Here is a 286,508-nt window from a genome sequence, read left to right as displayed (position 1 = left end):
TCAGCATTTCATTCTTGCAAAGTAACGTTTCTGTGTGTGCCACATGAACACAGGTGACCACGCTGTATGATTGGCAGGCACGAGATTGGAAGTGTCTAAGCCATCCCTGGCAGCTGCAGGCATCAGGGTGGGGATGGGAAGCAGTACAGAGGAGGGGTCAAGGGTGTTGGCCTGAACCACACAGATACAAATCCTGCCTCACTCTCCGGCTATGTGCTCTTGGAAAAGTTACTCAAGCCCCAAGCGCCTCAGTTTCTCTCTATAAAACAGAGCTGAGGACATACCCAGATCCCTGTTCACTGTGTTGGTTAACCGAAGCCTTGTGTAAATAGCCAGTTCCCAGGACTGAGGAGCCCCAAGCAAAGGATAGCAGTAATGGCTATGACTAGCATTCTCTGTCTGCCTGTTTCCACCTGGAGTTCGGGACAATGCTCGGACAGGGTAGGGCTGAGAGGAGCCACATCAGGAAAAGGGCAGATGTCTGGATTGGGCCGAGATGAGGGCCAAAGGTACTTGCCTTTACTTCCCAGCACTGAGGGTGGACAAGATGCAGTGGCTTAGGATTTTGTGGCCATCTCCCTACCTCTCTCTAGGCAGCCCTGGTAATATGGGACCCTGAAGAGCAGTGACAACTTCTAGCGTCACAGAGCTTTATGGTGTTGAAAGCTAGCTCTGGCTTCTATTTCGGGACCTGGAAAGGTCACAGTCAGTCCCTGCCTGTGGGAATGGCAGGAGAGACTCATGGCAGCAGCTGGGATTCCCAGCCTCCTGGGTCCCACAAACCAGGAGACACGAACTTCAGACCCATCAAACTGCAGCGCTAACACAGACTTCCTGCTGAGCCCCACGGAGCTGTTCCATACAGAATCCCCAGTGAGCTAAATGCAGGAGAAATATAAATTCTCTCAGCCTCTCAGCCTCTCAGCCCATTCCTGGCATTTCCTGTCTCACCCTTTGTCCATGACCACACCAACATCTCAACTAACTAGTAACTACAGTAGCAATTAAAAGCTGCCTTGCAGTGGGTGGGAGAGGTGTCTTCAATGGCTGGGCAGAGCACTGTTGACTCTGGAGGGCTGAAACCTTCACCCCACCCCAGCGCCAGCATTGAAAACTCCCCTGTGAAACATCCTGTCAAATCAGCAAGCTGGAGAACGTAGCTCAGCTATGACAGTGCTTGCCTAGTGCACGGAGCCCCTGGGTTTGATCTCCAGCCCTGCACAAACCAGGTCTGGTAGTGCATGTCTGTAATCCCAGCACACAGGAGATGGAGCCAGGAAGACCAGGGATTCTAGGTCATCCTAGGCTTCATAGCAAGTTCAAGTTCAAGTCTAGGGTACAGGAGACCCTGTCTCAAGGAGGAGGAGGAACCGAGGAGGAGCAGGAGGAGGCACAGTAGCAGCAGCCACAGTGGCTAGGAGCCATGCCTGTGGTCCAAGCCTCCATCCTCAGACCTTCTCTCCCATGGGACCAGAGCCTAGGGCACGCATTCTTTACTCCACTCACATACATGCTATTGCCAGGTCCACAAATTTCAAGGCATGGACAGTGATCTTTGGCAGGTACTCTACAGAAGGAAGCCATCTGTGGGGAGGGGAGGGGCCAGATTTGGGGTCAGAGGTGTCCATTTTAATTCTCCCATCCCACTTGCAGCTGTGACCCTAAAGTCAGTGGTCCTCAAAACAGCTTCCCCCACACTTACAAACTTGTGGAACGCCAGTTCTCGGGCTCTACCTCAGACCTACTGACTCCAGCCCTGCACTCCGTTATGTTGAGTCAGCTCCAGGTGTGCCTGATGCACTCAAGGCTAGACAGACAACTGTTGGCCACACCTCTGGCCAGAGACTTTCTTTCTTCCAGAAACGAGGGGGAAATCTGCTTTGCAGGGTTTTTCTGTAGATAAGACTATGGTGTATGACAGTGCCTGGCTCATCCCTTCATCTGGTTGGGTGGCCTTTATTGTGCTGGAGACCCAGCACTTCAGACCCCCACTCACAGTCCTTGGAGGACCATGGTCTGCACCATGCATGAGGTTATGCCACACAATGCGGAGGCACACTGCCTGAAATACCTCAGCTCAGATTCCATACTGCTGTAGACTATGAATTTAATGTGTTCCACACACATAGTAAATTTTCTGTTATTTTCCTTTAAAAAGAGTTTATTTTTATTTCATGTGTATGAGTGTTTTGCTTACATGTATGTATGTGAACCACAGGCATGCAGTGCCTGTGGAGGCCAGAAGAGGGCACTGGACTGGAGTTACAGGCCATCATGAGCTACCGTATGGTTGCTGAGAACCAAATCCAGGTCCTCTGCAAGAATAACAAGTGATCTTAACTCCTGAGCCATGGCTCCAGACGCTGTCTCTGACCATCTAAAACAATCATATAATAGTTATTTTCTTTTTAATTCTTCTCTCTACATTACATCCCGACTGCAGTTCCCCACCTCCTCTCCTCCCAGTACCCCCTCCACCTCCCATCTCTCCCAGATCCATCCCTCCTCCTCCATCTCCCTTCAGAAAAGAGCAGACCTCCCAGGGATATCAATCAAATACAGCTTAACAAGATACAATAAGACTAGGCATAAACCCTCATGTCAGGGCTGGATGAGGCAACTCGGTAGGAGGAAAAGGGTCCCAGGATCAGGCAAAAGAGCCAGAGACAGCCCCTGCTCCTATTGTTAGGAGTTCTACAAGAACAGCAAGCTACTCAACTGTAACATACACACAGAGGACCTAGCTCAGACCCATACAGGCTTCATGATTGTCCCTTCAGTCTCTGTGAGCCCCTATGAGCCCTGCTTCATCAGTTCAGAGGGCTGTGTTCTGTGTCCTGGACCCCTCTGGCTCCTACAATCCTTCCTCTCCCTCTTCCACTGGGTTCCTGGAGCCCCGCCTAATGTTCGGCTGTGGGTCTCTTCATCTGCTCCCCTCGGTTGCTGTGTGTAGCCTTTCTGATGACAGTTAAGCTAGGCATCTGGGCTATCTAGGTCTCTAGTCTATCCAGCCTCTGGCTCCAGACCATCCAGGCACTGTCAGGAGTGGGCTGGGCCTCAAGTTGGACCAGTCGTTGGTTGGCCACTCCCACAATTTCTGCGCCACCTTTACCCCAGCACATCTTGCAGGCAGGACAAATTGTAGGTGGAAGAGTTTGTGACTGGACTGATGTCCTAATCCCCCACTGGAAGCTTTGCCTGGTTATAGAAGCTGGCCCGTTCAGGCTCTGTATTCCCCATGACTAGGAGGACTTCGCTAGGGTCACAGCTGCAGATCGCAGTGAGTTTGTGCTGCATTAGTTTTCCACACTGCCCCTGGGATGCCCCTCAATTCCAGCCATTTCTCCTAGGACTCTCTCCCTCCATCCCCCCTCTCCCAGCCACTTTTATTATCTCTCTCGTTCAGACATTGTGCTCTGCAGTAGTTGAGCACATTGATCGTTTAATTCCCACCAAGCACTGAAGAAGGGAGTTATTCACTTTTGCTGTTGTTTGTTTCAGAGACAAGGTCTCACAGAACAGGCTGGCCTCAGACTTGTTATGTAGATGAAGACAACCTTAACTTCTGATCCTTCTGCCTTTGCTTCTTGTGTTGATAGTAGGCTTTCCCCATCCACAACATCCCCACCAACCTCCCGGACACACACACACACACACACACACACACACACACACACACACACACACACACATCTTATTATGAGATTACCAAAGAGTTCCAACAAGGAGCATCTGTACTGAAATGGAGTCACTGGTCCTTTTATCAGCAGCAGTGGGATGCAGGCCTGAGACACAGCCCTGCAGCAGCCTGAAGAGTTATCAGAGACCTCCGTTCAGGTGAAGATGGGATTCTTGGCTGCATCACAGAAAAGAATTTCAGGACCAGTCAGTAAGAAATAGAGTTGGAGTTTATTGGGAAGAAAGTATAATATAGGTTTTAGTTCAGGGTGTGTGTGTGTGTGGGGGGGGGAGTGATTTAACAGAGGGAGACCACAGGGGCACTCAGAGAAAGAACAAAAAGTATCCAAGCGTGGGTGTGGTCTCCTTAAAAGAGTGTCCATTTACTGTCTTTGTGGTGGCTCCTGGATACACTCAAAAAGCTGCTACAGAGCTTGACAGAGGTCCTAGGGCTGTTCTGTGTGCACCGGGGGAGATCACAGCCAATAATGTAAAACCTAGGTCTCAAGATGTTTTTACTATCAAGTTTATTCTTATTTGTGAGATTTCCAGGAAATATCTGGGAAAGGAGTAGGCATACTTGAAGTAAGAATGAATCATTGCTATTTTAATATTCTTAGTTGAAAGTTTCTCTGTTTGATAGAAATGCTGTCTCTATTCCAACAGCCTTCACAGCAGACGTGGTTAATTGCACTGCTTTTTTTTGACTCTCTGCTGGTGATCAACGTCAGCCAGGCTCTTTCCCCCTGTCTTTCTAGTCCGCCCCAGTTTGGTGACAGGGACATGCCATCGCTTTGCCCCTTTGCCCTGCCATCTGATTCAAATCGGGGTTTCAGATTCCTTCCCGCTGCACTACCCACTTAAGGGTCATGACTGGCCTTCAGTAAACACCAGTCTTCCTAGACACTAGGGTGACCATCACAACTCAGAAAGGGACGTCAGATTTCTCTCCCTTTGTGAAACAAAGAACAGCAGAAAGGCACTGTAGTGGAGACTTTTCTCATGGCTGCAAACAAATGCCAGATGAACAACTTCAGTGGGGAAGGACTGGCTTTAGCTCACAGTTTGAGAAGTTCATCACAGCGGGGAAGGCATGATGGAGGGAGGAGCTTGCAGCTGTGATTTCGTTGTGGCTTCTTGTTCACATGCAGACTGAACAAGAGGCACACAGGAGACAGGAAGCCGGACTGTGCTATAACCTAAAGACACATTCTACAAATATCCACTTCCTCCAATGTGGTACCATCTCTAAAGAGCCCACAAGCTTTCAAAATAGGCCAGCGCTGGGGGTCAGGTGCTCAACCCATAAAGGGGAAAAAAAAATCAAGTGTGGTGGTACATGCCTTTAATCCCAGCATTCAAGAGGCAAAGGCAGACAGATCTGAGACCTTACCTGAAATAGTAATTTAAAAAAAGCCAGTGGGAAGAATTTTATATCCAAAACATAACAGAATCTTCAAATATGTCACAGTTATGTGTCACTGTTACGAAGAAAGCAGGCTGGCCTAATCATGCTGCAATTTTGTAGGCTTTGGAATTAGTCTCAGAAGGCATATGAGGAGCCATGTTTGGACCACTGTCAGAGGCCAGCCCCGACCTGTCAAAGGGTTCTTGGGGGGAGGAGAAAGGAATGAGGAAGTATTAGAAATATGGCTGGAGACAATGAGAAAGACAGACACAGGATCCTGCCTGTGTCAATACCCAGTTGCCCTGTGTCGGGAGGGTCCTGCCTGGGTCAATACCCAGTTGCCCTGACTTTATTCATAATGGGCCTTTTATCCATCAGCAAGGGGAAGGACAAAAGACCTCCCTCTTCCAAAGTCGAGGTATAAAGTACCAACAAGTGTAGACCCTTTAAGATATCTGGTAATCATGCCCTTGGCCAAATCATCTCATTATGCAGCCCTGCCGGGGAAAGCAAGCTCAGACTTTCTGACCTTGAGTAAGGCCTTACTAGGGAGCGTCTGTGGGCCCCCACAGGTCACAGTTTCTACACTTACCCTCCATTGTCTCCATGTCAGATGGCCCTAGGAGTGGAGAAGCTAATGTACCTACTCTCTCAAGATTACCTTGTACACGCATGTGCACACACTCACACACACAAATGCACACATGCAGTCACATTCTTACACATATTCACAGACTCCTGCATTTACACATTCTCACACACATGCACACACTCATACACAAAAGGCACACACACAGGTCACATTCTTACACATTCACACACACACACACACACACACACACACACACACACACACACACAAGAGGAAGGGGTCTGACACAGCAGCTTAGTCAAGACACTAGATGGGATACGAAGCCATAAATTAGGAAGTTAATCCTGTTGGTCCCACCCTTCCTTGGGTCTGTACTTGCTAGGAGTTTACCAGTTTAGGGAACCTACTAGACAAGGTCAACCATGTGGCTGATCCCATCTACAGGGGTAGCTTCTGTGATCATGATCACGTGGTAGGTTAGTCTTGGGGGAAGCTGGGCAAGTGGCAGGGGAGGGGGGGAGGGTTTCTCTGTACTATTTTATCAATGTTGTGTGTCTAAAATTAGCTCCAAATAGGTTAAAAAAGAAAAAAAAAACCCTGAAGACTGTCATCTTTCTCAGTGCCTGTGCCTGGCTGTCATTTTTCAGCATCTCTTGCCCCTCATTTCTGCTCCTTCCCCCTATCATTTTACCCCTGTCCCTTGTTTCTCCTTTCCACAAAAATCTAACCCCCTCCCCCAGTTAACATCCCCCACAAACATCCACGGTTGGCACATTCTGTTGACTAAACGTCCCAAAGAGCCCCCTAGCTCTGGCCTCCATTCAGTGACACTTTCCCAGCCCCGGGTCACATCCCCTTCTCTTTTGCCTTACCATCACCTGATTCTTTTTGGGGGACCCTTCACCCCAGGTATGGATACGGTCAGTTCATTCTCCACCCACTTGCAGCTTTATCTAGGCATCCCTCCCCCCCATGAATACTGTCACTGGTTCTGAGAGCAGCACCACCAAACTTCATTGTAACCTGGCTCCCAAACCCCTATCAGTGGCATAAGGGCTTCAAGTGAACCCCTAAACAAAGTCTAACAGGGGCTTCTTCACATAGCACAAAGAATAGTGGTTTGGGCTGGTTAGTTTTAATTCTCCACTCAACAACCTAGAATCACCTGGGAAGAGCATCTTAATGAGGAATTATCTAGATCAGGTTGGCTTTGGACCATGTCTATGGGGGGGGGGTTGTCTTAACTGTTAATTGATGTAGGAAGACTTAGCCCATTGTGGATAGCACCATTCCATAGGCATCGGGTCCTGAACAGTGTAAGAGAGGAAAAAAGCTACTTGAGAGCAAACAAGCGAGCAGTATGCATTGGTTCACTTCTCTCTGCTCTTGACTATGGATGTGCAAACTCCTGCCATCAAGGAATTCTCCAGAATGAGGGGCTATAGCATAGACTTCTGAGCCAAAAGAAACCCTTACTCACTCAAGTAGCTTATCAGTATATTTTATCACAGAAATGAAAGTAGAACAAGCCAGTGTGGTGACACACACCTATAATCCCAGAACTCGGTAAGTAGAGATAGAAAGGTTGGGAGTTTAAGGTCATCTTTGGCTATATGGAGAGTTTGAGGCCAACCTGGGCTAAGTGAGACTTCCAAAACAAAAATAAAATTAGCTGAGATGGGCGTCTCTTCTTGGACTGGGTATGAAGATAAGGCGAGGGAGAGGGCAGGTTTGTAAGCCAGTGTCTGTTGGGTGGGACTTCTAAAGAAGAGAAGGGAGGGGTTCCAAGCTGTCTTAGTGGCTTCCACGGTTCCGGTCACTGCTAAGCAGGGGCTCCAGGTGATATCAGAGCCACCTGCACCTTCCAACACAACAGACTAAGGTTAGAGCAGGACCCATGACCTCATCCTGTCATCCTGGCACCTTGTTTGTCCCTCTCATTGAGGACACTCATAACACCCTCTTTAGTCTAGTCCTTGGAATGAGTTCAGTGCATACCTCTACAAGTCCCCATACTCTCCAAACAGTGCGCTCCTAGTTTGACAACTGCCTATCCCAGCCTCAATATTTTATGTTGCAACACTAGCAAACACATCACAATATTGTAGCCATTGGGAGCCCCTGCACTGAGGTGGAGATAGGTTTGTAAGAATTAGTCATTGAGCCAGGTGGTGGTGGTGCATGCCTTTAATCCCAGCACTCAGGAGGAAGAAGCAGGCAGATCTGAGTTCAAAGCCAGCCTGGTCTACAGAGTGAGTTCCAGGACAGTCAGGGCTTCACAGAGAAACCCTGCATCGAAAAACAAATGAACAAACAAAATTGGCTAATGACTATACCAAGTGGGTAGGAACTAAGCTATGCATTCCCAGATACTTCCAGTAACTTCCAGCACAGTAACTTTTAGCAATTTGAAGACTGGCCTCAAAGAGACCTAGGTACCGACATTGGTAATGTACACAGCTGGGGGTCTGTGGCAAAAAAATTTTTTTTAAATGGAACACTGGCACACTGGCAGGGCAGAATGACATATTACAAAATGCAGCTGTTACAATATTAGATAAGGGGGCCAGGGAAAACCTTCTTGAGAAGATGGGATTTGAATAAGAACCTGCAGGAAGTACAGCCAGTGTGAGCACTTAGGCAGTTAGCCTTCATTTCTACCAGTGCCCCACAACCAGCTATGATTCCGTTTTGTTTTAACTAGCAGAATGAATGGATGAGCCATGAGGGTATTCCCACCCCCTCCCCGCAGAGGTGTATGTATGTGCAATAATACCTGCATGTTTGCATGCATGATTGCAGAGGCCAGAGAACACCTTCAAGAGTCATTCCTCAGCTGCCATCTACCTTGTTTTCTGAGACAGGGTCTCCCTGGCCTAGAGCTCTATGAATAGGCTACAGCGACTGGCCACCAAGTCCCAGGGATCCACCTATCTCTATCCATCTCCTCAGCACTGGGTAACAAAATACACGATGCTTCCAGACCTGGCTTTTTAAATTCAGGTACTGGAGAGCAAACTCAGGTCTTCATGCTTGGGGTAAGCACCTTACCAGCGACGCTGTCTCCCCAGCTCTCACTGTGCCTTTCCACCTGCCTAGGAAGGAATCCAGTCCACTGTTCCTAATCTCAAGCTCCAGATGGCATGCTGTGGTCCGTGACACACGCCAACCAGAAGGTCCAATTGCAGGCCTCCCCTGGCTTGAGCACAGGGAGCCAGAAGAGAAATCACATATCACGTCCTGCAGCATCCCAGCGAGGAAAACACTCCCAAGTGCTGGGGACTTGCAAACTTGCTGGGTGCGTGTGGGCTGCCTCGGGAGCAGCAAATGAGCCCGTGCAGATGGTGCCGAGATAAACGGCACCATCTTTTTACTGTAGCAGTACGATTGTAAATTTCTGGAGACATTTATTAGGTGGCGTCTCCCTTCTGCGGGACGGTGCCCGGGCTGGCTCACAGAGCCGCTGTGAGCAAGGTGGAGAGCGGAAACCCAGCTCTAATGGCATGGCGGGCACCCGGGTCTCTCCCATCCTTCTCCTCCCGTTCTCGCTTCTGACAATTTATAGTTCAGTTTGATGTGTGAATAGCTGTGTCTCTCCAGTAATATGTATTCTCTGTAAGTATTCCCTGCTGTGGCGGATCCTAAGAGAACTCCATCAAATAATTATCTTCCCTTTTTATTTATCCTCCGTCTTTTCACTTGATCTGCACCACTATAAAATATTCCCATGGCCTCTTCTGAGTAGAAAGCCTTTCTCATGATTGTAAAGTTTATTTATATACAGTATTAACTCTACACTCCGTGGTCGTTCATCTCAGCACTTGCCCAATTTGACAGAGCTCTGGGCCTAAGAGAGTGTCCTCCACCTCCCACTTAGAACAGGGAGAGTTGGGGTCTTGGGGGTCGCTGCCTTGTCCACAGGTCCGAGTGGCATGGAATAGCTAGCTCGGAGTTTCTGTCAGGCTTTTTCTCCATGATTCTGACCTTGAGAAAGCAGCCCCCATCCCAGGGCCTTGGTGATCACCCCTGAGGCCTCCTTGGCCATGGTGCATTTTGATCTCCATTAATCCAATTTCTACTTCCCAGAATCTAGAAAAACTGAAGGTCCTCAGTGGGAGACCACAGGTCTAGGTTTCATACCCTTAGGCCCAGTGAGCTACCTCATACAGCATCCTCTGGTCCTTTCACATCCTGTGGCGTCTCTAACTAGACTGATTGTGCCCTGCGGACAGGTGCTACTTCTTCCGCCTTCCTGATTTTGCCCAAAGTGTGTGGCATGGGGCTGGGTGTTGAGCTCACATCAAATCGGAAGTCGTTATTAGCACTTCTAGGGAGTCATGGTCTTTTTAGGATCTTCATCCGAGCACCTCTATATTCATATTAAGTTGTATATTTAATGTACTGCTCTATCATTTCTGTGGCATTCTCTCCCGCCAGATGACAAGAAGTCTCTCTCCAGGGTTCCACTGTCCCCCTCACATCCAGTGTATGGCCCTGGGTCCTGGGTTCTTTCTTGCTCCAAGATAGTGCGACCAGAGAAAAGAAAACACAAAACACTCCAGAAAAGAATATATCTGATGTCAGGCCATCTGGAGTCTAGTCTATTCTGACACTGCCCTTCTGAGAATTGTAAGACTTTTTTGCCCTTTATGTACCTCGTGTATAAAATATGAAGAAAACTAGCCAAGCATGGCAGCACACTCTTTTAATCCCATCAGTTGGGGAGCAGAAACAAGTGAATCTTCATGAATTTGAGGTCAGCTTGTTGTACATACTGGGTTCCAGGCCAGCCAGGGATTCATAGTGAGATCCCATCTCAAAAGCAATGGTGGTGGTGGTGGTGATGATGATGGTGACGACGACGACGACGACGACGATGACAACGATGATGATAGTGATGACAATGATGATAGAACAACTTAGAAGGTTTCAAAAGCTAAAGACTTAAAGGTTTCTCAGTGTCACTGTCCAGATGCCCTATGGAGATGGTGGCAAGTAAAATCCTGTGGCTTCCTGGCCAGCCAAATCCATGAGCTACAGACAAATGAGAGGCCCTATCTCAAAAACCCTAGTACAGAACTCTTGAGGAGGGACACTTGAGGTTGAACTCTGGCTTTTACACACACACACACACACACACACACACACACACACACACACACATACACACACACTCCCCTATACATATACAAAAATAAAGGAAACACAGGAAAGGAATTTAACCAATATGTACATTAGAAAAAGGAAAAGATAAAAGGGTCCTACGACCTCCACATTTTTGGGTACCGACATGATCTTTAGGTTTAGAGGAAGAATTAGGGCAGGAAGCAAGAAGTATGTATGATCAAGCTATTCAAGTCCAAGTGTGGTTGACCATCGTTTCAAGTCTGTTTCTGCAAGGTGACCTAAAGGAGAATTTATTGTTGAGTAGATAAGCTAGTCCCTTCCCAGGAGACAATTACTCCCTATTTCAGGATACAGCCTAGCTCCACTGACCATTGCCTTCATCTGGGGAAAGCTTGTCCTGAGATGCTGTGCTGTTCCTAGAATCCAAGATGACTGCAGGTTTAGGACAATGACTAGAGCCCTGTCTGGAACAGGACATTGTAAAAGCTGATAATAAGATGTCTCAGTTACTCTCTGTGCTTTCAGCCTGGAAGGGGAAAGAAGCAGGGGAGGTGTTGCCAGTTTCTAGACAGACATCCCTTGAGTGACTAACATGCTACACACATGCCTAGGTAAGCAGAAGACTGGAAGCAAATGGAGGCAGATGCAAAATGAAGGCAGAGGTACCAGGCTCCATCCTGCTTTGAATGGTGTTGATGGCCCAAGTGAGAAGAGTGTTCTATAGCAAAAGCATGCTCTAAATGATTCATCAGGATTAGAGGGACCAAGGGAGACTATGATCCTTCTTCCTTCTCTCTTTCCCACATAGACAGGGCTGGCATTAGGGTTGGGGTTAGTCTTAGGGATGGGAAAATCTTTGAAGTCTCAGTTGAGACAAAATAGAAAGACTGAGAAAGAAGAGGCCATGGGAAGGGAAAGGGGCCCCTCACCACAGAGTCTGGCTGAAGTCTTTCTTTTTTCAGTCATTTATTTATTTATTTTGGTTGATTGAAACCTTTACTTTTCTGAGAGTCAAGAATTTCCACAAAACTAAAACAAACAACAACAAAACCCAAACAAACAAAATTGCTATGGGAATTGCCAACATAGAGACAATATCCCTTTTATATAGAGATGTTAAAAAATAGCCAGGCGGTGGTGGCACACACCTTTAATCCCATCACGGGGAAGGCAGAGGCAGGTGAAACTCTGTGAGTTGGAGGCCAGCCTGGGCTACAGAGTGAGTTCCAGGAAAGGTGCCAAAGCTACATAGAGAAACCTTGTCTCAAAAAACCAAACCAAACAAACAAAAACAGTGAACCATGCTTATGGCCTAAGTATATATGATCAAATATGGCCTTTCTCCTTTCCTAGTTGTAAATCTCCCAGGACTCTCACAAAGAACTCCATTTACAGTGAAAGACAGATATGGCCTAAGCAGTGCAGAGGTTCTCAGCCAGTGGGGTCACGACCCCTTTGGAAAAACCTCTGTCTCCAAAAATATTTACACTGCAATTCACAACAGTGGAAAAATTACAGTTATAAAGTAGCAACGAAAATAATGTTATGGTTGGGGGTCACCACAGCGCGAGGAACTGTATTAAAGGGTCACAGCATTAGGGAGGTTGAGAACCAGTGCTCTAGGGCAAATGTAAAGACTGACCCATGGTTCTACTTTATCAGCTGGTGAGCCTTTCCACGCTATCCCAGTACCACCCTGTCATCCCACTCACCAAAAGAAGTGGGGACAGTGTTTCCTAGTGGGGTGATTTGAACGAGAAATATCCTCAACAGGCCCTGGTATTTGAACACTGGTCCCTGGTCGGTGGCCCTGTTTGAGAAGGTCATAGCACCTTCAGGGGGTGGAGCCTGGCTGGAGGAAGTCCATCACTCGGGAAGGGCTTTGAGAGTGTATAGCCTTGCTCCACTTCCGGTTAGTTCTGTGCTTCACGCTTGCAGTTGAAGATGTGAACTCCTACCTCCCTGTTTTAGCCACCTACAAACATGTCCCTCCACCATTCTGAATTTTCCCTCTGGAACCATAAGCCAAAAATAAACTTTTTCTTCGACAAGTTGATTCTGGTCATGGTATTTTTATTATGCAACAAAAAAGTAATGAATACACCTAGCCACCCTTTGGTATGTGACTTCAGAAGCCACTAGAATCATACATCTGGCTCTTGGTAAGAAACTTAATTAAGTGTCACTCTCCGGAGAAGCCTACACCTATCCTTGGCATGAGCTATGCTTTCCTAAACATCTCTCTTTCTTAATGCCCATGTTTAAATCAATATAAAAATTTCTTCCTAAACTTCAATTCTGCAGATGGGTGTAATGGCAAACACCTTTAATCCTAGCACTCAGGAGGCAGAAGCAGGCAGATCTCTGAGTTCGAGGCTAACCTGGTCTACAGAGCAAGTTCCAGGATAACCTCTCCCCCATCCCCCGCCCCAAACCAATTCCAACACTCCGCTTCATACTGACTTGTCCTGACATTCTCTGCAGCACATTCAAGAATCCTAGCTTTATCTGAGCAGGGGCTTCTGAGAAGAATTTCTTGATCTCCTATTCCTCCAGTCCCCACCCTTCTGCGGATGACAAGTTTCTCCCATCACTGGGTTCCAGTGACAGGTCTTATAAACAGAGCTCTTAGTAGCATTGCTTTTGGTCTGCAGCAGTGGCTGAGCACACAGACTTGAGGCGAGCCCAGGTTAGTAATGACGAACTAATACCAACAGTGAGGTTGAGGCTAGGTTCCCTCCATGCCTAGCAGAACTCTGTGATCCATTCTGTCCACACTGTCTGGAGGCCCTGCCGTCTCTGTTGCCTGCCTGGCATCTTGGACTGATACAGGTTCTTCCCCACTCTTTGCATGCCTACTTTGCTCCTTTACATTAGATGGCTGCTAAAATCAGACCTCCACCTAACCTCAGCAACTATGCCTCTTCCCCCATTCACCCTGAGCCTCGAACTCTGTGTATGTGTACTGAACTTCTTAGCGGCAAAGTTTCCTGTTTCAAAGGTGGGTTTTGAGACAAGGTCTCTCTATTATGTAGACCTAGCAGTCCTGGAACTTGCCGGGTAGCTCAGACTAGCCTTGAACTCATAGAGATCTGCCTACCTCTGCTTCTGCCTCTTGAGTGCTAAGATTAAAAGCATGTACCATTGTGCTCAGCTATGTCAAAGGTTCTGAGGGCTCTCTCCCATAAATCCTACTGCTAAGCTTCCAGACCCTAACTGGGACCTCTGTCTTTATCCACTGATGAAGCTAAACACCCCTTAATCTCCAGTACGAATGGGGCTCCATTCTAGCTTTTGGGAAGGAGCCATGTGACCACACATTTCAGATCTCACTTTGCTGCTCCAGACCCTTCTTCTTCTATACCTGCCTCTACCAGCTCCCTGGTTTCAATGAACTCACGGACTTTCCTTCCATACTCTTCTGCCTTGACTGGCTTCCATAGAGTCAGCTCTCTCCACATCTTCTGGACTCATATGAAGACTCTTTATTTCTATTCTCCCTCTCTCAGGTTGCCCACCCTTCCCTCTCTGCACGCAGGGAAGTTGAGCACAGAGTTCTATCCCTGAAAGCTGCTCTTGTTTTATGCTGGGGATTGAACCTGGGGCCTCACCCACGTCAGGCAAATGCTCTTCCACTGAACTTCACATCCAGTCCAGGTGATCTCCTGCAAAAGACATTTCAGAACTAGGCCTGATGACATGGGTTCCTTGAGAAACCAAGGCAAGAGGATTACAAATTCAGGCCTACTGGAACTAGAGAGTGAAGGTCAATCTGGTCAACTTAGACCCTGTTTCAAAACAAAACCTTAAATGTGTGTGTGTGTGTGTGTGTGTGTGTGTATGTGTGTGTGTGTGATAATATAGCTCAGGAGTAGAGTGCTTGCCTACAAAGCAAGAGATCCTGGTTTTAATCCCTATGACCAGGAGGAGGAGGAACAAAAGGAGGAGGAAGAAGAGGAGGAAAAACATTTCTAAGCTCTTCAAGGTCCAAGGCTGAGGCACACAGAGATCCACAGTCTGGAAGCTTCCTCTCCTCTCAGAGTCACACCCTGCTCTCTGTAATCCCAGGAGCCTCCTTTTCTGCTGCTGACCACTTCCCTTGGCTTCCACGGGGATGGGAGGGGAACAGGGTGTGTTGCAAACCCCAAAACTGAGCTAGGAAGAAGGACATTTGCCCCAGTTCCTCTTTCCCTGGCAGCAGTGAGCTCTGCTCTCTCAGGGACCCTTGGAGGCGCCTGGAAAGTTCAGTGGCAGCTGCGCAGCATTTACGTCTTACACAAAGCAAGGTTACAACGTGATCTTCTCTAGTTAATAACCTTGACTTACGGAATAATAGAAGGGATGGCTCTGTTCCTGCATGGGACTCTGGTTGCTTAGGAGTCAGTGAGTGAGCACGGACCACTTTTCCAAGACCCTGTATCTTCGTGCCCCATAAACCAGGATTAGAGGGGTCCAGAGGGCTATGATGGTCATCAAATCTCCTCTCACCCCACTCCCACTTCCATTCTTAGCTTAATAAACCACCCTGACCATGGCGCACCTTTCCTGACTCTGCCTCTTGGACCAGAGCCGCAAATAGCACAGGCTGCATTTCCGATGCCTCTCCGCTCCAGGAGCGTTCCTGGCAAGGGTTAACTGTGTGTATAAAATTGATTGCGATTTTAGTAATTCGGTATAATCACAGTCTACCAGCAGGTTGCTTTTCCAGCAGGAGGGTTTGGAATTATTTTCTGGAGTTTGCAATATAGAACTTAAATTAAGCCTCAGAAGTCAGGGGAGCTCGGCAGCATCCCTAATGCAGTGCTAAATTCTCAGCAGCACAGTCTCTGTGTTAAAGCCTTCGCTGGCAATTAGGTTCATTAACTATCACAATACCTTATTTATTACTCTCCGTGCCATATGGTTTCCCAGCTAAAGAATGGCGCCCGTTCTCCTCCAGACCATTTGGCATCATAAAAATGTTAACAAATAATATTATGGCTCTCGGGGGCACAGGGCCTTGCTGGGTTCTGGGTCTGAGCGGCGGGAGAGAATATGAAAACATTTTTCTTCTATAGTGAAATAAAAACTTCCTCGAGACAGAAGTATTCAGAGAGTATCTCATTGCATAACGTAAACCACAGTTTTATTTACCCTCATAATGGTTATGTCGATATTTGCATCAGTTGGGTCTTTTACTCATCTTCCTCCCCACTCTTTCTGGCGTGTTTTCTCCATTCTTGCTTCTTGACACCCGTGGTACGAGAGCAACTATGGGCAGACCCACCCCAAGGCTTGTGGGGTGAGTCGCTGATACGCCAATAGCAGGTCACCCTCTGTATCAGTCGGCTTTCCATCATTCGAACAAAAGTACCCGAGACCATCATCTTATAGAGAGAAAAGGGCCGGTTGAGCTCAGTGTTGGAGATTCCTGTTGCTTTTAGGATGTGATGGTGTGGCATGTCATGGTGGGAGCACCTGGCTGAGCAAAATAGCCCATAAGCAAAGGAGAGGATGAACCAAGAGCCCAGGGCTCACAACAAACTCCAAAGACATGCCTCTGATAACCTTTCTCCCACGAGGTTTCATTTCTCAAAGGCTCCCTCATCCATCAGTAGCACCAGTCGGGGTCAGCCCTTTAGCACATGGATCCTGGAAGGACATAAAATTCAAACTTCAGCAGCCACCTAGCCTCGGTTGTGTGCTTTGGTCATCCCATCTCAGGGCTCTGTTTCCTGCTCCTTCTGCTAGTGTGTCGGTGAAAATGGGAAGTGCTGCATGAGCCGGTGTTGCCCCAGTGAGAACAGGTGTGTTTGGACACCCAGACTGGGCAGCTTCCGCTGTGGAGGAGAGATTGAAGAGGAAAGGTGTAAGAGAGAAGGGAGAAATGACATCATGAGGGTGGGGGAGATGCATCTCACATCACCCATTTGAGAAAGCCACCCAGAGAGGACAAAGTATGGCCCACTTCTCATCCCCAGATGGCGGAATGAGAGGCATTTGTCTTCGAGCTATAGTGAGCTATAGTGAAGGACCACACAGAATCTGCCCTTCAGCAAGCAGGTTCCGGTGCTCTGCAGGCCTCTTGCTATGGTTTGAATATGAACTGTCTTCCATTGGCTCGTGGGTTTAAGCATCTAGTCCCACTGTTTGGGGAAGAAATGAGTAGCTGGATGGAGTGGGGCTTGAGGATTATCACCTTACCCAACTTCCAGCCCCAGCTTCTGGTCCCTGATGTCAGATACCGCACGACTAGTTTCTTCATGCTTCTGCTGCTCCAGTCTGGAGCTGCGCTTGCCCTATGCCTTCCATATCATGATGAACCGCCCCCACCCCCAGCCCCTCCCCACCCCAACCCCTGCCTCCTGCCCAAGCAGTGAGCTTAAAGAAACATTTCCTCAAACAACCTCTTTGGTCAGGCTGAGAAACCCTCGTTGGAAAAGCAGCACAACGCGATGGTTAACATTGTAACTTAAGGCAAGAGTCCATACACTGTAACTAGTTAGTTGGATAACTTGTCTATGGCTGGGTGCTTCCATCTGAAAGTGAGAATAATGATGACAAGACCCATTGCCATATGGTTGGTCCAAAGACTCAACGAATTAGACTCTCTAGGGACCTAGGACAGTAGCTAGCACAAAGAAGGACCATACAGGGGAGAGCTGCGATGACAAAGGTCCTGTTGGGCCACCTCTTTCTTAACCTGAAGTTTCCTTTCACCTCCTTGATTATTGAGATTTAGGAAGTCATTAATGATCCATGTGCTAAGAGCATGATCTCTGGCCATTAATGCTCTTGCAAAGTTACGCCATCTTTAAGATTTGGGGCCTAGTGGAAGGGAGCCCTAAGACATATCATTTGGATATATCTTTGAAAAGGACATTGGCTCCATCCACTATTTTGCTTCCAGACTGTCATGAGGTGAACGACTTACTCTGCCACATGCTCCTCCTGTGGTGTGCTCCCTCATAACATGTGCAGAAACAATAATAGGCCAGCTGGCCATGGGCAAACTGATGGTTATGATAAACGGCACTGGTGGCGGCGCTGGTAACCAGTGGAAAAGTCACGGGCCACAGCCAGGACTACCAGAGTTATAAAGAGCTTTATTAGAAAGAAAGGGGATAGAAGGGAGGAGAGCCAGGTTTGGACAGAAAAGAAGATGGCGAGAACAGAGAGGAACACAGAGAGAGAACAGAGAGAGAGTGTGTGGGGGTCCACACCCAGATTTTTAAGGTGGGGATTGCGTGACCACGCAGTGGGTCACTGATGATGTAAAACACAAGACACAGGACTGCGCATGTAAAGAATCCTAACACAAACACCTACAGAACCGAGCTCTCGCTCTCCTCTCTAAGGTGAGCACATCAGGTGTTTGTTACCATAGTGAAAACCTGATGAGCACAGTCCCTCTGGGGCATTTAGAAGAATGGACTAATCCCAACTCCCCAGTTACAGCATTCCATCCCAAGTCTGGTTCTGATGCCGAACTGTAGGAGCCGGGGTAGTGGCAGGTGACATTTGTTCCCACTCCCACGTCATTTCCCCTATGTGCCATGTATTCTCTCATTTCCCAAACTGCAGTGAGTTCCCCTGACCCCAAACTGAGGTGACACAGGGTGACAGGGACCTGCTAGGAATCAGAGTCAAAACATTAAACTGGATGACACCTTGGTGGTAATCAGAGGAGGTGACGCCGCCATAGTCAAACATCTATGACAGGGTGGAAGAGAGTCCCTAGTCAAATCCCTGCCTCCCCAGATCCACTCAGTAGAATGAGGGAGGGAACAGTGTGTTGTGAGGAAAAACTCAAGCTGCTTGGGTCCCACTGCTGGAACTGAGTTAACCCAGGCCCTTTATCAGCTCAGGGTCCTTAGAAAGAAGAGCAAAGGAAAGCCTGTCCCTAAGCTGGGCCTGATGACACAGGCCTGGAGTACCGGCTGCTAGGAAGGTGGGGAAGAAGAATGGTGAATTCAAGGCCAGCCTGGACTACAGAAGGAATTCAAGGCCAGCCTGGACTACAGAAGGAATTCAAGGCCAGCCTGGCAGTGTAGTGAAAGCCTGGTTCAAAACAATACAAGTTAATTAAAAAAAAAAAAACAAAAAACTTTTAACCCAGTCCTTCTCAGGAGCAAGTGTGACAATGTGAGGTGTAGGGATGGACTGCCCTGCCCAACCATTAGCCTAGCAGCTCCTCAGGATCCCTTCTTTCTCTCCAAGCTGCCTACCTCCCTTCCTGTCCTTTTCCTGCCGTGATTCCAGATAACTACAGTGTTTCTTCTGTTTTTCCCAAGAGGGGGAAAGTCTTTTAGGAGAATTGTAGGCATGAACCACCATACCTGGCTTTGCCTGATTTATTTTCATTGGGTAGTCCCCTTAATGTTTTTTTTTTAAGATTTGTTTTGTGTATATGAATTTTCTGCACTGTATGTCTGTGTACCACCTGTGTGCAGTGCCTGTGGAGGCCAGAAGAGGGTGGAGGGTGTTGGAAAATCCCCTGGAGTTACCCATGGTGAGCCACATGGATTCTCTAGAAGAGCAACAAGTGATCTTTTTGTTTTGTTTTGTTTTTCTTTTCTTTTCTTTTCTTTTTTTTTTTTTTTTGGTTTTCCGAGACAGGGTTTCTCTGTGTAGCTTTGCGCCTTTCCTGGATCTCACTCTGGAGCCCAGGCTGGCCTCGAACTCACAGAGATCCACCTGCCTCTGCCTCCCGAGTGCTGAGATTAAAGGCGTGCGCCACCACCGCCCGGCTTTTGTTTTGTTTTTCGAGACATGGTTTCTCTGTGTAGCTTTGAAGCCTGTCCTGAAACTCACTTTGTAGACTAGGCTGGCCTGGAACTCACAGAGATCCGCCTGGCTCTGCTCCCTGAGTGCTGGGATTAAAGGCGTGCGCCACAGCTGCCTGGCTTGCAGCAAGTGCTCTTAAGCACTAAGATATCTCTCCAATAGACTAGGCACTTCTTTTCCCTTTGAGACAAGATCTTACTATGTAGCCCTGTCTAGGAACTCACAGAGATCTGCTTCTGCCTCCTGAGTGCTGGGATTAAAGGCTTGTACCACCATGCCCACACGAATAGGCTATTTTTCAGCTTTGGGTTTTATTTGTTTGTTTTGGGGTGTGTGTGTGTGTGTGTGTGTGTGTGTGTGTGTGTGTGTGTGTGTGTGTGTGTGCCTGTGTGCATGCTCACACAGATGTTCTTGCTTTTACAGGTACATGAAGAGTCTAGAGGAGGACATTAAATGTTTTCTTCCACCTCTTTCTAACTTGGTCCCTTGAGACAGTGTCTCTTAGTGAACCTGGACCCTCAATGAGGCTTTTCAGCCAGCCAGTAAGTCCCAGCAATCCTCCTATCTCTGTACCCACCTAATGTGTGTGTATGGCCATGCTAGACTTTTCACGTGGGTGCTGAGGACCTGGACTTCGGTCCTTGTGGTAGTTTGAATGTAAATGGCCCCCGTAATCTCATAGGGAGTGGCACTATTAGGGGGTATGACTTTGCTGGAGTGGGTATGGCCTTGTTGGAGGAAGTGTGTCACTGTGGGGGCGGGCTTTGAGGTTTCCTATGCTCAGGATACCACCCACCCAGTGTGTCAGTTGACTTCCGGTTGCCTGCAAGATGCAGCATTCTCAGCTACTGCTCCAGCACCATGCCTGCCTGCACACCACCATGCTCCCCACCATGATGATAATGGACGCAACCTCTGAAACTGTAAGCGAGCCCCCTCAATTAAATGTTTTCTTTATAAGAGTTGCCATGGTCATGGTGTCTCTTCACAGCAATAGAAACCTTAACTAAGACAGTCCTCATGGTTGGTTACACAGCAAGTGTTCTTTCATCCTGAGCCATCTCCATAGCCCTGCTCTGGTTTTTAAGGAGCCTCCATACCGATTTCCAAAGCTGCTGTCCTAGTTTACACTCTCATCTACAGGGTTTCAGGCTTTTCTCTCCCCACATCCTCACCAGCATTTGTTATGGTTTCATTCATTGATGACTCCGCAGAGATGACTAAACAATGCATATAAAAAGCTCTAACATCATTAATGGTTACCCACCATGGGTCAGCCTCCACCACCTATTATAGAAGTATACTTCTATATATTATCTCTCTTGTCCTTCACAAAAGCCCATAAGGCAGCCATTCCCTTCTCTCTGTTAGAGAAGGAGAGAGTAGGTAAGTTAGTTACCACGGAGCCCATGAGCTCACTCTAAACATCCAGGATGGGGCTCATCTGCTCCCTGAAAGTACATTTGAGGAGAGTCCAACATTCCACTTCCTAGGACCTCTAAGAGTGTTGAAGTACTGTGACAGATGGTTCCATCATCCTAGGAGTCCCGCTGTCCCCCGATGTCCCCTTAGTCCAGCACTCACAATATTTGGGTAGGAGAATATCAGGCTTACCAGCCCGTCTGCCTCCAGCCTCGCAGGAGGAAGGGCAGCTTGGGATGGAAAAGTAATCAGAAGTGAGTACACCCAAAGCTGTGACCCAGAGGAAAAGCAAAGCAAAGGCCAGGATCAGGACATTGTTTCCAGGAACATTACATAGAGACCAGAGAAGAGAAGTGGGTGATTTTAATCCCACGCAGCTGCTGGGAATTAATTTAATGGTGCTGGCGCTGGCTCCTCTCCCTTCCAACCCATTTCATCCAGAGCCTGATGGAGTGCTGTGGCTGACAGGCAGCTCAGTGTGCCATGTAGCCTTGGGTCCACAGCTCCACACCAGACTTCTGTCTCTATGGCCGCTGCCAGAGCTGGTGGGGAGAGCTGTCATGGGGCATGCCTGCCTTTGTGTGTGTGTGTTGTATGTGTATGTGTGTTGTATGGTGTGTGTATTGTGTTTATGTGTTGTTTGTGTGTTGTATGGTGTGTGGTGTATATGTGTTTGTGTTGTGTGTGTATTGTGTGTGTGATGTGGTGTGGTGTGTGTGTTGTATGATGTGTGTACGGTGTGTGTGTTGTGTTTATGCATGTGTGGTGTAGAAAGGTGTGTGTGTGTGTGTGTGTGTGTGTGTGTGTGTGTGTGTGTGTATCCTAAGGTCAAACTTAGGTGTCTTTCTCAGGACATTCACCTTGGTTTTTTTTTTTTTTTTTTTTTTTTGAGGCAGAGTCTCTCATTGATCTGGAACTTGCCAACTAAACTGGGCTAGCTAGCCAGTGAGACCAAGGATCCTCCTGTCCCTCCCTTCCTGTATTGGGGTAACAAATCCATATAGCCATGATCTTTTAGTTATGTGGCTTCTGGGTTCTGGAGTTCAAACTTGGATCCTTATGCTTGCCCAGCAAGCATTTTACTGACCAAGCAATCCCTCTTTCCCTTCAACCTCGACTTTTCTCCTCTTGCGATGGGTCCAGGGTGAGAGAGCAAGGAAGAACTTCACAACAGCAAAGAGGGAAGGCGACTGTATAACTGTAAACCGTCTTTTGTTTTGTTTTGAAACAAGATCTTACCCTATGGCCTGGGCTGACCCTGACCTTGATGCGTGGCCCATGCTAACCTCTGTGTACCTTGACCTCTCAAATACTAGGATGCAGATGGGTACCACCTTCCCTACGAAACCCCACGGGCCAGCTTCATCCTCCCTAGCTGTTCAGGACAGATCTGTGCCAGGAGTTCTTCCCTCCTTCACCCTGAGCAAGTGCGCCAAGGCTCACTGTCCCACCAGGAAGCAGATGCCAGTCTCAAAACAGCTGCAGGGCAGGCACAAAGACCACACTGGTGCTCAGACAATCCACTCGGAGACCCACTAATTCAAGGAGACATGGCCCTCTGCAGGTTGGTGACATTGCAACCCACCAAGGGAGGTGCTGACTTAATAAATAGCTGGATTGTGGGGGTGTTCAAAACTCCCAGGTAACTCTGAAGTGGACACCGAGTCTGAGAACCAAGGATGGAGAGGAACCTGCTTGACCATCTGGTGTCCTAGTCAGTTCTGCCTTATGGCCACTAGAGGTCAGCAGGGTTTGGCAGAAGGGGCAGCAGGTGGCCCTTGCAGAACTCTAGGGGAAGCTGATGGCACAGCCAACCTCTCCTTGTCTGGCCTCCAGCAGGCGCAGGTCAGGCGCTCTGGGCGGCGGAGGGGTCCTGGGGATACCGCAAGGGGGCGAAGGCAACCTCACTTTAAAGATTTTTAAAAGCTTTCCTGGTTAAAACCTCTCAGTCCTGATCTCCTCTCTGCGCCACACCAGGGCTGTGGGTGAGACCTGGTAGTTCCAGGACTCTGTGCACAGATGAGTCAACCCGGGCAGTGAATCTTCTTCGTGCAGGGGCACGCAGAGGAGCCCAGTGAACAGAGAGGCTGCTCATAGGATGAGCCAGTGCCTGCACTCCAAAGGCTGTTTTTCTTGACTCACTGCTGTGCTGCTTTGCGGCAGGAGAGTAGCACCAAAAGTTCCTTTACCCTGGCTCGGAGGTCACACCTCGGATTTCACCCTCACCGAACCCAGGTTTCAGATGAGCTGGGGGAGCAGGCCAGGGCCTGGGTCTTCATTCACCCATCTCCAAGAATATCCAGAGCAGGGAGAAAAGAGGCTTCCCCATCTGGCAGCTTAGGAGAGATGAAAGGAAAGCTGGAAATGTCTGACCTCAGCATTCAGACCTGGGAAGGCCCCCCTCTAATTCCTGGTCCTCTTCTCCAGTATGGTGTCTGGATGGCCTGGTTGGCCATTGCAAATGTATACACTGGCTGTTTCCTTTCTGTGGGGTCCACACGTCCCTAAATCCCAAGGCTGCTTCGTGGTAGAATAGGTTGCTGTACAGAAAACTGATCAAGCCAAAATGTTTAATGTTGTCAATCTTGTTTCAATATAACTTGCATAATATTTAAAATCAATCCAAAGAGCAATTTTCTAGCTTTCTCGATCTAGCCCCCAAATCCCCATTCTTTTTTTTTTTTGGTTTTTCGAGACAGGGTTTCTCTGTGTAGCTTTGCGCCTTTCCTGGAGCTCACTTGGTAGCCCAGGCTGGCCTCGAACTCACAGAGATCCACCTGGCTCTGCCTCCCGAGTGCTGGGATTAAAGGCGTGTGCCACCACCGCCCGGCTCCAAATCCCCATTCTTAATCTGTGTATGTGTGTGTATATATTTGTGTATGTGTCTGAATGTATGTGCTGTTTGTATGTGTGTATATTTTGTGTGTGTATGTATGTGTGTGTATATATTTGTGTATGTGTGTCTTTATGTATGTGTCTGTGTATGTGTGTTTATCTGTGTGTCTGTGTATGTATATAATTGTGTATGTGTGTGTCTGTGTCTATATTTATGTGTCTGTATGTGTGTATATTTTGTGTGTGTGTGTGTGTGTGTGTGTGTGTGTGTGTGTGTGTGTTGTAGAGGTTGTTGTATAGAATATAGTGCTGAAAGAGATCAGAAGAGGGCATTGGATCCCCTGGAGCTGGAGTTACAGGCAGCTGTGAATGGCCACACGGATGCTTTGGACCAAACTTGAGTTATAGGACTCAAGTTGAAGAAGGGGTATGTGTAGAGTGTGTGCATATTTTGGCAAGCTGGAAAGGGTGAGCATATCCTGTTCCCAAACCTTCCCAACTCCGTGTTGTCCTCTGCCCAAGGCCCTCAACAGAACCATGAAGGACAGCTGGAGAAATACATCTCCCTGGAAGATAGGGATAGTATTTTTGGTCCTGCCTGACTCCTAAAGCAGATATGAGGCTCGGTTTTCACCCTTTTTCTTCTCTTAGCTTTTTTATGTATAGGGCTTCACTGTGCAGTCCTGGTTGACTGGAACTGCGATGTAAACCAGACTAGCTTCAAACTTACATAGATTTGACTGCTTCTGCTTCCAGAGTAGTAGGATAAAGGGGACAATAAGGGTGTGCCACCAAGCCCAGCTACTACCTTTTGAAAAAGCAGGAAATCTGATAGTGTGTTCAAAGAGCCTGGATTGTGAAGGATGACAATCTTTCAAAATAGAAATTTCAAATCAAATTAAGGAAACATGCCAGTGATTTTAATCATGCTTTATGGTTTGTGTCCCATTCCAGATCCCCCGAGACGTGGTGGTTTGAATGAGAAACATCTCCCCATAAGCACACGCATTTGAACACTGGGACCCCAGGTGGTGGTATTGTTTGGGAAGATGTGGAACTTTTGGAAGATGGGGACTGGTGGGAGGAAGGGCTTCTAGAGGGAAGACTGTGAGAGGTTTTGTCTCTCCCCACTTCCAGTTCACTCACTCTGCTTCCCTCATGTGGTGGTCACATGACCTCTCAGCTTCCTGCCCCTGCCACTTGCTGCCTAGCCTCCCCGCCATGATGGATTCTCCCTCTGGAAACAGAAGTCAAAACAAACCTTCTCTTCCACATGTTGCTTTTGGTCATGGTATTTTATTATAGCAAGTAACTAATATAAGGGGTTTCTGAATTCAAAGAATCCTTACGTATGCTAGCAGAGAACTTTATATCCCTTGCTTCACGCAACTGTTCCATTTTATAAAGTTAAGTGCAGTCCTCTCTGCCTGAGATAACAGAATCTACCAAAGAGGAAGTGACTTGTGCTGGACCCCACCAGCTAGGGCCATGACACTTGGGAGGCAAAGGCAGGCAAGTCTCTGTGAGCTTAAGGCTAGCCTGATCCACTCAAGGAGACCATGCCTTTTTGTCTTATTTTTCAGGTGTGTGACCTTGAACTGATTTCCCCTGTGGAAATAGACGTGATACTGTTTCTATTGTGCTGATACAACACAATAGCAAAAAGTACATGATTATGCATTGATACATTTCAGAAGTTGGGAAGTTGGTCAGTTCTATAGGTGGTTAGGACCCTGCTGTGGTTTGGATCTGTTGGGTGAGTGCGTGGGTGGGTGGGTGGGTGGGTGGGTGCGTGCGTGCGTGCGTGCGTGCGTGCGTGCGTGTGTGTGTGTGTGTGTATGTGTGTAACATACTTTTAGTGCCAGCATTTGAGAAGTAGAGGCATATAGGCCTACCTGGTCTATATAGTGAGTTCCAGACCACCTGTGGCATAGTGAGGCCTTATCTAAATAAACAAATAAAGCAAGAAGGTAGGGGTGGGGCATAGTGGAAGGAAGTTAAATACTAAGTGGTGAGGAGGTGCACCTTCCAAGGGATATCTCGGTGCTGCTCTTCTGTCTTCTTCTGTCTCTTCCTGGCTGCAACGATGTGGGCATGCTTGCGCCATACACACTCCTTCCCATGATGCTCTGTGGCACCGCAGGCCCAAAGGGACCTAGGCAAGTGACCCTGGATGGAAACCTCTGAAACACTGAGCCAGAAGAATAAGCCTTTCTTCCTTCAAGGTGCATTTCCTCAAGGTGATGGAACATGGCCATCAAAGGCCTACTTCCTGGTTCCCAATGATTTCTTCTCCCTGAGGCCACTCATGGGGGAAGGGGTGATAATGCTCTTTAGTTTGGTTTTTGTTTTGTTTCCAGTGCTCAGGGTTGAACCCAAGACCATGTACACGTTAGTCAGATCATCCTGCTTCAGTCCTCTAAATGCTGATTCTAGGCCCTCATCACTAAGCCTGGATTCTGGGCCTCTTGTTCTGGGTGATAATCCCACCCTGGAAAGCTCTACTCTCACCTTCCAATGGCCCCACCTCTGGATACCCAATCACAATGGTGATTCGGTCTCAGCCCTATCGATTCTGTAAATACAAACATTTGTTTATAGCAAATGCCCTCTTTAACATGTGCATCTACTAGTTGCCCGGATCTTTCCGCGTCTGCCTTAAATGCACTAGGCCCTAGGTGAGATCCCTAACCCTGCACAAACCAGATGTGGTCAAGCATGCTTGTAATCCCAGCACTGTGGAGACAGAGGTAGGAGAATCAGAAGTTTAGATCATCCTCGGCTACATAGTAAGTGCAATACCAGCCTGGGCTATAGGAAACCCCACTTTAAAAAAAACAAAAAAACAAAAAACGAGGAAGCCGGGTGGCGGCGGCGGCGGCGGCGGCGGCGGCGGCGGCGGCGGCGGCGCACGCCTTTAATCCCAGCACTTGGGAGGCAGAGGCAGGTGGATCTTTGTGAGTTCAAGGCCAGCCTGGTCTACAGAGTGAGTTTCAGGACAGCCAGGGCTACACAGACAAACCCTGTCTCAAAAAACAAAAAACAAAAAACAAAAAAAAAAAAAGGAAAGGAGAGAAGGAAGGAGGGAGGGAGAGAGGGAGGGAGAGAGGGACGGAAGGAAAGCCAGAGAAGAGTTATTGTGTGGTTGGTGAAGCCTGTCCTCAACCAATACACACATAAACTTTCTCTCCAGGAATGCAGACTGGAACTCCTCGGGGACACCAGACCAAAATGTCAGCCTGACTTTGACTTCACTGTCAAGATCACACAAGGAAGGCAGGAAAGTTAAACACAGGGAAGAAAGAAAATAAATCGCTGGCAATTTAGGCAAAAAGTGAGGTGACGGAGCGCCACCCCAAAGGCTGGGACTATGCGTGAAGCCTGCAAGCCAGTTACAACACCCTGACATGGAGGCTTGGCCTGAAAGCCCAAAGCGTAGACATGAGCCCAGAGCCCCGGGCAGATGGGGGAGCCGCGGGACATTTGAGAACCTGGCCTCATCTCATGATCGACAACCGGGACCCGAATTGTCACGGGAAAAGATACACAAGGGAGTCCAAAGGTTTATCCACACTTGGCTGGATTGTAAAGTCAGCACTGCAGACCACTTCTGGAGACTATTGCCCACCCCCTTCTGTGCAGGGAAAGTGGGGTACAGCTTTGGGAGGCCTGAGTTAATGGCCTGTTAGGATGTTAGCCCCGTGCCTAAGACTGGTGTTCAGACCTAACTACTCCTTTGGCTTCTAATGGTGACTAGGGGTTTATAAGGTTTGTTCCAATTTGGAGAAAAATCAGGAAGAGGAGGAACCCAAAGAAGGATGGAGGGCTGTGGTGAGTTGAATGAAAGATGTCCCTCAAAGACTCATGTCTTCGGACACTTGGCCCACGGCTGGTGACTCTGTTTGGAGAGGTTATGGAACTTTTAGAAGTGGAGTCTGGCTGGAGGAAACACCTCACCGGGGATGAGCTTTGAGCATTTAGAGTCCCCCCACTTCCTGTTCTTCCTTTTTGCTTCCTGTGTGTGTGGTTGAAAATATGATCAGCCATTTCCTGTTCCCGCCACCGTGATTTCCCTATCTATTGCCACGGCTTCTCTGCCATGATGGATGCTGTCCCTCTAAAACCATAAGCCAGAATCAGCCCTTTTTGTTTTTAAAGGTGACTTCTGTCAAGGTATTTTATCACAGTAAGGGAAAAGTAATTAATACAGTAGGTTCCCAGAGTCTTCTTGGTCAGATAAAATGGCACAGTACACATATGTGAAGTTTCCAGAACTAAAGAGGACAGGGGTCCTCTGATGTTGTCTGACCCTGTGAATGTCTACATGGATCTGAAGATGTATGTACCGAGGTATACACACAAGGACTTGTCCTTCCTCCTTCTCCTAACTACATACCCCCGTCTTCCTCCTCAGCACTGAGGTGGCTCCCTGCTTTCGGAAGTCTGATAGGCTGCAAAAACCTCAGCATCTCCATAGCTCGTCTGAGGCTCGGCCTCCTCCTCCCGTCCCCTCACCTGAGTGTTCATTAGAACTACTGGTGGGGCTGTGAGTCGGGTGCGGTGGCCTTGGAGTATGATGCTGTGGGAGAAATGATTTAAGTTTAGACAAAAGGGCAGCTCCAGTACAAGGCACAGCATGTCCAGAGTCAAGGGGGTGTGACAATGCCAGCGTGTTTAGGGCGTAGAGAGTGAGGGCTGGAGACTGGTGCCAGCATGTAAAGGCCTTCAGGGCTGTACTAAGCAGCTGACTACAGCCAGCACAGTTCTGGGAGGTTTGTTGTTTTAAGAGTTTTTTTATTTTTTTATTCTATGTGTATGGATGTTTTGGCTTCACGCATCTCTATACACCACCAGTGCCGGGTGTCCCTGGCAACCAGAAGAGGGCACTAGATCCTGAGAATGGAGTTACAGACAATTGTGAACTGCCATGTGAATGCTGGGAATCCAGCCTGGTCCTCTGGAAGAGCAGCCTGTGTTCTTAACCACTGAGCCAACTCTCCAGCCCCTCTGGAAGGTTTTAAGAAAGAAACTGAAGTATCTGTTCCTTAGAAAAATAATTCCAGCAGCTGTTTACAGAAGAGCTTGTCAAGAGATGGGCAGAAGCAAGCCAGCAAAGTGGGCCACACCTTTCCCAGCAAAGGGCTTAACATGAACCCGGCTGTTTCTATACAAAGACGTTATCTGATGACCCCATAGCAAAGGCAACTTGCTAAGAGCAGGGCCAGAATGAGGGAGGGAAGTGGGGGGTGTGCTTGGCCCAAAACGCTAAGAGACATCACTCTTTGAAGTTGGGCAAGTGCTTGAGAGTGATGTCTCATAGGGTTGGGGTGTGGCTCGGTTGGTAGAGTGCTTGCCTGGCATGCACAAAGCCCTGGGTTCGAGCTCCAGCATTACATAGACTTGGCTCAGTGGCACATACCCATAATAAGAAATAATTAAGAGGCGAAGGAAGAAGATTCAGAAATTTAATGTTATCCTCAGGTACACAGTGAGTTGGAAGCCAACCTGGGTTACTTGTGACCTGGTCTTAAAAAAAAAAAGGATGGACCTTCTGAATTCTGCATCCTAGCCACCTTGCTTGACTCGTTCTTTCCTGGTCCTGATGATAAGCTTATCAACTGCAGATCCAGTTTCAATCTCTCCAAGGGGAGGGCCACAGAGAGCCAGCAAGTCTGTGCTCACTTGTTAGGTGCTCACACATAAATGTAAGAAGGCTGGCTGGCATTGTGACAGACTCTGGTCCACTTTTCAGCTTTCTACTTTGGGCCTCAGTCAAGTGGAACAGCTTCAGAAGCCTCGAGTTTCCTTTTGTAAAATGTTAAATGCAAGCCGGTCGGTGGTGGCGCACGCCTTAAATCCCAGCACTCGGGAGGCAGAGGCAGGCAGATCTTTGTGAGTTTGAGGCCAGCCTGGTCTACAGAGTGAAAATGTTAAATGCAAATCTGAGATGGGACGGCCCTGAGAACAGGGCTCCACATCTATCAGACACTGTCACTCAGTTTGCCCTCTCTTTGAAGGGTGCTGGTGTACCCTTAAAGAGGAGGGACACGGGGATGCTTGAGGGCCATTTCTTTTTGTAGCAGTACAAGCAAAAACAAAACAAAACAAACAACAACAACAAAAACACACACAAAAAAAAAAAACCAACCGCAGCGCGCAAATTGCCCGTGGAAAGACATATTCCTCTCCCTTCTCTGGCTGTTAATTATGTACGCCTGGATTCCACACTCTCAAAAACATGTTGCTTATTTGTGTAAGCTTTCCTGGAAGGAGAGAGGAAAGAACAAGTAGAACAAACTTCTCACTTTCTTCCTTCTTTGTACAACTACCTATTGTGTGCCTACTATGTGCTAAATATTGTCCTAATGCAGCTGAGTGCCCTGCACAAACCATAGTCTAGGCCTCTGGTCTCAGCAGCACAGGTGAAGTCGAAGGGCAGTCTGAGCAGGCTCCAGGGAGGCTAGCCAGGAAATGAACCAACAGTCAAATAAACAAGGGAAACGAGCACTAAAAAGAGCACGTGCCAGGCAAGCAGGCCAGGCAGGGGTGCCTGGGATAGGCACAGCATGGGAATAGGGATCAGTAGAAACGAGAGTACAGCACCGTGAGCCAGAAGGAGACCTGTGCACCCGGAGAACGAGGCCCCGAGGCAGGAGCTGGTGATCCGCGGTAGTGTGAGCTTGGGGTCCGGTGTATGGCACTGGGGCCTGCTTTCTGATAAGGCAGGAGTAGGTGTGTTTCTGGAACTCGTGCACACTAGACCTCCATCTTCATCCCCGCTCCTTCATCTTATTTGGGTCACTGTTGGTCTTCCCCAGGCATGCGGACGTGCTCTCATCTTGTAGTCCTTCCTCTGACCTGGCCATAGCTTCACCACGGATACTTCCTTTTCGTGCTGTAACCACAGGCCATGGTTGGCAGAGGCATCCTACCTACCGTTTCCTGCCTTTACCGAAGCCCTCGCTCGCTTGCTCGCTCTAACCCTCTTTCCACTTCGTGTGTTCCCCTGGGTGAGGGTCCCCCAGCACCTGGGCTATCACATGGTGCAGGTCAAAGTCGGAATACAGAATTGTTGCTTTAAAAACACCCACACCACACCTCTCTAGCTGAAGCCCCGGACTTCATTTCAGAGAATCTGATACAGTTCACAGAATACTAGAGGATTTCATAGTTAGGGCAGAGTTAGGGGTAAAACCAGATGAACGTTTTTGTGTTATCCCAACTTGAGGGGAAATACCTTGCTCAGACAGAAAGTGACTTATAGATAGGCCAAAAGGCACTTCTAAAGAATAAAGAAACTAGCTTAAATAATTAAAGACACACCTGAAAGGTGGAGGCAAGAATATCGCTGTGAGATTGAGGCCAGTCTGGGATACATGGTGAGTTCCAGGCCAGCCCGGGTTACACAGTGAGTTCCAGGCCAGGCTGAATTACAGTGTGAGGACCATGTCTCAAAACAAACAAAAAAACCCCAACAAAACAAAGCAACACCCACAAAAGTCTAAGGTATTTTCCATATAACATCTCCAGGATGTTTTTTCCATTTATTTTATTTTATTCTGCGGCACTGTGGCTAAACCCAGGATCTCATGAATGGCAGTATAGCACTCTCCCACTGAGCTAGAGCACATACTCAGACTTCTAAAACTACACACATCTATTTACCTACCTATTTATTTGTGTGTCTTTTTGTGGGGGCCATACACACCACGGTGGAAGTCTGGCGGTCAGAGGACAACTTGAGGGAGTCCGTTCTGCCTTCATCTTTGGAGTCTGGGGATCAAAATCAGGTCATCAGGCTTAGCAGCAAGCACCTTTATCCACTGGGCCATCTCACCAGCCTAGCTGTTTTTAATTTCATTTTGAAACAGGGTCTTATTAGTTGAGCCTGGCCTTGAACTTGTAACCCTGCTGCCTCGGGTTCCAGAACGCTTCAAATTATAGGGATGCTAGTACTACCATACTTGGCTTTCTGCCAAAAGGAATTGAAGCCCAGAGATATCAAGTGACTGGCCAGGGGTTACCTGGGAAATATTTGATAGAGCTGGACATGAATCCTAATCTTCTAACTAGAAATCTAATGTTCACAACATTGCATGATGCTCATTCTATGCCTAATGGGACAAAAAAACAAAAACAAAAACAAAAAACAACACAGCAAATAGACATTCCAGAACAGTCTAAAAAGATATAGAAAATGGAAAAAAAACTTACTAGTCCTCTTTCATTATTTTCTTTTCCTTGTCATTAATGACAAACTCAATAGAATGAAAACTCTTTCTGGAAAGAGTGGACAGTAAGTCAGTCTTTCTTGGGAAAAAAAAGTCACCAGTGAATAAACAGCTACTGGCATTGTTTGAACACGTCCCCCTAGAAACACAGTCTCCTTTAGTGATGGAGCTTTGCAGAACTGGGTCTCCATAAACCGGAACCACCGCATCTTGCAATAGACTATAGTCAATTTATAGTTTTTCCTGCTTTTCATTACATTTCTCTCCCAGGTAATATTTTTGGCATCTTATTTTTAGATATGGGTGAGGGGGTGGAAGAAGATTATTTTTAAAAACTGAAATCTAACATATATATCACTAGAGCCATATGTAATATTAACCTACATGCAATTGTAAATGATTCTTTCAGGCAGGCTCTACATGATAGCTTTAAAAAGACTGGACTGGGCAGGCTATGCAGCACCTGTGGTCCTGATGGTGACATCCCATCGAAGACAATCCTCCTTGGCTTTCCTTTGCAGGGACGCAAGAGGGGTGCCCAGGAGGGAACCAGGATTGGGACTCTGACAGCCCTCAGCTTACTTCTGGCGTTGTCCTTTACCAATGCGGAATCTCAGCCACGTTCCTTCATTTCTTGGAAGTTCAAGAAGTTACATAGACTCTTGGTGTGTTAGTTACTTTTCTTGTTTTGAGACAAAATCCCCTACAAACACAGCTTGAGGGAGGAAGGGTGTGTGTGGCTCCCGGTGCAGCTCCAGCTACGGCCGTAGTCACACGGTCTTTGCAGTCAGGAGACAGAGAGAGGGGAATTCTGGCACTACCCCCACCCCCTTTATTTTCCATCCAGGACCCCAGACCACGGAATAGTGCTGTCCCCATTCAGGCTGGGTGTTCGCTCCTTCTACACCCAAAGGTGTGTCTCCTAAGTGACCCAGGACCCTGTCAAGTGGATGATGGGAATGGACCCTCACACCAGGTATGCTGACTTTGGAGGGGAGGAGACTGAAGCTTGAGTTTTAAATCTGCCAAACTTTATGTAGCTGTGGAACAGCAGTTCTGGGTTTTAGACCATGAGTGTGATTCCCCCCCCCCCGCCCCTTTTTTTTAAAAATTTCAAGACAGGGTTTCCCTGCATAGCCCTGACTGTCCTAGAACTCACTTTGTAGAACAGTCTGGCCTGGAACTCACAGAGATCCGCCTGGCTCTGCCTCCTAAGTGCTGGGATTAAAGACATGTGCCAGCACCGCCTGATGAGTGTGATTCCTTCTGCTCCTCCATGGGACTGTCAGCATTGCTAACTACTGAAGGCACACATTCATTAACTGTGCCTGCAAGAATCATGATTATCAAGTTAACTGGAGAGACGGCTCAGCAGCTGAGTCCACAGTACTCTACCTCAGGGATTAGAGTTCAGATCTAAGCACAGATCACAAACACCTGTAACTCCAGCTCCACGGGACCTAAGGCCCTCTTCTGGCCTACGTGGGCACCTGTGCACACAGACATACATAGACACAGAAATAATGATGCTGGGGGATGGTCTGTATGTCAAATCTGTTGCTCTGATTGGTCAATAAATAAAACACTGATTGGCCAGTGGCTAGGCAGGAAGTATAGGTGGGACTAACAGAGAGGAGAAAAGAAAGAACAGGAAGGCAGAAGGAGTCACTGCCAGCCGCCACCATGACAAGAAGCATGTGAAGATGCCGGTAAGCCACAAGCCATGTGGCAATGTATAGATTTATGGAAATGGATTAATTTAAGCTATAAGAACAGTTAGCAAGAAGTCTGCCACGGCCATATAGTTTGTAAGCAATATAAGTCTCTGTGTTTACTTGGTTGGGTCTGAGCGGCTATGGGACTGGCAGGTGACAGATTTGTCCTGACTGTGGGCAAGGCAGGAAAACTCTAGCTACATAATGATTTATTTTAAATTAAAATATATCCACTTTAAATGAATATGTCAAAATGACTGTCCCTGGGTATGTGTATATATATGCATATGTACACACACATACACTAAAGAATATAAATACAGAACAAAGAATAGGAATCTCCAAGTGTAGATGATTTGCTTCTACCTGGTCACACTAAGGACACGGACAGATTTCTTACAACACGGCGGCCATCGGTGCTGGGTTATGAGTCACAGGAGACTTTCAGCCTCACTCCTCCCCAGCTCCACTTGTTTGTGAGCTCATATTTGGTCACCTAGTTTCATCACCCTCTGTGATGACTATCTCAGTTGTCAACTGGATAAGCTCTGCAATCTACGTGTGAGATGGGCCTCTGGGCATACCTGTCATAGGTTATGTTAGCTAGCTTCATTGAGATGAAAGGACCCATTCACTGTGGGTGGCACCAGCCCTAAGTAAGGGATGCTGGACAGTATTGGTGGAAGTATCAAGGCCACTCCACGTAGTTAAAAGGGAGGTTTATTTTGTGGGGTAACTTACAAGTGAAGGGATAGGTTACAGGGTCTGGGAGAGGTGCAGTCCAGTGGTGGTCTCTGGAGAACTCTGCTCGGTCTACCTCCAGCCTCCAGGACCCAGGAACCAAGACAGCCAGCACATCCGGATCTCAGGTCTTAAGGGCTCCTGTCTCGGCCCCACCTCATAGGCGTGACAGTTACCGGAAGCCTCAATGTAGGTAGTACTTCCAGGTCAAAGCTGGAACAGCTACCCACTACAGGACGGTATGAAAGGAGAAAGGGCATTCCTGTGCTCTGCTTCCTGTCTACAGATGCAATGTGAGCAGCTGCTTCAAGCTCTAGGCTGCTTGACTTTCCCACCATGAGAGTATCCTTAGTATAAACTCCCCCTTTAGAGTATTTTATCATAGTAACCAAAAAGAAGCTAGGTCACCCTCTGAGCTAGCTTTGGACACCAATTCCATATACCAGAACCAAAGACTTCCAAAAGGTACATGCTGTGTGCCAGGAAAACAATTTCCAAGAATGACTGAATGCCTTCTGTGAATTCTCATGGTAGCCCCAGGCTGACTTTGGTCCCATGTCCTGACTTTGACTAGCCTTGTGGCTTTGGGGACATTGTAGCACTTCTCTGATCGGCTTCCTCTCTATAAAAATCATCCAGTTGAGTCAGGACAGGTGTGAAGTCCCTTTCTGCAGCCCTGTCAAGCCAGAGGACACAGAAGAGGTACGAAGAGAAAGGCAGAAGACACTTTCTCCTTGGTCTGCTTGCATGGCTTGCAGTCTGCGCTCACCCTTCCAAATCCATGTAGTGTCATAACTGACACCATGGCCATCAGTCCCAGGGTCTATCAGTCCAGAAGTGGCCCCTGGAGAAGCTCTCCACTTGAGTTTCCTTGTGGTGTTGACTGGGAAACTGTTTTCTTCACCACATGCAGAAAACTGAAGGAACTTGGGTCATAGCAAATGGCATTTACTACCTACACTTCTGCTTGAAGGCAACCTGGCAAGGCTCCCAGTGTTCCATTCCCAAAAAAGAGAGCCTCTAGCCTGCTTAGTTAGGATGGCCTGGTAGCTAGATTTGAAAAGTCCAGTGGGTTTGAAGTCAGCCTCATTCCACTCTTTTCCTTCCACTAAAGAAGGCTCAGATGCCTCTGCCGAGAGCGGTACAAGATTTAGTTCAAATGGGGAGAATGAAGGGCTGGGGAGCTGGCTCACTGATAAAGTGCTTGATGTGCAAGCTGAGGACTTGAGTGTGGATCTCCAGCACGCATGTAAAAGCCAGGTGTGGTGGTAAATGCCTACAGCCTCAGCTCTGGGGGCACAAAGATGGGTGGGTTCTGGGGGCTTGCTGGCCAGTCGGTCTAGCCTAAAGAACATGCTCCAGGTTCAGTGAGAGGTTGCATAAGGTAAGAAGATACCTGGAGTTGATCTCTGGCTTCTATGTGTGCCTGCACAAGTGAGTACAACCACACATGTACATACCACACACATGGCATGCATATTGTGGTGGTTTGAATAAGAATAGCTGGGGCTGGAGAGATGGCTCAGTGGTTAAGATCACTGGCTGCTCTTCCAGAGGTCCTGAGTTCAATTCCCAGCAACCACACGGTGGCTCACAACCATCTGTAATGAGATCTGGTGCCCTCTTCTGGCTTGCGGGTAAACATGCAGGCAGAACACTGTATACATTAAAAAAAAAAAAAAAAAAAAAGCCTCCATAGTCATATACTTGAATGCGTGGTACCTAGGCGGTGGAACTGTTTTGGAAAGATTAGGAGGTGTGGTCTTGTTAGAGAAGGTGCACCACTAGGGGTGGGCTTTGAGGTTTCTAAAGCCTAAGCCAGGTCCAGTCTTTCTCTCTGCATCCTGCTTGGGGATCAGGTGTAAGCTCTCAGACACTGCTTCAACACTATGCCTGACCTCTGTCCATGCTCCCTGCTATGATGATCATGGACTCACAGTCTAAAACTGTAAGCAAGGCCCCAATTAAATGCCTTCTTTTGTAAGTTGCTTTGGTCATGGTGTCTCTTCACACTAATACAAAAGTAACTAAGACACACAAAGCTAAAGAAGGAGAAGGAGAAAAGGAGAAAAAAAGGAGAAAAGGAGAAAAAAGGAGAAAGAAAAGGAGAGGAGAGAAGGAGAGAAGGAGAGGAGAGAAGGAGGAGGAGGAGGAGGAGGAGGAGGAGGAGGAGGAGGAGGAGGAGGAGAAGAAGAAGAAGAAGAAGAAGAAGAAGAAGAAGAAGAAGAAGAAGAAGAAGAAGAAGAAGAAGAAGAAGAAGAGACTAATAAGGAGGGTAAAGTGGCTCTAAGTGCTGGGTCTGTAGGAGCAGGCTGCCTGCTGGCTGTGTGTCCTTGGGAAGGTTGCCTTGCCTCTCTGGCTCAGCCTCTTCCTTCCTCTGTGAAATGAGAATGGCAACAGAATCCACCTCCTGGGACTATCTGCAGGAATAAGTAAGTGACTCACGACGACTACGAGGGCCAGCACTCAATACAACATCAGCTGTGGTTACTACCATGTGAGCACTGTTTAATAAAGGTCATGACGGAAATAAATGGCAGGCATGCCTGAAGTGTTTTTAAAAGAGCCTATCAAATCCATAGGCATTCCACGTAAGCTATAGGATCCTGTAGGCAGAGTCCTCTCCACAAGACTGTGTGTGGAAAGGAGTTGAGCAAAGCAAGAGGAGAACAGATGGAGAAGGCAGAACCCAGCTCCATCGGTTACAAAGTATCCCTCTCCCGAGCCTCCCACCGCTGCTCCTGCTCCTTCCTGTTTCTAGTCCTTGTTTATCAGACTGTAAGCTTCCTGAGGGGCAGAATCTTTACTCTAGCTTTCTCAGTCACTCTGGCTCAGCAGGCTTTTGAACAGGGAAGTGGTGCCCCATCCCACCCCATCCCCCCACCATGCCACAGGCTGTTGGGAGGGTGGCCTCTTTTCTTCACATTTTGCAGAGACCAAACTGTTCAACAAATCAAAACAAGCTGCCCACACGAGGAACTGCGGTCCTGCCAATTTGTGATTACACCACAAGGAGGAAGGAGAAGATGAGCGGATGACAGAACCAAGAACCACGGATCTAGGGCAGAGAGGTGCTTATGTGACACTTTCTCCTGTCCCTGTAGGCCTGGGTGCCTAGTTCCTGAAGTGACCGTCATAAATATATATAATCACGGTGACCTAGCTACACTTAGGAAGGGGCCATTGACCTGGCAGATTTCAGCTGCTCAGCTCAGCATTCTGTCAATACATAGATGACAAAGAGAAGAAATTCTGGCTGACAAATTATTTCTGACTATCAAGGCATCCATAAAAGATCTCTTTCCCAGATATAATATACCCAGTTTAAGATTTTGTGAATATGAACGGAGAGTGCTGGATACCTTTAAATTTTTCTTTTATTTAAAAATGTTTAATTTTTTTTTCTGTCTTAGTCACTGTTCTATTGCTATGAAAAAAGAGACACCATGACCAAGGCAACACTAATAAAAGAAGACATTCAACTGAGACTGGCTTACAGCTTCAGAGGCTTAGTCCATTGTCAACATGGCAGGGAGCACAGTGGCTCACAGGGTGCTGGAGCAGCAGCTGAGAGCTACATCCTGATCAGATGAGCAGGCTGAGAGAGAGAGAGACACTGGGCTTGGCATGGTCTTTTAAAACCTCAAAGTCCACCCCCAGGAACACACTTCCTCCAATAAGTACACACCTCCTAATCCTTCTAATGCTTTCAAATGGTGCCATTCCCTTGTGACTCAGCATTTAAATATATGAACCTATGGAGGCCATTCCTATTCGAACGACCACATTCCACTCCCTGGCCCCCATAGGCTTGTAGCCATAACATTAGCCCAAAACACATTGAGTACGACTTCGAAAGTCCTCATAGTCTATTACAGTATCAAGGATGTTTTAAAGTCCAAAGTTCAAAGTCTCTGAGACCCATGGCAACCTCTTCACTATGAACTCTATACAATAAAAAAGCAGCTCACATGCCTGGAACATACAATGCCACAGAGTATACATTACCACTCCAAAAGGGAGGAAAGTGAGCATAGTGAGGAAATAAATAATGGACCAAAGCAGGACCAAACCAGCATGAAAAACTCACAATTCTGCATCTCTATGTTTGATGTCAACATGCTTTTCTGATCTCCAACTCCTTCCAGCTTTGTTGACTGCAACACACTTCTCTCTCTTGGGCTGGCTCTGTACCTTGGCAGGGCTCCCAAAACTCTGACATCTCTAAGATTTTGGAGTCTTCCATGTAATCCAGGCTTCACCTCCACAGTTTCATGTGTCGCTTCTCCAGGTCTCCATGCAGGAGCACCCCTGACACACACCTGGCTTCAGCAGCTCTCCTTAGTCATAGAGATTCCACATCCCCTTTCTTGTATCCTTATCTCTAAAGCTAGAATCACACAGAGAAGCTACCAAGTTCTGTGGGGTCCTGCCCCACCGGGAACTTAGGTCTCCGGAGAAGGGATGACCTGAAACCAAGGAAAGGTAAGTGTGACACTCTGATCCCTGGGTTCCCCAGCCGGTTCCCCAGCCTCTTCCCCACCCCCACCCCCGGGAGACAATCAGAGGCAGTGGGGAGCCAAGTCAGGCAAGGACTCATTTATTTAAAAACAGCAAGCTCTTTTAAAGCATAAAGAAAACAAGGCTGGGGGGAGGGGCAGCGGTAAATGCCCCGTTGGGCCAATCAGCTTAAAGGTTACCCAGTCATGTGCCTAGTCTACAGTATTTACAGTGTTGTCCATGAGGGAATCATGTACTGACATCATCTTTCTTGACCTGAAGGTCCAATCATGTCTTTTTACAAACAACTTGGGTTCCACCCTCTACACTCTCCCTGGGGGGGCGGGGGCAGCTTTACTAGCACCTGGCTCCATAGGCGACCTCCCCTCCCCCACAGAGTTCTGCTGCTTGATGGACTGGAACTTGACCTCCTCATTTAATTACATATCCCTCCAAACAAAAACATGCTCAAGCCTGTCACTTCGGTTCCCTAATATCAACTTCTGTCTTAGCTACTGCCCTATTGCTGTGAAGAGACACCATGACCATGACAACTCTTATAAAAAGAAAGCACTTAATTGGGGGCTTGCTTAAAGTCTCAGAAATCTAGTCCATTATCGTCAAGGCTGGGAGCACGTTGACACACAGGGTGCTGGAGCAGTAGCTGAGAGCTACATCCTGACCCACAGGCCAAGAGAGAGACATTGGACCTGGCATGGGCTTTTGAAACCTCAAAGGCCAGTGACACACTTCCTCCAACAGGGCCACACCTCCTAATCCTTCTAATCCTTTCAAACAGTGCCACTCCCTGGTAACTAACCATTGAAATACATGAGCCTGTGGAGGCCACTCTTATTCAAACCTCCACAGCCATTGTCTCAGCGAGTCTCGGCTGCTCAGCTCAGCATTCTGCTAATAAATAGACAGCAAAAAGAAGAAATTCTGGCTGACAAAGCATTTCTAAATATTTTGGCATTCATAGAAGATCTTTTTCCAGATTTCCTATAATGCCCAGTTTAAGATCTCGTGACTATGAACAGAGAGCACTGGATACCCTTAAAAATATTTTTTATTTAAAAAGTTTAATTTTTTTTTTGAGACAGCATCTCTCTATGTAGCCCTGTTTGTCCTGGAACTCATTAAACTAGACTTGAACTCACAGAGATCTGCCTGCCTTTGCCAAGCAAGTACTGGCATTAGCCTGATGACATCTTTTCCCGCCAAAGATTTAATTTTAATTTTTATTATTTTTTTAAAATCATGTGTGTCTGTGTGTATGTGCACACGAGTGCATGTACCCTCAGAATCTAGAAGAGTCTAGATCGATCCTTGGAGCTGGAGTTACAGGAGACTGTGAACCACTTGGCATGGATGCTGGTACCCAAACTCTAATCCTCCGCAAGAGCACTGTAAGATACACTCTTAACCTCCAAGCCACCTCTCTCTAGCCTCTGGACATACTTGTTTCTGAAGATAAGATCTCATGTAGTCCAGGCTGGCCTTGAACACCCAGTCCTCCTGACTCGACCTTCCCAGGACTCGACAGGTGTGTTCCCTCATGCTCCCCATTTCTCCACACGCCCAGCACAGTGACCTCTCACCACAGGCTGATAGGACGAGCCTCTTTGCGAGGCTGAAGGGAACACTCACGTGCCTGCCTCCCTGTGAAGAGATGCCGAGTGGGCACAGTGGGCAGATGGGAGCCAGCAGCTTCTTGGCAACCCCCTGGTCCTATGAACATAACGCTAAAGGTTAATAATAATCACAACAGGCAGCCTATCATTGCCTCCCTGTCTGGCTGAGAGGTTTACAACTTAAACTCACGGCAGAGGGAAAAATTGGCTCAATCACTTGGAGTAATGGTACATGAAGAGCCAGTTGGGCATGACTGCTACTTAACTCAGGGAAACCAGGCTGCTGCATTTACCGTCCGTACACACTAATAAACACGGAAAGCTACAAGGTGAAAATTAACACCACCCCCTGCCCACCTGGCCTTGCTTTCCATTTACCAGCTTGCTCTTTACTAAATAAAGGGGACCAGACTGGGAGAACAGGGCCACAAACTACTGAGCTTAACCACAAGTAGACTCCAAGAATTAAAGGCTACTTTTTTTTTTTTTTTTTTTTTCTGAGTCAGGGTCTCCTGTAGCCTAGGTTGACCTAGAACTTGCTATGAACTGAGGATGATCTTAAACTTTTGATCCTCCTGCCATAAGCAAGCCCCATATATAAAATGCTGGGGATGAGGTCCAGGGCTTCATGCATGCCAGGCAAGCACTACCAGCTGAGCTACATCTCCAATCTACTTCATTCTTTTTTTAAAAAAAATAGCTATGCTAATCTAATGCTTCACTTCTGTCAGTGCTGGGCTGGAACCCAGACCCTCACCTGTGCAGGCAGATGCTTCTCCACTGAGCCAGCTCCGAGGCCCTTATTTTGTTTTCGGAATGAAGTCTCACTAAGTGGTCCAGGGTGGTTTTAAACTCCTCCACTCCAGACATCCTTCTATCTCAGCATGGAACTATAGACAGACAACACCTGGATGGCTTTCAGATCTTTGTGCATTTTCCCAGTGACGTGAGTGAGGTGGACACCATGATGGCCCACAGTTTCCAGGTGAGGATTTCACAATGCAGGGCTCACTCAGATCCTGTGTGGTAGACACAGTACTCACTCAGTCCCTCTGATTAGAATGGATCCTAAGGGTTCAGATTCCTCTCATCCTCACAGTTCTGCTTCCAAAATATCTGTGCTATGGGGGGGTCAGGTCATAGGTAGGAAGAGGCAATGGAGGGCTCTAGGCAGAAGTCTTTCATGAGCCAGTTCTGCATATATGCACGAATTCACTTGGTCTATCTTCAAATGTCTACCCAACTTGAGAGCCAGGCTCTGGGACTGGGAGAGAGAATGCCACACAGAACAGGACCGAGGCCTGGCTCTCTGGAAGCTCCCAATGGAGGGGGTGGTCAGAACATGCAACACTCAGTCAGATGCAAGGCAGATGGCGGCATGATGATAACTGTCCAAACAGTGCAAAGGGACTCACGGAGGAGGGAGAGATGAATTCTGACACAGGGTGGAGTGGGGGAAATTACTCAAAGATCTAGCACTGGCTTTCAAAAGAGGAAAAAGAACTGGACTGGTAAGGAAGGCAGCATACCAAGAGTCTGGCTTGGAGTCCCGAGCAGCCTCTGCTCTGGGGCGTTTTCCAGACTCCCACCCACTCAACACAGAGGGCAATACAGCAAACTGTTCTCCAGGGAAAAGCCCTGGGCATTCTTTCATGTTATCTTTTTTTTTTTTTTTTTTTTTTTTTTGAGACTTTCATGTTATCTTAAAAACAGATATAAATTTTAAATTCTAATCTATAGGATATTAGCATCTGTTTTGTTATAATTTTAAGACCTCTGCCTTAAACTACCAGTCGCTGAAAAACATAACTCCATCTTGTGGTTTGTGAAAGCCTGACATATAATTTCTTTAATTTTTTTCAGCCAGGCATGGTGGCTCACACCTTCAGTCCAGCACTCAGGAGCTCAGGAGACAGAGGTAAGCAGATCTCCATGAGACTGAGGCCAGTATGGTCTACATTAACAAATTCCAGGCCAGCCAAGGCTACATAGTGAGTTCCTGTCTCAAAAAAAAAAAAAAGCTAAAAAAGAAAAAAAATCTATATTTTATTTTGAGATAGGTTCTTCCTAAGTAGAGACCAGGCTGACCCTGAACTTGCAGAAATCACCTGCCTCTGCCTCCGGAGTTCTGGAGTTAAAGGTGTGCATTCCTGCATCAGGCCCCCACATACACATACAATGTGTCAGGATGTATGTATGCTTGCCTGTGGAAGTAGAAGTCAGAGGGCAACTTGGGAAAGTCAGTTTTCTCCTCCTACCATGTGGAGTCTGGAGATGGAACTCAGGTCCTCAGGCTTGCCAGCAAGTGCCTTTGCCCACTGAGCCACACCTCGGACCCTGACAATTTCTCTTTGAAGACTAACTCCAGACCCTCAGTAGCTGGAAGTGTGGCTGGAAGCAGAGCGTTCACTTCCTCTACTGGCTTGCCTTCTCTCCCTGGGTCAGGGTAGAGGAAGGTGTGTGCTGAGAAACGATGGGGATCCATTCTGAACACCCTGGGAGTTGATTCTGTCATTGTGTGAGTGTGCACATACAAACTAAGACAGTGCTGGTAATGCCAGCTGACATCATCAGTGATCACAGCTTCACAGATACTGTCTCATGGGGACACTGTCATATTTGTGGCCACATATTGACCAAAATGTAGTGATAATGTGCCTAAGCATATTCTGCTTTTAGGACCCACAGAGGCCAGACCTTGTTTTGCAAACAGACAATGGTAACTGTAGGTGCAATAGTGGGGGGGAATAAAGTGGTTTTTATAAACTTCTTTATTATCAGGAAGAAATGTCTAAATCATGTAACTTGGCAGAGCATCTCCAAGAATTGTGACCTCATACTCTTCCAGGTTTTGTCCATAGCTATGGCATTCCCACTCACAGTAAAACAGAGGCCTTGGCATTCTGTGTGTGTGTGTGTGTGTGTGTGTGTGTGTGTGTGTGTGTGTGTGTGTGTGTGTGTGTTTAGAGCTTTTGGCATGGAAATAGCCAAGTCAACCAGGCTGGCCTCAAACTCATAGATCATCCATCTTCCCAATGTTAGATTAAAGGCATGTGCCACTATGTCTGGCTTTATTTATTTCTTTGAGACAATGTCTCACTACGTAGCTCTAGCTGGTCTGAAACTTGCTTTGCAGATCAGGTTGGTCTCAAACTCACAGACATCTGCCTGCCTCTGCCTCCTAAGTGCTGAGATTTAAGGTGTGTGCCACCACACCTGGCCCCTGTTATATATATTTTTGAAAGATTTATTTTTAATTATGTATATATGTGTGCCCATGTGAGTGTGGGTGCCTGAAGAGGTAAGAAGAGGCCATTGGATTTCCTGGAAGTAGATTATGGGCAGTTGTGAGCTGCCCATCATGAGTGTTTGGAATGGAATTCTGTTCCTCTGCAAGAGTAGCAAGCATGCTTTCTTTAAAAAAATGATTTATTCATTTTTATATTATGTGTGTAAATGTTTTGCTTGCACGTATGTCTGTGCACCATGTGTGTGCCTGATGCCCACAGACGCCAAAGAATAAGGTGCTGGATTCCCTGGGACCTGGGATTGGAGTTACAGGCAGTTGCAAGATGCCCTTTGAATGCTGGGAACCAAACACAGGAGCTCTGGATGACCAACCAGTCTCTATCCCCCAAAGCAGCCTTGGAATCAAAATCTGTAAGGATAGACCAGAGAGTTAAATGGCTGCTTAGTATAAGTTGAACACCTTAAAAAAAAAAAAAAAAATGACATGCTTCCCTTCTTCCCTGGCTTCCAACAAAGAAACATGTAGTTTCGTTTGTTTTAAAGGCCCCATTGTTTCCCCAGTGAAAACTTGGGGGTTAATTTTCAGCATGGTGTCTGGGGACTTAGCTGTGGGACTATCATTACCTATAATGGGAGTCATGCCGACTCCCTCCATGCATACTATATGGAAAATGCACCCCTCGATAGCTACAAAAGTTTAGTTTTGAAATTGAGGCTGTCTTTCTCAGCACAAAGCAGATTTCCAGAAACACCCAGAGCTATCCGGTGTTGGCCTGAGGCCTGTGTGAGTTGTGTGTAAGGCAGAAAATGCATGTGTGTGTGTGTGTGTGTGTGTGTGTGTGTGTGTGTGTAGCCCCTTTCCAAACAGCAACGGTAAAATGATGCACCTCTGTAGCTGATGACAGTAGTTGCTGTATCTCACTCCAAAGCTTTGTTGGGAACCCTATAAAACCTTTCACATGGTGAGTGACACCCAGTGAAACGCGGCACTTTCCCATAATAACCTGAGCCCTGCTGCCTGTCATTAAGGGACCTCTCTTATTAGGCATCTCTTTTTTAAATGGCTGCCATCATCTGGTCCCAGTGTACATTAAATCCCATTATAATTATAAACACACTTCCCCATAACATCCCTTGCAGATCTCATCCACACTGCCTACCCCCTCAGGGCATCTTTGCACTAATAACAACTCAGATTTGCTATTTGAGTTGACAACATTAGGTCCCAACGCCATTTGCAATATGCTGGGTAGAGAAAGAGGAAAGAAAACACTCTCTTGTCCTCAATCACAAATATCTTGGGGTCACAGTGACCCCAAGGCTGCTGGGGCTAAAAAAAAAAATCCCTTCTTCGTCCATCTTTGAAAAGTTGTTCTCTAGCAAGGTGTATTGGTGTTCAGAGGTTATATAAGTGGGACCCTGTATCAACCAACCAATAGTTACTGTAGATGCCATCAAGGGTGTCCTCAGTGTCTAGAAGAGATGCCCAAGTTATGGTCTCCACTGTTCAGTACCTCATGGTGGAAACTATCATCTAAGCAGCATCTTCTGGTTGGGTGTTCTGAGACTATGCACTTGACCTCAATACTCCCCCCACTGCCATTTGGAAGACGTGTCTCATGACGTTGTTGCACTTAATTCACTTATGGAATACAGAACATGGGGGCATGCACACCACGTCGGTGTATTCAGTACTGGGGAATCAAACCCAGGACTTGATGTTTGCTAATCAAGAACTCTATGGATTAAACTATATCCTCAACCCAAAGAATTAAGACTTTACATTCCTATGCAAGTAAAATACTCGAGCACTTGAGTGTCTACCGGATGTTGTATTGTCACTCAAAACTCCCTTCCAGTAACCTGGGATTCTGAGCCAGGAAGGCAAGTGCAGAAAGCCTTACACGGTAGAGAAAGAGTCACTGGGTCACTAGGTCCTCAGCTCAGTGTGCTACTAACCTCGCCCTGTCCTGGGCGGCAGAGAAAGAGAGGAAATTAAAAGCCTTGCTTGTTTCATTGACTCCTCTCAATAAAGGCTGGCTAATCTAGGCTTGGGCTGTGCAGTCACACAGTGCGATTCAAATCATGTCAGACTCGAACAATCTCTAGGATTCAGCTTCCCCTTCTCGCCAAATGAGGATGGTCATAGAATGCCAACAGGGTTGCTAGGAGGACCAACTGAAACAATATAGGCAACCTGTTAAGATTCACAGGGATGCTCTGAGTGAATCAGTACTCCCACCATCTCCTTCCGGTATGTTTCCCTCAGACCAGATGTATTCTTCCACTAGCTGAGCTCGGAGAGGCTACATGGCTGGGGCTCTAGAGGGAGATGGGGAGGTGAAGGAATGAGGGATTTTGTAGTGGAATCCTCCTCCAGGGTTAGCTCATCCTCGTCTCTGCTTCTAGCATGACTGAGTGAGGCCTCTTGCATTTTGTCAGAAAACCCTGAATCAAGGTTCCACGCTTTGTTTTGTTTCTGAAGCAAGGTCTCACTTAAGTGCCTGGGGCTGGCCTCAAACTCACAGAGTTTGACCTGTCTGTCTCCAGAGTGCTGGGATAAAAGGCATGCACCACCATGTCCCATGGTTTTTTGCCTTTTTAGGAGTTGGTTTTCCAGTTTCTCTTACCATATCTTTGAAGGAAAACACACACACACACACACACACACACACACACACACACACACACACAGAGAGAGAGAGAGAGAGAGACAGACAGACAGACAGACAGACAGACAGAGACGGGGGGGGGGGGGGAGAGAGAGAGAGAGAGAGAGAGAGAGAGAGAGAGAGAGAGAGAGAGAAGAGAGATTGTTCCCATGATTTTATAATTTTTCCAGTCTGCTTGGTTTTAGGCGTTACCTTATGAAATCTCTCAACTGGGGACTCTCATCAGCCTTCCAGGACCCAAGGACACAGCTCCAGCTATAAATGGTGGTGCTTTGGAGGTGGGGGGCTGCTGCTGCTTTATCTGGGCCCAATAAACCTTATCAAGCTGCCTAGCGGCCAGCCTTCATCGCTAAGTGGAAATGCTTGGGAGCCCAACACTGGCACTCAGCCCACAGGCTCGCTTGCCTTACCCCCTTTCTGTTACCTTCCCCACCTCTTAAATCCAGGCATTACTCTCTCTTTAACACTTACTAACAAGGGCTGGGCTCTTTAATGGGCAGAGTTTATGAAGCAAGGGAGATTTTCACATACAGTGACTATGGTGGGGTGTGTGTGTGTGGGGGGGTGGAGGCCAGAGCCAGGCAGGAATCATTCTTTCTTTCTCATTGTGTCCACAGATTCTCTTTCTCTGATTTGAGGATTAATGGGAGAATAGGATCAGAGGTTAATTGTGTGCTTCTCCGGTGACTGCTGGAGAGAGGCTGGTAGGTGGATGTGGACGGGAGACAGCAAGCTTTCCTTAGGCAGGAATTCAACAAGTGTGGTGGTTCTCTAGCAAGGCATCCACAGAACGGCGCTAGGGGGTGGGGTTGGGGGGTGGGGGGTAGGCTGTTTTGTGTGTGTGTGTGTGTGTGTGTGTGTGTGTGTGTGTGTGTTCCTGCCCTCCTTATGCTCATCCACTCTTGCTTTTTTTCTTTTATGGCAGTTCCTTCTTAACTTTTCCTCAAATCCCTCGTCTTACAGAAGGTTGGCCTTAGCTTGAAAAGTCAGTAAATAGGATTGCTTCTTGTTGTATACCAAATGACTTGGGGGGGGGGGACTCCCCTTGCCTGGTCCATGTGATGTTGCCTATTAGAGGGTAACTCAATCGCCGTTTTCTTCCTTCACTTTTCTAGTCCACCCTTCTGCTGACTCCTCTCTCCCACTCCTAGGCTGAGAACTGGAGTGTCCCTTGCTCACTAGCAACCCCGTGCAGACCGTGTGGAAACTTAGCCCACCTGGTCTTCGTGGGTTTTTGTTCCCATTCACCGCCCTTACCTTCTTCCTCCTCCTTTAGCTCGTGGGGCACCAAAATGCGATTCGGTAAGTCCTGTGGGAGATACGAAGCCCTTGCCAGTCAAGGACACAGCACCCCTCACTGAAAGTCTGGAACCCTCAGGACTTGAGGGTGGGGCTGTGTAGAGCGCCCCTGGGTGGCGCTCTCCACCACACCCCCAACATCAGTGCTCTGGGGCTTTTGCTAGAGGCCAAGGCTCAAAAAAATACCTTCCACCCTCACCCCACCCCCGGCTCAGCTTCTCGCAGCTGGAGGAAGGATACATTTTTCTCTGGTCTCTCTACCCTACGGTTGGTCATCTCAACCCCCTTTAAAAGTGGGGATAGCTGCCCAGGGGGAGAAGGTATTTTGGAGAGGCCCAAGGCTTTTCCAAGCTTCCACTCGCATGGGAAGGCTGAGCTGAGCTAGGCGCAGGATCTTCAGAACTTTGCATCCAGATTCCTGGGGCCGAGTAAGTAGGGGAGGGGAGAGGATGCCCGAGATTGAGAGTGAAAAAGTTTTACTCAGGCCTTGACCTCAGCTTGCAACTATCCAGATAGCAAAATCGAGCCGCCGCCCCCTTACTAGATCTCCACTGGCCCCTCTGGATCTGACTGGCCAAATCCCGCTAACTCAAAAGCTCACCCCCTAAGGGCAGGCATGAGAGGCCTGGTTTGGGACTGGGAAAACAACCCTTTTTAAACCAATGTCTAGGGTAAGGCAGGATGCAACCCTAATCCGGAGGAAAAGTGAAAGGCTAGATGCCACACACTGAACTGGTGCAAACACTAGAAAACCGTACAAAACTCCGCTCTTGAGCACGGGAGTTGGGGGAGCGGGATACACCACATGCCCATTGGAAATGAGAAACCTGAGGCTAAAGTGGGGACTGCTCCTCCCTCTCATCCTTCTGCCCCATTAGGAGTTGACAGGTCCTCTGCTGCCCCTCTGCCTTGCAACCTTTTGCCCTCTCCGCCTAGCTACGGGGAACGGCCGCTGGCGACCGGGCAGCAGCTAGATGTCAGGCGAAGCCCGGAGCGCCAAGCGCTGGGAGGGGAGGGAAGCGCCCGGGAAGGGAGGGCCGGGCTAGGAACGAGCACGGGCTCCGCCAGGGCGGGGGTGGGGCGGGGTGGGCGGGCCGAGGCCGGCCAGGGGGAGGGGAGGGGGCAGCTGTGGGCAGGGAGCCGGGCTCGGCCGCCAGCACTAAAGATGGAGAGGCGCCGGGGCCTCGCAGGGGAGGGGGCTCGGCGTTGACGTGGGACGCGGCGGAGGCGCCGCAGCCGGTGGTGATTTGCTAACCTAGCGGCAGAGAGGAGTTAAGGGTGATGAGAGCGGGTACTGCGAACTGCCGGGCGATGCCGCCGCTGCCGCCGTGAGATCCGGAGCAACAGTTCCCCAGCAACACCCCTTCCCCGATCCAGGCACACCCCTCACCCCCCCAGGCACGCACACCCACCCTAAGCTCCAGGCTCGGCAAGCGGTGAGTGTGTGTGTGTGTGTGTGTGTGTGTGTGTGTGTGTGTGTGTGTGTGTGTGTAGGGAACACGGGAAGGACACGCACCGCCCAGCGATCGCCTCCCGCCAGGGCGCCCTGGGGCGGGAGAGGTTTAGGCGGGTGGCGCTAGCTCTGGCCACTCGGCCGCTGGGCTCCTGCGGGGCTCTCTGGTTGCTGCTGCTGCAACGATCGCCTGCGCCGGTTGGGGGTCAGCTAGAAAGCGGAGCCCAGGCTGTCAGCTTGGGCACAGCTGCCTCCCCAACCTTCCTCCTCGGGGCACGGTCCGGGTGAGAGGTGGCAAGCGGGGAGGTCTGCCGGGGCTGCGGGCGCGTGTGGTCGGGATTGGGTGGCTTTGTACAGCTAAGGGCTGGCGGAAGAGCAGAGAGCCTGTGGGTGCTCATATGTATGCGGACCGGTGCGCTTGGCGTGAGATAGGATTGTGCCTTATTTATTTGTGTTTATTCGCTGCCCCGCTGGGGAGCTAGAACCGAAGGAGCCGAGGAGTGGACGTGGGGGGCGGAGGGGAGGGGACTGGTACCGTTTGGGTTTTGTTTTCTTTAGAGAAAAACGTGGTGGGATCTTTCTTTTTTTCTTGATTGGAGTTGATGCCCCTTTTTAAGGAGAGGGAAGCTTAGAAGAGACTCCGGTGCTCCGGGTCCTCCTCGGCTCTCGGTGGGAGCAGCCGTGGAGCCGGAGCTCGCTGTGCGCTCCCGGCCGCGCACGGTGGGTTCCCGGGCTCTGCACCTGATGCGTTCGGGATGTCTTTCCCACCCTGGCGCTCCGTCTGCAAGCTTGCCTAGCCCCTCGCACGCTCCCGCACGCGCTCGAAATGCGCACGATCCTGCCAGCCTGCTGACCCACCGGAATGCAAAGACGCGCTCCGCAGCGACTAGCTCGCCTCCTACCCGCCACGCTCCTAGCGTGTCTAACTCGGGCACGCCGGCAGCTGGTGCGGGAGGCCGGGGACCTTGCTGATGGCTTTCCCGGGGATCCTGATCTTGGGTGGGAGACGGAGGACCCGGAGATCTCTTCTTGCTTGGCCTCCCACCATTCGCCGCAGGGCTTTTGTGCTTCCCCTTCTCCTGCGGGTTGAGCCGCCTGGCCGGCCTAGCAACGCCGCCGTCCAGCCGCTTCGGACCTGCTCCTTTCCCCGTCTCTTTCGCTTTCCCTGTTTTCTTAGCTCGGTTCCCTTTCTTCCAGGCCCTGACTCCCGGGGAAAAGTTGCTTTACCAAGTTTGCCAAAGTCCTCTGCAAGTCTCGGCGGGGGTCGCTGGGAACGAGGGGTGTGTTGGAAGCGCGATCGATCCTCGGAGCTCTGGCGAGTTAGCGCTTTGCCCTGCGCCGCCTGGCTGATCGCTGCAGCTAGGGACGGTCCGATCGTGGGTGCCGAGCCGCGGGTGAGGGAGAGGGCACCTTGATTTGCCTCAAGGCCCAAAAGGCTCCTTTGGGGGAAGATATTCAGTCAGCGAACCTTCTTTATTTTGGTTCTCCCTCTTAGTCCTCTGAAACTCTGATCTCTGCCGAATGCACACCATGTTCATGAAGCCTTTGATGGACGGATGTCTCACCCTTGTTGATGCCCTGCGTTTCCACTTTGGGGTGGGCAGTAAGAGTGGCCAGCCAGTGCGGTTAACCTTTTCTGCATGAGTTTGTGCCTAAGAGTCCTTAAGACTCCTGTTGAGGGTGAAGGCCAGCTCCATGAAGAGTGGGTGAGAAACCTAGTTCTCTCCACCCTCTCCCCAGGCCATTGGCTGTGTGAGGTGTTGGCCACAGCTAGGCAGAAGCTGGGACCTGGGCCCGTTAGGTCTTTCTGTCCATGTCCCAGTGGCTGTTCAGAATCGGGAGCCACTCAGTGATCCAGAACAGGCTCCGGGAGAGGCCTTTGTATTACAACCCCGACTTCCCCACCTTCTGGACTTAACCAGAGATGCTGGTGCCAATGTCACTTCTAGAGCCATGTCCCATGTCAGTTTTTCTCCTTGTCACTGGGCTTGCAACACCTGGGAGGCATCCAGTCCGGCATGAGCCCTCAAAACTGTTGGGAACACACCTTTCTATGGTGTCTCTCTGCTTTCCCATTTTAGAGCATTCTGTCCATTGGGTGTTTGTGGGCAGAAGGGAAAGGAGAAGGCTGTATCATCTTGTATAATTGTATGCAGGCATGTTAATACTCTTCAGCTACACACACACACACACACACACACACACACACACACACACACACCACACCTTGGACATACACAGTAAGTTTGAGGAACTTGTAGATAGAAATGACAAGCTAGAATGTGAATTGTGTGTGTGTGTGTGTGTGTGTGTGTGTGTGTGTGTGTGTGTGTGTGTGTTCTTTTTACTGCCTAAAAATGGGTAGGCCAGTCCTTGTGGCCCAGATTCCAGGGTGCAAGGACAGAGGCCATAGAAGACACTGGATGATGGACAGAGGGCATGGCCAGGAGAGGACAGCCCCATTGCTCGTAGATAACAGGGCACTACCGTATCTAGTGCCCTGGCTAGATTTGGCTTGTCTCCTAAGGCCATCTCAGGGAAGTAGAACTAGAAAAGCATTGAAGATGAGAGTTTGCTTATAGGGGGTCCGCAGTAAAGCTGAATGCTTCAGTTGACTAAAGGAAAGGGTTAAAAACCCGTTAATTTTAAGCATGTTTGTAAGCCTCCTGGTGGACACTGGTCTTACATGGAAAGTCTCTACTCTCGGGCTTAAAGAATGCCTAGGACTCATTGTGATCTTCATTTCGCTTCATCCAGCAGATGCTACAGAGCAGTTGATTAAACATATGGGGAAGCATAACCTTCTTTTTACTCTCAGAACCCTGGGCTTGTTGCGAAGGCTGATTCATAGATTTCTAGAAACCCCCTTCCATTAAAACCCCCAAGAGCGTCATGCCGGAGTGAAGGCATATTGTAATGTTTGAATTCTTATTTCTAGGGACACTGGGGACGTTGTCACTTGCTCACCTCTTTTCCCTCTTCTCTTCTTCCCTTCCTCAGGCCCCTCCGCTCGCCCAGGAAGCCTACCCTGCCCCACCACGCAGAGCAAAGAAGGAAAGAGAGCCCCATGCCTGAGCCAAGGGGAGCATCATGGATCTGACAAAGATGGGTATGATCCAGCTGCAGAACCCTAGCCACCCTACGGGGCTGCTGTGCAAGGCCAACCAGATGCGACTGGCCGGGACTTTGTGCGATGTGGTCATCATGGTGGACAGCCAGGAGTTCCATGCTCACCGGACGGTGCTGGCCTGCACCAGCAAGATGTTTGAGATTCTCTTCCACCGAAACAGCCAGCACTATACCCTGGACTTCCTCTCGCCAAAGACCTTCCAGCAGATTCTGGAGTATGCCTACACAGCCACACTGCAAGCTAAGGCAGAGGATCTGGATGACCTGCTGTATGCAGCTGAAATCCTGGAAATCGAGTACCTGGAGGAGCAGTGCCTGAAGATCCTGGAGACCATCCAGGCATCCGATGACAATGACACAGAGGCCACCATGGCTGATGGTGGGGGCGAAGAAGAAGAGGACCGCAAGGCTCGATACCTCAAGAACATCTTCATCTCGAAGCATTCCAGCGAGGAGAGTGGGTATGCCAGCGTGGCTGGACAGAGCCTCCCTGGGCCTATGGTGGACCAGAGCCCTTCTGTCTCCACCTCTTTTGGTCTTTCAGCCATGAGTCCTACCAAGGCAGCAGTGGACAGTTTGATGACCATAGGACAGTCCCTCCTGCAAGGAACTCTTCAGCCACCTGCAGGGCCTGAGGAGCCCACACTGGTTGGGGGTGGGCGGCACCCCGGGGTGGCTGAGGTCAAGACAGAGATGATGCAGGTAGATGAAGTCCCTGGCCAGGACAGCCCTGGGGCAGCTGAGTCCAGCATCTCAGGAGGGATGGGGGACAAGCTTGAAGAAAGGAGCAAAGAGGGGCCTGGGACTCCCACTAGAAGCAGCGTCATCACCAGTGCCAGGGAGCTTCATTATGGGCGAGAAGAGAGTGGTGAGCAGCCGTCCCCTCCTGTTGAAGCTGGTCAGGGACCCCCCGGGCGACAGGAGCCCCTGGTACCCCCAGTGGAGAAGCATTTGGGCATCTACTCAGTGTTGCCCAACCACAAGGCCGATGCTGTGTTGAGCATGCCGTCGTCAGGGACCTCTGGTCTCCATGTGCAACCTGCCCTGGCCGTCTCCATGGACTTCAGCACCTACGGGGGCCTGCTGCCTCAGGGCTTCATTCAGAGGGAGCTGTTCAGCAAGCTGGGTGAGCTGGCTGTGGGCATGAAGGCCGAGAGCCGTCCTCTGGGGGAGCAGTGCAGCGTGTGTGGGGTCGAGCTTCCGGACAACGAGGCCGTGGAGCAGCACAGGTAACCCCCTGCCCCAGCCTTGCACATCTCCTGTCCCTGATGGCGTTCCTTTATGCCTGGCCCATCCTGAATCTGGGGACCTGACTCCTCTGTGTTCCTTAAAAAAAAAATAAAATCAAAACCAAACCACTCTTTCCCATATTGAGGCATAGGAGAGCACATAGTTAATTATAGAGGATGGGGAGAGGAAATGGTGTCTGTCCAAAGCATTAGGGAACCCATGGACCCAGCTTCTAGGCCTTCTTTTCTGTTTTGCTTCTGGGGCTTCCATCTGGTTTTCCTGTGGTTTGATCTATGCTTTTGTTTTGCCCAGAGAGACTAACTGTTGAGTGCAAGAAAAAGGGCAGGAAGTGGGGGTTCAGGCTGAGGGTCTCCTGTGGCCAGGGATCGAGCCACGTTATCAGGCTTCGGCTTTTCCTACCCCTACTGGCCAGCGTTTGTGTAATGGCAGGCCATTGTCTTCAGCCTAGGACAGTAGCATGGCTTGGATGTTGTTCAAGTCCTACACGTACCCGGAGGACCCAGACATCTGTTGTGGGAGACACATTGTGGGACAGAGGAGGTTTTAGTTCAATTCAAGGAGAAGGACGCCTGTGAGAGTTTTGGTCTTACAGTTTGTTTAGTCTCTTATCCCCTCTGCGATCACAAGGGCTAGCCTTGGCTGCCCTCTGGCTCTCTGCACAATGACCCCCCCCCTTTTTTGAATTCTTGTGACACACTTGGTTCAGGATCAGTGCTTTATCTGGAATTGCACATTTTTTGCAATGTCCTTAAGAGGTAGGTAGTGTTTCTTTTACTAATACACAAGGAAATGCTGAGATGAAGTCCTTAGCAAGGCAGAGAGATTCCAACTAAGACTTAACCTCTCATGCATTGTGGTTCCAGCCATCCAGTGAAGAAGAGGATCTGCACCTTCCTGCAGAACAGGTGGGGGAGCATTGACCAGTGCTCATCAGAGAGGGAGGCAACAGTGGGTTTGTCTTTTCTGTTTGCCATAAACTATAAGCCCCTCGTTCTCATCCCTCATCCCTGGGTCTGATGAGTTGTGCCCACAAATCCGGTTTTCTGTCGTCATGGATGCTAACCTTTCGCACAACTTCCGGCTGGCTGTTTTGCTGATCTTGGGCGGATTTTCCACTTTTGTATGCACTCTCCCCTTCCTCCATTCCTGTTGCTCATTCAGGGGACCTGAGGTGGGTGGGAAACTGATACAATCACCTCTAGCCGCAGCTTGCTCCGAAGTTCTCTGATTGGCCGCTGTGGGCTGTACCCTAAGGAAAGTGGAATTCAGCTAAAAGTAGCCATTTTCCCCCCAGTGATACATAAAATAACAATTGCGGATATGTGTCTTCTTGGTACTTGGTCTGCTCAGAAATAGACTGACGAAAGTGTGCTTGTTTTTGCTTACATTTTCCTTAAGAGGAAACCCCCTCCCAAACCTGACCGGATAAGTCTATCATCTTCTCCAGATGAGAACATGCGGTGGAAAGTGGGGTATGATAGAAAGTCACTTTTTAAGGTCACTCTTGGGGTGGAGGTGAGGCTGGAGAGACGGTTCGGTTGGTAAAGTGCTTGCTCTGCAAGCGTGGGGACCTGAGTTTGGATCCCTGTGTAAAAAGCCGTGCACGCCACCAAAAGGCCAAGCCCAGCAAAATGCATCTGTAATCCTAGCCCTGGGGAGGTGGGGATAGACAGACCCTGGGTCTTTCCAGCCAGTCAGCCTGATCTACAAGTTCCACGTTCAACGAGAGGATTGGCGTGGAGAACAATTGAAGAAGATGCCTAATGTGACTTCTGACCCCCACAAGCCCACTCATGCATAGCAGTGTGCACACACAATAAAAGGCTTTCTTTTCAGATTTTTTTTTTTTTTTTTTAGAAAATTTATCTTACTGGTTTTGAGACAAGATCTTACTGCAGTAACCATAGATAGCTTGGAACTAGCTCTGGAGACCAGACTGGACTTGAACTCACAAAGCCCTACCTGTTTCTGCCTCTGGTCAGGAGGGTTGGGATTAAGATTGTGTACCAAATGCTCGGCCTTTTTCTAGTTCTTGTGTCTCCCAAGCCTTCTTTCCAGAACTAAGAGTGCTCAATGAGCCTGTGTACATAGTTTTCTTTCTACTAGAGAAGGCCGAAAAAGATGGACCTGTCCCGAGAGTTCTGGGTTCTCATGTGATGGGACCCTGATGGGAAGAAATGATGGTTGACTGAGCTGAATCTCACAGGGCTGGGAGGAGTAAACCAGCCCTGTGCATGGGAAGCATCTTCAGTAGTTCTTCCAGCTTTCTGAGGTTGGCTTTAAGGGTTGATGCTGATTGAAGTGACATCCAAAGTCACTGGAGCTGTGGCCACCTCGTAGTCACCATGAAAGCGAAGAACTCACCCTCTCTCTTCAAGGCAGTCCTAGCCTCCTTTTTGTGTCTTCCCTTTGGCTCTGAGCTCTAATGTGTGGGGTTCCGAACAGTCCCGTCTACTGGAGCCTGTGTGAGGTGGTGTAGACTATGTCCCTGTCCTCATAACCTTGTAACAATGTGGCTCGAATCTGGAGTCCTTGGTGCTACACTGTGGGTTGCTGAAAGAAAAAAATGAGCTTTTGACTGAGGGTTGAAATGAGATGGTCATCCCAAGCAGCTAAAGTGTGAGATCTCAGGAGGAAATCAAGGGAGAGAGAAGATCTCTCTCTCTCTCTCTCTCTCTCTCTCTCTCTCTCTCTCTCTCTCTCTCTCTCTCTCTCTCTCTCTCTCTCTCTGTGTGTGTGTGTGTGTGTGTGTATTGCGCACTCTACCCCTGGCTAGATGCTCTTTATGGGAGGCCTTTCCTCTCCTCCCTCCAGGCACCAGGATTAATGCACCACCTCTCCATTCCCCGCCGCTCTCTGTGCATTGCCCCCTTCCCACCTATCAGCAATCTGAGGAATGTTCAGTGGAAGAAAAATCATCACAGCTACCAGCGCAAACAGAAAGGCAAGATAGAAAAATCAGATGCCAGGAAACTGTGGGAATTGGCTGGGATCCTAACAGGGATGGCTATGATAGGGTAGAGGCCACAAGGCTTGTTTTATTTTAAGCCAGCAGGTTAAAGTGTTGGTACAGATGAAGTATTTGGCATTAATTCTTGCTTTGGGGATAAAGAAAGGGCAGAGTTGTGGAGAAGCAAGGCATAGGTTTCTCTATAACTTGATCCCAACCTGGTGTGGCATGATGGGAGCACCTCTTGGCTGGACAGAGAATGGTAATGAAACATAGTGGGATTGAGTGTCATGATTCCTGTACCAGATGGGAGGGTATCAAGGAAATAGCAGATGGAAGAAGCATGGATGGATGGATGGATGGATGGATGGATGGATGGATGGATGGATGGGTGGATGGAAAGATCAGACAGGAACATCACTTGGATAAACCAGGTGGCCTTATTTAACTAACAGAACCCGAAGGAAGCTAGCCAGTGAGAAGACACGATTGATCAGCAGTCTTCTCCAGATTCTGGACCCAACAGGTCCCCAGTCTGTGGGAGAGGGGACCCTATCAGGCTTCTGGAAGTCCAGAATCTCCTAGCTGATGCTCACCTGTCTCCTTTCTCTGAAAAGCTGCTGCAGTTCTGTTTGTGAGTTGGTCTGGATGTGCTCTCGGATCCAGCTCACCTGGGTCAGATGCTCCTTTTCATCCCCAACTTTATGCCGTGTTCAATAGCCTTACAGGAGCAGCGTCGTTGACTGTGAAGACACAGTCCTCATTTACGGCTGTGTCTACCCCACACCCGAGACAGCTTTTGTTTTACTTCTGACCTTAGTGCTGTCGAATGAGAGTGAGGCTTAGATCTTCTATGGGAGCCTCTACCAGATCAAATACTGAGCAGCCCTCAGGTCAGATCAGCAGCTCTGCTGCATAGTGGGAACTCGTACTTAGTTCTGCAAGGGAGGCACAGGCACCAAGGAATGATCTTGGCTGTCTCCCCGAACCCACCTGGTAGAGCTCTTCCCCAAGCTTCCTGGGGCTGGCTAGAGGACACATGAACCATGTAGCTGGGATGCTGGAGGTCTGTCTGCTCAGCTAGCCTCTCTCTCACAGACTCTGTTTTCAGTGAGGGACCATGTAGAGGTCGGATGGCTTGTTTTGAGGCAGGATCTAGTGTACCCCAGGTAGCTGCGAACTTACTATACAGCTAGGGGTGGCCTTCTTCAGATTTTTGATCCTCCTGCTCCCACCCCCTGAAATGCTGGGAACCACCACATCTAGTGCTTGTGGTGCTGAGGAGCTAGGGCTTTGTGTATGCTAGGAAAGCACTCTACCAACTGAGTACACGCACCCTATCAACTGAGCACATGCACCCTACCAACTGAGTACACACACACTACCAACTGAGTACACACACCCTACCAACTGAGCACATGCACCCTACTGCCAACTGAGTACACACACCCTACCAACTGAGTACACACACCCTACCAACTGAACAATGCACCCTACTGCCAACTGAGTACACACAGCCTACCAACTGAGTGACGCACTCTGCCAATTGAACAATGCACCCTACCACCAACTGAGCACACACACTCTACCAACTGAGGCTTCCCCAGTTTTCTTCTTCTTCTTCTTCTTCTTCTTCTTCTTCTTCTTCTTCTTCTTCTTCTTCTTCTTCTTCTTCTTCTTCTTCTTCTTCTTCTTCTTCCTCCTCCTCCTCCTCCTCCTCCTCCTCCTCCTCCTCCTCCTCCTCTTCTCCCTCCTCCTCTTCCCCCCAACCCCCATCTCTCTCTCAGTTCACACTATAGCCCAGACTAGCCTTGAACTCCCCTTGGCCCCCCTGCCGCAACATCCCAGATGCTGAGATTGTATGTCTGAGCTGCCATGTTTGGCTTCTAGGCACCTCTGAGGTCACACCAAGTTCTTATAGAACAAGGTGAATTGTGAAGTAATGAGACCCCCAGCAGCCACATTAATAATGCCCACTTTCTGCTGTGATGCTCTATCTTCTTGTAAAACACGTCTCTCTCCTAACTCACAGCCTTCTGAGGGAGTGTGTGTGTGTGTGTGTGTGTGTGTGTGTGTGTGTGTGAGAGAGAGAGAGAGAGAGAGAGAGAGAGAGACATTCCTAGCTCTGTGATTACGAAGTCAGAGAAGCTCTGAAAGCGAAAAGGTTTTGTGTAAGTTTGCAGCAAACTCATTTAGCGGCAAAAGCTGATGCGAGGCTATATTTATCCTGCTTTATTTTGAATATTCATATGTTTTGCTGCAAAAATATTAATGTGTTTGATTACAGAGTGCTGCCCTAGATGCCACTGGAGCTGTTAAACACAGGTCCCAATGAGCCTACCATCTGCGCAGTTCTGATTTCTGAAGCACCTAGCGGCTTTGGATAAGTGGTCTTGGGATAGTATCAAGCCCCCCAACTTAGAGATAAAGAAAAGTTTTGAAAACAAGTGAATGGCTTGCTGATGGTCACACAGCTATAAATGATTAGGGCCAGGCACTCTGCTTGCCTTCTAGCTCATGGGCCTTGGGCACGCTGCAGCAGACCTTATAAGAACATGGACAGTGCTGATCTGGCTCAGCTCCATCTGACCTCGTCTTTAGGTACCAGCACCATCCCTAAACTGCCGGACTTGGAGGCTTCAACCATCTTCCTTGACGTCAGTTCTAAAGGTCAGGTGTATCCAGGCTTTGCTTAGTAGCTATTTACAGTTACTATGTCATTCACAGATTTGCTCCAATCCTATTCAGACCCATTGCTGTTTCCTGTAAGTATCCTTTCGGGGGTGATGAATGATTCTGTCCCTAACCTCCTGGGCTCATGGAAACCTGGTCTTTTGGAGAGGTCTGTGGCTGTGAAGAGAAGTGAGGTGGCCAAGTCTTTGCCAGTGGTGCGTCCTCATGTCCAGCTGCTTTGGAGGCTAAGGCTCTGAGTTATCTGCGTTGTTGCTGCCCCCTTTCCATCCTGAGCTTTCTTTTCTGACTTTGATGAGCACTTGCTGGGTTGTTGGTTCATTGTGTTTTGGAATTTGCATTGTGGGATCTGACAGCCGAGATGAAGATCAGTTTGATTTCCCTCTGTCTGCACTCAGCTGTGTTTGGGGATTTTATTTATTTATTTATTTATTTTTTTGAGACTGGGTCTCACTCTACACCCCTGGCTGTCCTGGAACTCACTATGTAGACCAGGCTGGCCTTGAACTCACAGAGATATGCTTGCCTCTGCCTTCCAAGTTCTGGGATTAAAGGTGTGCTCCACCATGCCCAACTTACCCATACGAGATCTAGAATGAACTCTTGAAACTTTCATAAACCTGCATGTTTTAGGAAAATGCTAGAGTTTTTAAAATGTTCTTAACCCAAATGGCTAGACTCAAATTCCACTTTTGATTTCTAGCTAATTCGGGGTGTGTGTGTGTGTGTGTGTGTGTGTGTGTGTGTGGTGACTTTAAAATACATACAACTGAAAGTTTAAGTGTAAGACTTAAGAGTCTTGCAAAATGAAGATAAGAGGTGACGAGGGTTCTTGAATGTTCCATGATAACTAAAAGTTATGCTTGGCATCTTAGGTGAAAGGGGTGACTCTTCCATAGTTACTCTGATAGAGAGAAAGATTGTCACAGTGCCCTTTACCACCTCCAACCCCATGTTTTATACATAGTGAATGTGCTCCTATTGACTCTGGTCAGAATGCTAATTTTATCACTTACTGGCTGTGTGATTGGGGTTGTGGTAGTTAACCTCTACAGGCTGTCTGTTCATTTATGAAGTGGGATAATAATAACCGTACCTACCCAAGGGGTCATTATAAGGAGGGAGCAACCTGTAAGTATTTGCAAAACATGGAAATGCATAGTGCCTAGGTTCCGTAGGTGGATGCCATTTGGTATCCATCACTGTTTTGTGCAGAAGGCCATGCCCACAGCACAGGCCCGTGTGCTCCTCTGTCTTCCCTGGGAAGTGGACCAGTGCACTCTGGTGTCTGGGGTACGCCTTGTCCCATTGACCCAGGGTCTGGTGAATCATTCCAGGTCTTTAAATTTAGCTGGACAGTGCTGCTGCTGTCTTCTTGGTCCAAACACAGAGCACAGATGTGGTGTCCACTGTTCGTTCACAGGGCTCAGTGTGTGTCGGGGGGCACTTTGGTGGAGGTGATATGGGGCACACATGTACCACCTTACTTTACTGCAGGCAGTCTTGGGCAGGGCTCACATGAATGATGGGGGCTGAGAACTCTCTCCCTGAGGATCCTTCCCAGAGCGGTTCAGGGACAGTATTCAGTGCTTGTTACATGTCAGTTTCTGGGCTGAGTGCACTCATGAGATCTGCTTAATTCTTAGCTGGCCTGTAAGGAAGGTGTTAGTTTCACATTTCTGATGGCCAAGGAAAGTCCAGGAGGTTAGTCGACTTTATGGAAAGCAGGAGAGGGCACCAGGATTAGTGCTTTAGTCTTCTGATTCGTTTTCCTTGAAACTAAGGGACCAGTTCTGGTCTCTCATTTCTCCTGGTGGCTTCAGAAGAGGTCAGTCACCTGCACATGGCATAGTGGACAGGTGTTTACGGGCCCAGACCACACAGATCCGGGAAATCTGGTGTCACATCTTACTGACAGAGTGACCAGCTTCTAGAGGTACAAGCTTTTATGCTGACTAGAAAACAGAAAAACAGATAAAGGGAGAGAAAAAAAGGCCCGTTTTCAAAAATAAAAACTCCGCGTTGTTAATTCCATGCCAGCATAATCAGAAATCCCCCTTTCTACTGTTTCCCCTTAAAAGCCCCTGTGTCCTTATTATGCTGGCTCAGTCTGAAAAAACTATGGTTGGGTTTTGCCTATGCGAGGCTTAACTCTGCAGCTGTGGGGAGGGGCTCCAGCCCTTTCTTGTCAGCATGGAAACTTTGCCTAAAACTCCCCCAAATCCTGTTTGAGTCTCAGTTCTGAACTCACTTTCCACTCTGACCCTGAGACCCGATTTTCTTCAGTGTGAACAGATTGTGTTCAGGGTTACGGGAGGAAGGAGCGGAGTTAGGTAAGAGAAGGGACTTCCTGGGACAGCATGGCAATGCTGAGGAAACTACTAAAAGACCCCGTCACAGATGTTTTGATGAAGAGGAAAAAGAAAAAATGCTAGTTTTGTCTAAGTTCTTTACAGCCATCAGGAATCCTCAGAAAGTAAAGATGTTACAGCGCATGGGCACTGGAGCCATCAGATGAGCTAAAAATAAGATCCGCACTCCATCAAACCATTACCTTTGCAGAGGATGGGTGGTGGTATGCGGAAGCAAAACCAAGTTAACTGGTAGCAGCAGGGATGGGGTAAGAAGTTGCCTACCTACCTTCCACTTCCTTTGTGACCCCAGCCTGATAGGGGAGACACTGAGTCCCCTGTCATCCTCTCCTGGCCTAAGTGGATTAGCTGAGGGTTGTGATCTTAATACCATTAGGTCTGTTGGAATGACACTCCTTGCTGTCATGGGAAGCAGATCTGGCCTAACGTAATGGCCCTCTGGGTAATCCATCAAGCCTGGATGGAGTACTGGGGAAACATTACTAGTGTTAATTTGGGGGAGTCTTTTATGGTGACTGGGAAAGATGTGGAAGGATGCTTAGGAATTTATTTATTTAAGCCATTCAGCAGGTTAGCGGCTGCCAGGGGTCTACCGAGGCCACCCCCAAGCCCCCCCCCCATTTCTTCAAGGAAGGCCCCTCCCTAATCCCTGAAGCCCAGGCCTGATTACTTCCAGAGTCGGAGCCAGGACTTAGCAGGCTCTTGTTTCTCACTGAGGTGCCTTATTAGGAGCACCTGGCATCATAAGCCTCTAATGGGAACCAGCGCTCTCCTCCTGCGTGACCAGTGACAAGTCACCCTGTCAGCCGGAGCTCGCCGTGCGAGGAAGTTCTTATTAGCTTTATGGTCAGGAGGGCTTGTCCTGTTCAGGAAATGAATGTTGCCGCTAAAGGTCCTCGGCCCTGACCCCAGTGGTATAACCTGTGCGGGCTGGGGAGACTCACTCAGGATGCTTGGGATTGCAGCCCTCTCTGGTTCTCGTCATATGTAAAGAGGGGATCATTGTGGTGTGGTGCAGCCTTGAACTTTTGATTTATGTGGTGAGGGTAACTTAACCCTTTCTGAGCCTGGAGAGCTATGCAGTAATAGGACCCAGGGTGTGCATCCCTGCATGGGAGAGCCCTTGTGAGTGTGTGCATGCATGTTTATATGTGAGTGGGTGCATGCATGTCTGTGCATCTGTGTGCACATATGAGGGAAAGAAGACACACCACATACCAGCGGGCTGTTAATGGGAGGGAGCATTTAAGGGTCTCTTTCTCTCCCTCCTCCACCCTTCTCTCCTAAATTCCCTACAGTGGTTGGCTGCAGAGTGGTGAGTGGAGAGAACATGGTGTCTGGAAGTGAGGTTGGGCTTGAATCCATGCTCTTCTAGAAGCTGGTGAACAGGGCAGGGTTCCTAGCCACTTGCATCTGGGTCAGCGGGAGGAAATTAGGAGCATGCCATTTGGCATGCTGCTATCCTCGTCGGTGGGATCATGGTGCACACAGCAGAAACAGTTAGCCAATGCTGGGTGCTCACATGGCCGGGATCGCTGATTTGAAGAGGACATGTGACCCTCTTTAATGTCTTCTTCATGAAGTCAGATTTACAGAGTTAAAGTGTGTGTGTGTGTGTGTGTGTGTGTGTGTGTGTGTGTGTGTGTATTTCTTTCACTGTATCAAATGCTCCCCCCAGCCTCATCATAGCTTCAAGACCTCAAAGCATTGCCTCTCTGGTTGGCATACTACTCCCCCCATGCCTGAGGGAGTATTTCTAAATGTGATTTTTGCTGAGAACAGTGGCATCTGACCTCATTCTTAAGGGAAACTTCTGCCTGCCTCTTTTTGAGAAAAGATGTTTGTGAGTTGTCCGGTCAATGGATGCTCTACTCGGTTGCTGCTGGCTTAAAGTCCCCTGGTGACAAAGGAGTGAACTGCATCTTGAGGGGGAGTGTGTGTCCTGTGGCCTAGAAAAGAGGGGTCAGTGTGGGCGAATGCCTCCTTGGGAACTCTACAGATCTGTGTCTGTGTTTGTAGCATCGTGGACAGCGGCTCACAGAAAAATACAAACAAGGGCTTTACAAATTGTGGGGCTGGGGACAAAGAGAAATGAGACTAGTCGGCCAGGTTGAGGCTACTAAGCCCAGAGTTTTGGGGACCGAGACATGGACCTGTTTCAGGGTGCCCACACTGGAGGCCAACTGTGGCTTCCTCCCAGACCTTTTGTCTTCCTTTGCATAGCAAAACTGCGCATGTCTCAAGTGAGTGGTTCCTGAGCAGCTCAGAGCAGGTGAAAGCTGCTTTGAAGGCACTGGCCACATTAGGAATTGGAAATACTCGGTGCAAATCATGACAGTTGTCCTCCAAAATGATCTGCTAAATCAAGGCTCAGCTAACAGTTGTGAATCTACCTCCCTGCACCCCCCGCCCCCGCTCCCTTGGCAGAAGGGCTGAAGATGGTACCTAAATGCAATGGGAAGCTAAATCGAGTGAGTCTAAAAACACTGCTTTCCTTGGAGTTCCGAGTGGGAAAGCAGACAGGGCCAGCAAGGGCTACTGACTCGGGGGGCTTCCAGCACTGTGGATTTCAGGGCCACGTTCACTTTTCCATAATTCTCCTCTATTTTACTTTCTGTGTCCTGACAGCTATAAGAGCGTTTTTTACCCCCTGTTTGCCAAGTCACAGATAAATACCACCTCCCCCAAGCCAGATTCGGTGGTGTGTGTGGGGTGCAGACCAGAACACATCTTGGCATTCCTTGTTGCAAAAGTGAAAAATATCTCTGTTTGCAGTTAATTTTAGTGGCAAGCAGATCATGTTAACTGGGTGTAATTACTTCCAGATATGGCCGAGGGTTTTGTGTGTTGAGATGAAGGGCCTGGTAAGTGCTCACTTCCTGTGTAAATTAGCCTCTTCCATTCTGTCTTTCATTCTGGCCAGCCCTGGATTGTGTCATTCTCCTGTTCCCCCCTCCCAGCCTGCAGCCCTGGGGGTGAGACTGCTTGCTCTGCCCCTCCGAGTGCAATTCTTCTGTCACCTAGAGACACTCTTCTCTCTGAGTTTGCACTTGGAATAAGAAGTGTTTGAAAGGGCACTGACTGGTGTCCTGGCTGCCTCCGTCCCACAGATCCGGCCTGAGAGCATCTCCCAGTCATGTGGGTTGCACCTTAGAAATCAGAACTTGTGTGTGTGTGTGTGTGTGTGTGTGTGTGTGTGTGTGTGTATACATGTGTCTATGGGTTCACACATGTCTGTGTGTGCACATGTGTGAGTGTGCACATGTGAGTACATGTGTATATGGATGTGTATATGTGTATGTGGATACATATCAGGTGTTAGTTTTGGGTTCCCCAAGGGTTCCTCCACTTTTATTTTATTTTTGAGACAGAATCTCAATGGCATGGAAACGGCTGTTTCTATAGTTAGAATGGCTGTCCAGCAAGCCCGAGGGCTTGGTCTGAGCCCACCTCCCCAGTGCTGGGATTATACGGGTCCATCACCACATCCAGCTTTTTACTTGGGTGCTTGTGATAGAGCTCACATCTTCATGCTTTCTGGCTGAAGCATCACCCTGCCCCTTATTTTTAATGGATTTTTTTGGTGTGTGTGTCACCCACAGCCTTCTCCATACCCACTTTGTAGATCCTTCCCCCGTCTGTCTGTCTAGCAGGGTCTCACTGTTTATCTCTGGCTGCCCTGGAACTTACTATGTAGACCAGGATGACTTAGAACTCATACCTGCTTCTGTCTCTTGAGTGGTAGAATTAAAGGTGTTTGCTATCATGCCCAGTGGAGCCTGAATCCTTTTACTTTTCTGCCTTGGCAAACAGGGCATGTGACAATGGTCAAGGGTCTCAGAAAAATGACCTGGTTATTGGCTATAGTCATAGAGAGAACTTATGTAAGTCCCATGCGAAGCCTCAATCTTGACAAAGTGGGGGGATCCAGATTTGAACAGATCTCTGCCAGAAAAGGAGGAGAAAAACTACCTGAGCAGTTTCTGCCAAGTTGTCTGCGTCCCCCGAACTGGAATGGAGGAAAAGAACGTTCCATTCAAACTCTGGTAAACACGGCTTCTGCTCTGTGGCCAACATTCTTGGTGCTATTTGCATAAGAGGTGACTGTTTATCATCCTGCATCGGCTCTACTGATAACCCTTGTGGTCTGGGGAACAATCTACCAGGAGTAGATGGCTTGATAAGGGCCACCTTTCTCAGTCAGTGAAGATAAACTGTAGGGGTCAGGTGAGGGGTGGTGAGTTGGGCAGCAGGGACCAGCGGAGGCTGTCAGGTGGGGTGCAGTTGCAGGGAAGAGCTTGAAGGAAGAGGTGGCGGTTGCGTTGGGCAGCTGCATTGATCTCATGATGTCCCAGCTTCCTGTCCTCATGCCCTGTCCCCCTGCTTCAAGGAAACATTTAGGGACTCGGGTTCATGCTCATATGGGAGTGGGGTGGTATTGGCCACTTTTACGGTAAGTCCTACCTTTTCCACCGTGTCTTCAAAGTTGGGGCTTACTGAAGAGGTCAGCCTGAGCCCCTGTACCTATCCCCAATATGCCGCTCTGAAACAAAGTATCTAGGTAAAGGAAAAACTTCTGACCCTAACCCTGGTCAATAAGCTGCCTGATACTCAAACAAAAGAGTTTGGACTGGCTGCTAAAGGCAGGTACCCAGCTGATAGCTTTGTTTTGATGTCCTCACAGTGTTTGCAGATCATGGAGTGGGCTATTTAGAGCCGGGGGTATCCACGGGGCAGACTTACTGGGAAGCACAAAGTCCAAGAGATGCTGAGATAGAGCTGTTGGGCATCGGGCATGCGTGGGGGGCTGGGTTCCTCACTCAAAAGAGAGGTTTTCTGGAAGGTGGAGGTGGTGGCAGTGTTAATTTTTAGTCACCGTTGAGTTAGTGACAAGAATGTAGGCTTTAGAATGAGGTACGATGGATGGCTGGGACAGCCAGGCCGTCGTAAGATGGCTATGATTCGCTAGCTGTGCGTGCCTTGGACAAGCTGCACGGCCTCTCTTTGTCTATGGCCCTGAGGATGTGTGATGTTTCAGATGCTCAGTGCAGTGAAGGTGCTCTGGAGTTAGAGAGCTGGGCTCTTTGAATGCTCTTGAATGTTTGGGCCCGAGGGAGAAGCTGCCATAGGAAGTCCTGTGTTCGCAGCTAGCAAGTAAGATCATAGGGGATCATGCAAGTGCATCAGGGATATAAAGGCCCCTGCATGGGCTGGAGCTGGAGCTCCGTTGACAGAGTGATTGTCTAGCATATATGAGGCCCTGGGTTCGATCCCCAGCATTCCACAAACACGAGTACAGTGGTGCCTGGCTGCAGTCCTGGCAGGTGGGAGATTGAGAGAGGGAGATGAGAAGCTCACACTCAGCTTCAGGTTACATAGCGAGCTTGAGGCCAGCCTGGGCTACATTAGGTCTTGCCTCAGAATAACAACAAAACCCTAAAACCAAACCAAACCAACCAACCAACCAAATAAACAAAAAGCCAAAACAACAAAACCCCCATCTTTAGGACTTTTCTCAAGTCTACAATACATTCTTCTGCCTTGCCTCTGGGAGGGTAGCTTAGACATGGGGAATTGATGAGCCTTGGAAATTTTGTGAGTGATGAGTGGTGGGGGTGGGAGGGGGCTGCCGGGGGGTGGGGGGGGCAGGATCTAAAAGGAGCTCAGACCCTGTGAGTACTGACTTGATTCTCAGCTAGGAAGTGACTGAGTCGGAAGGGCCTATGACTTCAGCTGCTGTGGCTGGAATCCCAGTGAGGCAGTCTCCGTGATGACCTGGCCTGGCCAAGACCCCTCTGACTACTGACTACTGTGTTTCTGCATTTGTGGTGCAGCCTCCTGTGAGTTTGGATTCTTGGGAAGTCACATTAAATCAACGCGCACGCGCGCGCACACACACACCCTGCAACTTGGGCATCACCAAATAATTAAAAGTCAGAGTCGGACAGCATGGATTAAGATTTGACTAAGATATCTTAAGGGAAGCCAGGCGGTGATGGTGCACGCCTTTAATCCCAGCACTCGGGAGGCAGAACCAGGCGGATCTCTGTGAGTTTGAGGCCAGCCTGGGCTACAGAGCAAGATCCAGGACAGGCACCAAAACTTCACAGAGAAGCCCTGCCCCCAAAAAGCACACGGACACAAAAATATCCTAAGGGAGGTGCAGAGCTTGCTTTGGAATCCAGATTGCACCTTTTCGGAAGGTTCCAGAAGACTCAAACACTATGGTCTCAGTTCCCGTTCCTGACAGGGTTATTTTCCTGAGCCCTTGAGGTCGGGGGCGGGGGGGGGGGGGCGGCTGTTTGCTTCCTCTCTGTCCTGGAGCAGGGGTGGAAAGCAGTCCTTCTGAACACACCTTAGAGCTGCTCGGTTGTCCTGCCAAGCTCTGCAGTGGCCCAGCAGTCCGGGCAGGGCCTGTGCTCAGCCTGTGTGTGCACCCCCCCCCCTGCATTATTTATAGTAAACCCCATGAGCACAGAGTGCTAAAGAGGAAGGGTGAGTCACCCATTGAAACCATCGATGACATAAAAACAAGCAAAATGCTTACTGTGTGTTTTAGGCAGTATTTCAGGGCAGGTTGTGCTAATTCGAACACTCCCAAACTGGATCTGTGAAAGTGTACATGTATGGGGGGGGAGTTAAAGTTCAAGCCCGTTATGGAAAATCCGCTTCTGCGTCTGCCCTCTGTCCTCTGCTGCCCTCAGATCCCTCTTCGTGCTCCAGCAGGAGGAGTCCTGGCTCCCTTGGTGTGGGTCACCTGTATTTTGGGGAGGTTAAGGAATAGCGTGGGGGCATTAGATTGCACCTCATTTCCGTCCCTGTTCTTACCTCCTGCTGAGGAAAATACCCCACCTGGTTTCTGCATCGGGTGTTCAGGTGTTTGGGGTAACAGAATCATGATAGAATGTCAGGGTTGGCAGGGCCTCGAGGAGCCTCTCTTTCAAAAACGTTCACCTAGGGAGGGCTTACTGGAGTTCTGGGGAGGTTCCGTGATTTACCCAAGACCACACAGCCAGCTAGCAGCCAAACTGAGACTAGAGTGTGGGGCTGTCACTCTCCATCTACTTTAATGACTTATTTACAACCCTGCCAAGGACTGCCCAGGCCTGCTCCCCACTTCCTCCACACTGGAATCTGACTTGGGAATTATTTCAAACATTTGTCACTGAGGGGTGGGGCGGGGTCAGGGGGTCAGGTGAGTTTTGGCACAGGGACTTGAGTTTGCTCCCGCCCCCGACACCTCTTTTCTGTCAGCCTGGGTTGTCAGATGTCCATCAAGTCTTTAGGATGTGAGGGTAATGTCTGTGTTAGGGGGCTTGAGATGCAAAGACTGCTAAAATATGGGCCATGCCCTTGATCTTAGAATTTGAGCAGAGTTAAAATGACTTGGAGAGTATGTGTTGGTGTCTGTGATGGAGTGGAAGGTAACAGGACAAGGACACAGGAGAGGCATGTATCGTCAGATAGAGGACTTGGCTTCCCACTGGAGACGCTTGTGTCAAAATGTCCTGAATTCATTCGTGATTGATACTGAGGCAGACCTTGCAACAAAGTCATGTGTAGTCTTGCTAGTGGGTGAGAGATAGTCACCTAGTAGCTCTGTCACTGTTGTATGGTGAGGATAGGCAGGATCCTGAATAGAGTGGCATTTGAGTGGGCCATTGAAGGACAAGTTGGGTTTTGGGCATGGTGGCTCACACCTGTGATCACAGTGGGAAGAGACCTAGGCTATCGAGTGCAACCCTGTCTTAACCACCTCTTCAGACCCCCAAAGTCAGATTTGTTTTGTTTTGAGGCAGGGTTTCTCTGGATAGCCCTGGCTGTCCTGGAACTCGCTGTGTAGACCAGGTTGTCCTTGAACTCAGAGCTCTGCCTGCCTCTGCCTCCCCAGTGCTGGGTTAAAGGAGTGTACCAGCACGTCTGGCATCTGAAAGTAGGATTTGAAGATGAAAATACTAAGTGGGAACATGTGGTCAGACCCAGGAGACAGAGTCGGAAGTCACTCGCCTGCCAGGGCTGGGGGTCATCCGTGCCGGGATGGTGGATTGGCATTCCCTGGGGCTGCCCTAAAGGTTGGAATGGGCCCAGAGAAGGCAGAGTATGGCGATAATAACAGAGGGGCTGGAAGCTCAGCAAAGCCTGAGTTCAGATTCTGACCCCTGTAGACATGGTGGCCAGCTTGTCCCCTCAGTGAAGGATTCTGAGGATTTCTGGGTATGCACCTAGCATCCACTACACCATATAGGGAGCAATGTAATTGTTCAATAAACGTAACTGTTGCTCAGTTTTGGGCTGTATCTTGGGATAACGGGGAACCTAGGAAGGAGTCTGGCCAGAACCCCAGACCGATGTCACTTCCACTGAGTGTGTCTTTTACTGTCCCCGGCCTCTTTCCTGTCTCCTAGCAGTGGTCTGAAAAGGTGCTTTGAGGGTGGTTGACTGCCCCTAAAGAGACTTCCTCCCCAAGTCTCCTATCTGTCGCTCCACCACCGGGAGATGAAATAGACCCTCATCACCTCATGTCTGTGGGCAGAGAGCCAAGGAGAGGAGCTCTGGGGAAGAGGTACTTCAACCTGCAGGATCAGAGAAATGGCACCATGACACTGGTCCCCCCGGAGTGTTACCCGTCTCTCTTTTAATAGCAATGTGAGGGCCCAAAGTTAGGCTAACGGTCAAGCCTCTCTTCTCGCCTACACTGACAGCCGGGGGCAGAGCAGGAGGCTATCTCTCACAGGCCATTCTGGGCTGTGGTTGTCACACCATGCAATGTCTGCAAACCGACAGTGGCCAGGGGAGATAAGGGCCCCCCGTTGTGTAATGAGGGCCGTGGGCTGTTTGCCCGATGGATCTGGCCCCTGGGTAACTGCTAACCTCAACTGAGGAGCGGCTGGCTTGGCAGCGCCCAGGCCCCTCGCCGACTTGCTGGGGCCTTTTTGTGGTTGGATAAAGGAAGCTCATGTAGGCCGCCTGCAGTGTGGAGGCCTGGCCCACAGGGCTGGCATGCCTTGCTTTTCTCTCTTCTTTGTCTTTTTTGTTGTTGATGATGTTGAGAGAGAGAGAGAGAGAAAGAGAGAGAGACGGAGACCCAAAGAGGGACACAGTCTGACAGTCTGTCTGGGTATCTCTCACTTCATTTTAGCGTGAAGTAAAATGAAGGATGCAAGCTGGGAGCCCCTGGGCCCTGAGTCCTTGAAACTTGGGAACCCTGGCTGGAAAAGAAGCATGCCTGAAGTTTCTAGAAGCCAGCAGATGCTTACAGGAGCAGCAGAGGGGGCTGTGTTGCTGTTTCCTCTCTCTTTCCATCCCTAGATGCATAGGTGGGCTCCAGCACGTGTCCTTTGGCTTTTAGAAGTGACAGGGCCCAGACCCTTGGCTTCTGGTGTCTCCTGGTTGTCCGAGATGGGCAACAGCTGAACAGAGCCATGTGGCACCCGTTTCTCAGTCTATAACCTGCTCCATATCCCCCGTCAGAGAGGTTCTAAGCAACTTGCTCCATTTCCAGAGTTCTTAATGCCCTCTAGTAATTTTTCCTGGGGAGGGAACCACAGAGACTCAGCCAAAGCCCCTGGCTATGTTTTGGAAGCTTTGTATCTTTCCTATGGGGCAGTGGTTTCCCTTAAACCATGGGTTTAGTTCCTATTGTTATTCTTACAACCCTCTTCCAAATATCTGAATTTGTGAAACTTTTTCTGATTGCATCAGGGTAGTTATATTCAGTGACATAACCAGGTGGATTGGCCCGGTTTAGAAATGAACGAGGCTCTTGCCTCCATTGTTTAAATGTTAGGCTTACATTGATATGCTCTGCCCTGAGTGTTTCTTTCCTGTTGTTGGTGCTGTGTGCTCTTGGTTATCTCTGGGCTGTTTGATTGATCCCTAAGGCTGAGATGATATTTTTTTTTCCCTCAGAGAGGGTAGGCATGTGTTGTCTTTTGCCGTTGGCTTGAATGGATAGTCCCTCTAGTCGGAGGTTGTTCTGTACCCACTGGAGGGTCTGGCTCAGGGATGGGCAGGAACAGGGAAGCGGTGATTTAAAGGATTCAGAGGCAGTGACTCATATTGATTTTTAGCTTATCTGACCCTTTAGCTTGAGGCTGCCCTTCCCTCAAAGTGTCCAGCTTGGCTGTGAGTTAGAGCAACTGAGAAATGTAACGTATGCCATCCTTTCCTTGCATTAATTAGGGTGGAGAAATCCATTATTTAGAGGGATCCCAGCACCCGGAGGAAGGCTCTCGAGCTTGCTATATAGAGAGCTGCAGCTGGAATCTGGGGCCAGCTGGAAGATGCCCAGGTAGCAGTTGAACAGGGGATGGGTGCTGGGAAGCAGTAGGTGGGGCAGGTGCCCCCTGGGGCAGGCAGAGAGCCCCCTGTTCTTCCCCTTCACACTGTACTGTTTTCACTTTTTACTGTCTCCCTAATTTCAAATACTCATCAAGGCTCACTGCGGTGGTGCATGCCTTTAATCCCTGTACTGGGGAGACAGAGGCAGGCGGATCTTTGTGAGTTCTAGATCTATCTGATCTAAAAAAAGTAAGATCCAGGACAGCCAGGATTACATAGAGAAACTCTGGAAAAAAACAACAACAACCAAACAAACAAACAAAACAAACAAACAGATATCCATCATGGATGGTCACTCTTGGTTTGGAGAACTCACCAAGACAGGGAGGACTAAGCCATGGATAGTCAAGTCAGAAACCATTTATTGAGCACTTACTGTGTGCGAAGTGGTTGCTTGTGCTGTGGAAACCTAAAGAGACCTAAACTAGAGCCCAGAGCAAGACAGAAAAGGCAGCTGTTTGTATCCGTTGTGTGTGTGTTCATGTATCTGGGCCCCACGCTCAGCTATCGTATGGGTGAGGCTGAGGAGAGCAGAGGAGGGGAAGAGGAGCACAGTGCTGATGGAAGACTCGGGGTGGAGGCGTCATGGAACAGGAGCACCTGACTGGCCCTGGGAGGAGAGTTAGGTTTTGGTCAAGCCCTTCCATTCAGTAACTGCTGTTTGTAGTTAGAGGGGAGCAGAGGTGTGGCCATGTGAGATCGGAGCTAGGGCCTCAGTACGAGTCATGTGCTGGAGTGGAGGGTGAGTGTGGGGTCTGGGAGCCTCAGGAGGGAGAATGAGTCAGGGTCCAGCCTGGATGCTTTGGGCGCCAGGCCAGCAGTCAGGTTGTTTGCAAGGCTTGACTGGTTGGGATTGGATGACAGATATCAGCAGAGGGCATATGTGATGAGATAGATAGATACTTGCTCAGGATGCTAGGTCCTCTCTGGTCACCCATCCTCCCTGAAGGTCGAGTGGTAGGGCTGGGTGATGAAAAGGAGTCTTATGGGAGGCCTGGACTCCAGGTACTGGCTTTCTCTGAAGTTCTTACTTCTCCTTATTCCTCCAGAAGCTCTGAACGATACTGAATGGGGAACATTACTATTACATATATATGTGTGTTTATGTATATGTATATATATATGTTTGTTTTTTGTTTTGTTTTTGTTTTTGGGCTTTTTGAGACTGTGTAACAGTCCTGACTGTCCTGAAACCCACTTTGTAGACTAGGCTGGCCTTGAACTCGCAGAGATCCACCTGCCTCTGCCTCCCGAGTGCGGGGATTAAATACGTGTGCCACCATCGCCCAGTGCTATTATAATTTTTTTGAGGCCTAATTTCATGTAGCACAGGCTAGTTTTGAAATTGTTATGTAGCCAAGGATAACCTTGAACTTCTGATCCTCCCATTTCCATCTTTCGAATGCCAAGATTTTTGGTGTGACTCAACACACTCAGTTTATGTGGTGAACCCAGGATTTCATGCATGCTAGGCATGTACTTTTTCAACTGAACCACATTCTTAGCTCTAAATGTAGATGTTAAATTGGCTGCACACGTCCCTTTCTGTGTTTTTTTTTTCTTTTTTAATTTTTATATACATTGGTGTTTGACCTGCATGTCTTTGTGAGGGAGTCAGATCCACTAGAACTTGAATGACAGACTTGTTGTAAGCTGCCATGTAGGTGCTGGGAATCGAACCTGGGTCCTCTGGAAGAGAGGCCAGTGCTCTTAATCACTGAGCCATCTCTCCAGCCCCACATGTCCCTTTTCATAATCACTCTATAAAAATTTTCCACAGCAGTGCAAACTCAGCCCCAGGCCTCTGGAGAGCAGGATTTGGATCGAAAGTCTTTTATGAATAGTATTCATTTCCCCTTACCAACTTGTGGCCACCTGGATCACCCCCTGTCTGTATCTGTCCCATTCGGCTTTCAAGACCTGTTCCAGGCAGGCTCTTCTGAGCAGTGTCACCAGCCTGGAGCTAGGGGTATTTCTCTTCTCTGTTTCTGGCAGCAGCTGGACCTTACAGTATCTGTTTGTGAGCTTGGCCTAGTAACCTGTCAGAGTAGCCTGTTCTCTGCACAGGAACACATGTCTGTGAAGACAGCAATCAAGGTTGGTCCCTCTCCCCTGACTTATGCTCCCTGGTGATAGCACGTAGAACTTGGAATAAACACTCGGCAAACAGCAATGCTTGGACCTACTTTACCCATAATACATTTCTTCTTTGCAAATTCAGATTTCTAGGATCACGTGGTGCAGCACTTCATCAGCTGACGATGTTGATGCTGTGCTTTCACAGGTGGCTGCTGACTTCTGCTGTGAGCCTCCAGCCCCTGCCTCTACTTCCCTGGTATCCCTTTAAACTCTTTCCCTAGGCACAGAGCAGCCTCATACAGGGAGCTCTGGCGTCTGTGGCACTCCCAGATTGTCTCCTTTCTAAGCTGCCATCTCTGTGGTCCTTAGAGTCCATTCCTCCAGGCATGAAATGCCTGTGCAGGCTGAACATCCCTAATCCGGAAATCTGAAACTTTGTAAACTCCCGAAAGCAAAGGATCTCGGGTTTCAGATCAAGGATGCTCAGCCTGTGGGGCGCAGTGCACCTGTCCCAGATCCTAAAGAGCTTTGGGTTCCAGAACGGTGAAGTGTCTTTGTGGGTAAATGTGCTTTCTGCCAAGCCGGAAAAACTGAGTTCAGTTGCTGGGACCCACGTGATGGAAGGAGAAAACCAACTCCTTGCAAGTTATCCTCGAACCCCCTCCACGTACACACTGTGGCACACAGACTCCCACAGAAAAAGAATGAAGGAAGGACGTAGAACTCTTCAGAATTTGAAACACTCTGGTCCCAAGCATTTCTTGGGAGGAGGAAGGTGGTGTGCTCTCAGTGTGTCATGAGGTGCTGAAGGAGACCAGACCCCCTTCCTCAGAATGAGGGTGCATCCCCAAGGACTGTCTCTGTGTCTCCCTTTCTCTCCAAATTTCTTTCTTGGTAGTCCCAGGGTTTCTGTGAGTGCCTCTCTAATGCTTACTGCTGGAAATCTCCTAGTATTCATTGTTGTTGTTCTCTGTGCAGGGTGTGTGTGTGTGTGTGTGTGTGTGTGTGTGTGTGTGTGTGTGTGTGTGTACAAAACTGCTTCAACACTGTTTCTCTAGAACCTTCTCTGGGACTTTGTTTGTGTAGGAGGCTCTGCCCTGTCCTAGGCACTTATCTTCAGGCTTTGGTGTTTCCCAGCTGCAGGAGTTCTGCTCTCTCTTACTCAGCCTGTATTGTGGGATGGCCACCTCTCAGGGAAGAGGCCATCTTTTTTTTTTTTTTTTTGCATTTGTGCTACCATCTCCAAGTCCACTGTCCATGTCTTTTGTCTCACCTGCTTGGCCTTCTTCATGCCCCTTTGTGGGCTGCAGGCCTCAAAGCCCAACAGGCATGCCTGTATGCTGCCGCCTCCTTCAGCAGCCCCTGGCTAATGGTATGCCTGCCCTCCACTTCCAACTGGAAACCAAACCCTGTTTGGAACTTCTCTGTAAGACACAGTTCTGGAGGACCGGCCTTGACCTCCAGGGTGAGCCAGGATGGAGGGGTGGGTGCTGGCTGTTCCCTTGCTTGTGAATTTCCTGGGGCTCATTTTTCTGGGCATTTTTGGAAGGCAAGGACTTGGGTTCAGCACCTGATAGTGTGTTTAACCCTGTTACTGTACTCTTAGCTCTCATTTTTCATTCCTTCCTTGGAGCAAGCTTGACGGCTGTTTGTTTTTTCTCCTCTGTCCCCCCCCCCTTCTCTCTCTCTCTCTCTCTCTCTCTCTCTCTCTCTCTCTCTCTCTCTCTCTCTCTCTCTCTCTCTCTCTCTCTCTCTCTCGACAAGGTCTCATGTAGCCCAGGGTGGCTTCACACTTTTTATGCCAGCCAGGGATGACCTTGAGTTTTGACTCCCCCTGCCTTTACTTTCCAAGAGGGGTTGCAGGTGTGACTGGTTTCCACCCTCTCCCCCTTTTTATGGGGTGGAGATGGGAGAGTTCTGGAGTACACGACAAGTACTGTGGTTTTTGCTCTGCTCCAACACTGCTTAGGGAGAGCATAGACTCGTGACCTGTGGTGTATCAGGTAGGTTGCCTTGGGGACCAACCTCTGATTCCAAAGGTCCCAGGAAGCAGTAAGTCTTGTCTGGGATGTCTGGAGACCTTCCCTGCCCACCTCAGGCTGGAACAGTGGGAGACCAGGACTGTAAAATGTTAGGAAGCGGGGTAGAAGCTCCTCAATGCAGTCCCCGTGTGCCCACTGGGAACTTGGCTGCTAGGGATGAGTCTGTGCACCTCTGCTTGCCAAAGGCCATTTGGAGCCCGCGGCTTGTGACCTCAGTGTACGTGTGAACTAGAGACAGCCATGGGAGGAAACTGGGTGGGGAGTGTGAGGGGCCTGGTCACCCCTCCTCCTTTCCTTCCCCACCCACATGGAAGGTGCATGGGGCCGCCCTGGGGTGAACAGCAAGTCTCTAGGAAGGAAGCTGGGGACTCGGGGACACTTCGCTACTCTTGTTCCCTGCTGAGATTGTTCCTGTAATTAAGATGGGGCGGTTCAGAAAGGGACACTTGGAGCTCAGCCGGTCCATGGCCATCAAGGCAAGACAAGTAGCATTCCTGCTTTGAGGCCCATTTTATGGATGAGTGACCTGCGGCCCCCACCCCACGCAGCACAGTACCGTCATTCCAGGTGACTTCCTAACTCCACTGTGCTGTCCTCTGATGTCACCCGCTGCTGGTGGCCTAAAGGGACAGGAGGAGGCTCTTTCCTGAGCTGTAGATTCATCTTGTCACACCAGCATCTGAGTCCCGGGAGTGTGGGAAATATTCTTTTTTTTTTTTTTTTTTGCCTCAGCATCCTAGCGCAGGGAGTGTGGCCTCTTGGATCTTCAGTGTCCCTGAGCTGAAGCATCACTGGCTGGACCCTGGAGGTTTTTTGATGAATAGGAGGTGTCTGTTTTAGCCATCAGAGCCTCATCAGTCCTTGGCCAAGATCTTCTGTGGTGGCAGTGCCTGGTTTTCTGCTGGTGAGAAGGTGGTTTGGAGACCTATGTGGCTTAGGCCATGTCTGGGCAGAGCTGAATTTTTGACTCCGAGTCCCAGCCTATTGGGCCTTGGATTCTGGGAATCCCAAGGGCTCATCTCTTGGTTCTGTATGGATCAGGCCTAGTCTACTTTCCTGGTCATGCCCATCTGCTCAACCCTTTGGCATCTCAGATACCCATTTCCTGTAAGATACAAATGGCCAGATTAGGCCCTTATTTTATTTTATTTTTTGATCTTTTGTTTGTTTTTGTTTTGTTTTCCCTGCAACATTTTATTGTCATTGAAAAGTTAGAGAAATGTATTAATAACTTTTTATTAAGTTCCCCTCCCATCTCCTCCTTTCCTTTGGTGGAGCTGGTTATGAAACTGAGAGCCATGTACATGCTAAGTACATGTTCTCCTACTGAGCTGCACATGTAGCCCAGTTTAAAAAAAAATTATGGTTCAGTTGGTATAGTGCTGGCTGCAGATAGTGTAATGACCGGAGGTTAGATCCTAAACACAAAGGTTTGTGCCTTTAATCCCAGCACTGGGGAAGTGGAGATAGGCAGATCCTGAAGCTCATTGTCCTACCGTAGCGAAATCAGTCAGCTACATGTTCAGTGAGAGACCTTGTCTCAAAAAAAAAAAATGTGTGTCAAGAATTGAGGAAAGATACTCAGTGTTGACCTATGGTCTTCATATGAATGCGCACACATATGTACTACCTACCACATGAACTACCACAGAAATATATATATGCATATATGTATTTTTAAATATATTTTGTTTTGAGATAGGGTCTCATTAAATTGCTTTGAACTCACTGTAGGAGAGGTGTGCCTTGACCTCATGATCTTCTGCCTCAGCCTTCTGTGTAGATAGGATCACAGGCCTGTGCCACCAGACCCAGCCTGCTTACCCTCACTTCTCTCTCAGTTGAAGATGTTGTCTGTCTTTCCCCTGCCCCTTCCCTGTGTAGAACGTGTGGCTGTCGGGGTGATACAGGGGGAGGGGGAGGGGGAGGGGCTGTGTGTCCTCCCTCCTGGCCGTGGACACAAAGCAGTGTGATTTAATAAAGCGCTTTCTACCCCCTTCTCAAGTCTTTGCCTGTCTGCCCGCCCACTCTGGCTGTCAACTTTCAACTCTTTGCCTGTGTGGGTCAGGTCCTGTAAAGGTGGATGCTGGCGGCCACAGTAGAGGTGGATGGCTGAGCTGCAGGGTGGATGTAGAGAGGCTTCCTCTGTGTTTACTGACATTGGTTGCTGCTTCCTTAGCATCCTTTTCACCCCAAATTCTAGCTCTCTGGGACATGTCATGTACAAGGGCTGTTTCTAAATGGTGTCATCGTCGTCGAGACTTTTCTCCTCCCCTCCCCCCCCTGTATTTATGCGTTTGGAATAGTATTGACGTCAGTGGTTTAGCCATTGTGTCTTTCTCTGGTTAGCTCTTCAGTGTAGGCACTCATAAATATTGCTGTTTGGATCTTGTGGTAAAACAAAACCCCAGTGAGTCCACTTATCTAATCTGAGGTGTGGGTTCACTCAAACACTTCAGAAGGTTTACACTTATGGTTAATGAGGAACGTAGGCCATTCCTGTGGGTTACAGAGCTGTGGCTGTTTGGGTGGTACGCATGTCTAGGGGGTCAGTTGGAAACCTGGACTCCTAGACAAGAGGTTGAAGGCCTCCAGACGGGGCCATCACGGCTCAGGAAGTTTCCGTGTGGGCTCAGGCACCGTTGCTCGTAGGGCCTCTCGGCGCTTTTGTGTGAATTAGAAAAGGCGCCCATCTTGTGGGAGGATGTGGTTCTTAGGGCCTGTGACGTGGTAAGCTGGACCTGGCAAGATCCTCTATCTCCTTGCCCACCCTACCATCAGATGCCTGGGTTCCCAGGCCCAAGAGTCTTTTGCAGCTGCAGAGGGTCCCCAAATAAAAGCTGTTCTATAAGGAATGGTGAGATGTTTTGAACTCTCGGTTCACTGAGTTTCTGAAGAATCCATTTTGTCAGTCCCTCAGCCAGGTTGGGCCCTCAGGTAAGCACGCAGCTTCTCTAGAGCATCCGGCACCAGGCCGCAGGTCACCGTAGCTAGGTGTAGACAAATACGGGGCATCTCTGGCCGCTCGGGTGTCCTGAAGCCAGCCCGGGAATGCGACATGGAGTTGGTGGCGTATCCTTGCAGCACGACTGTCTCTCGTGACCAGGGCCAAGAAAAATAGCACAGAGGTAGGAGTGCTGAGGAACGAAGACATGCCCACGTCTCCCTGCCACCGTTGCCGCCGCCGTCCTTGGGCTCAGCTCGGGAGAGCGCGGATCTTACATAATCAGTTTCTCACACGTTGATAATCGGCAATGGCCAGGAGACCTGTTCGTGGGGCAAATTTTGGGTCTTTGCAAGGAGATCCATTTTCTTTTCATATTTAATGTGTCTCATCAAGTCTGGGTCTTACACACACACACACACACACACACACACACGCATGTGTGTGTGTGTGTGTGTGTGTGTGTGTGTGTGAGAGAGAGAGAGAGAGAGAGAGAGAGAGAGAGAGAGAGAGAGAGAGAGAGAGAGATTGTACAAATGTGTCCACATATGTGTGGAGGCCAGAGGCTGACATTAGGTGACTTCTCCAATTGTTCTCCAAGTTATTTTTTGAGATAGTATCTCACACTGAGCTTGGAGCTTGCCAATTTGTCTGGGTTGTCTATCTAGCAAACTCCTGGGATTCTTCCATCTTAACCCCCCCATTCCCCCACCCCTCCCCCTACCTCCCCCACCCCTGGCCAGTGCTGGGATCTCAGGTACAGCCCCCACATCTGGCTTTTTTTCTTTTTTTTGTGGGTGCAGATCTTCCATGTTTGTATATCAGGTGCCTTACTGGCTGGGCCATCTCCTCAGCCTCACATTTGGTGTTCTCTCTCTCTCTCTCTCTCTCTCTCTCTCTCTCTCTCTCTCTCTCTCTCTCTCTCTCTCTCTCTCTCTGTTTGGTTTTTCAAGACAGGGTTTCTCTGTGTGGACCTAGCTGTCCTGGAACTCACTCTGAGACCAGGCTGGCCTTGAACTCAGAGATCCTTCTTTCTCTGCTTTCCAAGTACTGGGCCACCACCACCCGGCCATTTGGGTCTTTTAAAAGCGATTGCTGGGCCTAGTCTGGGGAGGGGGGTGGACACAGCCTAAACCCTTGGTCTGTGTGCCACAGCATGCGTGGGCACTAAGCTGACAAGCTACTGAAGAGCCCATGGGAAGTAGACCAAACCCTGAGAATAATTTCCATTTAACTAATTATTATTCTTACTCCAATAGATTTGAAATCTATTTAACTTTTCAGGGTCCCCTAGCCTTTTAAGTGTTTCAAGTGTACTCTCTCTGATAGGTTACCTTTTCTCTCCCTGGAGGCTATAATTAGTGTCCTTTACACAAAATTGGCTTAGAATTGGATTTGGAGAAGATAAGAATCAAATTACCAGTATTTATCTTGTAAATTCCAAAAGATCTACTTAAGACACTGTATTAAAAAAAAGAGAAAGAGAGAGAAAAAGAGAGAGAGAGAAAATAGCCATAAAAGATAATTTCATTCTATGAAAAAGCAAATTCCTTGTGGCCTGAGTAATCCCCGGGCATTTTAATACTATATTTCCAAAATTCCCATGCAGAAATCTAAAACTGCCTCTTCCCATGCCTGTTTTTTTTTTTTTTTTTTGTCCCCCTCCAGTTGAGCATCTGAAATATGTTGCTGGGCTTTGAAGAATGGAGAGATGTGGGCTCAGCTTTCATTAAAATTCGGGGAGCTTGGCTGATCTATTATCTCTCTCTTGTGGTGAGAGGTATAAACCTCATAACGTGTCTTAAAGAGATAGGCATGCTCCTTAAATAAAAAAATTATTTGTGTGTGTGTGTGTGTGTGTGTCAGAGGACAAGCTTGGGCATTGGACCTTGCCTTTGACTTTAACTGAGATGTCTCTCCTTTTTTGTCCTTTGCTGCTGTGTATGCCAGGCTAGCTGGCCTGAGAGCATCCAGGGATTCTCAGGTCTCCAGGTCCCATCTGTCCACAGGAGTTCTGAGACTCGGGATGCACAACACCACCTCGTGCAGGCCTTCACACTTGCTTGGCAAGTGCTTTACCCACTAAGAAAGCGGGCACATGTTTTCCATTGGCAACTGAAGTTAAAGCTGGTGGAAGGACCTTATCTTGGGGGTCTTCTGTGTGCCCATTCCTCCTGGGAACGTCATCGTGCCCCTCTGCACAAGCTGTGGAGTGTGAGGAAGGCTGTGTTAGAAAACACGCCAGTGTTGTTAGCGCTTTCTCAGAAAGGCACTAGGCAGTGAGGGCCTGTGGAAAGTGTCCACTAACTGGCTTGCTTATATTCCCGTGCTCTACAAATCTTTTATTAAATTGGCCTGCTGGCGTGAACTCTGAAGTTTTCTTCTGTCAAGTCAGGTAGGGTGAGGCTTCAGTGGGTGTCCCCATCCTATGGCAGCCATGGCGCTGCTGTGACCACCTACCTCCTGCGTGGCTTTCAGAGTTAGTAACGTCATCGAGTTTCCTAGCCTAGTTCTGTCCTTTTTTGGTTCTGATGAGAGTGTTGGATACCAAAGGGAGCAGGGAGAGAAATTCTTTAAAAGGAACCAAAATATGTTTTGTGAGCAATTCTACTTCTGGATATCTACCCAGAAGAACTCAAGGCAGGAATTTGAATAGCTACTTGCACGCCCCTGTTCACCTCAGTGCTATTCACAATAGCCAGAAGGTGGAAGCAGCCCACGCACGCACGCTCACCGCCACATGGCCGCACAGACAGACGGTGTGGAATACTATTCAGCTTTAAAAAGGAAGGACATTCTCGCACATCCTCTAACACAGATGGTCCTTGAAGGCGTGATACTAAGTGGAATAAGCCAGACACAAAAGGACACATCTTGTATGGCTCCCTGTATCTCAGAAACCAACGCTGTATGACGTCAACTCAGAGACACCCAAAGTGGAATCAAGAGAGGGGAGCAGTGCATGTTTAGTGGGCACAGAACTTCAGCTGAAAGCTTCTGCTCCAGGTTTCAGAGTTTTATGTATGCACCAAATGGCATCGAACTGTGCCCTTTAAAGCAGTTCAGAAAAACTCCCGATTTTATGTTGTGTGTATTTTTACTGTCATAAAAATGTGTTTGATGCTAATTGCTACACCTGGTGCTTGAGGGAAAATTTTCTTAGAAAATACTTAGGGCATCATGCTATTAAAAAACAAAACAAAACAAAAAACCAAAAAGCAAAAAACAAAACACCTCTTGCTAATTCACAGGCACGCACGCACGCACGCACGCACGCACGCACCCTCCACACTCCCTATTAGTACTGTCCCTTAATCATCATTGTTATGAACACATTATTTCCCTCTGGTGATTTTTGTTTTTTAAGCCACGGTCTTGCCATGTAGACTGACCTTGACTTAGCTGTGATACTTAGTGCCTCCACCTCCTAAATGCTGGGATTACAGGAATGCCTTGCCAGGTCTAACAAATTTAAAACACTTGTTTATGGTATTATATTGAACCTAGGGCCTTGTGCATGATAAGCAAATGTGCTACCACAGAGCTATACCCCCACCCCAATAACATGGGAAGCGTTTTTAGTTGTTGGTGTTGTGGGGTGCTGGGTATCGAACCTCTGGCCTTGGGCATGCTAGACAAGTATATTACCACCGTTGCACCCCCCCAACCCTTACTTTTCTTTTTGCCAGTTTTTTTCAGATATGTTGGGTGCAGCATTTTAATAATCATTTGTGTGTATGTATAGCGAACATTCAAGTTCACTCCATAGTAAAGTGCACACTAAATATGTACTTGGTCTCTGGTGGAATTCTAAATGGACTTCTGTGCTGACTCCTTGTTTGGTGTTGTTTTGTTTGGTTTTAATGAAACGTTTTTGTTTTTCTTTGTTTTGTTTTTTGAGACAAAGTCTCACTGTGCAGCCCAGGCTGGCCTGGAACTCATAGAGATCTGCCTGCTTCTTCCTAGCGCAGGGATTAAAGGCGTACGCCACCACCAGGCCAGCCCTTTTTTTTTCCCCCTCCTAGATAATTAAAAAAATATCCATGACTTAGAAAAGAAATTCAACCTAGTTTGCAAAACGTTTACCAGAGAGGCTTCGGAGAGTTTTCAACTTGGCCCCTTTGTGAGCAGGCTTTGGGAGGACTTACCTTCCCCACCTGTGATAGGCCTCACCTATCCCGCAACCTGTTGCAAATTTGGCCTGAGATTTTGAGTGTCAGATCAGAATCAACTTTCCCCTCTCCTGCTCTGGTCCCTTTCTTCTCCATTTGATTTCCACTTAAATGAAAAATGTAAAAACTCCCAAAGAAATGCGAAACAAACAACAACAAAACTCCCTACGCCCCAAAAGGTTAGAACAAGCAAAATGGAAACCAAAGAGTCCCCTCCCGAGCCCTGACGTAGGCAGGGAGCAGGGGCAGCCTTATTCTGGGCTTCTAGAGGCTTAATGGCCGGCATGTGTAGGTATGGGGCTCACCATATATATAGTACCAGGCGTGTGGGCGCACTTGTGGGGAATCTGAAAAAACATCATTTGGCATTTCTGGGTTTATTTTAATCTTACAACCTTTAACGCCAGACACATAGCTGCTTTCCCACTTAATGTAACTATACATTGATTGCTTTTAATTAGTGTTGGATCTTTCTTGGTGTTTCACAGCTTGGGATATATAAAAAGTCTGACTTAAATTAAAAGAGGAAGAAAAAGAAGCAGCTAACTCCTGACAGTCTCTTGAGTCTTCACAGAAGCCAGCACCGGAGCCTACAAAGCCCTCCATGCCTCTTCTGCTCATCTTGAGCTGTGTGGGCAGCCGAGCAAGCGAAGAGGGCAGAGGGCATTTCCTCTTCAGAACTTAATTAAGCACCTGTACTGCACCGGAGGAGGGGAAGAGCCCTGTTTTCACAGCATGGCTGGTTGATGATCCATCCTACCAGAGAAATGGGGTCTCGACCAGAAGAAAGGGGTGGGGACGCCTTCTTCAACACTCGGGGACGGCTAAGGCTCATTTGTGGTTTCCGAGGCAGGATTCTCCATGCTTGCTGGCAAGCCTCTGTGGCCCTGGCGAATTCTACAGTAAATATTTCAGACATCCTCAGCTCTGCTCTCCTCTCCCTGCAGTAAATTACATATTAAAGTAGCCTGGTAACTGAGCACTGGTTGCTGTGAGATAAGGGCTGGGAAATCAATATGTTTGCCATGTGGCTGCTTGTTTATGACACCTGCCTCTGGAACAGTTGAGCAATGTTCTGTTTGTTAAGGCTGCATTTCAGAAGCCCGCGTCCCTCCTAAAACACCCAAGATCTTAACGGGGAGAGAGAGGTGCTGCACAGATATCGATTTTAGTTTTTTTTTTTTTCTTTCCGAGAGTGGAATTACGCTTGGAAGCAGTGCTCACAGCCCATGAGCCCCCTGGCACTGCCAATACAGAGGGAGGTAGATCCTCTGCCCTCCGTGTCTCTCTCTCCCTCCCCCTTCTCTGTGTGTGTGTAAAAGCTATTTGTATATAAGCCGTTTTATGATGGTATAATGTGGTCAGTTAAAGGAAGGTGTGCAGGGGGCATACGGAAGTGCAGGTGTTGCTTAGATGTCTCTCTTCCGCTTCTGTTATCTCCAAACCCCTGATCTTCCCATTTTTAAAAAAGAAAATAGCAACAGGAAAACACAGCTATTGGGAAATGAGCATGCCAACCTGTCGCTAGTGGGGTTTCTTTCCTTTCCTTTCTTTCTTTTTAAGGCAGGGTCTCGTGGAGGTCAAACTGGTCTCAAATTCGACATGTATACCAAGGATGACCTTGAACTCCTCCTGATCTTCCAGCTTCTACCCACCAAGTGCTGAGATTATGGCTGTGCACCGCCTCATCTGATTTCTAGGGTGCTGGGCATTGAACCTTCATGCACGCTAGACAAGCATGCCACTTGAACTCAGCCAAACTCCAGATCCCCTCCCTCTCCAGTGTCCCTCTCCCTGCCTTCCCTCCCTCTCTCTCCCTCTCTCCCTCTCTCCCTCTCTCCCTCCCTCTCCTTCTCTTCTCCTCCTTTTCTTCCTCCTCCTCCTCCTCCTCCTCCTCCTCCTCCTCCTCCTCCTCCTCCTCCTCTTCTTCTCTCTCTCTCTCTCTCTCTCTCTCTCTCTCTCTCTCTCTCCCTCTCTCCCTCTCTCCCTCTCTCTCTCTCATGATGTAAGTCTGGCTGTCCTGGAACTCGCTATGTAGATCAGGCTGGCCTCAAACTCACAAGAGATCTTCCTGCCTCTGCCTCCAAAGTACCGGGATTGAAGGCGTGCCCCACCACTCCTAGCTCTAGTGGGTTTTTAACAATAGATAAGACTGGTTTTGTGACTGAACCTACTGGTGGGCAGTGGTTTTTTTTTTTCTTTCTTTGTTTGTTTTGTTTTTGCTTGTTTTTTTTGTTTTTGAAATAAGGTCTTGCTCTGGAGCGATGGCTGTCCTGGAAGTTGTGTAGTCTAGGCTGGCCCTCAAAAACACCTCAGATTCATTGTATTCCTCCTGCCTCAACCTTCTATTACAAGGGTGAGCCGTCATGCTCCCACCAGGCAATGCTTCTTGAAGCTATTGACTAACACCCCAAGTGAGCAGAGCATTAGTGTGAGTGCGCATGCGCGGCTGTGCATGTGTCGGAGGGTGAGAGTGCATGAGGCTGACAGCCCGGGGGAGAGGGAGATGACAGCCTGGGTCCTTGCCTCTGAGCCTTCCATGTTGTGAAAGAGTAACATCAGTACAGCGCCCTGCCTTCTTCATTGGAGTGATTCAGTAGAAACAACGTGTGTCTAAACATACTGCTCAGGAGCCGCTGGATGCCAGGCATGAGCCCTGTACTGTGTGGGTGTGCTTGGGTGTGCCGGCTGCACACACCCCACCATGTTCTTCACCTTTCCAAGAAGAACGCACCCCGCTTTCTGTGTCCTGTCATTCCAGTAACGGACAGCCCTCCCTGCCAAAAGTGAGTTAAAGGTTTAAAAAGAAACATGACCTCCTCACAGAGCACCCTAGCAGCAGCGGCAGCCTGAGCAGACGCCCTGTGTATGCAGTCTCTTGGACAGGGGACATGATCTCCTAATGACACTAATGTATTCTGAGGTCTCCTGGTTATGTTTGTGTGTTTTTAAATCCAGATTGGCAGCTTCTCCTTAATCAATAGTGGCAAAACGTCTCTTTTCTTTTTACTTTCCACGTGATGGGAGATGGCTTATCCAATCACCCTGCTGCTTATGCAGGGTCCAGGATGATACTAAAAATAGGACGGAGGTGGCTTAAGGTAGGAGAGCTGGGTGAGTTGAGCAGCAGCTGGGGGCTGCACAGCTGTGGAGCCAGGACTTAAGGAAAGAAAACTCCTTCTTCCTTAACTACTGTATTCATCCCTGTTCCTCCGTAAGACAGCAGGCATTGGTAGTTGACTTATTTTGAGAAGGTTAGCATATACTTAATATTTTGTCTAAATTTTGTAGCTCTAGTCTAGCTGGAAGACAAAGGTATTTAAAGTAAGATTGAGCTGAACAAGTATTACATACTCCATTTCAGGGGAATGTAGTCATAGCGTGATGTGGGAGTGCTGGGGTGTCGGCAAGCTGGCCCCTCCTTGAGTTTACTCGGAAAACGCTGTAAATATATGAAACTCCATGAGGATCCTCGTAGTTCTTTAGGTGTTTGGGGGAGATTTGTAATTGTTGAAATTACTGAGAACTGAGGAGGTGCTACCTTCTCCTGGTCTCTTCCTTCCTTGTCATCTTTCTTTCTGTGTTGGGGATCGAACTTAGGGCCTCATGCATCCAGTGCAAGCACTCTGTCAATTAAGCGACATCCCGAGCCCACACTGACCTTTCTGATGGACCCTTTTATGAGATGTGACACACTGTGCTTCATGGAATTATTAACATTTCATGAAACTGGGATAATGATCAACTCAGAGTGAGGCCAGATGATGTCACATTCCTTGTTTTCAGAAGGGCTGGCTTGGGAGCCCAGATAAATCCCTGGAGGGTGGGCCATTCCAGAGTCCTTTTTAATGAGATACTCACATGGGCCACCACCTTGGGGACTCAGGGGACACCAATAATAAGAAACACTATGAATTCGGTTTGTTGTTGTGGTTTGGGTTTTGGATGTCTCCTCCTGTGCATGGATTTAGAATACTTGGCTATGATCCAGCCTTCCCTACGTCCTCCATTGTAGCCATGATACTTTGTTGCCGAGTCTAAGATTGGTTCATCTGTTTAACCAAATTTATTTTAGAGGTGTAACAGAAGTCTGTTTGTCGATAGAGCAACACCAGGCTACAGGATTCCAAATTTTGGAGTCAAGATGGGTTTCTGTCAAGAGCTTGGCTACTTTTGAAACTGCATCTTGTACCACCCCTCATGTATCTTAAGGTCACCTTCTCCTTGAATGAGACTCTGCCCCTGTAAGAAGGGCATGGTACTGTCTAATTGGTGAGGTCATTGTGAAGATCACATTTAAAAAATATGTATACATGGGCTGGAGAGAGAGCTCATTGATTAAGAGCACTTACTGCTATTTTAGAGGAGTCCCTAGCACCTACACCAGGCAGCTTACAGCCACCTGTAGCCTGGTTTCGTTGGCTCCAATGCCCACTGGCCTCCATAGGCACCAGGCACACATGTGCTATACAGAAACCCATGCAAATACACACACACACACACACACACACACACACACACACACACACAAATAAATAGACAAATCTTAAAAAAATACACATGTGTTTATATGCCTCTGTTATTGTAATATACAATAAATGTTAGTTTTTCAAATCTTACCAACAGTAGAGGATCTGAATTTATTTCTTGATTCTTTTCATGCTGCAGCACTAATATGTTTGTTTCCTAGTTGGTTTTTATATGTATATTATGGTAATGAAGGAGGAATTGTTGATGCCCTTGGGAGTAGGAACAAGATAAGGTGGTCCGCCTCCCCATGCAGAGCCTTTTCTTCATGAAGCTGGTGATGCTCTACAGATTAGAAGTCTCTTGGGCTGACTCATTTTCCCTGTCCACAGCCTCAACATGGAAGACTTCCTTCTGCTGGGATGGTCCTCTGGGTTCCAGCATCTGTAGTGGATTCAAAGGGAAGGCTAGGAGAGGCACACTCACCCACCTCTGGGGCAAGACCCCAGCTGCTCTGCCCTGCAGACTCACAGTGGCTTTTCAAAAGGGGGGGGGGATATTTTTAAAACATACTTGGAGGAGGCTTTTCCTCCTTTGGCTGGAAGGCAGGGAGGAGTCCTGGCAGCTTTGGGTTGTGGTCTTAGGAGCTGGGGAGCAGCTATTCCTAATGTGCACTTGGCTTTTTATGCATGGACTGTCCTCCAGCTCCTGGGCAAATTTCTCACTCCGGGGTTTTCAGGAGAAAGGTTTGTCATTCGTCATCACTCTTCTCATCCATCACAGCAGCCAGAGAGGCACTGCCTACGCCGGTGGGGAGGTGAGGGAAAAGGTTATATGCAGTTTTTCTTTCTTCCAAGTGCAGCTCTGTCCTGCCAGCCCCCCTTCTCACCCCTGCCCCATGCCCACTTTTCTTACGGAGAGGGCATAGGCCTGGATTTAGGGGAACATTCTGGTGTATGTAGGCAAAGGGATGTGTTTTGCTGATAGGCCCCCTAGTTGGTCTTGTCATCCTGTGGTGTGGTTGAGTAAGAGGTAAACAGCCATTTAATTATTTATTGGGTGCCTGGAGGATTTTATAGGCAGAAGAGCTTAGGGCAATTGCCGGGGGGTGGTGGTGGTGGTGGAGGGCCAACCCTGGAGCTTCTTGTGTGGCTCCCTCTTTGAGACTGACACTTTAAAAAAAAGATTTATCTTTAAAATAATTGGTGTATGGGTGTCTGCAAAAGCCAGAAAAGGGTGTCAGGTCCCCTGGAACTGAAGTTACAGGCATGAGCTGTCTGGTATGAGTGCTGAGAACTGAACTCTGGTCCTCTGAAGGAGCAGCAATTGCTCTCAACCTCTGAGCCATCTCCTGAGCCCAGGCTTGATGCTTTTGGTTCATGCCAGCATGCCGGGTATCATGGCACGGAGTGACAGGTGAACCACCTAGAGCTCCTTCCTTGTGTGTTCCCGTATTTACCAACCCCACCCAAAGCAGGTGCCTCTCTGCCTGCCGCTAGGTCTTGTTTTTCTCCCTGGTTGGAGTATTAAGAGACCCTTGTTTCAGGCATGTGAATGATGCCGAAACCAGCGGTCACCAGATGCCACTTTATTGCACTGGTCGTTCTTCTTCCTCCGAAGCACCATGGTTATTGATGGTTAGAGGCAAAGAGAACCTTGAAGTCGTTGAGAGCCTTCTCCCATATTGTGGGAAGCAGGGATGAGAATGGAGATGGTGTGGAGTCCAGGCCCAGCGAGGGACAGTTTACCTAAATGGGGGAGGGGGTGTGAGGAATGCCCGGAGAGTATATGTTGCCAGGCTTGGCCAGTGCCTGAACAGTCTGCTGATACTCACTTTCTCTTAAAAAAGAAAGAAAGGAGAAGAAGAAAAAAAGAAACGTTTCTTTTTTAGTGTGTACCGTCTGCTAGGACTCTAGAAGTTTGGGTGGCTGCTTTCTCCACTTTGGGCAGAAGAGGCTCAACCTGCGTGTGTGTTGGCGACCACATGTGACAGCCAATGCAGCCTTTCTTCTCTCTGCTTTCTCTGAACCTTTCAGAGAGTGAGGCCCCTATCTCTTGGGGGATTAACTCTCTGCGGCTCCAGGGTCGTTGGTGCTCCCCCACAGGCAGCAGTATCAACCAACCCTCCCTGCAAACAGGATGTTTTCTCTCTAGCTTATCAGATGGCCCAGGAGATGCGTGGTGCAGATAGAGGTAACGATTAACTCATCCTGAATTACCAACTTAACCACTGAGCAGAGGGAGGCTTTGACAGGAGCAAAAACAGATTGGGCCCTCGGACTTGAAAGGAGGTGTAGGGGGCTGGCGGTCAGGTTGCCTGCTCCGGCAGCACCCCCCCCCCCAACCCCACCGTGCATTTCCAGCTCAGCAAATCAAAGAGAAATTGACAAGCCGTTCTTTCCTGTGGGTGGGGGCTAAATAATTGAATTTGTGGGTTATCCACTCTGGTTCCTTTTCTTTTCTCACTCCCGCGCTGCTTCTTAGAGTAGCATTAGGGCTAAGGGGTCGAGTTTAAGCTTGTTTTTGAAGAGGCAGGAAAAAAGAGTGGGGCCCATTTAGACACCTCTGCCGTCACTTCTCCGAAATGCTGCATTTGGATGGCATAGGGATTTAGACTTGTTTGTTTGTTTGTTTCATCCCAGGCTGAGCATGCTTAGGAAACCAGGGACTAACTTCCAATCTTGTAAAAGTTCCTATTTGGGAGGCAGAAAGGACAGAAGCAGGGCAGGGAGTGGTCTAATCATAGTTTCCCAAGTAGACACGGAGCATGTTTGCGCATGTAGACATGGGCTGCTGGGCTGGGGAGGACCCAGATACCTGAGGAAGCACGTCAGCCCTCACTCGTAGCCCCGTGATTTGAGCAGTTCTCACTTGTTTAGCTCAGCCATGTCTGCCTTGCTCTGCCTTGCTCGCCACTCTCCCTGCTTGTCTGGAGCAGGAAGGGGAAGCAGAGTGGTTCTGAGTTGCTGGTCGCTGGCACTGGGTCCTGTGCAAGCTCCTTCCGTTCAGTGGCTATTAGCCATCGCACTCTTTAGATAAGGCTGAAGCCACAGAGAGCAAGGGAGGTATGCCTCTTGTCATCTGGACTTAATCTCAGCCATGCCAAACGACACGTCCATCTAGGCACAGGAGAATTTCTTATTGCTGGTTCCCCTGAGATCAAGGCTGCTTGCTGCCCTGCAAGCCATGCTTTGCCTCTGAAGCCTGTTTGCAGAGCAGGCCAGCATTCTGACCCAGAGCAGAGCCATCTACCCACACAGGGAAGAAACATCTGCAAGAGTTAGACTCATTGGTGAATTTGGCACCTGCAAGGTGAACTTAGCAGCTCCTTCTGGTAATCAACCCTGGTTTAATCTTGTTATCTGAATGTATTTTAGATTCTTACAAGCGCGTGAGCCAAGGCTGGCTGGTCAGCCCAAAACTCTGAGATAATTCCCTGGGGTTGAAACCCTGGGTGGGGCTGTACTTTGGGTGGAGGTGGTTAAAAAAAAAAAAAAAAAAAAAAAAAAGGTGTGGGATATCTGTGTAGGTTTCAATTAAGGCTGAGATCTGGCTTGTCTCTGGGTTCCTTGTTTGTTTATAAACTGTGCTTAGGTGAGGTTTTTTCCGCTCCCCCTCCCTCCCCTGGCCATCTCTCTTCCTTTCTAACAGTCTCATAGGTAAACTTAGAAGGAAGACAGATACTTCTCCAACTGTCACCTAGGGTGCCATAAAAGAGACATTTGGACAGCGGTTCTGCGGGGATCCTTGTCTTTGCTCAGTGTTAACACAAAGGGATTGGGGTAGCCCCATCACCAGGGGGGAAGACGGTTTTTCTTCATTTAGCTTTTAATTGCTTTCTTTCACTTTTATGTATAAAAGATTGTCCATTTAATTAACTCAAGAATGCAATTTCAAAACCACTAATGCTTTACACATGATAGCTTTTAAAATAAAAGTAGCATTCTAATATTGCATAATGTTTTCCTCTCTAACACCCCCGCCCCCGCCAGCCTCCACCCCTCCTATCAGTATTAACCTTTAACAGTGGAGGATTGTTAGAAAAAAAAAAAAAAAAAAGGCTGCCCCTCTCCATGGTGGCTCCCTCCTGCCAGGGGAATATTCTCAGCAGTGCCACATCAGTGGTGGCACCGCTTCTGAAGTGCTTTGTCACTTCTGTGAGTAGGAGGGTACTCCATGTCTCTCCTCCTGTGGCCCGTTCCAGTTCAGAATTTGTCATCTCTGCGGGGAGGTCACTGTGGCCCCTACTCCTTCTGCCGCCTTTTAAGGAACATTGATGTTCTGAATGGCCGTATCGGAAAATTAAGAAGAAAACTCGAACTTACGCCTGGGTTTCTCAGGCTACGTAACTAGAAGGAGCCCGTTTGCAAACTGACAGAGGTGAGGTGTCTCCGAGTCCACCCTCATTAAATTAAAAAACAAACAAACAAACAAAAAACCATTTTTATTTATTTGTATGTGTGGACCTGTGGGTCGGTGCACACACCATTTTGCCACCATGTGGGTCCAAGTATCAAAATTTCAGGTTGTCAGGCTTGGTGGCAGGTGCCTTTACCTGCTGAGCCGTCTCCTCTTGGCCTGGTCTCCTCTCCTGGTTTCTGGTGGGCTAGTAACCTGGCTCTTTCCTATCTCCCTTTGTTCCCTTTTCTCTTCAGAAAATGTTGGGAATGTCTCATGCCCTGGGCATTTAAACAAACAAACAAACAAACATGCTTTCATTAGTCTGTGGTCATTGTCCTTGTTAGTCCCACCTGCAACCTCTTCCTCCCGCCTTCTTCCTCCTTCTTGTCTTTCCTCTTTTTTTTTCTCCTCATCTTCCTTTTTCTCCTCCCGCCCCCCCCCCCCCTTTTGGTAAATTCTCACTCTGGTCCGTTCTGGCCTGGAACTCATTATAGACCAGAGCCCGCAAACCTTCCTGCCCAGAATCCACCACCCTCGCCGCTCCAAGATCACAGGTGGGTGCCGATGCCGCCTTACCTCATCGGATCTCCAGTTTTGTCAAGAGCCCAGCCCAGCCCTCTTACCTCTGTCCTCAATTATTGCCTTTTGCAGCCAAACCTAGGAAGGGGCAGCGTGCAGGGTGAGTGGGCTCTTGGACTTGTGGCAATGATCCCAGGTCCTAAGGTGACCATTCTGGTTTGCTTGCCCTATCTATCTATCTATCTATCTATCTATCTATCTATCTATCTATCTATCTATCTATCATCCATCCGTGTGTGATAAACCAATGGAGACCCTGAAAGGTTGGTGACTTGCTCTGAGTTGTGCTCCGGGCCACCAGGGTTCAGATGGCATCCTGTTACCTGATGGAGGTCAGGGCTGGCTAGAGCACCCAGGGCTCAGGAGGACTCAGGACTCAACAGCTCACTGGCCCGCAGCAGCTGCTGCTGCTTGTTCTGATGACCCCAGGAGAAGGGCTGTCTAACCCTGAAGATACCCTGTGAAACCTTTTGCACCTGGGGCTGATTTAACTCTCGATGCCTCAGGCGGACCCTGTTTTCCTGTGTTCTGCCCCCCCACCCCCCCCACCCCCCCACCCCCCCCACCCCCCCACCCCCCCACCCCCCCACCCCCCCACCCCCCCACCCCCCCACCCCCCATGAGGAAATCCAGTGCAGGCCACTTTGCAAAGAGCCCCTTTCTCCTACGGTGCCTTAAAGAGCATGGCATTTCCCAGCCAGCCACCGTGGTCTTTGTGCTGTGTTTTTGCAGGAAGAACAATTGACCAGCTGTAAGGATGACTACGCAGTTATTTTCTCTTGCCAGGATAGGTGTCAGGCAAACGCCGGCTTTCCCTGAACTAGGAGATATGGATACACACATGCCTTGGGAGAATCCTGTACTCTGGATTTTGTGCTATGTTGGCAAAAGGGTCCCTGAACAAATGTTTTCTGATGAGGAACTAGGGCTTTGTTGAGGGGTGATGGTTAGAGGTGACCGACCCTCACAGCGTGTTTTTTTGTGGTCCACTTTTTGTGGAGAGTGGGTTTTCAAGTTAGCCTATAGTGGATACAGTGGGAGATTTGAGACTCACTTCATCCGTTTCCCTGAAGCCTGCCCTCCTTGTAACGAGATCCCGGTCTTCTGGTCTTCTCCCCACCTTAATTGTTCCTACTAATGCTGGTTTGCCCTTAGCAGACTGTCACTGTAGGAGAAGGGAGAATTTTGCTTGTTGTCTGGGAGCAGAGGGGCTGACGGGAACCATGTGGCTTGATCATTCACCGGTTCTGAGGTTTATTCATTGAGCTGTTTAAACTTGGGTGTGTAAGACAGCAGCCTTGGTACCAGCTTTAGCTCTGAGACCCCAGGCTCTGACAGAGAAGACACAGAGAGCAGCTGAATGTACAAAACCTTCCCTGCTGTTAGAAAGTGATTCCCAAGTCTTGTGGCTTGGGACTTAGAACACCCACCAGCTGCAGTTTCTCAGAGGTCTTTCTTCTTGTCTTTTTCCTTTAAAAAAAAAAAAAATCCCTGTGTGGATTTGTGAGCTAACATCTATGACTGTGGTGGTGGCCACAGTATCTGATTTTTATAGAATTGATGGCTACACTTCTCCACAGGTTTCTGTATCGGTCTCTGCCTTTTTATTCTGGAGGGAGTTCACTTTAATATCGTGGTGAAACTTGGCTCTCCTCCTGGGACACAAAGCCATTAGGAAATTGCCAGTGTGGCTTGATGAAGATATGTGGCGGAGGTGGCTCCTTTCTCCCTTAGGCCTGGGGAGGTGCTTACACTACAGTGTGACTGTCTCTGCATTCAGCCATGAGACACATGGCTTCGTTCAGTCTCTAGGACAGGCCTCGACATCCTGGTGTGACAGATGAGAAACTTCATTTCCACTGATGAGAAGTTCAAAGTAGTTGGATGTTTAGCCTATGCTTTGAAGCTGATAACTGGAACGGAGACTTGGGTTTTTCTGATTGCTTAGTCCATTTGTGTAATGGGTGCTTGTTTTTTCTCTGTTGGTCTTACAATGGGCAGACTAGAGTAGCAAGGCAGAGCCGTCTATATCATCAGATTGTAGTTCTCTTTTCCCCTTGTTGGTGATAGTGGGGTGCAGATTAGATGCAGCTTGCTGCCACTAAGGAGTAGCCAGAGGCATCGTTTTTTTTAGGGGGTCTCTGTTAATCTGGATTAACTTTCCTGCAGAAAAGAATTTCAGGATGGGTCAGAACGAAGCAGAATTGAAGTTAATTAAGAACACATTTTAAGATAGATCTAAGCGTGGAACTGAATAGAAAGGGGAATTGGGGGAAATAGTAAAACATATCCAGCTTCTCAAGAGTGGCATTTATTTACATGTGTTAGCAGTAGCTATGTATACAGTTAGGCCTCCTCTGAAGTTACATTGTTTTTAAGGATTCTCCCCCCACCCCCCACACTTTTGTAGATGAGACTGTAGATGGTCTCTAAGGTACTTGGCTAAGATTACAGCTGACAGGGTAAATCCATAGGTCACGGAGTTGAGTAAAAGAGCTAAGACATGCCTTTTACTACGAGTGAAGTTCATAGTCTTGTTCATCAAAAGAGTCCCAGAAAATGTCAGGTTTACAGATGGTCATGGATAAAGGCCATACTTGACGATAAATACTTGGGCCTGAAGCATATTCATTACTATTTTAAAGTTTACATTTGGAATATCTCTATATAAAAGTAATACTGGGAGCTGGGGAGATGGCCCAGCAGTTGAGAGCACTTCTAGGCTTGCAGAGGCTTGCAGTTCAGTTCCCAGCACCTACATTGGTTGGCTCACAACAGTCTAGTACTCCAGCTCCAAGGGATCTGGCACCCTCTCTGGCGTCTCCAGGCACTGTACACATACACACACACACACACACACACACACACACACACACACACCCCAGGCCCACACACATACACATAAATAAATAATAAAAATAAGGGTCTAGAGAGAGGTCTCAGTGGTTAATATCACTTGCTACTCTTGCAAAGCATCCAAGTTCAGTTCTCAGTATCCACATGATAGCTCATAACCGTCTGTAACCCTAATTCCAGAGAATCTGACATCTTTTTCTGACTCTAATTGGGGCTAGATGTCCTTATGATGCATATGCATATAATCTATACAGGCAAAACACTACTCATATAAAAAAATAAAAATAACTATCTTTAAAAATAATAAAAAATAAAAAGAATGTTGTCTTAGGTAGGCAGCCTTCACAGTAAATTTTGTTAATTGTGCTCGAATCCTTGACTCTTAGCTAGAGAGGGATTTTGGGCAGATTCTGGGGTGTGGGGGTCCTTTCCTTTCCCATGTCCCCTTAGCTCCCCGTCTTTATATCCTTTCTCACTTTGCTTCATCAGTGGACCAGTCACTGCTGGTGTGGGAAGAAGACAGGCATGTTGTCCTAACCCATCACCAGCTTAACTTAGCTAAGAGCTGGCACTTTGGAAGGGTGGACTCAGATGGAAGAAGGAGAAGAGATTAAACACCCCCCCCACCCCATCCTTGGCATGTCTGTTTTCTCCTTCAGTAGAGTTCCCTTGGTCCTGTCAGGAGCTCCCCATCTAAGTGTGACCACTATCCGAGGAACCTTGTTCTTCCACTCCTGGGTTTCCTTTGCTCTGTGGAAAATGGCTTTCTAGATAGAAGTCATGGCTGGCCTGTGGTGAGGTCGGGCTCTTGTGCCTTGAGGTGTAACATCATTGACTTAGCCAGTTCTTTGGGTAGATATGTTATGTCTCTTTCTTTCTCTGGCATTCCAGACCCTCTGACCCAATCCATCCCTCATGACTAGTGATGCTCATTTGGAGAGACTTGGGGCTTGAGGGTGATGGAGTTGCCTGAGGCCGGGGTTGGGGAGCACAGGACACCCAGATGTTTTGCATAGTTTTTTTCCATTGCCCTGATTAGGAATGTGTCCCCTCAGGATGGGTTATGGCCTGGAAGTGAGCCTAAGATAAACATCCTTGCCCAGACTGTTTCACATTGGAATGACATGGACGTGGTCGGAGAGAATGACTTAAGAGTCAGGAAGAGAGGAAGGGCAGAGAGGGGGAGGGGAAGCGGAAGAACTGGCTTCTGAGACACGGCTGTCCAGGGCCCATGTCTTCCACCCGTTTCTGCTGGAAACGGGCTTCACAGAGACAGTGCAGTGTGAGCTGGGCTGCTTCTCCCTGGGAGTGGCACTCAGGCAGTGGGATGTGTCGGGATAAAATATGGAAATCATGGTTTAGTTGGCTTACTGATTAGAATCTTGAGGGAAATTGGCGTGTCTTTGAAAAGCTAGAGTGTGTGTGTGTGTGTGTGTGTGTGTGTGTGTGTGTGTGTGAGAGAGAGAGAGAGAGAGAGAGAGAGAGAATTATGTGCCTGTGTAAGGGCCATACATGAGTACTTCTGCAAAGCACTCAGGGACTTCAAAGGCCTTCAGCATTATTTGCTCATAATAAACACTTTTTAAAAAAAATGATCATTTTGGACTCTCAGAAAAAAGGGGCATGATGAGTGTTGGGGAATTGTGGAAGGTATATGTGAGTGCTATGGAGATACTTGGGGCTCTTGGTAGGGACCTCCAATACCATGGAAAACTAGGCTGTCTCTTTCTGGATGGCTTTCATCCTTTTTTCTTCCTAGGCGAAGAGATCAGGCTTTCTCAATGATTCTGAGGTATAGGATGGGGCAACCTGTGTGTACATACCCAAACCAGGGACTTCGATTTTGGTTTTCAGCCCCCCCCCCCCAAATGACATTCTCTCTCATAGGGACTCAAGGAATACTCTGGAGTTGACGGAGTCCAGGCCAGCAAACTTCGAGGGCTTTTGTACAAGTCTCATTTAAAAGACTGTGTAGAGATGCCAAGGTTGCTGTGTTGATGTCACGGACACAGGTTCTAAGCAAAGGGACAGGCATCAGGAAGAGGTTGTGAGAATGTGAAGGGGCAGCAGCCTTCTGTTCTTCTCTCCTGATACCTCCAGATCTTGATGCTCCAGTGTGCCAAGGAGAGGGGAGACGTAAACAATTCCGATTGCCTCCAGGACGCAACATCTAATCTAAACATGATTAAGCTGATTTGATTTTATAGATTGGAATTTCTAAGTGATAGAAACGGATGAGGTTAATGTGAAATATTTACTTAATAAAAAGCCTCATTACCTGATGCTGAAGGGTACAGGGAAAAAAGATTCTTGGTAACGCCTTTGATCTTTTGGAAATGAAGTTGGATTCAAGTTTTGTTGGTAAAAACTGAATTCTGTGATCTTGTTTTTACACATGCTGTGCTTAAATATTAACACCAATTGAGCAAATTGCCTTTTAACTGCCTTTATTTGCTTTCATTAACAGTATAATTTAAAAGCTCAAGAATTTGCATGGAACCTGTTGTGCATGTTGGGGGGGAAACTATTCATAAATTAATTAATTGTGAGAACATTATCTTTAAGGAAGGTCATGAGACACTAGGCCAGTTTTGGAGAAGCAATGGTGTGTGTTTTGCTATTTCTTAGAGACATCATGTACTTTTGGTTTAGTGATGTGTGTGTGTGTGTGTGTGTGTGTGTGTGTGTGTGTGTGTGTGTGTTGGCTGGATCAAGAAAAATTTTAATGACTGGGCATGTTTTAAGTTAAGTTGACTGAACCTAATTACACTGTAGTTTCAGAGAGCTAAAGGCAATATCATTGCTACTTAAGCACCAGTTTCAAAATGAAAGCCAACCTATATAATTGCCTGAGCTCCCTAAGTTCTTGGTCTCTGTCTCTTAACTCCCTTTGCACCCTTTTCTCGATCTCACACCAATGGGAAGAGAGAGACCCTGTCCAACACTGCCAGTCATGACTTGGTCCTCCCGTTGGGGATAGCCTGTTGGACTGTTCTTGCATGAAATGACTCTAAATATCTTGAAGTCTGCACAGTTCCCTGACCTCGGTTGCTTCCTTCTGGACAGATGTTCCTGTGGTTGAGAATGTTGGCCAAGACAAACGTTATGAATGGGATGAAGAGACCACTGTGTGCTCGGGAAGCTGGAGCTCTGCCTCGGTTCCCCTGGGGGTTATCTGACATACGCTGTTCTGACACCCCTATTTTGACAGCATGTCCCTGTTTCAACCTCTTCTCACATGCACTCCTTTCCCTGGTGCTGTTGGTGGTTTTCAAAATTCATTTCATCTGTAGACTACCTTTCCTGGGTCTGTGGATCCCAGAATGCTGAATTTATTTATCTTGAATGTTTTCATTGGCTGCTGCTGAGACACATCCTTCCTCCCCCCGACCCTCCTCAGTGCTCCTAGATCCTCTTCAAGAAAGAGTCTCTTGTGTTCATCTGTCAGATGTGTGTGTGTTACTTTCGGGGAAGGAGGTGAAAATATTTTAGATAGTATATATATTTAAAGCCATGTACGAAACCCAAGGAATACAGAGGGGAAAATGGGTAAAATTGACATCAAAATTGAAAAAGTTTTGCATGATTTTTCTATTGTGTTTTTCTTTTTCCTTATAAATTTGTTGGCTTTCTTCCCTCCCTCGCTTTCTTTCTTGCTTTTGTTCTGTTCTGTGTTTTTAAGGGACTTGCCCTATAGCCTAGGCTGGCCTTGAACTAACTGTAGCCCAGTCTGGCCTCAAACTCACAGAAATCCTTCTGCTTAAGCTTTCTGAGTGTCAGGGTTACATACTGGAGCCTCCATGCCTACTGTCTCTTTGTATAAATAAATATCAGTCTGTCATCTGTCCACGGTAGAGGAAAGTATTTTCCTGGTCTGTCCCTCACTTCGCAGTTTTGATTCTGAGTCCTCTTATCATGCAGCAGTTGTATTCATTTAACTTAAAAAAGTGTCCCCGTGATGGCTTCAGAGAGGGTAGCATAAAGCCTTGGATGATCACATTGCAGAATTGGAGCATGAGAAGAGTATTTGAATGAGAGGAAGGGGGGAGGGTGAAAAATGGAGAGGGTAAAGAGAGAGCACATGTAAGGGTGAGGGCGAGAGAGCAGTCTCTGAATCTGGATCTGGTGATACAATGGCTGAAGGTTGTTTTCTCCCATAAAATTGTCCAGGCTTTTGAAGACCCCAGGCCAGGGTTAACAAGCCTCTGAAGCATGTGGGTTTCCATATTCTGAGACCCAGTCTCGAGTTGCCTGTGTGGAAGGCCACTCTTGTCTCTGCCTCTTCTTCTGCTCCCTCCGAACCTTGAGGCCTTGCTGAAATGGAGGCTCCCTGACGTCATCGCTCAGCCCACCCTTCTATTCTGCTGTTGAGGGTACCTCCTGCCTTCTGGCTCATGCCAGAAATAATGCTGCTAGTCTAGTTCTCCTCCTTAAAGACTACTTGTTGTCTCTCTCTCGCCTTTGGGCTCCCCACCATCTCTATCAGTCGGTGTGTCCTATCCAGTCAGAAGTAACGGAGTTGCCAGACAGATCACCTCCTCCGCCCTTTTCTCCTGTTTTCTCTTTTTCAGAAGTCAGCACTGCAGGTATTTGGTCCCGAGATAGGTTTAGGTATTGGCTTGGAAAGCAGCTGGAGTTGTGGGAAGGAGGAGGGGATGAGCATCAGGCAAGAAAGGACTCAGATGTGGCCAGCATTGCTCTCCCTCCCTCCCCTAACTCCATCGAGAGACCCTGTCACGATCATTTTCCAAAGGTGAGATCAACAGTTTATCTTGGGTACCTGCCATGTCTTTTGCCTGGAGTTCGGCCATAGGGATGCAGAGTCCGAGTCTTCGCTCCTGTGAAGCTATTGTCTGGTTTGGAGCTCAGAAAAATGGTTGAGGACGAAAGATAAAATAAAATCCAGACGTTCTACAAATGTAGAACCTTTTGAGTTTCTGGTCGTTCTATTTTGTCTGCCCATTTTGTTCTCTCTTTGCTCTTGGCACGGTTATTCCCGAAGTTGACTCTGTGGCAGATAGTAAGGTAGCCATGTTGCCTAGATAGATATCCATTTAACCTTGAGCTGAAACTTGGCTTTCATTCTTCTGTTTGTGTATGTCCATCCATTCAGTCAGTCAGTCAGTCACTAACCAAAAGTTGCACAATCAATAGCTAGATTAAACAGGTTTTATACACATGGGATTAGTGAACTCTTACTCTTTTCCTGTTAGAAAGCTGAATTATTAATTAATGGTAATAACAGATGTAGGGATAAAATCACTATAAAAATCATCCTGTATATTTCTGTCATTTCTTCTCCAGGTGATAGAAATATTCTTTTCTTCTTTTCTGTTTTATTTTTAATCATTATCATCATATGTTTGTGTGTGGGTATATATGAAGTCTGTATATGAGTGTGGGTGCACATGGGATCACATGTGTGTGGATGCCATAGTAGCCAGGTGGCAGTCAGAGAACAGCCTATGCAAGTCCACCATGGGTTCTGGGGATTGAAATCGAATCATCAAGATTTGGTGACAAGCACTTTTACCCACTGAGACATCTTGCCTGCTCCTGTTTGCTTATCAGACCAAGTTTTGTATAGTTCAGGATGGCCCCTCTGTGTGTCCAAGGCTAGCCTTCAGCTCTTAACTCCTTCCTCTGCCTTCCAAGTGCTGGGATCACAGGTATGTGCCACCATGCCCGGCTAGCTAGTATTATTTCTATCTCCATAGTGTGTGTTCAGAAAATAGGTCGAATTTTTATTCTATTTACAAGTAGGGAAGTTTCAAATAACCTAGATTCTAGCAGCAGAGATACCTGTCTACTACAGAGTAAGGGGCCAGTGAATGCTTGTTGGAAGATAGAATAATGGATGAAGACTGAAGGGTGTATAGTCCCAGCACTCAGGAAAATGACAAGTTCAAAGCCAGCATGGGCTACTAAGTGAGTTCTAAGCCAGCTTTGAGTACTTAGTGAGGCCTGTCTCTAACCAAAAGTATCCAAGGTAGATAAGTTATTTGGAGTTAAAGGGGATGATCGCATCTGGCTGGCTAGGGACACACAGGGAGTTTCTGTGTACATGGACAATTGTTGTTCATTTTTAAACTAAAAAGGTATGTTTGTTTATTCAGCTAGAGCCTGGCTCCTGACTCAGGGCACATCTGCTTCAGCCTTCCAAGTGCTGGGGTTCAGGCCTGAGTCACCATAACCAGTTTTAGCTTAGTTTCTGGACCTGTTGATTGTCTGGATTATCTTTGAAATTTCTTGTAATTTCCTTATGTGGTGGATCTGTGCCTTGGCTGTGATTCCGTGCTGGGGGAGACCGTGCTCATCTCAGCCACAGTGTTTCTGAGTTTGTTTTGGTTCTTCTCAGAATTCTTTCCAGGAACAGAACATACTTTCCAACACATGGAACAGAGGTCGGGGTAGAAGTCATGTGTCCCTGGAATGTTCCAGGCCAGAGCTCTCTTTCATAGAGGTTCTGTAGATATCTCTCTGCAGACTGGACTGGCTCTCAGGGTCCAGAAACACAGCGTTCAGAGAAGGCATTTTCGCCTTTCATCTCTACTTTTGTTTGGTGGGAAGAAGGAAAGCAAGATGTGTGGAAGAAATTCTGTGTTGCTCCGGCTTTTCACACTCCTTTGATTTCTCTTCCCTCACCTCAGCTCTGAAGCCTTTATGTCCATGCCTGGGAAAAGCCCTCTAGTGAATGGAACCATTACTTTTATATACAGAAGTGAGGGGAGTAGGGACAGTGTGCATGGCCTCAAACAGTTAAAGTGTTTGGGGTCTGTTGCCTCTCCGGAGGTCAAAGGTGAGACTGACTTTTTGTTGGTGGCATCCCCCGCAACCCCCCCCTGCACCCCCCTCCGCCCTTAAACTCTCTTTCCTTGTTATCTCAACTCCCAAATGTCAGCTTTGATGTCTATTGTTGGGACTTCAAGAGGACTCTTAGCACGTCGGCAGGTGTTGGTTTTAGTGAGCAGGCGGAGAGTTCCACATTCTTGGGGGCAAAGAAATGGATCCCACCCCATTCCCACCCCAAGAGCAGAGGTCCCTTTGCTGTCCCTCTCCCTGGGCGCACTTGCAGAAGACCTCTGTTTCCAGTGGGTCTGGAGAGTGGGTGGCGCAGGGTCCCTTCTTCCTTTCCAAGCCTGTCCAAAAGGATCTGCCTTCAGGACTCAAAGCAGCTGAAGGGAGGTCGTCTAACAACCGTGTATTAAGATTTCATTAATCAAAGACACTTCCATGGCCCCTTTACAGAAACACAACTACTTTGGCTGTCCTCTGGTGACAGCCCGATAATTTATCTTTTCCAGAGGAGGGGAGGGGAGAGGGACAGAGAAGCACTTGGGGGTCCTACTTGCAGAAGGGATCCCTGTGCTAATTCCTGGCATGCACATGTGGGCTCACAAATTGATTTCAGGGATCTGCACTCCAGCCTCACATATACCTTCAAAGCAGTGTGCAGCCAGCCACATCCCCTTCCCACACAGCCCACACAGCAGGGAATCAAAACCACTTCAACTCTAATACTCCAAACAATAGATGGGCTATGTCTTTTTTATTTGCAAGTGTTCACTTCTTATCCCCAGCCCCAATATATGCTGAGTTTGGGATGACCATATGGGCGTGTGTGTGTGTGTGTGTGTGTGTGTGTGTGTGTGTGTGTGTGTGTGTGTGTGTGCAGTTGGGGTCATGGAAGGGGTGATGAGGACAGTGAGGCTTAGGAGTCACTGATTTGAAATGTACAGTCTTCCTCTTCACCTCTACAGAACTACTCACATGCATGTTGGCATCTGACCCTCTGTAACCCTTGGTTCTGGACATGGCTATCTGGACATTTCGCACCTCTCAGACCCTTCAGAGTAGGTGGTAGAATACTGCCTCTCTCTCTCTCTCTCTCTCTCTCTCTCTCTCTCTCTCTCTCTCTCTCTCTCTCTCCCTCCCTCCTTCCCTCCCTCCCTCTCTCCCTCCCTCCCTCCCTCCCTCCCTCCCTCCCTCCCTCCCTCCCTTTCTCCCTTCCTTTCTATCTTTTTTGGGGGAGTAGCTTTGAACTCACTTTGTTGAACTCATCAAATATTTCCTGAATACCCACTAGATATGTTTAGCTCTGTTGGGAGATGTGCTGGTGAGCTATACTTTGTTTCTTAGCTCTTAGGGGCTAGACCCATTGCACAGATAGCTGTCATAAAAGATGGAATCTAAGGAAGTCAGTGGGGGCCTCAACAGAGACACGATCCTTCCCATCTGACCAAAGTGCCCAGTGAGCATTGACTTAATCTTGCCTGAGTACCAATCGAGATCTGGAAGTCTAAAAGACTTGATCCTTGTCTTCAAGAATTTCATAATCCAGCAAGAGAGTAGATACAGAGACTTAGAAATCAAGGTGAAAATGAAGTAGGAACCATGTGTGAAGGAATCGAAATGGAAATGGCGTCCGTTTGGGGAGGTGCCGTAGACAAGAATATTCTGGAATGATAATCTAAGCAGGGTTTTAAAGCAAAAATGGAGGATGACACAAGAGGGAAAGACATTTTAGAAGAGGCAGCCTGTGCAAGGGTCCTGGAGGGGGCCAGAGAATTAGAATCTTGTGTCCTCACTATGACTCGAGAGCTAGAGAGAAATAGGGGCTGGAGGTGAAGTTGAACCTTGCCTGAAGGTCTTCCTTGCCCAGCAGAGGGAACTACACTTCATTCTGTACGCTTTTGAGAAGGCATTGGAAGGGTTAAATCAGGGAAGTAAGATAAGAGAAAGGGTGTGTTAATGGGGACCCTCTGAGAGCTGAATTGAGGATGAGTATGTGAGGCCATTAGGGGCATCACCAAGAAGCCAACTAGTGGTTGGGTGAACAAGAATGAAGGCTGGATGATGGCCGAGGTGTCGAGGGGAAGATGGAGGGCAGGGGTCAGATGGGAGGGTTGATGGGAACAGGGGGATTGTAGGGAGTGGACTGAGAAACATAAGGGCTGCTAGCTGAATAACTGGAGGGTGGCAAGAATGTGGATGTTCTGTGTAGGAGATACTGAGTTTGGGTTTTGGACATAGTATTTAAGGAAGTCTTTGAAACACTTTGCATGGAGGCAGCCTGTGTACTTACAGTAGGTCTTGAGGGAAAAGTGTGTGTGTGTGTGTGTGTGTGTGTGTGTGTGTGTGTGTGTGTTACTTTCTCACTTGCTCTTCACTTTATTCTCTCACTGAATCTGAAGCTCACCAATTCAGTTAGACTGCCTGGATTTTCTCTGTCTCTGCCACTGCTGGGTTACAGGAGTATGCCACCACACCTGAGTTTTTACATAGGTATTGGGAATCTGGACCCAGGTCCTCGAACTTGCATGGCAAACACTTGACCAACTGAGCTGTCTCCCCAGCCCCAGGAAAGATATTGGACAAGCAGAAGATGTCAGCCTACAAATTCAGTTGTATTCGCTGACTTCAGATGATATTTTCAAGTGAATATGAATCAGATATCTTAATTCCACAGCAGAAAACGGTCTTTTGGAGTTCCTTGAATCACGAGAAGTGTTTTCATCAAAGCCCTTTATTCATGGTTGTGCTGACATCTGGGGAGCAGAGATAGATAGTTTCCGTAGGTCTGGACTCCTGAGCCATGAGCTCTTCCCTCGATCCTAATTAATCCTTTGTAGTTAGTGACTGATGAAATCACGACTCTATGAAATTTTAATCCTCAGCTGTATTCACGCAGACTGACTTTATCACAGGACCCCAGGTGTGTGTCAGAAATTAGTGTGTGGAATCTATTGCATATTTGATTGCCTTATAAAATCCACAGGATCTGGAGGAAGCAGGCTGGAGTGTTGGAAGGTTGTTTTTATTTCTGTGCCCTTGCCAAATAGTCAAATGTATATCATGTAATCTTGGCTGATGGAGACTGTGTAGTTAGCTGCAATGCCCTGCCTGAGGAAAGTATACACCCCGGGGGACAGGGTGGCTGGAACCTGGGCCTTGGCTTCATATGCTTCTGCCTGTACCCCTTTGCTGGGAGAGCAGGTGGAAGAGTGAGTCTGGAGTGAGGGATTAAGAAGAGAATGATGCTTCTGATACAAGGAGGGGTCGTGGCTCTGTGATGAGATCACATGCTCTGGCTTTCACACCGTCTCACAGTGGTGCACTACGGACTGGAGTAACAGGAATAAGTGGTGTGCACACTGTTCAGATGGTAGCTTAGAGCTTGGATGGATAGTTCAGGTCGGCCTTTTTAGCACAGCATTTAAGGGCAGTTGTACAGGTGTTCACGCTTATGTGACCGATGGGCTTACCACTGCCATTCCCCTGTGGTAACTCAGGCATTACCTGTTGGATTTCTCACCAAGGACCTCCCCCTAGGTCCCCTCTAATCCGGCATCCCCTGCCACTGAGTATGTTGTTCTAGCCCTCTCCTTTCGATGTGAGAAGATGCATGTGATTTTGTGCAGTGCGGGATTCCTGAAGTTTAGAGTTGGAAGCCTTGGTGACAGACTCCTAGTCCCTCCTAGACAAGTGGAAAACTGTTTCAGGGTTCTTTGCAGTGCGATGACAGGTGAGTAGTTCTCCTTGAGAACCCTATATGTTAGCCCCCCGTAGAAGGGCTTTAATAGCCAGATTCAACTGGATCTGACAAGAAGGGCAGGGTTCAGTGGGCACCGTGGAGGGCTGAGCCTGGAGGGGATATTGCTAGGTGGCCTCTTAGGACCTTCCCAGGAGGGAACTCAAAGGGGGAGAAGTGACCCATTCCATCTGATCATGTAGAAGTGGCTTCCTGGGGCCGGTGAGCATCTGCCTATACTTTTTCAAGGATCCAGGAGGCTGTTAGAGCCACACCAAGCCTCTGGAGTGTATATAGACTCCCAAGGCAGAGTCAGTGGTCCAGATGCTATGGATGGGGAGGGACCAGGAACAGAGCAGTAGGCCTGGACCCAATGAGGTTCAAGACCAGCTTCGATCAGATTTCTCCAGCTCTCCCCTCACCCCTTTGCCTGCTCCTAACTGCTTTCTTCCATGCTGTAACGCCATTCATCGTCTGACTTGATCACATTTGGTGTCTCATCCTTGGAGGTCACAGCCTCTTGGTGTCTCTCTATTGCTGCCTCTGCTACAGGAGAGTTTCTTTTCTAATCGGTCCCATGTGCTTCAGGTTTCTCCCCATGGTGCTGGCTTTTGGTCCTTCTCCATGCCTTCTTTGGGTGCTTTCTTTCAAACCTGATCAAGCTGTAGGGTGGCAGTGTCATGGTCTCATGGCTGATGTGAGTCGGTTGGTTACATCTGCCCATTATCTTTAGTCATAGCCATGATCCTAGAGATAAGGACTGTTCCATTTCTGTTTTATAGATGAGGAAACTGAGGCACGGGCTGGGGAAGCCACTCGTGCACAGCTGCACAGCCTTGAAGTCATAGAGCGAGGCTTTGAAATTATCACCGACGGATTCCAGATCCCAAACCATTCCCATTACGTCACACTATAGTATTACACAGACTTATACAAATTTTAACCTTCCTCCGAAGACGAGTACGTCTAGCATGACCTTTATTCCTTTTGGCAGCTCTTAAGCTCAGACTGTCACAAAGGATTCTTTGAGGTGTGATGTGTCATAACCCCCATCTAGGGCAAGTTTGGCTATGAGGTACTGGCTGTCCTCTAGGATGATTCCTAAGCCCCAAGTCCACAGATTTCACAGAGACTGAAATGGCTGCATTCTTCATAGACACTAGGCTTGCCTGTTCCAAAAATGGTGATTTCTATAGCAACCATTTATTCTAGCAGATGTGTGCCTGGTATGGTTGGCAAGAAGGGTGGGGACCAAAAATGGAAGCGGCCTTTTATTCTTCACTTCCTGAATGTGTGCCCTGTGTATGAGGCAAACAGGAGGAGGAGCCATGGCATCCTTTTAGCCTGTGTAACATGTAGGGCCCAGCACAAAGGATCTGTTGCTTCATGCTGATTTCTGTCTGCTGCTTAAGCTGGCCTGTTTGGTGGTGGAACTTCCTTTGGCAGGTGTTCCCGTTGGTTCCAGTTCAAAGAATGTCTGTCACTTTGGTTTCTGCAAAATGTAGTCATTTATCATAAGGAGGTTAATACATGTGGAGGACACAGTTGCTAAAGATCACAAAATCTACCGTACTGGATAGTACCCAGGCTCTTAGGTTGGAGGTTGAAATATATGCTGAAGCCAAATAGAAAGAATTTGTTGTCATAAAACAGGAGTTTCTTGGAGCACAAGGGCAAGAAAACAGGCCTCTTTTAAAAGGTAGGAGGAGAGAATTACTATCCAGTTCTTGGAAAGCGTTCTTTAGATCCCTGCTCAGTCTATGCAGCCAGCTTAATTTTCAACTTTTTGCTGAGTGAATCTAAAAGTGGCCTCCCCAGGACTCCCAGGTGGACAGGTGACAAGGCTCAGCTGCCCATATCTGTATCCCAGATTTTAGGGAGGCACTCTGTCTTACGCAGCTGGGCTAAGTGTCCACACCTGCCTAGTCACTCACCGAGGCTTTGCTGTGAGGACCATGGGTGTGCTCTGCTCAGACACACACAACAATGCTGCACAGAGTGGCTTCAACAGAAATGTGCTTCTCACCGTTCTGGTGGTCGGGTTGCTGAGATCAGCGTGCTGAAGGTTCCTGCTGAGGATGCTCTTCCTGGATTGTCTTCTCCATGTCCTGACCTGGTGAAAACAGAGGCAGAGGGGGCTCTCTTGGTCTCTCAGGGTCACCTCTTCCTCTTCTTTTTGAGACAGGATCTCTCTATGTAGCCCTGGCTTGCCTGGGACTTGCCATGTAGACCAGGCTAGCCTTGAACTCAGAGACTCCCCTGCCTCTGTCTTCTAGGGTCTGAGATTATAGGTATATACCACCACACAGGCTTGGTGGCAGAGGTGGGGTGTCCTCTTTTTATAAGGACACTAATCCTTATGATTAGGGCCTCACCCTTATAACCTTGTTTAACCTTAATTGCTTCCTTTTAGGTAAGTCACATCCAGTGGTATTTGAGGTGAGGCTTTCAATATGCTAATTTTAAGGAGACACTATAGTGTAGTCCATAGCAGTTCCATAGTTTAATATGGCTGCTGGGATCCACTCTTGCCTTTCATGGGTTGGAAGGGGTTTATCATGCCCTCTGAAAGGAGTCTACCACAAATAGAAAGGATGAATGTGCTACAAGAAAATGCTGCATGCCAGACTTTAGTCTCAGCTACCTTCTATTTCTTTTTCTTTTTTTGAGGTATCCTGTAGCCCTAATTGGTCCAGTAGTCACCGTGTGGTACAGCTAGCTTTGTACTCGCAGCAAGCCGCCCGACTCAGCCTCTATGTGTCCCTCTGCCTGGCTTCAACCTCCTTCTTGGTTGTGCTGCATTTGAAGCTACTAGCTATGTTTTGTGTGTATGCTTGTGTGTGTGTGTACATATATATGTGTATGCACATATATACATGCATATACACAATAATACATAAACGTACATGTATAATGCATATATACATGTGTATACATGCCTTATGTAGTACACGTATATACATATCTATTTATAGATATATTTGCAAAAATATACAACTTTCTAGAAAGAGATTGTCTGAGGATGGCTTTCCAGCCCCTGTTCCGTACTGAAGCCAGCTGACCTGTTTGTTTTCACATAAAGTTTGAAATTGAGTAACGTGTGTGTTTTTCACTATCATGAGTGTCCCGTGTCCCCCCCCCCCCCCCCCCGTTTCTGCGGAATTGTTGAGAAACACCTGAATTTGCCATTCTCGGTCTGTAAGTGCTATGTGCCAGAAGATTCCTGACAATGGCCTTAAGACGGGGTTTTTAATGAAATGGAGAGACGGGATCTAGGGGCCCCAGACTCCTGTCACCAAAGGCTAAATGGGAATGTGGGCACCAGGCCGTTCTAGGGAGCCTCCTGCGGCATACACTCCCATGCCAGTGGGATACGTGCTATGACAGAGACCAGATGATGAATATATTTTTAAACTTGGAAGCCATGAACCACTTATTATTTCTGAATTAGGAGTCAAAACATATGAATAATCTCAACAGGGGTTCAGCAGATGCATTTTGCCTTTAAGGTCACTTTGCTCTGGGGAGGTGGTCGGGGGTTGAGGGGGGGAGGTGATGGGAAGCCAAGTCCAGCCCATTCTTCTTGTGACTCGTAGGACATTCATGTGGTGTTTGCTCAATTAACCAGTCTCTGTGAGTGTGATCCACAGTTATACTGTAAGTGGGATGCCGTGGGCTCAGGGCAACACTTGGAAGCAAGCGGCCACCCTTAGTTTTTGAATATGCCAGTGTGCTGGGAGAAGAAGACAGAGTCTGGTAGCTGTGATGACTGCAGAGGTAGTGGCCTGGAACAGTGCTTTTAGATGCATCGCACATACTCTCTTACCCTTTCTCTTTTTCTCTCTCTGTACCTCCTCCCACACACCCCTGCCAAAACAAGGTCCGGAACTGAGGTGTTCTGGAATTCCACCCTTGCTAAGCTCTGGGATTAAGGCCAGCCATTTAGGAAGAAGATAGTGGGAGAGGAAAACTCCCCTCCCCAGTGTTGACCGTTGGCTCTATAGCATGGTAGAGCCTTCACCATTCAGGCCCTGACACAGCCTTGAAACCCAAGTGTCACGCACCAGGAGACAGTTAAGCCAAGCCTAACCGATGACAATCTCCCTGTTCTTAATGACTGGGCAGGGTGCCCCTGTTCCAGCCTCTCACCCGCTCTCGTTGCCGCTCAGACACAGGTGCTGAATCACCAATTGCAGAGTGCTACACGAGGAGGGTCGTCAGTGACAGGAGGCTTGTGGGAACCTTGGGAGCTGGCATTGCAGCTGGAGAGCCATGTGCAGGCCCAGCTTGCTCTCCGAAGGGAGGGGGCCCAGGGTGAGCACTTACTGGGCCTGGCCTTTCCGTGTGAGTCAGGTGAATCCCAGACCCTTCATTCTCTCTCTCGACCTGTTTTCCGACCGTTTCGAAGGACGCCAGTGGTCACACCCGTTTTGAGAAGCGATACAAACAAATGCTTAAGGAGTTAACAGTAGCCCTTGTCTTCCTCCATCCCAGCCCTTCTGTAAGGTGGCCGTTGTGGGTTTCATTTTTATGAAATCATTTCAGAACAACAAGAGAGTTCTGAGAAAAATCCAGAGTGCCCCCACATTTCCTCTACCAATCTGGGACATGCAGATATTGAGCTAAATTTCTTCACTGACTCCTTTCTTGGTCTCATGTTGCCCTAAGCGAGCCCTCTCCAGGAGGAGGCAGGCTGTGCTGTCCGTGTCTGCCTCACAGGTTAGGAGCCTTGTGGCTTGTCTTGGGGGCAAAACCTGGACTGGCAGGAGGGCCAAGGGTGTGCTGATTGTAGGCATGGCCTCTGTGCTTCGGAACCCCTGCTTTGGAGAATTCAGTTCAGACATGCCTCCATAAAGGAAATCACCTCACAGACAGAGCTGCTTTCTCCTCGAGTGGCAACGGGGAACCAGAGAAGCAAAGCAGCCCTTCCCTAGGAGAGGTGGGGGACTCCCATTTTATACCCCATCTCTCGGAACAGATGCATCCTTATTATACAAGAGGAGGACCTGAGTGGCCTGGAAATCCAGTCTTCTGCCAGCTAAGCACATGCTCCTAGATGGCTGGCTTGGAACAAGGTACACATGGAGACGGCCATGTTGAGAATCCTCCTGGCTCGGAAACTATTGCTTCTGTAACCCCTCATTGCAATCTAATGTCTTTGCCTAGGGACGGCTATAGCTTTTATCTAAGGCACTTTTTGCCGCATCTGAATTAAACGAATTAAATCACCATTGAAATGAGGTGACTCTTGTGCTCTGTATTGAAATATTTTAAGAGGGAACCACAAAGCTTCAGTGTGGTGGCCCACGCCTTTAATCCCAGCACTGGGGAGGCAGAGACAGGCGGGAGTTGGAGACAATGCCTGGTTTACAAAGTGAGTTCCAGAATAGCCAGGGCCACAAAGAGAAATCCTGTTTCAAAAGACCACCACCAAAAAAACCAACCAACCAACCAACCAAACAACCAACCAACCAACCAAACAAACAAACAAACAAAAACTTCCCGTCACTGGTGCTATCAGAGAGCAGCAGCCACAACCCTGAGCTATCCCAGGGCTGTGGCCTTCAACAAGGGCCGTAAGGTGACAAAGAACTTCAGAGGGATAGCTGGCACCTGTCACCAAACACATGTGTACCCTATGAGTGTCGTGCCAAGGAGCTGCTCAGGATGTCAAGGACAAGCGGGCGCTCAAGTTCATCAGAGAGAGGATGGGCACACACATCCCTGCCAAGAGGAAGCAGGAGGACATAAACAACGTGTTGGCAGCTGTGAGGAAGTCCCTGCCATACCCTCCTCCATAAAAATGGATGCCGGGTGAGGGCTGGGGGAGGCAAGCACAGAACAGGAGTTTGAGAACTCCCTTCTCTTGGTTCCGTGGCCCCTGGGTTGGTTCCAGGGAGTGTGATGTTTCGTAAAGAGCTGAGCTGTTGTGGAGTGCAGTAGGACCTCGGAAGCCTTTGGGAGGGAGCTTAGTGTGGCTGTTGGGAGTGGCCTGGCATTGTCTTCTTCTAGGGGTGCAGTCGGGGACCTGGGCTGCTGTGACAGCGGCTAGCTGAGAGCCTGGCAGAGTTGCTTAGGTGGCTGAGGGCTCAGGGATGGGCTCACTCTGACATTGATGGGGCCTGGAGCCTCCACTCACTCGGCCAGGCCCCAGACCTCTGATTCTCCCAGCAAGAATCCTGTGCTCTTAGCAGTCAGGAAGTAGGGCTTTGACGGCCTTACTCTTGTGTCCCGGAGAATATGAATAAGCATAGGTGGTTAGGGTAGAGTTGGAGAATGCTGTAGTGCTCCTGCAGAGCAAGCAGATTGCCAGCCTGACACTCTCTAGAATCAACGCGTGTGTCTGTGAGGGAGCTTCTAGATTAATTAGATGGAACACCCACCCTTTAGGGGAGCCCTCTGCATATGGGTTGGGGTCCCAGACTGAATGAAAAGGAAGCAGTGAGTTAGCACCAGCATTCACCCCTCTCTGCTTTTCGACTGTGGATGCCACGGGGTCAGCCACTTCATATTCCTGCTGCCATGACTTCCTTGCGTGAAGAACTGAGCCCTCAAAGTGTAAGCCAAAATAAGCTCTAGGTGCTCTTGTTAGGTCGTTTATTGCAGCAGTGAGAAAAGGAAGTTAATACAGTGAGGGTCTGGGTCCTGAGGGTAGGGAAGTCTTCCTCCCTCCACTCAGACCCCAGACGTCATTAATGGTGTGGGTGAGTTCATGAAGACCTGACTGGCTGAGAGAGAGTGGAGTTCCTTGGCAGGAGGTTAGGTTTGCCTGGGTTTTAGACTTTCTTGCTCCGATAGGTAGTTGGAAAACCATTTTTTGGGAACTTGAGTTCCTTTTTGTCATTGTCCCGTCTGACTGCTCCAGTGAGGTATGAGAAACCAGAAGAATGGCCTTAGGGAAGCTTGGAATCTCTAGATGTTGGTGATAGGGAGGGGCAGACCCTGAGAGATAGTGTAAGCTTTTCATGTACTCTTCCCATTCCTGCCTGAGCATCTGGAAGTAACTCTTCCGGAGAACCTCTCCCAGCTTGAGGCAGAGGCATGGCCAACTTGGCCTGCGGTTGGCTTTACCAGTGGGCTACCACCAAGCTACTCGTGCAGTGGCCATGTGAAAGGCAAAGAGAGCAGTCATGGTTCTGGAGAGTGTGTGCCACCCACGTGGTCACAATGGGGCAGGAGGGGGTCCTGCTCTGTCTTCCATGCTGGGTTTAAGTATGTGCACACGTGTGCCTCATGCCTGCAGAGGCCAGAGGAGTGTAGATCCTCTGGAACTAGGGTTACAGACAGTTGCAGGTCACCATGTGGGTGCTGGAAAATGAACCCCAGTCCCCCAGAGATCAGCAAGTGCTCTTAGCCACTGAGCCACTTCTCCAGCCTCATTGTGATCTTTCTGAGTGAAGTTAAGGTTCTCAAAGGCAGACCTGTGTTGTGTCTTGATTCTGGCCAGGGAGATCCTAGGCTAGTTTAGAAATGTGAATTAGTCCAGTCAATTTACCTTTCCCAAAAGTGGTCATGTGCCTGTAACCTGCTCCCCTTTCCATGTGCTGTTAAATTTTTATCGATTCTCTTCCTGGGGCACTGGAGAAGTCTTGGGTGGAGTTGGGAGCAGACTGTCAATGGGGAACATGCATAGCGTCTTCAGTCTTTAGAGCAAGAAATGACAGTGGGGGAATTGGCCTCAGCATGGGAGCAGGTCACGTCTCTGTGAGTATCTAGATGACTGGAACCTTGGTGACATGGGACATCCCTTTATTGTAGCCTTGGTCTGGGTGGGTAGTGCTCAGTAGCCCACTCAGCCCCCGGTATAGTTTTGTCCTCTACTTCCTGAGGCTATTTTCCTCTTATTCTCCTCATTTGAAAAATAATCAGCAAAATCCTTATTTCCATAAGCATTTTTTTCCCTGGCTGTAAAAAGCTGAATCCTAAACCCATTATTATAGCTGTTCGTGCTATTTTAATCTACTCTGTTTAGAGGTGAGAGGGTAGCAGTGAATCTGCAATTACTGAGTACATTTGATCCATGGCACAGCCACCGGAGCTGGAGGAGAACCCTCCCGAGTAGGGTGGTGCCATGCGTGGCAAATCACTTTCAAATTTACTAAAAATATGCCCCTCTGCAGCCATGTAGATATCATAATTTTCCTCCCTAAGCCTTCTTGAAATTTCTGTTCGCTTCCTGCCTGATGCTGGCTCTCAGCACATACTCCTTGGCTCGCCTGCTTGCTCCTTTTCATTCTTTCTCTTGGCCTTCATGCCCACACACTGTCTGGCCTCTGTTGCCCTCCAGCCCGTGCCTTGTTTCTTTCCCCTCATTTTTTTTCATCTCCTGCTCAGAAATGTTGTCTTTCTACTCCCCGGCATGGTAGTGGAAACCATTTTTGGTTTGCCACGGTCAAGAAGGAGAATACTTAGAATTTTAAATCCCTTAGCTATTTCACATTTAAACAAGCTGGCAAGCTGGAGCGGTGCCGCGCCTCCTACATACAGTAATTGTTGCATCCCTAGGCTCCCTGTTCTATCTCTGTTCCTATTTCATTCATTTTTCTATTTGCAGCCAGTGCAGAATATGGGCTGCCCCCCTCTTCCCTAGCTCCCGAATCCCGCTCTCCATCCAGTGACCTTGGCTTCCTTGAGTGCCGCACTGTAAATGAAATGTGGCATTGCCACATGGATCTTGATAAAATATATCAGTGCATGAATTGATTTTCATATTGATTTCCTTGGACCGGCAAGGTGTGTGTATGTGGGAAGCAAGCGTCTAGTAATGACAGTCCTAGAGACTGGTAGAGATGCCTGGGGAGGAGCAGGCTTTGTTTTTGTTGCACCTAAGAAAACTTTCTGCTTGTAAGCACCAGGGAGAGGCCATTGTGCTCTGTACTCTGTGCTCTGTGAATACTCTTTGAGGGAGCAAAGTGCCAAGGTTGTAAGGGCATGTAGCCTGACCCAGGACAGGGAAATATACCAAATCTGTGTTCCATGACCCGGGCTTTGGGAGACATATGATCTCAGTGCATCCAGCTGCTTCGCTGTTCGACCTGGGAAACTGTCAGGTTAGACACTGAAGGCCATGTGCACACAGCAGCATGGGGGGTCTGGGGTGAGGAGATGTGCTGGCTCCCTCCCCCTGGTCATTTCCTCTTTCCTTTTTCAGGCTAGTTGAGATGTGGCACTTGTGAATTTAGGACTCATGCTCTGCCCTAAGGGAACGTGTATAATTCATGATGTGTCAACATTGATGGCTGGGTGTGCTTTGGAATGTGTGCTTGCAGCTGCACGCACATGCAGGCCTGTGTGTGCTGAGTTTACAGGATGTGAATGTGACAATGGTCTCCTGCCTTAGTGGCTTTTATTACAGAGCAATGGACAACCGAAAGAAGAGTGTCAAGATATGATCCAAGCTTTATTTTCCCTCCTCCGCCATCACTATCCCAGTCCTTCTCTCGATGTCTGTATAGACACTATCAGCAATAGTTCAGCCGATAGGTGGTGAGATTTAGTAGGCATGGCTTCACATGATCCTGTGTGCATGTCTGTGTTCATATAAAGAGAGTAAGTCCGTTGAAATAGTTGTGGTAATTCATTTCATTTTCTAGCTTAACTTGAAAGGCCCAACTAGAAAGCCTTGTTGGTTGTGAGCTCTGCTGAAATGCCTTGCAGCATGGAGTAGTAGTATAACTCCTGCTTTGGTAAGTATCAGGAGGCAAAGTCATGGAGCGCTTTGACATCTTGTGATCTTGTGGCACTGGAGACTAGTATCTTGATTCTCAGTAACTGCATCGTGGCGTCGGAAAACAGAGAGAGCTGGCTTGGATTGATATAGTTAGTAGTTCTCAGCCAGGGATGGCCTTATGCTCAAGGGTGCATTTAGTAAAATCTGGAGACAGTTTTGGTTGCCACAATGTATGTAGGAGAGTTGTTGCTGGTATATACTGGGCAGGGCTGGGAGTATTTCTCAACTCACAGTCTACACACTCCTTTCCCCCGATTCACTATCAAAATGTACTTGGTCCAAGATGACAGTAGTACTGGGCTGGAGATTCCTTGCCCGGAGGCAGGATTTTAAATATTTTTTGTTGTTTTTCTTCAAGAGTTTGTATTAAATTCTTACATGTAAAAGTCATTTATCTTCCCACAGGCTCATTTCTTGAGTCAGGTGTTGGAAATGCTCTGACATAATTGAAGTTCCTAACTCACTGGCATTTATTGTTCTAGAGAACAAACAAGGAAGCCTGCCAGTGTGCAGATCAGCAGGCCTGTCCCCAGATGGCCCACCCAGTGAATGCCCAAATTCATTGACTCATGTAGAGCTATTCAAAACCGCAAGGATCACATGAGCTTTAAGTTGGATTTTGAGAGCTCATGCTCCCACGAGGGGACATAGGGCACCCCCTTGTTTTCTTTGCAACTTACACCAAATTTTCAGAGGCTTCTCATAGAACTTTCCAGAGATGCCAGGCTCATGGGACTGACTGTGCATCAGAGGCAGTTTGCCAGTGTGTGTAAAACATCGTCTGTGTGTGTAGACCCAGAAGGGCTTCTTGACTGGCCTGATGTGGGTCCTTGGCAGAATGCTTTGGTCTTGGTGAGACAAGCAGGCAGCGGCAAGGGGGCCAAGGTGGGGAGCTTGTGTGTTTTGATTGTTGGACCGTGTCATTGGAAGTCACTGATTTCCATATGATCTGTCTAGTTAAGTAGAACCTCATCGGGTGAGGTAGGGACTAGGGAAGATAAAGGACCCTCCTGTATTGGAGTAAAGGAAGAGCTTTTCCTTGGGGGATGGAATCACAAGTGAAGCTTCAGCATCGAATGTTCTGGAACCATTGCATACTGTGTTACTGACCTTCTCCTCTGCCCTCTTGCCTGCTGTAAAGGAGAAGTGAAGTCCCTGTGTCTGTCTGCGCTCCTGGTGAGCACAAGGAAGATAGTGAAGAGATGGCGTGTCCGGGGTTTTTTATTTCGTGTGCCAACCATCTGTCATGGCGACCTCTGGAAGGGCCTCACTGTTTTATACACACTGAAAAGGGAAAGAAAGTGCCCCTGGATGGTTGGTGTTCCGAATCTCTTTCAAAGGGCAGAGTCATGCGGCGGAAGCGTGGCTTGTCTCCCATGCCGTATTTTCTCATTGTCTTGCCTTCTGGTTTCTGCCAGCGGGAGCAACAGGGAGAGAGGGCTGTTGGTGGACTCGGGGTGGGACTCTGCCCTGGCTCTGCAGCCTTCTGGCAGTGTGACCTTGTGCAAATTTCTCACCCTTGCTGAGCCTCGTGGAGACCACAGCCTTCTCTCTAGACCTTCCACAGACATGCTTCCTCAACTAAAGAATGGAAAAGCACGATACCTTGCCCAAAGCTGTGCATATGTCAGGCACTCTGGATGGTGCTTGATTGTTATGTGGGATGGATTCCAGGCTGCGACACAGGTTTGGGGTACATCCTGAAGGGTTGTTCCTGAGGGGCGATAGAGCGTCTCCTCAGGCACTCCTGTCATTGTAGCTTGTCTCGGGTCACCTAACCCGCTGTTAGCTAGCTCGCATGCTTAATGGAATTGGAGGCATACCTGGGGTCTCCCTTGGCATGTTGTAGACCCGGGGTGGATGCGTCTCCCATCCTTTCTCTTGATGGAAGAGTATTTATAGCTGGGTACAAGTACAGTCAGAAGGTTCTTATAAAACGCTGTTGTTACTGCAGTACAAAGTTAGAAATGCTTGAGGTTTCGGCTTCTTGGCTCTTCCACGCGGCCATGAATATTTTATGGGAAAGGAAATACTTAGTGTCTGACTCTTTTTATAGTGCAGCTACTCACAGGGCTGGGAACCTTCGAGATCTCGCCAAAATCAAAATCACTGCCTGTCCACCCGTCCCTCTACTTCCTTTTCAGAATCCACCAGAGCCCCACCTCACAGAGGTGTCTGGTTCTCTAGGTGAATGGCCCCATTTGTAAAACATGTAGAGTGTAGTTTGCAGTCCAGTAAATGCCCTAAGATGGAGGACTTCCCAATCCTGCTGGCCCTGGGTGTACTGGTCAGTACCAGCTTGGCTTGCAGGTGAAGTGCCCACTACTTCAAGGTGCCTGTCAGCATTTTCTGCCAGAGTCTTCTCTGCTTGGGAAGAGGTGACTGGGATCACCAAAGTCCACTCTGCTCTTGGAACATAAAAATCACCAGCTTAATCTGGATATGGTGGGGTCCCTCTTTTATGCCAGCACTTGGGAGGCTGAGCAAGAAGATACTGAGTTTCAGGATTGTCTCTAAAAACAACACTCATGCACATGCACGCATGCACGCGTACACACACACACACACACACACACACACACACACACACACACACACACTACAGCAACAGATTAAGTTTAAAGTCTAGCAGGCCCCCAGGGACTTCTCCTTTCACAGTTCAAGGTGGGTGAGATACCCTTCCCGGACTTTCTTTCTGTTCCCTTCGGTGAGCCACACGTAATGCAGGAAAATGGGGCCTTGGCCGTTTCAGCTGTGGCTGGCTTAGTAGAGACTCAGTGAAGAGGAAAACAGGTCCCCTGGCAGGTGAACACAGTGGGAGTTCTTCATTGCTGGCCTCAGTGGGGACCGCCAGAAGCAGGTACTCATCTGGCTTGGACTCTCAGTCCTAAGACACCTATCATGACTGCATTTGCCCCAGACCAGGTGGCAGGTCACATCACAGCATCTAGGAACACTTGACCTCAGGTAACTTTCCCAGTGGGACTTCTCAGAGGGACACACAGCCGGTAAATGTTTCCTGGGGAGGTGAACTAAGTGACCTCATTCTTTTAACAGCATCCTCAGATTCCCAAGTGTGGAGCATGGCTTCTGATATGCCCAGGGGCACAGCTAGTTGTCACTTGTGCCAGCTCAAGACATATATCGTTTACAGATTTATTTTAATTTTGATTATGTGTATGTCCACACGAGTCAGGTACCAGCGGAAGCCAGATGCTTCTGGAGCTGCTACTGTAGGTGGTTTGAGCTGCCTGACGTGGGTGCTGAGAACTGAATTCCAGTCCTCCGGATGAGCATTATGCACTTACAACCACAGAGCCATTTCTTCAGCCTTCCAGGACAGATTCTCTTAGCAAATGGGGGCCGGGGAGCAGGGAGGGGGGTTGAATATAGTCTGAATCTCAGTTTCACTTTTAGCAGCTGGGTTCTGGGAGCTCAGGCTTCCACTGCGTCTGCCGCCTGTACTGCCCTTGGCGTTTGCCTTGGCTTCTGAGCAGGTACTAGGGAAACTGTGTTTTGCACACCCTCAGTGGTTATCTTACTATGAAGCAGAGCTCTGATTGCTCATGATAGCTCTGTGCTTCTCCCACCCCTTTACTTCCTGGTCTTCAAACTCAGCAGTAGCAAAAGGCAAGGTGGGAATAGAAAGCTTATGGGATTGTGGGTTTAGCGGCTTGCTTTCCCTAATGTTGTGAAGGTCAAGGAGGAGGAGCCATTCCACCCCCAACCGTGTTTATTATTCTTAACAGGATTTGGCAGAGTATTTTATACCTAGGGTTAACCTCAGAGTCGGAGTATTTAGCTGAATGTTGATATTCAGTGTCTACATAACTACCAGTTCGATGCATGTGATAGATGTCAGACTTAATGACCTGAGACTCTAGACTGGGGCTGTAGTTCAGTTTAGTGGGGTGTATGTATGGCATGTACAAAGTCTGGGGTTTAGACCCTGGCACTGCATAAGCCAGGCATTGTGGCCCATGCTTGTAATCCCAGCACTTGGGAAGTGGAGACAGGAAGATCAGAAGTCCAAAATAATCCTTGGCAACCTACAGATTTTGAGGCCAGTCTGGGCTACATGAGATCTGTCTCAACAAAGAGAACAAAACGATAACAACAACAAAAAGAACAGAATGCTCAAATGTTGTGAATCTTCATTATTATTGACCCTTTTCATTGGAAGTCACCCCCCCCCCCAAACACACCTACCCAAGACAGGGTGTCTCTGTGTGTCCCTGGCTGTCCTGGAACTCACTCTATAGACCAGGCTGGCCTTGAACTCAGAGATCCACCTGCCACTGCTTCACAAGTGTTGAGATTAAAGGCATGTGGCTTCCATCTTTTAAAGAATGCAGACAAGTTAAAAAATGGAGCCAGAAAAAGGAGAAAGAGAGAGCGAACACTTTGATCAGTACTTGTTATATGACAGAATGATGCTCTGCATTTTTAAACTTCGGCCTTTCAGGTTAACAGCAAAGCAATGCTTAGCTGTAGCAATCGCCTGGTTCTAGGAAATGATGCCAGGGGAGGGGTGATTGTTGGTGAATTGTGAGGCAACTCCAACCACCATCTCACAGCGGGCTCTCCCCATCCAGAAGATGAAGGACACTGACGATCAGGCAGAGGTGTTGGTTTGTAAGCCCTCATTCTCCACTACAGAACCCAGGAATTGTGTCTATTGAAGACTTTGTCTTGCGTAGTGTAATCTTGAAAAGGTAAATGTAGTTTTGACTGAAGAGGGCGTCTCTTCCCTTAGAGGTTGCTTCTCTTGCGGATCTCTGGGGGTTTATGTCATAGCTTTTTTTTTTTTCTGGACAAACGTGTCCTAAACTTATTGTTCCATTCTCCTACATCCCAGATATCTGCCTCTGTTACTCATTCTGTATGGAATTTCTTTCATGGAGGTTTTAAAATACATTTAAAAGAGATCTGCCTGGAATGCTTGAGTTCATATACTCTGCGGTGCCTCGAAGTACCTTTAGGTTTTCTGAACTGTCCAAGGTTTAGAAGGTTGTGTCTTCTCGTTTCCTGTATTCAGGAGTTGCCCCCCTCGGGGTACATTGTTCTGGAGACTACTAGGATTTACCTTTTGAAGTCAGTTACCTAGCCACCAAAAGAGAAACTCAGCCTAATATATTGTCCTGATTAAGGTCACTGCTAACAGCCATTAAAGATGCCATTATGCTTCTGACCCCTTCTTCGCAGCTCTTTGGATGAAGAGCCCTCCAGATGGAAGGGCCTTGGGAGAGTGAGTACACTAGAGCTGAATAGCCTGCATAAGGTTCTTTGCGCTTCTCAGCCTCGCTGGGCAGGAACTTGGTGGAATGCTGGTTGGGTACGCAGAAGCGACACAGAGAGGGTGTTGAGATGGCAATTAAGTGTTTATATGATGAGCCTGGAGGATTTCCGGGCTTCTAAATCCTTCCAGCTCGCTGGTGGAGAGAGGCCCGGAGGCTTCCAACAAGGTAAACACTGTGAGTTAGATTGTGTCTCTTGGAAGGGAGATGTGGTTCCCTGGCCACCATTACTTTGTTTCCCTGAGGTTGACTGTATTCCACTCCCTGGTCAGAGAGAACACGGTAGGTTCTGAGGAGCAGACAGTAAGCAATGGCGTTGGAGGACTGTGTTCTGAGTCCGGGCTGGGGTTTCCCTCCTAGCCCCGGGAAACCTGGAAGAGTGAGGTTGAAGTGCTGTTCGGCTGCTGCGAACACATCATCTTGTTCTGGTGGTCAACATGGTCAGTGTTCCTCTCTGCACTAGTGAGAGGTGGGAAGAGGACCCCTTAGGTAAACATGGTTCTTCAGGTGGGCTCCTGGAGACGGTAGCAAGCAAGGTGTGGTTTGTTGAGAACTCAATGAGGAGCCTGAGGGGACCAAAATAAAAGGATGCGTGACAGCTGTTGGCTGGCATGGTTCCTCAGGCCTGTGCTCCGAAGGAGGAGGAAACCAGTGGTGTGGGAGGGCAGGAGGTGGCGTCCTGGACCAGGTATGGATTTGAACTGTGGGAGTAGGGACAGACCATGTGAGTAAGGAGTGGGTAGGATTTACTATTTCAGTCTTGGTAGACTTTAGAATTTTGCAACAGAGGCCAAGGAAGGATGTAAGAGCTGAAAGAAGGATGGGTAGAGGTTTGGAGGTGGGTGTGACCCCAGATGGCAATAATCGTTACATATAGAAGACAGGCTATTTTTTGCATAAGTTGCTTGGAGCTTTCACGCAAAACTTCTGGTACTCTCTGTGCAGCCCTGAGCCTTGGATCTCCCGTTTCTTGTCACTTTTCCCTGGTTCCTGTTGCATTACCAGTAGGCCATGTTTTCTTTTAAGTATTTGATACACAATGTCTTGCGTTCTCTACTTGATTATAGACTCTTAGTAGGCACAGCCAGTATATCATGGGTTTTTTTTGTTTGAAGCTCTTTACTGTGACGACCATATGCCTTGCATTATTAGACAGCAAGCTCGAATGAACGGAAAGACCATTGCTTAGTCTTTTCTTCTCAGAGAGCTGCTCACTCATTCTCACTGTCTTCTTGCCTGTCCCAGGCCAGTTTTAATCTAAAAAACAAAAAAGAGAGACACTTCTTCTAGAAGTGATTTTGTGAGGATTTATAACATGCACATTGTGAGACATTGATGGATGTGTAGAAATGGAGAAGTCACTAGAACATGGAAGACCACACTCCAAATACCAGTGGAGAACCTTCTAGGTTGACACTTAAAAAAAAGGTGTGTATGTGTGTGTACACGTGTACATGTTTGTTTTCATACACACATGCAGGTACCTTAAGAAACCAGAAGGAGCTGTAACTCCTCAGGACTGAAGTTACAGGTTGTTGTGAGCTGCCTGATACATGTGCTGGGGATGAAACCCAGCCTTCTGGAAGAGCAGCAAGCATTCTTAACCATTGAGCCATCTCTCCAGACTCTGGGATGGCCTTTTTTGCTTCATGGTCTTCTGTAGCTGACTGGTCAAGATAACTCCGTGGTCCTGAAAACGAAGAGCTAGCTCTAATTCCCTGGTGTTTCTCGGTTTCCTCTTTCCTGCTGGTTCTTCTTATTGTCCTTCTGTCCTGCCTCTTCCTTTGTGAGCGCTGCTGGTTTGTTCAGGTGTTCCTTGCGGCTTCCCTCGGAAATGGGAAAGCCTAGTTTTACCATAATAGTTCCTTAATGATTCTCTAAATGGAACTTGCTTCCTTCCTCTGCTCCCCCACTTTTCAGATGTTAAACAGCTATCTCCAAGAGCTTTCCTTCTTTCCCCTCTGAGACCAGCAGTTTGCTCAGCCAGGTGGTAAGAGATGGTGTGTAGGGATGGGTGGGAGATGCTTACTTGTCTGCACGTGTGTGGTAAGGGTTCTAGGGAGGAGGCCCATATTGTAAATTTTTTTTTTTGACTTGTTAGGTTCCAATCACAGAACAAGACTGAGCATGTTGGCAAGTGGCCAAGCACAGAGTGACTGGCAGGAAGGGCCCGTCACTTCAATATTCTTGCAGGAAATCCAGTTTTCCATGAATGGGAGGAGGTTGGAGGAGCAAATGCCTGGCTGGTCTCCAAGGCCAGATGTTCTGTCATGCCATATGTCAAGATAGGAAGGCTAGCACTGAAGCTTATAGAGCGTGTCAGACCTGCGCTCTTGAGCTACCACACTCATGGTGTCTCCCTTCCACAGCTCTTTCTCTGCTTTCCAGGCCTGACTCTCTCCACAGCTTTGTGGTTTGATCCATTTGTACCACTCTACAGTGCTCATAATCTGCCCAAGTTGGCTTGTGTCCAGGGTGCCTCTCCTTAGCCAAGAGTGATGCTCTGCTCTGGGCAATACCTTCTGTATCCTTGGTTTCTGCTCAGACCACTCTTAGCCCATCTCCTCAAGGAGGCCTTTGAGGTTTTGTTCGGTTTTTTTTTTGTTGTTGTTGTTGTTTTCTTCAGTCTGGGTCTTGTGGTCATTAGGACATGACATCTGACAGGTGTGTGTCTTGTTTTCAATTTTACATCGTGTCTTTATACCCCAGCCAAAATTCTATTTTTCTCTTCTTCCTTTCTTCAGTGTGTGGTGCATGCACCCCCCCCCCCCGTGTGTGTGTGTGTGTGTGTGTGTGTGTGTGTGTGTGTAAAGGCACATGGGAAGGCCTCACTGTTTATCTACACTGGATGACCAGTGAGCCCCTAGGATCCCCTGTCTCCCCTCAACCCTAACACTAAGATTGAAGGCACAGAACTTTTGTGTGAGTGCTGTGGGTTTGAACTCGGGTCTTGTTCTTGGGTTTGTTCCAGAAGTACATTACTCATCCAGCTCCCCAGCTCCTTGTATTTTCATTTTATCTTTCACTTAGCCAGTGGACTCTCAAGCTTTGTAGGTTCTTGAGAGAGAGAGAGAGAGAGAGAGAGAGAGAGAGAGAGAGAGAGAGAGAGAGAGAGAGACTCTGATCATCTTGTTTCTCAGCAGTATTGAATTGGTGGCCAGTTCACCTGCTTAAGGGAAGAAGTAACATGTCACAGCCTCTCTACTGCACATCCTCGCTGCCCTCTGTGTCCTGTGGTGGTGATGGCATGTTTAATTGAATGGAGGTAACAAAGGATAGCAACTGCTCTTTTGGGTTTCCTAACCCGTGGAGCTAGGCAGCAGTAGCAGTTTGCTTCAAACCCCCCCCCCCCAACTTCATCCTCCTAGAAGCATCATCTTGTTCTGGAAGGCTGACCTAATGACTATCTTTGGAAATATCGTCACTCTCGATTTAGAATTTGGGTACTTCATCTCTTTCTGTGCTTCCGTGGTCTCTGCCCACACCGAGCCCTCTGCTCCCAGCCAACTCCATTGTTCCAAGAAAGGTTTTGGTGGCTCTTCAGTGGCTGTAGCAGGGGGAACAAAGTCCCTATCCTCATTGCCAGGATTCTGCCTAATCTAGCCCAGGTTACCACCTCTGGTTCTACTTTTCCATAAAACCAGTTGGGATGAGTCAGGCCAGTCTCTGGAAGGCTTGTCCAACTTGGCTTTCTCATCCTAACATTGGTCTTAGACATGCAAGGCTTTTCCATTTTTGACGCTGCCATGTAAAAACCCCTGAAAAACAAGCTCAGCTTTGCCCTGTCCTCACACCATCTTCAGCTACAGCACCCACAGTTTCTCTGTTCCTCTTTTGTACCCCCATAACAATTGGGACATATTTGGATATTTTTGGACAGATCAGCACATCACCACTTCCTCCTTTTTGCATTTCTTCTGTCGTTTTCCCCTGTTCTCCATCTTTTCTTCCAGGTCTGTGTCTTGGAACTACATTATAGACTGGCCAGGGAGCACGGGGGTCTCTCTGTTCTTCAGTCCACTTACTCTACATGTGCTCTCATCACTGAACTTGCTCCTCTGCAGGTCTTCTTCAACAGTCTAGTGAAGTAATGCTGCCACTTTTGACAGGTGAGCTCAAACTGAGACTCCCAATCCACTGTAGACCTGGGATTTGAACTTGTGGCTAGCACCACAGTCTGGTTTCTTAAGCTCATTTGGCTGTCCTAATCATCCCAGGCTCTCTCACCTGACAATCTACCTGCACCGCTGTGGGCCAGTTTTTTTGGTCCGGTGTTTCTGTTTTCTTCTCATCAAAACAGAAATAAAAATCATCTGTGCCTCATAGGATTGTTCCAAGGACAGAATGAGAAAAAAAAAAAACCACAAAAATGTACAAAATAGGGCCATTGTAAGTACTTAGCTGTGTGTTGTACAAGTTTCTCTTGCTTCTCTGCTACTAGTATTGTCTAAATATTATCATTTGCCCTCTTTTTTAAAAATTGCCTCTTGTGTGTCTCTAGCCTCTTTATGATCTTCTGGGTGGGACAGCTCAGGCCTTTGCACAGGCCAGGCGAATTCTCTCTGATTGAGCTCTGCCGTCAGCCTCTCTGCATCATCTTAGCACCCAAGACAGTGTTGTGCTCCTGGCTTGTGTCCAGAAAATGCTTCATGAGGGAGTGTAAAGGGGCTGGGGCTTCTAGAGGTGCCCTGGAGACAAACACGCAGTGTGGTGTTGTCTTAGCAATAGATGCCGATCACAAGCTTGTCTTTGCCAGTGTTCAGCCTCGGCAGGCTCTTAAGGTAGCAGTGGCGAGGGGGGGGGTAAAAATGGCAGGGTTGGGTTGCAGTCCACAGCCCTCTTGTTGATGGCAAACTTTTTCCTTCCCACCCCCTTCCTGATAGCTCTGTGCCCTGCCAAGCCTGTGCACAAGCCTTGAAATGACAAAGTACCCTTTAGTTAATTGCACAACGGATTGCCTAGAGTTAAAAGTTCTGATTTATATGACTATAGCTCTAACTGCTCAATAACACAGGCCTGTAATCTACTTTCATTTCAAACAGAACGGTGATTTATAGGGCAGCATGCCGCTTTAGCTCAGAAATGAGGTGTTCAACATATGCTCTGTTGACATAAATTTGGAATTTATCGCTGTTGTCAAAACTGCCTGTTGGACAAAGGTGGGTATTAAGGCAATAAATGGCTCAGAATAGTTTTCTGTCACATTTCCTAACCATTGTATTCAGTCTATTTGAGGGAAAAATATATACTTAAAAGTAATCAAATGTCCAAAATCCATGCATCTTGTTTTGAATGGAGAGAAAAGAGAAGATTCAGGGGTGGTGATGGTGGGGAGGACCCAGAGGCATGGGGAGGGGCAGATGTGGGGGATGGTGGAGAAAGCGCTTTCTGAAGTTATGGTCCATTTAAGAGATGCTTCCTCTCCCCATCCCCATTAGGAGGTAGGATTTCCTTTCTCATTTACCAAAAGGGGGAAAGAAAAATGAAAGCTCATTAAATAAAAACAGAAAAGGACATTTTTATGGGTGGGCTTAAAGCCAGCAATGTCAGCGACGAGTTAGTGAGGGGGCTCAGAGGGAGGCAGGGAGGGATTTCGTTTATGGGGAAATAAAGCCACCAGCTGGGGTTCGGTTCTTTGCTAGGTTGGTAAGCATAGCCTTTCCCCCAAATGCCCTCTTCAAGCTGGTGGTTCCTGTGGACTGGGTGAATATTGGATTGGCTGACTGATATCGGTAAGGAGCTGGTGGGCATCGTGCCCCAGTCAGGTTCTGATTAATTTATTATCCACCATGTGACCAACCAAACACTCGCCCATCCACTCAACAATGCATCTTTTCAGTAGCTGGGGTTCCTATTCTCTTTGTTGGACTTGAGACTTCAGATAAACAAGGCAAAGCTGTCTCCTGGGGTTGCCCATCTAGAAGGAGGGACAGAGAAGCAAGCAAGTGGAAGTTTCCCAGTGCCTTCTGTGAAAGCATAGGCACACAGGCCAAGGCAGGGTATGTGCTTTAGGAAGGGAGCCACCAGGGAAAGTGAGACTGGCCCACATGGCCCTTTGAAGGCATCAGGTCATGCCTCGGAGGAAATGGGGTTTTGAGAATTACACTACCACGACAGGACTTTGTTTGTTGAGACAGGGTCTCACTGTATAGCCCTGGCTGGCTTGGAACTTAGTATTCAAACCAGGCTGGCTTTGAACTCACAGAGAGCCACCTACCTTTACCTCCTGAGTGTTAGCATTAACATCATGTGCCACCATGCCCAGTGACTCTGTATTTTGTTAATATATGACTCTGTATTTTGTTAATATATGATATGCTGTTGACATACAGGTGATTACTGACATATGTCACTGGGTTTTCTGTATTGTGTTTATTATTAGCATTATCATTATTATTACTATTATTTGTAGTGCTACAGATTGAACCTAGGGCCTTGTCCTGCTATTGCAGCACATCCTCAGATCACTCAGATCTGTCAGCTGTTATAAAAAGCAGAGCCCTGGTATCACACCATCTCAACTCAGAGTACCAAGACAGGCAGTAGTCAGGACAGGGGACTTACTGAATGCTGTCAGAGTCGAGGTTAAGAATCTATCTCCTTTCTTCATCCCCTGTTTCAAGATAACAACCTGCAGTAACTTGTGGGCTGGTGAGCACCAGGCTGAGAATGAGAGCATTGAAGGCAGATTCAGGCAGCTGCAGCCTGGATTGGGCCACAGCTGCTCCTTGGGCCCTAGCAGTGGATATTAAGCATGGCCTGTGAGCTGCCTGGAAAGTCAGGAGGCAGAGGAGCATGTGAGCTGCCTGGTACTTTCCTCATGAAAACGAGGCCCAGCGGGGAAGAGGATACGTATTTGTCGCCTTTATTTTATTTTTCCTTTTATCTCTGCCCACGTGCTTGGACCGTCTTAGCATTGATAAATGTGCCCCGCCTCTCTCTTTCTCTCTCTCTCTCTCTCTCTCTCTCTCTCTCTCTCTCTCTCTCTCTCTCTCTCTCTCACACACACACACACACACACACACACACACACACACACACACACACACACGTTGCCTCCATTCTCTGGCTCATGTGTGTATTGCACACATACATAGTCTTGTGCCCCCGGAGCATGGACACCAATTGTAAACCCCCCTCTGTGTGGCTCAACACCCCCCTCCCCCCGCCTTTGCCACCAACTCCTGTCCTTTTCACACAAAGTTCCCCGTTGGGAAAACTCATAATTTTTACACCACACAGTCTTGACCGGCCATTGCTGGAATTACTGGCTCTTTGAAGTGCTTTCTGTCGGGGCATTTACAGGCTGTTTTAATTACCTGCAGCTTACAAAGGGCCCTGCTTGGACTCCGCCTTTGTTTGTTTGTTCTTCGGAAGGAGTCTGTGCAGAAGGGGAACCTGCAGCCTTCCTCTGCAAAGAGAGAAAAAGGGGACCAGAAGTTTGGGATCCGTGCACAGAGTTTCTCTGAGCTGCCGGCTTCAGGACTCTCTGCCCCTCCACGCAAGCTCAGGCAGGGAGGGCAAGCTTTACTCGAGACTTGCCTGGCTGCCGACTCTGTGGGCCCCTCTCTTAGAATTTGCCAGGGATGTGGGTTTTTGTTTGTTTGTTTCATTTGGGCATTTTTTTTTTTTTTGAGATGTCTGTGCATGTGTGTAGGCCATGATGCAGGGATTGAGTGCACATGCTAAGCAAATGTCCTGCTGCTAAATTACATACAACCACCCCCCTCTCCGCCCAGCCCCATGCGCTTTCATTTTAAAGCCTTAAGCCTATTTTCAGACCTCCCAGCTGAGACAGCCGGGCTGTGAAATCACACGAACTACTGGTGACCAAATCAAAGTTGGTTGTGCTTGAGCCAGGATCCCTTCCCTATTTTTCAGCTCAATCTGTTTAAGGAGTGGCATCATTAGATTATTGCATCTGGACTTGGGATGTGAGGAAGGGTTTGAAATAATTGGATTGAGCCATCTGGTGTGGCGTGGTGTTGTTGGTGTGGTTGTTGTTGTTGTTTTCCTTTTCTTCATGTGTTTTTCTATTTGATGCTTTTCAAAAGGACTCTTTCGGGGCCTGGAGAGATGGTTCAGTAGTGAAGATCTTGTTGATCTTGCAGAGGACCCAGGTTTAGTTCCCAGCACCCACATGGTAGCTCCCAACCACCTGTAACTCCAGCTGCAGGAAATTCAACCACTCTTTTCTGACCCCTGTGGGTACCAGGCAGACAAACATATGATGCACAATATATACACGAAGGAAACTCTCATACACGTAAAATAAAAATCTCAAAAGCCTTTAACAGAAATGAAAGTGATTCTTCGGGCTTCCCGTAGAGCCGCCGTCTGGCCTGTGGCCTGTGCAGGTGAAGAACTAGTGTGCCCTGGGAGTGTGGGACTCGGTCTTCTTCCCCGCCACCTTCCCAGCAGAAGGACTCTTTGTTCATTTAGTCTAAAACTGTAGTGTGCAGCTGGAAGCTGCCCGCATTGCTGGTGGAAATGTAGAATGGTGCAGCTTCTTTGGAAGACAGTGTGGTGGTTCCTCAACATGATAACCATGGGTAATGCCCTGTGACCACCACCATTCCATCCCTAGATACATACCAAACAGAAGTGAAATCATCTGGTCGCGGTTAAGACTTGGACACTGATGCTCATAGCAACAGTGTTTGTGGCAGTCACAAGGTTGAAACATCCGCATGTCCTACAGTTGATGAATGGGTGTGCACAGTGTGGAATAGCTGGACGATAGCGTATTATTCCTCCATGGAGAAGATCGGGGTAGCTAACACAGGTACGCTGTGGATAAAACTTGAAGAAGTGTGTTCCGTGAGAGAAGTGAGATCTAAGGAGGCCCATGTTGTATGATTTCCACATCCATGAAATGTTCAAATGAAGTGAATCCACCGAGGAAGGTAGATTAGGGGTTGCTAGAGGCTGGGCTTGAGCCGAAAAGGAAGGAGGCAGTTGTTGTTAGTGTAGGGAAAATATTCTCGGATTAGATAGTGGTGATGGTTGCATAATTCTGTGAATGCACTAAAAACAAGCCCTCTCCATAGCACACTTGAAAAGGGTAAATTGTAGGGTGTGTGGATGATATCTCAATAAAGTTCTATTTAGAAATACCCACTGACTGTGCTCCAGGCACCCTGCCAGATTCTGACAGTGCCTTGACGGAGCTCACCGTCTAGGTGAGATAAAGAAGAGTAAAAGCCCGTCGTGTACCTGCAGGTCCTGTACCTTAGGTGGCGAGGAGACTAAGAAAGTGTGGTAACGGACACTGGTGGCATAGAAGCTACCCCGGCCGACTGTGGGTGCAGTGCAGTCAGGCTTACATGCGAGCTGGCTCACAGGGGCATACCAGGTACAGAGTGGACAGCGCTAGGGAATGAGTGAAGACATCTTCCCCGGGGGAGGTTCCGATGCTTCTGTGAGACTAGGCCTGCCAATGGAGTGGGGGATCTCTGTTCTGCTTCTTTGCCTTGAGGCTTCTTCATGCTTCTGTCTAGCTCAGGCGGGGAGGTCTAGGCAGGTTCCCAGTGTGTCTTTTCTGGCTGGTGGTTTTCAGGAGGCTCCTTCAACGTGAAATGGGGTGTACTCTACCTTTGGGATTGTACAACCTGAGGTGGCTTCATTTTTTCCTCTCCTCCCCCCCCCCCATGTGCTTGTGTCTGTATATCTCTGTCTCTGTGTGTGTCTGCCTGGTCTGTCTCTATCTATCTGTCTGTCTGTCTGTCTCTGTATGTGTGTTCCTTCCTTCCTTCCTTCCTTCCTTCCTTCCTTCCTTCCTTCCTTCCTTCCTTCCTTCCTTCCTTCCTTCCTTCCTTCCTTTCTTAAGATTGGGTTACACTATGCAGCCCTGGCTCACCTGCAACTCTCTATAGATCACACTGGCCTCAAACTCAAGAGATCAGCCTGCCTCTGCCTCCTCTGCCTCCTACGTGTTAGGATTAAAGGTTTTTTGTTTCTTGGTTTTTTGTTTTTTTTTTGTTTCTCTCGTTCTTTTAGAAGAAAGGGATGGGGTGAACCACCAGGCTCTGTATTTTTGTTTATTTGTTTGTTTGTTTTTAAGCAAAAATCTGTCTCAAAACTGAAAAACCCTGTCTCAAAAACTAGAAAAAAAAGGTAAAACTCTCTGCCCCCCCCACTTCTGCCTTCATTAAAATGACAATAATTTCCTCACTGTGGTTTGTAGTCCACACAGATAATCTGCCCAGCTCATCTCTGGTGTTCGTAACTGATGTGGAGAGCCCCTGCACTCAAGCTCAGAATCCTCATAGAAAAGTAATTTAATTTTCAGTGTAGTAGAGCAAGAAGAACGAGGCAGTATACATTAAAAGGATTTTCAGAGTGCTTTAATTCCAAAGGCACAGGCTTGCGGGGGCTTTGAGAGATCTCTGTTCTTCTCCACAATGGTCCAAGTTTCTGGGCAGGTCCCTGGGATTTAACGACAGCTCTCTGACTCTCTGTCCGAAGTGGAATCCTAGGAAACAATTCCTGATAACCAAGAGGCAAAGATGTCTCCCATACCCAGGCAGTATGGGGAGATCATGAAAATGTAGATTTTTTTGAAAGCTGTTTTCTTAGAAACCGGCTATTTGTGCTGGAGAAAAACCTTGTATGGGAGACAGAGAGACAGATTTAAAAAAAAAAAAATCAACCTCTGCTCATCCATAACCATAGTCTGATTCCCTTATAGGGCCTGTGAGGATCTGGAGAGAACGCTTTGGATTTATTTCTGTTTCCCCTGGGCTGACATCATCTAGTGTGCATCATGGTACCCTGTTTTGGGTTTGGAAAAAGCTCAGGAAAGCTATAAATCTTGAAGCTTTTTACTATTTTTCTTTTCTCTTGTTCTCTTTAAAACACATGCACGCACGCACACATACACACACACACACACACACAAAACTTTTCTTCTTTGTTAAAAGAAAAACTACAAACGTGTGTATTGATTCTTGCCTTCAGATCTTAACTGCCTTGGCTGTAATACCTTGCTTACATCTGCCGGGTTTTTGTGCAGTCTTGCAACATCTCCTTAATCCAGTGAGCATAAATAGAACATTTCAGTCATATTTGGCTACCAGCAACTTCACAGATAAGCATGCTAAGACCTTGTTGAAAGAAACTGTATGTGATTGCGCGCGATACCATCAGCCCACAGCCCAGAGCCCAAATGAAAAACTTTTGTTCTTGGTGAAATTTGTTGATAGAGATATTTGAAATAAATGACTTCAGAGAACTGATATTTTTAAAACAAGGGGTAGGTTATATAACAGCCAGGAGCCCGGGCCACCCAATGCTCAGAGGCCCTGAGGGTCCATCTTAGAATCCCTCCTTAAGGAGATCTCTCAGCATGGTCCTTTGTCATTTCCTGTATTGCCCTTCCTCCCAGATTCCCCATCTCTTCCTTCAGTTTCCTTTCTTTTCTTGAGAAAGGCTCTCATTACACGTAGTCATGACTGACTGGAACTCCCTATGCAGACCAGGTTGTCCTTGAACTCACAGAGACTCACCTGCTTCTATCTCCCAAATGCTGGGATTAAAGGCGTGGGTGTGCCACCACTCCTGGCCTCCTTCGATTTTTCTCTTTGGAGACAGGGTCTTCCCTCACTTCCCGCACAGGTCAGCTGCATACTCACTGGAATCCTTCTGCTTCAGCATGCCAGGTGCTGGAATTCAGTGAACCAGCACTCTTGGCTCCTAACACTACTTCAGTACTCAGAAGCCATCTTCTCTGGAAGTAGTATACTTGGTGTGGTGGAGATACAGAAAATGCTCTTGTTTTTCCTATTTTTCGTGTGTGTGTGTGTGTGTGTGTGTGTGTGTGTGTGTGTGTGTGTGTGTGTGTAGTATATTCAGGTATGCATACACATGTATGTGTATGTGTGTGGAGACCAGAGTCTGACAGTAGATGCCTTCCACTCTCAATTCCCACACTATCATTTCAAACAGGGTCGCACTGAATCCAGGACTCATCGACTGCTTAGACTGGCTGACCAGTGATCTCTCTAGGGATGGGCCCATCTTTTCTGCCTTCCCCAAACTAGGGTCACAGCTATACAAGGCCACGCCCCTCTTTCATGGGGGAGCTGTAGATCTGAACTTGGGGGTCCTCATGCTTGCCTAGCAAGCACTTTACCTCCAGAGCCACCTCTCCAGCTCTCTGGTGCTTTTTGAAACATAGGACTATCCTGTCCAGTCATTTGTCAGCCAGATTGGCCTTGATCCCAGGCCCATGATGTAGGGCTTTCCTTCTGAGAGCCCATAATGGAGCAGGAGTAGTTTCTTTCTTGGGGAACAGGTACAGTTAGTTATCCTTGTACTGAAGTATGTGGATGTGTATAGAGCCAAGGCAGGTTCCTCCATCTCCCACATTTTCTCTGCAAGCTCCCTCTTTTGGTTTGTTTCTATTATTTAATGAGGGGCATTATGCATTACATGGAATCCCCTGTATGTTCTGGGCTCAGCAATAAAGACAAAGAGGATGAGTGTGGTGTGGATCCTTTACGAAGGATAGAGACAGCCAGCGTAGACAGAAGCTGACAAGCAGGAACCTAAGAGATCGTCTTGATCTAGCCTTGCCTGGCTGCAAAGATGTGAAGGCAAAGGCTAGAGAGACAAGATGTCTGGCCAAGGTTGTCTGCTGACTGCGAGCAGCTCTGGACTGAAAACTGCATCTGCTGTACCCAGCCTGGTAGACACACATGACTGGTCAACGCGTACCTCCTATCTGGATGATTCTCGAGAAAGCACGGCTTGGCATTTCTTCTCCTTCCCTTACAAAGACTCCAACCAAAATGGCTGCCTGTTTCTCATCCTCTGTGGTCTCTGCATCCCCAGATCCCACCCAAACCTGCAGCAGGGAAGGTGTTAACTAGCATTGTTAGTTCTCAGTTGTTTTTTAAATGGCTTCTTTGAAATCCTTAGCTTTTATTAGTATATTTACTTTATGGCGTACATAAAGAGCTGTATTAAAAAATAAATTGTGTTGTAAAAGCATTGGGTAATGTTTATTAATATTGACTAGTCAGGGAGCCACGAACTATATTGCTAGAAGGATAATTTGTAGTAATACCAGTTACACATTTGAAGCTTGTCAAATGACTGTGTAATCTCCACATTTTTAAAAGAGAAGTGGGTAAAAGGACAATTTTCCTTCTGCCGTGAGAAAATGAAAGTGACCTGTTCCTAACTGAGATTGGAACTGTCCTTTTTCTCTCTCTGGGGCTTAAGCACGGGCTGCATGGCCATGGCCAGGTGTGTCCCTCTGTCTCAGAGCAGCTAGAGATCACCTCGCTGGAAATACCTTCTCTTTTGCGTCGCTGCCTTCTTGAGTCTGCGCTGAAGGTGTTGAAGGCAGAGATGGAGGCTTGATTCCTGTCTTTAAAGAGCTTGGACTTCTGAGGAACTTATAAACAGCTTAGACTTGAATGATGTATATAGCACAGTGACACTGGGGATGACTGATGATGACATATTCCTGCCCAGACTGGAATATGACACTGTTGGTGGCATTAAGAGACATTCTCTGAGATGATCTAATGTCACCCTTAGATGGTAGGGAACATTCATCAAGTGTCCTCGGGCTGTGTGAAGAGCTTGCTTTGGTTTAGGGTGGAGGCCTGCGGGAGTGTTCACTGTTCAATGGTTTCCTTTCCCAGGAAGAGCCACATAGAAGGTTGAATATGTTGGTCCATGCTGTAATCCCAGCATTGGAGAGACTAAGGCAGGGGGATCATGGGCATGAGGCCAGCCTGGGCTACAGAAGGAGTTCAAGGTGAGTCAGGGTTATATAGGTAGACTTTGTGTCAGAAACAAAACAAACCAAGGAAAAAGAGGCACCAAACCTAAAGATAATGCAGGAAGCTGGACTAGATAGTCTACATAGCCTCCTTTTCCTGGAAGCTGACTTTGGGGAGGAAATCTCCAGTGGTCTCATCTTTGTGTCAGTACTTTCTTAGACTACCATTGACTGGTTGACCTTTGCCATGTCATTTGAAATAAGGGTCTGTGGGCCTCAGAGGTAGGACCTTTTTTTTTCTTTTTAATCCACAGTGGTCTTAAGGAAGGTGAGATAGCCCAATATTGAACTCTCCACTCACTGTTTAGTTTCTGTTTAGAAAGATGAGAACCAAGCTAGATGGTTTTATAACTGAGCTGGAAGCCTGTCTCTTTTGAGTCTAGAGGCTGTGACCTAGCTCATGTTGTCCCCACAGGGAGAGATTGGCTGGATATCAGTGTCTGTTGACATAGTCTGTCTCCAGAGAGGCCCAGAGGTTTGCATGGGGCTGGCTTCCCGAGGAAGTAGAGGACCTTTGCGAGGCTTGTTGCTTAAATGGGCTGCAGGCCTTTGAGAATGCGTTTAGACCTTGGTCTGGATTTTATTCACAGAAGCTCCTGTCTCCTTCCGAAGGTGCCTTAGAAGCACCAAGTAGGTCAAATCCGTGGGGGTGATGCATAGCTTTAAATGTCAACTTGACATAACCTAAAATCACCTGACGAAGGAGTCTCAGTGAGGGATCATCTACACTGGGTTGGCTGGTGTGCATGTTTGTGCTTGGCTGTCTTAATTTATGTGAGAAGGCCCTCCTGAGTGAGTGGCACTCGCTAGGCAGGAGAGCCTGAACTATTTAAGAGTAGAAAAACAGAGCTGAGTATAGGCAAGTAAGCAAGCATGTATGGTTCATTTCTCCCTGCTCTGATCTTGACTGTAGATGTGACCAGTTGCTTCCAGCTCCTGCCTCAGTGACTTCTCCCCTATGATGGATTATAACCTGGAATTTTAAGCTGAAATAAACTACTTTCTCTCCTAATATGCTTTTTGTCAGAGTATTTTATCATAGTAACAAAAATGAAACTAGAACATGGTCATGAGGTTAGAAGGCAAAAGCCCTAGCTGAGGTTGGGGTGCAGGCCTGTAATCCCACCTGCTCTGGAGGCTGAGGCCCTAGGAGGATTATACTAAGTTCAAAGCTTACTTGGGTTGCAGAGGGAGTTCAAGGCAAACTAGTGACCTAGAGAGAGCCTGTGTCACAAGGAAAAGAACTAAGGAGGGTGCATTGCCTGATGAGCACAATTAAGGTTTTTAGTTCGGAGTACCACCAAAACAAACAAGCAGAGGGTAAAATCGCCAGCGTCAGGGAGCTGCCATATGCGGATCAGCCTCTGATCAGGCACCAGGTGAGTTGGAAGGACCTTCAGGATCTCATTGGCCTAGCCCGAATGCCAGCTCAGGGGATACATCAGTTAACTGAGAATGGGTAAAACCTTATACAAGGTCCATTCTCTCCTACTGGTTTTTCCCCCGTTAACAGGTCCTGGTTCCCTGTTCTAGTCTTTCCCCCAGAACTCCCAGGTCAGGTCATTTTAGCTTCCTGTTAGCAAAGTCAGGGAGTACAGCCGTTGGGCTGTTGGAACCGAGAGCTTTCTCTTAACCTTTCTCACTTCTGAGTAGGTCCCATCGTTGCCATCTGTTCCTATATGGAACAGGAGAAGACAGGAGGTGTGGGCAGTGCTGGCCTTGGACCCCCTCTACCCCCGACTCCAGAAGTCAGAGCCTCTAGTCTTTTCCTCTTAGTGATGCTGTGAACTCTTCTCTTCATCCTGCCTCCTTGGTCCTTGGCGAGTGGATGAAAGTGGACTGCTTCTGTGGAGGGCATGCATGCAGGGCTCCCTGGCGGTTAGGGCCAGCTATCTGTAGGGACGGAGGTAGGGAAGATGGGAGAAGTCGTCCCTTGCTGTTGTTCATGGTCTTGCGCTGTCCCTTTTGAGCTGCGCTCATGAAGGCCTATCCTGGAGGTGTGAGGTTGTTCCGAAGCTCAGCATTTATCATTCCAGGAAATTGCCATCAGCCTTCCTTGTATGGACTCCAAGAGCCACAAGGTAAAGTCTGGTTCTGGAATGGAGGCTGCCAAGGTGGCTGCTGTACTCAGAGTATTTCTAGGACAAGCAGAGGAGTGCCCTGTACTTCCTTTGCCCAGAGGGGTTTCCTTAGTCTTGAACAGTCACTTTAGAATGGGCCTTACAAAGCAAAGGCAAGAGAGAAATAACGTCCATCACTGAACAGCTCTCAGTCCAAACCAGAGTCTTCATGAGGGTCACCTTCAGTGAGCACAGGCACGTCCCAGTTGCAACCTGGCCACGGTGGTTTTCTTAGTGAGAGTTGCATGGGTGAGAACTGATGAGAGAAAAAAAAAAAAAGAGTCCTTCTCTTGTGTTGCTAAAAGGTTCAGATTTGCTTAGATCTAATTTCTCATAATGGTTTGGCTTCCTTGAGAATATAGGTAAAAATGGTCAGGGATGATTAACCTTTTATCTTCTGAGACCTAATCGAACATCTGTTTACTGCACAGTGAAGTTAGCTGTTAGGTCAGGCATTTGTCTGAGATGGACCACCGTAAAGGGTGGGGAAGAACATGGGGCCACTCTTTAGGAATAAGTAGGGACCTGAAGCATCTCCTCTACTGAGAAGAGTATAGAGTGAATTGCACCACTCCAGGACCAGGTGACTTTCAAAATGGTGGCCATCTGTGGCTTCCTCTTGGAGAATGGTGTGTGGGAACTCCATCTTCTTCAGAGGCAGCACAAAGAAAAATGAGAACTTAGGCCTCGTGAAAAGACAGGACCAGACCAGGCAGGTGTGCTGAATGTGGAGAGGAGAAAGGCCTGTGATTGACGTTTTGGTCTAAATCTCTGCAGAGTGGCGACAGTGACTCATTCAGAGTTGTCATTCTGCTTTAGCTGGGATTCTGTTGCCATAGGGGCTCTGCTGAAGACTGGGCCAGAACCTGCTGGTTGCCGGGTCTGTAGGATGCACTCATTTCTTGCACTCGCCTTTTTTTGGAAGTGGGAGAATTCCCCACTTCAGACCTTCTTCCTTGCTGTGTAAACAATCATTTTTTAAGATTTTTTTTTAAATGAACAAGCTCCTGGTATAGGGCTCCCTCGAAGTCCCAGGCAGGCCTGTGAGGTTGTCCTTCTTTCTGTATTGAACTTTGTGTGCTTGGCCTTGCTCTCCCTGCCAGGGAAGCATGACCTTTGTCCTTGCTACATGTGGACTCACACGGATGCCATGCTGGTCTCTGGGAACCTGTGTGGGGCACTGAGTTAGTAGGTCAATTTCAGGGCAGTGTGCTTCCCCTGAGAATTGGGTAAGACACAGCACCAGTACCCCGAAGACTAGAAAACTCACGGTGACTTAAATAGTTCTGAGGAAAGGCTCCTGATGACTTCTAGAAGTTTCTTTCACTAAAAGAAAGAGAAAATACAGGTCCTTTGGATTGAAAGGTTTTAAAATGAACAGATTGCTGGGTTCAGTCTAGAGTTTTGTTTGCTATATCATAGCCTGATGGTTTGGATGTCACAGTACATCACAATACACAGTGACAAGCAGATCATGGCCCAGGAAAATAATAATGCTCCTTACAGGAACTCCTTGGAGGGTAGGTCAAAAGGATATGGGTAAAGACTTTTGAATAATAAAGCTTGTCTCTACCTAAAATTTTAGTTAATAAGCTGTATAATTTTACAAACGAGGCAGAATGTGATAGCTGGGCATGGTGGAATACACCTTTGATCCCGGCACTTGAGAGGCAGAGAGGCAGGCAAATCTTTGAGAGTTCAAGTTACAAGATCTGTCAGGGCTACAGAGTGAGACCTTATCTCAGTAATAAAATAAACTTTAAGTGATTATGACAACAAGATTTGTTCAGTGTCTCTAAACCAGCCAGGGCTGAGTCAGGATGTGAGTGTGGGTCTTGGGTTTGTGTGCTGGGCATTCCTCCCTGTGCCCTGGTACACCTAGCAGGAAGCAGGCTGAAATCCCTCACCTTTCACACGGAACCAGTCTGGTTGACAACTGGGAGAAAAATCACTTTTAGCAATTGCCGAGCAGATCTGCTCATATCCAGGGAAAAGGCAAGGCTCTTGCTTAAGAGTGTTCATCGGGGCGAGAGATTTGATCTGGAGCCCTTGAGAGAGAATCGAGTGTAGACTGCTGGGGAGTGCCCCCCAGATCTGAAGACTGACCATCCCACAGTCCTTTGGGAAAACAAATCCACATGGGGGTCTGGCCTCCCATGCTCCCATGCATGGACACCCCTGGAAGCCAAAAAAAAAAAAATCACAAACAATTAAAAGGATGAAAATCAGCTGGACACAATTCATAGCCAACTCTCAGGAAAGTACCTGGGAATCCACCCTTGAAGAGAGTTTGTGCTGTGTAGATATCTCATAAAGGCAAACAATTATCTTGCCCAGGCAGGGGACAGGAGTGTGTGCCACTGTGCTCGATCCCCACCCTATCCCCCCCTCTATCTCCTCCCTTCTCTCTCTCTCTCTCTCTCTCTCTCTCTCTCTCTCTCTCTCTCTCTCTCTCTCTCTCTCTCTCTCTCTCTCTCTGTATGTGGCATTCCTGGGTACCTATTTAAAAACATACTTTGCCCCAAACACTATTAGGACATGCCCCAGTACCCTGACATTGTGAAATATAATCAGAGTAAAGAATGTTCAGTTAAAATGTTCTGTACTCTTTCTCAATTTGGATAGATCAGCCACAGCCAAGAGTGAGATAACGCGTGGGGGATGGGTGGGGCGCCCTACAGTGTTGTGGGAGACCGTGTGTGTTTATGTGTTTGTGCTTGGGAAATCATTTGTCTTTGGCAATGGGGAAGAGGAAGGCAGCAAACAGAACAATGTGATTGAGAAAGAGTTCTGCAAAGAGAACTGTCTGTGATCCTTATCAGAAGGCTGCACACATGGTGTTGGGTGCTAGCCTCATGTTACGGTGGCCCATTGCATGGCATGCTACAGAGACTCCCCTGAGGAGCATTGAATGGTTTAGGCACAGTTCTGGGATCTGTAAGTGGGTAGCAGTATCTGGTTGGGTGCCATTGTGATGCGGGCAGTGCCAGTCTAAGCACATACTACCCAGTTTTCTCTTAACATGGGCAGCACCAGCTCCAAAGCCCACTGTGGCTTTAGCACATGGTCATTCTGGACTAGCAATGGTCCAGGCTCTCAGAGAACTCCAGTCCACCCACCTGCCCCACTGCCTCCAGTTCCTGTCTCTGGCTGCCACTCTCTGCCCTGGTCCTTAGTGACAAGGAAGAAACAGACACTGGGGTAGGTGTAGCTGGATCCTGGACCGAGCAGTGGACATTGGGGCTTGAGAATAGGAATGTGGTAAGGAGGAGAGTCAGCATTTGGGACCAGCTCACAAAGTATCTCAGCCCTCTACCTGCTGGTCCACTGGGTTCCTTGCAGCTGACCAGCCCCATTGCAAAGGGTCTGGGTAGAAACACCCCAGCAAGAAGCTAGGCCAAGAGGTAGCATTGTCTCCGCACCTGTGACCAGTTGTTGCCAGGGAAACAGTGTGTCACTTCCTGGAATCTTAATGGTGGTGAATGGGATGGCATTCATGGAAGAACCTCGAGCAGCTAAAGAACCTTGTTCTAGATGGAAAGTATCCAGTGTCTCCAAATTCTTCTGCCTGTTGGGGTGGGAGGTAGGTCACAGCTACTCAAGGGACATCTGCATACTGAGAGAGAGAAGCAACCATGTCCATAGGGTCTGTTCCTTATACTGCTTGGGGAAGTCCCTGTCCTGGACATTGGGGATGGGGAGAAAGACAAGACACTGGTGCAGTCTTCCAAGTCTAGCAGGTGGCAGGAGCTTGAATCAGTCAGGCACAGTTTAGTGAGTGTGTGTGTATGTAGTGTGTGTGTTGTGTGTGTTTGTGTGTGTAGTGTGTGTGTGTGTAGTGTGTGTATGTGTGTGTTGTGTATGTGTGTGGTGTGTGTGTGTAGTGTGTGTGTGTGTGTATAGTGTGTGTGTATAGTGTGTGTATGTATGTATGTATGTGTGTGTGTTGTATATGTGTGGTGTGTGTGTGTGTGTAGTGTGTATGTATAGTGTGTGTATAGTGTGTGTGTGTGTGTGTGTGTGTGTGTGTGTGTGTGTGTGTGTGTGTTGTGAGGGATGAGTTAGTACTATCTGGAGGTAAACAAAGACCAGAAGGGCTCCATTCATGATAGGTGCTAGTCTGGCAGTGAGCCCTCTGAACTTAGATCTGATTTCTGAGTCTGAGCACCAGTGTTTAAAGTGATAAGAAGTACCCTGTGTACTTCTAGGAACGAGATTAGGAATGGATGCAGCAGTCCATGGACACTGGGGGCACATGGAGACTGTCCCAGAATCAGGGTGGGATGAGACTCTTACCAGTCCCTCGCCATCTCCTTCTCCTTGTTCCCGCCGCCGCCGCCGGGAATGGCTGTGCAAGCCTGCAGGTGTGTGAGGGGGTGGGGCGCTGCCTTCTGTCCAGTTGGAGCCTTGGCAACCTGTCTTCTCTTCTCCTCTACAGGAAGCTGCACAGTGGAATGAAGACATACGGGTGTGAGCTCTGTGGAAAGCGGTTCCTGGATAGTTTGCGACTGAGAATGCATTTACTGGCTCATTCAGGTAGGCAAGGCCTCCTTCAGTGGCCCCATGTTGGTACAGACACCCACCTCCTGCCCATTTTCCCTCTCAACTCAGAGCTGGCCTGGCCACAGTCCAGTTGTCTTCACTGCCAGCCAAGGCTTCGGTCCACCTTGTCCCTTGGCTCCTCCTTCCAGTTTCACAGAGCAGAAAAGACACCCTGAGAGTGTGCCCATCAAAGGAACCCATCCTCATGCTCTCCCCTGAGGTTCCCAAGCCATCACTGGTACCCTTGCCCTGTGCGATCTACCTTCCAAAGTAGACTGCGGTTTCATTAGCAGAAACAGTTGTGGAATTAGGTTCTTGCTGTCTAATGAATCTGACTATTGGGCTCACATTATACAAGAGCCTTTAATTAAATAGATATAGAAAGGTTGGAACTCAAAGCTAGTTATAGCGTGCTGTCTTTTGCAAGTTAATTTTATCCAATTCTAGTGGGGTTGAGTGTGCGGCTGCTAGTCATTTTGCTCATGTTTGGGCAAAGTTGTTCTGCCCCAAGAGCTGCGTGGAAAGGGGAGAAGCCCTTGACACCCTGCATTTGTTGTTCTGCTGTTGTGGGTTCGGGGAAGGGTCCTGCGGATCTGAAGCTGCAGCCTTTGAGCTGAGGGCACAGCCTGCCTACTGTAAAAGCTGTAACTTCCCTGCCCGGTCATAGTCTTCTCTCTCCATAGTTTTGCCTCTAAACCTTGCACTCATATTTTAGGGGAGAAGAGCAGGTGTCTGTCTTCTTTGGTCTTGCTTTTCTTACGTGGGTGACTACCAATGCCTGCCTCTGCTTTGGCCATATTGCCTCAGCAATATGTCCTCTGGGAGTTTAACAAGTGATCCATCCCTTCCGGTGACAGACACTAACTATGTGACTATGGCCAAATTCACCCCATCTCTATATCTGCCAGTGCAGGTGCTGCCCCCACATCGAAGTGATTTTTTTTTTTTTCTATTTGGGGAGTGAGGTGGCAGAATTCTTGATGTATCCACAGCAAGTTCCCTGGCCTGCAGTCAGTGATCCACAGATAGCCTGGCTCGTATATTAGATATCCTACCCAGACCTCCTTCCCTGTTCCCTATCCTGAAGCTGTTACCCTGGGGCATGCCATATCACTTCACTCCAGATGCTTCCTGCCTGGTGGGGCTGTCTGTGTACTATTCTTCCTCCACCTTGTTGTGTGGATGATGGTGTAAGCTCTCATCAGCAGCTTTGTGGTACCCACTGAAACTTCGTAGCCCACGTGACCTCACTCACTCATTGCTTATCAGGTGCTTTGTTCTGTTCATCCCATTCTGTCTGCACGACAGAACACTTCTCCTACCTTTCCAGGTTTTTCCAGACACTTTTCAAAATAAGAACACCTTTAACCATTCCCCACTTGTAGTCAGAAGTAATCATGACTTCCTCTGGTGCCTGTGTATGATTCTGTATCCGACGCTGACTTTGAGCACATCTTTCTTCCTTGTGTTACTGTTATTTCTGGGCTTGCCTTATCTCCCCCTCTTGAGAGGCAGGATGATGCAGTGGAAGAAACTTGGTCACCTACCTCCCCATAAGGTGACTTGGTCTTTCTGAGCCTCTGCATCCTTGTCCATAAAGCAGGGATGTTTAACTCAAACTCAGAGAACTTGTAAGGCTCACGCAACCTCTTTCCCACCGTGCCCACGGTGTGGCTGGTACTTGGTAAGAATAATCTCCCTTCTTTCTCCTTAACAGACAGTGAAGTGTTAGGGCACAGGGTTGGGCCTATGTTATGTCTAACACACTCCCTGCCACCAGCAAATGCTTATTGAATGAATGAATACCGCCTGGGCATCTGACAAGCCACTCAAGAGGACTCTAAGGTCCTGGCTGGTCTCGCCGGCAGCAGAAATCCTTTCATGGCTGAGGGGCTTGATGGAATGGGGACACACTGGACCTCCTGGCCCTCTTCCAGGCAGTGGTAGCAGGCGTGACTTGGCTACCATCTCTGCTGTAAAAACCATGTCTGCAGTGTTGGTGGGTGTGGCAGAGATACACTGAGGGCTGCTGAGCTCTTCCTGTTAGGTGGATTTGGTGTCCCAATTCTGACAAGATAGTGACTTTGCATCACTTCACCATAAGCCGGTAGGTCCCTGGGGGCAGTCCACTTCGGTCCTATCTGAGGTATCACCTCAGGGTCCTGTAGTCTTATCTGTATGCTTCACAAGCTTCAGGAGGAGGGCGTGCTTTCTTAGTTTTCCATTTCAGTGCTGCTGTATCGGCGGCCACTGAAGGCTGACTCTATTCTATGATTGGCCCCTCTGAAATCCATTTGCCAGTGCCCTTGTGAGGGAGGACTTGGTTGTGATTCACCATTTTCTTTTAGTTCACCTTAACACACAGCTCATAGCCTGCAGAGTCTGAGACTTCCAGTCTTTGCCTTTTCATCCTATTGCCCTGCAGACCCCTCACTCCTGTACAGATGTGTCTTGGCATTCAAGTGGCGCCACAGGACATAGAGGCTAGACCACTTCCTAAACCTTTGCTTCCTGCAGAATCCTGAGTTTACTGCATGTTAGGGTCCAGGCTTCTCGCAGCCCCTCCACCAGATCAGAGAACTCGGTTGCTAGAGAGGATATTTGTTTTTTTGCTGAGCTTGGTGATCTCTACCTATAATCTCACTTGGGGAGTAGAGGGAAAGGGCTCAGGAATTCAAGGCCAGCCTGGGCTACATGATACCTTGTCTTAAAAAACAACAGACAACTTTTATTTATTTATTTATTTATTTATTTATTTATTTATTTATTTATTTATTTATTTATTTTTGAGACACACCATGGCTGGCCTGGAACACGCTATAGATAGCGTCTATTTCCTGCTTCTCTGGTGGGAAGGCTCTGTGCTAGGAGCTGACATCTATAGTATAGACCCATTTTTTCCAGAGGGTTAAAGGGTTGGAATTGGGAAGGTAAATAGTTGCCCAGGGCCCTGGGGAACCTGTTTTTTTTTTTTTGTCTTTTCCTTGTATTTTTAAGAACACGCTGTGGAGAAATGAAGCCCAGCCTGAGCAGGGGTCCTGGTTGCTCCCTCAGCGTGGCTCTGCCCTTGCCAGGCTGATCCTGGCTGTCTCTTCTGCTCCACCGAGCCTCGGCTGCGTGCCTCTCCCTTCCTCCCTCGCTCGCTGGTGCTGGCCGCCCCACCCCCTCTTGGCTAGCACAGCCTGTGTTTGTTATTGTAGCCCTGGCGCTGAGCCAGGCCTGGCTGTGAGCCAGACTTGTGGGTACAGTATGTACAGTGAGTGCTCAGCCAAGTTTGTCATCATACTCGATTACTTTTTTTTTTTTTTCTAATCTGGAAGGGGTGGGGTGGAAACAAGAGTTTCTGGGATGCTGGAGGAGAGAATGCACTGGATTCCATGGCGTTATTTCTGTAAGGAAGGCGCTCCAGTCTGGCTTGCTTGCCTTTACCCCCTCTGCGTCTTCCCTTCCCTCCAGTCGCCTTCCTTTCCTCTGCACTTCCCTGTCAGATGAAATCAGCCTGTAGGAGATCGACAAGGCAAGCTCTTATTTGCAGTGACTAGAATACTAAATTTACACTCTTAAATCAGTTTTCATTGTGTTGAAATTGACAATTTGTTTAATTAGAAGTTTGCCCTGTAGGAGGCCCTTCTGAGAGGCTGCTATTTCTCCCCTCCCCTCTCTTACTTTCTCTTTTTTAGTTGTGTGGGTTTTTTTTTAAGACCCTAAATGGTGGTAGTGAATGTTCAGTTTAATTGAAGTTTTTATTCCGATTTGAATGCGTTAACTACCCAAGTGTTTATGAGATATACCTGATGATAACAATAAGTTTAAATTAACCACCAACAACCTAACTCATTAACTAATGAGTGATCTGGCTGAGTTCTGCGTTTTAGGGATGGTTTTGGGGATCAGAGGGCTTGAGGACCAGGGGTGTGGCTTCTAGAGGGAAGAGCAATGACTTCATTCAAGTTTCTGCCAAATATGGGATAAGGTTGTGGCAGGGAGCAGAAGAGTATCCCCCCAGCCCACCATCCATGTCCAGAGATGACTCTAAGGCCTCATTTATTGTCTTGTTCCCATGGGAATCAGGCCCGGAAGCATTTATGGGTCCCCAACCCTTTGCCTTTGCTTTGTCTAAAGAGGTGATTTCCAGCTGGGAAGTGGGGCTTGACGGACACAGACAGCAGGCTGTGCAGGTTCAGTAGATTCTGAACTTGCCCCGAATAAGCCTTCCCATTAGGCTTATATGAACTTGCCATACCTTGGCTTGACATACTGCAGGCTTATAAGCACACTACAGCTATTTGCTCTGTTTTGGACACAGCTATTTACTAGGAGGGGTCTGTGGTTGGATCCCATTCCGGGGGTATCATTCACTTTTGGAATGAGTACATGCTTAATATGCACTAATTATAAGTGGGGTTGTGTGCATTTAACAGTGATGGATGCCAGAGCATCCTTCCCCTCCAGAAACTTGGTCTAGTAGGAGACATCAGGTTGGTTATAAAGCAGTGGTGAACGAATAGTACCAACTGTCAAGAAAGACGTAGAGATTCAGAAGATGTGGTCCCTGAACAGAAGGTGAGAACAGTGTTCTCGAGGATCTCAGGAGGCCTGAGTGTGAGGATGAACAGTACTGTTTGGAGTGGAGGATGTGGGTACAGTGTGTGGAGGACAGAGAAAAGTGTGCAGGGCCTAGAACAGGGATGGGACAAGACTGTAGAAGGCCTTGAGGGACAAAATGACTTGTAACTCCCCAGCCCTGGAAAACCACGAACATATTGAAAAGGGAGTGACATTGTTTCCCCTTCAGATGAGACTATTGAACGTTGGCAATCTATTGGCCTGGAGTGTACGATATGTGAGACCCCCTCAAGGGTCAAGGCAGGTAATCCACATTGAACATGGCTGCAGTGTGGAATTCCAAACTTCTGACACTAGGGTAAGCTGTCAGGATGGTGATGCCCCACACATTCGTTCCCTGCTTGCTCTTGCTGGTGCTTAGGTGATGCCCGCCATGCTGGTTGAGAGCCCACCCCTGCGACTAGGCTTGTCTCTATACTCAGAGCCACAGCAGAGGAATGAAGGCTTGGGGTGATGGGTTTTGCAATTCCAGCAAGAGCGTGGGGTAGCCCTGGTACTATCTGAGACCCGAGTCACCCATGGAGCGGGTGAAAGTGCTAGAGAAGTTGGGGCCAGAAGCAAGATTGGTTTTCTTCGGCTCCTGTGATCAGGGGGAAAAAATACACGTTGGCAAAGATCAGTGAGTTGACCTGGTTCCCTCCTTACCTCCCTCCCTCCCTCCCTCCCTCCCTCCCTCCCTCCCTCCTTCCCTCCCTCCCTCCCTCCCTCCCTCCTTCCTTCCTTCCTTCCAGCACTTAGCTTTTGGCTTCAGGGTTCTTAAAGACAGAGGAGGAGGAAAACCATGGCAGCTAACAAAGTCCCTGTGACTGCTAAATGAGGGGTCCCCACAGTGATCATCAGAAAGGCTGCCTTAGAGTTCAAAGATGGCCACTCAGGACTGTAGCTTGGAGTTGGCCAGGCAGAGGAGAGTCTATAGCCAGTCCTTTCTCCTGTCTCCTCTCCAGGGGATACTAACTTCCCCTTCTGCTATCAGGGTAAAACTGGAGACTCCTGGGAATACCCTCTCCTTGGGGGGCTCTTTACAGTCCCTCCCCAGGTCTTGAGAGGTGCCCACCCACTGAGCATTCCTCTTGGCAGTGGGGACAGCGGAGGGAGGCTCAGAGGTCCACACACTGGGTAGCAGAGAGGAAAGAGCTCCTCGGAAGGCACTTTCTCCCGTCTCTCTCTTGAACACACGTTTCGCTCTTCCTCTCCCTCCTCTGAATTTGGCCAGCTTCCTGAACTTTTTCCCAGAGTGGTGTCGTCACTGGCCTGCCGGCAGGTCTGGATGTTCTGCCAGCATTCCAGAGAGTTTATGATCGCTTGCAGATGCGTCTCCAAGAACACACTGTACCCAAAGCAGAAATTAATGCAGGCCTGACTGCGGGCCAAGCCCCTACACGGGAGAGAGGAGAGAGAAAACAAAAACTGTTTAATGCTGTTTATAAATTATACACCGGCTGATGAAAAATACATTTCTTTCCTGCCCCCTTCCACGCTCCCCCTTCCCTCTAGCCCCCTCCCCACCTCCCTCGCCTTCTCCATTTCTGCCTCAAGAGCCTCAGCTGAGAGCAGGAGAATATGGTTTTGCTTTTTAGCTCCTGTTTTGGCTGGGATCCGAAACCCTGCCGCTGATTCCTAGCCAGAGTGTTTTTCCCCTTTACCTGATGGAATACACTGATTTTTCCAGCCCACATGGGCTGTTTTGGGTTTTGTTGTTTGGGTGGGTGGGATTTTTTTTTTTTAACCTGGGGTTTTGTTTACAGCAAGTGTCATGTGCAGTGCAGAGTGCCATGCTAGTCTCAGGAGGCTGAATCCCCCACATCTGCCCATCTTAGTGTCACTGAATATATACTCTGAGGTCCCAAAGCCTTCAAGGCTTCACCTCAGGTTAACTGAACTGAGAAAGTTGGGGAAAATTCTTTGCAGGTCATTGTATTAAACAATATCATCCACCACTTCTCTTCTAGCCCTTCACCTATAACCTGTGTGAAGAGGGGGTTCATATACCCCCCCAGGACACACATATCTGCCTTATGGTACTGTAGCAGGATCGGGGAACTCATTCTGCCTAGCCCTCTGGATCCCACCCAGCTTCTTCCCACACCCCACAAGCCCCCCTATCCCAATTTATTCTATAAATTCGTTTCTACATTATGTCTATCCATTTACATGGCTTTTGTGTTTTTTAATACTGCTAATGTTTATCATTTGCCCAACAGGCTCGACAGATTTTGCTTCCTGTAGAGCACTGAGGCTTTAGAGCCCCCTCGTTGCTAAGTAGCAGTCTCTCTGTACTGTAATGGGCTGATTTTGTATTCCGTTCAGCGCTGTATCTTATTTTTGTATGCAAGACAAAGTGTTTTGATGGAGGACGATTGCGGCAGTGTCTGGAGGCTGTTTGGAGTTTTATGGGCTGTACAGTACACTGTGTGCTCTCCGAACAGAACACAGGCTGTTGAATTTTGGATTGGATTTGTCATTTTTCCCCGCTCTCAGAGAGGAGCCTGTCAGATAGAACATGACTTTAAGGGTGGAAGGAAGAAAGTGGGGATTATGTAATATCCCTTTCCTCTCTCCCTCTTTCTGTCTCTCACTCTCGCTCGCTCTCAGTGATCTTTCCATCCCCAAGTCGGGTGGCACACCCCCTTTTCCACTGCAGCATGATTTTGCACAGCTAGGTGGTGACGTTCCTATTTGGAATGAATGGTGCCCTGGAGGAGGGGATGGGACATCTGTCTGTCTGCTGTTCACTGGAGTCTTCTTCTCTCCTTCGCTCCTTCCATCCTGCCTAGGTTGTGGACGCCTTTACAAGCCCTTGATTTTGTCTGAGGAGTAGAAAGGGGCTGCAGGGCAGAGCTGTTTTTATGGGATGGACCGGAAAGCAACGGTGTTTTGTTAGTCTCAGTCTTGCTACCTTCTTTGGGCTTCTTAGACACAACCCCTGACAGAAGGGTGTTCCTGGGTGGGCTCCCATGGCTGTCTTTCCCTGTAGCCTCTGTTCCCAAGTCCTTGAGCCAAGCGGGGGGCCCACGTGGTGTGGAGTCCAGGTCTGCACCTGCAGACCGTGTCCTGTCGTATCCATCATGCTACTGTCCTTCCTCCCAGCGCTCCCCCCCATCCCCCCGCAGGGCAGGTGTTTATTCCACAGCTCTTCTCTCCTCTGCTTCCACTTCCCCCCAGTCTCCTCCCGTCTCCCTTCATCTCTTTGTCACAGTGTCTGTGTCAGCCGTTGTTGACACTGCTGTGTGTTTTCTGTCTTCCGTCCCGTGTCTTCATCTGTCTCTGTCACCGTCTTCCTTAGCCTGTCTTCTCTCATCTGTCTGTTGGTCTGTCTGTCTCCTTCGGTACCACCCTCAGTGTTCCTTAGCCTAGAAGTTGGGCAGCAGTCAGAATGGGGAACTTAGATCACTTTAGCCCGGAGGCCTAGCGAGGACTCTTGGGCAAATGACGGGAGAACGCTTGAAGTACATGGAAGCTTACACGGGCTGGTCCCTTGCCTTGAAAGGACCAGGAGGGTTCACTGTGGCCTGGCTTCTGTTCTTCCTGGGTCCTCGTGTGCACTGTTTTTAAGTGGAGTTGGTAGGTAGGAGAACAGGATGAGGTTTTGCAAGGCCCTTACTGGACACTGCTCCTCAGAATCCCTTCACCAGACCCCATGCTCACACAGGTGTGCACCGTATACCCACCAGAGCATGGAATCCTCTAGACCACCCTTGGCATTCGGTTTCTTATACCCACGGTCTGGTAAAATGCTTGGTGCACAGAAAGCTTGGATCGGTGTTTTTGAAGCAGTGAATATCCTGTTACTAACATGAGGTGGCTCGGTGGGTAAAAGTGGGTGCTGCACAAGCCTGGTGACCCGAGCGTGACCCCTCGAACCCACGCAAAGGTGGGAGAGGACCTACTTCACAGAGTTGTTCTCTGATGCACACTCTTGTGCACATGTGCGCACACACACACACACCCCTACCACGGCCACCGACAGTAATAATACATACATAAAACAGTCTTTGTACTACTAAAGGAGACCTGAAGCTTACATGGATTTGGGTGCTTCCTTCAGGAAAGGATTCTGAATATTCAGTGTTTGTGATTTGCTAGGTGAGTAGTGGGTGAGAGAGAGAGAGAGAGAGAGAGAGAGAGAGAGAGAGAGAGAGAGAGAGAGAGAGAGAGAGAGAAGCTGCAACACCAGTCCATTCCAAGAGGCAGACCTCTGTAGATCCAGCACTCGGAGCAGCTGATTGAAGACCCCACCCCAGATGTAACAGCTCAGCTGGAGCAGATCGTGGCATCCGAGAACCTGCAGGGCACAGAGTAGCTGTACCTGTTGGCCTCAGGTTTCTCGTCTTCAGGGCTTGGGCCAAGTCTCCCTCTTGTCTTTGGTAAACCATTGCTGGCCACAGGAGCCTACAAGCTTCTTAGTATTTCATGCTCTGTTCTCAGCCAGCAGGGCTGGTTGTTGGCAGGTAGGTCCTGAGCTCTGTCATGCCTTGAGCCTTTAGATAGTCATGGTAGCTACTAACTTAACAAACCATGGGTTTGTACGGTGTTCAGCCCCATCCCTATCCCAAGGGATCTTCCTGCCTAGGTCAGCGGATTTGACTCTTTGAGGGGCAGAATCTAAGTCTGGCTAAGGTAGAGGACTAGACCTCTTGCAGAGTGTGTGTTGAGTGTCTGTGTGTCTGTGAGAGGGAATCTGGAGTTGATGGGAGGTGCCTGTAGAGGTCTAAGTCTGCTCTGTGGAGTTCACAGATTCATGGGGTCAGGCTAGGGGTGGGTAGGCTTGGACAGATATGTGGTTACGAAGGTAGCAGAAACAAGCAAAATGAGGGGCAGTATTTTCACCAGACACTGTGTGTGTGCACGTGTGTTTGTGTGCACAAGTATGAGAAAAAAAAAGAGATTGAGACGAAGTGTTTACATGAAATACTCAGAATTGTCCCTCTACTGTAGTGGGCCCACACAGACCATTACCTTGAAGATTTCAAAATAAAATGAGCTCATGATATCTAGTGACTGCCACTGACATTCATGCTTGGCTGCAGAACCGTCCTTGCCTTCCATTTCATTGTTGATTGTTGATTTTGGGGTGTTGGTGGCACACCCCTCCACCCCTTGGATTCCTTCAGGAACAAGTTGATTGATGGATGGGTAGGAGTGCTTCTCAACAAGACCCCAGTGAAGAACCTTTTCATTTTCAAAATAGCCTCTGACCTTTCAGGCCAATAGAGCAGAGTTTCTCTGAGGAATCCGGAGGGCTGAGGCCGAGACTCCAGGTTGACTTTGGCGGGGGTGGAAGTTTGCATTTTTTTAAATTTAATAATTTGGCTTTCCTATGAATGGTTCTGCATGGTGTGCAATAGTATGCATTTTCATAACTGTCTCTTCCACTTTGGGTAAAGGAAGGGAGGGAAAAAATAACAGCAGCAGCATTCTGTGGGCAAAGGAAGAAAACAAGAGAATGGGGCAGAGAACAGGCTAAATTTAAAATTGTAATTGGCTGACTTCCACTGGCTTGCGGGTGTTTTAATGACTCATAATAACTTCATTTAAAACCAGCTGAGCAGAAAATAGATTGGAGAGGAGCCTCGGGCCATTATGGATTTGTTTTTTTTGACAAGCTCGGTTTTCAGCAGCCAGGAAGGCTCTCAGAGAGGGCTTGGCTGTTTCTCTCTCTCTCTCTCTCTCTCTCTCTCTCTCTCTCTCTCTCTCTCTCTCTCTCTCTCTCATATGACTGGGGGAGATTGTATGAAAAAAAACGGAGATAGTTTCTTTTTTTCTTTTTAACTCTCCCCCTTACCCCTTTTAATTTTTTTTTAAAAATTGATTAAAATAGATGCCTTGGGGTATTATTTTAGCATTTTAAGATCCCCCGCCCACATACACTTTCGATGTGGTAAACAGAATATAAATAAAATTGTTTTGGAAATGACTGAATTAATTAGATAGTAAAGCAACCCCAATGAATAAATTCCCTGTGCTGGTCTGCTCTCACCGTCATCCATATTTTCAGCAGCCCCTTCCTCTTTCCCCCAGCCCCTCCTTTCTTGGGGGGAAACCCTCCCTTTTAAATGGCAAGGCCCTTGTGTCACAGGGGCATCTGTTTAGTTATTCACCTGTCCCACATGCTGGTCACTGGGTTTTCCATAGGACTGGCTCTGTCCAGGAAGTTTTAGGAATTGCCAGAAGAGGCTCTGACCTGCCTCTAGTCATTTCTAAATAAAATCCTGCCTGTTTCCCATGCTAGGAAGGATGCCAGAACCAGACTGGTCCCTTCTTCCCTGTCTTTTGAAAGTCAGCCCACTCAGCCCCCGGGGTGCTACTGGCTGGGAAGCACAGGAGGCCTTCTCCATCTGAATGCTCTCAGCCATCAGCCATCCATTCGGCTGCCTGCTCCTATGGCACCTGTCACCTTCTTTGTTTGTTTGTTTTGTTTTAATTCAATTGTCTCCTTCCATGTACCAGGTCGTAGGCTCCTGGGATCATAGGATTCATGTATTTGTGCTCCCCTCTACTACCTAGTATAGGAACCTGAATGGTGGTTAGAACTCTACTGTCTTTTGTGAAAATGGGTGCAGGTGGGGCAGGAAATGGACTGGAGGCTCTCCTGTGCCGCCTCAAGCCCTGGGACCAGCTGTCCGGACCAGGAGAGAGGCAGGGACCTTATCGGTAGCCCATTTCCTTGCCTCCCTACAGCCGAGCACATAGTAGGCAATCAGGAAATATCTGTTGAATAGGCGGATGACTTTGGGTGCGCGGTAATGGATCGGGACAGGGAGAAAGGCACACACTTACTGTGTGCCCGCCGTGTTCCGGGCACAGTGGAGTGCTGGCATCTTGACAGCTTTGACATGCTGGTACTGTTTTATAGATGAGGACACTGAGGCTGGAAGTATCCACTGCTCAGCCTGTTTAAGAGCAGAAAGCCAAGGGGCGGCAGAGCTGGGTTCCTACCTAGGTCTCTCCCTGTGCCTGACCCCTGTCCCACGCTGTTGAGTGTCACGATTCCTGCTCTTCTGTTTGTTTACCTACTAATGCCTTACAGATCAGGGAGGTCAGATAGGAGAGCAAAGGCCGGGAAGGCCTTGTCTTCTGAGACTCTGAGGTGGGGAGCGCCATATTGGATGCTGCTCCAGAGCCTTGCCCTGGGCCAGCCACTAGGAACAGGAGTGGTTTATTACCCTTTCCTGCTGGGCCAGGGCAGCATGTGTTCAGTGATTGCCTGACACATACATGGCTGTCACTCCTCTGCATTGCTTTGGAGGGCTGGAGCAAGATGGTTCTGGAAACATCACTAGAGGGTTCAAGGCCAGTCAGTTTGCAGCATTGCCTTCAGGGAAAGCTTGGCAGCGCCATGACCTTCGCGCCTCTCCATCACCATGCCCCACCGAGAGAAGGCACAGAGACAGCTGCCTGAGGTCTCCTGTCTTGTCCTGGGGGAGGCACCCTGAGCTCAGGAGTAAAAGGGATAGTTGCCTTGTTCTGTCCCTCTGAAAGGAGGAGCGTGTGGGGTGGTACTAGCCCTGTAGGCGTCCGGCATCTTGTAGTATGGCCTGTTGTGAGGTTGTGGTCCCCCTGGCCTTTCAGACTTTGTCCAGTGGAGTTGTACCCTGTGACGTGAGGCCAGTTTGGTCTGCTGTAGAATAGCCTCGCTGTCTCCAGGCACACACTGGGGATGCTGGAGGTTTCTGCGGGGAGGGGGAGGTCTTCACCTAGTGGGAACCAGATTGTGAAGGTTGGGCAGAAGAGACACTTGAGTGGCAGTGCCGGATCCCACCCACATGTGGCTCCGTTTAGAGCGCGGAGCGCATCATCACGTATGAACTCAGCAGCTAGCAGCTGAACTGAGGGGCAGTGGTGTGCAAACCCAAGCAGGGCAGATGAGAGTTGGCGCTACTGCCTTTACACGACGGTTGCTAGTGACTTAGATAAAGGGATGACATGAGCCTGGAAAAGGAAGGGTATGTAAAACGGTCCCCACATGGGAGCAAGTGGATGTTATGGGAGTTTGGAGCTGTGAGAATATCCTTGGGTTGGGAGGTGGAGGGGTGAGGCAAGTAGTCCAGAAAAGGGTAGATAGTGTTTATTTAAATGGGGGAGTTCTCTGGCTGTAGTGTCCAGGAGGAGCTAAAGCTGGGATGGGGAGGCGGGTGTCTCTTACTTTTCCAGGTGAGAGGAAGCAAGAAGAGCTGTGAGCTAGTACCAGCCAGGCAGGCATCTCTCCTCCTCTGTCTCTGGTGTCCATAGTGACCATCAAAGGCTTAGAACCCGGTGTCTTGCATCTGAGGGCCCTCAGGTACCCAAGGGTATTGTGGTCCTCTTTATTGGCAGGTTGAGAAGCACTCCAAGGAAAATGAAAACTGCTGTTGGGCATGGTGTGGGTGAGTGGGTACCTGGCATCCCAGCACTTGGAAGGCAGAATCAGGAGGATTGAGAATTACAGGCCAGCTGGGGATACATTGGAAGACTGAGGATTGGGGATATAGCCGAGTGGTAAGAGTACTTATCCAGCATGCACAAGGCCCTATGGGCAATCTCAAGCAAACCAAGAGAGAAAGAGATGGGTAGATACAGGAGAGGGTTCTGCAAGCCTCAGCCTGCGAATACAGTGTTTAGAGCATTGCCTTTGGGTGAACTGAAGCTACTGAGCCACCCTGAGGACCAGTGGAGGAGCTTTAAGGATTTATCCCAGCTGAACGTCACCCCAAGCCCCAGCCTGTCTCCTTAGATCACAAGGCAAATGCTCCTATGTGTGCATCAGAAAGATGGGTTGGCTCCCCCGGGTTGAAGGCAAGACCAAGGGCTGCTGTAGGGATGTGCCTGGGCCTGGGATTCAGTGTAGCATACATGCATGCCTCTTGTAGCCTCAACCCCTTATCCTGGCCCCCACTAGTTGGCACACTCCTTTCTCTTTTCCCCCAGCCAAGCCCATTTGGAACAAAATTCTTTCACTTGCCAGAGAAAAAGAAAAAAAAACACAAAACCCAAGTTCTAAACTTTTCATTAGGTAGTTGGGATAAAAAGCCTTCTGGGGTAGGCGGATTAAACCTCGCAGCTCTCTCGCTGGCTATTAGAAGCTAATTGAGCACCTAGAGCTCATTGGCACTGAGTTCTGCTGGCGTAATTATGCAAGGCCACAGTCATTTGAGTAACAAGGTAACTCCAGGTAAAGAGAGAATGCCTGAAACTTTTGATTTGCTGGAGTCTTCCTCGGTTGCTTTCTTTAAATGAGCCCTGGACAGACAAAAGCCTGGAGGTGAGACTTTGGGGACAAGCTGTTGTCCTGGGTGATTACCGCCTCCCTAGCCTGAGTCTTCCCATGGAAACAGCCCAGTATGTCTGGTAGAGCCCTGCTGTGAGCTCGTTTGGTCTTGATTGAGGTTTGGGGTCTGGAGTCACAGGTTGTGGAATGGAGGATGCAGAGGAGCAGGTGGAAGCTGGAGGATTGCCCCAGGAGTAAGAAGGCTGAATGAGGAACAAGGAGACACTCCGAGGGTAGTGTCTTCCACAGGCACGGAGGGCAGGGGCCTGACCCAGGTGATAAGGGAGACTCATAGTCTCTGTCTGTCTGTCTCGAGGTCTGTCCAGTGTGGGTGGGCAAGGTGTGAATAATCTAAAACACTAGGACTAACTAGGCATTTAACAACGACCAGAGGATCCTATACTGTAGGCTTATTTATGGCGACACTTTCTCTGCCACAACATCTTTCCACTGAACTCCTTCTCTACCCCAAATCATAATCAGGAGGTATGAGTGGGGGCTGCTTCCCTCAGGGCTTGGGCTTAGTAGGTGCCAACTGGACCTTGAGTGTGTTTTGGAAGGAGCTCCAGGGCATGGCCAAGCTGGTCGTGTCCTCTGGGTGGCCCTGCCTGGCCTCTGGCCTGCCACCCATCAGCATTGAATCATGCCCCTAGGAGGACAGCATGTAACTTGGCTTCCCAATATAGCCCCTGCCCCACAAGGTGACAGGAAGAGTCATTGTCACTCAGGCACTCCATCTTCCTGACACCACGTGGCTGACCTGGCTCTCTTCCGTCGCTCCTCAGCCTTGCCCAGCCTTGAATTCTGCTCCAGGGGCCTCTGTGGAGCTGGGTTTATTTTAGTTTTTCAGCGTCCCATCTCCTGGTGCTGTTTTCTAGCCCCTGCCTTCAGTCTCCAGCCTGGACTGAATCGTTCGCACCGTCTCCGCAATTATAAGTTTGTCACAGCCAGAGCTGAATGGAGGCAGAAATGTGGTGTTTGGTTAAATTGTAAAATTAGCTAGGGAAGTTAATGAGGCATTTCTGCCTCTGCTTTTCAAAAAGCAGGAATCTTACGGAGGTGCTTCAGGTACCTTGCCTAAGAGGGAGAAGGGGTGGGGGTGGGGTCCAGGCAAGGTGGCACATGCTTATAATCCCGTCTCACTCGGACGTTGAGACAGGAGGATTACCACGAGTGTGAGGCCAGCCTAGACTGCATAATGAGTATCAAGTTTGCCAGGACTACCTAGCAACGAGACTGTGTCTTAACAACATCAACAACAACAGCAAATAAAGAGGGAAGGGGGGAAGGAGCTCGTCAGACTTGCATAAGACCCGTTTTTGAGTCCATATTCCTGTGTCCACTTTACGGATGATGCCATGCTTATTACTTGTCTGAACCTTCTGAGCTACCACTTCTCCGGCTTGAAGTTCACACGGCGCTGCTTGCCCGTTTGCAAATGCTGACCCTCGCGCTCCGGAAGTCACAGTCTCGGAGGTGCGTGCAGAGGTACTGCCAACAGTCTATTTTCTGCGCACACCGAATTCGCAGGGCCTCTAATTACACCAAACAAACCGTTCTGTTTTCAAGCAGCAATTCGATGTCATTTCAGTTGTCGGGAGCACTTTAATAGCAAACACTATGGGCTTCATCGTGGACAGAGTCCCCTGCACCCCCTGGACCTTTTGCATCGAGTGAACCAGAGACAGCCGCTCATGTTTTCCCCCAGTTGGGGAGATGGGCATTAATGGTGACAGGCAATATTTTTGTTTTGAGAAGTGTGGCGCCTTGAGCCTTCTGAATTTTGAGCCTGAAGCTGGCAGTGCTGGGATTGTAATGTAACACCTCAATTATGGTGCAGGGGGTCAGGGAGGGAGCCAGGCTCTGCAGCCCACAAGGTTCCTTAGATCCGTGGCTGGAACCACAATTAAGGTTTCAGAAACACCAAAGGCAAGCCAATGAGTGTCGTTTTTAACCAGTCTGAACATTTTACTACTTCCGAACATCAGAAGCACCCGGGCTGGAGAGCTCGCTTCTTGTCCTCAATAAAGCGATTAAGCTGAATGGGTGCTGGGGAGTATTATTAGGCTGAGAAGGGCTAAAAATAGGCCCGCTCTGTTTTCTGAAAGCCACAGCAGGCCTGGAGAGGCTGGCAGCCTTGAGGTGCCACTGAGGGGGTCGGAGGAAGGGAGAGGGATCGTGGCAGGCCCTTGGGCATGGGGTCTGAGATGGGGTGGTGGGAGTAGAGGCAAGGAAATCAGGGGGAGGGACTTCTCAGCTGTCATCAAAAGTGGCATCACAACCGATAAGGTGGCTTTGTTGCTTCTCTGTGTGTTTGAAGAATCTTCCAGGAGAGAGGAGGTGGAGAGAGAGAATGAAGGTATTAATTCTAAATGATTAACAAGTCCAGATTTTAGGATGGATTCCTAGGCCTACATTTTACCTATTTAGTTCTTACCCTGTTGTAACCTTCTGCTGTTCTAGGTAACGGGGTTCAGTTAGGGCAGTGAGCAAATGGGAGTGTTTTCAGAGGGCTACTCAGAGGAAGTTGGGGCGGGGGGAGGAAGAATGCTCTCAGCAAAGCCTTAATGTACCAAGGATGCCCAGGAGGAGTGAAACAAAAGGACTTTTGGGTAGCTGAAGGTCAGCCAAGAAAGGCATGTCTGTCGTAGTCTTCTGAGAGTGCTGTCATTTGTTAACGTGAGAGTCCATTTCTCTACCTTGAGTGAATACTCATGTTTCTTATGACAGGACATTTTGCTTCCATAGTTGCCAGAAGGAGACTGTCAGAGGAGACAGCCTAGCCTGGCCACCTGGAAGAGCTGGGTATTGCTTCCTGGTGGCATTTCTAGATGAGAAGCCCCGTCTTTGGGAGCTTGTCTAGTTCACACTCGAGGGAATGATGCAGAATTGGCCTGCTGAGCCCTGGCAAATGGCTTCTCTACATGCTGTAGTGGTCATACTTGTTACAGTGTTTGAAGTCCTCAGAAAGGCTGTATTGTCATTGAAATAACATTACTACTTAAGGGAAATTTAACACATGCACGTGCGCGCGCGTGCGCGCGCGCACACACACACACACACACACACACACACACTCTTTTGACAGGGTTCCACTATATAGACCAGGCTGGCCTCAAACACACAGAGATTCTTCAAATGCCTCTCCCTCCAACTACTGAGATTAAAGGTGTGTACCACCACACCTGGCTGATTTTCTTTCTTCTGCTGTCCAAGAAGCCTTGTGAGGCTTACCCTGGGAAGCATGGACTGTGTGTGCAGGTGTATTCATGTGCTTGCGTGTATGCATCTAAGATGTCAGCCTGGGACCAAGCCATCTGAGGATGTGTCAGGAGTGTAGTATTTAAAGATAAGAGGAGGTCCAAGGCTCAGGTGACACACAGAGCTTTGAGGTTGCTTGGTGCCAGAAGAAATCCCTCTTATTTTTCTGAACATTCCAAAGTGAAGTCAGCAAGAAAGATGTCTAGAGTTTGAGTTCTTGCATCCCACAAATGGCTGAAATCCCCATTGTGACTTCCCTGGCTTTGAAAAAGAACCTAGCCAAGATGGCAATGCCAACTCCCATAGAACAAACCACTCTGATCACCCAGTAGTCTAGTGTCCCTGGAGCTTCGGGCTCAGGCTCTGGTGTGGCCTTTTTGGTGCATCGTGGACCCTGGCTAATGATGCCTCCAGCACCAGACTCTGCTCCATTGGTCCACCTGATAGAACAGGGTATTTCCACGAGAGAGATTTCCCTGCTGAAAGGAGGTACCCATCCCTTGCTGGATGCAGCCAGAGCCAGCCTTCCCAGTGTCAAGGCTGTGAGCAGTCACGTTCCCTTTTGTAAGCATGTAAGCTTTCTTCGCCGTGACCTTCCAGATGCTTCTCTGCCTGCCCTACTCCATTCAGTGTTTCCTCTCTTAAACTTTAAAACCTGTCATTTACAGAGGGATAGGCAAGGCTTACCCATGGCCACACAGCTCAGGTAGCGACAGTCAAAGACCCTGAGTATACTTCCTTTGTTGCTTTTGGGGACATCTTAGTTGTTCTTGAGCTGGTAATTTACCATACTTGGTATAAGTGTGACCTTGCCTTCCTTCCCAAGCAGTGGGATGTGTATCCAAGAGCATCAAGGTAGTGTCTCATCTACCCAGGCCATTCACTTTTTGTAATGTGCCTTTCCCTCAGGAGTTAGGGATACAAGGGGAGGCACCAATCTGAGGGCTGTTACTCATCAGCTTGAGGACAGGAAATCGGTCTGTAGCCACCCCACTGGTGATGACTTGGGCACCTACTGTGTGCCACGTTCGTCACACAGTTTGTTATCTAAACTGTTGTGTGAAGGTGAACAGTGCCCTTTAAGAGGTGCGAGGCCCGAGGTCATACTGTACCACTAACAATCAGAGGAACCCAGCGCCACAGCACTGTAGAACTTCCCCAGGCTTGATCATCGGCCTTGGTCCCCATCAGTATAGTGTGTGTAGAAGGAATTCTCTTCCTTCACTGCCATCATAGTAGGAGGCATTTGTGGGCTCCTGTACTATTCACTGTGGTGCTTTGATTGCCCAGTCATGGAAGTTGCTAGAGGGGAAGTGGAGCCAGTGACGGTAGGTCAAGTAAGACCCTTCAAATCATCACTCTTAGATTTGAGGATGGGGTGTGTGTGTGTGTGTGTGTGTGTGTGTGTGTGTGTGTGTGTGTGTGTAACTGTAATCGATTCACCATCAGACTTGGATTTTCTTTGAAATGATTCAATGGCAATGGATTTGCATGTTACCTTCTGGGTGGCTAGTAGACGAAAATGATGCTGTTAAAAATTGCCCGTGAGTGATCATGAGAATGGGCTGGAGAGGCACCTTGCCTTTGACCTCCCAGACCTGGTCTGTCCTTGGAACTGTTGCCTTGTCTTAGGATCCCCTGAGAGGCACCCTGCCCAGCAGCACCTGTCTTTCCCTAACTTCTGCTGAATGAAGAATTATCAGAGTGAATGACTTTTCTCCTTTCTCTTCTCACTTTTCTGGGGGTGGAAAACATATCCTAATTGTTATAATGTGTCCATTTTGTACACTTGTTTATTTTGTGCATCTCATATATTAACTTTGAGGAATCTAATGGCAGATATATTGATGTTGAGGACATCTAACATTTATCATATAGTTACTGTATGCATGTGTGGGGATAAAGACTTGACATGTATAATTTAAATTAACCATCGCTTAATCACTCAGGAAACAACTCACTCATTCAGGGAGATGGCCAGGAATGGTAGAATTGAGACTTGAACTTAGGTTTCTTTGATTCTAGAATGCATGTTTCAATGACATGACTCTTCAGCTTTCCACTGTGTGTGTGGTGGGGGCTATGTTTCTAAGCCTCATACAGGGTCTTACGTAGCTAAAGTCAGCCTTGAACTCCTGATCATCTTGTCTCTACTTCCAAAGTGCTGAAATTATGGTGTGTACCATTGGGCCAGACTCTAGTGCTAAGAACTGAGTCTAAGAACTGTGGCAGTTCTTTCAAAGCCTTTCTGGTTCAAGTGGGAAGAATTCGGAACAGAGTGTTGTTCTTCCTATGGGACCCAGGATAGAGACTATAGGATTCCTGTGAAATCTGAGGGCACTGGGCACCATGCTGCTTATCCAACTGCTGTAGTACATTAGTTGAGTGTTGTTCTCTCAGATCTAGCAATGCCTTGCTGTTGGCCCCACCCCACCCCAAGATCTCACCTTGTGCAGAGTGGACTCTGAGCTATACACAAGGTACCAGCCTTTTCCCAAGTCAACAGTTGGACCTACACATGGCCACCCTTGGCTCACACGACACCTCCGGTGCCCATACATCTCTGGCTTTCTGCACCCTCCCTTTGATCTGGGACATTGCATCCCTGGCTTCTCTGCCTCCTGTTCTACAGTGAGTGAGGCCAGTGTCCCCAACCCAGTGTCAGATGTAGGTCCTTAGAGCTACATCCTGGGCCACCCCTGAGACCGCTCGGCTTCCATTCAGTGGCATCTGCCCACCTGTTCCCCTTTTCCTGTCCTGTGTCCCTTACAGAAACTGACCCTTTCCAGTGTTTCATTTTGTCAATAAAGGAGAAAAACTAGAGCTAGGGAGAGCCACAGAGGGCCTGAGGCTGCAGGCAGCTCTCTCCGGGAGTACACAGCTCCTTGAGGGAAGGAACACGCAGTGCTGGCCTTTGGAACTGGCAGCCAGTGTGCTGTTCTCTGTCTGATAAGAGGTACTGTAAATAAAACTGTACACCGTGGCCTGTTGTAAAATGCCCAAGTCTGTACTCATTGTTCTGACAGCTTATGCTTTTTTTGGGTCTGCTGTTTTGGTACACTCTGTACTTCCTTATGTAAGCAGGCATGCATATCTCATCAGAACATTCAAGATGTTTATTTTAAAATCGCGAGGAATTAAAAAAAAAAAAAAAGGACACACCACTCAACATCAGATGCTGGCAAGGCACTAGGTGTCCCCGCCCCCACCCCAGCAGTTCCTTTTTTATTATTATTAGCTTGGGGGTTGGGGAGGCTTTGAAGAGGGAGGGATCTTTGATTTTTTCCCCCCACTTTCTTTTGGCTTCTGCCTTGCTTCCCTAGAGAGACATCCCTCTGCATCCGGTTGTGTGTAGTTTCTTTTATTAATTTCTGTATGCCTAGGACCCCCATCCCTACTCCCAGTCCCATTTCTGGTTAGGAAGACAAGGGAGGAGCTTCTGTACTTTGTCAAGAAGACTAGGCCAGAGGAGACGGCCACTGTGGGGGAGTGCCATGGCTCCTACTGCGCCTCGGCTCTGTTGTCATTGGAATCCTGACATTTAGATAGAGCTTTGTGTTTTGGCTAGTGTCTCTGGCTGGTTTTGGGTTGAGTTCTGTGAGCCAGGGAGTTGGGGGGTGAGATCCCCCAACCCTTGCTGGAACCTTAGATGAGGTCCAGCCTCAGCCAGGCTGCAGTATCTACATCTTTTCTTCTCACCGAACCTTCACCTGATTGCATCCATCCACATGTGGCCCCTGTCTAACCTATGGATAGCACCAGGAAGTCAGGGCACAGCAGGGGGAGGGGGGGTGGCTCTGTTCAAGCAACTCTCTGTACTTCAGTGTGAGACTGAGAACTTCCTCGTGCTCTGCGATGGGAGGGTCCCTGGGAATCTGGCAGGAGCAAGGATATCTGTCTGTCTGTCTCTAACAATCAGGCTTACTGACCCTCAGATAAACTTAGAGGTGAGGGTGTCCCACAAAGAAAACCACGGCCAGCCAGTGTATGTCCATCCTGGCCTCCTGAGGGAAGCCTGCCTGGAGATGGGAGGCTCAGAGTATACTAAAGAGAAGGGGGTTACTGCTGTGGGGTACAGAGTGGGCCAAGAGGAATGGGACACTTTTCTAACCTCTTCTCCTTTTCCTGTGAGCTTCCCAAGCCCCGGAGAGAAAGCACATCCTGTAGTTTCTACAGAGGGGCCGTAGAGAACCCTGAAGGTGTAGTCAGGACTCTGCCACCTCCCCACCCCCAGGCAACGGCATGGCAGCGCTCTGAATGCCCACTGTTTCCTTCCCAGGCCAGTTTTATATACCAGTCTACTCCCATAGAGCATCCAGTGTGCCGGGGAAGACGGGACAGAACCCGGAAGCAGGCCCATTGCAGGGGGCTCCAGGGGCTCTTCCCCGGAAGATTTAAGATCTGGGTAACTGAATTGCTGTTGATGCTGACATATTGGTCCTATGGCAGATTTTTCTGTTCCCCTCAACAAAACAATCACTCATTTTTAAATCAACAGGATGAGGGAGGTGTGTGTGTGTGTGTGTGTGTGTGTGTGTGTGTGTGTGTGTGTGTGTGTGGTTTTGAAATATGTCTTTACAAACGTGAGACTCACTTTATACATGATAAATGGCCCTCAAATAACAGTGCATCGAATCTCAGTAAAATCAATCATACTTTAATTGCACAAAGGCAGTGTTTTAAAGGAATACTGGGTGGCGATGATGGGGGGGGGCTACTATTTACTGGCCCTCTATCTCCACCCACAATCAGGAGGCTGTCACTTGACTCACTTGTTAGCTCTCTGGGGGACCTACTCTCCCAGATCCCATTTTACAGATGAGAAGGCACGCTCGTGGTTAGATAACCTCCTGAGTGTCATAGCTAGTGAGTTCCTCTGCTAAGATCTGGACTACTCTGTTGGACCCAGCTCCTAAGCCCTTAAACACAACGCAGCCACCTTGGGTGGCATTAATAATATCAGTGATCTCCCAGCAACAAAGAGTTTCATATTGATTAATATTTGGTGCTGACTCAAAGAAACAACAGAGGGGTCAGTGAGATGGCGCACTGGATAAAGGGACTTGCCACCAAACCTGAGGACCTCAGTTCTATCCCTGGGACCCGACTCACATGGTGGAAGGAGAGACCTGCCTCCCCATTCCTGCTGGAGCATGTCCCACCTCACATAAATAAATTAAAATGTAGAGAGTATTAGACAGATGATGGCCAATCCCATTTTATAGCCAGGGGGCCGTAGGTTCATTGAGGTGCGAGGACGTAAGGCTTGTGTGATACCTACAGCCTCAAGTGTCTGACTCAGGCCTGGGTCCCAGTCCTCCTTGGTTCGCTGTGATTGGTAGAAAGGATTGGGTGGGCCCAGCTCCCCATCCTTCCTATTCCGCCCCCTCTTCTGTTTATCATCTCTGTCTCCAAGTGGTCCCTTTCTCAACTCTATCTCACCGACCACCCCTCTCACTGACCCCCTTCCTATTCCCCCTGCTCTCCTTGTTCATGCTTTGCCAAGAGGCTATTCCGTGACAGTGGTCTTGTTTCTTCCTGACTCCTCCATTTTCCCCACAAAAATGCCAACTCATCTGAGGCTGCTCTTCTGATGCCCCACCTAAAACAGCAGCCCTGCCCTTTATCCCTCCTCACCCAGCTTGTCTCTATCACACACTACTGTCTGGCTTGTTTTCCTTTGGTTTAAAAAAAACAAAACTGCATTTACATCTTGACTATAAATTCCATGAGGACCCTGTCCTCACCTTCTGGCTTTATTGGTGAGTACCATGAAACAGCCTCATGCGGGAAGGATCTGACAATCCACAACCATCTTGGAGCTGGGTTCCTGGAATTTTTATGTCTCTGTGATGACCCCCAGGACATTTTGTGGGGGTAACTGTTGCTGCTAGGCCCATATACACCCACCCTCTTTCAGCTCTCATGGCCGCCTTTGACACCTTCCCCCCAGCCTTCCCATGGATGCTTTCTACATGTATCAGAGCTGGGTGATGTCACTGTATTGCACTTCAGGAATAGCCGGGTGCTTTATACCCATTTGAGTTGCTTTGGATGCAAACCTGACATCGTACCGAAGGCGGCAGTGAACAACATATGCACAGTAAACAGGCAGAGACTGTCTTATTGATTAACAGATGAGGCCTCTATTATCGATCAAAGCTTGGCGAGGGAATTTATCACTTTTAATTTCAGGGCTGCCAAATATTTCTGCCTCTGAGCCAGCCATTCCAGAGACAATTTAATGTACAGCCTTCTTGGGAGAGGGGATTTCATCTGGTGTCTGCCCAGCTCTGAGTTCCTCACCCTGCAAGGTCTGAGGATTCGAGTGTCTCTGCGCAGGCGTGGAAGGAATACTCGGGCTTCGTGAATGGGAGCCAGCACTGGGAGCGGTCTTCTGTGGTATCCAAGTGGAACATGGAGGCTGACCTGAGTCCTTCAGGGAGAGGGACTTTTCACACACTGAGCTTAATATCGTGACTTCAGCAAGTGTGGAGTGAAGTGACATTGAAGGCCACCAGATGTGGTCAGGCTGGGGCTGAGGAAGCAGTCCTTTAGTAGATGGTGTGTGCTGGTCTGTTTTTATCTTCCTCTGAACCCCGGGTGATGGTGCAGGGTTGCCCTTCATTTCCTCCCTCCCCCTCCCTTTCTCCGCTCATCTGCCATGAAAGTGAGCCGCTACTCACAGCCCCATTGATGGCAGTTTCTAAGAACCTCTCCACACCACATCCCTTTGAAGCTCACAGCTCTATTGGGTTCCTAACTTGATTGCGATTACAGGGCTCCAAAGCAATGGCCGAGCCCACGAGGTGCCTGCCCCTCCCGGTGTTCTTTGGGGAGCTGTGAGAACAGATAGAACCAAAGAGAATCAGATCCCTCGCAAATCCACCGAAAATCATTGATGGTTAATGATTCAGGCCGAGGGGAAGTTGCTCATTGTGAGGGAGCTGGAATTGCATCCAGCCAAGCTCCCCCATCCTGACCCTCTCTGCTTTTTGAAGCATATCCTGTGTGCCCCCTCCCCTGAACGTGGATGAAAGTGGTCCTAGCTGTCACCTCCAAACACACAGACACCGCTTTGCCACCGTCCCTGTAGAATTTTTCTTGGCTTCATTTTCAAAGCTCTGTAAGCCATGGCCAGGTGCTTGGCCTGAGGATATCCTGTGGCCTTCAGGGACCCCCAGAGGTTGTCCTAGGCTTCCTCGTGTCTCTAGGTGAAACTCAGCCACAGTCACCCGAGGCAGATGACTCTAATTATTTTGAAGTCTCTTCAGGAAAAACAATTTCATATCTGCCCTGGAGTGCTTTCTCTCGAATTTAGTCAGCCAACTCCTGTGCTGAACACATACTAGGGTATGTATAGCCTGTTCATCCCTGGAAATACATGTGTCAATGAGACTGGGGTCCGTCATGCTCTGCAGTCCTTATACTCTTCATTGACAAAAAACTGTCCTTTGGTGGTGTTTAAGTCTTTGTATTTTGATCTGTATTCCTTGAGGCACGGATTTTCAAACTTTTTTTTTTAGGCAAGGTCTTTGTAGCCTAGGCTGGTTTTGAACTTGTGATCTTTATGTTTCGTTTTCCTGGGTGCTGGGCTTGTAGACGTGCACAATCATGTCCATCCTCAATTTTTTTTTTAAACAAATACTGGACTGATTTTTGCATTCTGACATGAAGGCCTGATATATCAAATGGGTAACTGGATTTGGTCTTGTTGCATTGTTAGAAGGGAGAGGGGAGCTTGCCTAGTTTCTTTGCAGATGGAACCCCAAAAAAATCTGAAAATAAGGAGGATTAAGAGTTCTGAAGTCAGGCTGTTGATATTTACATCTGTCTACCCTCTGTTCTGTGTGACAGCTGGCACATCCGTAACCTCTCTGAGCTTGTGGTTATCCATCTGCTACATGGAGGGTGGTAGGGGTGTGTACTCCAAATGGTATTATTAGGACTTGATGAAGTAATGCATGTTCAGCATTGTGCCTGATGGATAGTAAATCCGTGGGCAATCCTAGGTGCATTGAAAATAGCAGTAGGGGTTACAAATATGCAAAAAAAAACTTGTCTGGTGCTTCCCAGGCTGTAAGGTAAGACCCTCAGACACACATAAGGAAGAGCTCAGACTCGTTGAATGGCACAGAGCAGGTTGGAAGGGGCAGAGCAGTGAGGGCTGGAGGGCATGCCCTTGGTGCATGGTGTTGAACGTGAAAGGGCATGGGATAAATGAGACTCATGCCTAAAGAAGATGCTAAGGGACAGTCTGGCTATGCAGTTCTGTGGCACACTGGGTCAAGTTATGGAAAACCCAGAGGTGAAATGAAGGAACTGAGAACAAGTACAGACTGTCACCCTCTTACCTAAAGACAGATGAGGAATTATATGGCCTTTAAAGGACGATCCGACAACCTAAATCCAACCTTGAGTGTTCCAGGCATGATATTGCAAAGGTCAGGATAGGCGAGGATTTTCCCTTCACAAAACAGAGAAATGCACAGTGAAGACATTTTGAAGAAAAAGCACCAAGACTTGAGACCGGTGACCCTTAGATGAGATGCAGAAGACTACTGAGCCAGTGGTATTGATGGTGTTTTACACGGACATGGTGACACTGTTGCTTTGAGCTTTGTATGTGTGGCTCACGCTGGCCCTAAGAATATTGATGGAGGTTAGGTTGTTGTCGGCTCCCACCAGGAGTCAGGCAGATCATGCCGTAGGCAAGATGATAATGGTTTCTCAGAGAGTCAAGCTCACAGGATGATGTGGCAAAAGAAAGATAAGTCACCTTGCCCAGCCGTAAGGGCACAGCTATCAAAGCAGAGGCCTCAAGTGATGACCAGGGATTGAGGGTGTAAGGGATGCAGAAAGGCAGAGGAGGTGTAGAAGAATGGGCAGTAGTGAGGAAGAAGGCAGCCCCTACAGGGAGCCACTGCAGCCTACTCTGGCTGGAAGGGAGTGAGGTGTGGAAAATGAAGCATGAAAGATGGTACCCCAACAAGAGCTGTGTGCATCCTAGGAAAGGGTTTGGCCATAATCCTCATAATACTGGGAAATTTTGCAGGGATGTTAAGTGGCCAGATACAAGGAACAGTTAGGGGGTCACCAATGAGTTAATTTTGTGCATACTGAGCCAGAGGGTGTGTAGATCTAGGTAGTGTGTACCTTACTATGAGACACAAGGCAACAGTGATGTCTCTCCTTGTTGGTATCTTTCGATCCTATCCATCCACCTAGCAGAGCCAGCCTTTCATCTTCATGAGACATCTTACCCAGACTCTGTCTTAGTTTGTCTTAGTCATGCTGATTTTAGTTCTTCTCTTCCAGGAGACCTGGGTGAGTGATTACCTGTCCAAGGCAGATCTGGGCTAGCCACTGGAGCTATGGATTATCTCCAAGTCAGAATCTTGTATCCCAGCCACTCCCCTAGTACCCAGGATGCTTCCCAACCTCTGGACTATGGTTCTAACATTAGCCATTTCTTTCTTTCAGCGGGTGCCAAAGCCTTTGTGTGTGATCAGTGTGGTGCCCAGTTCTCAAAGGAGGATGCTCTGGAGACACACAGACAGACCCACACTGGTGAGTGTCCCTGACTCCATTCCCCAGACTACCCAGTATTATAATGCAAAGGAGATCCGGGGATTTGGCGACATTCTCATCCTGGCAAATAGTATCATCATGTCTAGGGTCTTTGTGAATGGGAATGGGCTTGTGTAGACTCCTGTCCATGGGGCTGGCCAATGGTTGCAGATAGGAGAGTCCCCCCATGAGAACAGCTGTTCAAAGTTAGGCCAAGATTCTGTCAGTAACAAGCCAGTGAGCCTCCATCTTCCCCAGGTGTCTTTGTGTGCTCTTGCTGGGGCCCTAACGAGTCTGTGGTATTGCCTAAGCATCCATTCCCCTAGCTAGTGGTCAGAAACCTCTTCACACTCCCCCTGGTGAAATTCAGAAATCCTGGTGTAGCCTCGGTGTCTGATCCTCCCTGCCGTACCAGGTTGAGTCATCATCCCCAACACATCCATCTACACACAGGGATGTATTTGAACAGTATTAACTGACAGAGATAGAGCTCCGTTGGATTCCACAGTGCTGACTACACAGCATCAGCATCATCTCATCACCATGATTGACAGCCCTGTTGCCATCGTGGTTAGGGTTCGCACTGGTTGGTTGCTCACCACGTGCCAGGCACTATTCTCTTTGCTTTCCATGACTCCTTTTGACTAGTTTTTCAGGAACCCTGTAAGCTACTCTTTAAGTCACACATTAAGAAAAGGGGTCTTAAAAGAGGGCAGGCGCTTGCTGAAGTCAGGAGCAGGGACATGTGTGACAGTTCAGAGGTTGGACTGCCTGGGTTTCATGGTGACTGGGGCAGTTCCTAAATGGAGCCACAGATTAATTCCTTAACCTCTTCTCATTTGGGTTTCCCCATCGCTTAGGAAAGTGGGGCAGTGACAGTATGGATCTGTCAAACAGTGCTTTGTGGGGATTAAATAAAATATTTTACCGGAAGTGCCTCACAGAGTGGCTCATAGTAAGTAGTTAATGAATAGTAGTTGATTGATACAATTTAACAGATATTTATTGCATTCCTAAGGTGTGTCTGGGCTGCTGGGGGCATTTAGGATACAGTAGCATGTGAGACTAACAATCCTGACTCTCATGGAACTGAGATGGTTGTCTGGACAGAGTTTGGGCCACAGCCTGTGATACAATGTCAAGTTAAAGTGGGTGCAGCCAAGGAAAAGGAAAGCAGGTGAGCAGGAGAACACGAGAGGAAGAAAGTGGGATTTCAGATAAAATCGTCGTGGAAGAAGACTTTGAGAAGGGGACATCTGAGCAGAAGCCTGAAGTGAAGGGGGAGCTACTCAGATGCCCCTGGGAGGTGTGCCTGGGCAGAGAGAGGGACCCGCCCCTGGAGAGGTCTTGAGACCAGGTGGGGCCTCTTAAGTTCAGAAGAGCAGTGGGCAGAACAGAGAGCAAAGCGGCCGATGAGCACGGACACAAGGCAGATTGCTCAACCAACGCTAGAATTTGGGCTTTGTTTTGGATTGGCTACGGGCCCTTCTGAGGGCCATGTTAGTTAGTTGTTTCATTTGGACACTGTGATAAAGTGTCTAACAAAAGCCGCTTAAGAAGATGGAAGGGTTGACTTTGGCTCACTGTTTGAGGTTATGTGTCTGTCATGTCACCGCTCAGTTAAACCTCTTTGGACCCACCTTCTCAGACACACCCGGAGGTGTGTCTCCCAGGTGATTGCAAATCCAGTCCTGTTGACACAGAAGATTAACTATCACCAGGGGAGGGGAAATGTTTGCAAATCACATGTTAAACTTATTATAAGCTAGAAAACAGAAAGAGCTCTTACAAGCTGAAAATGCAATCTAGATAACCAAAATAGAAAATAAGTAAAGGGAGCATCACATCACTCCAGAGACAGACATAGCCAAAGAGCGCATAAAAGGATGCTCTATGCCATTAGCCACCAGGGAGATGCAGAACAAACCACAGTGAGATACCACTCACCCACCAGGATGTGACTCTCCAAAAAGAGAGATAGTGGCAAGTGCTGCTGAGGATGCTGAAAAACCAAAACCCCCATACGTTACCAGTGGGAAGGTAGAGGGGGAGGGCACAGCCACTTTGGAGAACCACCTGGAAGCTCTTAAGACGTTTAAACATAGAATCACCAGATGACAACAGTTTTACTTCTTCCTGTCTACGGAGAGGGATGAAAATGTGTGTCCATACAGAAACTTGAATGTGAATATCCATCGTGTCAGTCAAGTGGAAGTAACCCAGTGTTAATCAATTAACTGACAAGCAAAATACTAGGTGTACATGTGCAATGAATAGGGTTTGGCTGCAAAAAGGATTGAAGTATTGATAAGTGCTGTAGCACGGCTAAAGCTTAAAAAACATTCGCTGAAAGAAGCCAGACACAAAAGCCCATATGTTATATGGCCTCCGTTCATATGTGATGTCCAGAATGGGCAAATTGGTACAGACTTGGAGTACATTAACAGATGCCAGAGGCTGCAGATACTGGGAATACATAGGCATTGACAGCCGAGGGATACAAAGTTTCTTTTGGGGGAGACAAACATGTTCTAGATTTGACTGTGATGGTTACACAATATATTAAAATCCATTAAACTGTATACTTTTAAAGTAAAGGTCGATATGTTGCATGTCATGTGTATCATAGCTTTTAAAGCTGAATGAATATGTATGTGTGTGCATATGTAATCTGTCATTGTCAGGAAAACTAACTGGTAGTCCACATATGCCACCTCATGTATTTTCATAGATAGATAAATATAGATCTATAAATACATGTAGGTCTGTCCACACACAAACTTGTATAGAGAAGGGGAAGATAATCCTTTGGGGAGTCTTAGGGGGAGCTCTGGAGGCTAATTCCAGGGCCCTGTGCTTGCTACGTGTGCACCCCAGCACTGAGCTACATCCCTAAGCTCCACTGAAGGACTTGGAGTGTTAGTAACCTGACTTGATTTATATATGCGTGGAAGAGCACTTGCGTTGGGAGTTGACCACAGAGAATGTCTCAGCTGTTAGCTGCTGTGTGAGACACCGACTCCTGCAGCCCCTTAGGAAAACCAAGTGTTCTGAAGGTTGTTGGTTGGGCTCAGCTGGGCCGTTTTCACTTGGACCCTCCGGGTGGCTGCCGTTGGCTGATAGCTGGGGTTGGCGCCCTCTGAGTAGTCCACTGCGGTGTGTGTCACGGTGACGTCTCCGCTCATATATCCGACTTAGAACTCCTCCCACACGGGCCGTCAGCAGTAGAGCAACCTCTGCCTGCTCTACAGTAGAAGACAATAAATACCTCAAGCTACAGGAGTAAGGAAGCACGTGAAGCCGGCCGGCCTCATTATAAGCTAGGAGAACAACTAGAAACATCCAGTCTCACCTCTGCTCTGTTTTACTGTTTAAAATGGTCACAGGTCAGCCCCAGAGGTAAAGGAGTAGACACCTAGACTTCCCTTCTCAGTGGCAAAGTGGTGAGAACCTATGGGGAAACGGAAATCGGTGGCAGCCATCTTGGAGACAAGCAGCTGTAGTGCCTAGAGGATCGAAGGAAGACTGGGTTCAGTTCTGGCGCCATTTCCTTATTGCTAGACCACACAGACTCAGGAATCCCACTCTGGGAATTCTGACCTGGGGTGGCTGAGGGGAATCCAGCTTTGTCAGGTCCTTCAGGTCCTTCTAAGCCGGAGGGAGGCTGGGGAGGCAGAGTCCTGAGGGGAAGGAGCTTCGGGTGGGTTGCTCTCAGACAGACCCAGGTGCTCACTGATGACCTGCTGTGTCTTTGGCATGTGTCTGGGGGGTGGGACAGCACAGCCATGTTCCAAGAACACTGGGGACCCAAGCGTGGTCTGTGAACTTCGCTTTCTCCCAGAGACCTTGTGGCTTTCTGCCAACAGAGACTCTGAGAGAAGTCAGCTCTCTAGTGTCCACTTGTGTGGCGATGAAGTGATGGCTGTTTAGTAAACCACATGCGACTTTCTCAGCAGAGATTGAGAAAACTAAGCTCTGGCAACGGTAAAGAGTGGAAAATTGGGATGGTAGAAGCCGGGTGTAGGCTGTGGGAAAACTAACCCCCGAAGAGCATCAGCTACCTACTAGGACAGAGCAGGCACTCTGTGAGGTAGCCTGTGTTAGCCACTCCACACCATCTTCCTGATGCGTGGCAGGGCTCCCTTATCACTAGTGGTAGTGCTTCCCGCCAGACTCTGCCGTACCCCTCAGGCTGCCCTGATGTCAACAAAAGAACATGTGAACTCCATTCACCATCTCTGTTTTAGAAAGGAGGCCTCGGGAGCCAGAGCTGGGGCTCAGTTGCTAGAGTGTTTACTGGCAGCGTGAATCCCTGGTTCCCATACCCACCCAACACTGCCTACGTGGAACATGGTGGTACATGCCTGTAATTCCAGCATCTCCAGAGGTGGAAGCAGGTGGATCAGAAGTTCAAGATCATTTCCGGCTACTTACTAAATTTGAGGCCAGCCTGGAGCACATGAGCACCACCCACACACAGACGCATGAACTCACATGTATACATGTACACACGCATACACGCATGCATGTATTTACGCATGAGGACCCAGAAGAAGGGTTCCAAGGGAATATTGAAAATAATACTGGCCAGGTGTGGTGTCACACACCTTTAATCCCAGCACGTTAGAGGCAGAGGTTGGCGGATCTCTGTGAATTCAAGGCTAGCCTGGTCTACCTAGTGAGTCTAAGGACAACTTAGAAAGACTTTGTTATTATTAATAATAATAATAGTAATAATTAATATAATAACAATTAATTATAATAGGACTTCATAGAGAGACCTTGTTAATAATAATAATAATAACAATAATGATGATGATGATAATGATACTACTACTACTACTACTAATAATAATAATAATAATAGTAATGCACTGGAGACAGACAAGCCAAGTGGGGTGGCAGGTGTCACCAGAGAGCTCACAGGAGAACAGAGAAGAGAGCTGAAGAGGAGAAGGAATGGAGGCCCTGGGTAGAGTAGAATACTACTGCTGGTGTCACTTGGTACTTTTGATACATAAGTCTGTCACCTGCTCCAGCAGACCCCTTTTACAGATAAGAAGATGGAGGCCTAGAAGGTAGCCACCAGGAAGTCCAGAGATGAAGCCTGACCCAACTCCAACCTCAGTGCTTTCCCGACAACTCTTCAGCTGCCCGTGCTGTGACACGCCACACTGTCTGTGAGCCTGTGGCCTGAACAGGTCAGGGAGGGTCTGTGCTGTCACTTAAATCGTGGCCCTGTCCTGGCGATCCTCATGACCCACTTAACTAAAGAATTCCCAACACTCCGATGCCCACACCTTCATCTCAGGGAAGGATATAATTTCCCTGATTCAGATTGGCCTAAGCATTCCCTGGCCAAGGGCTCCACACAGGGAGGTAACAGAGAACACAGGCTACTGCATGGGATGCAAGATACGAGGTCTTGCAGGTTATTATTGAGCCCCAAACTGAATCTGGTAGAAAATAGCTGTAATTCCAGTGTCAGCTAAGCAGATGGCACCATCACCTCTCCCCCTTTTGACTCCACTTAGTCTGGATTTCTATCCTGGTGCACATGACACCCCCCCCCCCCGCGCCCCCCCCTCCACCCGCCATCCCTCCCCGAGATCTCCATGGGCTCAGGCTGGCGTTTCAGGGAGGCCATCCTTATGGCGGGGCTGGGCTTTGTTGTCACATTCTGGGTTTCTGTTTGGGTACAGCAAAGACTTTGAGGAGATAAACAGAGATCATTTTACACCTTTTATATTATGACAGATACATACTGCAAAACACTGCTGCTTCCAAAATGTTTGGGCTGCAGAGCAGCGAAGAATTAACAGCCAGGCAGCTCCCTCGAGGCTCGTACTTCATTTACACATCAGAAGTTTTTTTTTCTTCCTTTTCTTTTTTTACCCTGTTCAGTCAAACCAGAGTGAGAAAACACATGCGTGTGTGCATACGTTCATATGCACACCCAGGGCACCTCCTGGGTCCAGCAGCAGGGCCATCTTAAATGAATAAGTAGTTCTTTAAGTCCAGATAAACTGATAAATACCATTAATGGCTTAATTTATACTCCGGGTTTGAAATTTGACACACGGACACTATCTTGGCTGAAGAAACACAAGTGGTTTTGTGCCCGAGGTTTTAATGACCGATCCGTAATATAAATTGCTACATCACTGAGCAGAAATAGCCTCTCCTTGTCATTTGATCTGGAAACTTCTCCGGCCAGGCAGCAGTTAATAAATTTAAAAATAATTACCCTCTTTATTCAAAGTCAAACTAATTAGGAGTGGGTTTTACAAATCATAATGTTGTTCAAGCCACTGTACATTCCCTCTTGAGACTTGAACAGGCCTAGGGGCAACAGACAACACTGGATGGTGGTAGTGAGAGGGCAGAGGAGCTGCCTTGGCTGCTGGGCTCAAGGGGAGTGGTTGGGACATGTCTCAGGGAGAAGGCAGGCACTATCAGAGAGGAGCCCATGACGATTCCCATGTTGGAACCTTCAGTTCTGGCCATCCATATGGCACTCTGGGCAGCTGCCTATTTTGGTGTGAATATGGGAGAACTGGGGTCAAGGCTGGTGTGTGTGGCAGCCAGGCTGAGAGACAGAGTCAAGGAGCAGAAGGGGTAGAAACAGATGTAAACGCTCAAGAGCATTGAGGGAGAATCAATAGACTAGAAGCAGAAGGGTAGGTAGGATGACCTTTGGAAAAAAAAATGACCCTCTTCGAAAGTGTGGGTCCTAATGGAGTGGCTTAGGTTTACATAGCAAACTATAGAGGAAAGGGACCCTCTGGACTACGTGAGCCTTAAGTGTAGAGTTCCGGGTACCACTGCATGGTGGCCCAGAATTTAGTATCTGGTGTCACACAGTTTTAGCTTTGTCTATAAATTTTATCATCTTGGTTGGATTGTTTAACTTCTTTAAGTCAGTTTGCTCATCACAGTACCAGAAACATGTAGTGCTTGGTCTGTAGGGGGTATCCTAAGGATTTGATCTGATAATCCACCGAAGCGCTCAGCGTAGGCCTTGCGTGAAGCATGCGTTCTGGGAATGATAGTAGTGGGTACTGTTAGTGTGTCATCCAGGTCTTATTAGAGATGGAGAGCCCTCATTCCCTCACCAGGTAGGTGGAGAGAGGAAGGGCCATGTCCAGAGTGATGGTGATATGGAAACTACATCCAACTACTTTCCCAAATTGGGGGGTCGGGACCTCTAGGATTCTACTTATGTCCTCCAGCCAGGACATCACCTCTAACATGTCTGTCAAGTCCGCAGCCACTACAGTCCTTCATGTGCACTTGAGAGAAGGAAGAGCACAAGAGGTTCTCTACTCTGAACAAACTCATGTGGTGGATTTCACAGATAAGAAGAACCCAGAGCCTGGCATGTCCGATGCTTCCACTGTCCTGCCCTAGCTAAACAAGGTTGGACCAATGCAGAACTGGGGCCAGGATTAAGCAAGTGTTCCAGCCACAAGCAGTGCCAGGTGTGCCCCCATCATATCTTAGGGAAGGCCAGGGTAATGCCATTGAGGACTCAGGACAAGAGTTTCCTGATGAGATCTCACGTCTTCCACCATCAGACACCTAGATGTTCCGAATCTCCTGCCTTCTCATCAGACTTTCTACCCCTTCCTACCCTTTCTCCATAATGAAAGAGAGAAACACAGACAAAAGATGACTAGAGATCATTCCTGGGTTTTGGCTCTATGGGTTACATGGAACTAGACCATAAACTTGCCCCTGAAAAGTTTTAGTCTCTTCTCCTGCCACAGCCTGCTCCAGAAGACCCTCCATGTTAACAGTCTTGTTTGCTGTCAATCAGAAGAGGTTACCCAGCTGTTTTTGTCCCATTATTCCTTCATTCACTCACTGAGTTTTAGAGTGTCATACTGGGTATGCCAGGTCTCTGTGGATGTAACTCATAATGGTGAATAAAACTTGGTTCCTACCTTCCTGAAGGTCACAGTGCTGGAAAGACATGAGCCAGCAAGTTGAACTTGGCCTTAGATACGGACACTTAAAGAGCTGGCCTTCATGGGTACTTGGCAACTCTTCAGTACTAAGGCAGCATTATTCCTCCCTCATCTTTGGTGGAGAACACAGAGACCTAGGGGGTTGGGAAACACTAGTCCAGGACAGAGCTGGGATCAGTGTCTCATGGTTCTCCCATATTCCCTTCTTTAAACATTATCTGCTCTTCCTGTGGGGTGTGGACATTGAATCTGATATGCATGCCAGGGGCGTAAAGCCCATGTTTGGAAAAGGCAGTCAGTTAAGAACAAAAAAAATCCAAACTAGAATTAGGACTCACATGATTTCATTTTCTATCCAGGCTTCTCTCCTCTCTGACTACATAACAAGAACTTTCTTTTGCTGGCCTAGGGGGAGAAAAATTGGCTGGGTGGCAGTGGTACACGCCTTTAAGCCCAGCACTCAGGAAGCAGAGTCAGATGGATCTCTGTGAGTTCGAGGCCGGCCTGGTCTACAGAGCAAGATCCAGGACAGGCACCAAAACAATACAGAGAAACCCTATCTCGGAAAAAAAAAAAAAATTGTTTAGTTTCCACATTGCCTTGTGATAGGGGAAGCCACTCAACCAGACTTAGATGTTTAGACACTGCTTTTCCTGGGCTTAAAACTGGCTTCAAGCAGATCTCTCAATCCGGAGGCCCTGGATTGAGACACACCTGACAGCGAGGGCTGTGTTATGGACTCTACCTTTTCGCTTCCAACAGGGAATGGGCATTGGAGGACACTTGCTCAAGGGACCCTTCCTGTTTTAGGGAAAAGGAGACTAGAAGGTTCTGTCAGTTACTTTTCTCGTTGTTGTGACCAAATACATACCTAATAAGAAGCACCATAGTGGCAGGAAGGGCTGATTCTGGCTCACAGTTTAAGGGTAAACAGTCCATCGTGGTGAAGACATGGTAGCAGGTAGCTTCATGTTGGCAGGAGTGTGTAGCTGGGACTCTTCCCTTCCTGGCATCTTGGTGAAATAGGAAGCAGAAATAGGGGAAAGAGGTATTTATCTGCTTTTCACCTTCTCCTCCCCTTTGTTTTCAGTCTGAGACTCTAGCTCAGAGGCTGATGTTGCCCACATTCAGAGTGGATCTTCCTTCTTCATCTGCTCCTCTTTCGAGATGCCATCACACACATACCCAGATGTGTGTCTCCTGAGTTATTCCAAGTCCGTTCAAGTTGACAATTGAAATTAACCATCCCAGAGGTGTATATGTGTCCAGCAGCTGTTGGACTCCTTGGGTGATGCAAACTGTGTCTCCAGCTCTGTGTGTTGGCATCCTGCCTCCCTAGGTCTCACCTCTGATATGTCAGTGACACTTAAAAGAGAGTGAGGCATGCCCTTGACTGATCTTCAGGTGGGAGCGGGAGCCCTTGTTTGAAGGGCTCTTCATGGAAGCTGGCTGGGGGAGGAATGCAGGAATATGTAGGGGCAGAGTCAAGGGTTTAAAGGGCAAAACCAACATGTCCTCCCCTCAGGGTCACTGCCAGCCAGCCTTGTCTGTCTGCTGACCTGAGCCTGGCTAGAAGGATAGGTTGGACACTTACAAGTCATGTCAGGGAGGCAGGATCCAGGCCTCAAGCTCTGTCTCAGTCTCCCAGGGCCCAGCCCTGGAGGAGACAGGAGAGAGAGGAGCGTGCAGATGATGAGAAAGAATCTTCATCTCCCTGATACTTCACATGAAGTAAAAAAGGAAGAAAGGGCCTCAGGCCCCTGCCCAAGGTGGAAGGTAGTGGGGAGGGCAGGACAGTGAGTCATCAGACGGACAGGCAGACTCCATGCTGGTTGGCAGGACCTCACCATTGAAAGCATAATAGCATTTGACTTTTATAAATATCAGAGGTGATTCGTATAGCATTTCACATGCCGTGCCAAGGAATTTAACACGAGGAAGCTCAAACCCCAGAATGGCCACAGAACGTCATAGGCACTTTGGGAGGGAGGGTCATGTGCTGCTGTTTGTACAGTCAGCGCTCCAGCATAGATTTACTCTTGACCTAATTTCATGCTGTTACTATAAAGGCATGCTTGATGCCTAATATAGAGTTTTATTTTCCAAGCACAGATCTCTCAGCTCTGTGGAAGCTGCCTGCTGTAGAGTCGGGAGGGGCCACCCAGCTGTCACTTGCGGGTCTATACAAACTGCCTTTTGCCATGTGTGCTCCCAGGGTCCCTGTAGCCACCTCCTGGAGGTACCCCCTATTAGCTGATTTTTAAACTAGCATGCGTGCTCATTTTTAGAGAGGTTTTAGGCTTGAAGCAAAAATGCCTAAAAGGAATAGACTTTCCTGGAAGCACTGATCCTCACATACCACAGCCTTCGCTCCTGTCTGCATCCTATAGTGCCATGGCTCATTTGTTACCCCCCACCCCACCCCAGTGGACCTATATGGACTAAGCATGTCACTTCATGGCCCATAGTTGACATTCAGTTCAGTCTTGGTGTGGGGCATGTTGTAGGCTTAGTGCAGTATATAATGACACATGTCCACCATTCGGAGTGGCTTTGCTGCCCCGAAAATGCTTTTGTCCCCCTTCTCCTCTTCCCAGTACTTTTGAAGAGTTACCTTATATTTTATTATGTAAATGGAAAAATGATGTGGGTATTCCGGGGGTGGGGTATCACATACGAGTGCGTGTGTCTGAAGAGGCCAGAATATGTGTCAGATCCCCTGGAACTGGGGTAAAAGGCCCATGTGGGTGCTGGGAACTGAGGTCAGGTCTGCTGCAGGGGCAAGACATGCTCTTGACTGGTGAGCCAACTCTCTAGCCCCCCTCCCCCCATACTTTTCTTTTTCTGTCTCTTCTTTTTTTTAAAAATTGGGTTTTGTTTGCATGGCACTGGACGCTGGGCCTAAGGCCTTGTGCATGCTAAGCAAGTGCTCTACCACTGAACTACATTCCCAGACCCCGGTCCTGGGAACTCGGGTTGTGAGGCTTGTACAGCAAGCGCTTCTACCTGACAAGCCATCTTAACAGCCTCCGTTTTTCTTTTTCTCCTTCCTTTCTCTCCCTCCTTCATTCCCCCTCCCTCTGTTCCCTCCCTCATTTAATCCACACTGATCTCAAATCCCTATGTTAGCCGAGGCTGGCCTTCAACTTCTGATCTCTCCCACCTCCCCATCCCAGGTACTAGCATTGCAGGTATTGACCTCCACATTTGGATCCTCATGCTGTTCTGTGAAGCATTACTGCCCTAGGCAGTGTTTTGAGCACATCAGTGGTGTTTGATTATCTGGGGATGGGTAAAAAGACTTGACCCAAGACAGGCTAGAGAAGACTCAAGCTTCCAGACTCAAGGCTCACCTGGAACAACCACTTCATGACTGACATTCTGCTTGGGGTCCTCATGTAGCAGTGGGCAGGACCTGCATGAGCCTCGTTGTCCCTCAACTCCTACCGTGACAGAAATGACGCTGGACACTGTTGTTGGCATAGAGGGAGAGAGCATTGTACTTGAAAGGGACAATAACTTAGGAGAAAGGAGAACTCGGTTTTTATCCCATTTCTGCCGCAGATAAGCTTTACGACACAGAAAAAAAAAAATGGCTTCATTTCTTTGACTCTCACCTGTAGGGTGTGGGAACTGGGCAGGAAAAATGGCTGTTTAGGGATGGTGTGATTCATGGCAGAGCCCAAGATCTGATCTTGTATTGACAGTATGAATTTCTCTCAGCCTGTCTTCATATTTGAAAACTTATGTTTAGAAATATGTCTGGTGTGCAAAATGCCCGGGTTCAGTCCCCAACATTGTACAACCCAGGTTCAGTCCCCAACATGGCATGGTAGTGAATGTCTGTAACCTCAGCACTCACATGGAGGCAGAGAGATCAGAACGTCAAGGTCACCCACCGTCAGCTATATGGTAAGTTTGGAACCAGCCTGGGCTACATAATATATAATATGTAATATAACATATAGATATTAATAGACATCTGTTGTGAGTAATAAAACAGTATCAGGAAAACACTTAGCTCAGGACTGCTGGAGAAGAGTGTGTGTCTTAGTGGTGGCTGCTGCTGTGGTTTCTGCTCTGAGGTCTGCAGCTCCCCTCCCTCTACTCTAGACAATGTTTGTTTTATTTCATAGCCTTGCATTAAATACGTACTGTGTCTGCAGAGGAGACTAAAGTGAAGACCTTCTGCCATTAAAAACTGCTCCAGGAGCCAAAAGAGAAGGGAAACATTTGCCACTGCGTGGGTGTTTAGTCTTCGGCACCTCCGCATCACCGATGGGGGCGAGCACAGGTCCTGAGAAGTTTAAATAATGTGACTGGTCAGGTGGTAGAGCCAGACGCAGGTGGATTCCCAACAGTGAGTAAAATGGTATTGGAGACTTCCCGTGTCCTTTCGGCCCGGAGTTCCCACTCAGATTGCCCCACCGTCAGAGGGCTTGTGGCTAGCCTGAGTCCCCCACGCCTCCCCTCTGTCCCTTCCCATTGCCACTTTCTGCTCTTGTTCTTTCCTTTCCGACACCCGCCCTATCCCCCCAGTGTCACCTCTGCGGCCTGCCGACAGAAAGGAGTTAATAAAAACCTATGTGTAACTGAAACTTGAAAAGCCATAAATCGCCTTGTTTTTTCTAGAATGTTGGTAGCATTTTGATTTAATAGTTGGACAAACACAAGGGCCTATTTTATTCAGAGTTTACAGGCCTCAAGGCTGTTATTCCTCCAAATTTAATAGCATCGAAATTGCAGGGTTCGCTATAATTTGCCTATCGCTTGCTGCTCCACCATTGGTCTTTATTGTCAGCGGGATGGAATCTCAATCCGACTCACTTAGATAACATGTCTGTTAAACATTTAGATAATTGTACAATCATTAACTTGTCACATTATTTTAGAGATTCAAAACAGAGGCAGGGTAAGTAGAGGTACCCGAGGGGAGTGGAGGTGGGGGGAGGAGGAGGAAGAGGGAACCTCTTTGGAGTGAGATAACTGGAGATGAGAGAATTGATGGCACGCGCCGCTGTCACCCAAGGTGTCCGAGTTATGGAGGTGTGTGCTGCGCAGATAGGCCTGTGGTTTCTCCCTCTGAGTCGCCGTCTTAACCACACGGCTGTGGCGGTCGGGTCTGCTGTTCACGGACCCCTGGGAAGGGGGGGGAGGCGTGCAAATGCTCAGAAGTCTTTGGTGCTTCGTCCCCAACTTTAGCATTTATGGACCGAGGACTGATTTTTCCAGCGTTGTTAGGAAATCTGAATGTGCGATTACTTGTCACTAAAAAGCATCGTGAAGGAATGAAATGGCCGTAGAATCTGTTAACTGTGATCCCTGACCTGAAAGGACGTCTGGGATGTTTTGAAGGTTTTTTTTTTTTTTTTTTTTTTTTTTTTTAAGGCAGATTATAAGATACATTTTGAAGAGGGCTGGGAGGACAGCTCCCTCTGTAAAGTGCGCGCTGCGTAAGTGTGAGGGTTTGAGTCTGGGGATTCCAAACACTCGCGGCATGAAAACCTGGCCTAATGTAAACAGAAGCTACCCTGGAATAGTCCGGAATGCTCTGTTTATATTAACAGAGACTATTTTTAGAAATAGGATTAGAGGGTATTTCATTTTCTGTTTTGTCTATGTTTTAGTAATTATTGTGATTAGACATTTGCCACCTAGATGATGCTGAAACCCCAAAGTCACTTTATGTTTTAGGAAAACTTCACATTTACATCTCATTCTCCCCGTGGAGGGAGATTTCTAGGAGAAGCTTTGGAGAGAGATCAAGGCTGTTCACACCCTGGTCACCTTGACAGATGCCTCAGTTCCCCGCCTGCAAAGACAGATGCCAAATGGAGAACTCAGCAACCTGGCATGGGCCTGGGCTAGAGGTCGGGGGCTGTGCGAACAACCACAGCAATAATAGTAGGAGAGTGAGACAGGAATGTAGAGGTACCCCTCAGAAATAATGGGGTGCACACCTCTGGTCTCCGAAGGACTTAGGCAGGGAAGTTGTGACTGCATGTCTATCTAGCTATGAATGGCCTATCATATCCTGTGTCCCTGGAGCCTATATGGTGACTGGGGCAAGAGGAGCCCCACCATCGCCCGGCACAGCCTGTGTGTGCACAGGTGACAGAGGAAGAGAGGAGAATACAAGTTCAAAACCAAACAACAAAGCCAAACCCACAGCTCACTCTTTCCCCAACTGTATTGTAGATAATGCAGGTATTTGGGGGTAAGAGGGATAAACAATATAAATATCTTATAGCTTGTAAACTAAATAATGCATATATTCAGAAAAACAACTTAAATATTTCATATGATGCGGTGTAGATTCCTGCCTAAATGATGAAGCTGGCTACTGAGGCCTGCAGGTTGAGGGTGAGACTTCTGGGGAGGCCAGAATGGAGGGCAGCAAGGATTCGATAAAAGAATGAGAGACTGGAACTTGGTGAGAGATAGCCAACTATCACTTACCTGCTTCCCGTGTAAGTTGAGAGTTTTGAATTTCCTTTTCCAACTGTCTTTTAAACATCCAACACTATTAGTTTCTAATGTGGAAGAGAAGCAGATGATGAGTAATAACAAGAATTTATTTTCTAAGATTGTGTGTGTGTGTGTGTGTGTGTGCGTGCGTGCGTGCGTGCGTGCGTGCGTGCGTGTGTATGTGAGTGAATGCCATGCGTGCTGTGTGTCTGTGGAGGCCAGAAGAGAGCGCTGGAGCTGCTGGACCTGGGCTTACAGGCAGTTGTGAGCTTCCTGACACAGGAGCTGGGAGCCAGACTCTTGCCTCCTCAAGAGCAGCAAGCACTCTTAACTGCCAAGCCCTCCTTCCTGTCACTAAGAATGTATTCTCAAAACGCAACTTCAACCAAAGGGCACTGGAAAACAGGTACTCAGGGGCTGGAGAGATGGCTTGGCAATTGAGAGCACTGGCTGCTCTTCCAGAGGACTGGGGTTCAATTCCCAACAGCTCATGACTGTCTGTAACTCCAGTTCCAGGACATCTGTCACCCTCACAGACATACATGCTGGCAAAACACCAATGCACATAAAATAAAAATAAATAAATTATTTAAAAAAAAAAACAGAAAAGAAAAACACGTACTCACACAAAAACTTACAAGTAACTTCATAGCAGCAACCTCATAGTGCAGAGGTGGGTATGACCCAGTTTTCATCAGGTGATGAGTGGATAAATACATTATGGTATATCCATAAAACAGAATATGATTCACCCATAAAAAAGTGAAGTACTCCTACATGCTACATGAAAGAGGTCCAAACGGAAGAATGCACATGGAAAAGGCCAATCGATTCCATTTATTTGAAATGTGCAGAATAGGGAAGGCCCCGGACAGAACAGATGACTGGTTGCCAAGAGTTGGAATGAAGAGAGACATAGGGCTGAGTAATTACTGGGTGGCTATGAGTTTGCTCTGGGAGAGGATGAAAACATTCTGGAATTAGTGGTGGCGATGGTTTCGGCTTTGCTGGATTCATTAAGAACCATTAATAGGGCGAAATTTGGGTGCGTGTGAATTATATCTCAAGTAAGGGCAGATATTTTTGGGTGTGTGAATTACATCGGAACTAAAATAAAAGTCAGCCTCAAGTGTGCCTTTTAAAGAGACAGCTTAACCCCACATTCCTACTGCATCACAGGACTGTCTAGACAGGTGGCACTTGGCATATAGTGACAGGTAGGGAATGCAGGAGACTGTGATCAAATAGACTGTCTCTTTGGAGATAGTCGTGAGAGAGCAAGATGACTCAGGATGCCTCTTTACTGCCCCCATCCTCTATTTCCGAAGGAAGAAGAAACCATACCTTTGTCTGGGTAAAATATCCACAAAGTCAGGAGACCAGGCAATTGTGTGCTGGGAAAATCTGGAGCAGAAAAGCCAGTCCACATCTGGCCTTGGAGGAGTCTCTTGCCAAGGACAGGACATGGCATTATTGACCCAGCCATTTATACAGAGAATGAATCCCATCAATAATACGGGTTCAGTGTGAGAGAAATAAGAAAACACACTGAAACCAGGAGTCTGCCCCCAGAGTCCCACCTGCTTCTTCTCATCCTTCAGTGCCAATGGGGTGGTGGTGAGAGGCAAGGCATGCTGTTTTGTCACCAACCTGTGCCTTAATGGCCATTTGAATGGCTTCCTTGTGTTCACCCTGCCCCGTTCATTTTCTCCTGTAAGCCCAGTGTGCCTTACTTGAGCAGCGAGGGGCCAGATTCCCATCCAGATGCTCTTTCTGGAAGGGTGGAAGCAATAGGTAGCAGAAACCAGGATATCACCTCTTACCTATCTTGGTTGCTGTCAACAAGACAAACTGGACAAGCGGGCCGTGCTGTGCTGCCGTCCATCGGCCATTCCAGACAGGCTCAGGATGCTGGGGACACATCTCGTCCCCACCTTCAATCTTTCTTGAAGCTGTTTCCTTCCCTTTTCTTCAGCCTTGCAAATGGCCACTCGCCCTGGGCAGGATTGAGGCAGGTGATTTATGTCTGCTCCTCACGTAACAAATGACCCTGCCCAAGGCTGGGCAAGTGGAGGAAAACCCAAGCATCAATTTATTTGCCAGCTTAAAATCTGTAGTTAAGTAGCAAAATTAAACATTTCCATACATACTCAAGACGCAACCAGGGGAAAAATCGTATAGAGTGGTTGAACTCCCGGCAGGTGGTAAGGGGGGATGGGGGAAGGGCAACAAAAAGCTTTTGTTCTCGAATGTTTTCTTGGGAGCCTTAGGAAAGGTTACTTCACAGAGGGATTGTGGGTTTGGGTCAGATGAAATGTTCCCTGTCCCTACCAGGAGGAGATCCATTACAGATTGGAAATGACTTTGTCTCTAAGAGCCTGTTGTCAGATGGGCTGTGCCTTCCCTTCAGCCAAACAAATATAAAATGCTTCCAGCCTGTGCCTCGATTTTCTATTACTGTTTCACGGGACTCCAGAGAGTTTGAAGATAGCAATTTGATTAAGCTTATGGGGAAGATTCTATCAGATAGCATTCTTTTTCTGCAGGTGGAGAGAATGTGTTCGAGTATTAAGTATGTTTTAAAGGTAATTATCCTTTCCATATTCATTTTAGTTACAGGAATTGAAAAGGGGGAGCCCTGCCATCTGTAAGTTGCCCCTTGGGCCCTGGAGTCCCTGTGACATCTCTCTGGGGAACTCGGAGAAATGTTTTTGACAAAAGAGTAAGCACCAAGTGTTTCTGAATTTGAAATGACTCGGAGGTTCCCACCGCCAGCCTCCAGAGAGTTGGTCTCAAAGGTGAGGGTTTGGGGCTGACCTTGTCTGATCCCTTGTTCTGGAATGTTCTTGGATGTCCAGAGGGGTCTTGGCCTGAGTGACACAAGACTTTGATCCCAGCACTCAGGAGGCAGAGGCAGGCAGATCTCTGTGATTTCAAGGCCAGCCTGGTCTACAGAGTGAGTTCTAAGACAGCCAGGGCTGCACAGAGGAGCCCTGTCTGGAAAAACAAAACAAAAGGTGGAGAGCAGTTGAGGAAAATACCCCATGTTGGCTTCTGAACTCCCTGTGCGTGTAAACACACACACACACACACACACACACACACACACACACACACACACACACACACACATTCTCGCTCGCTTGCAGGCACGCACGCACATGCACACGAGCATACACACACACACAAATGGGACACCATACTTGGAGCACATTCACTTAAACCTCAAAGAGAATGATGTGAGGACCAAAATGACCCCAGAACAAAGCAGACTGTAGGTGATAAAACACAGCTCAGATTTGAAGTGGCAACCACGATATCTCTTCTCAGGATCCATGGGGGTTTGGGTTTCGGTATGCTCTGTGGCGCTAGTGCCCTCCATGTGCCCTCCCATCCCAACCCTCTGGTCCTTTCTTTCCTGAGGCTTGCTTCCTGCACCTGCCACGCTCTGCCCCTGGACATAGGATGAATGTTGTACAAAGCCAGATCCATCCTCTATTATGTCCTGAATGGTGAAGAAAATAATGAGGGGAATAGGCTGAGCCATTCAGGACTGAGGAACCCAGTGTCAGGTGGTGGGCAGAAGTTAGGAGAAGAGGTTTCCAAGGCTTGTGACCCTTTGTCCTCTGAATGGGTGCGCGTTCTCTGCTAGGTTGAGTGCTTAAAGAGATTGCTCACACCTGCGAGTCTTCCCTCTATCCGATGTGGTTTGAGCTCCGAATATTGGCACCTCGCTGGCCTTCCAGTCGCTGGCAAGTGTGATGAAAGGCTGAGCCAGAGTTGCCCTCTGGGTGGCTGCACAAGGTGGGTGCACAAAGGGTGGGCACCGAACCCCGATGGGACAAGCAGGCAGGAGTGATAATAGGCTATGTTCAAATTGAATTCCCCCCCCCCTTTTTCTGTCCCTCCTGCTTAGAATAGACTTATTTTACTGGCCATCACTTGGGGTGTGGACCTTTGTGTGTGTGCCTGTGTGTGCAGGCTTTTACTAATCCCCTTCCTTGGTTTTTGAGGTTAGGAGTGTCTGGGATTTGCGGAGGGAGGCAGGGTGTAAAAGGGTATGGCAGGAGACCCTGGTGCCTGGATTCAGCCTCCCACATTCCGGAGTTCCCCAGAGGCCCCTCTCCCCAGACCCTTCAGCTCCAAAAGCCATTGTGTTCCCTTCTGGCCTCTGACCCCGAGGCTCTGGGAAGCAGCAGGTTGTTGACACATGGACAATCATTTCTTGCAAAGCACAGGCCTCCCCTCTCTCCTTCCCTCCCCAGTTCTCTCTCTCTCTCTCTCTCTCTCTCTCTCTCTCTCTCTCTCTCTCTCTCTCTCTCTGCCTTGGAGTGGTGACTTTCCCCAAAGAAGAAAGGCAAAAGAAGCTGAAAAGGAAGGAAATCAGCTCTCTATCAGAGAGGGGAAAAAAGGGGAGGACCCTCTATTTCAGGTCCCCCAGGGAAGCTCTCCAGTTTTCTTGGGGCGGGAGTTGAGTCGGGGTGGGGGGAAGGTGTTCCTTCTATCATCTACCAGCACAGAAGCATGAGTCCCCTCCACAGCCACTTGGGTCCCAGTAGTATATGACAGGGAGATGGCTCAGGAGGAGCCTGTCTCTTGTGAATCTCACTTGTGTGAGGAACCCCACATTTCTTCCTGAAGGATCTCTGTGCCTGTGCTCTGTCGTCACAGGAACAAAGAGCTGCCTAGCTCTGAGGCTGCTACTCGTGAGGAATAAGTCTTCAGGGAAGTCATGTGTCCCTTCAGAGGTTTGGTTTGCTCTTTGGCAGAAGAGGGTCAAATAAGCTACTTGCCTAATGGGCCCACTGCGAAGCACAAACAGAAGTTTGTGTCAGGGAGGGCTGGGCGCACTGCGAGTGCTGGGCAAACGCGTACGTGGATTATTGATGGCTTCCCTTATAGCCAAGGCCAGTATTTTGTGAGTATTATTTTTACTGGGCAGATGGGGTTCCCAAGCTTTTTCCTCCCCCTGTCTCGTCTAGGCCTTTTTAAATGCGTTATTCAAAAACAGGTGGGGTGGGAAAGAGAGCCCTGTACATTTTCAAGCACCACTCTGCATGCCTTTCACCTTGGTCTTAGTAACTCTAACCTCACAGCTAGCCAGGAGCCAGTTTGCCCAAATAACTCAAGTCTGTCTTGCCAGACGCCAGGCAGCCCCATTCATTGGGCTGGGTCAGTACCGTTTCTCCAGGAAAGAGAAAAAAAATAGCTTGTTAGCTACAGAAATACCTCTCCCTAGTGCTCTCATTCTGAAAGAAGTGGATTAGTGTGGCCATATTTAACCTTTGACCCTGAGACAAAGGCATTATCAAAATTAGTTACTAGGAGAGTCCGTCTTCTCCTCTCTGCCCCCACTTCCCTGTTTGCAGGGCTTGGCTAGGATCTTGGTAAACTTCAGAGCCAGAGCAAAGGTTTCGAAGGCCATGGTTGCCGTGGAGACATTCAGGGTCTTTCGTTTACAGCCTGGACTCTGGAGATAGTCTAAGGTAGACTAAAGGACAGAGCGCAGATCCTGTACTCATGCGTGCATCAGGCTAAAACTTTGCTCTGAAGCCAGCCTTGTCCCTGATGTCGCCGAAGATTGGCCCTATTAAGATGATCTGTTGGATTTTTAGAGCCATATTTTCAGAATTTTTAACAGCTGGGTACACTCAGCTGCCATTTGAGCTCAGATCATGAGTTGGTCTTAAGGACTGGTATCCAGCACCTTCTCCCTCTGTCCCTCGGTCCATCCTGGAGTCCACAGTCCCTTAGCAGGTGGGGGTATAGTTAGACCTAACTTAGCCCTGGGTTCAAGCCTCATCCTCTCTGTGACTGACGGCCATCACTGCTTGGGCTTGTTGCACCCTACCTTTCTGTCTTCCTATCCAGAACAGCGAAGTACAGTAACAGCTCCCGGAGCCGTGTCAGAGGTTAGACAACCACGGGAACTTCTTCAGTGCTTGGGGACTATTACCTGTCTCCATCAGCATTATTGTCATCAGCATCAGTATCCGGGCCACAGCTTCTTCGTCACCCTCTAAGTTCCCGATGGCTCCTCCTCAGATCATCCCTGCCATATTGTGTGTGTGTGTATGGGGGGGGGGGGGGCTGAACTTTTTGCTTCTTATTTCAACCCCCCCCCACACACACTCTTTTTTTGGAGAGGTGGGGAGCTGTTTACAGACTTCCTAGCCTTCCTGGATGGAGTTTTAAAGTCTGACTTTCTTTCATACTAGGAAGTCCAACTTGCCTGGCAGGATTGGGAGGGGAACGCGCTTTCTTTATAAGCTCGTGATGAAAGCTGTAAAGCGAGGTGGTCAAGGGTCTGGCCGCCCGTCCTGGCTCAGGATTAAGGCCAGCCCTGGAATGCCGAGGGGCCTCTCTCGAGAAGCGAGTATCTATTTACAGTGTATGTCTCATAAACCCCAACGCCAGGGCGAGGGCAGGGGGCTTACCCTCCTGGCATGTGATTGATTATCTGGTATTTATGCCATTGAGGACTTGTCAGCGGTCTGGGGTCACGGGGTCATCTCGTGTGTCTTGCCGCCATCCCACCCCCTTTTGTACAGTGTGGGCCGGGTGCACTGGGCACAAAACAGCTTTTTCTTTTCCTTGGGAAAAGGGGGAGGGGAGCGGGGGTGGGGGGTGGGGAGTGTCAGTGAAAAAAATTTTTTTTCAACCTTTTCTGAATGTGCCCTTTTAATTCTAAAGAACATTTAATTAAAAGTAGCAGGAAAATTCATTTTAGAAGGGTTTAACTTACCTTAACAGATACTTTTGTGTCCCAAGAGGCTGAGTGACAAAAAAAATAAATAAATAAATAAAAAGAAGAAGAAGCAAACTGAGTAAGAGGTTTTGTGTCTTCCTCCTCCAAACATCTTCAGGGTTCTCTGAAGACACTTGCTGGGTAGTATGGTCCTGGTGTATGCAAGAAGATCTTTGTCCACACTGGCAAGCAGGGCTGTGTTGGTGTCTCTTGTCTGTAGGCTTTTCCTTGTTTTGGACGAAGACCCTGAGCTAAATATGTGAGCATTGTCACCGACAGCAGCCAGGCCCTGGGGTCTCCTCCTGACCCCCTTCCCTGGTACTTTCTCATCACTCAAAGCTTTGGGATGTGTGTTGAAGAGACACATCCTGTCAGGGCTGTTGTTTTTCAGTTCAGGTATCTGGATCTTGGAAACCACTCTCTTCTTCCTTGGGTTGGAGGGGACCCTAGGGGCTCCTGCTTCCCCTCTGTGCCTCTGAACCAGCAGTCTGTGCCTGCAGCTCAGAGGAATTTTCCCAGCCTTGTAGGAGGTACTTGTCCCCTTCCCAGCCTTGGTCATTAGAAAAGTCTGGACACCCATTGACTAGCTAGCTTCCTCTGCTGAAGTCCGGGAATGGCCACAGAGGAATTAAATTAGTCTCTATTATCCCTATACCCTTAGGGGACCTTCCAGAGTTGTGACAGGCCAGGACACTGGTATGGAGTACTGTTCCACAGTGGTCTTGCTGCTGGGAGGAAGTGTCAGCTTCTGAGACCCAGCCAGGCTCTTGGCTTTGGGACAGCCATGATGGGGAAGTGTGAGGCCTTCCTGGGGTGTTCTCTGCCTCTCTAAATCACCACGCAAAGCCGGGCGGAGGGATTATGTGCATAGAGTTAGCGAGGTATTTGCTGTAAAACTTGATGTCCCCATGTTGCAGGGTTGTGTCCTTCCTCTCCCACCCACACACCATCCTCCACAACAAAGAATTGTTGTCTACCGAATAGCTTTCGAAATCCCAATTCCTTTCTATTTCCTCCGTTCCCATTCAAGTTAAATTAGTGAATGCTAATTTGGGTTGATGGGACACACTGTGAGGAAGCTAGGGTTCTGGCTCCTGCTCAGGAAAGGACCAGCATGGCAGTCCACATTCTCACTAGTCACCCAGTGCCCTGTGCCGTGTGCCAGGTGAAGGCCTGCCTTGGATTATTTTCTTAGTCTCATATCAACTATGCAAGGTAAACATTGTTGTGTCTAATCACCAAAAACTCAGACTGAACGAAAGTAGACTTCCTTGGGGTCATATAATAACCAGCATAGCTAATATTGAAATTTGCTTTAAGCTAAGCAGTGACAAACATTTCCAACACACTTTCTCCTTGGAGTTCCTTAAAATACCTCTAAGACAGTTAGTGTTCTCTTCGTTTTTTTCAAATGAGACAAGCTCAGAGGAGTCAGACAACTTCCTCCAGGTCACACAATAACAGCAAGGGTTAGAGCAGGAGTGGAGGATGGATGTGGGGGGGGAGGGGAGAGGGGAGGGTGGGGGGGGAGATGGGAGGGTGTGGGGGGGTCTGATTCACAGTGAGTGACGCAAACAAGATGGGAACCCACAGCCTTCTGAGGCCGGTGCTCAGCTGTAGCTGTGTTTTTTCTCACTATCCTGACATCCGCTGGCTGGGAGACACTATACAGAGACACATATAAATCAGCCAGAGACCAGCAAAAGGTCACTGTGAAATCACACACCAACCTGGGTGGTGTGTGGAGAGGCATTTGGGGGAAGACCAGGTATTCAGGCTTCTCTCTGGACTCCCATAGTAGGAAGCCAGTGTCTTTTTTTTATAATATGGGTCTTAATATCTTCAAGGTTAACTGAGGCTTAAGAGAGGTATCTATATCTTGCTAAAGAAGTCAAAACCTGTGGGCTTATCAAAAATTTATTATTACTTTTGTTGTTGTTTTTTTGAGACAGGGTTTCTCTGTGTAGCTTTGGAGCCTGTCCTGGATCTAGCTTTGTAGATCAGGCTGGCCTCGAACTCACAGAGATCCTCCTGGCTCTGCCTCCCGAGTGCTGGGATTAAAGGCGTGTGCCACCACCACCCGGCCAGAAAAATTATTTTTAAATTAAAAAAAAAAAAAGGTGGGCTAGGGGAATAGTTCAGCAGGTAAAGGCATTTACCATGAGCCTGATGACCTGGGTTTGATCCCTGGTACCTACATGGTAGGATGGAAATGACTCCTGGACATTGTCCTTTGACCTCTACATGCATGCCATGGAGCCAGCACAGCTATATAGCTACACACACACACAGAGAGAGAGAGAGAGGGAGAGAGAGAGAGAGAGAGAGAGAGAGAGAGAGAGAGAGAGAATATAAATTAAAGAAAATAAAAATACATATTTTTTTCTGATTACAAAATGCTTTCCTTTTCCTGAAATGACGAAGAGCAGGGGTAGAGGAACAAATGCAGGAGTAAGTGGGGTCCGTGGCCACAGGGTATGCAAGTTGACTGCGTGAGCTGGTCGTTCATGCTCCTAGCTGGGAGTTGCTTCTTTGATATAAGGATTTCTGGTTCTATGAAGTTAACTGTGTCCAGCTGATTGAATTGATAATTCAGCTCCCAAATGTTAGAAAGAACAGCCTTTTATGTCCCTTAATGAGTGCTATAAAAATAAGTGGTGAATCTAATTTTATGAATGATCCTTTATGACTTACCTGATAACTAGCACTTGTTCAGCACAAAGAACACATAACTCAGCCTGGCCCTGTGCTGGCTGCCGGAAGCCACCTGTGTTAGGAGTCACTGTAGCACCGGACTGGAAAGACCTGGACTCAGGTGTTCCAACACGGCTCTCTCTAGTGGATCATAAAGCTGGGGTTCCTCATTTTGGGGAGGTGGTGCTATTAATCTCCTTGATGCAACAAAGTACTTATTAAGAGCAACTTAAGGAAGGGAGGATTCCTTTGGTTCAAGGTTTAGGAAGGGATAGAGTCCATAATGGAGAGGAACACGTGGTGTCAACCATCAGGCTTCCTCCTGTTCTCTTCTTTATTCATACTCATGGGGTGGCCCCACCCACTCTCAGGGTAGCTCTTCCCTGCTCAGTGAAGTCTCTCTAGAAACACTCTCACAGACGCGATCAGATGTGTCTCCTAGGTGATTCCAAGCCTAGTCAAGCTGACAGTGAAGACTGACCATGGTGGGGGCCGTGAAGAAGGAGCCACTTTGCCTGACAACACATGTGACCAAGAGCTTGAGGCTCAGAAATTGGTTCTTACTGAGAAGGGGTTGAAAGGGGGAAATGAATGCAGTGGAATATCAGATGTCTAGTGGAGGGTATTGATTCTATGAATTGTCTGGTGTGCTAAGCAGGAGGCTAGAAATTGAGAGAATGACTCCTTTTATCTTTATCCAACAATGGGAAGAAAACCAGAGGGAGGGGAGAGTGGGAAGGGGCAGATGGGGGGAGAAGGAGGGAGAGAGAGAACAGAGAACAGGAGCAGCAGCCTAGGTGAGACATTGGTAAGAACTTCTGAGTTGCAAAGATGTCCTGCTTGTGCTGTGTGGGCACACATATGTCCTTGACTTCTTAGAGTGTTTTATCAGCCTGTCTGTTTTGAAAGTTCACTTGAAATTGCTTTTTTAAAGATTCTATTCTTAAATTATGTGTATAGGTGTGTAGATTTGTGCATGTGACTGCAGAGCCTAAGGAGGGGGGCATCCGAACCCCCTCCCCCCACCAACTGGAGTTCCAGGTGGTTGTGAGCTCTTGATGTGGGTGGTGGGAGCTGAATCTGGGTCCTCTGAGCTTTTAACCACTGAGCCATCTCTCTAGACTCATGATCACAAAATCTTTAAAAAATAGCACATGTTGGCTTTAAGAATTCCAGCCATGTCCAGGAATGCCATTTAAGTTGGGCTGGCTACTTCTATGTTACATAATCAGAGGCAGGGGCCTGGATCCAGTGGGTCCATGGTGCTGACTTGGAAGCAGATAGGCAGGCTTCGGACAGGCGGAAGCCCTTGTTTAGAGTGTCCAAGTTTGCAGGTTGGGAGTGCTGGTGAAGGCAGGGTCGGGGCAAAGCTGTGGTCACTGTTTGTCTGTTTCTCCACTTGTGAGAACAGGCCCTGTGGCCTGAGTGGACCTTTCCCCAGGCTGCAGAGCTGTGAAGACACCAATACAGCTTTAGGGGCTCTAGCCCCTCCCTTCCTGGCGCCCACTGTCTCTTATATGCATAAGGTCCTCTGGAGGCTGCTGGGTGGGGCAAGTTCCCCTCCCCATCCCGATGCATAGCTGTGGGGTGGCGATGGGCCTCTACTCTTATGCCTAGCCTGCCTGCTGGTCTACTTTCCCTTGCTCCTCCTTCCCCAGGCTCTCAGCTGCTGTTGGGGTCAGAATGAAACTTGGGGATAAAGAAAGGGAGGGCTGCTGCTGCATCTTGGCCTGTGGAGACTGATAACCTTTGCCAGAAGAACGCTCAACCAACTAGTCAGGGGCCTGAAGAGACCGTCTGTCAAGACTTCCGGTCATCAGCTCAAAATTCCCATAAGGGAGGCAGCCTGAGCCTCATACACAGTTCATCTGGCTGTTGCAAGGCTGGGGACCATGGGAAACAAGCTACCCCCCACCACCACCACCACCACATAAGATTTTCAGTGAGTCAGCATGTCACCGAATGAGCCCCGTTCCCTAGCATTTTTAGAAGATCCATGTCTTTATTGCTTCTCCGTTCCAAGTTTTCCTGGGGTAGGGAGCGTAACTGCTAACCACACCTGGTCTCCTGATCCAGAGCTCTTCACTGAGGGGGTGAGGACAGGTGGCACTCATGCCGAATTCTGAGGTACAGACTGTGGGGGCCAGAGGAGGGAAGGGTGCAGACACCCAAGGGACAGGTGCGGCTCACTAAAAAGGAGAGGCCACGAGGTTATAAAGAACAGGGGGGACCTAACTGGAATCAAGGAAGTGAGAGGGAGAACTACATGGAATCACGTATATTTGAAAATGGTTGCCAGAAGGGGGGCTTCAGTGTCATAGCAGAAACCACGCGTGACTAGAGGCTGCAGGGCCAAACCACACTGTATCCATAGAAGTCCCCGGAAACCCTTTCCCAGGGTGCGCTCTTTACCCCGGCTCCCTCTGGTGCTGATGTACAGACACTCAGACACTCAGCACTAGATGTCTCAGAGTGGCTGTTAGCGCCCGGCAACTCAGGCGAAGATCAGAGAGACAAAGGTTGAATATGTTGACCATAGATGAGGGGCCATGCAGGGAGCGCTTGGATTTGCGGATTTTGCTCTCAAAAGAGAAGTCTAGGCTGCAGTTATTAGCTTCCCAGTGTTCAGAGACCATGAGAGTTGAGTTCTCCTGAGACAGATATGGGAATGAAACTTATGAATCAAAAACCAAACACAGTATGGATGAGCCTGGGGGTGAAGGACAATGCTCATCAGAGATGGGATGCCTTGGGCTTCAGGAAGGTGAAGAAGCTTCTAGAAGGCTGGAGGGGCCTGGAGGGGTAAACTGGTGCTGGAATCCTCAGGGCCGGGCTAGAAAGGCTGTAAGAGTGAGGAGGCCCCCTGCTGGCCCAGTTCCTGCCTGGGTGTCTATCTACTGGCGCTAGGGGGAGAAGATACTGGAAATCACTGGTGAGCTGTCAGAAGCACTGGGGCCTCTAGGGATTTCAGGTCCATCCTTCTGGCGGCAAGGAATTAGATGCTCTGTCCTCCATGCTGTGGTTGGCAAATTCTCAGAGAAGGACCTGCCTACCTTATTGCTTTTGTCTTCCTGGGCAGTCTGGTCCAGGTGAAGCCTCCCACTGCTTCCTTTGTCTCATCCCTGTACACATGTGCCTCTGTTCTCGGATGTGCTGGGCTTGATTCCATCTCATCGTTGGGAGAGGTTGTAAGCACTCAGGTTCCTCCCAAAGGAAGCCGAGAAACAGGGTCCCTGGGCCCCCTCCTCATACAGTCCTTATGTTCTGAGGTCCCCACTTTCCACACCAGATCCTAAGATGAGCACTTCATTTGGGATGTGTGTCCTGGCTTCCTTTCCAGACCCTTCCCTCCGTGGTGTGGCACTTGGAGACCAGCTGCCAGAGTGATTGACATAAAGCCAATCTATAAATAAAGTCTTTTTCTTTTCTCATAAAGACTTTGTGGTTGAGTTTGCCTTCAAGGTCAAGATCAGACCTTTCTAAATAAACACATATCAAAGGATCATTAGCAAAGCAGCACTGTTAAATTGAGATATTAACTTCTGTCAACCGCTTGTTTCTTTTTTGTTCTGTAACTCATGACTGCAGTAGGTTTTTATTATTTTGTCCTTAGGCGGTAGCATCTGGCTTCTGTAGAGACTGTAAAAATTAAAAAGCAACACAAATCATTGCGAGAGAAAAAGCAGTAAATTCAATGATAAGAATTTAAAATTAAAATGTTGCAAAGCTTTTATATGCTGCAAAACACGAAACGAATGAGTCTGGTGCCTGTTGCCGTAAACCTAGCCCGGCTGATCGTCTACCCCGGTGTTTGCCTGCCCCCTTTGCTCATCACCATCAACTCTGTCTTGGCACGAGGCAAGACATAAAGTGAGAGCTCTGAGGGGTGTGTGTGTGTGTGTGTGTATGCATTTGTTTTTGCATGTGCATGTATACGTGTGCGTGCATGCATGATTGTGTGTGTTTGTGTATGCATGCATCCATGTGTGTATTGTATGTATGTATGCAATTGAGAAGCCGCATCTTCTGGCTTCCCTAGCCAGAAGATTGAGTCTCTTTATCAGAGTCATTCATTCTTACTGCAAAATAGATTTGTGATTCTGGGCCTAGCTATGTTCTGGGCAGTAAGGAAGATTAAAAGTAGATACTTTCTTTCATCTCTGCTCTGGAGAGACTCTCTTTAGTGTGTGTGTATGTGTTTGTGGGTGTGTGCATGTGCGTGCATGCATGCACGATAATGAGGGGCTAAAGAGATGGCTCAGTGATTAAGACCACCTGCTGCATTTGCGGAAGGCCTGGATTCAGTTCCCAGCACCCATATTAGGCACTTCACAATCACCTGTATGCAACCCTGAGGAGTCTGACACCCTATTCTGGCCTCTGTGAGCAAACACACATATATACAAACACACACAAATAATAAGATACATAGTTTAATTAAAAATACCGTTCTCCATTAACTAGACAGAAGACAGTTTAGGGTGACTGTTCATAGGGCTGGGTTGATATTATTTGAGCTGTATGCGGTATTGCCAGAGGCTGGTCATGGTTCTCCTCAGAACCTGGGTTGCCTTGAGCTATTTGCACACACAGTCCATTGGCTTGGGACTTGGAAGCCCTGGTCCGTTTCAGATGAGCATTTGCTGAAGTGAGTTTCCCCCTCATGTCCAAACAGGACTGTGGGGCTGGAAGAGTAAAGTGGGGACCATGCAGGTCCGTTTCCTGGACCCACAGGCGTGAGGCTAGAGTGTTTTGTTCATGACAGGTCTCCCTAGTCCAGGGAGAGGGCAGGAAGGAGTGGGCCTTGGCCTCCATCAAAGCAGTGAGGGAAAGTGTGAAGATTAGGGGACAGGGAGGTCGAGTAAAGAGGGTATGACTAACTCGAGGTCATTGAGAGAGGAGAATACATTGTTCTCTGGGCCCAGATGGTCCTCGGAATAAATCAGCCCAGGCAGAAGCAGACTTCCAGTACAAGGAAGTTGGAGCAAAGGCTCGCCTGCCATCGCTCAGTGACAGAACCCAGGCCCCTGGCCCTGAATGGCAGCCATTCATTTCTCTGCTGAGGGTGTCAGAAAGAGGGGATGTGTGTGTGTGCACGTGCGTGCATATGGTGCGTATAAACATGTCCTTTTATAGCCTCTGATTCTCACAGGCAAGTGTGGGTGTTTATGGGGTGAGGAACATAGGGAGGTTTTTAACTTGGAACCCAATACCGAGAGGTTTATAAGCAGCCATTTGTTTCCCTTTGTCTCCGTCGTCAGTGGAAGGAGAGCCCTCCGAGGGCAGGGCCTGCACGGGTCTCCCTTGTCAGTGTGTCCCTAGTCACCACCCAGGAGGGGCAGCTCCCAGGAGGTGCCAGGCGAATGGAAACGGTCAAAACCTGGGTGTTTTGTCTTCCGTCCCCCACCAGTCAGTCCACTTGTCCGTAAGCAAATGAGTGGATTACTAATGAGGTGCTGTTTCTCACAGGGCTCCCACCTCAAGACAGGGTTGAGGACTGGGTGAGGCAGGGTGGGGACGCTCACCACAGCCATCACGTAGGTAGGCGTCACTGTTATGTACGTTTCCCAGTAGGTGCCTTCACTAGGGTCCCTGCTTGGAGACTTGCGGGCGTATGCAGGACACAAGCTGGGTGTGAGCATAACGTCCTGTGTCAGTGTTGCTGGCACAGAAATCAAGAGGCAGAGCGAGAGTGTGTGTCTCCCCTTGTGTGCCTGCAGTCTCCCTCCAAAGGCTGTGGCATTTCCTTTTCCTTTGCAAGAATCCACACAGGCTTCTTAGGAGTGAGGCTAGAGCATGGCTGAGCGGTGAGAGCACTGAGTAAATACCAGTGATCAAACAGATTCTCCCTTGAGAGGGTTTTCTTCCCATGAAGATGTTAATTAATATAAATGTACTATCCTCACATTCTAGGGCATCCGTTCTGTACAGATTGCGTACAGCTGAGAAGTCAGCGCATTCTTGGAGCCTTCATCCATTGGAATGTAGCTCCTTAAGAGAGTCAAGCCAGGTCTTGCCTAGTGAGAGGTCAAGTAGATGAAGCCATCTCAGGCTGACTTGCAAACCCGTACTCTGTGGGCACCCCTCACCCCACCCACCCACCCCTGCCTTCATCACTCACCTTCTTCCACTCCATTCTGGTTTCCACCAGCCTCGTGGTATCCAGAAGACCCAAAGCTTAGGTTGCCATCATGTCTAGTGGGGTGTTGTTTCTCTCCCATTCATATCTAAGGCCTTTCGGAGTCCTCGTGGCTGTCTCACGAATTCTTTCTTCATGAGTCCCCTTGGAGTGGTGGGGTGGGGGCTGGGAGGGTGAAGGTGGTGGTCATTGGCATTCTCTGCCTCCTGGTCTTTTCTCACCAAGCCACTTGTTCAGTCAGCAACTGCAACGGAATAGCACAAGGCTGTAGAACGAAAGGGGTGGAGGTGGGGATGCTATACATGCTAGGAGTGTTTGGAAGTGGAGGTGCCAGGGAGCGATAAAGGACGGGTAGCCATGACTCATGGTTTGATTCTTGTACTAAATACTTTGTCTTTGTGACCAGATACCTGAGAGAACAACTTAAGGGGGAGGAAATATTTATTCTGGCTCCTGGTGGTAAAGGTTCAGCCTGTGGTCCCTTGGCCCCGTGTGTTAGGACAGAGCATTATGAAGGCAGGAACGGACGGTGGAGGCTTGAGGCTGATCTTCCTTTCTAGATGGATGGAAAGCAGAGGAAAGTTCAGGCCAGCGCTCTCACTTGCTGTCTCCTTTTCCCTTCCACTCTGTCAGTGTCCCCAGTCCATGGAGTGACTCCTATTATCTGGGTGAATTCTTCCCCCTCTCAGTTAATCTTTGCAGAAAACTTCCATGGAGTGCGCCTAACCAGTCTCCCAGGTGACTCTTCAGTCCAATCAAGGTGACAGTGCAGATTGCCAACTACAACTCTGTCGTTTCCTTCATAAAATACACCTCATGGAACAAATCAGTCTTGGGTGAGAACTATGTGGATGGATTTCTCATAGAGGCATCTTTGGAAGGGTGGGTTCCTTCATTCTTGCTTTTCCTGTGGATCTGGGGACTTGGGAGGACCCCCATCTAGGCTCAAATGGGGAGATTTGGAAGGTTTATCATATGCATGCCTTTCAGTGATCGTTACCCAGATCATTCAAATTCATAATTACTCCAACCTGATTGAACAGCCATTTATGTTTTCTGGTTCTCAGTGGGTGGTCATCGTCTTCTTCTCCTCCTCCTCCTTTTTGAAAACAAACAAACAAAAAAAGCTTTTTATCCCCACTCCTTCTCTGAAAGGGCTGGGAACGTTAGGAAATAGGAATAAAGATGATAGAATATATATACTTTCTTGCCTCACTTTTAAGAGTTCTTTGAACTTGGGTGGCAGGAAAATCAGGAAGTAGCAGTGAACACAGTGGCTGGACAGAGGAAGGAAGCCGGAAGGTATGGCCACACCTTACCTGAGAGCTGGGACATCTCTGGAGGCTACTTGGCTTGTCACATCTGCTCCCAAGCGTAGCTGGCACCGTGTTCACAGCTGACAGGTCTCTCAATCCACAGGACGCCTTGTGGAGTCTTCAGCCAAAGCAAGAACAACTCAAATCTGACAAAAGCTTGAGCAGCTCTTTAAAATACATGTATCAATCTTTATTCCCCCAGCAGGATGGTATCGGAGGTTATAATTTATGTGCATGTTAATTACGTGGTTTTTGGCGGTTCCATTAACCAGCCTTGTTTCTTGTTTCTGCAGTGGAAACTGAATTTTAGAAACTATGTATTTTACATAATCACCATGTGAGGAGGGATGAAAACCCACCAAAGATGGGACTTGGAGGTTTAGTGCCCTAGTTCAGTGGATTCGGACATTTAGGCCCCAGTGTGTGTCTGAGGGTAGCTCAAGACAGCTCGATCGGGAAGGGAAAAGTAGTTAAGACCATGCCGCAAGGACAGATACAGCTTCTGGTCCTTGTCCACCAGGGGCCAAGAGGATAATTACCAGGTTTGATGTCTGGTCGCAACGTATGCTGCTCGTTCACTGCATCTTGCGGCTGTGACTGTGGATAACCCTCCGAGGCTGTCTGTCCTGCAGCCGTTCTTCCCCACTCCCTGCTGTCACACTGGTGTCCGTGATTATCGCGGAGCATCACCTGGGTAGTTCAGCGCCAGCAAAAGCTTCTGGGATGGAAGGAGAAACGGAGCCCACCTGAGGCTAATCTTCACTTCTAGATGGGTGGAAGGCAGAAAGACGGGCAGGCCGGTCCTCCCACTTGCTGACTCCTTTCTACGCTTTACTCTGTCAGTGTCCATGGTCCATAAATGTATGACGCCTGTTGTCAGCGTGGATTCTCCCCCTCTCCATTAAATCTTTCTGGAAAATCCCACAGAGTGCGCCTAACCAGTCTCCTAGGTGACTCTAAATCCAATCAAGGTGACGGTGCAGATTGCCCACCATAGCTCTGCTGTTTTCTTTATAAAAGATACTTCATGAGACAAAGCTGTCCGGGGTGTGGATGGATTTCTCATAGAGGCATCTTTGGAGCGGTGGGTTCCTTCATTCTCGTTTTTCCCATGGATCTGGGGATTTGGAAAACTTTGGAGGACTCCTGTCCAGGCTCAAATGAGCCTGTGCTGTAATGTCTTGCGATATAGGCAGGTGAATACAAGTCAGATGTGTTAAGGGATACTCAAAGAATATATGGGCTCAGAAGCTTACAACTCACAGGAAATCAGGCTAAGTAACTAGAAAGGGTAGGAAGACATGTTTACTTGAGGATAGTAAAAGTCAAATACTAGCCAGGTGGTGGTGCACGCCTTTAATCTGCACTCGGGAGGCAGAGGCAGGTGGATCTCTGTGATTTCGAGCAGCCTGGTCTACAGAGTGAGATCCAGGACAGCCAGAGCTACACTCAAAGAAACCCTGTCTGGAAAAAAAAGAGTCAAATATTAGTATCTTGGGCTCTGGAAATTATTACTAGCAAACTCTGGGTCATGCTTACAGAGAGGCAGCACTAGGTTCATTTGTTCATGTATCCACTTGTCTGTTAATCCCCTCAATAAATATTGAGTACCCACGATGTAGCAAGTCGTTTATTAGGTTCTGGGAATTTGGTGACACAAAAACAAGAGTCCCTGTCTTCATCAGTCTCATGCCTTCTATGCAAACAGATAAGCCGTTGGTCAAACCGTGTGAATACTGTCACACTGTGATGCTAAACGTCAAAGATGATGTTTGAGGGGCCCTCTGCTTGTGGGTAGGGCTTTGGGAGGTCTACTGGTGTGGTTTCATCAAAAGAATGAGGGGGTGTTTAGTTAAGACAGTTGGGTAGTGGGAGAAAGGGAAAAGGGTGGGCCGAGGGCCAACATGGGCAAATGTCCAGGGGTGAGAGAGTTAAGGTAAGTTCATGGAGCCGGAAATGGATGTGGGGAGAGAGCTGAGATTCACGATGAGAGAGGAAAATGAGCACCCCATGGTGAAAGCCCCCCAAAACCATTGTACTTGCGCTGATCTCTTCCTAGGGACAGTAGAGAGCTGTTAGGAATCATAATCAAGGATAGGACATTAAATGATAGCAAAGACAATTACTTTAAGGGCCAGGTGTGAGCAGGTTGGAGGGCTTTTGCCAGGGGCAGAGAGATGATGTAGGATGAGATTGCCATCATCTAAGGGAAACAAATGATAACAAGCCTGAGCTCAGGCAGTCACAGCAGGGATGGATAGGAGTGGGTAAGAAGACAGGAGAAAGCTGAAGAAATTTGGCTGACACGCAATGAGAGGTAAGAGAAAACCTGAGACGGGGCTTGATTTTATTTTTTTTCTTGCATCATTGGATGATGATGGCATTGGAAATGGAAATGGGAGTATAAAGGGAATTTGTTACTAAGATAATGAAGTGTTGGTATTATAATAGCAAGATTTGAGCCACTCGGAGGTGGAGAGGTTGGCAAAAGAATGGGTTGGCTATTCTGGACTCAGCATATGTCGCTGGTTGTTTTTACTCTTTACTCTTTGGCTCTTTGCGGGGCCACCACCCAGCTCCCAAATAAAGACACAGAGGCTTATTCTTACTTATGAATGCCCGGCCTTAGCCTGGCTTATTTCTAGCCAGCTTTTTTTTTTTTTTAACCTAAATTATCCTGTCTACCTTTTGCCTCTGGGCTTTTGTCTTTCTCTATTCGATACACCTTTCTTTACTTCTTACTCCATAGCTTGCTGTGTAGCTGGTGGCTGGCCCCTGATGTCCTCTTCCTCCTTCTTTTTCTCCTCGATCTCCTTTTTCTAGATTTCTCCTCCTATTTATTCTCTCTGCCCACCAGCCCCACCTATCCTTTCTCCTCCCTACCTACTAGCCATTCAGCTCTTTATTAGACCAATCAGGTGCTTTAGAGAGGCAAAGTAATACAACTTCACAGACTTAAACAAATGCAACATAAAGAATGCCATACATCTTTGCATCGTGAAACGAATGTTCTGCAACGTAAACAAATGTAACACATCTTAAAATAATATTCTACAACAAGCATATAAATGATTGTCCAGAGCCCCGGAAGTGGGAAATTTTACATAATGAGACTGTATAGAAAGAGACAAGAACTAGATCTAGTAGGGCCCTATACATCAGCCCATCCAAGGCAAGCAAAACTAGACATGGCGTCAGGGGTTGAAAAGGAGTCTCAGGGGGAAAAGGACACAAAAGGGTAGAAATACTCACTGTAAGAGATATTGTTGATGGTGATGGAAGAGGCTGCCAGTTTTAATGCTGCCAAGAAGCCCCCTAAGAGGAAGACAAGATATGTCTGTTGAATGTAGCGGCATGGCAGCTACTGGTTATGGGAGGTGGGCAGTTTTGGTGTTGGTGGAATGATGGAGGCAGGAAGGTAATGATGCTGGACTGAGGGTGTGTGGGCACTTGGGAGGTAGGGGTAGCATGTGTGGGTGGGTCTAGGGTAAAAGGGGTTAAACTGATAGAAGTCAGGGTGATGGGGTGAGCATGAGAGAAGGCTAGGGGACAGGGAAGCCCAAGGACTGGCCAGCAGTCGGAGGATGACTGTTCCACAGACTTGAAGTGTGGACCAAACAAGAAACAAGGAAACAAAGGGGGAGGTATTGGAAAGACAAAGAGCCATTCTTGTGGGAGGAAGTGGACTGGAGAACTTGCAAGGCATGTAACTAGATTTGAATTGAACAAAGGAGAAGCTGCCCTTTTCATGATGGGGAACCTGGAATGTTCCTTTAAGAACCTCCTGGGCCACTGTGACTAATTCAGTGTAGTACACCTAGGTCTGTGGTGCATCTACAGCAGTGTTCCTGAGACTGAGTCTCTGATAAAAACCCACAAATTTATTTCCTCACAGTTTGGGAGGGTGGGAAAGCCCACACTAAAGTGCCAACACCTGTTAAAAGCTTTCTTACTGGGTTATCCCATGGCATAAACAGTAAGGATAGTGAGTGGTGTGGAGGAAATAAGACCAAGGACAGCTCATCTTTTACAAAGGAACACACCTCATCTATTAGGCCCAACCTCCTAACACAGCATTAAAACTGGCTACCTCTTCCATTACCATCAACAGTATCTCTTACAGTATTTCTCACTGTAAGAGAGAGGGCGCATTCAGATTATTGCAATACCTAAGTTAGAACATCACAATCTATGATGTACCTAATTGCCCGCCTCTCCATAACACCCTCATGCAACCCACTGGATCTCTGATCTAAACAGCTACTGTTCCACCCTTACCATATGTCATCTCGATAGATGCTTCCAGATGTGATCTGACTCAGCAGCCTTGTCTGGTGGGTTTTGTGACCAGCACTAGCAAAGAAGAAGCTGAAGTTCAGAGGTACCAGGTCCCTTACACACGCAGTAAATGGCAGGTGTGGAAGTTGAGCCTAGGCTTGTTCTACCTGAAGAGCATAGCCTCTGTGCTCTGTTTTTTCTCAGCCTGCAAGCTTCTTGGGGACAAGGAGTGCTTTTTTGGTATTGTGATCTCAGAGCGTGATGCTCACACTGCCTTCTGATTGTTTTTGTTTTGTTCGAGGTAGGGATCTCACTATGTAACCCAGGCTAGGCTAGAACTTACTGGACAGTTCAGTTAGAATCTGAGGCTAGGTTCCCTCCAGGTCTTTCTCTATAGCATCCCGGGTGTGCCGGCGATAAGAGTGTGGCATCAAGGAGCATATTACACTCCAGTTTGCCTGCAGAATATGCTTGGCCATCCAACTTCCTTTTCCTGGAATAGGTTTAGATAATCAGGAAAGTTGTAAGGGACAATATGGTGTGCATGCACACTCGTGTGTGTGTGTGTGTGTGTGTGTGTGTGTGTGTGTGTGTGTGTGTGTGTGTGTGTTTCTTGTCCATGTTCCTCTCTTACCCTTCTAAATAACAAGATAGTCTCTTCTTCACAGGCTTTAAAGTCCATGTCATGCTCCAGACACTGCATTCAAGCCTTGTGCTTAGGCTGCCAAAGCTACCTCTCCATTGTTCTGCATAGCAGACCTTTAGACTGACTGTCCTCTGACCCACCACCATCCTTGCCCACCCCCATCGTCCCTGCTCAGTTCCTCACTAGGACAGGAGGCCAAGTGAGAGCCCTTGGCATCCTCCAAACATAACAGCAGGGCATGTCCACAGCCCAGGGCAGGACTGAAGTACACAGGGAAGTCCTGGGGCCCCAGAGAGCCATGGCCTGCCACCGCTAGCATCCCACACGAGATGTGCCCTTCCTAACTCTTCACACACACACACACACACACACACAAACACACACACACACACACACACACACACCCATCTACTTCTGTCGCTTCACATACGGCAGAGGGATGGAGAGAGTGAGGTCAGCAGTCAGGAAGATGTCAAAGAGATGAGGCCCCATCGGAGAGAAGGAGCTTTACAGGGTCGCAGCCTGGCTTCTTTATCTTGTAGAGTGGAAGTCCAGAGAGAGAAGATTCACTTGGTTAGTCTTTCATCCAACTGTTCGGCCTGCTTTCCCATCCAGTAAAATTTCACTGATCATTTGTTGGGACCAAGTGATATACCAATGTGTAAGAGAAATGGATGCACTCTCAAGTAGCAGTCATTCTGACAGGGCGGTGGGGAAACAGCCTTCAGCTTGAAGGCCTCACTGGTGTCAGAGCTGAGAAGCAAACTTAGCCCTCACCCAGTGTTGTTGAAGGACCCTCGTGCTGAGCTCCTCTGGTCGGTAAGCTGAGAATCTCTTCTGTTCTTGGTGAGAACCCCCATTTGGGTCTGAAGACTTCTTGGCAGTAGAGGGGTTGGAGAGTATGGGTGTTAAGTATTATTATTTTAATTTTGGTAAGTTGATAATACTTGGACCGTTTTTAAGACTACCCTTTAGTGGTACTGACACATCTTCGTTGTTACATAATCACCACTGGCATCCATCTCCAGGACTCCGGTCATCCTGTAGAACTGTACTGTACTGTAAACCCTACATCCACATCCCCTCCATTTCCAACCCCTTGAGCAATGATGGGTGATTTTTCTTAAATCCTAGACTCCTCAGAAAGGCAAAAGCCTCTGCACACATCTTCGGAATACTCTCTGTATGAAGTGGGGGGTGTGGCAGAATACTGTGGTGCTTGCCTAGCATACATGAGGCCTTAGGCTCAACCCTGAGTACTGTTAGAAAAAAGAATGGAAGAACAATATCTATGAATGCAAAAAGTAAAATACGTAAGACTTTAATAGAGACCTAAATTATAGGTGTCAAATACTTTTTGAAAAATCATTTGTAGACTGGGTGCAGTAGCAAACATTATTAATCCCTCCATGCAGGACTAACTGATTGCTAGTCCAGGGCTACCCTGGGATATACATAATGAGTTTGGAGGCTAGCCTGGGCTACAGTAATGAGTTTGAGGAAGACCTTACCTGAAAAAAACAAAACAAAACATGTTTAATACAATAACATTTGTTATTCATTGTTACCCTGTGAACTAACAAGATGTGGTTAAATAACCATCATGTTTTTGTGGGTGTGGCTTTCATAAATGACATGGCCAATGTGTCATGAAAATAGCCATCCATGACAAAGGTACTCCAGGCACCATGAATCCAGCTGCTTTGACGTTAGCATCCCCGTCCAAAGCACTGCAACGTTTCTCCGTGAAAATCAAGATGCTCTGTTTCCCCATCCAAGTTCACCCACACCCTGAATTCTAGCCCTGACAGTTGGGGAGTTTCACAGGCTTCTGCCTAAGAAGGCTTGCTGAGACTTGCATTGCCCTGCCTTCAGGGGCAGAACAGAAAGTGGGAGCATGCTGATGAGCAGGCTGTGTCAATGAAGCCCTCCTCAGGCCGGGCATCACAGGAGCCCAGCCAACAGGAAAAGTTCCCCATTCTTCCCCCGAGGCAGCCAGCCTGCTGTCTGAGAGGGGTGGGCCAGTGCCCTCTAGAAGTGTGCCTTCTGGCAGCTTCTCCGCCCCCCATCCCACCCCCTTGTCCAAAGGCCTCATGCAGAAGGGAGCCATATGGCCCTTTGTGGACACATTTTCCCTGGGTACAGTACCTTCCTGGTGTGAATGTGGGACCCAGTGCCCCAGAGTCAGCTGCCCATCTCCTCCCTCACTGCCCCCCCTCCCCACACCAGCCTAGGGGAGAAGTTTGGGGGGGGGAGCAAGCTCACAGAATCGGGGAGCCCTTTGGAGTCAGGGTGAGTGAGAAATGTCTTGGTAGCACCCACACCCACGCCCACACAGAAAACAGCTGAAGTGAAGTCAAATGTCTCAAAGTCAGATCCTTTTTAGTATGAATTTGCTGTGTCTCATTCCGAGCACTAATTCCAATTTAATTGCAAGTGGCCTGAAGCCTCTTCAATAGGAGTAACAAATGGTTTGATTTTGTAAACTTCATCAGACTGCATTTTAAATGCGACACAGTAGCCCAACTCGAATGCCAATGAAGCACTGGAGTAGCTCTCTGTTTACTAATTATCCGTTTTTACTCCAAGCCACGCTGGCTGGCTTGTCTGATTAAATCGGATTTGTGGGATAGAGAGCAGCTAGCTGAGTTTTCTCTATAGTAAACGAGATTGAAACTATGGGCCGCCTGGCTGCACACTGTAAATTATATTTCCTTTTAAAGGGGACGTGTCTCTTTTATTTCAACGTTATCCCCCTGCATATTAAACTTTCACAGCACAGAAATGGACCCGGCAGCTTCTAGACGTGGCCTCTCCTTCTCTACCCCGTAGCCCCACTCCTGTCTGAGATGAGATGGGAGCTACAGCCTGTGGTCCCTCACCCTGTGCCTGCTTTGCCTGTTAGTCCCTTTCTTTCACCCCTTTATACTAGAGTTGAATTTTCTTCTATTATTATTTTTTCTTCCATTATTTTCAAAGGTCCTTGAGATGATATGGGTTCTTAGAAATGGTACTGATTTAGCTGAGAGAGTTCTACAAGAAGACTGCAGCGGAGTGATGTCAGTATCGGTCGCGGTGAGCTGGAGTGGGCAGAGGCTGGCAGTACATTTGGTTACCATGGGTGAAGTGGCAATGGAAGAGATTTTCTGAAAAATGTAAATGAATTATTTTGGTCCATGCTGCAGTGACAGACATCCTTCACCCTGAACAAAGTGAAATAAGGAAAACCAGGCATCTAATACCTGTGGTCCAGCAGATCAGGACACTCTGCAGTTACAAGTGGGGTGGGTGTGGTAAAGGTTCTGCCCACCTATTGGCTGGTCCTAGGGTCTGTCTGCCCAAGTGTTCTGAAACCTATTCCACTCTTTGTTTTTAAGATAGCAAATCAGTGTCTGTCTCTGGGTCTTCCATGCACACATGCATGTACACACGCACACATCCATACAACACACACACTCACACACACTAATACGCACTCCACATACACTCACACAGACACGCATAAAGAGAGAGAGAGAGAGAGAGAGAGAGAGAGAGAGAGAGAGAGAGAGGCAGGCACGTGCTTGTGAGCCACAAGAAATAAATGCCGGGCATGTTGAGTGGGGTGTAATCAGACTATACTTAAACTCTGCCATTTCTGAGACGTTTGTCCTGAGTTTCATCCATTCTGCCCTCGCTCTTGGTGTCTGTCTTTGTGCCCGGAGCTTTTTATGTGTTAATTTGCTTTTGAATGTCCTGCAACATTAACACATACCCTCTTTCCTTCTGGCCCATTGTGTGCTGTACAGTACGGGCAGCCTCGCCGTGTCTCTGATAGCCTGGTTACCGTGGGAATGAATGGCCCGCCGGGCTCTCGGGCCTACAGTCCTCTTTTTAATTGTTGACAGTAAAAAGCATTTAAATGCTGCTTAATTTGTAATCATCTTCTAGGGAGAAGGAGAGGAACCATTAAAATGTCAGTAAAATGAATACATCTGTCTCTCTCTCTCTCTCTCTCTCTCTCTCTCTCTCTCTCTCTCTCTCTCTTTGGTTTTGTTTTGTTTATTTACAGGGGATTCTTTTTTCTTTTCCTTGCCAATGTTTGTCAGATATTGTAAATGCTCTGAACCAATCAGTATTTCACTGATTTCTGGTTTCTGTCTCCCCCTCCCGACTCTGTCTCTCTGGACTTTTCTTTTGTCTTGTCCCTTTTCCTGTACCCCTTTCTTCTACTTGGCTTTTGTGCCCAGGTAAGTCTCCCCCCCCCCCCCCCAGAGATTCCACTTCTGGGCCCCATTCCTTTCTGGAGGCCTCAGGTTACTCTATGGGTACTGGAGGAATAGCATCCATGGAAAATGTCCCATGTACTTGAAGAACTACCTGAAAATCACTTTCTGTGCTGGGATGGAAGCTAGTCCCATCGTTAGCTAGAAGTTCCATGCTCTTTGCCACGCTCTGGGTGTTCTACTGAGAATGTAGGGCCTACTGTGCACTGGGGGCTGGTTAAGAACCCAAGGCCACTGTCTTCAGAGGGGCCCACTGACCCCGTCCTCGGTGTGTTCTCTGTGCACTTTGCTGTCATCCTGATGCTGGGATGTGGGACTTTCTGTCCCTACTTTGTTGTATCCTCACCCACTCTGCCAAGGCCTTGCCTGACTCAGAAAGTGCTCAGGGACCCTGGGGCTGGCTCACCACATGTATGACCAGTCCTAGCCTGAGTAGCTCACTAGGTCTCTGAGAGTGGTTTTCTCAGGCCCTGCTTCCTTCTCTTGCTAGGAACTCTCACCTTACAGGGTCCTTGGGGATGCTCAAGACCTGACTTGTCGCCTAGCTCTACCTAGTCAACGTCAGGTCCTTTCTCTGCCTTGCCTGTGACTCTGTCAGCCCGTGACAATGATTCCCATTGAAGCCTTCTGAATATCACTAAGTAAGATGCTGCCGCGTCAGTTTGGGGAGAGGAAAAAAATGATTGAAAAGCACTCAGTACTTTTATTAGAGATGGACAAATCCTTCAAAGGTCTTTCATTTTTACCCTCATTTTCCCAAGAGCCTTCGGCATCTAGCCAGGAGCACACCGTGTGTCCTTGAACCAGGCAGGCCTTCCAGCCGAAGCTGCCACTGCTCTCTCTTCTGTCTTGCCTCTTCAGTGGCGAGTCTTCTGTGAAGGTCACAGAAGGTATGATATGGCAAGAGGACAAAGGCTGACCGGTCTCACGCCATCCTGAATCCTCATCACTGCACACTTCTGGAGCCCCTTCCCAGAAAACCCCAAGACCAGATGAACTGGATTCCAAGAGACCCTGTTTTCTTACAGTCCCCAGCCAGCCTTGCAGAGAGTATCAGGGCACCCATAGAGGTCACAGACCCGAAGACCAGCGAGGGAGATGGACTTAGGGAGGAACTGGGTTGCCCTAGGTGAGGGCTGTAAGAGCTCTCCGGTCCTGAAAACCCAGAGAGATGACAGGATCTCTCACCTTGAAGCTTTACTCCAGTAGAAGGAGCCCAGTAGGGAAGCACAAAGACAGCTTTTGCTCTAGGCCCCAGGAGAAGTCGGCTTGCCATCCACCAGCACCAGCCTTCACACCATCCTTCCCTCAGGCCGCCTAGGTCATGAAGGCACCTCCCTGACAGAATGAAGTCCCCTAAAGGCCCTTGCTTCACACCCACAGGGCTGGGCCAGAGTCAGCCTAGGTGAGGCTCTTGTGGGCGTCTGCTTTTCCTTCCCGGACTGTTGAAGTTGGACCAATTTTTCAATCGTGGGCCAATTAGTTTCACAAATGGGGGCCCCTGTGGTGCCAGGGCACATTTGTTCCGGGCCTGCGCACTGGCCAGGCCCCATTGTCCTGGTTCCCACCCCCATGTGAGCCCATTGTCCCCATCTCCAGCAGGCCCTGCTCACTGTTGATTTATACGGGCAGGCGTCCTGGGGGCTCCAGGCTTCCCTGCCACAGCTGGCTGAGGTGCTTAAGGCCTTGGACTCCCTGACCTTTGCCCCAGTCCTGCTGTCATTTTGAAAGTTACAGACCAGAGGACCGCATACTTCTCCGGATTTACTTTCCATTCCGACCCCCCTTTCCACACACACAGCCCCCTTCCCACTTCCCTTCTGGCTCCCCCTGCTCTGAGTGTCGAGGTTTTAAGTTCGTTTTGGAATGTCTGAAAGGGTCCATCAAGTAGCCTGGGCAGCCAAGAGGACAGGGGCTGCTGGAGCGGGTGGAGAGACCCCAAGGGGCAACTCCTCCTTCCTGACGCTGCCGCTTCTCTGGAGGTGCGTTCTGATCCTCAAGTTCGTGAGTTCCGAGTCTTACGTGCAGTTGGGAGATGTGAAGTAACTCACAGGGAACCAGAATGTGTGAGGTCATTCTCCCTTGGCAGCTTTTTTTGTCAGGGCCCCTGCACCCTCGGAAAGGTGACTTGGGGTATGTGAAGTGGGCTGTCCATGGTGGCGGACAGCAAAGAGCAGTTCTGGTCCCACTGCTACCCCGTTATTCTCTCCTGTAAACCAACACCTCCTCGTACCTCCCCCCCCCCCACCTTTCTTTTCCACCCTCTTTCCGTAGTCCCCTCCCACATTTTCTCCCACTCTTGTTGGAGTGATTGATAAAATTAGTAAATCCATTCATGTTACTTTTATTGTGCAGGTCTCAATAAATCCCGAGTGTCCGGGGCACACCTTAATGAGCTAGTGAGCTGACAAATTTGTTTACTGTAGCTGGAGGTGCCGGGTAATGAAATGCGCTTGTGTCTGGGCTCACTGCTAAACAAATACACAGTTTCCGGGAGGCGGCAAGTTCTGCTAGCTGCCACAGCCCCGGGAAGCAGCCGCATTCCCCAAGAGGCTGAAACTGGGGTGTGTGCTTGTGTGTTTTGAAATATGCAGCCACTCACCCATCCGTTGCTTAGTTTTAAAGCAAATTTCAGTCAGCTCTCTGAACTCTTCTCCTCCCTTTTATGTTATTCATTGAGGAATTTCTACTTCTTTGACAGTTCCAAACCCTAACATCCCCTCCTTCCTGTCCTAGGAACAATGGAAGGTTGGAGAAATGTGTAGGTACCTCCCGGGGTTCTAAGACGATAAAAGGAAAAGGAGGGAGAGGGAGAAAGGACTGGAGGAGACTGAAGATGGACAGGGTTGAAAGGGACAAGAAGGCTGGAGGCAAAGGTGTGGGCTTCCGGAGTAGGTTGGAGACCACGTGAACAGCAGTACGCGACTGTGTAGGAGACAGACACCTATGCCGATTTAGCTTGATGCTGATGATCCTGGAGGCCACACTTCCAAGGTGTTCCTGGGTGAGCAGTCACAGGCAGGAAGTGGTTGAGCGGGACTTAGCGAGGCTTTAGTGTGGCAGGTGACATTGCTGGAGGGTCAAGCAGACTGCGATGGGCTGCAGCTGGGTGGACTGGCTTCTTGTGACATAGCGTCCTGCCACTCAGCACCCAAAGAGAAATCAGAGGCCATGTGAATGGACGGCTTGTGGTCCCTCCTCCTCCGGTGGCTCTGTAAGTCCTCAGTGTTGGCTCAGGGCAAGTCAAAGTTCTGTAGATGTGAGGGTCTGGGCATTTGTCTCCATTCTGTGCCCCCTGCATCCCTTATAAGGCCCTTTCAGTCTCTTAAGATGCAGACCGAGCCTCCTGCCTTTTAGTGTGTGTGTGCGCGCGTGTGTCCATTGCGCCGCCTGTATCTGTCTCCGGCACAGTGGGTGATGCAGCCCTGTACCGTCTTCAACAACAACCTGGAGGCACATACATGGAGGAGAAAGCTGGGGGAAGGAAGGGGAGAGGTAATGATTTCACTGATGGCTCTGGCATCTCAGGAAAGCTAATCCCCAGGGGTCAGCAGTGGCGGTAAAACCTCCTTGCAGGGTTGGAGGAAAGGAACGGAGGTAGAAGTGTTTCCAGTTTAAACCGAGGTTTTTACTTAGCCCCAATTTGATATTCCTTCCCATCCGAGGAAGCAGCTGCTTCGGAGTAGCAGGAGAGATGGCTCTGCCTTGCTGAGTGGGATTGCACACCAGAAACCCATCTGTGTCACACACGCACACACACACACACACACACACTCCCCCCACTACATGTACACCCCACATGTACACCCCACATGGAGCTGTCTCAGCTTGCTTACCAAAAGGAATGGAAGTATATTTGGCTTCCTCTGCTCCTTTGATTAAGGAACGGCTTGTCAAGGGAGATAATAAGAGCCTTGCTCCAAGAAAGTGTAGCACCTGAGCGCCTTCCCCAGCTGCATGCCCCTCTGATCATGTTCCTTCCTTTCCATTCAAAAGCTAATTGGCATGGAGGTGGCACAGGGGTAAACATGAGGCTTTTGTGTCTCACGATTTCAGACCCCATCATCACCTGGACAAGATAAAGGCCCAAGACCCATGCCATCCCTCCTGCCTCCTGTTCCACCCCGGCCTGGCTTTCTCCCAATTTTTGCTAAAATTAAACTTGTCTTTAAATCAGGAACCTGTACGTTGTACCCCAGATTGGCTGTGCTGCTCTGGGGGACATGGTGTGGCTCACTTTCTCCTGTGATAGCGGCCTGGCATAGCTCCATGGTGCTGTCTGCAGCATCCTGGGTTCCTCTCAGAGACCTCGACTCAGCTGAAGCCAAGAGTTTCAACTGTGCTCCAGGAAAGAATTTCAGGCTAAGTCAGTGTGAAGCAGAGTTGGAGGTTTTTTTTAAGAAAAGGTTTTAACATAGGTTTAAGTATGAGGGTTAATGGAAAAAGAAATGCTTCATTCAAGAAAGGGACCTACCACCCAAGGGTGGGTGTGAGCATCTCAAGAGCATCATTAGATATTTTAATGGTAGCCAGTATGTGATTTTGGTGTCTTCTGAGGTTGTATCTCAAAGGGTTGATGTGGCAGTGCCCCACAAGTGAGATCGTAGGGTGGTTTCTGAGGTGCACTGGACAAGATTGCAACCTGGTAAGATGAAACCGTCAGTCATAAAGGCTTAACAAGGGAGTTTGACATGTCTTTCACTATGAGTTTCTAATTTTGCTTGAGGGACTCTTAGAAAATCGCTGGTTTGTAGTTGGGGAAGAAGAAGTGCCATGGCTGGTCACACTTGAACATGGTTCTTATTTGAAACACGTCATATAAAACGGAGATTGACACCATTCACAGCAAATCGTGCTGGAATTTCTCTTTAAATAAAATTTTACATGTATGTTTAGCACATACAGAGGCTAGAAAAGGTTGTCAAATCTCCTGGGGTTACAGATGGTTGTGAACCACCATGGGCGTGCTAAGAACCAAATCTGGGTCCCCTACAAGATCAAGTAGTGTTCCTAACCACGGAGCTGTCTTTGCAACCCCTGAACCACTGACCTTCAGCCAGCAAGAGACTGTAGCTAGATACATGAGTTGAGGGACTCCTGTCTCTTCCCATGGCCCCTTAATTTTTCCTTCTTTCCAGCCTCAGTAGGGTTTATGCACAGAGGTCCTGGGCATTCACTTGGTGCCTACCCATGTTGCCTCAATCCACATTCCTAATTTACCCTTGCCATCTCTCTTCCTAGTTCAAATCCCCTTTGGGCAAGTACTCAGGGAGTCTAGGCTAAGCCACATCTCCTCACTCTCCAGAAATATGGGGGGAGGGGGTTGTTGGGTCCTTTTTCTGGTGAAGTAATTCTCTTTAGGCCAAGGCTGATTTGTATCTTATTCATACTGGAATTCCCAAGTTGGTAGAAAACAACGCATTTGGGGCATATACTCACTGGTGTTCATCAGTTGCCTCATGGCCACACTAGGAAGTGAGTGTTGGAAGCAGCAGGTTGGCCATGAATTTTGTCTTTAGTGCAGAGGCTCAGGCCCAGGGCTGTGTTGTTCTGCTTTCTATGACCTCAGCAAACAACAGGGACGGAACTTGTGGATAGGAAAGGTTTGTTTTGCTTTACAGTTTCAAAAGCTCTAGTTCACAATCCCTTATGATCCTCGGGCCTGTGATGAGGCAGCACAGCCTGGGACGGAGTTTGAGAAAGACCAAAGCCTTACCACCGCCACCGCCGCCGCCGCCGCCGCCACCGCTGCTGCCACCACCATCATCACCACCACATTACCTCTTCCACCACGACCACCACCACCACCACCACCACCACCCCCTGCCAGGAAGTGAGAGAGACAACAGGAGAGATGGAGGCTCCATCCCCTCACTTCCAAGGGCACTCTACAGAGACCTGAAGACCTCCTTCCTTGAGTTTCCACCATTTCCCAGTAGCACCAGGTTGGGCAATAAGCCTTTGACCCACAGCGGGTTGCCATTGCCCCCCACATCAATCACTAATTAAGAAAATGCTCTACAGTCTTGCCTACAGTCAGAGGCATTTTCCCATTGAGTGTCCCTCTTCTCTAATGACTCTAGCTTGTATCAAGTTGACACAAAACTATCCCGCCCAGGAAGCCAGTGGCTTTGGCACCTGTGTATCGCCCGGCGTTAGTGATTGCCATGGAGATAGGATAGGATTGTGTGGGAGGCTCTTGGTAGTGGCCTTGCTTATAGACTTAGTTACTGAGATCTCACCAGCCCAAGCTGTTTATCTCTGTACCGTGACCTACTAACCACCCACCCCCGATGCATGCGTGTACTTTTGTCTTCATCCCAAAGGCCCTCTGTATTGTCATCACAACGTACAGTTGTCCAGGGCCTACTTGCATTAGCCTGTGCTGTGTGTTGGGGGAGTTAAAGATGGCTCTTCTTTGGCAGCCTAGTCTCGTCGGCAGAACTGAAAGTCAAAAGTAAATGCAATAAAGGGTTTTATGTGTTGTACCGATGAGTGCTCAGAGGAAGACCGTGTCCTTGGCACCAAGTCTTAAATAGTACAAGTCATCCAAGATGCCGTTCCTAGGGTCAGCTTCCTAGAAGAGGCAACCCAGAGTCAATAAAGCAACACATGCTTGTCATTGTGCAGGGCTTCCATGAGTCACCATCCAGGTTGTTCACTGCACAAGGTGTCCAGCTGAGGAAGAGGTGGAGATTAAAATCTAGCTCTCTCTTCCTAGCCAACAATGAAATCTGTTGTCTACCCAGAGGAAGGAGACAGGCTTTTCTAGTTTAGAGAAAGGCACCATTTGGGCTGGCATTAGCTCTACAACTAACCTCTTTGTAAAGATGTTTCAAGTGGGTATCTCATTTGTTGTTCTTAGCAACCACAGCAGTATGGCAAGGATGGACACACACCAGTCCAGGGAAGTGAAATGGCTAGGCACCAGAAATGGCAGAATCAGAACGCTTGCTCCTTTTTCCTCTCCCCATCTCACGGCCCAGAATTTCTGAAGACTACCTCCAGACAGCCTGAGTCCAACCTCCTTCCTGACGGGACTAGCTCTGGTCCTGATCATTGCTTCAGTGGAGGATAGAACTCTGGCATTGCAGAGAGCAGAGTATGCTAACGCCGCGGGTCCCTTGCCCTGCCACACATCTCACCGCAGCTAATGAATTGCTAATACAATTTTCTAGATAATTTTATTTCCATAGCCCCACATTTTAATGTGTTTCCAAAAGCTAGCATTTATTTGCTTAATCTCCCAGTGTAATAGAATCGGCCCTGACTCATCATACATGCAAACAATCAGCTAGGCAGAAATGACAGCAAATTGTTTAATAACTCACATCTAGTCTTTAGATTTTTAACTTGCACGCACCAATAGTTTCTCTTGTGTCTCATTCACTCCTCAACCCTTCCCTGATTTTCTCTTTCTTTTTTTTTTAAAGTCCTCTTCTCTGACCGTGAATGTTGGTTTTCAAGCAGAAGAGCGAGGGAAAGCAGACACAGAGCCTCTAATCCCTCGTCTCACCCCACGCCCTGAGTCTTGGTCGGTGGATAAGTGGCCAAGGAGGGATCTTATGCTTGTGTGAGGTCCCAGCAAGGAGTGAGAGACAGCTGGGGTCATAATAATATTTCTTTTTAAATGATAATCATGGAACCCCAAACCTGTCAACGATGTGCAGAGCTGGCCATTTGGGATTTCATGGGTACCACTTCTCCTGACTAGACCACAGTGCCTATCAGTCTGCTGTCTTCCTGTCCACAAAACCTCTGGCCTCATCTGGTCCCCACCTTCTTCCTGTAGTAGCACAAAAGCCGTTAATTCTCTCCCTGCTTCCAGCCATGTGGGACCATCCACACCTTGGCCACCAACAGAGACACTCTCCACCAGGCTGTTGGACACTTACACCTGTCTTCAGTCAGCTTGAGTTTCTGTACCATGTGACCGTAGACTGGATGATTCATATCTAGAAATTAATTTCTCACAGTCCTGAAGGCTGGGCAGTCTGAGACAGGGATTCCAGCATGGCTGGGTTCCCAGGAGGACCCTCTTCCCGGTTGTAGACTACAGACTTCTGACTGTGTCCTGTGTTCTGACTGAAAAGGCATCCTTTTTATACGGGCACTAATCTTGTTGAGGAGGACTTCGATCTTGTGATCAAAGACCTTGTAAAGCCCCCACCTGCTAACACCATCACTTGGAGGGTAATGATTTTAACACACCCATTTTTGGACTGGGTGAAGGGCACAAACATCTAGACCTTTGCTGTCCTCCAGTCCTTCTACGGCCCTGTTTTGCCTATTGGATGGCATCTGGGCTGTCTCTCCTGGCACATGTGATCCTCTGTGATCTGACCTCCCTGGTTTTCATGGCTTCTCTCCATCCTCTGTGCCACCTGCTCTGAAATGGGTCTGCAGTGTCTCCTTAGCCAGGGACGGTACCCCATTTCCTACCTGGGCTCCTCGGGTACATCCCGTTTCTCAAAGCGGAATGAGGCCCTTGCAGAGTCGCCCATGTCTTACCCATGCTCTGGGTGGTATTTATTGGCCAATGCCCCCCCCCCCAGACTTGGTGTCCAAAATTCTCTGCTCCATCTCAGCCGCTTTGTGGTCACTTGGTAATGGAGTGAGACAGATAAACGGACACAAAGCGAGTTCGGGCCATTGTGTGAGCTGGAGGTGACTCACTAGGGCAGCTTCCGAGCATCTTAGGAACAGCAAGCAAGCAGGCATTCAGAATGCCACAGGAGACTCAGTCTACTCTGCTAGGTGGCACCTTTCGGGGTATCCTCTGGGGTGCCATTCATTCACCCTCTTATTCCATACTGGGGCTCTCAGAAGAATAAGTCTTGGCTGGCAAAAGGCCTGAGTGTTCAGGAAGCCTGCTCCTTCAGGCTGATTTAAAGCAGCTGTTTGAACACCTGGCCTAATTGGGGCTTTCCGTGGGGTAGAGTTCAGGGTAAAGAGAGTGCAGGTGCTGGGAGCCCTCGGCTTGAAGAAGCTGGAACTGTTGTGCTGTGTATTAGAACGTGTCGTGGGTGGACTCTGCTTTTCCTTACCAGGCTTGACAGGGTACCGAAGGACTCAATGTCAGTGCTCCCAGCAGCTTCTGCCCAGACAATTTCCTTCAGCATCTCTTCCTCCATCAGATGGGGTTGAGGTCTTGAGCTCTCTCCCAGAGATCTTACTGGCTGCTTCCTCTTGGTCTTGGGTTTGGGAGGCTTCAGACAGCTCTGCCTATGACCAGCCTCTGTGCAAGAATCATTGCTGGAGTGATCCCTGCATGCTTTGGTGCTTGCTCCTTATTGCCTTAACTGCATCTCTTCTGGGGGAAGTCCAGGCAGACGGGTGTTTCCAGCCCAGAGGTAAAAATGAGGTTCAGAGGCTAGGGAGGTGGATCAGTGGGTAAAGTGGTTGCTGTGTAAGCATGAGAGCCTACATCTGGATGCCCAGCTCCCACATAACAGCTGGGCATGGCTGTGTGTGTCTATAATCTCAACAAGAGTAGTGGGGACAGGCCAATCCTATGGATCACTGGCCAGCTAGCCTAGCCAAAACTGTTCAATGGAAGATCCTGTCTTAATGAAATAAGATAGAGAGCCATAGAGGCTGTTCAGTGAAAGATCCTGTCTTGATAAAATAGATGGAGAGCCATCCTGATGTCAACCTCTGGCCTTCAAACACCACCACCTCCCAACACACACACACAGTCCCCTTTCTTCTACAAAAGTACACCAAACACACACATACTAATAAACAAAAATTAAACGGGTTCAACCAGTGATTTCTGGAATCAAACAGACCAAGACATTTCTAGATTCCTGGTTCTGCCTCCTTCTCACTGTGTGACCTTAGGCAAGTTATTTGATCTCTGTGTTTCTCTTTGTAAGAAGGTGGCTATGAATGCCTGCCCCACAGGGATGCAAACACAGATAAAGCACCCAACTAAAACGGCCTTTATCAGCTCTCCTTCCATTCTGCTCCCAGAGCTTTGGAGGACATGTTCTGCGCCCTCCCCCCCCCCATGCAGTCCTCCTAGTTATTGGTAGATGAAGCAAGGCTGCAGGTACCTAGACTTCAGTGTCTGCAGAGAAGGGACAGCAGGTAACTGTAGAAGAGAGTGGATGGTGGATGGATGGTGGTTCCTGCCTTTTATTCCAAACTGAGCCATGTATGGTCCTGAGGAGGCAAGAACCAGCTCTCCCATTTGTGATCGACATTTCTAGTCAGGGAGGCAACAGGGCTCTCCATTGTCTATTCCCTTCTCTCTCACCTGCCCCTGGAAGCTTCCCCATGTCACACTGAGCAGCCCACGCCTTTCAGTAGCCCAAATGCTCTGACACTCCCTCCACTTTGGACTAGACTGACAGACCTGATCACCTTTTCTCTTTGTGTCCCTCACACAAGGGACAGCATTGTGGGACTGAACACAGGCAATGCTGCCCAGACACTGGCAGAGAGACAGGCAGATGGGCTTGTGTCAGGAGCTAATGTTCTTGGGGAGATGAAATCCAAAATAGCAGGTGAGGAGCTATGCCCTGAGACTCAACTGGAAGGCTGTGGTCCAGTGTGGCATCAGGAAGGGGTCGATGAACAGAAAGTAGCAATCTGCCTTTGTGGGGTTCCGTGGGGCACCTGGATTACTGGACCAAGTGGCAGGGACAGAACTGAATGCTTTCTCATGTGTCTCACTAGTCTGAGATCCTTTGACAACTTCCCGTTGGTCTTATGATGAAACCTAGAGCTTATAGCATGGCTGATCAGGACCCCACATGATCTGCTGGCTCCAGGCTCCTCTTTAGCTCCCTTCTTGCCTTCTCCCTGCTTCCACAGTTAGGACTGGTCATCCCACTCAACTGGGTTTTGCCATCCCTGAGTGTTCACAGACTCCATTCCATCCTCTTGAATGCTCTCTTGGTGCACGGTGTGCTGGGTGGTAATGAGATCAGGACAGTTAGTGGGATGCTTTTCCATCATTACATCCCCTGCTCAGCCAGTTCACACAGTGGGGTGAAAGGACGTGTGTGAGTCAAGTAGGCAGGACTAGTTGCCCAGTCCTAGCCTCTTCCTGCCACTACCCTACCTTTAGAGGATAAGTCACAGACTCCATTCCATCCCCTTGAATGTTCTCCTGATGCACTGTGTGCTGGGTGGTATTAAGATTAGAACAGTTACTAGGATGCTTTTCCATCGTTACATCCCCAGAACCTCAAAGAGAGGTCCTTGTAGAAAGTATCACAGTACTATTTGTGGAATGAAGTGACTCTCAAGATTCCCGACTTCCTAAAAGGGAAAGTGGTTATAAGAATGTGTTCACCAGGCGGTGGTGGCGCACACCTTAAATCACAGCCCTCAGGAGGCAGAGGCAGGAGGATCTGAGTTTGAGGCCAGCCTGGTCTACAGAGTGAGTTGCAGGATAGCCAGAGCTATACAAAGAGACCTTGTCTTTGAAAACAGAAGTGGTCTACAGCTAACCTCAGGAAATGAATGACTGAATCCTTCTGCTGCTCCCAACTATGAACTCCATGGAGACTGGAATGAGTTCGTCTCCTATGCCTCCCTCTCCTCATATGAAGTTTGTGGTTCTAAGAGAGTTATGAACAACAACGGCCAGCCCTTATGATCCAGGTTATTGTTGGTTCTCACAGGCTTTACCCCATCTTCCCATCGCTGCCTCAGGTCCTGTAAAGCCCCTGTGATTACAGGCCCCCCAGTCACCCACCTTCTTCTGCATTGGACTCAAGACACTCGCAGAAATGTGTTGGACCGTCCATGTGGTTTTGTGTCTTTCTCCCTAATGTTTAGGTCCCTTGGAGGCTGGACGACTGTTGACATTTTTCCTCCAGAGTACTCAGTCAGCCTTGCATGGCCTGGGCTGCCCCTGGGTTGGACCTTGAATTTGGGGCTTAGGATTTCTAGGCCCAGCGCTGCCCCTTACCCCAGCTTCAGGGGTGAAGGTCTGGGTCTCTGCCTTGCTGAGGCTCTCCTGCTTCTGTCTCCCACAGGCACGGACATGGCTGTTTTCTGTCTGCTGTGTGGGAAGCGCTTCCAGGCACAGAGCGCGCTCCAGCAGCACATGGAGGTGCATGCAGGCGTGCGCAGCTACATCTGCAGCGAGTGCAACCGCACCTTTCCCAGCCACACGGCTCTCAAACGCCACCTTCGCTCACATACAGGTAGGCTGGTCCCCGGGGGCGGGGGGGGGGGGGGGGGGGGGGGGGAGGACGACGACATTTCTTGTATCTGGGCTTAACGTCCAAAAATACATGGTGTGTGTGTCGGGGGGGGGGGGGGGGGGAGGGTGTTCCAGGTTAAGGCATTTTCAGCCTTTCTCTTCTTGAAGTCGGACACAGAAGGGCTCCTATAGAGCATTTAAATGTTGACATTTCTCCCCGTCCGCCACCACCCCCCGCACCTGTAGACAGTCTGTTCCCAGTCTTTCCACATACAGCACAGAAAATAATCACTTAAAAAAAGAAAAAAACAAACAAAAACACCATTCTCTTGGGTTCTACTCTCAGACACTTTGATTCAGTGGTCCAGGGTGGGCTCTAGATCTCAAACCCACTAATAAGTATTCCCAAGAGGTTCTGATGCAGGAGATACCAAAGTGCGTTTTGAGAATAACTGGCCTGACTCTATTACAATCCCACCACTTCCCCAGTCCACCTAAGAATAGCAATGAAGTCAGCTCAGGGCTCCAGAGGGCACATGGAAGAACTCATCCTGCCTTCGTAACAGAGACAGGAGGCCTCCACTTTGGGCTTAATGTTGTCTAAGGAAGACAATGAGAGTATTTGAACAACAAGCCATGAGATAGCCATGCTCCTCCAGTTCACACGATGGGGTGAAAGATGGATATGTGTGAGTCAGGGAGGCAGGGTTACTTGCCCCGTCCTAGCATATCCCTGCCACTACCTTCTAGCTTTAGGGGACAGGACACCCAGTGTCAGAGGGCCGCGAAGGAGCCCTTTGGTCTTTTCCTAGCAGAGGAATAGATGACTTAATTCCTTTCTTTGCCCTAAAGCAAAATGAGATCATCTCTTACTGTCCCCGGGTGAAAGAAGCCCAATTTCTGAATTGTATGTCTCCTCTGTGTGTGTATGTTTCTAATCTTTGTGGGGGCGGAGGGCTGGGATTAAGTCTCTATGTAAGAATGTAGCAGAGTACATATACAGGCCTGCTAGAGAGACCATAAATGCCCAGCATGCTTCACAGAGGCTTGGAAGAATTTCTCATTCTTAAGAGCCTTTTCCTAGCTCAGGGATGGAGGATGTGACTGGTCCTTACATGGGTGACAGGCTCCTTTTACTCTCAGGGACTGAGCTGGACTGTCCTACCATTTGCAGGCATTCTCACCGAGGAGCCTACCTTGGCTCTAGGTTCTGGATAGCATCCTAGTCAGAGGAGCACAATGCCATATCATGACCAAATGTGAATGGCTCACCAGATGCTTAGGACTGCCTAAGGCTGCTCGGTAGAAAGGAGACGGTCTTAGTGGCTAAGGTCCAGCAAAATGAACCAAAGAGAAAGGGGTGTGTGCTCAACCACTTCCTCTACTGTGTCTGCACAAGGATCTCCCTGTAAGATGTCTACACCATCCCATCAATGCCTCCCTCAAGGGGCCCCTAAGTTCCGTCTTAGGGAAGATGGCTAGCCTCCTTTAGCCACTTCCAGGTATGCCACTGGGTCAAGTCACTTGACTTCACGTGACACGATGATGCAGGCCCTCCTGAGTCCACCCAGGATGCAACTTACTTTGCCCACATGCCACCTTCTCCGAGTTCAGCTAGCCCACGTCAGCCCTGCTCTACCCTGTGGCAGCTGGGCTTCAGATCCCGAGTGAGGACAGAGTTTGGGAGAAACCCTTGCTTATTCTAGAAACACAGACATGTGTGCGCCCTGTGCACACACATTCAAGCACCCATTGATTTTCACACCAGCCCGGCACGGGCTCTGCACACCCCCCGACACAATGCCTCATTAATATTCTGTTGTTCTTGGTCCATTTGCTGCTGGGGCCGGTGGTTAGCATCAGCAGCTGTGTTTGGTACGTTAGTCCAGCCGTGCTCTTGGCATTGATGGATCCTTGATTCACATGGCTCCTCATATAATAAACTCTCAGCTGCATGGAAGGGAGGGGCCAAGAGGAAGGGATCCCAGGAGTCCAGGGGCTGGAGCTGGGGTGGGGAGGATGACACTGGGCTTGGCCAGAGCTAGGAAAGCCACTAGGTAATGACAAACTGGGGAAGAAGGAGGGTCACAGGTGCCTCGGGCAGGCCAGAGGGGCTCTAATTAGTCTCGTTTGTCCTGCACTTAATGTCAAGCTCATTAACGCGTCTACAGAGTTAATCAACATACCACAAATTGGATTTTGACTTCTGTCTCCAGTTTTATGTACATTATGACTAGCCCGACATGATCAGCTCCTGGGGTGAGGATTGTAGGTCCGGTGGCCACTGAGCAGTAAAACCTGGGTGGGGTGAGGGTGGGTATGTGTCTTGGTGACTTGTCTTTTTTTTTTTCTTTCATTCTCTGAATGCTTTTTGTTCTTTCCCTGGGAAGACTCGAGAGAGTTCCTATTTAAACTCATTTAACATGTGATCCACTTCGTAATTAAATTCATAAAAATCTGATCAAACAAACCCCTCTGCTGTTTGTTAAACTCTTAGGGCCCCCCTCTGGAAGCAAGAGGCACACACAGGCAGCCAGCCCTCCCTCACGGCCGCCCCCTCTTCCTGGGGGGGGGGGCGCTGGGTGACTGCCGATGTACGTTTTAATTACCGGCTTCGGCTGAAGTCTCATGTGGCCCTTGCTTTATTTATTTATTTATATCTTAATGAGGATACTGAATCTTTGATTAAAGTCGTAATCGTTGCTGATTCAGGAAGGAGGGGGAGCTGGATGTCAGGCCAGACAGGGCCATGTGTGTAGACAGAGAAAGAAGGGTAGGGAGGGAGTCTCATACATAGACCGCCCCCCCCCCACACTCTGGTAGACCCACAGCCAATTAGAACCCCTTGGCTTTGATGGGCCTGGGAACAGGTCCTTGATTTAGGTCTAGTAGTGAGAGACAAAGGTTGGTTTTTCCAGTCCAGAACTCCAGGACTCAATCCATCTCCAGATCACTGGCCAGCCAGGCCCCTGAGTCAGGACAGTGCCCCTTAGATGGTAAGGAGTGGGTAGAGTGATGGTTCTCTGTGCTTCCTGATGGATCCCACCCACCCCCATGCCCTCAATGTTTTTTGTACATCTTTCACCCTATAAGGGAGTCGGCCAGTGAACAGACCCCAACAACCACTCCTTCTCACAGAGTATCAGAAACTGTTCTGAGATATCAGAGGAGGTGAGAATTTATGTGGGTGCAGGGCCTGCCTTCAGGAAGAAGGATGTTTGGCTATCGGCCCACAGAGGGGAGAAGGCAGAGGGAGTAAAATATCATTTTAAAGAGGAAGTGAACGCACAGGCATGCGAGTCTATAAGGAGAAGGACAATTTATGCCCAGGCACGAGCGCAGTTTGACATGGGGATAATGAAAAAACGTAGGTCATTGTGGATGACTTAAGCCTTCAGCAGCTGAAGAGAATGTATGAAATGCAGAGGACATTATACGGTTGGCAGCCTCGCACATCTGCAGAGGAACAAGTGAAATACAGTGGGCCATTCTTTACCATAAACTGTGCTTGTTGGAGATGCAGCCCAGAGAAATTGTAATTACAGTGACATGACGAATCAGCGATATTTAAATATTCATGAACAAAGTCTGGGGTGATCAATCTATCTTTATTGTCTGTGCTTTCACTCCTGTAATAAATAAGTAGCTCAAGTCCTCACCTTTCATCCCCCAAGCTTGACACCTCAGTTACAAAAATGCAAGGTGGTTAACCCCACTCCCTACCCCTCAGTCCACAGGGACTGAAGAGTGGAGTGTCCCGGGGAGGGAATGGCAAGCTAATGGACATGATTCTGGACTGAGGAAGGGCTGTTCTTCCCAGCCCAATACCCAGAATTCTCCAAGAGTCGATTCTGAGCCATTCCTGGGCAAGCACTGAGGACACAAGGGTGGGAAAGGCTTCTTGGTGGCCCTGTTATTCAGTACAACACAATGTGTCATTGAGCCATGTGATAAGTGACCAGTGTCCAGACCCTGGGACCAGACCAGAGCCAAAGTCCCAACCTAGCTACTTCGCGCTTTGAGCTAGGTGATCTTGGGACAGTGGTTAAGTATCTCTAAGCAACTCCCCCCCCCCCCCCCCGCCCCCATTTGTGAGATAAGGCTATCATTCATCAGATAGTTTCCATGGCCATGTGACATGATCTCAGTGAAGTCCTCAGCTTAGCGGTAAGAATACAGCAAATAGAGACCATTTAAATGGGAAAGAATTCTTTTAAAAATCGTATTTCTGTGAATAAAAGACCAAAAGTGTTCAACATGCTTCTCTTTGGGGACAGAGAAGGAAATGTAGCTTCATCTGCCGGGGAACTAAAGTAAAGCATCCAAACGGAAGTGATGGAGGAGCTGGGCTTTGAAGGGTGGCTAGGGGTTCATCAGGGAAAGAAGCGGGAATGAAGCAGAGGGAATAACAGTTAACTGGTGGAGTAGGAGAAAGAGCAGATGACATTTGGGAAGCAAAGGGCAGTTCTCTAAATTGGAGGGATATTTCTGAGGGTGGGGAAGCTAGGCTGGAGTGGCCCTTGGCCCTGAACCAGAGGGAAGGGAGGAGAGGCAGTGAAAGACAAGATCTCAGAAGCCCAGCTCTCTTCCACCCTCACAAGGACCTTGCTTTCCGAGGCTTGCCGCTCTATGCTGAGCCAAGCAGGCTTTCTTCTCCTGGGACTGGCTTTTATCCCGTGAACGGCTCTGGGACCACAGTAAAATCTGAATGTGAACACAGGATCCGCTGCTCATGCTGCGGGGACCAGACAAGTCACCTTTGAAAGTGGTGGACATTGTCAGTCTCAGGGGAGCGAGTGTACCCTGCTGTCCTTGAAACAGAGACAGGAGGAAGCCAGGGTCTGATGCAGCCCGTTGTCCTCACAGGTGACCACCCCTATGAGTGTGAGTTCTGTGGCAGCTGCTTCCGGGATGAGAGCACGCTCAAGAGCCACAAGCGCATCCACACTGGCGAGAAACCCTATGAGTGCAATGGCTGTGGCAAGAAATTCAGCCTCAAGCACCAGTTGGAAACGCACTACAGGGTTCACACAGGTACCAAGGGCCAGGGGTGGGCCCCAGGTTGGCTCTGGGACCTGGGTGGTGAATGGGAGCCAGTAGTTCTCCAGAGAAGTCCAAGTAAACATGAGTCAAGATTCAACCAGAGAGAAAGGGGATACTATGGAGACTGGAGAGATGACTTGATGGTCTAAGAGTATTTCCTTCCAGAGGACTAGAGTTTGGTTCCCAGCACCCTCTTCTGGCCTCAGAGGACACACACACACACACACACACACACACACACACACACACACACACACACAAATACTTTTTTTCTTTTTTTTTTTTAAAAAAAAAGAGATAATATCATGCTCTGAGTACCATGACCCTCCTCTCAAGGCCAAGGCAGGCATTACTAATCAGGTGTGACAGATAATAGTAATCAATTGTAGCACGTGTCTCCTGGGCCCAGTCAGTCCCCTGAAGCAATCACACTGAAAAATCGTCCGGGAGTGCCCGGCAATATGATGCTTGTTCCAGATCCTAAATTAAGGCTAAGTTGGCCAGATTAGCAAAAAGTGACGTTTGAGTTGTTTCGTTGTGCTCCATTCATGATTGGAGGCAGAATCAGAGGGCATGAAGTTATGATAAGGGTCAGGAAACTGTGACATTGGTTCTGGTCTGTTCTGAAAAGAAAGGAGCCTGTGTATTTAATAGGAGAATGTTCTATCATGTCAGAGTGCTTCCACATTCCTTTCTACATAGAAGAAATGTGAGTCTCTGTTTTCACTGGGGTCTCAGGACAGACAGACAGGGTTTAGAGTTGGAAGCGGTAGAGCCCTAGAGCTGGCCTCTACTTAACTGGAAAACCTACTTCTTCCCCATTGCAAGTTCAATGACATCACCTTGGTTGCTTAAAATGGACCCCAGTGGGAGTATTGACCACATAGCAATAGAGCTATGTGTCTTTGGAGAGCTGGCTGTTAAATACCCACCCCCTGCAGTCTGCCAGCTGGGGGGGAGGTAGCGTTTCCTGTGAGGCTGAGCACAGGAAGATGTCCTTTCTGATCAGTGGGGACAGCACCCAGTCCAGAGAGGGGAATGGTGACCTCAGCTGGCTTAAGGGAGGGAATAGCCTGGGAAGGGGTGGACAGCCAGCAGGAGTAGAAGGCAGAGCTGTTCTCAGAACTGTCTGCTCGCCTGAGCTCTGTTTTTCTTGCCTCTGGCTTAAAGCCACAGGACAGGATGGTGTGTTCATTGCTGACAATATGAATAACCTAGGGGATATCCCAGAGTCCCGGGGTTTCCTCAGTCCCTTGTTGTGGGATGTGACCTAGTGGGCAGATCATTAAATGCATTGGCAGTGGCTATTGTAAATAGCTGGTCGATAGTTAGATCACTTTGGCTGTTCATTACTTCATTATTTGCCGGGGCCTCGGCACGGAGGAGTATCGATAGCGAGATGGCTGACCAGTTAATTACTGTATTGAAACAAGGTTCCCTTACATCTCTGCTCAGCTCCAGGGGACTCTAGTGGAAGAGAGATCTGGATAGCAGACTCGAGTGTTATTGTACACTTCTAGGTTCTCTGTACTGCCCCTCCCCACCAGCCCTAGAATGGCAGCTTAAGTCCAGGGGAAGTCCTTAGAACGTTAGTGGGTAGATGGCCCCAGATGTGATGTGTTTGAAGGAGTAGGCTTCTTGGATTTCCCACACCCCTCCTTACCATCGTAGCTCTAAAAGGACTCCACCCATTCTCCTGTTTCCTGTGGATGAGCTTGGCTATGAAGAAGCATCCTGGCCTGGCAGCAGTGGCACATGCCTTTAATCCCAGCACTCAGGAGGCAGAGCCAGGCAGAACTCTGTGAGTTCGAGGCCAGCCTGGTCTACAGAGTGAGATCCAGGACAGGCACCAAAACTACATAGAGAAACCCTGTCTCAAAAAAAAAAAAAAAAAAAAAAAGGCCGTGGTGGTATTGTGTTTCCCAAAATATTGTGCACCCTAATAAACTTACCTGGGGTCAGATAACGGAACAGCCACTAGATACAAAGGCTAGAAAATGGTGGCACCCACGCCTTTAATCCTAGCATTCCAGAGGCAGAAATCCCTCTGGATCTCTGTGAGTTCAAGGCCACATTAGAAACAGCTAGGCCTGCTGACTCACGCCTTTATTCCCAGAGAGTGAAGGCAGAAAGCAGAAAGATATATAAGGCGTGAAAACCAGGAACTAGAAGCTTTTAGCTGGTTAAGGTTTCAGGCTTTGGAGCAGCACTTCAGCTGAGATTCATTCTGAATGAGGACTCAGAGGCTTCCAATCTGAGGAAACAGGATCAATCTGAGGAACTGGCGAGGTGAGATGGCTGTGGCCTGTTCTGTCTCTCTGATCTTCCAGTGTTCACCCCAATACCTGGCTCAGGTTTGATTTTATTAATAAGAACTTTTAAGAGATTCATGCTACAAAAGGCAGCCTGAAGGACTTCAGAGACTTAATACCTCCTTTCACACTATACATTTCCTTAATTAGAAGGGAAGCTCCCCGCCGTAAGATGGACAGTTACTAGCTACTAGTTGCTAGCCACATTAGCTTACTTACAATAGCCACGAATTGAGAAAGAAGTGAGTATCCCAGGAACCATACCAATAGCCCTGTGTGCTCAGTGGCAGCCGCATTGGATGGTCCAGCCGTTGTCTTGGGCAGTTCTGTTGCAGACTGCAAGGCTAGAAGGATAGACATTCTCCGACAAGCCTAAGGATGACAAATGGCCCTTCTGGTCCTCACATCCCCCTGCCCTGTCTTATCTCCTCCACAGGTGAGAAGCCCTTCGAGTGCAAGCTCTGCCACCAGCGCTCGCGAGACTACTCGGCCATGATCAAGCACCTGAGAACGCACAATGGCGCCTCACCCTACCAGTGCACCATCTGCACGGAGTACTGCCCCAGCCTCTCCTCCATGCAGAAGCACATGAAGGGCCACAAGCCGGAGGAGATCCCACCCGACTGGAGGATAGAGAAGACGTACCTCTACCTGTGTTATGTTTGAAGGGGGGACCCCCGCGCACACACGGTAGAACAGCGGTGGGAGCCCGCAAAGATGAGCTAGAGCGAGATAAAGTGGAAAGACTGTGCAGAGAAAAGAAAAGGGAAATAGAAAAAAGAGAGAGAGAGAGAAAGGAAACTTGGTAGTTACTTGGCCTTGGATTCCTTCTGGAGTTTCCGGTGATGGGGCTGTCACACCGATGCCCTTTCCCTGGGGTCTCTGCCCTCCTTGGTTCTCTTGGGTGGGTGGGGTGGTGGTTTTGCTCATTCACACAGTGGCATATTTTTTCTCCTCCCCACAACTTAGACCTTCCTCTTGTGTCCAGAAATGGAAACCAGGAAGCAAGTGTGAGGTCCTCTGGTCAGATCCACTGCCTCCGTCCTCTCTCTTCCCTTCTCCTCCTCTGAAGAGGGTGGGAGGGGAGCAGAGAGGGCAGCTGGAGGCAGTGAGGGGTGGTGTCTCTCTGGCTGTTGCTCAGAGTGGCAGCTTTGGCATCACTGGGGGCAGACTGGGAAGGGAAAGGCTCTCTGCTCTGCCCAGCCATACCTGGTGCCCTCCCTCATGGTCTCCGAGGGCCTTGTGGTTCTTCTCACCCTTCAGCTCCCGGCACCTGCTCGGTAATTGTCCTCTGGTCACAAGGGGCTCACGCCCTGTGTGGATCTGGACTCTGTCTCTCTTAGGTCCCTCCTGGGGAGAGCTGTGTCAGATTCCAGAACCCCTTCCTTCCCTCCCTCCCTCAGCTTTCAGACAACATGGAACAAAATCAATCCGCACTGTACCCTAGCCAAACCCCCTCAGGAGCAAGATTCCCGCCGGTCTGCTTTCTGCTCGCAAAAAGGAAACAAAACAAAACAGAAAACCGACTAAATGTATTCCATCCCGCCATCCAAACAAGCACACATTGCTGTAACCCCCGCTTCAGCCCCTGGGGGGCAGGAATGCCATCCTATTGAAAGGTCCGGTTGTCCAAAAGAAGGAGTGGATGCCCTCCTGCAGGTGAACTTGACCTGCAGGTGGGAATAGATGCCCTGCCTGGGCACGGTGGGAGGACTAGCCATGGGGGAAGTTGCTATCACACTGAGGATCCTTTACCCCAGAACCGGAGATTAGCACCGAATTCCTGGCTCAGGTCCCCCCCCACCCCACCCCCGCAGCCCCCAGGGAGCAGGGAGGAGGAGCTGATGGCGCTTTGGCCTCTTGTTACGTTTGCTTTTAGCACATTGTACTTGAATTACCTCAGTTTTTATTTTTTTGTGACCTCATGAGCTTTTCAATCCCCATCTCTTTTTTTTATCCTTTTGGTTGGGGGGGGGAGGGGGATTATTGGAAGAACGAGGAGGGTGTACTTTTCTGTTGTAGCATAAGTTAATAGTTGGCTTTGAATCTGACCTGGTCGAGGCCCTCCCCTTCTCTGGCTGGAAGCTGTCAGAAAAAGTGGACCACTCAGGATCTGAATGGAAGGCCAGGAGGGCTGAGAAGGTGGTGGGAATGGAGAGAAAGACAGTTGGGTGGGTGGGTTCTCACTGCTCCTGTCGCGCCGCTTCCAAGTCACACGCAGCAGCACCATCCAGGGCTCAGACCAGCAGTGCCCAGCTTTAGTTCAGCCTGAAACACTTTAGAGAAAAGTCCAACTGCTCCTAGAGTTACCTGGGCTGTTGAGGCTTGGGGGGGGGGGGGGGCTGTTATTAGATCTATACGACCACATGGCCTCCTCCTGTGCTGTTACCACTGCTAAAACTGGTATATTTCTTTCATGGCTGGTATGCATGTGAGGAGTGGACTGGCCTGGTTTTGTTGCGCTGGGTGGGGCACTGTTTTTCTAAAAGCTACCTCTTCTGTTTGTCCAGTCTTTTCGTTCCTTCGGCATTTCTGCTTCCTCCCACCCTCCAAGTCTCCCCACCCTGAATTTTGGAAAGCACATTTGCGATAATCCCTTTTGCTTTGGGATGACCCCTCCCTTTCATTTCCTGCGCTATGTATAAGCTAATTGTTGTTTTCTTCCTCCTCCTCTTTCTCTGAAAGAGTTGTAGCTGTGTTTTGATCTTAGGTTTTAAAAAGTGGTTTAAGGAAGCCGTTGGCAGGGCCGAAAGACTGTGAAGAATAACAGAGAAATCCGAGGGATGAGCACTGCTGTGCCCACTCCCCCTATCTCTCGGCCAGGCCCCCATCCCCCCATCTTCCCCTTCCAGCTCATCCACCATATCTGAAGGCCTTAAACATTGTGTGTTGGGAGGATGTGGGTTTGGGGGTACTCGCCTCTCCAGTGTGAGCTAGGGATGGTAAGGTACAGAGGGCGCTATTTTGGAACTATAGTTAGTGGTGACTTAGTGCATTGGGAAGGTGAAAAGGTTAAACTTGAAATACGTGACCAGAACAGCTGTCATGTTTATAATGTGAAAAGAGAATCTTGTTAGGGAAGAGCCGTCTTTAAAAATCAGTGTGCACTGTGGCTTCCTCCCCAGTCCAGGGAGGTAAAGTGAGACCTGCTGGCCTTCAGGGGCTCTGCCGATCCCAGAAAACAGTATTTTTAGCAGTAAGATGTCATTCAGAATTGATGGCGAAGGGAAAAATATCCAACTATTCCATAGAACTGGCTGGTCCCTTGCTTCCCAGCCCTTCCCACTCGGCCTCCGCACCCCCCCTCCCTGCCCCACCCAATCATAAAAGTCTGAGAGGGCTGAGCAGATCCTTTGCAAATTGTAATATTTTTGTAGCATTGTTAGTTCCTTCTTCAGTTCTGCAGGACCGTGCTCTGTCCTTTTGTAATGTGAATGGGGGGGGGGGATTTAAAAAGAGAAAAAGTTAAAAAAAAAAAAAAAGTTCATCGCCATCAACAGCAAAATATCCCTTTGAACGTATGTGCGTGTCTGTACGTGTGTATGGGCTTATGTCGTGTGCGTGTGCTTGTGTCATGTGCGTGTGCGTGCGCATGTGTGTGTGTGTGTGGCTGGAGATGAAGCCATGCTGTGTTGTCTGCGCTGCTCTCTCAGTGTTGAATGGTACTCACTCAACACCTGCCTGCCCCGTCTGCCCCTGAGGATTCTGGGGATCCTAGCAGAGGCAGGGACAGCTTCGAAGGGACACTTTCCTTGTTTCCCTTGCAGCCCAGACCCCAAGATGTTCCAACATGCCTCTCCCCCACTCACAAAGAGCAAATGGTTTTAAAATTGCCAGGGCCTTTTCCGCTGGGCTTGATGGCCAACGGGCAGGTAGGGGGCTGTCGAGAAACCTTCTGGAGCACCTGGAGTTGGGGAGGCTAGAAGGGTGGAGGCGCTTTCCTTCCCAGGGAAGCCCGAACTGTATTTGCTCCACTCCTCTTGGAGACTTCCGGGATGCCACTCCTCTGCCTTTGGCTGTGTTCTTACAGAACCCCTGACTTGCTGCTGCCTTATCCGGCTCTGTGACCTTCTCCCGCCTCGCAAATCCAAGCTGCTTACTGGTCCCTCCCCTCGCCCAGCTTCTACGAATGAACCCCTTAATGCTTTGGGTGACATTGACCCTTCCCTCGGTGCCCCTCCCCCCTCGCTCCTTTGCTCATTTAAAGCATTAAAATCCTATGTGTATATGGGATAGACAAATATATATATATATATATATAGAAAGAGATATAGCAAGAGAGATATAAAATAGAAAAACGTCTTTGCTGCTTGGCTGCTTTACATGAAGAAGAGGAAGGCAGATCTGGGGTAGAAGGGTGGGGGAACCCAGTGATTCAGTACAATCCAGGGATGCCACACGGGCTTATTTAAATCTCTGTGCCTGAACAGTTTTTTCATGTTGAGAAAAAAAAAAAAAAAAACCTGCTGCAAATTTTGACAAGTATATGGTACGCTTCCAGATGTGATGGGTGCGACCGGGAAGAGAGGGCCAGGGTCCCTCCTTGGAGGAGAGAGAGAGAGCAGGAAGCACTTTTGGTCTTGGGCCATGGGTAGGGGGAGTAGAGTGGGTAGACTTTTGGCCAATCCCCTGGCAAGCCAGACTAGGGTGGACACTGGGGACACTGATGTGTGAGACAGATGCACAAAGAGCTGGGGTTCCGTTGGTTTATTTTTCCTTCTGCTTTTTTTGCGTCCCCGTCTTCCAACCGATGGTCTCCTCACCTCCTGGAACTTCCAGCTTCGTTCCTGTGGCTGCACTTACTGGAGAATGCCTCTAGCAGGACTAAGAGCAAAACTAAGGAAGTGGGGGAAGAGATGCCCAAAGGAAGAGTGCAGGACAAACAGAGTAGATGGGATCAGAGGACAGCGTGAGGAGAAAGGAGGAAAAGCCCCAGCAAGCCTGCCTGCCAGCAGCTCTGAGTCCTCGGCTCCTGGGTGGCCCACTTTGCAGACAGGGTCCCATCTCCCCGCGTGTATCATAGTATCTGTTCACATAGTGTTATGCATGAATCCTTGTGAGGTGAAGAACCGTCATGATGCACCACGCCATTGCCCTATATATAAAGATAAAGATATATATATATATATATATGTATGTATGTATGTATGTGTATGTAAGTTATAGCACTGAGGGCCCTGTGGCCCTGCTGGACCAAGCAAAACTAAGCCTTTTGGTTTGGGTGTTACTTTTTTTTTTCTTTTTTGTTTTGTTTTGGCTTGTCCGATGTTGTACGAGCACAAGTGCCAGTCCAGTTGCTTTGTATCACAGAACAGTGTTTTTTTAATTCATCGATGTTCTAGTTGATGTCTACCTCAGCGCCTCCTCTTAGCCTGATTCTAGGAGGTTGCCCAATTTGGTTTCTTCAATTGTATCGGTTCTTTTTTGTTGTTGTACAAATCAACCTCCCCACCCTTGTCTCTTTCTCCTTCTTCCTCCCCTCTCTCCCCTTGCCCATCCTCTTCTCTTCTCCCCTCGGGTCCCCCACCCCCACCCCCCTGCCTCACTGTCCTCCAATCCAGATTGCCAGTTCTTTCTGTCCCTTCCAAGTGTGCGCGCGCGCTCCCGATTGCCGCTTATCCACACCTGCCTTCTTTCCGTGTAGATGGATGATGCGTTTCTTCGTAACTTCAGTGTTTCTGACAAGATTTAAAAAAAAACAAAAAAAAACAAAAAAACAAAAAACAAAAAAAAAGGAAAAAAAATGAATTTACTGCTGCAGGTTTTTTTCCCATGTGTCACGAAGTGAAGTTTGTGCCTTCTATAGCAAAGAGAATATTTTTTACATCCTACTAACAGTAGATTTTTTTGTAGTGAACATTTTTTGTATTTTTATTTATAAGTCTCATAAGAAAAATAGCGATGTTCAGTTGTATACCTTGAATCTGCAGTTAGAAGAGAATAAAGCTAATTCAGTTGTCTCTGGCTCCAAGTGTTCTTTTTAAAAGTGTGCCCCCCATTCTTTTTTTTTCTTTTTTTCTTTCTTGGCTGGGAACTCACTGGAGGAATGGGGATTTCTGCCTGGAGAGGAACAGAAAGCTATGCGTTCACACTAAGACTTGATTCCTTTTGCATTCCTATGATTTAGTGTGTCTATGCGTGCATGCGGACATGGGTACACACATGGACATATGGTCCCGTGCCATGGTGCACAAACGGAGGTCAGAGCCCAACTTCTAGAAGTCAGTTCTCTCCTTCCACCATGCAGGACCTGGGGATCACACTCAAGTCTTCAGGTGGCAAGTTCCTTTGCCACTGAGCCATCTCAGCCACCCCACCTTCAACCTTTTCTCACAACACTTTAATGTTACATTTATAAATCACATACCCAGGGATCTAACACAGGCCACCAGGCCTGGCAGCAGGTGTCTCTACCCACTGCACCACCCTACTGGCTCCCATTCTTGCCTTAAAATTTTTAGTTTTATTTCATTTATTGTCTGTATGCACACATGCCAAGCACATGTGTAGAGGTCAGAAGACAATTTTAAAAAGGTTGAAGAATTACTTTATTTTGTATATGTTTGTCTGTATGTATGTGCACCATATATGTGCCTGATACCCTCTGAGGTGAGAAGGGGGCGGGGGCCTCAGATCACCTGAATCCAGGGTTAGAAATGGTTGAGAGCCAACATGGGTCCTCGGCAAGAGCAACAAGTGTTCTTAATCATTTAGCCATTTGTTCATCCCTGAATGTAACTTGTGGGAGTTAATTTTCTGTTTACCGAGTGAGTTCTGGGACTTGAACTCTGGTCATCAGGCTTAGCAGCAAGTGTCTTTACCCACTGAGCTCTCTTACTGCTTTTTGGTGGGGTGGGGTTCAAGAAGCACTGGGAATTCAGGAAGCTGTACTCACGGAGTTTCAAAGTATGCGGTGACTGCTCAGGGTCATGAACTGGTACTTGGTGCTCAAACCTCATGTCCAGGTCAGTTACCAAAGCAGGTTGCGTTCCCAGGCTCCAGAGGCAGGATCTCCTATCTTCCTCGAAGTTAGGTGTACTTCAGAGTTGTCTCAACCCAAAGCTTCTCTGCCACCCCACCCCTGTTGAAGGTCCTCAGTTCCCTTCCGTGGTGGTAGCCAGGACCTGTTGCAAGGAGGTTTTGCTCAGTGGTATGGCACCTGCCTGACATGCACAAAGCCTGGGGTTCCATTCCTTCTTCCTCTGCTGCAGGTGGAAGTATCATCCAGCTCATCTTCAGTCCTACACCCAGGTCTGCTCAAGTTCTGGATGCATAGCCCAGCATCTCGGCCTTCCCCCTGAGATCCAGATGAGACTCAGATCATGGCCACCACCATGGGTCACTGCAGGGCTAACAATGCTGAGCGTCATGGACCTGGCCCACAGCTGACTTCAAGTCACCAGCCCGGGTCCCTGCACTTCTGCTGCCATGCGATTTAAAGAAAGCTTCTGCGTGCATGCGTGCGTGCATGCATGTGTGTGTGTTCCAGCTCCTATTCTCCCAGGTCCTGCCTGGGTCTAGCTAGCTCTGGAGTTGTTGACCTGAGAGACACTTAAGTCACACTAATCCTAACCCTCCCAGGAAGAGGCCCAGCCCAGGACAGGCAGCCCCCATGCTCCAGAGGCCGTCTGCCCTCTGCTCTGCTCTGTCTTCCTTCCCTCCTCTTTCCCCTTATCTTCCACCAAGGTTTGCTTCTCTCTTTTCCACTCATCTCCTTCCTTTTCTCCCCATCCCTCACTCTCTCATTTCTGGGAGATTTCTTTTGCCCTGGACCTCGGTCCCACTTCACGGTTCCCCTCTCTAGGAAAACAGTCCTTGGCCAAAGATGTGCATGTTTTGATTGGGATCTGCCCCCCTCAACCCTTGCCCCTCTTGGCCAGCCCCCCCCCGCCTCTCCCCCTACATCCCTCCCCTCCCCCCTGCACCCCGCCCCTCCCTCAGGCCTCAGCTTTCTCTTGACAGATGGGAGGGCAGTGGGCACTCCCCTCTTTAAAACAACATTTAATCGCCGTTTTCTGTTCTTGGACATCAAAGCTGGGGCTTAGGCACTGCACTGGGGTCCTGGCGGCGCGGGCTCTGGGGGAGAGGAGGTGAGTGAATAGAGGCTGGCTGAATGGGCTTTGTGTGCCTGCCGGGGTCTGCCTGCTTTACATGCTCTTTGACCCAGATATGATCTCATGGAGAGAAAGGGGCCCGGCCAGGCCAGCCTGAGAACGCTCTGCTTGCTCCTCCGAGGAGGCCTGCTGTCCCCCTCCTCCTTCCCTGGGCAGCGGGCCGCAGCTGCCCTCTGCCCCAGCCCGCAGCATGGGCAACCTCCTCCGGGGCAGGCCTCACCCGCGGTGGGGGTGGGGAGGTGGGGCACGAGGCTGAGGTCAGAAGAGGGGACAGGCAGCTGGGCTGGAGAGATACAGCTCCAGGTTGGGTGGATAGGGATCTTCTTACTTGTGTTCTCTGAGGTGGTTGGCTGGAAGTCCGCTACACACACACACACACACACACACACACACACACACACACACACACACACCTGCTACCCCTTCCTGTCCAGTGCTCTCTGTCACTACTGCCTAGGTTCTGGTACACCCTTGATGGGTCTCTTTCCAGTGGCTCTGGATGTCCCCCCGGGGAGCAGAGCTGAAGCCCATAGCTAACAGAAGCCTGCAGACGACCCACCCACGGGAGTGTGGCAGGTGAAATACAAAAGGGCAAATCCAAGGACTTCTCCATCCAGTCAGCACCCACCTTTCCACCTGGCTTTCTACAGCCACACTCCCTTCCACCTGGCTGCCCCAAAGCCCCCTGGCCCTAGAATCCGGAAGGGGAAGCGACTGTGCATGTCTACCTGTGTCTTCTGCATCTCCCCTTCCCCCTTCCATCCTGTACTTTGCCCGTAGTGGACGGAGCATCCCGCTCCCCCATACAGATAACATATCTTGGCTTTGAAGAGTCGCTGGTGGTCCTTCATTGCTCCTAGGACAGGGTCCACGCTTCCCAGTGAGACCCGCAGTGGCAGTCCCTGCCTGACACCCCCATCTGTTCTCCAGGTCCACCCCTCCCCGGCTGTAGTCAACTTGACCATCAGGGTGGCTGCAGGGTCTGGTGCCTTGTGTCCTTTATTGCGCTCTCTCACTAGCTGAAAACAGCACAGGACAAGCTCCCTGCTCCCCACCTGGTCCTCTCCCAAGTTCTTCTCTCATCTCAAACGCCACCTTCCCTAGCTGAATTAGGTGCCCTGTTATGCAGACACCCCCCACACACATCCTGCCATTTGTCATAACGCATTACAGTCACCTAAGCTCTCCGTTGTCCCCATCTTCACACAGCCACTTCCTTGAGGTGAGGAGCCATGTGTTCTGGATCTTGGTGTTCCTGGAGCCTAACACTGCCCTTGGCAGGTGCCCAGTAAATCTCTGTTGAATACATGGATGGAAAAAAGATGGAGGGAAGAAGAGAGGCAACTAGCTCTCTGGAACTGAGGGCGCCGTTGTCAAGGATGAGGGGAAGAGCTAAGTGGGAAGAAGCCCCTCACGTGCCCATCTAGGGCACCTCCCCCACGACATCAAGGACCAGTGTGTATGCTAGGCGGGGCTCAGTGTGGGCTCCTGTCTCCCCGCTTTTGTGCCTGTGTTTGTCCCCTAAGGTCACCAGAAAACAAGAAGGTGTGGCCAACTCAGGATGATGGCGTTTTATAGCCAGGGACTACCTGGCTTGGGCCTGTCCAGGGTGGGCGTGTTCTCATGCAGACTCCAGCTCTTTGCCCCATTGGGAGACCTCAGCTCACTCACGTGCTCCCCCGCTCTGCCTTCAGGCCCAGAACAGAAGCTCCCCCACTTCCAGTTCCAGCCACTCCCCACCCAGAGGGCCGACTCCCCTGGGTTGCTTTTTTTTGCGCCCCAGGGGGTGCCTCAGTGAAAGTGAACTCACTCATTTAAACCTGACGCTGCAGCCCTGCAGCCCCCCGCAGAGCTAATTACCCTGTAGTTCCAAACTGATTGCTGTACACTAAGCTTAAGTCCTCCTTTATTTATTTACCGACTACATTAATAGCAAAGGCGGGCGGCTTTCAGCTGCTCCTGACTGTACACGGCAGGCCGCTCCCTGCTGGCCTGCTTCTCTCGGCCTGACATAGAGCCCGCAAACTCACCACCACCCAAAGCCAAGCCTCTAGGCCAGACTGGCACGAGAAATCATGGTTTTGTCCATACCCGACTCCTGACATGCTGGGCTCCTTCTCTGTCTGACTCTCGGGCAGTGGGAGAGACAACAGCCAGAGGTCACCAGCTGGAGGGGTGAGTGGGGGCAGGTGTGGGGGGCATCTTTCATTTACAGGATCTGTAATAAATATATGCTTCCATTCAGCCTCACAGCGCTCGCGAAGAGGTACCTGCCGTTGGTTTCCTTTTACGGGGGACGCTTTTCCTCTTTTTCCAGTGTGCCCTGTGAAAGGCGTAGCCTCCTCTCCAGCCTCTCTCTCTCTCTCAGGGTTGACAATCTTCGCTCTATTGCCTATTCCCACAGCACCCACCCCTTGTCACCAGGAAGGAATTCCCTCCACATATTGAATCAAAAGCCACAGACTCTCAGTGTTTGCTGCCTCATTCGTGTACTTGGCCAGAATTTGCTGGAAACCGGGGAACACTCCCAGGAGACATTCCAGGGCAGGCCTGAGTCAGGTCTCACTACCCCGACCACTCACATGCAGCAAAGACAGTCAGCTGCAGTCCCTGTGACCGGATGCCTTGCCCCTTTCCCGTTCTGTGGCTCAGAGGGCCCTCAGCTGTGCCACGGGCCCTGCCAGCTTCTCAAATGCCCCCCAAGTCCTCAAGGCAATACCGGGTCCTACTCATGAGACGCAGCAGTATCCTGAAGAGCAGCAGACTGGCCCCAACAGGACCTATGGAACCAAACCTCCAGCCTCCACTTTGATCCAGACTCGCTTGGTGGCTGTCACACTGGGCACCTCTGAGGAAAAGAGACAGTTGGGGGTTGGCAAGAAGAACCTGGGATTCAGAGTCAAAAGGACCCCGTGATTCAGGCCGGCTCTGCCATGCACTGGATAGCTTTGATGGAGTATGAAGACTCCCCCAAGGTCCCCTCTTTTCAACTGTGGGGTGGGACGGCAAGTTTTAGCCCATCTACCCTCAGGGCACTCACTCATTATGTCAACTGGAGTGAGACACCCAGATCAGCTTTCTAAAGACACCTATGGCAGTGTCAGCTATTCGGGGACAGGGAAGACACAGGGATGGCTGGAAGAGGGGCTGGAGGCCTTGGCGTTCCTTCCTAGACCAGAAGTCCCTGTTGCTGAGTGGCCTGAAACCCACACCTGTCTAGAGGCATAACCAAGACTCTGTCTCCACCTAGTGGAGGGTGTCTGAAGTGGCTTCTCCTGCTCAGGCAATCTGGAAATTAACTGGGGTATTATTGAACCTGTCCTGGTTTCTGTGGGTCTCCTAATATATAGGCCATGAGGGAGGATGGGTAAGCAGGAACTATGATTCACACTCATGCCAGGGAAGGAACATAAATAGGTAAGGGGTGGTCAGAGGGATCTTCCTGGAAGTCATCCTGAGCCACGATTTCTTCACTCGTGACTCCCCCCGCCATCCCGTGCCCCCCATCTACCCTCCCATTGACCTCTTGGCCATTCAGATCCCACTCTTCTCATGCCTCAAACATTAATTCATAGTTAACCCTCACCTCACACGGAAGGGGAGACCAGACTCAGATGGACTTTAGCTTCTTAAAGCTTTCCTACCAAGAAAAGCCACCAGAACTGAGCACCTCTAGGCTAGCTGATAAGAAGTGATGACTGAACTGTCCTTCCAGGGCAGTGGGTAAGCCTGGTGCATTACCCCATCCTTCCCCTGCCCATCTCTGGCTGGATAGACCTCAGTTCTCCAGGACAGTGTCTCTCCCTCACGTGGATACCTGAATCCTCAGATGATGGGCCATCATGTCTCTTTCCCTTTGTCCCTTGGCACCTCTGACCACCTCAAGAAGTTGCATTAGAATGGGTTAGAGGACACCTCCGAACACCACAATTCTAACATCCTAAGGTTCTGGTTAGCTCTACACAGCTTCAGAGAAAAATCACTGGCTCCTCTGGCTCCGTATCACCTGTTAGCTTCTCTCTCTCTCTCTCTCTCTCTCTCTCTCTCTCTCTCTCTCTCTCTCTCTCTCTCTCTCTCTCTCTCTCTCTCTCTCTCTCACAGGAAAAAAAAAAAAAAAAAAAAAAAAAAAAAAAAACAAGCAAAAACCAGCAATTGGGTTTTTAACTTGCTACCTGATGGGGACGTCTTCAGGATACAGTGAGCTTGTAGCGACACCAGGTGGACAGAAGGGGGAACTGTACCCGTGGCTGTCAGGCTTTTTCCCTAACCATTAGCTTCTTGGGAGTCAGACCATGGCAGAGGTATAGGCCACATGGGACCTCCCAAGCCCGGCCTGAAAGACGCTGCCCTGGTCCTCAGAACTCTCTTAACAAGTAGCCTCCCCGCTTTGCCCCCATCTCACACACCAGCCCTTGATCTTCCTTTAATTCTCTCTGGAACAGCCGGCGCCAGGCTAGGCTGTCTAAACTAGATTTCTCTGGTCCCAAGAAGCACAAGAACAACCTGGCATGATGGGTCACAGGTCCCCGTGGGTCACAGCACTCCTCCCCACAGGTTCCATCTGCCTTCGGGGACTTGGGGCTACCACTAATTCCCACCACAAACGAACTCTACGAGGGAAGAGCCCTGAGTGCTGTGGGATCCCAGGGTACGGGAAGTATGGCAGGCGAGGTGTCTATGCCCTGTCCAGGGTCAACTCCTCCTCTTGGGCTCCGCGTCCTTCCCTATGGTCTTCTGGCTCGTGTACTTCTCTCTGGGGGCACCACATTCCCCTAACTGTGTAAACCAGGCTTTCTGCAGCTTAGGATCAAGGATCAGTTAGTTCTCTTATATCTAAGAAAATCTAAACATCTGGTCTGGACTGAGCGTGGCCTGCCTTTCTTGTCACCCCATGCAAGAGTAACACTGAATGTTTTAGCTCCTGGCTACCACAGGACTGCATCTTTCTCACCTATGGCTTGAAAGATGTTGGAATGAGAAGTGCCCCTCCCAGACTCACGTGCTTGAACACTGGGTCGCCAGCTGGTGGCGCTGTTTTAGAAGGTTGTGGAACCTTTAGGAGGTGGAGCCTTGCTGAAGGAAGTGAGTCACTAAGAAGGCTTTGAGATATCATATTCCAGCCCACTGCCCATCCTCTCTCCACTTCTTGACTGCAGCCTTAATGTTAACAGCCTTTGCTTCCTGTTCCCTGTGTCTTCCTTGCGATGACGATTATAGCCTTTCTTAAACCATGCATAGGATGCTAGGAAAGACCCTAAACAACGTGGCCATGGTCTACCTCAATGAAACACTTCCCTTAGCCCGTCACCTTGGTGCCCCGCTCCACTGCCTCCCACCTGTTCCGAGGACAGGGCAAGCCTTTGTGTGAAGGCCCCACAGACCTGTGTATGGCTCCCTCCTTCATTTCAGTTCAGGTCTCAGCTCACCTATGCCTGATCATACCCTCTTAAACTTGCTGTTCATAACATATACAACCACTTGGCGTGATCTTCTTGTATGTGTTTGCAGCCCTGCTGGCCTTATTTACCACCATATGCTTAGTTACAAAATGTGCTCGCCACATAGTTGTTATTAGAACCAATGCTAATATTTATTTTAGACCATTGTGTGTCATATGCTGTCTTAAGTCTTTGAATGTTTCTCATCAGAGTACTATATGTTAATTGTTAATTGTACAAAGTGGGGGCCAGAGAGAGAGAGTTTATCAGATAAAGGTGCCTGCTGCCAAGCCTGATGACCTGAGTTCAGTCCCTTGGACCCACATGGTGACAAAAGAGAACCTACTCCCACAAGACGCTCTTTGACTCCACCTCACACTAAGTACACAAATAAATAAATGGAAAAAAAGTAATTATACAAAATAACGGGTTTTCCTAGGACAGTTCTACCTGTGCATATTATAGTTTGTGTTCTTTTTTTTTTTTTTAAAGGAAGAGTTTATTTTGGGTCCTGGTTTGAGGGTGCAGTCCATCCTGGTGAGGAGTCTCGACAGCAGGTGTGTGGGACAGATGGCCACATGGCAACTGTCGTCAAGAAGCGGCAGATAAATGAGGCGCTCAGCTCGCTTTCTTCCTTTTACTCCGTCCGGGCCCCAGGCCCAAGAGACGATGGTGCTGCCTGTGCTCAGGCTGAGTCTTCCCTGCTCAGCTAAACCTCTGGGAAAACACCTCCTAGACACAGACCAGGAGGTGCGTTTCCACGGTGATCCCAAAGCTCATGAAGCTGGCAATGAAGATGTCACCCTCACATCCTTTGATCCTATCCCCTGTCCCATTACCTTCTCTGGCTTTAGGCCTCTATTGGCAGCATTTTAAAATGAAAACCTTCAGCGATACTCAGAAGCTAAGAGAATAAAAGAACGAACACTTCATGAAAACCATCATCTGGATTCAAAACTCCAAAGACACTGTCGAGCCGGTTTCTCTGGTTTTGTCATCTCTGTGTTCTGCCTGTGTGCATGTGTATTGAATATCCCAGTCACCGTGCCATTCTGCTCCCATGTACTTCCATATATTTGTTTTTTTAGAATGAGTTTTCAACTGGACATGGGGACACATGCTTTTCATCTCAGCATAGGGGAAGCAGAGGCACATGGATCTCTGGGAGTTCAAGGCCAGCCTGGTCCATTATGGTGAGTTTTATAGCCTCTGTCTGAAAGAAAAAAAAAAAGAAATAAACAAAAGCTTTCTTCTATAATGGCAATGTTGTTCAGATGCTTTTAAAGATTAGGAAAGAGGTGCTGAAGAGATGGAGGAGAGCACTGGATAGAGAATCTGGACTTAACTCTTAGAGTCCACATGGTGGCCTTCAACTGTCTGTAACTAGTTCCAAGTGATCTGATGCCCTCTTCTGGCCTCGGTGGGCACTGCATACTCAGGGTATACATTCATACATGCAGACAAATATGCACATACATAACAGAAATGTAACTAAATTTAAAAAAAAAAAAAAAAAGATGAGGAAAGACTCCTCAATAGCATTACCCAGACTCTGTTCAGATTTTCACCATTATCTTAAAAATAACTTTTTGAAGTTTGTTTTATTAAAGAACCAAACTAGGCCTACACATTGCATTGGTTTGTGTTTTTCTTGAAGTCTTGTTTCCTGAGCTGTTGACTTGCTGAGGGCAGGTATGAGACTATGAAAGTCTGCACCAGGGCTGGGTTATGGGAACGTAATCTGGGGAGAGCCTGTGGAAGGCAGTCATCTGGTTGACTCAGCTTTCGGTGAGCAGTGTGGGGACTGCTGGCCTCTGTGAGACACTGGAAGCTTTGAAATAACCAACAGCCTAGCTTCCTTTATGGCATCACTGAGGCCCTAGCTGAGAGCAACCTCACAGGACAGCTAATTGCACCTCTTGTCTCCGTCGTTTGGCTAGCTTCTCCCAGATGGCCGGAACATCTGTACAATCCTCCCACTTGTTTACAATGTGCCTCTGTAGCTTGCATCCTTTGGAGCATGCTGGGAAGTCAGCCTCCATGCACCACTTATTATGGTTCCCAGACCAGCTATGCTACAAAGCTCATGGAGTTCTGTCATATTGGTTCAAAACACACCAGAGCACATTTTTATGTCCCTGTATCATTTCCTCTTCTCACTGCTGTCACAAAATACCTACAAAAGCAGCTCGAAGAAGGAAGTGTTATTTTGGCTTATAGTTTGGGGGGGGGGATATGATTCATTATGGTGGGGAAGTCATGGAGGCAGAAACATGGACACATTATATACACTCAGGAAGCAGAGGGAGATGAACCAGGTACTCAGCTCACTTCCCAGTCAGTCTGGGGCTCCAGTCCATGGAATAGTGCTGCCTACATTCAGGATGGGTATTCCCTTTCCAGCCAAACATTTCCGGAAACATCCTCACAGAGGCACTCAGAGATGCGTTTACCTGACGATTCTACATTCATCTGAGTTGACATCGAAGAGCAACTCTCATGGACGGGTTAAATTCTTATTCTGTGACCTGCACTGAACCTTTCCTAAATTAACTACTGAGAGGGCAAGCAGGTGACTTCGGCAGGTAGAGTGGCGTGAGGACCATGTTTTCTGCTCCTCCTGCGGCTATCTTAGATCTCTTGGGCTCAGGACACAGGGATTTCCTAGTAGGTGTATTAAGTTGACAAGGGGAGAAGAGGAGATCAAGGGTCTGGAGGAAGCATCCGTGAACTCAGGTAAGGAAGGCTGGACTCCACAGTGTAGAGTCTCCCAGGGGGTCTTCATTCCTTCCTGGAGATCTGTGCCTCCACCTGGTCTTCTCTCTCCATCTGGAACGATTCCTTTAGTATTCCCCATCATGAAGGTTTATCTAGAACACAGAGTCTCAGTTTTTATTTACCTGAAAATCAACTTTGAAGGGTGTTCTTGCTGGATATGGAATTCTGAGCTGACACATTTTCATTTTGTCTAGGGTGTCCACCTTTGTCTCCCAGGTTCCACTGTGTCTGATGGGAAATCAGCCACAGTTTCTGTCAGTATTATCCTCCATAAGACCATGTCTTTCTCTCTGGTTGAATGCTGTGGAACAATCTTTTTGTACACTGTGAATATATATTACTTTCATTGGTTAGTAAAGCGCTAACTGACCAATAGCTGGGCAGGTAGAGGTTAGGCAGGACTTGCAGACAAAAAGAGAGCTTCGGGAAGAAGGGCAGAGTCACCAGGAGACACAGAGAGAAGCAAGAAGAACATGCTGTACTGGAAAAAAAATGTACTGCCATGTGGTAGAGTGTAGATAAGAAAGATGGGTTAATTTAAAATGTAAGAGCTAGTTAGTAATAAGCCTAAGCTATCGGCTGAGCATTTATAATTAAAATAAGTCTCTGTATGGCTATTTGGGATCTGGTTGGTGGGACAAGAAAGCCCTGCCTACAGGTTGAGTTCACATTTTTTCAAAAGTTTAAGTCTGATGTGCTCAGGTGTGAGCTTCTTTGGCTGGAGTCTGGCTGAGCTTCCTGGGTCTGTGGGTTTTTCGGGTATCCCATCAAATCTTAGAGACTTCTGATAATTTTGTCTTGTATTTTTCTGCCCCTCCCCTGCTCCTTTACTTCAGGGAGTCTATTTCTAAGTATGCTATTCACTTTTATATTTTCTCACAGGTTACTGAAACCCTGCTCATTATATTTTGGTATGGATTTTTCTCTCTTCACTGACGGGATAAGATACTTTCCTTTGCTATTAATTCTTTTAGCACATGGCATTACATTTCATACATGATCATCATACTTGGCTCACAACATTCATCCCCCATTTTTCTTCTCTTGTCTCCTCTCTCTTCTTCCGGTGGTCCTCTTTCTGCTTTTATATCACATATGTCCATGCATATTTAATGTATTTGAACATATGTATTTAAATCTAGGTTTCATATGAGTGGAATGATGTCATGTTTGTCTCTTCCTCCATCCATCACACTCTCTTGCTCTGTCTTTATCCCCCTGCTGTTTATTTCCACTCTCCACACCCCCTTTCTACTCTGATATCATGTGTACTTTAAAGTCTAGATTCCATGTATGAGAGAAAAGAGGATATTGATATATTTTTTGAGTCTGGCTTATTGGCTAAATATGATGATCTCTACTCTCCTTCTTTCTCAGCAAATGGCACCATTTCTATCTTCAATATAACTGAGTAAAAGGTCCATAGCTGGATATTTCACATTTTTTTATCCTTCTGATTGGATAATTTCTATATCTCTGTTTCCAAGTTTATGAATTCTTATTTTTGAAAGCTCAGCCTGCTGTTAATGCCATATTGCAAACTCTTCCTTTCAGATGCTGAGTTTTCATTCCTAACTCCTTTAAAATAAAATGTAAAAAAAAAAAAAAAAAACTTTTTCTGTCAAGATTTTCTCTTTGTAGCTCATTAAAGCCACCTTTTCTTTAACTCCTTGAACACATTCACATGACTTTAGAGTCCTGGTCCATTAATTTTAGCATCTACAAGTCTGTTTCCATTGACACCTTGCCATTTTACAGACAACATTTTCCTATTTCTTGGCATATTTAGCATTTTCCCCCCTGGAGGCTGGGAATTCCAGTGATATGGGTTGTTCTGTTAACCCCTGAGGTGTAATAACCTCTTTCATTTCCCAAGTCGTTTTGGGTCAGTGTTTTAGTCTCAGCAACAGAAAGCCAACTAGCACACAGGAGCTGGGGCGACAGCTGAGCGGGTAAAAGCTTTCAACACGTGTTTCCATTTGGTTTCCATTGCTGGGCTAAAGCACCATGACCAAAAGCAACTTGGGGGAATAAAGAATGTGTTTGGTTTACAAGTTATAGTGCATCATGGAGGGAGGCCAAGGCAGGAACTCCATGCAGGATCTGAAGTAGAGACCTTGAAGGAATGCTGCTTATTGGCTTGCTTTCCACGACACAACCCGGGACCACCTACTCAGTGGTGTTACTATTTGCAATGTGATGGGTCCTCCACCGTTACCTCCACCATTAATCAAGCCCACAGGCCAATCTGGTGGAGTTAATTCCCAAACTGAGGTCCCCTCTTCCCAGATGACTCTAATTTGTGTCAAGTTGACAAAAGCTAACCAGCACAATGTGCAAACATAGAGACCTGGATTCAGATTTCCAGAATCACACAAAAATCCAGGCATGGCTGCTTGTACCTGTAACCCCCGTGCTGCCTAGGAGCAGCAGAGACAGGAGGGGCTAGCGGGGTGTGCTGGCTGCCAGCCTAAGTGAAAAACACCAAGCTTCACGTTCAGGGAGAGACCTTGTCTCAAGAGAATGAGGGTGTGAGTGACAGAGAGACACACTTCTTTTCTGACCTCCATCTGAATTCATGGGTGTACACACACACACACACACACTCGAACCCACAGAGGCCAGAAGGGGATTGTCAGATTTGCTAGAACTGGAGTTACAGTCGGTTATGAGCTGCCTGACTCGGGTGCTGGGAACCAAACTCAGATCCTCTGCTCTTCATAGCTGAGCATCTCTGAGCATCTCTTGCTCCAAAGGGTTTATTCCTTGATGAGTTGGCTCCATAGCTTTGGGGGTCCAAGGCAAGGCTGCATGCCAGAGGCAAGGAGTGTTGTAGCAAAAAGCTGCTACCTCATGGATCTGGGAAGCCAAGAGAGAAAAGAAGAGACTGGCAACCCAGTTCTCCCTTCAAGGGCACATCCTTTGTGAGCTGAGGCCCTACCTCCTAGAGGCTTCGCCACCTCTCCATAGTACCACAGGCTTAGAACAAATCCTTCAACACGGGACCTTTGGGGCATGTCCAGGATCCATACTACAGCTTTGCAACACTAAAAGATAGGTTATGATTCTCATGTTTTACAAATAAGAAGAAAAAAAGGAGACAAAAAGAGACCAAATAATTTGCGCGAACACCCATATCTTGTAGACGGTCAAACCAGTCTTTGACTCTAGGCAGTTCAGCTGCAGACTGTACCTTCCTGTGTATCTTATAGTGGTGGGGTTCATCTCAGATGGATGTGGAGAATGCTCTCTCATCTCTTCTGCCTTTGCTGCCCATTGTATTAGCTACTCTCTTGTTGTTACCATAACAAAATACCAGACAGAAGCAGCATGGGAAAGGAAGGGGTTATTTCAGCTCACAGTTTGAGGGTACAGCACGTCATGGTGGAGAGGTCGGGGCAGCAAGAGTGGGAGACAGCTGGCCACATTGTACAGAGACAGGAAGCTGACAAGGATGGATGCTGGCTTCCCTTCTCTCTCCTTTTTATTTGGTCCAGGACCCTAACTCACAGAATGGCACAGGACACATCCAGGGTGAATCTTCCCTCCTTGGTCTTCCTGGGAAACATCCCGCAGACTCAGTGCGGAGTCTCTCTCCTGGGTGAGTTGATAACGAAGAGTAAATTCGGTACCCCTTAACCTGCCACATCTGCTTGCGCAAACACCAAGTTTACATTGATCTGGAAGGTTCTTCTCTCCCTCACCTGGACTGTAAAATGGCCCTTGGCTGACTGGGTTCCTGCTGGGTTACCCGGACCATCAAGAATATCTGACTCATTTGTTCCTTTTTACCTGTGGGTCATGGATTCCGGGAGAGCCTCCCAGGATCCCACACTCCATGGATGCTCAAGTCCCTTATATAAAATGGCTGTTTGCACAGAACCCAGACATCCTCAAGAATATCTTTTGAAAGATTCTTTTTAATTTTTTTTAATTTTTAATTATGTGTATGTGTCTGCTTGTCTGTGTGTGGGTATGTGCACATGGGTGCAGGTGCTCATGGAGACCAGCAGAGGGCGTTTGAATTCCTAGACCTAGAAGTACAGGTACATTGTGAGCCACCCAATGTGGATTCTGGGAACCAAACTTGGGATCTCAGTACTTACTCTTAACCACTGAGCCATCCCTTCAGCCCCCTCAGATGCACTCAAAATACTCTCTAGAGTGCATACAGTGACATGAGGTAAATGCTGTACAAATAGTGGACATAGTGACAAGCAGAAAGGTCTATACACATTCAGTCCAACACCTTCCCCTGCAAATGTTTCTAATACCTATGGGTCTAGATACAGAGGGCTGCACTGTGTCTCCTTGCCCCTCACTTGCCGTGGGGGTCTCACCTCCCATCTTGAGCACCTGCCCCTTTCCATCCCGACTTTCAGGAAAAACATCATTTCCAACTGTGAACGCTGTTTCCTGCGTCGCCTCATAAATGTGACTTGTTTTGGCACCCGCCCTTGCTTTTCCCTTTCCTGTCAAAATATTTAGTGTTTCTCTGTCAAAGCCTCATCCACTTTTAGCTACTACCCCATGTCTTTCACAGCCAGGCTTTTTTGCAAGCTTGTTTTCGCTCCCTGTCTGCACCCCCTCTCACCTCAGCTCACTCCAGCACAGTAATCTGGCTTCTGTTTGCTGCTTTGCTGAGGTCTGACTGTCGCCTTTGATCTTGATTAATTCTGTCCTTGTGCTCCTGAAGTCTATTTACTCTTTTAGTAACATCTTCATTTGGATGCTTAATTCATCTGCTGGTGTCTTTTCCTGTTTACTGAGTATTTAAGGCTGTGAATTTTCCTCTCTCTAATTCATGCCAGACCCCCTCGCTGACCCCCATAGATACTGCCCGTTTCTTTGGGTTTGTTTCCTCTTTGATCTGAGTGTTCAGGTGAACATTATACCATTTCTGGGTAGCAGAATCTCTTGTTTCATGGTTTTGCCATCAATATTTATTCTGTGGCACTTTGGTCTGAGGAGATACCGGATTATTTTTAATTTAGGGGATTTTTAGAATTTCTCTACAGCTTTCTGTACAGTCAAGTGCCATGACTATTCCACTGGTAGCTTGAAGAGAAAGGATATTTTCTACTTCCAGGTTACAAAGCTCCCTGTGTTAATTAGCTACATTTGTATTATTAACTACATGTTTTGTTGTTGTTGTTTTTGGTGGTGGTGGTGGTGGTGGTGGTGGTGTGTGTGTGTGTGTACACAAGCATGCATGTGTTCCAGTCACATGAGTGTGCAGGTACAGGAATACCTGTACACCCATGCAGAGGCCAGTGCAGGGCATCCGAGAGCCTTCCTCTACTTTTGTCCTTCTTCCTTTACTGCCCTGAGACAGGCTCCCTATCTAACTGTACCTTGCCATTTTGGTCAGTCTGGCTAGCCGGTGAGCTCTCAAAATCTATCTGTCTTAGTTTGCTAATGCTAAAGTTATAGACCTGTGTAGCTGTGCCTATAATTTTTTTTAATTTAATGTGGGTTTTAGGGTTTTGAACTCAAGTCCTCATACCTGCAGAACATTAGCGCTTACCCACTGGACCATCTCCTTACATGTTTCTCTTCCCTATATCCGCAATAACTTAGGGAAGCATGAACAGAGGAAACTTCTATTTTTTCTCTGGATTGACCCCACCCCCACCCCAGCTTGTTGCTCCTCTCACCATAGGGTCAGGGCAAAAGAGATGTCTTTATGATTATTTCATAGCTCAAGACACCAGGAGGAGAGGATGGGAGAACCATTCCCCTGTTTCTGTAAGTGTATCAGTCTGCTGGTGCCAATAAAACAAAAAGCCCCACCTGGGCACTCGTAGCAATCAAATTTTATTTTCTCACAGTCTGGAGGTTGCAAGTCCAAGATCAAGCAAGATCTTGGTTGCCTGGCTTTCTTCCATGGCATCTCTCCTTGGCTTGTGGGGGGCTGCCTTGTCACTGTGTCCTCTCATGGCCTCCTCTCCCTCCCCCACCCCTCATTCTCTCTCCCTCCCCCACCTCTGCATGTGTAAATCCCAGGTGTCTCTCCTCCTTACAATGGAGCTGGTCCTATTAGATCAGGGTCCCGTCCTTAGGAGGAAAGACTCTGTCTCTAAATATTCACATTTGTGGTTTGAGCTTCAGTGGATAAATCTGGGGGCAATACAATTCAGTCTGCAATAATAGGGGTGGAAACAGGAAGCAGAGAAGGAGAGGGGTGATGCCTTCTCTCTTATCCGGCACCAGGTAAGCTTCTCGCCAAGGGGCGGGCGGGGGGGGGGGGGGGACACTCTAAATTAGATTTCACATCTCCGCCTGTTTAAATGGGTGCTTGAAGAACAAATTCATTTCAGTCACCTGACAAATAGTCCTTACTCAGCATCCTTTTCCAACCCAGAGCTCTCTGTCTGTGAGTCCTAGACATAGGATTTCTATGTGGGTTCTTTAGCCTCAAGCTGAGCATGCTCAGAACCAAACTCATCACTTCTCACCCTCTCACACCCCCCCACACCCTGTAAGTAAGTCTGTTTTGTCTGGGTCTGCAGTCCTTTCAGCATCTGGCAGTGGTCTGGGGCAGAAACTAAAGTGTTGTTAGGGAGGTCTGGTTCAGTAAACACTAAATATTAAAGTCTACCTGGAGACTCAGTAGAGTGCTTGCTTAGCAGGTACAAGGCCTGGGTCCAGTCTCCAGCATCACAGAGATATCTAGTGTGGCGGTGCACATCTGTACTTTCAGGTGGATGGGGAGCAGGGGGTATCCTAAGCCTATAGCAAGTTTGAGGTCAGTCTAAGGTAGAGGAAACCTCATCTCGAAAGTAAACGAAGTCCAATCAAGGCTCACTTGTACCTGAGGGTGTTCACGGGGGTTTTATTTAACACCAGGCAAGCTACTTAAATGGTTTGAAGGCTTCCTACAGAAGAGCGTTAAGGAGAGGAGACCAGGGTTCTGACCTATAAGCCAAAGCCACTGAAAAGCCTGGGGGCTGGGGAGGGAAGCATTGGGATCTATTGGAGATGATAGACAGGGGAGGTGACAGGGGCAAGCAACACAGGGAGGAGGGCTCAGGAAAATCCCTTCATTGGCTGCTCTGTCCTTCACTCAAGTGTTCAGGGGTGGGGCTGTGGTTGAGGGTGGGGTCCTGAGAGTAGTTTTGATCGGGAAGGGTCCAGGAGATCTGGCTCTTCTTCTGAGAAGGCTCACTGCTTTCCCTGGCTCTTTGGGAAGCCATAGTGTCTAGTGTCTCATATGGTACCTGATGTCTTGCATCTTTGAAGTCTCAGTAGATAGCTACCTGGATTCCATGCTTGGCCAGAATGCTTGCAAGACAGATTCCTTCATGTCTTCCTGAAATACTGCCTGTAAATCAGGTGTGGGTCCTTTTCAGCCCCGGAGAGGTCTGGGAGCTAGCAGAGGACCATGCCACTTTCAAAGAAGCTGTCCATTCCCTTCAACTAGCACAGACTGGGGTGTGGGGCTGGGAAAGTGTGATGGTTCGTTTTAATTGTCAACTTGACACAATCTAGAGTCATCTGAGAGAAAGGCCTTTGAGAATGTCTGTGAGGGATCATCTTAATTATGTCATTGGTATGGAAGAGCAGCTCACTGTGTGTGGCACTATTCCATGGGATAGGAATTCTGGGTTATCTGTGAGAGGAAAAATCAGGCTGAGAACGAGCGTGCATGCGTTCATTCATCACTTTCTGCTCTTGAAATCAAGTCCCTGCTGCCTTGATTTCCTGCAGTGATGGACTGGAGTCTGGAACTGTGAGGTCCCCCACCACCACGAGTTGCTTTTGTCTGGTATTTTATTACAGTTACAGGAAACAAAGTTAAGTTACAGGCAGGAACTGGTCACCTTCAGAGTGTAGCTCTTCCTCAAAGGAAGATAATTGCTGCCCCTGACATGTGGTGTGTGGTGGGAGACCCTGAACATCTCTACATTTCTAAAGTTGAGATCTTCCCTCATCAAATCTAAGCTGCAGTCTTTGATGGTCCTGGGTGGGCTTCTCTTCTCTCCATCCCTAGCAGGGGGATCTACGGGGGCTTCAGGAAGTGTTGGGAGCCTCCTTCCGAACACAGTGTGGTCTTTATTTTTCTGCCTGGTTGTCTCTATGACTTGTGAGAGGGTACAGTGAGTGGCTTTCACATTTGTCCCTGGAGGAGGAATGGATGAAGCAAGCTAGAGCATTAAAATCAAACAATGGATATTGGCCTGGTCAGCTTAAATTGTCAGCTTGACATAGTCTAGAGTCATTGGAGAGGGAAGGCTGGATTGGGGAGTTGCTGACCAGATTGACCTGTGGGCATATCTGTACGAGACTGTTTTGATTTTTAATTGATGTAGGAGGGCCTAGTTCACTGTGAGCAGCCCCGTCCCTAGGCATGTGGTCCAGGGCTATATAAGGAAGCGAGCTAAGAACTAGCCAGACAGCAAGCCAGAGAGTTGAGCCCACGAGCAGTGGTCCTCTGTGGTTCCTGTCTTGTCCTCCCTCAGTGATGGACTGTGGCCTAGGAGAGTAAGCGGAAGTCAGTTCTTTCCTCCCCTAAGTTGCTTTTGGCTGGAGTGCTTCACCACAGCAACAGTCAGGAAATGACAGGTGTCTTCCACGGTTCTCAGAAGAAGAAGTAGAAAAAAAAAATCTAACATAATTCTCCAGTTAAAAATTTCCTGCAATCAGGCCGGGCGGTGGTGGCGCACGCCTTTAATCCCAGCACTCGGGAGGCAGAGCCAGGCGGATCTCTGTGAGTTCGAGGCCAGCCTGGGCTACCAAGTGAGTTCCAGGAAAGGCGCAAAGCTACACAGAGAAACCCTGTCTCGAAAAACGGGAAAAAAAAAAAAAAAAATTTCCTGCAATCAAATTTTCTTAAATCTTTGATGCCTGCAGCAACTTATTTGTCACCGTTCCCCCCCCCTCACCCCAGATGAAACAAATGAACAGGGAGACAAGAGCAACTGATGGCACCCTACGTTCAATAGCCCGTTTTCCTCCTTGGATCTGTGGGCATGTGGCTCTGATTCTGAACCACACGTACATCTGAGCAGAGCAGTGGCATGCTTCCTGCTTGCAAAACTATTCATAATTTGTTGATTAGAACTACAGAGACAAGTAGTTCCTGGTGTGCTCCAAAAAGGACCAAGACTTCCAGGCGCTCTGCCATCTGAAGACGTTTAAGAAGCAGTTAATTGCTCGGGCATCAGATGGCAAAAGCCCGCAGGTAGGCAGATGGGTTCAGGCAAGAGAATCGCTGCCCACTGAACAATAGGTTAGAGGCTGGGCTAGAGGCAGGATTATAACAGGACCCCTGGGGCCAGACAGCCTTCTCTCCTCACTGCCCTTTTTAATCTCACAAGTCTCTTACCGGGGTCCAAATGCTGCCGGAGTGTCGTGTCCGTGCTGATTGCTGGAAAGTGCTGTTTAATCAGCACATTTTCCTTCTGGGTTCCACTCTTTCGAGGAAAGTTCTGGAAATACCGTTGGTGCTTAATGCATGTTTGTTGATGGGTTTGGGGAGCATTAGGTGATGTCCAAGGGGCCACTTGGCATTAAGAGTGACCAGAGTAGGGAATCTAGTGGCCCACAAGAGCAATCCTGTTCCCTCCTCTGGAGGATTTCTGTTCCACACACCCTCCTGCCCTCTGCGTCCATGCCAAGTCGGCCTGAGCGCCGCTGCCTGAGTGGTGCCTAAGGCTGTGAGTGCAGATGAAATCCCTCATTCCAGATTTGACATTTCCAAGTGGTTCACTCTCGGCTGCCAACTCTAGCAAGTCTCTAGCTGGGTTAGAAGGGTTAGGGCCATTTGGGATGTGTGTTCCCCAGAGCCTGGCTTTGATTCGGAGAGTTTGGATCTGTTGTGGTTTGAATATGAAGTCTTCCCCATAGGTTCTTGTGTTTGAATATTGGATCCTTGGAGCTAGTGACATTGTTTGAGGAAGTTGTGGACCCTTTGGGGGGTAGGACCCATGTAGAGGGAATGGGTTATTGGGGCTTATCTTCTAGCCTTGCTTCCATGTATCCTCTGCTTGCTGGTCTTCTGAGATGTAAGGTGAACAAACACCTCATATTCTTGCTGCCACAGTCACAAGATGCTCCCATTGTGGTACGCTTCCTACCACGATGGACTGTGTGTGTACTCAATCCATGAGGTAAAAGAAATCCCCCTTTAGGTGGCATCTTGTCAGGGATTTGGTGAGAAGAAAAGTAATTAACACAGAATGTTCTAGAGCAGGTGAGTGCAAAGGGATGCTCTTGTCAACACCAGCTATGACTAATTTAATCATTCAGCTCCTCTCTGCCTGTGGGCTTTCTGGGAGGTCTTGGTCACTGTCTACACAGACAAGAACTTCTTGAAGCTGAGAAGACAGCTGAGGAAGATGTTGGGTGTTTGGGTCTCCAGGGATGAGATGTGCATATTCCAGGGTTGCATCTCCAGGGTGGCTCACATCCAAGTACTTACTGGGAGGACTATGTAGAACTGTCCAGGAAGATGGAGATTAGGAAAGAAGGGGGACCGTGGGGCAGAGAGGAGGGCAGAGGGATGAGCCTGGCTCCTGAGCAAAGGGGCAGGAGTAGGTGGCTAGAAACAAGCCCGGAGCCACAAAGAAACTGCCCCAGGTACACGGTCAGGCCAGAGCACACATGGCAGGGTGGCAGCCAGCTCATCATGAGTGAGCTTTCAGCTCTGCTAGGTCAACATCACTGATATTCCAACAACAAACTCCAGAACCTTCACAATAAACCCAAGGAATCTCTGTGGGCCTCACAAGGTGACCTTTCACTGTGGGGATTTGCAAAATGCAGAGAAGCCTGTCTCTGAGGGGATAGAATCAGGACTAATCAATACATGTGGGCAGAATAGAATTTACTGTCTTTACTGTTTCTGTTGCTGTGAAGAGACACCATGACCATGGCAACTCTTATAAAGGAAAACATTTGATTGGGGGCTGGCTTACAGTTCAGATGTCTAGTCCATTTGTCATCATGGCAGGAAACATGGCAGCTTGCAGGCAAAGATGGTGCTGGAGAAGTAGCTGAGAGTTCTATATCTGGATCCAAATGCAGAAGGAAGACAGAGTGAGCCACCAGGCCAGGCTTGAGCTTTTGAAACCTCAAAGCCCACCCCCTAGTGATATACTTCCTCCAAGGCCACACCTACTCCAACAAAGCTACACCTACTCCAAGGCCACGCCTCCAATAATGTCATTCCCTATGAGTCTATGGGGGCCATTTTTCATTTGGACAACCACACTGACCTCACATAATTTCAGAGAATGAAGAAGAACCATAATGGCGCCTCCACTCCCTGGATACAGATCTCCCAGTAACATAAGACGCTTGGAGTTGATCTCAGATCCCGATGCCTTTAGCTGATGGCTACAACTTCAAAAGTAAATACAGAACTGGGAAGATTCTTTAAGTACCTGTTTTCTTTGTACAACACAAATGACATCCTGAGAAGGACGTCGGTAAGAAGTTAATGTACAAGACCACATGGTGGCTGAGTAGGGTGTGTGGCAGGGGACAGTGACAGGAATGGAGTCCCTGTGGGACCTCAGCAAAGGCTCTGGGGCTCACTGGGCTGCCCTGCTGACTTCAGGCAGAGTCTCTTGTTTCTCCTTGTGCTTGCTTGAATTCTTTGAAGCCAGGGGTCAGGCAGAGGACAAATGGGCTGTCAGCCATCCGCTGCAGAGAGAATACATACACAGAATGGATATGGTGTGGTGTCAGTGGGCCCTGGGCTTGGCCAACAGCTGGCTTTGTGACCAAGTCTCCCTGTGGGTTTTGCTTTCTCTATCTGTAAGGTGTGTGGTGGAGATGCTGGGAGTGTATGAGAGTGAGCAAATGGCAGTGACATGTGTGTCCCGTGAGCTGAGCATGACCCAGTGGGACACCCTTTCCTTCCCAGAGAGAGCACCACAGCCAGGTACTTGGGTATTGTAAATGGCCAAGCAGAAATGAGGATATTGTAAGTGACACTTGTGCCCTTCCCTTTGGCTATCAGACTATTGGAACAATGGACCCCAAGAAACTGACTTCCCACAGTCACTTGACCACCTCGCTTGCTTTCCTCTCCATTAACCTGTTTTATTCAGAGCCCTCACAGAAAAGACTTTCTGTGTTGTTATATGTGGTTGCCAGGTAAATAGGGATGTTTACTTCAAACAGAGGAATTTATAATATACTCTGGGATGGAGGAAAGGGTTGGACCAGAGACATAAAACCATACTTGCCTGTTTGGAGGGCTCTACACGATTGCATGGTGTGAAAAGGGGAGGGATCCCACCATCTCCTTTTAAAGGAAATTTGGGATCTTCACACTGTTTTTAATGGTCCTGGGGATTGAGTCTAGGACCCTACAAGGCTAGGGATGCTCTACCACTGAACTATGTCCCCAGCCTTTCCTCCTTTACTTCCCACTTTGAGACAGGGTCTCACTAAGTTGCTCAGGCTGACCTTGAACCCACTTTCCTGAGGCCAGCCTGATCTACAAAGTTCCAAAACAGGTCCAAAGCTACATAGAGAAACCTTGTCTTGAACCCATTTTCTTGAGAGGCTCAGAAAGGCATGGGCTCATGGTTCTCTTGTCTCAGCCTCCTGGGTAGCTGGGATTGCAGGTCTGTGCCACCAGGCTCAGCTGGCATCTGCACACTCTCTGGGGTCATGCACCGTGCCCTCGATGGTCACCTCTTCTGAGGCTGAAGGCTTGCCTGATGAAGCTCCTGGCTCCAGCACAGGGAGATGTGAGTTTCCAACTTTAGCTTTTCTCCTCTGCTCTATGATCTCTGGTGTGACGTTAATATCTCAGAACCTCGGTTTCCTCATCTCTAAAACGAAAACAACCACTGTGCTGGCTAGTTTTATGTCAGCTTGACACATGCTATAGTTATCTGAGGGGAGGGAACCTCAATTAAGAAATTGTCTCCACACGATCAAGCTGTAGACAAGCCTGTAGAGTGTTTGTCTTAATTAGTGATAAGGGAGGGTCAGCCCACTGTGGGTGGAGCCACCCCTGGCCTGGTGGTTGTGGGTGCTATAAGAAAGTAGGCTGTGCAAGACATGGGTAGAAAGCCAGTAAGCAGCACCCTTGCATGGATCAGGTTCCTGCCCTGACTTCCTTCATGATGGACTGTGATGTGGAAGCGTAAGCAAAATAAACCCTTTCCTCCCCAAGCTGCTTTTGGTTATGGCGTTTTATCACAATAATGACAACAGCGATCCAGGATATGACAGCATCCTTATCGAAAATGAATGAACTCAGTGTCGGACAAAGAAACACACAAAGTGAACATAACCCAGTAAGGCAATTCCTTTTTACAGAAAGGTTGAGCCGTGACCCAAACCAGGCTAGCAAGCGTGCTTGGACAAGGTGACCTCTGTCTTACTTAGCTGTTCCTCATTGGGTGAGGTTCAACCTCATGGTCTACTCCCAGTTGGCTAATTTGGAAAGTGGGGCTACAAGGAGAACAAAGGGACTCAGTGGTGGGAGGGGAAGTGAGGAAGCAGGGGCACAACCTTTAAACCTGTGTGTAGGGAAGGACTGCCCTTCTCACACCCCCAAGGACGCACAGGCGGTAGATGCATGTGCAATGTTACATGTGAAGATCAAGGCCTGCCTTGGGGATATGTCTGAATAAAGAACTAAGGAGACCTAGTGTCTTAGTGGTTTTTCTCATTGCTGTGATAAAGACACTTTGAGGGAAGAAGAGTTTGCTCAGTTTGAGGGGATCATTCTGTGTCATGGCCAGGGAAGGCAGCAAGAAAGGAATCCATGATGTCAGAGCAAGAGGTCAGCAGGTCACTGTGTCACAATCCAGAAGCAGAGTGACAAGAAAATGAGGCCAGATAAAAACGGATACTTTTATGTGAGAATCCATCAAAGAGTAAGCAGAGTGGTACCATGGGGAATAACTGAGGCAGAGAGGCGGGGGAAGGCTGTGAACTGGGAATTAGTACAGACACATCTGAACTTGAACGTGTACAGACAGATGACATGAGACCCAGGAGTGCCTGGTGCTGAGCCCAAGCCCTCCTCCCTCTGTTACAGAGCTCCTCAAGAGGACAACAGAAATCGCTCCTGGAAGCCAGATGTGTTGGCTCGTGCCTGCAGTCCCAACATCGAGGAAGCTGAGGCAGGAGGATTTCCACGATTTTGAAGCCTGCTTTTTGGCTACATAGCAAGTACCAGACCAACCTGGGTTGCAGTGTGAGGTTCTGTCAGTGAGGGTGGGGAGGGCCCTAGAGAGCTGGCTTGGTGGTTTAGAGCGTCTTCTGTTATGGCGGATAACCTGGGTTCGGTTCCCATCACCCACATCAAAGGACTCACAACTGCCTGTAACTCCAGTTCCACAGGATCTGACACCTTCTCTGGCCTCCACAGGCGCCTGTGAACATGGGGTGCAAGTAAACTCGTGAAAGCACACACACACACACACACACACACACACACACACACACACACACACACACATTTTAAAAAGAAAGGGAAAAATGCTTCTAGAAGTAGAATCTACAGGCAGAATGGAGCTGCTCCCAGAACAGACCACTCTGAGGGCCTCCCACAGAGGAGTTGCCTTTTCACTCTTCAAACCTTTCCTTCTTCCCCTCAGGTCACCTCTTGAATATCTGTCTCTAATTGTGGATACTGGGCTATAAGGTGCCTTCTCTTCTGGTCATAACTAGATGCCGTTTGGACTTTGCCCCGTAGCCATGGCAACCAGAGCAGTACAATACAGTGGTAGCCAGGTCTCTGGTGATGATAATGACACCACTGATGCTCCCTGGAGAGGGTCAGGGGACCCTCCCCTGGCGATCCAGCTATTACTCTCTCCCCTGGCTGCAAGTAATCTTGGGAGATGCTAGAGAATATGGAAGTGAAATGGACAGAGCTTCCGAGAGGTCGCTGTCCACGATGGGGTGGGGCATGGTGGTGGTGCAGCTGTTTGGGGTCACCTGTGCTCCTGTGAGTGACCCCCTCACCTGTGCTCCGTAGGAAAGGCCAAAACCAAACAACAACAACAACAAGAACCGCACTGATCTCACAAGTTGGGTTTTGGTGAAATCATATTTTGATCTGTCATTGGTGCCTTCTAGGGTGCCTGGACATGTGTTTACATCTTTCCAGGAAAAGCTATGAAGACCGAATTCCCTTGGGAGGCAGAGTTGTGTCCCTGCAGGATGGCTCTCAGACTGTCAGGACCTGATCTGGACTTTTCTTTGTTCTTTCTGTGGACACAAGGGGGCAGCAGAGCTCTGAGCTTAGCGGGCTGCAGGGTCCATGTGGGCTGGAGGAGTCTTCCTCCCTCTTCTGCTAGGTCACTGCCTGCTTATTTGCCTGCAGCCAGCCTCTTGTCCTCCTAGATCCTAACCTCCGAACAGGGTAATCAGGAAGAGGAAGATTGCAGACCCCACAGAGAACATCATGACCTGCACTTGAGCACAGGCCGTATTCAGTCCCCTGCCTCCACAGCAGAAGCTAAGGCCCAGGAAAGCTCATCCCCTGCTGGGAATGTGTCCCAAGACGACATACCAGAGCAGAGTTACACCAGCTGCCCTTTGCAGGAGAAAATTTTCCCAGCCCTCAAACCTCCTCCAAAGACCATGCCGTTAGGGCGAGAGAGCCAAGCACAGTGAGTGGGTAGGGCATAACCAGTTCATTAGATCTATTCTGCAGTTATTAAGGCTGTGTGTGCTGTCCTTTGTGAGGTATTGAAAGACAGGCCCCTCCAAAAGTTTATTTGATGGGCAATTGACCACTGCAATACAATATGGTAAGTTCAATGAGAAAGATGTTCCCGACAGTGGGGAGCCCAAAGGTGGAGTAGAGGGACGCCAGAGGCTTCCTGGAATTAACACCCAGGCTAAGTTTAAAGGATAAGCCAAGCAAAGGTGGGGGGAGGGGGGCTTTTCAGGGAAGGGGCCAGGCAGTAGAGTAAGAGATCAAAGTCAAGAAACCACGTGGGTTGAGAGAGTTCCAGTTCAAGAGTCAAGTCCTTAGTGTTGTAACCGAGAATAGACCCGCGTTCACTGTTCGCTCCGTGAGTTGGCTATGTGCCTCTTCAGTTGAAAGGGCTTTCCAAACAGCTTGGTACATTTCCATGCATGCTTTGGGGAGCTGACTGTGCAGGCAAGGGCCAGGAGGGCTGGGGAAAGTTCTTCCAATCTTCCAGGAGGGAGAGTGGGAGGCCAGGAAATGGATTTTGGAGTGGTCCTCTTCCTTGTGTGTGGGTGTGATGCTTTCTTTCCCCTGTGCCCAAATCAGTGACTCTTTTGACAAAGGAGGCTTTACTGACTAGAGACACCTGCACCTCATTCAAAAGAAACACGGTCTCAGAAGCAAAAACCACAGGACGAAAATGTGCTTAATTAGGTTACATCAGAACTGGGTTCCTGATTAGGGGAAGTTATCATTTGGATGGAGGCAAACTGAGCTGGCAGGCAGGGCAAAAGAAGTATCTGCCATAGATGAGACCCAGTGACTTGGTACCTACCAGAAGACACAGAGAAGGACGAGTCCAGCAGCAGCGAGATCTCAAAGACCAAAAGAATGAGTGGATGACTGGGGAATTTACAGAGGAAATTTTGACAGCCAGCGAGAGTGGGTGGTTCTGTTTTGTTTTATTTTGTTTTTTGGCAGAGAGTGTTTAACTTTCACCAGTTTCCTTCATTTTTGAGAAGGGAGTGGAGGGAGGGGGTGTGTGGCCAGACTATTGCTCAGCCTCCTTGTCTCAAGGGATCAGTGGATGACACCACTTGGGCCAGATTCTGCAAGCTCCTGGTCCACCACACCCACCCACCCCCATTTCCTATGGCCCAAACTCTGGGACCTAGCTCGTCAAAGCCACACAAGAGAAGAAATCTGAATGCCTAATGACCACAAGCTGCCTCCCAAGCCTCCACCCACTCACTGGTCTGTGATGGGGACAAGAATGAGCAGTTGCTTTGTCAAGCCAGTGACCTGTAGAGCTCATTGTACTGTTCGCCTTAGCTCATGGACATGCAGGCTTAGCTGTAGTCAAACGTCTCAGAGAAAAGCAAAATATTTTAACATATATGACTTTCTTTTATTCTTATATTAGCAAAAATTAGTAGATTGCTTTAAGAATAAAGACCGAGGAGGTTGGGTGTAGCGATGCAGAAGCTGGTGAGGATGCTGATGGGGTGGCCTTACAGGGGCATTGGTGGACATACTAGGATTCAGCGTTTCCCCTCCTGTTAGCCTGTTCCATGTAAATTCCCATGCATGTCTACGGGAGACATGGAAGTCTGTGGAATCGTCGTTTCGGGGCATGGGGAACAATCTGAGTGGCCGTCACTGAAGGACTGGATAAATGGATGGAGGGTACAAATCATGGAGAGCTGTACAGTGACCAGAAACAACGGCCTCTGTGTACAGAGAGCCATTAAATAATGTAGGCGCCTACAAGATGGCCCGGTGGGTAAAGGTGCTTGCAGCCACGCATGATAATCTGAGTTTGTTTTCTGGGGTCCACATGGTGGAAGGAGAGAAATGACTTCGTCAAGTTGCCCTCTGGCCTCCACACTAGTCACACACACACACACACACACACACACACACACACACACACACGCGCGCGCGCGCGCGCAGCACTGAATGGTGTAATAAAAATTTTAAAAACCTCTCGATATATATGTACATTAAACATCTCAGAATGACTGCCTGTGTGGATCAGAATGGAACTGGGATGGGAAGAAAGAAAGAGACCAAATGGCTGGGTGTCCCTCTGCAGTTTCTCAGTTCATTAACTCTCTGACGGGACTTTGCACTGGCAATCACAGGTGTCCATCTTTGAGGTTTGGTTTTCTTCAAGGAATCTGATTTCCAACAAGTTATTACTTCTATCTTTATTTTGGTTTACATCTTGGTTCAGCCATTAGTGCCTTTTCTGATTTAATAGACATTTTCTTTTAATCATCTGACCTCATTTGTTGTTGTTGTTGTTGTTGTCTGTTTTCAGAAACAAGACAATAAAAGAGGAGCAGCAAGATAAAATCCAACCTTGGTCCTGACATCTCCTCCTCAGAATAGAAAACTGTTTGCTTTTGACACAGACAACGCATAGAGGGAGAACACGCTGAAATAGTATTGTGTTTGTGCAGCATTCACAGGAACAGGACCGATGCCCCTGGTAGGTATCTTACCACTGCAGTAATTAGCAGGACTCAGGGCAGAAATCACTGGAACAGGGCCTGGTAGAATGCTCATCTAGCATCCAGGAAGCCCTGGGTTCATCCGGAGCAGAGAGTAAGTGGTGTGACAGTGGCCTTTGATGCCAGCACTTAGGAGGCACAGTCAGGAAGAGGGGTGCACTGCCAGCCAGCATTAGCTACATCACAGGTTTGGGGTCAGCTTGAGCTACGTGAGACCCTGTCTCAGAGTGAGGGAAGGAGGAAGAAAAGAAAGGAGAAAGCAGAGAGAGAAAGGGCGGGGGACAGGAAGAAATCGTTAGAACAGAGGAGAGAACTGAAAACAGGGTATTGTGTAAGCCTGGGAAGCAGCTGTCACACTGGGAGCCAAAGGAGGAAGGGGGAGGGGGCAGAACCTCAGCTTCTGCCTCCCGGGAGCCCAGGAAGCTCTGCTCCGGCTGCTCTGGACTTTGCATCTGTCAGGCACATGTGGTTCCCTGGCCACCATCCACAACATGGTGCTGGTACCAGCCTCTGCCAAAGCCCTGACCCCAACTGTCCTCTCTACAGGTCACAAACGGTCTAAGGAGGGTGGAGCTGAAAGCTGGCCTGGTGTAGCTCAGCTGTCTTTTTCAAGTAGCCCTCAGCTGTCCCATGCCCAAGCCTAGCCTCAGTCACTTACAGCGGTCCTCTGCCTCTTCCCCCAAGGCATCGTTTCCAGTGCTTACGGAAACCCGCGCAGTGGATTTTGTAGGCAGTTTAGAACTTCGAGATATGTGATTATTGATCAGCTATGTAGAGTTTCTAGCTGAATCTCTGTGGCTGTGCAACTTCAACCTGGGCGCTGTGAGCCATGAGAAGTCAGTGGCCTCTGTACACACAATGGCTCCCCATGTCTGATGGGGCACCTCCTTGTGGACTGCAAAAACATGGTTTCCTGCAAGGAAGACTACTCTTACCAAATGTAGCCATCAAAATCCGAGTCAGGCCTTGTGGTGCCACATCACATTTGATGACTTATCATTCCTGTAATATTATTTATTATTAAATATTGAGAGCATGAAAGGCTCCCAGATTGCTGGCTCTTCTTTCTGATTTCAGGCATTTTTAATCTGGTTCCAGTTTGGAATTCTGACCTGGGCCCAGACATAGCTTATACAGAGAACTAGAAGAGGTCTCAGTCAGCACATGTCTGCAATGTAAATGATCCCCTGCCTCCATCAAGATGGCTCACAGGTGCTGGGGTGTGCATGAGGTGTGGATCTTTTTTGGAAATAAGTGGGAAGTTTCAGAAGCAGGCATTGGTTCTCTCTGCCTGAGCTGCATTTTCTGTGCCCTTCCCCTCCATCCTGGCCACATGTTTTTAAAGATTTATTTTACTTTTATTTGTATGTACATGTGTGTGTCTGTGTGTGGGTATGTGCTGGTGCCAACAGAAAGAGGACAGAAGAGGATGCTAGATAGCCCAGAACTGGAGATACAGGTGGTTGTGAACTGGCAAGGTGGATTTTGGGAAATAAACTGGGGTCCTCTGCAAGAATAGTGCAAGTTTGTAACAATTGAGCCCTCTTTCCAGCCCAGTGGCCCCATGCTTGTTGAGATGGTTACTCCACGCTGCTGAGTAGTTTGGCCCCATGGGACCAAACAGAAAAAAGAAGCAGAGAGGAAACTTGGTGTGTGTGTGTGTGTGTGTGTGTGTGTGTGTGTGTGTGTGTGTGTGTGCGCGCGCGCGCGCGCGCGCGCTATATTATCTTTCAATACCCTTGAACTCTAAACCTGTTGGTTTGGGATTGCTGCATTTGGACATAGTGGATCTTGGTGGTGGTAGTTCGCTCGTTCTTAATGCATGGGGACCATTTGATTAGAGTTTGAGAGAAAAGCCACAGGGCAGGCAAGCTGTAAATCCCAGTAGCTGCTAAAAAGAGGAGGATGGAGAAAAGAGAAAGTCATAGTGTTGAGTTAGAGTCAGTGATGGAAATCTGAAAGCAGCTGTATGGAGGAAGGTGGGGTGTGCCAGGAGGGTTCTACAGAGAACCTCCCAAGTGAGAAAGCCCGAGAGAACCAGGGTCAGCATGCCTATGATTTTGATCGGTCTCCGAGGACGAGACAGAAGAAAGAAAAGTTAACACTTTGCTGATCTCAGAAAAGCAGGCAGGTTTGGCTGTGAAGACCTGCAAGTAACTGAACACAGGATACTTAAACAAACAAACAACAGAACCCTATAAAATACAGAGCGTGAGACTGAAAATTCCACACCACTTCCGCATGAAGACAGCTATGGGATGGACACTGGTTAACACCGAAGGACTTAGGAGTGAGTCTCCTTTTCTCACCCTCTGGTGGAGCGCGGTCCCTCCCTCCTCCAGCTGGTATTCAGGAGTCATCCACTATGTGACAGGCGACAGGAAACTCTCCTGGCTTCTTCTGGCAGCCTTTCTGCCCCACCCCACCCCCACCCCAACCCCACCCCCACCCCTGCTAAACAGTACAGTTTGCTTTCAGCTGCTACAAGGTCTTCTTGCGATTGGCTGAATCTAAAAGGTCTTCTTGCGATTGGCTGAATCTAAAAGGTCTTCTTGTGATTGGCTGCTTTCACCCAAGCCATTTGGAGAACCCCCAGCTGATGCCCGTAGCTGTCATTTACTCCTTTCACTGGGGCGTATTCCTAGTTGATTTCCTCTACTGTTGCTGGATGGTTATACTGTTTCTAGCCGGGGCCGTCACAGTTCAACTTCATTTTCCATTTAACTGGAGTTGGAATCACCCATGAGACATGCGTCCGAGTAGGTCCTTGAGGACATTCCCTGAGAGGTTTAACTAAAGCTGAGAAGAACCTTGGGTGTGGGCAACCCCACCCCATTGGCTGGTGTCCTGGGGTGAATAAACAAAGAAAGGGAGAAAGTGATCAGAACACCACCATTCATCTCTCTCTGCTTCCTGTCTGTGGACACAATGTGACCAGTCACATCACATTACTACCACCAAGGCTTCCTGCTGTGATGGACTGTTTCCCCTCAAACTGTGAGCCAGAATAAACACCCCCTTACGTAAGCTGCTTCTGTCAGGTGTTCAGTCACAACAACAACAAAAAAAGTAATATCAAGGGGCTATTCCAGACAATGCTGTAAAGAACACTGTAGGTATGTCCCAGTTCTTCTCTGAGTGTGTACCTTGGAGTGTACTCTCTGGATCTGGTCTACGTACACATTCATGTCTACTGTTAATGTGAATGATTCATTCATTATTCTGTTCTCTGAAGATGCAGGGTAATGTGGTTTGGCAAGGTCCTTGTTCTGGTCACATGTCACTTGTACCAGTTTGAAGGATGTGTAGTAATACCTTACTATGGTTTAAATTACATTCCATAGGTTTGTGGGTCATTCCTTTGTGATATAAGGTCTCTTTGAGGCTTCTCTTTTTGTCTTTATCTTCTTTTGGGTTTCAAAAGTGTCTTATAAAACCTGTATCCCGACCAGGCCTGGTGGTGCATGCTTTAATCCCAGCACCTGGGAGGCAGAGGCAAGCAGATCTATATATATTGAGGCCAGCCTTTTTTTACATCGTTAGACCATGTCTCAAAAATCCAAAAGTAAGTCAGTAAATGAAATCCCAGTTCATCGTCAGCCTTATGTGTCTAGCTTTTCTGTCTGTGAACTGGTGCTCCTGTCTCTTAACATATGTTTGGAACAGACATTTTTAACTGTCACATACTCAAATGTATAAATCTTTTACTTACTATTAGTGGCTTTTGCTTCTGGTTTAAGAAATTCTTTCCAACACCCAAGGCTATGAAGATACTCTTCTATGTCACCCTTTGAATCTTCAGAATTTTGCTCTTTAGTTATAGCCGGTTAATGAGACTTAATTGTTTCTTGCTCACAGTGTGAGGTGGGGCTCTCATTTCATTCTCCTCCTACAGATACTCAGCTATCTCAAGGCTCTTTATTGCAAGTCTCTCTCTCCCTGCTGATCTGAGCCACCACCCGTGCATACATCAAATGTACACAGAATGGGTCTGTCCACAGCCCCTCTACTCTGGCCCATGGATGGGTCGATTCATCAAGCACAGTGCCAATACCACTCGGCCTTAATGGTGATAGCTCTCTAATAAGTATTTATTTCTGGTACGGCAAGTCCTCCCACCTTATTCTTCTTCTCCAAGAGTACCCACTCTTGGCCCTTGGCACTGCCATATAAATTTTAAAGCCAGCTTGTCAAGTTCTAGGAAAAAAACCTATTGGGATTTTAATTGGGATTTTACTGAGTCTATAAATCAATTTGGAGGGAAATGACATCTTTACAATGTTAAGCTGTCTACTCCACAGAGTGGTGTTTTTCTCCATTTGTCTAGGTCTTCTTTAATGTCTTTCAATAAAACTTGATAATTTGCTCCATTAACGTCCTGTATATATTTTGTTGCAGGTACTTCATAGTTTTTAATGTCACCATGGGAAAAGCTGATTTTGAACTTCATTTTATAACTGTTGCTAACTGAAAAGGAATTGAATTCTATCAGTTGATTTTGTGCCCAGAAGTTTGGCTTCTTGTATTCATCCTGGCAAATGTGTAGTTACTTTTCATTTCTCATACAGAACACCATGTTGACAATGGATCCTCCCCCTCTCTTTCTAATCCTTTTATTTCTTCCTTTATTTTCCTTATCTCCTATATTTCCAGTACTTCTGGTAGAATTTTTGTTAAAATTGGTAACTGTTGCAGGGTGTGGTTGTTCATACCTTTCATCCCAGGACAACAGGAGGCAGAGGCAGGTGAATCTCTTTGAGTTCAAGGCCAGTCTAGCCTACATAGTAAGTTCCAGGACGGCCATGGATACATAGAGCGACCTTACTCAAAAACAAACAAACTAACTAAAAACCTAATCATTGTTAACAAAGGTATCTTTGACCTCATGTTGAAGAGAAAGCTTTCAAATGCATGATCATCCAGCAAAATGTTTGCACATAACCTTTATCAGTAGATTAAAGAAAAGTCGTTATTATTGTAGATGGATATTAAATTTGAGTTTTCTTATTCTTCTGCATCTATTGAATAAATCTAGTGATTTCTCCTTTAATGTGGAAATGTAATGGCTAGTACTCATTGAATTTTTAATTATTAGACTATTGTGTGTCACAGAAATAAACTGCTTTGGTTGTATAGTGTGGCTGTCAACAGACCTTTGAATTGGGCCTGCCCTAAAAGCAACTGACCCACCCTCTAGTGCTCAGTATCTTCCTTGCTGACATGGAGACAAAAGTCCTAATTCACAGAGCTGTGGTAAGGTTTAATAACGTGTGCAAAATGCTCCAGAAGTTCCTGTGATATATTAAGGACTATGGAAGTTTTAGTGGTTTTCCTGACTAGACAATTTTATTTAGAATAATTTAGATGAGTAATTTTTAGTTTGTAATTTTTCCTTTTCATAAATCACCTTGGTATTTGGATTATTCCTAAACTTACAAACTTACAAGCATAGTTGTTGAAGAATTTTGTGTGAATATAACTTAACCTTTCCTTCCTTCCTTCCTTCCTTCCTTCCTTCCTTCCTTCCTTCCTTCCTTCCTTCCTTCCTTCCTCCCTCCCTCCCTTCCTTCCTTCCTTCCCTCCCTCCCTCCTTTCTTTCATCTCTCTCTTTCTCTCTCTCTCTCTCTCTCTCTCTCTCTCTCTCTCTCTCTCTCTCTCTCTCTCTGTGTGTGTGTTTATGTATGAATGCTCATGCCACAGCACATGTGCATCACCCAGAGGACAAATTAGGGGAGTTGGTTCTCATCTTCCTTCGTGGGCTCCAGGGGTCGATCTCAGATTGTTAGTGTCAGAGGCAAGCTGACCTAGTGAGGCATCGCACCAGGATGGAATGTAATTTTCAGTTTGAATTATTTAAGAGTTACAGCATTATTTAAAATTTGTAGGTGTTATACCTTCAGTTAGGAATTTATAAATCTAATTTCTGTAATGTATTGGCCTAAAATTAGTTGTAGAATCTTCTTATTATCATTTAAATATCTGTGCATCTGATGAATCGGGAGGCATTTCTCCTTTAATGAATAAACGCGATGGCAGAATCTTATTCTCCTTCCTGACAATGGATGTAGGGAACTTGGCTCTTTCTATCCCCTTGACCATTTGGGAAGGCAAGAATAAAGCTTCATTCAGTAGACGAGCAAGAGAAGTTGATGTGCAGAGAATAGAGACCTCCAGCCCCCCAAAGACAGGCAGAAGGACGTAGAAACAAGGAAAGATAACCAAGCTACCTGAGAGGTTTTGGTTCACATTGACCAGTTAGGTTTCTGAAACTTGTTTTCATTTTATATTATCAGCCAATTTTTTTTTCTTTTGAGATGGGGTCTATCTATGCAACCTGTGGACCACCTTCCACGCCCAGCCTTAGTGGAGATTCTTTGAGTGAGTTTCTGTGCCTTGTGCCCAAAGAGCCCTGGCTTAGTCATGACCCGTGGGGTACCAGGCACTTGCTGCTACTGCATTTGGTGCAACAACTCTGGCTGATTAATCAGACACTATTTTGAGCAGCTACTCCATGAAGCAGTTCATGACACAGAGCAGGAACTGTAAGGCTCAGAAGCACAGTCCTTGGTCTACTGGTCCCTTCGTCTCTCACTTCTATAATAGTTTGGGGAGAAATAATTGACAGACAAAACCAGGAGCAAATATATGCTAAAATCAAGTGCTCGGGCTAGGCAGGGTGAATTCTAATTGGTAATGTGAGCCCTAGAATGGAAACTGAAGTAATTCTTTAAGGAAATTGAGGTTTCAGGCTTACTTTGAAATAACTGTCAGGATTTGAATTCTTAGAAGCAGCAGGGAGGCTGGGGGAGGCTGAGCAGGAGCAGGGGGGAGGCGAAGCCACAGATGCATTGGGCTGGTCTTGAACTTGTTACACAGCCACAGCCGAGGATGAGCCTGAACTCCTGGCTCTGCCTCCCAAGTGCTGGAATTGCAGACATGCACATCATGCCAGATTTATGCTGTGCTGGGGACCAAGCCTCAGGACTAATGCGTGGCAGGCAAGCGCTTTGCCAACTGAGTTACATTCTTAGCCCTTAACCGTTTTTCATTGATTGGATGTTCGAACATTTTAAGAATACCTTTTATTTATTCTCTGACAACTTCATACATCCTTTTAATGTGTCTTGATTATATCCACCCTCAACTGCCCCTTACCACCTCTTACACGTCTCCCTCCTGTGGGCACGACCTCGTTGAGTCCAGCTAGTGCTGCCTGCTGGAGTGAGCCTGATCATGTTGGTTTAACCCTGTGCAGGTCTTGTGCAGGGAACCATGACGATAGTGAGCTCGTGAATGCAGTGGCCATGCTGTATCCAACAAGACACTTGTCCATGTTTTAAAAATTAATCTTTCCAGGCTTCATCTGTGATTTTTTTTTCTTTAGCCAACATTCCTTAGCCATGAGCCCATGTCCTTACTCCACATCCTCTTTACTTCCCTTCACATGTTTAAACTGAAATTGTTCTTTGTGATTCTTTTTTTTTTTTTTTTTGACTGGAAGAATCCTTTTGAGAATAAGAAGACTGACTGGACTGTTTGGAGACGACTCATTCCTCTGAACTTGGGGCTTCGTCCAGGAGTTAAGCAATCTCCACGGTAAGCCAGGCCATTTCTGCCATCTGCAGCCTTTGCAGCTGACCTTGGCCATGGGGCAGAGGGTGGCATGCAGTGCGTGACCCTCCCTCCCTCTGCCACTCCTCTTCTCCTAAACTCCCTTCTCCAGTAACTGCGTCACTTCTTGGAACAGACAGAACATCTGAGGTCTATTTTACCCTTAGTGTTTAACAAACATCAGCCTCGAAGGGGTGGGCTGAGCTGAAGGAAGATTGATAGCTCAAGATTCCAAAAGCCAACGTCCCAGGGTGATCCGTGGCTTCTGGAGGAGGGGGCAGGACAGCAGTGGGCTGCTGACACAGAGCTGAGACGCAATGGAATCCGGCTTTACCTCCAAGGACACTTATCTAAGTCATTTTAATCCCCGGGATTACTTGGAAAAATATTACAGCTTTGGGTCCAGACACTGTGCAGAAAGCGTGATCCTCAGACATCTGCTGGAAGATCTTTTTAAGATATTCTGCTTGGGTAAGTTTGTCCATCTAAATATGAGTCACACTGCATCCCAGGGGATGACTGGACTTGTGTCTAGCCATTACTTTTAGACAGTCTCTTGGCATCACTCATTTGTTTAATGAGAATAAAAATTAATGTTGGCTTAGCTATTTTACAGTTTACACAGTTCTTTTCTATCCATTGTCTTTTATATGGTCTTGAAAAATGAAGCCAGAGGGCCTGAGCGCTGGCCTTGCATCCACAGTGACTTTCCAGGTGGCTCGAAGGAGACACTTTAGAGAGTCCAAGAGAGCAGAGAGCTGGGTGTTGGGGCATAGGACTCAAGAGGTTGAGGCAGGAGGATTTCTGTGAATCTGAGGTCAGCCTGAACTACATATTGCTTTTTCTGGATAACCTGGGCTACAGAGTAAGATTCTGTCTCAAAGAAAATAAATTAATTGAAAGTTTGATTCTATTCTTTTTTGTTTATTTGTTGTTGGTTTTTTTCCCCCCCTTTGGTTTTTCAAGACAGGGTTTCTCTGTGTAATTTTGGTGCCTGTCCTGGATCTCGCTCTGTAGACCAGCCTGGCCTCAAACTCACAGAGATCTGCCTGGCTCTGCCTCCCAAGTACTGGGATTAAAGATGTGGGCCATCACCACCCGCCTTGATTCATTCTTAATTGAAAGGAATATTTTTCCCATGAGGTAAAGACCTCCTCAAATATTAAGAGTTGGGTTCTTTGATCATAACTTTATCTCATGTTTTAATTTTTTATTTATGTATAAATTATCTGTGTAAGCGTATGTGCCCATGTTGCGTGCCTGTGCATGCATGGGAACAGAAGAGGGCATCAGGTGTCCTCCTCCATTACTCCCTCCACCTGTTCCTTTGGAGCAGGGTCTCTTCCTAAAGCTGGGGCTGTGTCTTGGCTAGGCTGGAAACCAGTAAACCCCTGAGAGCCTCTCCTCTCTGCTCAGGGATGGGATTGCAGGCATTTGTGGGATGTCTGGCTTGTTACATGGGTGCTGGCCCTCATCACTGTGGAGTAAGTACTCATAACTGCTGGGACATCTCTCTAGTCCCTAAATTCAATGGTTAAACAACAACAACAACAAGGTAACTTTCTACCAAAGTACTCCTTAAAAGTTTTTACGTTGAGAAAAGAGATACCATGATAGAGGGAGACATCATGGGGATAGGGAGAAACTGGGTGCTAGGGAAGTTCCCAGGAGTCCACAAGGATGATCCCAGCTTAGACTACTAGCAATAGTGGAGAGGGTGCCTGAACTGAACTGGCTTACCCCAGTGATCAGATCGGTGAATACCCTAACTGCCATCATAGAGCGTTTCTCCAGTAACTGATGGAAGCAGATGCAGAGATCCACAGCCAAGCACCAGGCTGAGCTCCAGGAGTCCAGTCGAAGAGAGAAAAGAGGGATTCTATGAGCAAGGGCCATCATGATCATGATGGGGAAACCTACACAGATAACCATACCAAGCTAGTGGGAACTCATGAAATTAAGACCAACACCCGTGAAGCCACCACGGGACTGGACTAGGCCCTCTGCATAAGCGAGACAGTTGTGTGGCTGGATCCCTAAGGGGCCCCTGGTAGTAGGATCAGAATCCAATCCTGGTACATGAGCTGGGGCCCACTAACTATGGTGGGACACCTCACACAGCCTTGAGGCAGGGGGAGGGGCTTGGACCTGCCTCTACTGAATGTATCAGGCTCTGCTGACTCCCCATAAGAGTCCTTACCTTCTTGTAGGAGTGAATGGGGGGTGGGTTGGGGGGCGAGGCTGGAGAGGCAGGAGTAGGGAAGAGGGGGAATCTGTGAATGGAATGTAGAATGAATAAAAAATTTCTTAATAAAAAATAAGTTTTTACATTGTCTAAGTTGCCATCTTTTGGGAACAGTGATCTGTATACCAGATGTAGAGTTTGCCCATCCCTAGACATCAAAATAGCCCATCAAAACATGCCTCCATTCAGGACTGGGCATGAGGTAGGGATAGAAAGTAGAAAGATAGCTTACCAAATGATGTTAATGGAGAGTGGTTAGCGCTATGGCAAATCCCAGTAAAGACAGTGCAACTTCAGCTCAGCCTGTCCTCTTATGATGCCCGATCCCTGCTTCCTCTGTACCAGGTGGTGTGAAGGGAGACCTCCTGATTGACATTGGCTCTGGCCCCACCATCTACCAGCTTCTCTCTGCCTGTGAGTCCTTCAAGGAGATCATTGTCAGTGACTACACAGACCAGAACCTTCGGGAGCTGCAAAAGTGGCTGAAGAAGGAGCCAGGGGCCTTTGACTGGTCTCCAGTGGTCACCTATGTGTGTGATCTCGAAGGGAACAGGTAGGGCGATGAGTATCTGCTCTTCAGCTTTCTCTGGGGACCTGATGTTTCTATTATCCAGGAAATACCTTTAAAATTCAGTTGAAAAACAAAAAAAAAAAAATTCAAAGACAGAGACCAAAGGGAACTCCAAATGGAGAATAAGCACCCAGGAGACTAGACTGGGAGCCATCCACACCACCTGAATACTATTTTATTGTCAGTCCTCCAACCAGAGCTGGTGGCTCTGCATGTGCCTAATGCTGACACTACCAGAAACAGCAAAACATTGACCAGGCTTTTAAACCGACAGGAGCAATATGCAGCAATTATGTGAAAAGGATGCATTACTCACCATCCATAATATTAGAGCCTAAAGAGGGCTGGGAGATGGTCAGTGGGTAAAGTGCTTGTCATAGAGCAGCAAGGACCTGAGTTCATATCCCTCCTGTTTCTTTAAAGAGCTGTCCTTCCTCCAGTTTGTCTTCCTATCATCGTTATTGAAAAGCAGCTGGTTGGAGATGCCTGGGCTTAGAACTGGGCTGTCTATTTTTCTTCCATTGTTCTTCACTCTCTGTTTTTTGTTTGTTTGTTTGTTTGTTTTTGAAATACTGTACTGTTTGGGTTACTATAGCTTTGTTGTCATTGTTGAAGTGAGGTAGTGTATGATTCCTGATTTTTTTTTCTTGGTGCTATTTGGGCTTTGTGTGTTTATGGTTGCATACAAATTTTAGATTTTTTTTTTCTAACTCTGACATTAGTGTTTTAATAGGGGTGACACTGACTCCACAAATTGCCTTGGGTTGTACCAACATGTTCATGATCTTGGTTCTTCCAATCTGCGGACAGATCTTTCCATTTTCTTGGTATCTGCACTATTCTTCTACATTGATATTTTCATTTTAGAGACTGTTGGCTTGTTTTAGTCAATTTTATTTCTATGTTATTTGCTATTTATTTATTGTAGATATTGTAATAGAATTGACTTCTTGATTTCTGCTTCAAATAATCCACTATTGGGCCATAGATAATCAGATAAAGGTTCTGAAAGGTTTGTACTTCTTAGTGCATGGTTAAAGGAGCTAGCACCCATCCATCCATCTATCCATCCATCCATCCATCCATCCATCCATCCATCCATCCATCCATTCATCCATCCAACAAACCTAGATAAACAACTGTGATGTATCCCATAATACTATCTCTTAGGCCAGAGCAGTGAATAAGACAGAAGAAGCCCCTATGTCTTATAGCTCCTATCAAGGAAGGCTGATAAATGTCAGGTCATTTAGGACCTTCAAGGCTGAGTTAAAGATTATAGCATTTAGTTACAAATTGAAAGGCTGTTTTCATATTTAACTCAGAAACCTCTTACACATTTAGCATAAGTGAAGACACATTCTTAAAAATGAAGGTGGCTCTTACAACTCTTTTTTATATGAAGGACTGATTCCCGAGGACGGAATTGGAAAAATTTGCTCTTAGAGTTTGGACACTATCAAAACTTATTAAGCAAAGAAGGAATTTATCAGGCTTGATAGAATTTCAAAGAAAGTTTATTAAACAGAAGCCTTCTGCCACTGTGAGACAACACATCTTTCTGAGATCCAAAGCACGTGTCCAGAAAGCTCTAGGAGCTACCTTCCCTAGACATCGCAGCCCACATCTCACTCAAAAATGAGCTCTTCAGTCTAGCAGGATACTAAAAGAATTACATATCTCCCTGCAGAATCATCAGCTCAGAACAATTGCCTCTTAAGACGTCCTCCCCGTCCCCATCACTTGGCCTGGATGAGGAACTGTACTTTTGGCAGAAAATGTCGGCATCCTTCCTTATCCTCACACCAGATCCAGTGACTTCAACTATTTTGAGAATGATAGTGATCCCATTTGCCTTGTGTCTCTCTCACATCTTCGAGTACCTCTGTCAACCTACAGTCCATTCTCCCTGAGATTATTTCTTCTTTATCTGAAGATATTTCTTGTGCTGATGGCTTCTGAGGACAATATAAGCTAGCTGCCGCTTTGGGAGTACAACTCAGACATTTAAAAAATCACTCATTTCACTACTGTTTGGAAGTTTTAAGACATCAGCACCAAACCCTTGTCTCAAATCATGAGATATTAATGTAATTACCCTAGATCTGTCATGAGCAAGGAAAGTAAACTCTTTTCTTAAGAAATTCTGGAAACAGGAGCAGACCCAGTCATTGGAAGCTTTAAGAGGCCTTGCTGCTATTGCAGGGGACCAGAGTTCAGTTTCAAGCACCCACATTTGGGTAGCTCACAGCTGCCTGTAGCTCTAGTTTAAGGGGATCCCTCTTCTGGATTCTAAGAGTACCCTCTCCTACATGTATACACATAAAGAAAAAAGAAAACTTAGAAAATAAATCCTAGCCGGGCGGTGGTAGCACACGCCTGTAATCCCAGCACTCGGGAGGCAGAGGCAGGTGGATCTCTGTGAGTTCGAGGCCAGCCTGGTCTACAGAGCTAGTCCAGGACAGACTCCAAAGCTACAGAGAAACCCTGTCTCGAACCCTGCCCCCCCCCCAAAAAAAGAAGGAAATCCTAGAAATAACATGAATTAGCCTTTGGCCCCTTGAACAACACATTGCTTAGCCTTGGGATTCCTGGACTAGCGACTCCAATATATCATGAAGTAGCATGTTAGAAATGCAGCCTCTGGGGCTGGAGCGGTGGCTCTGTAGTTAACCGCACTGGCTGCTCTTTCAGAGAACCTGGGTTCAATTCCCAGCACCCACAAGGCAGCTGATAACCATCTGTAACTCCAGTTCTAGGGGATCTGACCCCCTCTTCTGCCCTCTAAAGGCACTAGGCCCATTCACTGTTGGTGCACAGACATACATGATGCAAAACACCCATCCATGTTTTGTTTTGAAGAAGAGATGTAGACTTTCCAGCCTCACCAACTGTGTTCATGCCTTGAGTTCCTACTTTCATGAGATCTGCTGAGGTGACCATGACAGTGGGATGAGAGCTGGGTCTAGAGCCAAGATTCCTGCAGACCCACCGGGATACACAGGAGAAGGGAGATGAGCTAGAGTGTGCTGTCCAGGCTCTTTTTCTCCATTATGCAGGCAGTGGGGGTTTGGTGAGGACAGAGACTGGTGGGTGGCCCTCTAGAGAGCAGTGGCCCTCCTGAGCCTGCCAGGAAATAGCTGGAACACTGGAAAAGTGGCTGTTCTCTGAAGCCAGAGCTCTCCACACAGAGGTTGGTAAGGGTTGGGCATGGTGGTGCGTTTTGGTTATCTCAGCACTCAGGAGGCAGAGGCAGCAACAGGATCTTAAGTTCAAGGTCAGCCTGAACTAGAGTGAATTCTAGCCTGGCCAGGGCCACAAGGCACTTGTTTGTTTTCATTACTGTATTAATTAATCTAGCTGTCTGATGGTTTTCTTTGTGAGTTCACTAAAGTTAAGTATTTTATATTATAAAAAAGCAAAAAAAAAAAAAAAGGCAAGGTTGTTACAAAGCAAAATAAAACAAACACCAAACCCACAGCAGAAGTTGGTACACTGTTCAAAAATATTCACAACTGTGCCAAATTTGTTCTTCTACCCTATGTTCTGTCTTGGTTGCAAGGATCTCTGGATTTTCAAACTCACAAAAGCTAACTATACTACTCCTTGGGATCTTGGGATCTTGATGGTCATGGTGACTATTTGGTGGCTGATACTTTTTATGGAGCTGTCTCCCTCTTTCAGATAGGAACTCTCCCATCTCTCAAGGTCATTATCTCTCTGGGGAGATTAATGGGATTGGTTGAGAAACCTTCAATTAGCCATTTCCGTTCTATTATAAAAATCTCTGTTGGTAAGTCTCAAAGGACCTGAAACTCAGAGTACCCAAAGTAAAGTGATGACCCCTGGTCTACTTCATGGCTAGTATTCCTGGCTCCTTGAATGACTATCAGACAATTACTTGAGTGACCCCAAAGCCTGGAAGTTGTCCTTGTCATGTCCCTCTTTGTCATGGGCCATGTCTAACCCAGTTCCAGCTTCTGTCTGTTTTTCTTCCTGCATTTCCCTTTCCTCAGTTTTCTTCTTGAAATATTTACCCATATCTTTATCCAAGCTACCATCCTGGTTGAAGTAGCCTCCAATCTCCACTATTGTCCTTTCACCCAATTCTCTACAACCCTAGTGATCATTTCAAGACATACTTCTGATAGGACCCTCCCTCCCCTTTTTCTTTTTCTTTTGGATTTTTGAAACAAGATTTCCCTGGCTGTCCTGGAACTCACTCTGTAGACCAGAACTCACAGAGATCTGCCTGTCTCTGCTTCCCGAGTGCTGGAATCAAAGGTGTACACTACCACTCCTGGCCCAGAAGTGTAGGTGGGAGTTTCTGTCCCACCAGCAACTCCCAAATACCCGGCAGCAGCTTCCCAAATAATTGACTCAAAGGCTTTATATTAATTGGAAATACTCAGCCAGTAGCTTAGGCTTATTACTAACTAGCTCTTACACTTAAATTAGCCCATAATTCCTATCTGTATTTAGCCACGTGGCTTGGTACCTTCCCCATATGGCATTCTCATTTTGCTCCCTCTATGTTGGGCAGAGTTAGGAGTTGTCAGCCAGAGTCCAGACTGGCCTGACAGTCCAGCCCCATGGACACACTCTGTTCTTATGTTCTCTATCAGGTGGCCTTTACACATTCTGTCTACTCATGCTGGACCATTTTCCTCCCCTTGCTCCTCTCTTTGGTTTGGTCAATGATGACATATGCCTCCTCCACATCTCTGCTTACATGGCTCCTTTTAGAAGTGCTTTTCTTTCCATCAAAGACTAGATCAAGCCAGGATCTCAACATCCCATGTTCCTTTCCTTCTTGAATTTATCCATTTTCACTTCCATTTTGGTGAATAATCCTCAGATTAGCTGTTTTTCTCTCTTCCCTTCTGTAATCTCCAGGAAGACAGGAGCTGTTTCTCTTTTGTTCGTTCCTGAGTCCCCAGTACCTTTGAGTCCCCCAGTACCTAGCACATAACAGAGGTTCAAATGTAAATGTAAAATAAATGAATGGATGTATCCTGCCTTCCATGCAGGCAGACTCCACTCCCTGCTTACACTTTCTACCCGATTCAGGTGTGGACTGTGCTGAAGGGGTGTAGACAATTCTTCCTGCCTCTCACAATCCTTACATTGATACTCAAGTTTATTTGACTTTTCCTTTTGTTCTTGTTTAGAGACAGGGTCTCGTGCATCACAACTGACCTTAAATTCCTTATGTACTTGAGAATGACCTTGAATTCCTGATCCTCCTGCCTCTACCTCCAGAATGCTGGGATTAAGGGCAAGTGCCACCACACCAGGCTTCTTCAGCCTTTATGTCCTTGGGCTGTTTTGATGGCTTTGTCACAGGAGGGTCTGCTGGAGGCTCTGGGGATGGGGCGTGGGGCAGGGGAGTGTAATGGAAGGGGCTCCTGTGGAGATTCTAACTTGCCAGCTGCCTTGCCTCTCTGAATCTCAAGATAATTACTGGGTATGGAGAGACATTTTCACAAAGGTTCTTGCCAGGAATCCTTACCTTTTCTTCCCCTCGCTGCCATGCCTCTTAGGCTTGTGTAGCTTGCACATACACAGGAAATGGCAGCCTCTATTTGAAAGAGTCAATCTTTACAAGGAGAGCAATGGCCATGCTGTACTTAGTTTTCTGTAAACCAAGCTCCATGCTGCTCCGCTGTGTGTTTATCACCTTCTCCTTGAGCTAAACGTGAGGCTGAGTGGTAATTGCCTGGGTCTCCAGGCGAGTCCATTTCCCTGTGGGTGTTACCTGCAGTCTTCAAGAAGCCCTGAGGGGTAATCTTTACACAGCTGCCTTGGCAACTGAGTTCACTGATGTTTGCTATGCAGCCAAGGACAAGCAGGTACCAGCGGCGATGGGAGAGCCTAACAAATTCCCCTTCTCAAATTGGCACATTTCCTGTGAGCTTTCGAGATTTCACAGTGGGCTTCACAGTTTGGGAACAATTTCCATCATCGTCTGACTGGCAAGTGCTAGTTCTGTGGTAATTTGTGTCTTTAAAATAGCTTAATACACAATAGGGCACAAAGGTCCACTATGCTTCTGACGTAATCGCTTAAATACACATTCTCACAATGTCCCTGAACTAGAGTAGCATTTTAAATCCTCCTCCTCCTCCTCCACCACCACCACCACCACCACCACCACTACCATCACCACCACCAAATCTCCATGTTCTATTTCCTTAGCCTCTTCTATACATTTGTTATGCACATGTGTAGACAGGTAATTCCAATTTTTCTGATCTACTTTCTTTACCTATTCAAATCCATTTTTCATAGACAGATTTAATAATCAGGTTTTCTTCTTAACATGCTCTGTCAAATTATCTGTATTCTAGCAGGGCTGGCTGGGTGGCATCCCTACTTTGAGGATGACAGTTGCTCTACTTTGGCCAGGACTGCAGAAAGAACCCAGCACAGGAGATTTCAGCATAGAAAAATTTTAAGCTAGAAAAATCTAATGCAAATCACGACAAAGTGAGTGCCATAGAGCTATCTTCACCCCTAATAAGGGAGCAGGTAGACCCAATCAAGGGTAATTTTTTAAAGAAAGATTTATTTTTATTATTTTCAATTATGTATATGTGTAGCCAGAAGGTTTTTGGGTCCCGCCTGGTCTCCCGCCTGGTCTCCCGCGGTCCAGACAAATCTCTCTCACCCATGGTCTGCAGCTGCTTAGACTCAAGTAAACACACAGAGGCTTATATTATTTACAAACTGTATGGCCTATGGCTTGTCATCTGGCTCTTTCATCTTAAATCAACCCACTTCTATAAATCTGTATGTTGCCACATGGCTGTGGGGTTACCCTTCTGCTGATCTCTTGTTGCTCCTTCGGCAGTGGGTTCGAGTCTCCTCTGCCTCTGCCTTTCTTCTCTCCTGTCTCTCTCCTTGGTTTTTCCACTGGCCTCTAAGCTGTCTTGCCATAGGCCAAAGCAGCTCATTTATTAGCCAGTGGGAACAACATATAGTCACAGTGTACAGAAAGACATTCCCCAGCATATATGTGTCTCTGTGTGGGTATGTGACATCCATGGTATGGTTAAGGAAGTTTAATGTAGATAAAGATATGAGAGATAGAACAGCTGGAAGCATCTGGAAGAGTCTAGGGCAGAGAGAGAAAGAAGAACACTGAACATGACCAGCAGACTGAGCATGGCCAGGACTATCTTCAAAAGAGAGGGAACAGCAGAGGATAGAGAAAAGTGAGAGCAGCAGGAACAGAGGAGAGAGAGAGAGAGAGAGAGAGAGAGAGAGAGAGAGAGAGCCAACATGGTGAGAATAGCAGGGTTATAAGGAAAATGAGTCCCTGGGGGGAGGGAAGTCCATGAGCTGGGGGAAGTTTAGGGTAGGGGAGAGGTGAGAAGGGCTAGGATGGGCTTTGAAATGTGTAACAGGTACTTGTGATTCTGAGGGAGGCTGGAGGCCACGTGGGCTTTGATATGCTAATAGGCACCACAGGCAGCCATATATCCCTTCTGCCAGAGATAAGGGAAATGACTCCTTTAGGGAGATGGAATCAGTTTCACAAGTTCCTGAGGCATGCTGGGTTTTATCTAACTGCCAGAAATCCTCCTGTAGTCCAGTTTGAGCTCACAGGACTGCCCTTTGAAGTTTGGGGAATTGGAGTTCCCTTTGGACCTGACCCTTAGGTCCTCTGCAAGAGCCATGTGTACTCAGCCATTTCTCCAGTCTCCATGTTTCATACCCTATGTAGATACCAGTGTAGGGGTTCTGGAAATTTCCTGATGGCATCTGCTGAGCCTCCACCTCTTTCTGTGTATTTCTCACTGTCTTCTCCCCTCTCTTCTCCACAGTCTTGCTACATACCACCCAGGCTAGTCTGGACTCATATATCACCCACTCTGGTCTTGAACTCATAATCCTCCTGCTTCACTTCAGCCTTGTGAGAGCTAAGATTACAGGTGTATGTCACAATGCCTGGTTGGCCCCTTTTTTTAGATAGGGTGGCTTACTGAGCTAGAACCATACCATCAACAGTATGTTAAAATTTATGTTAAATAATTTATTTAATAATAACTTATTTAGTAATAAATACTAAAATAAAGTTACATTTAAAGTGGAGCCTAGTGGTTTTCAGTATATCCACAGACTTGTGTGATCCCACCTCAAATAAATTTTAGAATATTTTTGGAATTCCCCAAAGAAATTCTCACCCCTCATCCCCTGACAAATCCCTCAGCTTCTGGCAACCTCTGCCCTGCTTTTAGTTTCTAGAGCCTTCCAGGACATTGCATGTAAGTGGGACTGTGTAACACGTAACCTTGGCTTTCTGGCTTCTATTACTTAGACAGTGTCTCCTGGGTCTACTCATGTTGTAGCACACATCAGAATCCATTGTTGGCAATTAGTTTTCTCAGGTATGTGTCTCCCACATTAGAGTTACTGATTTATAAACTGTTGGGTATTTAGATTGTCTTAAGCTGTTTAAGGACACACATATATATGTTTTGTTTCTCTTAGGTATACGCCCACTGTGGCACTTCAAATATAATTGGTCCCCATAGGCCCATAGGGAGTGGCACTATTAGGAGTGTGGCTTTGTTGGAGGGAGTGTGTCATTGTAAAAGCTTTGAGGTCTCATATATGCTCAAGCCACACCCAGTGCCTCAACAGTTCACTTCCTTTTGCCTGTAAAATGTAGGACTCTAAGCTCCTTCTCTAGCACCATATCTGCCTGCACGCCACCATGTTCCACCATGATGATAATAGACTGAACTTCTGAGACTGTAAGCCACCCCATTAAATGTTTTCCCTTATTAGATAGAGTTGCTGTGGTCACGGTGTCTCTTCACAGCAATAGAAACCCTAACTAAGACACCCACGAAAGGAATTAGGAGTCATCCAGAAACTTTATGTTTAACTTTTTGAGAAACATTTAGACTATTCTCCAAAGCAGCTGGACTATTTTAAATCCTCACCAGCAGCACAGGCAGGCAGGTTCCTTACCAACACTTGTTACTTGTCTTTTTCATGCTAGCCCTCCTAGTAGATGTGAAGTATAGCCTTGTGGTTTGGGCATACCGTTTTTGCCTCTACCTATAATCAAGCCTCTCAAGTGAAAAGTTACAGCAAACTCAAAGGACATTGGCAACAAACTGAATGTGCCAGGCTAGCACTCAAACTAGACAGCCACAGGCAACTTGCCCCACCTCAAATCATTCTGCCTCGAGGCAAATTTAAGCCTTCTTCAAACCATTGACTTTTCCTCGTGACCGGAACTTATCCCAACTTGCGCTCTTCCTTCTTGGCTGATGTTGGACCACCCTCTCCTGTTTCATCAAGCTTTGCCCTCAAATGGCCATCTCATCTCATCTCCTGGAGTCTGTCAGGCAGCTGTGTTCCCTGTGTTTACAGCTGTGCATTGCGCTGGTGCATTGTCAACCAGTTTCCTCACAGCTGTGTGCCCTGCATTTACAGCTGTGTGTTGCACAGGTGCATTGCCAACCAGTTTCCTCAAAGGGTTCTGCACCAGTGGTCAGGTCTCCTGAAGCTCAGGGCCCTGGGTAATTCATGTACTTGTTTCTTCTTCCCTTGCTCTCTGGCTTTCTGCTATTCTTTTCCTTTTCTGGTTCCCCTCTCCAGATTCTCTGCTGTGCTCTACACCTTTATTTACTGTGTCCCTTTGTTCCTTCTCTTCTCCCCTAACAGACTCAAAGCGGACCCCGAATGTCCGTCAGCTTTCCATTTCTGTAGCTAATAACCAAGACTATTGATTTGTCAAGAGAAAGACTCATTTCAGCTCCCAGTTTCATGTTGCTTGTAAGTCTACAGTGGAGGATCAGGGTAGGAACATGTGATGCAGAAAAGCCACTCACCAGAAGATCGAGAAGACACCAGGACCCTACAATCCCCTTTGAGGCTTGTCCACAGAAATGGCTCACGAGGGCTCTCCCTCTAACAGGTCCACCACCTCTCAATGGAACCCAGCCCGAGACAAGCCTGTGAGGGACATATATTAACTATAGGACCATGTATGACCTCATCTCTGGTCCCTGTTTTCTCATCTCCATCAATTAGTTGAAATTCCACTGATTTAGCAGAAAGAGACAGGAGTCTTGATGGGGTTACCAAGAAGGTGATGCTTGGAAATAGACAGCTGTCTGCAGTCAGGAGGGAGGAACTGACTTGAGACTCTGGCCTCTGTGGTAAGATGATCTTTTGGTGTCATTTGTTTTCTGAGCCAGAGTCTCACAGAGCCTCTTGTAGCCCAGACTGACCTTGGACTCAATAAGTTGCCAACTTCTGATCCTCCTACCTCCACCTCCTGAGTGCTGAAATTGCAGGCAGGCAGCACCACACCGTTTATGTGATGCTGGGGATGAAACCCAGGACGTAACACATGTCAGACAAGCACTCTGTCAACTGAACCAAATCCCCAGGCCCTCTGATCAATAGCCTCTAAATCAGTCTGTGCCGACTCCCATCCCCTCATTAACAGGGAAATACTGTAAGATAATCGTCCGGCACTTAAGCCCATTGTTATTTGCTGTGTGAGAGTCTATAGCTACCATCTTGTAGTTTGACAAAGCAGTCAAGGACAGCACTAATAATTTAAAAATATATAATAATAAAAGAGTGGGAGAAGTATAATTTCATGAAGGACAGCTCATTTCAGAAGCAGACAGGAGCTATTGTGATTGTTTGAATGACATTATTTGCTTTATAAAGAATTTTGATCCAGCTTGGGGTAATAGGGTAACATTCAGATGCCAGATTAGGACGAATTAAAGGACTGCAATATGGACCACATGGATATACATCCTCAGCCCTGACCCAAGAGATCTGGGGTCCCCATGTCTGGAGCAGTGACTAAAGCTGGTCCGTGTCTGTTTTTCAGAACCAAGGGACCTGAGAAGGAGGAGAAGTTGAGGCGGGCAATCAAGCAGGTGCTGAAATGTGATGTGACCCAGAGCCAGCCTCTGGGTGGGGTCTCTCTGCCTCCTGCTGACTGCCTGCTCAGCACGCTCTGTCTGGATGCTGCCTGCCCTGACCTTCCCACCTACCGCACTGCCCTCAGGAATCTGGGCAGCCTGCTCAAGCCAGGGGGCTTCCTGGTGATGGTGGACGCCCTGAAGAGTAGCTACTACATGATTGGAGAGCAGAGGTTTTCCAGCCTTCCCCTGGGATGGGAGGCCGTTCGAGATGCCGTGGAAGAGGCTGGCTACATCATTGAGCGGTTTGAGGTGATTTCTCAGAATTACTCTTCTGCCATAGCCAACAATGAAGGACTGTTCTCCCTAGTGGGGCGCAAGCCAGGTAGAGCTGAATGACATCCTGTGATTCCAATTAAAGGCTGGCTGGTTTGTTTCAGACTCTGGCTCTGACAGCAGTGTGCACTGTGTGGTGTAGAGGCTGACTGGGGGTGGGGTGCCCATGGTTCAGGGTGGGGTGGGCAGTCTAGGATGAACTCATGGGCCATTCCTTGGTGTACCATACATGTATTAATGCTATGGGACCCCCAGGTGAGTAGCTGAGACATCTGGTCTCCTCTACCTATACTCACAAAAGAAGCTTCGCCACCACAGACATGCAGTTGAGGCCACACCTGGGAGCCATGTGTGTGTGATCAAGCCCACACCTGCCTACAGAGACATCAGTTATCCACTGTTAACCTCCCAGGGACTTGCTGTATCCTTCACTTGCCTTCTTCCTGGAGAGACTGGCACATCCAAGCCTCTGATGAATCTGCTCTGGGCCCAGCCAGTCTCTAATAGACTTTCCCCCACCCCCACCCCCCATGCCCTGCCAGCACCAGTCTGACTTCAGGGACCAGAGGACAGCTGGCCTGCATCTTTTCCAGTTCATCCCAGTGATCCAAACTTTTTTTCTCTTCCAAAGCTCATCTCATTTTCAAATTCTATCACTCCTTAGGCAAGTCAGCTAACCTCTCCATGCCTCAGTTTCCTCATCTGCAAAATGAGATTGAAATAGGACCGCTTGTTAAGATAATGAAAAGGAATGACAAGCTAGAAAGAATCCAGAGGGATACTTGGTACTCAGTGGGCATCGACTAAATGTTGACGATCGTGGTCATCATTATCACTACAATCATCATATTCCCATCTTTGCTCTTAGTTGCCAAAGCAGCTGAGAAGAGATGTTTCCATCCCTAGTAGAGGAGGGATCCTTCTCTGGGCTCTCCACTGCTGTGGCTATCAAGAGCATCCAACAAGAAAACAGTTTTCCACACCGCCAGTTCCCTTCTGGTTCAAGAGCTATCCAGCAAACATGTGTTTAGCGCCCTCCATGTGTCTTCCCTGTGCCAGGTCCTGGGAATGGAAATGAAGCCCCAGTGTCAGCTGGCTCAAGAGCCCTCGTCTTTGTAGACACAGTGGCATGACAAGTGCCCCAGATGCTGCCAGAGACAGTGCCCTCTGCAGTCCCCACCCAGAGTCCACCTGCTCAGCATCTTCTGCTCCGGCTGTCCTGCCTGACAGTGCCCAGGAGGGCTATGTGGAGGAAGCTACTCCCCTGCCTGTGTGTCGGAGTCATGTGTGTGTCTTCCTGCCCAAGAGGCAGAGAACACATTCTTTTGACACTAGAGTTGGCCAAGAGCCAGATGGCAAATACTTTTTGGCTTTGTGGGTCACACAGTCTTTTCTTATTGATTGATTGATTGAGGAGTGAGTGAGTGAATGAATGAGTGAGTGGGGAGTGAGTGAGTGAAAGAGTGTCTCACTATGCAGTCCTGGCTATCCTGAGACTCACTCTGTAGACCAGGCTGGCCTTGAACTCACAGAGATCCACCTGCCTCTGCCTCCCAGGTGCTGGGATTTAAGGTGTGCTCTGACATGCCTAGCCTTGGTCATATAGTTTTGATCATAGCTGTTCAACCCCACAGTTGGAGCAGAATGAGCCACAGATGACATGTAAATGAATATGCAACTTCCCGTACTGAAACAGGTGGATAGGTAGGTTTGGACCAAGGGTTGTGGTTTATAGCCCTCTGATCTGGGATCAGAAGCAGCCCTATTTGCGGTTCAAGTTTAATCAGGTTTCTTGTGTCCACTTTGGTTGTCTTGTGATACTCAGAAAGGGAGCTCAGACCCTATACAAGGGTGATGACAGGGGATACTGATTCTTCTCACTCCGTTCTTACTCTTCCTCTCTCTTTACTGCTGTTCCCCTCAGTCAAAACCTCCCAGTTGGAAGGCATTCCATAAATACAAACAGAAAACGAGTAAACAAGTAGAGGCAGGGGGGTGCCAGACCAAATGTCCGCTACA

General features: G+C 48.2%; 2 protein-coding genes and 1 long non-coding RNA gene across 6 annotated transcripts; all 3 read left to right on the top strand.

Moving 5' to 3' along the window:
• The first annotated feature begins 48,981 nt into the window (after positions 1 to 48,981).
• Zbtb16 (zinc finger and BTB domain containing 16) lies at positions 48,982 to 234,319 on the top strand. 3 transcript variants are annotated; one of them, XM_042280871.2, is made up of 8 exons: positions 49,364 to 49,606; positions 50,520 to 50,716; positions 52,323 to 53,680; positions 141,508 to 141,605; positions 168,226 to 168,312; positions 220,830 to 221,000; positions 225,866 to 226,033; positions 228,791 to 234,319. In XM_042280871.2, exons 3-8 carry the CDS (start codon positions 52,413 to 52,415, stop codon positions 229,018 to 229,020), a joined length of 2,022 nt encoding a protein of 673 aa, XP_042136805.2. In that variant the 5' UTR covers positions 49,364 to 49,606; positions 50,520 to 50,716; positions 52,323 to 52,412; the 3' UTR covers positions 229,021 to 234,319. The 3 variants fall into 3 exon arrangements, with proteins under 3 accessions (XP_076432360.1, XP_042136805.2, XP_006979815.3); XM_076576245.1 differs by lacking the exons at positions 49,364 to 49,606; positions 50,520 to 50,716 and adding an exon at positions 48,982 to 49,305; XM_006979753.4 differs by lacking the exon at positions 50,520 to 50,716.
• A 24,825-nt stretch (positions 234,320 to 259,144) lies between these two features.
• Positions 259,145 to 264,084, top strand: LOC143274249 (uncharacterized). Its single transcript, XR_013052736.1, has 3 exons — positions 259,145 to 262,082; positions 262,627 to 262,797; positions 263,366 to 264,084. It is a non-coding gene; the product is annotated as an uncharacterized LOC143274249 (long non-coding RNA).
• Positions 264,085 to 270,545: 6,461 nt separating this feature from the next.
• Nnmt (nicotinamide N-methyltransferase) lies at positions 270,546 to 284,594 on the top strand. 2 transcript variants are annotated; one of them, XM_006979755.4, is made up of 3 exons: positions 270,546 to 270,901; positions 273,021 to 273,228; positions 284,120 to 284,594. In XM_006979755.4, exons 1-3 carry the CDS (start codon positions 270,748 to 270,750, stop codon positions 284,550 to 284,552), a joined length of 795 nt encoding a protein of 264 aa, XP_006979817.1. In that variant the 5' UTR covers positions 270,546 to 270,747; the 3' UTR covers positions 284,553 to 284,594. The 2 variants fall into 2 exon arrangements, with proteins under 2 accessions (XP_006979817.1, XP_076432359.1); XM_076576244.1 differs by lacking the exon at positions 270,546 to 270,901 and adding an exon at positions 281,570 to 281,639 and having other exon boundaries at positions 273,057 to 273,228.
• Positions 284,595 to 286,508: the final 1,914 nt, after the last annotated feature.

The sequence above is a fragment of the Peromyscus maniculatus genome, chromosome 7 (assembly GCF_049852395.1).
Source record: "Peromyscus maniculatus bairdii isolate BWxNUB_F1_BW_parent chromosome 7, HU_Pman_BW_mat_3.1, whole genome shotgun sequence".
Taxonomy (NCBI): Eukaryota; Metazoa; Chordata; class Mammalia; order Rodentia; family Cricetidae; genus Peromyscus; species Peromyscus maniculatus.
Note: the sequence above shows the minus strand (reverse complement) of the source record. Positions and strands in the feature narration are given on the sequence as shown.

What these genes read in the sequence shown, in the direction of transcription:
- Zbtb16 (XM_076576245.1), top strand. Translation starts at nt 52,413, where the DNA reads ATGGATCTGACAAAGATGGGTATGATCCAGCTGCAGAACCCTAGCCAC. An exon ending in ACACAGACAGACCCACACTG is followed by an intron (nt 168,313 to 220,829) that starts GTGAGTGTCCCT and finishes TGTCTCCCACAG; the next exon opens with GCACGGACATGGCTGTTTTC. An exon ending in CCACCTTCGCTCACATACAG is followed by an intron (nt 221,001 to 225,865) that starts GTAGGCTGGTCC and finishes TTGTCCTCACAG; the next exon opens with GTGACCACCCCTATGAGTGT.
- Nnmt (XM_006979755.4), top strand. Translation starts at nt 270,748, where the DNA reads ATGGAATCCGGCTTTACCTCCAAGGACACTTATCTAAGTCATTTTAAT. An exon ending in TTTTAAGATATTCTGCTTGG is followed by an intron (nt 270,902 to 273,020) that starts GTAAGTTTGTCC and finishes CCTCTGTACCAG; the next exon opens with GTGGTGTGAAGGGAGACCTC. An exon ending in TGTGATCTCGAAGGGAACAG is followed by an intron (nt 273,229 to 284,119) that starts GTAGGGCGATGA and finishes TCTGTTTTTCAG; the next exon opens with AACCAAGGGACCTGAGAAGG.